This window comes from Etheostoma spectabile, chromosome 4 (genome assembly GCF_008692095.1).
Source record: "Etheostoma spectabile isolate EspeVRDwgs_2016 chromosome 4, UIUC_Espe_1.0, whole genome shotgun sequence".
Classification (NCBI taxonomy): domain Eukaryota; kingdom Metazoa; phylum Chordata; class Actinopteri; order Perciformes; family Percidae; genus Etheostoma; species Etheostoma spectabile.
Window position 1 is genome coordinate 23,567,511 of NC_045736.1, and position 223,937 is coordinate 23,791,447.

Below are 223,937 nucleotides of genomic sequence, written 5' to 3' on the forward strand. Positions count from 1 at the left end.
TAGGTCTATAGTTGGCTAAGACCTGAGGATCAAGGGTGTTTTTTTTCAGACAAGGTTTTATCACAGCTACTTTAAATGACTGCAGTACATAACCTGTTAATAAAGACATATTGATTATATCTAGTAATGAAGTGTTAACCACAGGTAATGCTTCTTTAAGTAGCCTCGTTGGGATGGGGTCCAAGAGACAGGTAGATGGCTTACCTTTGACGTTAATTGTTGAAGGTCTATAGGATAAAAGCAGTCTAAGTATATGTCAGGTCTGGTCGTTCGTTCTAGCCGTCCTGCATTTAAAGGTGAACCCTTAGAAGTTGAGGGCAAGAGGTGATGAATTTTAGCTCTACTTGTTATAATTTTATCATTAAAGAAGCTCATAAAGTCATCACTACTCAGAGCTAAAGGAATAAATGGCTCAATAGAGTTGGGATTCTCTGTGAGCCTGGCTACAGTGCTGAAAAGAAACATTGGGTTGTTCTTTTCTTTTCTTCTGTTAGTGATGAGTAATAGTCTGATCTGACATTTCTGAGGGCCTTACTATATGTTTTCAGACGGTCTAAATGATATTCTTCCAGATTGGTGGAACACCATTTACTTTCAAGTTTGTGTTATTTTGCAAGTTTGGGAGCTATACCAAGGTGCTGTTTCCTTTGCTTCATCCTCTTCTTTTTGAGAGGAGCAACAGAGTCTAAAGTCGTCCGTAGCAAGGACTCAGCACCGTCTACAATACTTTGTCAGATTTGAGGACTACACATGATGAAAACCCACAGAATTCAGATACAAATTCTGAATACGGACCTGAGCTCGGTAAACAACAACAAATATAATTGGCTGTAATGTTTTCTATGTTGGATGTAAAAGATTAAGAACAAGGCTTTCAAACGACTTATAATTTAGTTTAGGTTTAGGAATCAAAGATGGCTGCGCCTCCCCCTCCTCGGCCAGAGCCTCGAATTTTTGTATTAATATGACTGGGAGGAGTGGATTTATTAAACTAACATATTCTTCAATAAAATATAAATAAATAAAATAAATGGCACTGCCATGTTTTAGTAAGAGAATAGATTTTGTTATATGATATCAAATTATTTACTAGTACTGCTTTAGAAGAGCTCTAATATTAAATAATCCACATCTAATTTTCCTATTCTGTTCTATCATTGCAGTGGTAGTTTTAATTCCAATTAGGTTCTTAAGTATAGCTCCTCTTTTGTTTCCCTTTGATTTAACTGATCTGAGTCAGGGGACAGACACCGTGGTTATTGGACTATGAGTGTTAGGATTAACCTATATCCTAGTTAAAGCATTACAGCGCTTAGAATTTTTTCTTTGATCTTAACTCAAAGGAAACTGAGTTGTTAACTGTTATTTAATTTTTGCACTGAGGGAGTTTCATCATTACTGACAATTTACTCTTGAAATAGTTCATGAAAATGTTCTTATTCATATATGCATTCCACTTGGATGTTGGTGTGAAATGTGGGCACTTTATTTCAGTTTTTCATTTAACATGTTTATGTAGCAAATGCACTTTAATGGCAATCCTTACATTGTTTGAAAAAAGCACATCATAAGTTAAATGACAAATACAGAAGAAAGCATCGGTACAAGCGACTACTGTCAGATTGTTGACATCAACCTAAGTCTAGCATCTGGCTACGAACAGCCATCTATGGTGACATTAATCAATGCAAAGCATTGCACAATACAGTGTTTTCACTAGCAATGCAAAAACATTCAATACAGTAGCATAAAATGTATGCTATGAAAAGTAACCATTAAGTGGCCAGCAAAGAAAAGCACATGGTGTTCACAAATAGTTTAAATAAATGTAGACAATCATTAATGCTGGTTAAAAAGACAATGCATCGAGAACTTAAAACTCCTTAACAGCAGTATATGCAGAGAGCAGTATGGGCTGTGACAAAACGACACAAGTAAAATAGTTATTTTTTCGCTGGTTAAAAGGCTTCCTTCAGGTCTAGCCTCATTTATTCACAATATCATGACAAGAAAATATTTTGACGCGGATGACCTCAGTGGCAAATATGCTGCAAACTTTGGCGCCTTGTGAGAAATGTACCACTTGCTGGACCTCATGAGGTCTGACATGCGCTATCAGTACTTGATGTATTTGAGGGGGGGGGAAGCTCAAAGCAAACAGATTGTGTTTAGAGTCGTGCGTGCATGTGCGTTAAAACAAACGACGCAGACACAAGATGGTGCAGTCATTTCACAATGTGAGTACTAAAGAGAGTTTTGTTACATAATGTGTATGTACAAAGACAGTGAGTGTGTGTCTGTGTTTGTATCCGTGTGACCTTACCTACACGTTTGCCACTCTGTTTTTAAGTGCAAATAAATAACAACATATGCATTTCAAACAAACCATTGATCCACCCAACAGTAACAGTGGCTTTGCTGAAAACTAATTTCCACAGATTTCCTGCTATAGGACACATCAGATGACCAAACTACATCAACAAGGCAGCAGAGCACCTCAGGCAAGAGAAGTTGATTTTTCACCCACGGGACTCTGAGGTTTGCTTGAATGGCACAACCATATTATTTATTTATTTCTTTGAGCAGCAGGTTAGGCCACCTCCTGATCCCAGTATCCCAGGTTGTTTAAGCCCAGGTTGGTTAAGCCAGTTTCTGGGCGGTCTCCGTCTCCTGCTGGGTGACCTTTTCCTCAGACATGATGGTCATCCATGGTGATACTGACCGGGTGATGGTCTGCTTGGCTATGTTGTAGTGGTTTATGAGGGTAAAGAGACGCCCGCGGCCCCCAGGGACCTGTGGGGGGTAGTTGCCATACATCCCAGCCGGCATGCAGCGACCTTGCTGCTCCAAAAAGAGAGGGAACAAGATAAAATGAGCCAATGCGAAAGGAAAAACAAAACACTGGGTGACAAAATTAAAATGTCTTTTAGTGTAATGGTATTCTGAGAAACAAACTGTGATTCACAATTAAGTTATATGAGAAGAAAAGACAACTGTTACAAAACCGCTGCGTTGTTTGTACCAGAGAAAAAGATCCGGCAGAACATGAAAAACAAAATGTAGTTGAAAAACAACTTGATACAAACTAAGCTGCGTCACCTAATCTATACCGGTGCCTGTGAAAATGGATAAAGCTTGTGCAGAAATTAGTCAACAGTCCTTGACTCCACTGTCACAGGTTTTATAGCAAGACTATATAACTTTTGTGACCAACACTTGCTGTTGCTATGTATTGGACTGAGTGATGGTGTGTTTTATGGCTTAATAATTCAAATTTTCCTTTGTAAGAGGAAGATTGTTTTACTAATAATTTAATATATAATTTAAAAAACAGATTCATTCATTCAGAGTCATTTAGAAACCAAACACTGGTACAGTGAAAACGCTTTTTTCATAATGCCTCAAATTCTATAATAGAATTAAAAAAAAATGATTCTATTATAAATCATGCCTACAAACAGAAAACTATTAAATCTTTGAAAACTGTTCTGGTAAACTGAAAGGATAGGATTGTTCTGTTGGTAAATCTAACTTGAATTTGTTTTATCATGAAACAGCTTCTTCTTCTTCTTCTTCTTTATTTTTTACTTACCTTAATTGTGACATCCATTATGACAGCCAGGTTGCTTATATGAAATATTTCTTATATAGTAAACCTAAGTTATGTATCACTCTTCACAACTGCTAAAAGCACTTTTCAAAGTAAATAAAACATAATCAATGAACCAATAAGATAATCACATTAACATATCACCGTCAGGCAGGGTCACGAACATTGATGCTCATTAAGTGTTTACCGTGTAAACAAAGCTGTCGGGGCAAGGCTGCTCGTACTGGTAGACCTTGTAGACGACCAGGAAGACCACACACACCAGGAAGGCCAGCGCACAGATCACAAGCAAGGTCACCTATCGGAGAGACACAGAGCTGTAACAATTCCACATTTGACTGTACAATTATGATTGTCTCAGAAATAATTACGATTAACGATGTAATTGTCTTTCAGTCAAATGTGTTACTTTTTTTTAAAAGATGGCTTTGAATGAATCCCAGGATACATCTTTTGGTTATATCACTGTAATGTTACCCAGATAATGGTATAACACAGGTACACAGCCTCTGAAGCAAACCACGCCTCTTTATTATATATATATATATATATATATATTTTAGTGGAAACTAACATAAAATTGGCTATTACTATTTTACCTCTTAGAACATTAGCTAATCTGAGCAATTACTTGCGGTTAAACAAAGAAATGGTGATTATGTAAAATAAAAATTAGAAAATGATGTATTAAATGTTCCAGGCCTAGATACACAACATCTCCGTCATCAAACCAATGTCACAGCTCTCCTAAAGGTCATTCTCAGTGGGGTTCGTGGCACTTGGTGATATGGAGAAAATCAATATTCTTGACTAAATATCTTGATGTTGATATTGCGACGGTATTGTCAGATTGATAATTGCTGCTTTAACAAAATATTTACACAATGAGATTTTTGATAAATAATCATCAGAAATGTAAATTTAATGACAAAGTGTGTAAAGACAAATAAAAGAGCAGCTAGAACAGTCTACTAAGCTCAGAAAACTACATCAATTTACTCTAACGCAGCCTTCAAAACCAAGAAAAGACCACACTTAATATATTACAATTTTACAATATCCAAAATCTAAGTCGAAATCTAGTCTCATATCACAATATAAATATGATATTGATATATTGCCCAGTCCTACCAGGGGGCTGTGAAAAGTCTTCAGATTCATTCATTTTAATCATCATGTAAAACTTTGTATTTATTTTTTACAAAAGACCTTATTGTTCAAAGAATAGTATTTAAGTTTTGAAATCTATAAAAGTTCATAGAGTTGTAATCCAACAAATATATAACTCTTAGACTCTGCAACTTTGTTTAATACATCTAAATAAATTTCTCTTGTGTTGTTCTTTCATGTAACTACGACTATAGAAATGTAGCCATGTCAAATTGTTCTAAGGGACATACTGTACATGACAGGGTCCCCGGTGTATTCTCTATCTTGCAAAGGGGTCCTTGGCTAAAAAAAGAAACACAATTGAGAATCTCTGTCCTGACGGACATAGTTTCCTCCGCTGCTCCGCTCCATCCTCAGGAAATGGGTACTGCTCAATCCGCTCCTCCATAGTTAGGCCACTCAGGAGGTTGAATTTAACCCTAAATGTTCCCATTTTTTTTAATGGGTTTTACCTATCTAAGTTCAAACATTTTTTTTCTCAGACACAGAGTGATACTTATTGTGCAAAGGAGTTAGACGTCATAGTGGTTGTATATTATTACAGCTGCGAACCAATCAGACTGCTTGACTTAAGCTACCTGTTTTATAAATAACAGTAATTAACAGCCAGGCAGGCCTGTAAAGGATGTTCTGCATATAGTGACTCGACAGGAAGATGGCTTGTGTGACCATCTGTACAGCCCAGCTCTCACCTCTCAGGGGAGTTATGTAACACTATTTTTATGAGTCCATATGTTATTTTGATTTTGCTTGTGGGCAAATTGGATTATTGTGAAAGTGAAACAGTGAAATCCAGATGCAAATGTGAAATTTCTGTCAGAATATTCTTGGTTGGTTTCTTGGATTGGGAACGCGGTGTTGTGCAAACAAGTCCTTTTCGCACCCGGTATGTTTGGCCAGGTTTAATTAGACTATTAACAGCACAGATCAAAATGAATCAAATATTGAATATAAATATACATATATTGTTTATATCTGTCTTTATAAATCCCACAGTTACACAGCAGAGCAGACAAAGTGCAAAGCAACAGGAGATTATGAAAATACTATCTGTGATGAAAGGACGGCCTGCAGCATTTCAAAGCATCGATCAGAGGAAGTGAGCGGTGTTCTCTGAGACAGTGGTGTGCCTCCTTGCCTTTCAACTCGTGTTTGAGAATTAAAGCTCTTTTACTAAAGGAAGCTTGACACACCTCACAGAGACAGTTTCATCTGTTGATTTTGAAAACCGAGTAGACTATTGTTTAGTCTGCATGCAGAACACATAGTTCATACATTTTGAATTATGCAAGGAGGTCTTAAGTCACCCATGACTGTGTTTTGATCTTTTCTTTTACAAAAGCACATGCTTTTTAATCATTCTATATGGTGTCACACATCTGCCAGCCAGAGGGGGTTGAGGGAGGTGGGAGAGATGCTTGCTGTTTGGAGGCCATCGCCATGGCAGCAGCTGAATTAATGAGTTTCAGGGCGGGGTTAAGTGAATCATTATGCATTATGTCTCCCTGTGTTGCCCGAGAAGATGACAGGCTGTGCAGGACACGGGACATTAGGATGACCTGAGCAAAGAAGTGTAACTTGGTTATTGGTGGGAGAATGTTATGACGGCAGTGACAAATGTCCTGAGCTGCAGGGACACCGCTGTCTGCTCTCCAGGCATATGCATGTGTAGGAGTGTGAGAGATATTGGAAATGGGATGATGTATGAAACAGAGACGATGTCAGCGACATCATTCTTACCTTGAGTCGCTCAGATACGCCTTCAATGATGCTTATAGAGAACTCTGCGATTTTAGGAGATCGCAGCTTTCCCTTCTTGCTCTCACCATCATAGTCTGCCTTTGTCTTCACCACAACCTGGTAGAAACACAAAACCAATCAGCTTTCAGTTATAGCTTCAGGGAGAAAATTTTGAGAGTTCACCGAGGCAGGATGGGTTACATTAAGTGTATTGTAGTATAGAAATAATAGATATGTATGGATTAACATTGGTTACTCAAAGAAAAGTGTTTGCCTTGATTGTCCCTATCTTAATTGGGCTAATTGGAATGATAGAAATACAGCAATGAAGGCCCCCTCACTGGGACTCAAAGACATAGCCGACCAAAAGCTTACCTTATCTGGAGGAGGAAAATGCAGCTGACTGGCATCTAGTGGTGTGATGAGAGGGATGGTGTCAAATCCATCTTCAGAAACCACCTTGCCGTTATTTTTCTCGCTGAAATTATTCCCCAGTTTAACCATTTTCCCTGCACGAAAAAACACCAACCTGGGGGGGGGGGGGGGGGTCAATAAATGATATCAATCACGTCCTTTACACATGTAAACAGCATTACAAACCAAGCACAATGATGTGAGGCGCTTTGTGGGCCAGGAGAAAGCCTGTTTCACAAAAGCGCAGGAGAGGACAGAGCAAGGCTTCGGCACCGATGCATCACCGTGGAAAAAAAAAAAAAAAGATTTACCGCATCCAAACACTTACCAGCTCAGACGAGTAGCGTTTTGAAAAGAGCGTTTTTCCTCCTGATGTGGTGACTTTATTGCTACAGCGCCGCTATATGTTTTCTTAGATGTGACGCAGCCGATTTGCGGAGAGGAGCTGGTGTACAATATGGCCAGCTGGGGTTGTGCGCCGCGTTCCCTCCGAGCTGGATGCTGCTGCTGGCGTCCGGCTGCACTGCAAGTGATGTAACATCCTCATCACATCCGTCCATAGGCTACCCATCTGATCAGTGGCAGTAAACCCAGGAGCTGGAGGCCATTTACAATCTAAATGTAGCCTACAAAGTGTTTTATTGTGTCCATTTATGAGGGGAATCCAGGATTATTATTTTTTTACTAAAAGGATTTCTCCGGGCAATTATGCAAAAACAGAGCGTAGCCTACATCTAGAACATTTCAATTTGTGGTTTGCGCAGTCGTAGTAAGTAGCATATTTTAGTGCGTCTACTGCAAAAATACTACAGCCTAGCCTACATTTGTACAAACATTGAAGTTATATAGAGAGATAAGGCATTTGAAAATAGTTTTTTGAGAAAATCCTGAATTAGCCTATTATTAGCCTGTGTATTGGTGGTTGGCTTCCTGATAATAATAGGCCACTTAAATCTCCTGAAAACTTGGCTTCAAACCTCAAAGTGGCTATTGGTATTTTTTATATAAAATACATCAAATGAGAATGTGAAAACAATGTGACAATGTGAAAGAAGTCACTTGTAGTGATGAACCTACAGAGAGTTCTTACACCAATCTGCAGCAAGTTTCAGCTCAATGGTTAGCTATCTGGCCACAACTTGAAGGTTTTGGTTCACTCTCACTGCTTTTATAGCTTTGTTTTAGGCTGCAGCCGGCAGAAAAAAAATATAATAAAATGCAAAGCTTCTAAAAACCCACTGTACGCTACCTGCTCAGTAGCAAACGGCAGACAGCCACAGTATTACTAGCTGGTGAGCATATAGTGGAGGATTTAGCTGCTAAAGAGACAGATGTTTCCCTTAGAGTTGGTGGAGAACAAAATCAGAGCTAAAAGAGTGAATATTAGACTAACATTCAGCAAGTGGCCACAAACACATCTCCAAATGAATTATATTGTTGCTCCATAAGTGCTGTATGTGTAAATAAGCAACTGTTTACACAAGTTTACCATATCAACGTCAATTTGGATGTGACGAAATGCCAATGTTCAGAACATGTTTCCACTGCCCCCAAGTGACCAAAGAAATAATTTATTTCAGGTTTGAAGAGTAACTTCTGGTTGAAAGTTTCAAGCCTGTCTCAATTCTGGTTGGGTGTGGTAAGAAGGGTACCTACTCTGTAGCACCTGTAACCATACCTAACGTGTGTCACAATGTCTATTAGGCTACATCATGGCAGCAAGGTCAGAGGTTAGACCACCACATGAGCAAATATTTTAGTGGGTGTTTAATTACTCTTTAAAGCACCTGAAAACTTAGCTTAAAATCAAGTATGGTTCTATAACCTTAAATAGTAATGAATCAAAGTATTTAAAAAAACAAACAAACAAAACATCATCTTAAGGTATTATTTATTCCGTTTAACATTCTGAACTCGCTGACAACACTGACGCTGAAAACTCGATTATATTATTGACAGTAACCAAACAACCCAGTATGTAAATGTGCTGTATTTATATAGCGCTTTTCCAGTCTTAACAACTGCTCAAAGCGCTTTTACATCTACAGGAAACATTCACCATTCACACACATTCATACACTGTGGCCGGGGCTGCCGTACAAGGTACCACCTGCTCATCAGATAAACATTCATACACATTCACACTCCGATGCGCAGCACCGGGGGCAACTCGGGGTTCAGTGTCTTCACTGACACTTCAACAATGACTGCAGGGTCAAATAAATACATACATTTGAATTAAAAGCAAATGTCTTGTCATAGTTCATTCAAATGTTGTTTTTTTAAATATGCCAATATTTTTATAGAAATGTATGAACCCAACTCTGCCCCAGTCTGTGCATCGGACTTTATCTTCTGTCAATAATGCTTGTAACATGACTTTTGAAAGACTCCTATGGGTAATTGTTGTGCGCAGATTTTGAGTTCACCTCTTACCAGTGCATTCAGTTCAGCATTCTTCAGCGTCATCATTTTTGCATAGTAAAGCTGTCTTCTCTGTTTATCAGCATGCAATGAATGGTTCCACCCACATTCAAACCAGCAAGAATAGCTTAGAGAAAAATGCTATTAACAGAAATACCTTAAGTGAAATACTGAAAACTTATCTAGCTTTGGCAGGGAATAGTATGTTCAGCATCCAAAAGCTGATTGGGAAAATAGGTTTTCATGGGCTTTAAGTGACAGTAGATCTGATATTACGCAGCAATGACTTTGCAGACTGTATGCTTGAATGTCCAAATGGGTATATTTCCCATGTTTGGTCATAAATAGTTTCCAATGTATCAGATTTGGTCTGTAGTCTATGACTACAAATCATTTAAAAAGAAAGTGTCATGAATGAGTCTGTGTGTCAGACTGTGAAACTTAGATCTTCAAAAATGTTGGGATCCATTAGGCTAAGATACATTGTAGTTATAGTTAAATAATCACCTTGAATTATTAACAAACACTCCACCAAGCATTCAGTATATAATCATTGTGCAAAACACGTAACATTTTGATTTTACTAAGCCCTTTATATCACCTCATCATAGTACTTATATTAGTGATGAAATGAAGATGTGTCTGTGCATATTATCCAGTAGCTTGTTGCCAGGCTACAGTGGGCATGGAAGGGATCTATAATTGAGGTCCAGCCTGTTAATCCATAGGGAAATGGAAGCAGAAGAACAGAAGGGATCTCGTCACATAGGCTATTGAGATAGAAACCACAACTCTTTGGTGAAGTGTTAACTTGGCCTGGTGGTTATGACAGCTGCAGTGGCTCTGTGTGCTGCTGAGATGTCTGTACAATCCACAGAGTTTCTGTTACCTGCAGCAGGCAGATGTGTTGCAGGGGCTTTCTGCTGCAGTTGCCTTCTCAGGATTAACCACTAGAGGAAGACACCGCTCACATATTAAGAACTCGTGACTGCTTGTGTCATGCATTGCCCATGCACACTGTGGTTGTACCTGTGTGGTCATTACCATCACGTAAATGGACAAAACTGTTATGATACCAAACTCTGTGTTTTCTTTCTTTAAACAGGCACTACAAAAAGGAAGCACAGCAGTGACAACTGAACAGATATTTCCTTTTTATTTATATCCTACTGCGCATTCAAGTCTCATTTTCTGTGGGATTTAGTTAGTAAAGTAACAGATTGCCACTGTTAGCCTACTGATTATTAAGTAACAGTGGAAATGAACTTAACAGTAGGCATATAATGTTAATAAAGTCTTAACTTGTAACTTACACTGTATAAAGTGTGACAAAACCTTACATAGCACTGCAACTGCTGTGTCTTTAAAACCAACTCTGCTGTTGGCTCTTTGCCCAGAAAGTTCATTTCCCATCCAGCCACATGGACTAAGCTTCGCCACGCAGAGAGAACAAGTATTTTCCCTCAAAGAGCAGCACAAAAGCAGTCAGAGAACAAATCTCCTTGAGGACCTCTGACACTGACTTTACTATCCACTGTGTTAAAAGGACACAAACCTCCCGGCAGATCCGTCACATCCCGTCAGTCCTCAGAGAAGCCAAGGTATGATTTACTCTTGAAACTCAAAATGTGCCTGTCAGGTGTCCCGTTATTCATATCATTATGTGCTTTGAGTTGTACATCAGTTAACTGTGTGTTTTTTGGTAGCCTACTGATCTGCTGACTTTTGGACAGTGTGCCAGATGAGTCATTGAATGTGCTGTGTCTGGTTTAAAATGTCCTGCTGCCATGTGGGAGCTATTGTCTTTGCATGAACACAAAGCCTCTTTTCATGAATGTAAAATTCCCCTCAATAGTCGACCCAGCAGTTTGTGTTGGGTGTGATGTTCGAAGCTGTTCAGAACTTCTGTTCATTAACGCTGTTCTTGTGAAGATTTTGCTGAAACAACAGGCAGGGTACGGAAAGATTTGTGTCCTTAAGGTAAAATGAGTTACACAGATTTGAATGGAAATATCTTTTGGCAATAAGGTTCTGACTGAATGCGTGGTTTGTACAGGTTTTTAGCAGTAACCAGCCTGTGTAAACAGGATGACATGGTCTGCACGCGCACACACACACACACACACACCACCACAACACACACACACACACACACACACACACACACACACACACACAACACCAGTTGATGCTCTGGTTGAATGAATAGGCAGAAGTAGCCTACGGGCGACAACAGCACCGGCACCCCCATCCGTACCGTCCGTGTTGCTGATCAGCAACGTGAGATGTTTTTTTTCTATGAACTGACTGGTTTGTTGTTGTGGACAACTTGCATGAAAGCTGCTGCATCATTCACTGTGGAGGTTTTCTGGAGGATTTTCTGGGAAGATGAGGTCACAGGGAGACACGCCCCGAGGCCTCTGGCTCCGAGCAGGAAAGGCCAGGGGTGGACGACGTTCAACAGCGGCTCTGAATGAGTCACTTGCCAGGAGGAAGCCATAGTTTCGTTGTGAATTTCCATTCTGTTTGGAGCACAAAAACGTTGGTCTGTCTGTGGTATTTCTACACATATTTAAATTTAAATACAAAAAACAGAAGCCTTATGTCAGCTTTAACAGGCTTCAAATAGTGTATCTAATTTGCCAACATAAAGGACCACTTTGAAAGAGGGTGCTTCAAGTGAAAAAATATATTCACGCTGGAATGTGATTGGAACGAAGATCATTTCCTTTCAGCCAAAAAGATCAAGTTGGATGACCTGGGAACTCGTGGAGGCATTTAGGGTTAGGCACCCCCACTTCCTGACCTCTCCCTCCTCACATGAGCATTCCCACCCATCAAGTGCATTCTGTGTGCTCAAATCTCTTGTGACTGCCTTCCAATGATTACAAACGAGTTTTAAAATAGGGCAATCTTGTGTGTTATGAGCTTGTGTGCTCTGTTCTGATTTATAGAGGCTCACCGGGCGGTGTGGACGGACGTGGCCGGGAGAGCTGGCTGGGCCGGAAGTGGAGTGTGGTGGAAGTTGAGTCAACACAGAAATGTTTCTCAGACCAGTGTCGCTTCTGGTCTCATGCCTCTCAATGGAGTCACAGGCACAGGCCGAGATTGCGATAACACGGAGTTGCAGACGTGGTCTGGCAAAAATGAAAGGAAAGTGTGTTGAGTCTGGCTGGGAAGGGTGGTTTTCTGCTTCTGTCTGGATCAAAAAATAGCGAGGGTAAAACAAGCAATAGTGGAAGAAGTAAGATCTTTTACTTTGTTAAAAATACTTTATTTCAAGTAAAAGTCCTGCAATAATAAGTAAAAGTGCAAAAGTATTAGCATTAAAATATACTTAATAGTACCAAATATTGTCATTATGTACAATGGCCAATTTCACATGAAACCAATGACAACATATTGTATAACTGTAATATAATTTGCATTACTTAATTAAGTTAATGTTGCAGCTGGTACAGGTGTTGCTAGTTTTAATCACTGCTATAGCTTAACCTATAAAATGCATCATGATGTATTAGTTGATTTATGTTTTGTATTACTAATTTAACTCTGCAAAGTAACTAATCTAAAAAAAAGTAAGTAAAGCTGTCAAATAAAGGTAGTGGCGTAAAAGTATAATATTTGCATCCAAAATGTAGTGAAGTAAATGTAGAAAATATTGTAAAATGGAAATACTCAAGTAAAGTACAAGTACCTCAAAATTGTACCTAACTACAGTACTTAAGCGAATGTAGTAAGTTACATTCCACCACTGGAAATAAGTGTAACTGAAACACACATTAGAAAGATATGTAGAGTATTGCGTGTAAAAGAGCACAAAGGCATTAAAGTTTTGTTCATAATGCAGTGGGTTCTTACTGTACAATCAAAAACATGCTAGTGTCATCCTTCATTTGGAATATCATTTATTCGGATTGTTTTTCACTCTATACATTTCCCTATTCATCTCCTGACAACACATTTTTGCAATCTACTTTTTTATGGTGAAGCACAGTATAGTGGAGTGGACTACAAAGAGTCTCCCATCTGTCTATACAGCAATTTGTCCTCATTTTGTGGCTTTGATCGCTCACATGACTCCGTGACTGTTTATGTGTACTCCGTGTATTACACAAGAACTTCATTCTGCCACACAGTTTTTTGAATCGCTCTGAAAAACACATTGTGACTAACATTTCAAAGGACAACAAGCTGTGTTCTGCAACGCAATACACCAGACAAGCTCAAAACGCATGCAACTGCAGTTCAAGTCTTATAAATAGTGCGACTGTCACTAACTGAACTGTATTTATGAGGTACATTTTCCTAAATTACAGACTCCAGTGAGCCTAGCCCCAACCCGTGACCATGATGGAAATGAATGACATCCTGCCCCTTGTAGAGAAACTATGAATGATGATGTTGATGATGATGATTAAAGATTAAAGATTAAGGCTCTCTTACTATTACTTTGTGGTCACTCCTCTGACACACAGCAGGAAAAGTCTAACAGTACACAGACTCTAGTAAGTAGTAGGATTCACAGTCTACCAGTTGATGTCAGGCTCTTCAGTCCACGACAGATATTCTGCATGTCTGGAAAACGTTCTCTCCCCAGCTTCCACAGGGGGGCAGAGTAGTGTGAGGGATTTACAGTACCAATTGTTTACATTTACATCTGCACTACCGTACTTTAACTGTAATATGCAATTACTTTCCACTGCACTTTAATTCGGATAGTTTCTGCCCAAACTTTACTTTATTTGTTCTACCTTTAAATCATTGTTATTCTGCTCATTTTAGCCTAACTTATTATAGCTATCTGTACAAATTCTGTCAATAATAATAGCCGCCTATATATATATATATTCATAGTACATACTCACCTGTAAAATCTGTAAACCATTAGTATATTATGCTATTTGCACATATCTGTAAAAATTTGCAATTATAGTAATACCCACCAAATTCCTAGCTGTAAATCTTGCTCACAATACTTGTTATCTATATTTTGTATTCATAGGACAAACCCATCTGTAAAACTCTGTTTATAATAGTATTCTTTCCTATATTTATTCATTACATATCCATGTCTTGCACTTATAGGACCATTGTTATATCCTGCACTTACTGCTATTGCACTTCTGGTTAGACCGAAACTGCATTTCGTTGCCTTGTACCTGTACATGTGTAATGACAATAAAGTTGAATCTAATCTAATCTCACAACACTGTAGTTCCAAACCTTTTTGGCTTGTGTGACGCCTTAAAACAGAATGTCTGCTTCTGAAATCTCGAACAGTCCAACTGAAGAGTTAGTCTTTTATTTCAGATTGTTTCAACTTAAACATTTTAGAGACTAAAATTACCTACTGACTAACTGAAGGACGCTTTTGCTAATTCAAAGTAATTTAGTCCTCCGAGAGTAGGTAGAGAGAAGGTAGGGGTAGACCTGTTCGCAATCAGTCAGCTGCTACAGGCAATGTGCCTCATCATGTCAGTGTTTTGGAAAAATGCAACAAAAATATACTCATCTGATGGTAATTTTTTGTTTTTTTGGTTAGGAATCAATACAGCTCACTAATCAATGGAAATCATCCAATAACACCGGAGATGACAGGATGCTAAAATGCAGTTTGCACTGCTGATGAACTTAACTGAAAATATCTCAGCTGTCTGTGAAATGTTTTTTAACTGCTCTTCTTTGACAATTGAGTGCACATTAATTTTTTAATTTTTTTTATCAAATTCATAAATAAAATTGATTCCATGGCCATAGAGTATCTGTACAACATGGCTAAAAGGAAAATGACATCATCAAAGGTTGAGGAAGACAAAAAACAAGTCACTATTTGACTTTGTTTCATATATGAACTGTGATTTAATGATGATTTATTTAATTCTATTTCATCTAATTTATTCAAGTTATTAACTTTAATTCAATAATTGTATTTTAATTTAATCTATTTAGTGGAATTAAGTGTAATTTATTTTAGTTCACTTAATGTATATAATGTAATTTATTGTAATTATTTAAATGTCTTTTCTTTTATATTGTACATCACTTGTTTGACAACATGCTGAATGTAACATAACCATATTATAATAACCACAACCATTTTAGTCAAAAACGACAGTATGTGTTGTGGCTGGGTTGGATCAGTTGGTAGAGCAGGTGCACATTTACACCGAGGTTAAAGCCCCTGACCTAGAGGTCCAGGGTTTGAGTCCCACCTGTGATGATTTCCTGCATGTCTTGACTCTCTCTCATCTAGCTGGCTTGTCCATTAAACAGTGGAAAAGCCCTAAAACAATCTCTAAAAAAAACTAAAGTGACAGTATTTGAGTCATGATGTGAATTAAAAAACATCTGACTCATCATAACTATTAAGATTGTATGGATTTCTGTCATCTAAGTACCTGAAATGTGAAAAAATATACCTCTGTTATCTGCAAATATGAGACGCTCCTTTCTTCTTTGTCAAATCTTTAAAAATGCAACACACAACAGTGTTTTTTTTTACAAGTCTGTGTGATTGGGTGTATGTATGCATGTGTGGTATGAAAAGGGGATGTCCTTTTCTTGCTCCTGTGTGCAGCACAAAGCCAGAAGGGGTTGAAAACCAGGTGTCATCATGAGAGCCAGTCATTGCTATGACATGTTTTCTTAAAATATGGACATGGTGAAATATTAAAAGCACCTTTTTCTGTATTCTTAAATCCCAATAGTTTTTTGGGGGGTGTGAAGGATGCCAGATTATCAAGATTTGTTATATTGCTATGCAGGCTGAGGCTTGTCTCGAACAATCACATGGATTATAAACACTATTTCTTGTCTGTCACATAACCCTGATTCAGTTTCAGTTCCAAACCAAGGCCTAAAGGGAACTTGTTTTCACTTGCCTGTGATGTCATTGTCTCAAGAGTAGTCACATTTTCAAACTGCAGGAGAAGTTAAAGTGGATTCTCTCTGCAAGGTTCATATGCAGTTGCACTGTTTCTGTTACACAGATTTGTAACATGTGTACAGTACACTTCAGTGTTTGGCTAAAAAGTTGGAAAAATGCACTTCAACATGGCCAGCAAAACAGAAGAGATTTAATTACTGATACATTATCAGTTTCACGCAACAGACCGTGAATATAACTCAAATCAGCTGATTCTCCCCTAAAGGACTTAACTGACTTACCTTCTGAAGAAATTACATTATGAATGGCCTGCACTTGAAAGAACAGTGTATCAGTGTCGGGAACTGGTCTAGCAAGATCTTGAGCCACATCCTCAGAGAAATGAACTGCCACTTTATCTCATGACTCACCATACTGTAATTTTTTATGGCTGAGACTTTCTACCCAATACAACCGGGCACATAGGACACAAGCTGATACCTTCCAGTTTTGTTACACTAAAGTCTAAGCTAAATAGTGTTTACTTCCAGTTAGTGAAGTTGAGGGAGGAGATAATAAGAGGGAGGGACAAAAGGACCCACCTGTCATGGGAGGAAGAAACCTGACAGCATTGCATCACTACTGCACTAGCAATGTGGAGATAGGTCTAGCAATGCAACACTGCTATTGAGCAGTCTCAGAGGAGTAGAGTGCCTACTAGCTCAGAGAAACACACTTGTGGCGGTGTCTGTCCATCGACCGGAGCAGAAAGATCAAAATGGGTGGCAATATAAGTCAGAAGAAGGACAGCAGGCGAACCAGCTCAAGGAGTCACGCCAACAGTGTCACGTGAGTCAAATTACTCACCGGTTTGATGCTGATTTTATAAAGTCTTCATTGATTTAAAACGTGTTGCTTGCAGCTGAACCAATGATGTGAGGTTTTTGTCTCTCCCACATTACTGGTTCATATTTGTGAAGGTGTATGCAGTTATAGTAATGCAGTAGCAGCAAGAATATACAACATGTACTACTATGATGTAAACTACAATACTGAGCGTATAACTACACTTGCATTCTTTTTCCATTTGGTGTGAGAGTGGACTCTATTCAAGCCTACACTTGCAGACACATGCAAATATTCACACACCCTCGAAATGAACCCACAGATAAGATCACATACAGGCACACTGTGGTGTCCTTCGTGTCACGGGGACTTGTTTATTTTATTTTCATTTTGTATTAGCCTGGCATTGTGCTTTGCGGGTCCCTGGGGCCTTTTTCATTTCATGCCTTTGTGACCTCGTAGGCCACAGTAGCAGATTGAATACAGGAAGGTCTCTTTGACCAAAAGGACAACACAAGGGTTAAACATGTTTGCTCAGTGGCCTTCCACAAGTATGTGGATGTGCGTGCCCATGTGCTTTTGGGCAAACACACCAATGACGATAATAACAGGCAAATAATCAAACTGAACCAAAAGCTTAAACACATTCACATTTTTATGTGCAACATTTTTCTGGGGGGGGCACTATTATACCAAGAAGTTGTGACTGGTTTACCATGATCAGTTACAGGGTTGTCTTATTAGATCCACAGTTGTCTTGTCATAGCATGATCTCATTGTGAGAAATATAGCTTCATTGGGTCAATATTTGCTTGAGGCGATTCATTTTCCTTTCCATATCCCTTTGTTCTGGGAGGCACAGTGGCAGCTCTGTCAACATACAGACACTACATCACACTTCCTTTGACAGGAGAGAGATAACTATCAAACCTCCCAGCTTTAAAATCCACAGTAGATTCTCTCTCACTCTTAACTTTGGCAGTCTGTATCAACAACCGCTTGCGTGTTTGTAGTTTCAGTCTCTTCTCCTCGGACCCAGGCTTTGGGTGATTTGTTCTTCTGCGTTTTAGGAGAGAGCATGTCAGGCTGGCATGAATCAGCAAATCTCTCGCGCGCTTTCTCCCAGTTCTTCTGGGACTTTGATTTGGTCACAGAGACGCCGTCCAGAGACATGGTGCCACCAGCCCCCAAACCTGAATGGGACTTCCTGATTTTCAGTTCAATCTGTGGGGAAAGGAATGAGAAAGAAACAAAATCAAATAATGATGTTGCTTTGCAATTCATTTTTAGTTCAAACAGGATCTGCCCACAGGACATCCCCGGATTGTCTTACCGGATCTTTTCTTCCAGTTCCTTCTTTACCCAGTCCATCTCCTCTCTTCCAGCCCATCTTTTCCAGCATTTTCCGTCCTTTATTGACTTCACTGATCTCCCTTTAAGACGACAAGTAAGACATAATTCATGATTACCACTTCATCCATAGCTTTCCTTCTTTAGCAAATACAGTCAGGGACAATTTACTTACTGATGAACAGAAGCAGGTGCGTCATCTCGTTGGAAAACACCCTCGCTGCCCACTGTCTGTCGTCGAGACTCTGCTCGGTCCTGGTATCTGGGGTTCCTCAGGGCTTTGGCCTCCTCATACTCACTGCTCTATTTACAGAAAAGCAAAGAGGTGACTGGCTGCATCAAGAGTTTTTAAAACTTAAAAATGGTGGCGGTTAGTCTTGATAGCACTCACCTGCAGGCCATATTTAGCCTTCATCTGCTTCAGTTCCTTTTGTCTCAGTGCTTCTTTATCCTCTTTGGTGGGAGCAGGGCCTTTGGGAAAATACAGCGAGAAGCTTAATATTACGCTCTAAAATAATGTTCTTTTTATGTCTTCTAACAGGATGTGGTAAACAATCACAACTAGCAAATGCAATCTCACAGTGAGCCTTTGTTTGAGTGGCTCAGTATACCACTGTTGTATCACGCAACAACAAAATGTTTTTCTGTGGATGTGTTTTCGTGACGTGGCTTACCTGTAGCAATCTCCTCCCTCCTGTGCTTGCTGAGGTGAGCCATCACCTGACCAGGCTCACAGCCATCGCAGGTATCAGTGCCCGAGTGGATATGGAAGGACAGCACGGTCTCTCCCATCTTCACCTCATCACCGTGCGTCAGCGCATGTGGCTCACATTTGGTTTTAGGCTGCAGAAAAAAGATGCATTGATAACGTCATTGCGGAGTTGAAGTTTAACTATTTTATTTGGAGGCAATGAACAGACATAATGTTGACCTGCAAGATCCTGTTGCCATTTATGACTGTTCCATTCTGGCTTCCCTGGTCCACCAGCATGTAGCTCTGCTGATCCTGGTCAAAGTACACCTCTGCATGGAACTAAAACCAAATACAGTTCACAGTTAGAAACATCACATAACCTTGCAATATGAAAATAAATTTAAAAAACCTGGACAAATATCAAAGTGGAGAGGGGTACCTTGCTGACTCCCATTTCTGGTATTCGGATTGCATGGTCCATATCTTTCTCTCTGAAACAGAAAGATAGCAGGGTGACTTTATGACTGGCTGAGAGATCCGTTCCTCATATTTTCACGTATTTTCCACATACTCGCTTGGTATGAAAGTATGAAGGCTTTTACTGATAAGGAACTCATGCTGCCACATGACAAGAGAGAAATTAGCACTAACCTGCCAACGGTGGCTCGAGAGTCAGCTGTGATGATGAACAGAGTGCCCACCTGCAGTACTGGAGATCTGACCACTGTCACTCTTACACAGGGTGGCCAAATGTCTGTGACTGCAAGAAAAATAAACCCACTGCATTGTCATGGGAACACGGCAACCTCAGAATGGTACAGTGACAGGTGATGCTCTAACTAGCTGCCAAGTTCCTACCAGATGTAACAAATTTACATAAGAGCTAACTGTTTGTCTTTCTTTCTATAGCACATATTAGCAACATGGTGATTTAAAATGCTTTACAAAATCTTGTGCCCTGAACAAGCTCTGAGTTTGGCTTGTTTTACCTCTCACCTTCATGACTCTGAGTCTCCATTTCTGACTCTGGGCTTTCCTTGGAGCTGGAGCTAGAAGATGATGAGAACGAGGGAGTGGACCCCCACTCCTCTCTTTCCGACTCTGTAATCTCACCCTCTTCCGGTTCGCTGTTCCCCTCGGAGTCATTGTTACGAACCGGGCTCTTTTTCTTCTTCCGCTTTTTTGACTTGGATTTCTTCCTTTTCTTCCTTGATCTACCTTTGTCCTTATCATCCTTATCATCATTGTGAGAACCGTTTTTCTGCTTCTTCCTCTTTGACAAAGATTTGTCGATAACCTCTCTATTTTCTGAAGAGTCTTTTCTACGGTGAGCCACCTCGGGACTGCGAGACTTCCGCTTCAGTCTTCGGAATTCTCTGGTCCTTTTAGTTGATGGCTTTTCGACCCAGTCCATTTCTTCTTCTTCCAGCTTTACATCATTAAATATGATTTCCTGCCATCAGACAGTCAACAGTGACATTACAATCTCCAGCGATGTTTAGTGACAGGGGCGAACTGGCTTTATAGATCCCATGTTTCATGCCAGGCACTGTTTTTGTACATGGTTTCAGTCTTCAAAGACAATTCAATATACCCCTCCCTTAAATTCCACCAGGGAAAACTTCAGTGGTCTAAATATTATTTTTTTAATATTATATTATCCTCGGTTTATGACACTGACTGGACAGAGTAACTAATGACCATTTGAACAGATGTTAGATCACACAAACTGTTTGATATCCTACGATATAAAATGACTGAATGCTTTATGATTTAATTCTTACACTTAAACTTTACTTTCCTAGTTTGAACATCACATTATTGAGTGTGTTAAAACATAATCACTTATTCCAGAGCTTGAAACAGACCCAACCAGACGTGTGAACCATCACATCACAGTCAAATATTTGTAAGGAGTTGCTTCATTGGAACTGTATAAGTGATTTATTAGTATTGACTCCTCCTATTGTGATGGCAAGACTATTAAATAAAGGCCCAGGTTAAAAATAGCTTGACCTATTCTTCTGAATGGCTTTGTTTGGTGGTATTAAAGGTGTACCTCTGTGGGAAGCAGTATTCCAGTAAGAAGAAATCTTCATTTTAGCCAATGAGTTAGTCACCTCTTGCACCTAGGTCAGATGATAATCTTTTAGTCAACTAGCCTCAAAGGTATACAAAAAAAGCATACCAAGACCAATACTGTAAAGTCATTAGTTTTTGAAACATGGAAACTACAAAGTCAAAAGCCAGCTGTCAGACACTGTCAAGTATAAAATTAATCCATGGCAGGTATCAATAATAAACCTGAGTGTTACATACCTTATCATCCTGGTGTGAGATTTTCTTGGTCCCTTTCTTCAACCTTTTGCCCTTCTTTTCACCAGTGCTCTTGTCATGACAAGGCTCTGCAGCAGTTTGTGCAGTAGGCACCTCAATCCTGGAATGAAATTGGTATCGCCCACTCTCTGCATCATAGTAGTAGTAAATGCCTGTGTTGGCATCATAGTACAATTGACTGGCCTGCGAAAGAAGAAAAAAAATACATGTAACTGGTACAAAATGTCTGTTGGCAGGGGGGGGGGGCTAAATTGCCACTAAAATATTTTTTTTATTTTAGCCCTCAATTGTACTTAAAAAGGGTGTTTGACAAACCGAGTCATAGTAGAAGCTTGTGCTGTGGTCATAGTACATCCCAGTAGTCTCATCGAAGACAAACCCAGTCTGTGTCATTGCCTCTTCAGCAGTGGCCCTCAACATATCAGCTATGGATCCTCCATCACCCTCCTGAAAGTCATGATGTCATTCATTAGGCATAATATAAACTCATTTATTAATTCAATTTATACACTCTTATCAACATCTCCTTATTTCAGTATTTGGGGATTAGTGTTGAACAATTGGCCGATGAATCAATTAGACATTGAACCATCAATTACAATTCTGATAATGTTTTTAGTCATTCATGGTGTAAAAAGACATATTTGCAATTGCTTCTGCTTAAGGAACTTCTTAGTATAACAAACCGCTGTTGGGACTGCAACACTGTCGTCTGTGGGCGGGTTAGCACCAGCAGCTTCATTCGGTTCTGAAACCTCTGCAGCCTCGCTGCCATCAGCTGCTACCACTGCTGCTACTGTGTTCAGGCCGTCCGTAGTGTCTGAAGCCTCTGGGTTCTGAGAGTAGCCTCCATAGTAGTAGTTGTAATACTCTGGAGAGCAAAGAGTAAAACAGTTTACTTGCTTTCTAACAAGCAGATATTATCATTGTATGTATTTATTTAATGTAAATACAAATTAAACACACCAGTTTCTGTCCATACATTTTCTTCTGTCTGAGTTTCACTGTCGACTCTGTCTTTATCTTTCTTCTTCCGGTCATGAATCTCTGCACTCAAACGGTCAACCTGAAAAAATACATTTTGATACATTCAATTGTCAGGTGTTATTAGAACACCTCTCGTAATAACGTGATCATAGAACTGCAATGATTCACAAACTCTGACTGATTTCATTCCTTCCACATCGCCGAAAAAAGATACCAGGTCATAATTGTCATTTCTGTAAGTGTTACTATATGCACTGACTTGTTTCCTCAGGTCTTCGTTGTAGCTCTCTGTGCTCCTCTGCAGTCTTTCGGACTGGTTCAGTTGTTTCTGTAACTTGGTCAGCTCGGCTCTGCACTCGTAGAGCTCCTGCTTCAACGACTCTACTTTCAGACGGAGTTCAGCCTCTTCAGACTCTGTGTCCCTTTCTCCATCTTCATTCTCCATTAGCTGAACTGAAGACGAGAACATTCAACCTTGAAACTTGTAACGTTACAACGTTAGGAAAGCTGCCTCAGAATATTAGCTATATTTACATCTAGCGTTAGCTTGCTAGCTTATCTGTTTCTGGTTAGTTATTTCAATAAAGACAGTAACGTTAGACAGCACAGTTGGCATAGCGTTAGCATACTCTTAGTATACATTGTTCAACCCAGCACTGCGGCTGAATGAGCTCACAGATGTTAACTTTAGCGAACTGTACCGAGCTAGCTAACGTTGTACCTAACGTTAGCTCTGTCTGTAAGTTCACTTCTTACCGTTTGCGTCGCTTCCGTCTCTTTGGCAGTGAATTCCCAGTCAGCACGACACGTGAACCGACCTGAAAGTTGAACATAAACATTTTGTAACTACCCTGTATTTCCGACACACTCGAGTACATGTTTTGATGATAATTAGACAGTTAACGTTACAGTTATAACCGTGGTAATGTTTACTGTCCACCCTGTTCGCAACCGCCATTTACTACATGCTAATACGTCACAACGGAAGTACTTCTTCTTCAGGGTTGGCGTACTTCTTTGTTGAGAGAGAAGACAGGAACGTATTTTTAATGTGAGAAATGCACATGGATGTATAATAGGAAGAAGTCGTGATGCCAAACTGTTATATAATTAATGTTTTGTCACATGTTGTATGTGTAAATTTACACAATAATGTTAATAAGGGGGGGGGGGGAAGCTTGGCGGACTTCTTCGTTAAAACTGACACATCTAGAAGAACTTTACTGCCACCCATCGACGAGCTGTTTTCATTGTTTAATATTTAAATCTATCCATGGTTAATACAGCCATGGTTTAAACCCCTTTATATGCAGCTCCTGGTAAAAATGACTGATCTTAACGTCCCTTTCTTATTTATGGTCTTTACGGCAACATATTTTACTACGGAGCCGGTAAGTGTCAGACAACAGCATACAACCTACACTCACTTTTCACAATTGTCCAATCCTTTATATTTATTGTAGATTGCACTAATGATCCTTCAGCTGCCGCTATAAAACAGATGCCACTAGCTAACTAAGCACAAAAATTCTATGATCTATGATGAATCCTGACATGCTGATTAGCTTGATTTTAGTGCAGCTTTCTGAACATTAAAAATCCTCTGATTTCAAAATGGTTTCGATTTTAGAAGTTCTTGTTATGAGGACGCTCAGTGTCTCAGTGAATGTGCAAGAATATTGTACAGTATAAGAATTGCTAATTATAAATGCAAAAGAGATTTACCATCCAGGCAAAGCAACTGCCCCAGGGCATCAGAACACCAGGGGCCCCAAAAGCTTCAGGCTTCCTGTGGGTTAAATAGTTTGTGGTAGCCAAATTTAATTGAAAGCTTGTTTGGGAATTTGCACCACTAAAATTTATTGTCCAAAATCAACCAACGTGATATAAGTTTTAAGGTTGGTGTTGAAGAGGACCCTTAAAATGTAACCTTCGTTATTTCAGTTTTATGTGGGGATGCTGAATATTCATGAATCAATGAGTTAAATTAAATTAACACACTGCAAATCTGGCCTGCTAAGAGGTTAGGAAGGGAACATATTTGTTAATGGTGGACATGGAGGGACAGTGCAATACTGAGTGGAAGTGAATTGCGCTTCAAAGGCTTAAATAGCCTACATCTTATAACAAAAGTAATGGACATATCATTATAAAAACGTTTTTTACAGTTGATCAGTGTACACTAGTGGGCATTATGAATGAAGTCTGCAGGCTAAGTTATATAGAAATGAATGGACCTCTGTACTTGTAATGTGCATTAATTGGAGTTTGTAGTATTAGGTGTGTCACATAATAGGTTTGGGTATGAACTTTGTTAACTAAGTATAAATATATTATGTTTGTTGCTATGCAATGTTTTTTTCTTATTGAGGTGCACTGTCCAATTGTCACAATACTTTCACCACTAGATGTCCCTTCAACACACTGTTTCTGCTATTTGACAGCTCCGAGTGAAACTGAAGGAAAGTATGTGTTAGTTGCTCATCTCTGGCAGGATGTGGTCAAAACTTAAAGTCAAAACAAAATGTTTTCAGCTCTTAGAACATATGGCTAGTACCTAGCTTCTAGTTGATGAATGATAATCTCCCATTTAGTTTGCCTCTTTGTGATAAGGCCACATTCAGGACTACTGTATGCTAACTAACTAATATTTTTAAACACCATCTCTGTCATTGCCCTTGCTCCACTTGTCCTTCCTCCCCCTCCTTAGTTCCTCAAACACACACATATCTATTCTTCTATTCACATTTTGTTCACTTCCTTCCTTGTGTCCACACTTATTTCAGGCTCCAAAGGAGGGGCTGTTGTATAATGATGTGGCTCCACTATTTTTTACTATTGTAAAAATGAAACACAGTCTCTATTTATGGCGAGAGTGTATTTAAAGTATGATATTGTAGATACTGTGTGCTTATATGAAATGTTATCTCTGCATTCTTTCAGACACTTGAGCTGTGAAGTTACAGGGCAGCTTTGTCAGAAAAATATTGTTTCTGGATGTTAAGCTTGATATGATGACTAAACATAAATGTGTTATTAGTCACATACAGAGACAAGCAGAACTTGAGTTGTGTTCACTGAAGAAAAACTTATTTTGGAAGGTCAGAGTTGTTTTCCTTCTACTTTTAGTGACTTTCTGTTTTCTCAAAAATGGGGTTCCTCCCACTGTTTGAAATCTGAGCTCTTTTGAGTTGTGTTTGGATTTTGGTGGCACGTCAGACTTCTTTTGCAGAACCTCTGGTGATAGAATGGGGTGGTATTTTATCTGGAGATACATACAGCTGCCTCATGCTACCTGCTGATGTTTACTGACGCCATTTTCTAGACTAGAAAATAGGGGCTGTCATCTGTGAGTATGATTTGTTTGGAGGAGTAGAAAAGAGTGTGGTGCTCAGCTCAGTTTGTTTTGGGTGTTTTAGGTTTTTCCACAAAAATAACTGCCAATGAATAGTTAGGAGGTATTTTAGGGTGGTAATAGGAACCTTTTTTACTTATCCCTGACTGTTACTACTACTACTACTACTACTACTACTACTACTAGAGTTTTCAATGGCCCCTTACCATTTAGAATAAACAGAGAATACATGGAAACAAAGAGCTTAATGCTTTTCCAACTTACAAATATGAATTCAATGTAAAATAAAATATATAATAATAATAATAATAATAACCTTGAAAGATGCAGAAACACTATTTTAATCAAACATGACCTACGTGATTATCAGGGATTATTGACAAAGATTAATACCCGTAACGTGTGGGAAGACAGTATCTTTTAAGCTTGATCTACTGAGGCGCTCCACTGTGGCTCAGTGACTTAAACAGGACAGCATGGTGCTTTTGCGAGCATTTTACAGACAAGATGGGGATACCAAACCCAGAATAAAGGCACACACTGCTCCTCATGCTCTTGTGATAATCTTTCTGTGCTACCCCATAACTAAAACTTGCACATGATCAATGCAAGCAGGGATCCACCTAAATTCACCCCAGCCTCAAGTCCCGCCAGACCCAGACAGTAAATAAGTGGGCAGAGGACAAACTGCACCCTTTCTGGTCCAATGTGGAAACTCTGAGCCTGCTCCTCCATTGGAATTTGGGAGGAGTTTAGCTGCTGCGTAGCCAAACCAAACCTCGGAGGAGTTTCTGGAGTGGGAGTACAGTATTAGAAAAAAATACACAGAGGACGCTTTGAACGTTACATGACAAGGCTCACAAAACCAAAAAATAATATACCATACAGGTGTTCTTATAAAAATCACAGAAGCTGAGGCTACATTGAAGCTCTGATGTGTGTTTCATTCTGCTTTAAAAAAAAACCTCACATTTCAAAATAGTGATTGTTATACTTTTTAGCTGATAACTGCTGCTAATTGGCATTTGTTCAAATATGAATCAACTATAATAATAATAATAATAATAATAATAATAATAATAATAATAAACTTTATTTATAACCACTTTTCAAAACAGAGTTACTTTACATGAAAAAATCTAAATAAAACAATTCACTACAACACAATTAACCACAACCAAATAATAAGATAAAATGTGTGAAATAAACAAATGGAACATATTAGAACAAAAGTGACATTAACAAAATGCTTTTTTTTTTACTTTTAAGAAGTGATTTGAAATATGTTACTGCTTCTCCAAGCCCCAGATCCTCAGACAGGAAGTTCTGAAGTCGAGTGGCCCTGACCGCAAAAGCCTGGTCACCTATTCTTTTTAGCAACAGCCAGCAGAACCCTGCCTGAGGATCTGAGGCTACGCCCTGGCTCATAGGGGAGCAGCAATTCAGCAGTAGAACTGGGAGCCAGCTCATGAAGTGCTTTAAACGTGATCACTAAAGTCTTACATCACTGTTATAGTTTGGTTAGCAGTGAAGGGAGGCCAGAAAAGGGCTAATGTGATCTTGTCTTCTGAATTTGTTAAAAGCCGATCAGCTGCGTTTTGTACTAACCAGTCAATTACAATAATCAAGACGCAGTGATATTAATGCACGTATGACCTTCTCAAGATCAGTTTCAGCTGCACGTTTAAGAATTGCACACAGGGAGCTAAGTAGTTCTTTAGAGACGGCATTGGATTTGGAGGACTAAATACAATTATTTCTGATTATGTTTCATTCCACTGGAGGAAGTTTTGGAACACCTAGCACTTGGTTTCTGATAGCAAATACGTAGACATAGGTGGCCTCCACTGGTTTGGAACAAAAATCTGAGTTTCATATAACAATGATAATGAATGTTGTGTTTGCAGATAACATGTACTAGTGGGAGCAAGTATGTAGACAACAGGGGGTCAAGGATGGAGCCCTGGGGAGCACCAGTGGTCGGAGGTCCCACTGAAGACCAGGCATCACCAACACGTGATGAAAAAGTTATATTTGACAAGTACACTTAAAACCAGATTCCGACCCATTTTTCAAGGTGATACAACAAAATTGCACTATTGATGGGATCAAATGGAGAGCTATGATCAAGAAAAAATGAAATAGCACAATCACCAACATCAGCTGTTGGAAATAGATCATTTGCAAGAGTGTTTCTGATTTAGTGTTTCTACCTTTGGTATGTCAAGGGTTTCTTGGTCTACACAGAGTCCTCAGTTCGTACTAATGATTGACTTTGACCTTTTTAGCGGCATCAGCTATTTTAGACAACAGTCTCTTAGGCTGCCGAGGTATTTCAGACAAACATCCTGAGTGATGTCATGCTTTCATTTCCTTGAACATTCAACAATATGTACCTGTGTCAGATGCAACAATGGGTTTTTAGCATCCCTTAATGAGTGCATTAAAGGAGGTGATTCCCTGTCTGTTCAGTGTTACCGCAGACAAATTGAATCCAGCCAGGTAGATCTCCCGGGGCTATGCCATAAAACTGGTTCCCCTGCATGCATGCCTGCCACTGGATTGCAGAAACTGTTAACTGTTAACAGCCTGGGGGAGCAAAGAAGGCTTAAAGATCAAGCCTCACATTCCTAACCTCTCTCTGGGCTATAAAATGTGGAGCCCCAACAGTCCAGCTCCTCCTCCTCCACCTTCTGTTTGTTTTCTGACTCCCTCTTTCTGCTTCAGAGTGGAAGAGCAGCCTGACAGGATCATACCATTTTCCAGCCACAGGGGAACTCAGTTAGTTGAGTAACAAGAAGCTGCATTCATTTTTAGAGCTTTGAGCTTCCTGTCTCCCTGTGTTTTTTGTAAGTGGACTGACCCGAGGTGGAGGGGAGCAGTTGGGAGGGGGTGTTCAGCAAGGGAGAGAGCCAGAACAGCATTTTGAAACCCAGCTGATCAGAGCTGTGATGTGCTGCCACAGACGGAGAGGGAACGTGACTGGGGAAAAAGAAAAGAGAAGATAATAGAAAGCAGCTGAAGTCTTAGTGATTTTAAGACGAAGAACGCACAAATAGAAGAGTGGAAGAGAAATGTTTCCTCCCTTTCATGGGAACCTGGGAACTCATGTGAAGAGAGAGGCTCTGTGGAAAGATGTGAGAGCATTTGGCAGGGTGGAAATTTGAGGAAGAAACACACAGAAAAGGATCAGTCAGGCTCTGGAAACCAGTCCAGTGAGTCTTTGAGTTGAAAAGGGTTGGAAGAAAACCTGTGGAAAGAGAAGTGATGTCTTGGCTGTCACCTGTGTCATGGGCCAAATGGACGTGGACGGCGGTGCGAGGGGGAGAGGAGGGAGAGGAGGATGAAGAGGGGCAAGAGGCCAGCGAGGAGAGAGAGCAACGTGGAGAACAAGGAGAGGAAGAGGAGGAGGAGAGATCTCAAAGCTGCAGGCAAGTGTTGTGCTGGAGCCTGAGGTTATGACACTATGATTTACACTGGCTGGACTAGAGGATGGGGCATTGGTGTTCATGTGTGTGTCCAACTGTGTGTGTGTGTGTGTGTGTGTTTGTCTAATATTATGAAGGTTAGGAAAAACACATCTGTTGGCTTATCTGCATTTTTTGTTTACATAAAGAAATGGCAAATGTGTTATGTTGTTGTGCGGCGCTGAGCACTGGCACATTTCTGGTGTGGCTGTGGATTAGGCTGTCACAGGGTTTGAACAGAATGTTTTTCTTACTGACAGCACATCCTCATTTCAGTGGCCTCATAAAAGTAGCACACACTCCAACGCAGCCAGGTACGATGTAGTTTAAAGATGTAAACATTGCTCACAAACATGACACATGCTCAAGGCATCATGGCCCTGTTGTCTCTGTTCCTTGTATCTGCTTTGATGATGTAATATCTTGGCCATTGGCACATTTTAGTAACCAGACAATGTATCACCACTCAACCTTCAATGCCTGAATCTATATTTGTTTACTCTCCCAACAGTTATCACTCACTATCTAACTACACTGTGTTGTGGCTTCCTGAAGTGATCAGATCAAATTTGAATGTTGCTGCTCTACAATGTTAAAATCACAAGTCAGTGTTGAAAAGGGACCATGTAAAGTGTATTGCAAACTGTATTCAGTTGCAATGTTAGCATCTCATTTTAAAATATATACTTCACAGTGTATAGTGCTAAACATATGAAAGGAAAGAGTGTGATGGCCTATTTCCTCTTTCTCTCTATCTTTTACTTTTTCTTTTTATTTCTCTCCATTACTGGCAAGAATCAAATAGTGGCAACTGTGTTGCCAAAGTACAATACAACATCAGAAGAGAGAGTAAATTGGTAGATTCAACACAGAATCATTAATTGGCCTTAAGGTGTAATATATATGGATTTTAGACAGTTGAGACTTGTAAAGGTACATCAAAGTGCTCATTGCATATGGTACATAGTACTAGAAATATCAAGATGTGGATTTGGTTATATTCAGTACACTTCCGATTTGTATCTAAAACTGCATTCACATTTTATACCTAGGATACAAATCTTAGTAGGTAACATCACGCTTTGGTTGAACTGCTACATGCTGTGATGAGGGGTCACGCATATAGAATGGAAATAAAGAATTGCAAAGCATTTGTTCTTGCACATTTTAATGCAGTTAGTGCAGGTCTGTTAATGCAAGTCATCTTTCGCAGTGCTGATTAAGACTTTTGCTTTTTGAGTACATAGTTCCAGTATTTTTAATGTGATCACTACTCCTCAGTTATATAAGGATGTTTCTGTCCTCCTGCGTTCTCATGTTTTGACTGTTTGGTCAAGTTCATGCTCTCTCTCTCTCTCTCTCTCTCTGGCTTCCACAGCTCTGACTCAGAGGGTCATTTTGGCACTCCTGAAGCAGCAACTCCTGTCCACGCACCCCTAACCATCCCAAGGGAGCTGGAGAACAACAACACTGATGCAGACAAAACAGGTGAGGCCACTGCTGAGCAAATAGCATGAGAGAGAGAGAAAAATAAGGAGAGGTAGAATCGGCATACTGTTCAAGTAAACACACATCAGTGACATCTTGGGATAGCTGAATGTTCTCATTAACGTTACAAATATTAAACGGATCAGAAGAAATAAGTATTTTTCATGTACACGGCACATATTAAAGACACAGTGTCCCTTCCTTGAAGTTGCCATGGAAACAATAGTCTTCTTTTTATTGTTGCTCTAAATGTTCAGACATCACATGTGTGCATGTGTTTGTCTTTTAGTCAACAAAAGAAAAAATGTTTCTAAAATGCAATAACTAAATCATCTTTCTATAATAACATAATCAATTTAAGTAGCACATTTTTGACAAACATGTAAGTTCATTACTGTGTGTGAACTGTGTCTATCAAGTTCATCACAACAGAGTAATTGGATACATATGCAATTTGACTATTTCAGGCATGTACCTACCTACTGCATTTTAGCTTTAAATCTTTCCTTTTTAAACTATTAGTGCCATTATACAAATGTGTGTTATTACAGGTATCTAAGGTTACTAATACTAAGCAGTGAAGCATGTCCTTCATGCTTGGTAGGTAAGCTGGTATGCAGACTGAGTTTTGGGTGGGTTTTGGGTGTATTGATGGCGGAACCACTGTCATTGTCATTTGTATCACTGAGAGGAGGAGCCTATAGCAGAGTGTGAGAATGGCCCTTGCTCTGGAATTCAACAGGTTCAACAAAAGCTTTGGTTCGCCCCCTTTGGAAACTGATAAAGGTCACAATGAGGGGAGTGACTAAACAAAGCTTGTTATCAGGCTGAAACCATCTCGCTTTTTAAGGAGGTTTTGAGGAGACCATGCGTGGAGGGAGTTCACTTTTGTTTCAACCACAAACATCCCTTCCTGCAGCTGCGAATCAGGAAGTTAAAGTGCCTCTAGAAACTCCAAGCAAGAAAGAAAATCTTTGAATGCAAACAAGCTGGCTGTGTTTGTCCGTTATTACCTCACCATCAGACTGTACATGATGACAGTTTATAAATATTTAATAGATAGTCGAAGACTTTGTCAAAGCCAAAAATGCACCATTTATTAACTTGATCACATTAACAGATGCATATGTGAGGCTTGCTGTGTATGTTTCCTGGATGGACGTATCCATCTGTGGTGAAATGCACGATAAACTGACATTTGACAATTTATTATAATATTATATCTATACAATTATTTCACTACTATTTAGCAATGACTTGGTTTTAGAAACGTTTTAAATTCAGTGATAATCATATGAATCAAATAGATGTGTTTGAAACCAACTACTATGCACAGGGAGATAGTACTTTTTACATTACATGTCATTTAGCTGAGGCTTTTTATCTAAAGTGACTTACAATTACTATATGAGGTCGTCAGAAGTGTCTTGCTCAGGCACACACTGGTTGATGTATCACAGTGGGAAGGGCACGTGTCATATCCACTGTGCCATCATTCCACACATACTACATACATTTACACATACTAAAATCAATTAAGTATATCATGACAAAATGGTAAACAAATGCAAAATAATTCATTTTCTCATCATTAAATTCAACACCATGTTTTGCGTATTATTGCAGACACATCAGCAGAGTGAGATTGACAGATTGACATGTGACATGTTCTGCCTTTATAAACAGTATGACAGAACCAAAAGGGAGTCTTATAATTTCTCTATTGATTATGCATGTGGATATGAACGAGGATATGTTTGGATGGGCATGTTGGTCTGCAGGAATACTTTGAAAATGACATGCTGGCGACATATTAATGTGAGTGGAAGTAGGTAGAAACAAAACAGGTTCCGCTAGTCTCCTAGCAACATAATATTACATGAATATGGCAAGTATGACGGGCATACTAAGATATGTTGATGTGTCAAAGAGTCCCTGGGGGCAATAATTACTTCATAGCAGCCATTTTACCTGTTCTCCTCATCACAACACAAAATACATCAAAGCTCTCATTTTTTGTCTTTCTTTCTATTTTCCAATGCACTACTTGGTTTAAATGTCATGGGCCTCATAGAAAGACATCACCATGGCAACAGTAGCAACTGGAACAGTTGGCTGGCTAGGAACCAATCAAATGTCAGCTACATCTGAGTTTAGATTTGATTGGAGATATTATCATAGGGAAGGAGTGTGCATATGCATATTTAAATTTAAATATTTAAATTATTGTTATTTTTGTTAATTCTGGTGTTTTTTCTTCAGATGTGGATTTGGAGGAGCACATGATAGTGACTGCTCCAGTTTGGGATCAAGATATTTTGCTCGGCCACAACATGGGTCAGGATGAGCCTGCGGTCCCCATGGGTAGCCCACTGGAAGTAAACATCCAGAACCTGGAAAAAGAACAAACACAGAATCTTCCAGAAGACTTGGGCTCTGTGCCTGCTCCTGCTCCATCCTCAGTGAAGGAAGGGCCTGAAGTGGCTAAATTCACAACGCCATCCTCTGAGCCATCCCAAGTCCTAGTCCCTGTCCTAGTGGCAGATCCTGTCCCGGAAGTGGCTCCAGCTCCCGCTCCTGTTCCTGTTCCTGTTTCTGCTCCAACCCCAGAACCAGACTCAGTTCAGCGCAGTGATCCTGAAGCCAGACTAGCTCCAGAGCCCACTGAGCAGAAACCTCTTGTTGAACCAGAACCACAGTGCAATGGCCTTGACCAGACAGAGCCTACTAAAAAGAGTAAAACCAGCAGGTCCAAGCCTCCATCCCTGAAGGTGAAGGCCTCGCCGAACGAGCTTGCACACACAAACGAGGAAGAAGAGCTTCCTCTTCCCAAGGCCACTTACAAATTTGACCCTGACCAGCTGGATGACAGCTTTAACCCCTTCACCTGCGGCGGATCCAAAATCCAAAACTCTCCCCCACCATTCGGTTCAAGCTCTTTCCCCAGACTCGAGCCACTCGGTAGCTCCTTGCCTGTGTGTGAGGCCAGCTCAGCAGCTCCAGCCGAAGCAGAGATAATGGAATCATCGTCAAAGTCGACGTCTGTGTTGCTGGAGTTTGGTCTGGACGAGGGGACAGTCAGCAAGCCACCTCCGAGGAAATTAGGTGGTAAAAAGACAATCAGCAAACTTGCAGCTAAAAAGCAGAAGGCCAAAGGATCAGGAGCTTCCTGCCAACCAGCACCAGAACCCACAGTATCAGAATCAGATTCTCAACCAGCATCAGAACCAGTTTTTCAACTTGTGTCAGAACCAGTTTCAGATCCTTTTCCAGAAACTGCTTTGCCAGTTTCAGACTCTACTGCAGCTCTTAACCTTGACGATATTCCTATTTCTAAATCGGGAACATATAACTTTGATCCCAGTCAGTGGGATGACCCAAACTTCAATCCGTTTGGTAGCAGTAGCACGGTGAGCAGCTCTCCAATACACCCTAAAAGCTCCTACAGTTTCACTCCAGACAGTTTTGATGAATCCGTGGACCCTTTTAAACCCTCCAAAACTATGAGCACAGAGGACACGTCCAGAAGCGCCCCTCAGCCAGAGACAAAAGTGAAAGATGGAGGCAAACAGAAAGCAGGGCAACCAGCGGGAGAGAAGAAAGTGAGACAGATTCCCAAGAAAAGCAAAGAGAGGACAATCATGTAAGTCTCCAGCAAAATGTTCTATCCCCAGGAGTTTGCAGATTTGAGATTGTAACATTATTGATAATAAACATTCAGATTTTTATTTTTATATTTATCATGTTAGGTTTAGATCCACTCTACTGAGCTTGCTTTTTCTTTGGCTGGATATGTTTGCTTTGAACACATGCCAAACACTAACACTGCATACTGGTCATTGATGCAGTTTCCAAACAGGTTATATATAGGCTCTTAAAAGTGCTTATAGCTGCAGTGCTTTGGACTAATTTGAGCTTTTCCAGGTCTGTCGGCATCTTGTTTTTATGCTCAAACTATCTAACATGCTAAGCTGAATGCCTTAAGTCACTCACACACTATTCCTTGTCTCTTTTCCCTAATCTGTTCTACATTCCCTTTATCAATATCCCTTTCATCCTCCATCCTTCCTCCTCTTGTCTGTTACGCAACCCCAAACCTCTGCTATCGTCCACTTCTATTAGCCCCAGGACATCTGAACAAGTCAAGTTTCTCTGTTTTCTGTTGTAAGTACTCTCAACTATCAACACTCTCTTTCATGCATGCTGGCTTCTCATTATACTCTCATTTTGGCGTGTGCTGTGCCAAAACTGATTGTTGAAGGAGCATGTGAGGGAAATAATCCTTAGTTTCACCTCAACTTACAAGGCCATACGTCATCAAGTTAATTTGGCCCGTCTTGTGATCCCTCCAGAAATGCTTGCCGCTCTATGGTTGTAAAAACAGGAGAAAGAGGAATTAAACTTTTGAAAGACCACTATTTTTGGATCTATGTATTCTGACACTTGTGTCGTTGTCATGTGCTTGTTTTGTAGGAATTCTTGTAAGGTTCAGAAATATGATGAGAGCCAGTCCTTGGTTCTTGATGTGTGCAATCAGGTAATGTGTGTTTTTCTGTGTGATGTTTTGTCAGCTGAAACGTGAAACCTTACCGTAGTGACACTGCAATGTCCATTATTCTGCAGCTGTCCAACCCCTCAGCCTCACCTCTTCACACACACACACACACACACACACACACTATGATACAAGCTAACAGAAGCATCAGCAGTGACTCCAGCTCTGCAGTGCCTGCTTGGCATGGTGACAGATATGTGACTTATCACGCTGAAGTCAAATATTAGTCCTCTGCTCCCATGTGCCCTTAATGGTATTACCTCCTCCTTCCTTAGGAGATAGCCTAAAGATATTGTGCAACACCAGAGTCTCTTAGATAACACATTGTAACACCATTTTTTTCAAGGTCCACCAATGTTACCCCACTGCAGTTGGAATATATTCATGGCTCTTTGGGATTGTGATAAGTGACACTTGTGTATGTTCTAAGTAATGTACTGTATCCACATTTGTTTATGAAATTTTGCAATCTACAATAGTATGTATACGTGGAAAAGTTTTTATAAAAGCTGCTAACTAAATGCTTTTCTTCCTGTCATGTGTTTTTATATAGTTATATTTAATATTTGATTTGTCTAAAATAAATCACATTAAAAGGTGGATTTTATTTTTCTCCTTGTCTCCAGGAGGAGGATGAGGTGGTGGCTCAGACCCCAGAGATCACTAAGCGAGTTCATCACGCCACTGATGAGGAAAAGCTTGCCTCCACTGGCATTATGGGCCAGACAGCAGACAGCCAGGACGAGAGAGGAGAACCCGAATGCAATAAAGCACCTGCAAAAAACCCGCTAATCAATGATATATCTGTTATGGATGGTATGTTTGGAACCCCCTTTCGTTATGTGTAAAATAAGATTTTACAGCAAATAGTGCAATAAGAGACTTTTTGACAATGATAAAAATTACACTTTTTTCCCTTAAAGTCAAATTTTAGTGTAACTGACTAAATGTTCACAAAGCAATGCACATTTTTATTATGTGAAACAAACAGCCCCAGTAGACTAAATAATTCTTTAGATAGTCATAATATATTGTCTCTTTTATTCCACCCGACCTTCTGAATTACCTTGTGATGTATTTAAGTTAGTAGTATTTTATAGGACATGCGGCATGAAATGTCAGTGTATTCATGAGGTTTGGAGTTAAAGAGGTATGCCCAGAGAGGCGCCAGTTCCAACACCAGGATGAATTGCAAGCTTGTGAACAAGAAGAGGGATTCAGTTACATAATTTTCTCTGCAACTACTGTTGGAGTATTAGACTATAGACTGCAGAGCCCCAAGAATGTGTCAAACTGTACGAAGGAATAAAATGGAGCATGCATGCTCAGCAAAACCCTGTCCTGGATATAAGAAAGTTATAAATCTTACACTGGGGACCAAATGCTTCCCACAGTTTTGCATTAAAGTCTATGTCAGTGGTACACGTCTTTTTACTAAGGAAACAAGATGACGAAAACTCAACAAATAGTGCACATATTCTTTACTCAACTTCAAAACTTAAATCATGACAATTAGTACAATTAATAGTTGTCATTTGTCATTGAAGTAAGTGTTTTTTTCCCTAAAGGTCCTGAGACTAAGATTACAGATCACCTGGAGGAGGAGGACACCTGCAGTCTGAAAGATGATATAGTAAGTAGACTCTACAGGAACCACAGGGAAGGAGTAGTATGACTAGTTAAACATGACCTGCTTTTTTTACACCAATTATTCTTTATTTCAATTGGGAAGGAGATACTTATTAGCCATTATTTGAGTCCTTATTTTCTATTTTTTTCATACTAGGAATGTGTTGCTTTCTTATGCCACAAGAGGTAACTTTTCTATCCCAAAAACAAAGACTAATACTGTTAAACAAATGATCACGTATAGAGCAATGCAAGAATGGAATGTGCTACCTAAATATAAATAAACACAAGAAAGCAGTAAAGGCTATTTAAAAGTTCAATTAAAACATATCTATTAATTAGAGAGGATGAGTAGACAATGAATTATTGGTTGAGGCTTAACAACACATGTATGTTTGTTGAATTGTGAGACGTGTTCAGAGAGAATGAAAGAGATGTTATGTGACAATAGTATGTAGATATACCTGTCTTAAAAATGTGTTCAACCTAAATGTAAGGATGACTGCACTGGGGGAGCTGTCTATGTGTTTGTCCTTGTCTTATGTGTCTATTTTGTTATTTCATATGAGTTTTGTCATGAAATGATAGTGTATGGTTAGTTTATGTCTTACAATTTTATTTTTTATTGTTTATGAGGTTGTAATGTGTATTTATTAAATGCATTGCCACACTTTCAAGTGAGTTGTAAGGACCTTAGGAAGAATTTCACCTGCATTGCAGGAGCTAATGAGGATCCTGAATAAACAAACAAATGCCCCAGGAGCTATACAGTAATCTAATAGTTTTTAATCACACACTATTTGTCCACAGATAGGTAACCACACTTGCACTTTCAGATTATAAAAATGTTTGATTAATAAAATCAACATACGTGAACAGTTTTTGCAGAACGCTCGTTGCAAAGAGATCATGTGACCTTAAATGAAAAGTAAATACAAGTGGGGATTTGCAACATGCCATAAAGGAGGCTTGCTTCCAAAATGTAAATATCGTGGCAGTTTTTTTCAGATACAAAGTATGTTTTCTGCATATTCCACAGAGTGAAGTATCCATGAACCTGACAACAAAGGTGACTAGCAGTGAGGGCCCAGCAACAGCAGCCCTGTCCCAGGCCAACCTACCTCTGAGTGAGATGGACAAGGCCGCAGTGCTCACCCTGATCAGAGAAGAGGTATGTCACTGTCACAAACTCAGAAAGACAGAACTCATCTACTGATGGTTATTTATTTTCGTTGTCATGCCCTGTCCTCCAATCAGATCATCACTAAAGAGATGGAGGTCAATGAGTGGAAGAGGAAGTATGAGGAGAGCAGGGCTGAGGTTTTGGAGATGAGGTATGGAGCTTCGCTGTTTTTTTAGAAGCTTGCTTTGCATTTAAAAATATTAAAGTGCAAATGTCAAAAAAAATATGAATACCAACGAGAAACAAAATTTACAAATGATTACAAATTTCTTTTTTTGTCTTGATAGAAAAATTGTTGCAGAGTATGAGAAAACCGTTGCACAAATGATTGGTAAGTTGCTGCCACCTAGTGGTGGTACATTCTACATGGATTTGTTTTTTTAACACCTCATGGCTTCAGAATGCCTAGTTATCAATAGTGTGTATATTTAATGACTGCTCCCCAAACATTATAATACCTCCAGGATACATTCAATTTAAGGATGCATTATATAAGTATATCTGACTTAAAATGTTTATTTTTGTTATGTTGGGTCTGTTGCAGTGCATAGGGTTTGAACTGAAAAATAACAATGAGATTGTAAACTCTCCGCTTTATTCTAAGAGTGTTTACATCCACATCAAAGGAAGATTAAAGCCTTTTTTTTTAGTTATGCGCCCCAAAAAAGTATAAAAGTATATACAATACATTACAAAAAAGTAATTGGATTGAGTCTGCTTTAAATTCATAAATTCCTCATATTTATTTGCTGATTTTTTTTTGCACACTACAACTGCCTAAAGTCTGATGCTCAAAAACACCAGCAAACACTGTAGCTTCCCTCATGATGCTCTGCTAGGTCTGTACTGCAGCCAGGTGGTCATCAGAGTGAAATACACGATCAGTTGTACTGAGGTCAGGTACCGGACCTCGCCAGTCAATTATATCCCATTGTTCGGATATAAAAAATAAAGTAACAAAACACCTTTTCCTTGTTTGTATTTTTCCTGCAGCACTGTCTTAAAATTGGAGAACAAGTAGTGTGTGTGTGTGTGTGTGGTGTGTGGTGTGTGTGTGTGTGTGTGTGTGTGTGTGTATATATATATATTTGTCAAACACATTGTGCTAGCATTGCACAGAAGGACTTATTTTATCTGGTGATGTAACCCCATGCATTTAAATCTTGCATTGGTTGTTTCAGTTCAGTCTTTAAGCTGTGGTATACATCTTGCCATTTAAATCTTGGATTTTGGTTGCAGAGGACGAGCAGCAGCAGAAGACCCTGTCCTGCAGTAAGTCCGTCAGACAGCTGACCATAGAGAGGGATCAGGCCTTGGCTGACCTCAACTCTGTGGAGCGCTCCTTTGCTGACCTCTTCAGGAGGTATGAGAACATGAAGGGAGTCCTGGAGGGCTTCAAGAAGGTCAGTAGAGGTTCAGTATGAATCTCATGAGACTACCACAGAATAGCCAGTTCACTAGATATTCTCTATATGTATTTCTTCAGAATGAGGAGGTGCTGAAGAAGTGTGCGCATGACTACCTGATGCGTATCAAGCAGGAGGAGCAGCGATATCAAACTCTCAAGGTGCATGCTGAGGAGAAACTTGATAAGTAAGTTTCCATGTCTGCAATTTACGATTTTAGAATTCAATCATTAGACAGGCTAGACATAGTGTCTCATTTTGACGATCTCTCTTGTCATCTCTCCTCTCTAACAGGGCTAATGAGGACATAGCCCAGGTACGTGCCAAGGCCAACTCAGAGAGTGTCGCACTAAACGCCAGCCTGAGGAAAGAGCAGATGAAGGTGGAGTCACTTGAAAGAGCTGTCCTTCAAAAGGTGAGATGACTACAATCAAAATGTAAATTGATGCACTGTGTTAAACTGTGCAAGTGCATGGCAGGGTATGCTGAAAAAACACTCTGGATGATTGGTGGTTGAGTTTTCTGATTGTGTGTCAGACATCACTTTTCAGTTCAGAAGTCTGGTAAAAGGTGCTAAACAAGGCTTTTTTAAACAGCAATGTATTACTGTCAAACAAATTGTGGTATGTAGGAATTATTACATCAAACAAGTACGAACACAGTTGAGATCATTTGTGGGCATTATGTACACCAGTGGTAAGATTGCAGCACTATTGTTTTCCAAGGTTACACACATTCCCGTCCTTTCTCTTAATTTGTAAAGACTTAGTAAAAGGGATAAATGTTTCTTTCCATCACCTTTAACGTGTGGCACCAAGAAGAACTGGAATAGGATTGTTTTTGTTGTTCTCGCTTTGGAAAAAATGTCTTCTCCTGTTTTGTGCAATTAAATCCAATAGATTTTATTAGCAAAACCCAACCTCTGTGGCTTGCAGTGTTAAAATATAGATTCATGGTGTTAAATTGCAGGGATTTCAAAAGTGCTTTATTGACAGCAATCTGTAAAACCACTAGCACTTCATCATGTGCAGGATCGTGTCTGCCAGTACACTGGCACAACATCTAACACTAGGGGGCAGTGTTTAAATTACTAAGCCCAACCAGACTGGTCACAAATCATACGAGCATGTCATATGTTTGTTTTTTATGTGAAAAATCACTAACATCTATAATTGTCAAATAAATATAGCAGAGTTAAAAACTACAATATTTCCCTCTAAAAATGTAGTGATGTAGAAGTATAAAGTAAAATGGAAATACTCAAGTAAAGTATGTGACCGCGCACCGCAACTCTTTTGGCAATGACTTGAATGTAACTGATGTTCATTAATATCAAAAAGTTACGCACAAAAGCTTTAAGTATAGTATTTGAGTAAAAGTATTTAGTTACATTCCAGCGCTGGATAGTGTTTAAGACATCATAGTGTTTAACAAATATGCTGAAAGTGTACTGACTGTTCTGCAAGCTACTACAGAGAAAACTTCTCTGTGTACATATTAAAAGACTTTTACTGTATCTGTGCAGAAAAGTGTTTCTGCCCTGGCATTTTGTGTTTACCCCCAATTTCTAAACACTCTTCCTCTCTGTCTCTCACAGAATCAAGAGATCGAGGAGCTCACTAAGATCTGCGATGAACTGATCGCCAAACTAGGGACAGAATAAGAGGCCTTTAATCAATATTTCACTGCAACATTGATGTAAATACTGTACATGATCACACTTCAAGCACATGTCAACCCGTATTTTTCTCTCTGCTCATATGATTTTGAAAAATACATTTAAAATGCAAAACGGTTGCTCTTTTCAGATTGAAATGTGAAACCTGCGCAATAATTGTTCATAGTGGAAGTTGAAGAAGTGCAAAGCTATCACAAGGTGTATTTTAATTATTCTGAAGGAGATGTATTATCTTTGGTTAAGGATCTACAGCAAAGGCTCATTTTATAGTTCAGAGATTCATCAGATTTTAACAGTTTAACACTCTTCATTGTAATGTATGGGCTTTTGTTCTTATACAGAGAATTTCCATTATCGTTTTATACAGCATGTTTAACACCAAACTAACAATGGAACTAAGGGAAAGACAGTGTCACAACACAGACATAAATAGTGATTTATGTCTGTCTACACTGTAATTATCTGTGTTGATAATACAGTTATCAGAAAGGACAAATCTCTCTATTGAGTGCCTAAACTGATCAGTGTATTAGTTCCTGGCTTATAGATAATAGAAACAGATAATAGTAATATTACTTAAATACTTATAGTATTTCTTAAGTTGCCTTTGAGTTTTTTTGTCTGTGTTTGACATGGATATATGGTATGATGTACATTGTATATATATGGAAATATATACAATGTGTGATGAAGTCCTCAGTTATGCAGAGTTTGAGTTTTGACATTGTGTTTATTATGCCTACCATAAATCTCTGGGATTGTTAAATATGAAGAGCACTTAAGAGAATCTTGAATTCTGTTCTATATTATCATGTTCATTTGGAGATAGTTTGACGGTGATGGGTGGAAATTTAAGTTTAGTTTGAAACTTAAGTAGTGAAAACTTTGCTCATATTATACTGTAAAATGAAACCATGTGCCATGTTTAATTTTCTCACTCTGCGTTTAAATGCAGGAAAGTAAGAAACACAGTCTGACATCGCCATGTAGATATTTTTGGACTGTATTCATATTTCATGCAAGCCCAAATGTTGCTGGTGTGCCTTTATTTTGTAAAAAAAAAAAAAAAGTTTTTTTAGTTCCTTTATGTCGTTGTTTCCAAATTTGGTTGCCAAAATGTACTATATGCATTATATATCTTTTATGATTAAAACACCCTGAACAACAGTGTGTTAAAATGGGTTTGCATTTAAGGTGAAGGTCTGTGTTTTTGTGAGCAGAGAGTTCATTGTGTAATATTATCTTTATTGCTAACATCAGAATATTCTGCTCCGATTGAACCTGAAGAAGCTAACGAGTGTATTTCTGGTCAGATGTGTATGAGATATAAAGGACAGATTGTTCTGTGGATGCCTTGTTTCACGTCAGCACAATCAATTGCCAAATGTCCTTGTAAAATGACATGAGTTTCAGTGTGACTCTGTGTCCTGCTGTAGTGGTGTTACAGTGGTCTGAAGGTGTTTTTCAATGCAAATCCATTGTTACGGTCCAATATATGTAGATTTTATACTTTATGAAATGAATGTTGTTCCAAATATTTGTAAAAATGAAGAGTAAAGTGTACCCAGATTGTATGTTAACTGCTATATTTTGCGCATTCCTGAATAAATGGTGAAGATTTAATATATTTCCTCCTGTGCCTGAATCATTTGGCTAACACTTAATGAGTGCTGTTAGTATCCTTGAGGGTGTTATGTGTGCATTTGCGTGGTCATATAATGAATGATCAATTTCATAATCTCATCTTTACATTCTGTGACTAATTTAAAGTAGGTCCTGTGTTGTCCTGTGTTTGTTGTGTTGAATGTTTTTTTTTTCAGGGATGTATTGAATGTTGTTTTTGGTGGTTGTTTTTAATGTAATGATGCACGACAATGTATAGCTGCACAAGCTTTGGGTGGAATCAAGGAAGAGTAGCTGTGCCTATGGCCCCAGCTAATGGAGAGCCCAGTAAATCAAAATCTAATTTCAGCCACACACATAAAGAATCAGAAACCCATAACGTGTTGTTGTTTCTGATTCCACTATGGCAGCCTACTATAACTCTATGCAGCCAATGTGTATTCCTACAGGGAAGCTAAAAACTAAATTTCATCACTGTCTTCATGCTCTCTCAGCCATCGTTCTGTTGCTTTTTACAAAGTCAAAGAGGTTGTAGATTCCTCCAGTGGTCAGATTTAACAATTATAACAGTAGTTAGAAATAGTTAAAACATTATCTCAGGTGGTGCGGTACAAGGTCCACAACTATGGTGTAACTTTCAATTTCAAGTTCTGTTGTCAAATTAAAATGAAAAATCACAAGTAGGGTTAAATTTGAATATAAAAAATTGAATTAAAAAAAAAACTAAGGTACTTTAGTCACTAACTGGGAGCTCTACCAGCATTAGACGTGAGGTTGTGTGTTTGGTCTGCTTCGACATCCCTCTGTTCTGTTGCAACTTGACTACAGCGACGACCTCCTTCCTGATCCCCTGATGAACTGTTGATCACGTTTTAGAGGAAAAAAAAACGTCCTTTTCTTTTCTTGCATTGTTCATCAATTTGTTTCATAAACAATTAACTATACAGTGAATCAGTTTAACAGAGGAACAGACTGACTGCTGCTACTCTTTACCCTACTATCCACAACAGGTAACTTAATGATGTTTACTCAGACAAAACAAGTGGTCATCCTCATTAAATCCCAATTGCTTTCTCAAACACAGCCCAGTAGCCAAACCTGTTTGAAGCGGGGTCATTTACCAAACGTGGCTAACCGGTTTTTATTGTTGTAGTCCCTCAGTGCCAGCAGATTTAGTAAAAACGTATTTCTCCATATAAAACAATACAGGAAGTCAAAATGTGTCACATGTGTCAGGTGTAGAAGCCCAAAGAAGCTACAGTAGAAAGGTTGTTGTAGGTAATTTAAATAATGTTGATAAAAAAAATGTGAAGGAAATTTTTTTATCTGATGTCACTTACGTCAGTTAATTCCAGCCTTACCTGTTACATGTCTCAAATGGTATTGTCCTTAATGACATTTGCACAGCGGACAAAAATGTTGTAACATTCTCACCACGTGGTGGTGTCCTTAAACACCACAGGGCACGTAGGCTACTGTACTAGACCTTTCTTTTGACATACTACACTTTTTTATGACTTTTTCTGACAGACTACTATGAAGTTTTGTCTTCAGTAGTGTGAGCGATTAATACAACTCCGAACCAGCACATTATGAACGTTATAAGTATCTCAGTGAGATAAGCTGTTGACTATCTAATGACAATTTGAGGTTGAGGGTTCAATTCTTTAATATACTGTGACTTTTTTGACATACTAGACTTTTTTCGACATGTCATATAACTTTTTTCGATGCACAATGACTTTTTATGAATTTTTTCAACATACTTTACTATGACTTTTTTATGACCTTTTTTCTACATACTATACTGTGTCACTTTTTTCTCGACAGACAATACCATGACAGTTTTATGACTTTTTTCAACATACTATACTATGACTTTTTTAAGACTTTTTTGACATACTAGACTTTTTTCGACGCACACTGACTTTTTATGAATTTTTTCAACATACTATACTATGACTTTTTTATGACCTTTTTTCTACATACTATACCACGTATTTTTTTCACGACACTATGACATTTTTATAATTTTTCAACACACATGACTTTTTATGAATTTTTTCAACATACTATACCACGTAATTTTTTTTCAACAGACAATCCTATGACATTTTTATAACTTTTTACAACACACTGCATTTAGATTTTTTACATACTATACTATGTAATTTTTTTCTTAACAGACAATACTATGACTTTTTTGAGACTTTTTTCAACACACTCTACTACGACTTTTTTTTACATACTATACTATGACTTTTTTGAAACTTTTTTTGACATACTATACTATGACTTTTTTGAAACTTTTTTTGACATACTATACTATGATTTTTTGAAACTTTTTTTGACATACTATACTATGACTTTTTTTGACATACTATACTATGATTTTTTAACCCTTTTTTGACATACTAAACTATGATTTTGTATGACTTTTTTGTCTTTGGTAATGTGAACAACAGCCTGTGCATCATAAGCTCCACAAATAGCTCAGTGAAATAAGCTGCTAAAGATCTTATAAAATTTGGAGGTTCACAGATCAGCTCTTTCACATACTATGACTTTTAATGCCTTTTATCGACATACTATGCTAACCTGAACAATTTCAGGTTGAGGGCTCAAATCTTTCATATGCCATTCCTTTTTTTGACATACTACACAAGTACTTTTTTCTTCTTTCTTTTTTGTTTGTTTATACTGACTTTTTTTTACATACTATGTATATGTAACACAACTTTTTTATGACTTTTTTCAACATGCTGTACATCGTAATTTTTTTCTGACATACTATACTACAACTGTTTACGACTTTTTTTCTACATGCTATGTCATTTTTTTTCAACATACTATACTATGACTTTTTAAGTCTTTTTTCGACATACTAAGCATTGATTTTGTATGACGTTTTTGAACAATCAATACAACTCCGAACCAGTGTGTCTTGAGCTTCACAAATACAGTACTTCAGTAAGACTGGTTAAAAAATTGGAGGTTGAAGGTTCATTCACTATTTCACATGACTTTTTTATGACTTCTTTTTCGACATACTATGCTGTGACTTTTTTTCGACTTATAGTGTGATGTTTTTTCTGACGTTTTACAACATACTACCAAGACTTTCTTCTGACTTTTTCGACATACCATACAATGATTTTTTTCATTACTTTTCATCGACATACCATGACTTTTTGTTTCAGTAATTTGAACGACAAATAAAACTCCAAACCGGTGCATCATGGGCTTCACAAATAGGTCAGTGAGATTTGGCTGCTGAAGATTTAATAACAATTTAAAGTCGAGGGTTTGACTCTTTCACATACTATGGCTTTTTTGACATGCTGTACTTTGAGATACTACACTTTGACTTTTATGACATATTACAATAAATTGTTTATTCTGACGGATCAGTTAGTTAGTTAGTTAGTTAGTTAGTGACTTTATTGTCCAGGAATAGTTTTTTACTTCACCACGGACAGACAGCTGATGAATAGGCTGCAGGCATGAAGTACTCAGCATCAACAGGAGCGATTTGCTGTACAATCACAGGAGCACTTTCAGTGATAGACTCATTCTCCCAAAATGCACCACAGAGCGCCACAGGAAGTCATTCCTGCCTGTGGCCATCAAACTTTATAACTCCTCCCTCTAAGTGTCTGACACACAGACACTTAGAGGGGTTGAAACTGGACAATATTATCTGTTTTGTGCAATAACACTGGCTTGTAATGTGTACAATAACTGCTACTATTATTATTATTATTATTACTTTTCACCATTGCAACACCTTAATTATGTTATTTATGTAAATACTGTATCATAATTTACCTTTAACTATGTAAATATCCACACTCCTTATATTTCTTTATTTCTTTATTTATATTTCTTATATTTCTAATATCTGAGCAACTGTAACACAGAGTTTCCCCTCGGGGATCAATAAAGTATTTCTGATTCTGATTTTGATTGTCTACAATACATCCTTGAGGGTAACACTTACAATCTCAAAAGTTTGTTTCTTACATTTAATTTGTATTTCTCACTTTGTAGCATCTGGGGCTCCCCTAGAGCAGATCAGCTCAAGAACTGACTACCATTGGTTCTCCTTTTTGAAAATATTAACTACAATTATATCACTGATTTTGTCTACAAACAATAAATGTCTGTCTCTCTTGTTTTATCAGTCACTCCTTTACCTTGTCTATATGGTCAACCATGGCATGATGGGAAGAAAGCCAGTTGACTTGACCAAGCTTGTTTTCTGGATATAGTCTACAGTTTGTAGTACATATACAGTCTATCTGGACAGAAGAACCAAACCAATGATCTAACAGTCAACTGTGAATTTCAGTTAAATTAGCAGTACCACAGTACCCAACTAAAATAACCTTTAACTTGTTATGGAAAATGCAAAAAGAACTTTGTAGCATATAATAATAGGATACTTTACTAAATGAACATATATATTCATATACATGAACAATAGTCAAGTATGATGAAATCACCTCAGCAGAGGGAGGGCGGAGGAGGAGGAAGGACAACCTGCAACTGTACGAAGGACACTGATACTGACTGATGTCTATGTCCTTCAGTCAATCTCCTTCTCTTTCACTCAATATTGTGATGTCAGGACTAAAATTTATTTTATTCACATTTTAGGTTAGTTTCCAGTAAGATTATATAGTGACTTTGCTGTTGTAAACTTTACTGGTGCTGCTCTAGAAACAACGTAGCCTAAGTTATATATTTAAAGTAAAATTGTTAAATTTGTATTTGAATATTTGGCCACAATTTACCTTATCCAGCCACATAGGCTACTAGGTTTTGACCGGTCAGTGTAACCCTGGTGATTGGGCCGGACAGGGCGGGTCCAGGATGCTGAGGCGGCTTCTCATTGGCTTCTCTGCGCGGTGAAGAGTGGGACGGGAGCGCGCGGCCAGCTGTGAGGGGAGCAGAGGAAAACGGCTGGAGTACTAAAGAGACAAAGAACCGCTGCTTCACATCTCATAATCTCCAAAAAGTTGGAAGCCTCAAAGTCAGCGTGTTAGAAAGTGTCTACTTCTTGTTCTTCGTCTGTCAAAGTAAGTCTTTTCTTTTACCTTGGGGTAGTCGACAGCTGATGGGATCTTTCACGTGCACAAGTAGGCCTACGCTATAACAGTAAAACTTATTTGTAAAATGTTTTTCTTTTTTCGTCCTTTGTGTACGACTTAAAACATGAAATGAGTCAAATTCGCATTTTTCTCCTTTTATGATTCATTTAATTTTTTTTTTCATCCAATGCTTGTTTTAAATGCAAGTGTTACAGCCCTCAAGTGTTGAATTGTAGTATTACCTAACCTAAATAATGATCCAAATCTTTAAATAATTAGCATCACTCTGCCATTTATGCCTTCATTAGGCTACTCTGGTGCTGCTGAACAATTTTCTGAGCAAGAAGGACTCTTTTTGACCCTGATTTCCCTTTTTTTTTAAAAATTTGGGATGTTCTGGCCGGGGTTTTAATGGGCTTAACAGGCATTTGAGGGGTGATTTGGTTTTTCCCAAAATTCGGGCAATACACAATACAATAGTCCCTTTTTGGGGCCCGGGAGAAAAAAATACATCCCGCATGTGGAAATTCACTTTTTCAGTTAAACTTGAAAAATTCTTGGTTTCCCTTTTGGACGACAGGAAAGCTTTCCAATTTTTTTGGGCCTTTTTGCCCCAAATGGGGAGACTATTTTTTGGAATGGTCTACATTTGTCAAACTTTCCATTTAAACCTGGGGTAAATAAGGGGGTCGATTTTCTGGAAAGTTAACTGTGAGCATTTTTCTGTAGGAAGTGGGTGTTTTTTCCTTTTTTTTTGGGTTAAGATATTCAAGAAAAAACTGTTTTTTTCCCTAACTGGTATGTGGCTTTGGGAATTGCTGATGGAGTGACTCTGAGGGACAAATTTTTAAAATTCAGTAAATCGGGGCCTTCGTGAAAAAGAGGGAGGAAACTATTATTGAAAGCCAAATTAAACCCCTTTCCCTTCCCTGGGTTAACTTTTCTGAGAAGAAAAAAACCCGATGCTTCAGTGTTGCATTTTAAACCCAAATGCCAATTTTTTTTTTTTTTTTTTGGAATTGTACTGGGAGGTCGTGACCCTGTGAGCTCGGAAGTTTCTTAGGGTTGCTGGGGACCCCCCGGGGAAAAGGGAAACCCTTTCCTCCCCTTTAAAACCACACCAAAAAATTTGGAGGTCTAATTACTTTCACTGTCTTACTTTCCTACAGTAAAAAATCCCCTGGGATTTGGGTCCCTCCTTGACCCTTTTCATGGTTTGCCATGAAATATCGAGGCAGTCAACTTTCCCTCTGAACTTCGGTTGCAGCCTCCAGGCACAGATCAGCAGATACATGAGTGGGGCAACACCCCACCCTGCAAGAGCCCACATTTGCTCTTCATTAGGCTGTCAGAGAGAGAGAGACAGAACCGTTGTTCTCACCCAAACGTTTTCAAATTCTCCATTCTTTTCTCGCTTATTGACAGTTTTCACTGGTTGCTTAATATATTGTAAAACTATGGGGAATTCTTTTAGTGATAAACAAGCTTATACTTGTGGTTGCATAGAGGCCAGTGAAGGAGCCTGATGATGGCCAAACCAAACTGTTACTGCACGTGACTTTATACTGAAACTGCTCATTCGCTTAAATTATGGACAAAACTACCACACACCACAAACCACTGTCTGCTTCTGCAATGTTAACTCCTTGGAATTGGGAAATGTTACTTTTAAAGTCCATCTCATTTACAGATATTCATAAATCATAGTACAGGTTCTATTACCGACACTTACAATCTTTTTCTGTGTTATTATCTCCCCATAGATCACTGTCTTTTCCTTCCTTGTCCCGCATAATGCTGCGCCCAGTTGCTATCCACTGTCTCTTGTCCACCTTGCTGTGCATGATGGCGCAGTGTAATGCTCAGTCAGCCTCTAGTTCCCCTGTAATCCAACTACGTCTAGCCGGGGAGAAGCGGAAACACTACGAAGGCCGGGTGGAAGTTTTCTACAATGGAGAGTGGGGGACAGTGTGCGATGATGACTTCTCCATCACTGCTGCCCAAGTGGTGTGCAGAGAGCTCGGCTTCATGAATGCCGAGTCGTGGTCGCCCTCTGCCAAGTACGGAAGAGGAGAAGGTAAGAAAACTAGCATGGAGTTTATTAGAAGTGTCTGGTGGTTTCCAGGATTTTATCTGAACCTTTTTATTATCTAATCAAAACCAAAATCATGCTATTCAGCTGTCCTAAGAACTAAGGTGAGGGTGTAGGGTGTTAATCTCAGTAAACCAGGCAACCACCCACAGTCAAAGCCAGTATATCTCTTCATACAGTTTCATATGTTCCATGGAAATCCTTGACTGAGGTACACGTTTCCTCCTGTCTGACTGCTAATACCATCAGGCACTGGTTTCCCCATTAGACGACTGAGACACGTTGATCAGCTCTGAGCATGGGGGGGACTGGAAACACTGGGTGTGTAAACCAGACACATACAGACGTAATCTCATCCCCTCTCACTTTGTCGTGTATGAATTTCGCCATCACTGTAAAAACACTGATGAGATTCCCAACTCTGTAAGTGCAATTGCTGCTCGTGGTAAATGTCAGTTTGTAGCTGTTAATTAACTCAGTGTCCCTTGTTAAAGGCACATGTTTTCCCACTGGGATGGGCCACATCCAGCCAGCCACTTCAAAAGTGAAGTAATTAACTTTGTTACTTGCTTCCCAAAGCACCTTAGTCATTACAGCAGTTTCAAGAATAACATATATGAAGTGATACACCCCATGCATATAATGTTATATGCATATAATATTTTACAACAAGCAATAAACAAGCCGTTTGATTCTGTTTGCACTGCATTTTAGCAATGGCTTAGGTATTTAAAGATGGGGGCACCTTAGAATTAGGTTAGGCTATACTAAAATACATTTTGAGTGTTGTAAAGTTGCAGTTTTTGTAATAACAGGATGGGAAAGAAGTTTATTTTTTAACATAAACTGTGTGCAGAAATAGAGTTTTTTCATTTATCACTAGAAAATTACCAAAGTGGTTTTTGGTTATGATGGGGAGGCTTCCTCTTTTGCTGACAAATAGATGTTTAGTCTGTAATAGAATCATTTTTGAACGGAGAGTATTTGAGGCCCAGACTAGCTGTGTGCATGTGAGTGAATGGAAACGTCTTTTATCTGTTTTCTTGTTGATGGTGGAGACACATGACTACAAACTTGATCAAGAGCATTTTGCATTTCCCATCATGATGACTCCAATAAAAGAAACCACAAAATGTTTTTAATTGAAGATACAACTACATAACAAGTACAAGTACATCCCTTTTGGATGCAGAGTGTTTTCCCTGCAGGGATGTTAATCAGATCCTCAGCTGCCTATACACAGCTATTATTTGCAATATAACAAACACGTTTGTGTAAAACAAAATATCAGAAAAAGCTAAGGCTACTCTGCCTCAGGCTACAACTTGAAACAGGATCAAATGCAACAAAATGCACAGAATCTTTTTTTTAGACCTTCTTAGGAACAAAATGCTTTGTCCAGTTTGTTAAGATTTTGAGTGAAGGTTTGGAGTTAAGTGGCTTGCTTAGAGTGCCAATAAAAGCCCAATCAGAAAATTCATGGCTCCCCTGTGCACTGGGCTCCCTGCTCTTTTCACTAGCTTGTGAGATTACTTTCCCATAAGACCTGCGAATGATAGTTTTAACACAGCAATCCAGTTTTATCACAGCTGGCAATGCTGAGTATTTGTTTAGACAAAGGTGTACTGAAACTAAGCTACTTCTCACTTGAGAAATCTGCTATATTTCAGCACAAGAAGCTCTTATTATGTAAATATTTCAAAGGTAATCATCCCTCTGCCAGGAGGTGTTTACATGACCATATATGATGCAGTCACTTCTTGGTATGATCAGGATGTTCCTCATCAACATGTCGTCATCAACATGAAACTGTCAGAACGATGAGCCGTCCATTGGTGGTTTCCATGGCCACAGTTTGGTGGTTTCCCTCACGGCCGATTCAGAACAGCCAGCTGGACAGCAGATGATCTCCTTTGGCCGTGACAACATTTATTCAGAAGGTTTTTGCTAAAAGAATGTGTCAGGTTATGTTGGAGACCAAACACAGCTCCACATGAGTAGGTTTACTGTCTGTGTGACTAGACTTGGACATGGAAATGTTGAAAAAGATGTCAAAAAGGTGTGAGCCATGGCTTAAGCTGTTAAGGTACGATGTTGTAACCACCCATTTATATTTTTTAATGAATGAATTCCTTATTAGGAAATGACGTTTCCAGCCCCACTGGGTTCAGTGGGAAAAGTGTGGCACCAGCCCTGCAAGTGTAAAGGGTTTGATTTGTGATAGCAAGGGTCAACCACACATTGGATTATACAAGACACGTCCTAAACCACAGAATATCAGCATAACAGGTCATATATTAAAACAAGTCCTCCAGTCCATCAAAACAGCACACACAACATATATCTATTTGCTTAAATCTTTGCTTCTTAGGCCGGATCTGGTTAGACAATCTGCACTGCGCTGGTGGAGAGAAGAGCCTGGCTCAGTGTCACTCCAATGGCTTTGGAGTGTCGGACTGCAAACATTCAGAAGATGTCGGAGTGGTGTGCACCCAAAAGCGCATTCCAGGCTTCAAGTTCCTCCAGAACCTGGCCAACAACGATCAGGTAGGTTCCCATGGAGCAACACCCTCACAAATAAACCTGCACACATTCAGGATGTTTCCAGTAAATAGATATGTCTATACAAACTCACACAAGTAAACACTAGGCTAGGATCCCATAGTTAATAACACTCAAGTAGCATCCACTCATTGTTCAAGTACTCACATGTAACCTGAACAGATGTTCAGCTCAAAAAAAAAAGGAACAGAGCAGAGATTAGGATGAAAGAAAAACCTTTTCATAGTGCATTGCTCCAAGAATCTCTTAGTATTTTTTTTCAAATCCTTACAACTTTCCAGATTGAGCCAGACAGATCCGTGAATTTAATGTAATGTAGTGTCTGTCTGTCTGTCTGTCTGTCTTTCTGACTGTCTGTCTGTCTGTCTGTTTGTCTCTATATAATAAGAGGAGCAATATTTTGCTGCTTTAAAACACAGTCTTTAGATTGCTGTGGGTAACCATTGTCAACTTATGATATATGTTCAAACAAAATACTCAGAATGCTGCTTGACACAACAGCCGACATTGACTGTTTTGTAAATCTATGAAATAATGGTGTACTGAATCAAATTGCACCATTAAAACTTGAGATTTCTTTTAGCTAGTAAACGCTATGGTAATGTGTAAGTCGGTTGCTAGGAAACATAACAATCATAAAAGCATGAAGTTCCTGTAGCATTAGCTGCAGTGTTTTTGAAATGTTCTTGTTATTATTAAACAGCATTTTAATCAGATCTCTAGATCATATCCCATTACCTGTTTTACGTTGTCACTCTCCGTTAATATAGTAGCAAGCTAACGTTACTTTTGTCAGTTATGCTAGCTAGCTAGCTAATCAGCAGTTACAGCTGGAAGTTTGTAGGCGTAAATGTTCTTTAACAATTCATCTCCATGCACAAACTTGTATGTGTGCAACCCATGTAATCTCCATTTAGTAATCACTTACATTATAACAAGGCTAAGAACTCAAGAACAGCTGTTGCAACTGACTCCAGTATTCTGCACTTTGTATGATTAAATGGATACAACTAGTTATCAAAATAATGACGTTATGGGTACTAAATCAATTTTTTTTGGACAAAAGTGCTTCTGTGTACTTAGTCATATATGCCATGACATAAATCCAGTGAAGTAATCTGCAAGTCAGTGTATAATGTTGAGCTGTTCACTCCACCATTTGCACTAATAGCTTTGCCAGGCTCCCATTACACTAACCTCGCCCACACCGGACCCCCACTCTGCAGCCTTGGATATTTTCGAAATGACTCAGAGAGGGGGAAGACCATCCTGTCTGGCTGCAGAGAACGCCTTTCTACCGGATGGAAAGTTAGTGTGGATTTGTTGATGTGATGGGAGAAAGGGAGGGAGAGAAGAGGATAGAGATATTATTTCACCTTGTCTGAGAACATGTTATTAAAAGTTACTTCCATAGAGGGTTTCCCTGTTAAGGCCAGATTGATAAAATGAAGCAACATGTCTTTGGCAGCTTAGAACACAGTCGATGCTTCATGACTGCATTCATACTAGAGGGTTTTGTTTGTTCAAACTAGAAGTCGGGTGGGAGATTTGGCTATTTCCAGACTCTCTACAACAGTCATAACAGTCAGTGACTGTGATTTTTACTGGGTTCAGTAAAGGCAACACGCCTGAGGAGAACATCTGAAATCCCTGTGTATCTTTCTCATGCCTAGTTAAGTCACAGAAATGGAGAAATAGAAGACAGGAGAAATTGAAATCTTTAATCCCAAACTGAACATTATTCACAATGTTTTTATTTGTACAAGTCAGGTATGTAAGCAGCACCCTCTTGTTCCCTATTTGTCTTGTGTATTTAGGGTCTCTGGTGGCATTACTGCAGTTTAGTCCCCCACCCTGTAAATATTTCCTTGGTCTGGCCAGAGCCTTTCAAGTCACAGGAAAGAGGAATGGGGAAAGGTGTAGCTACACCCCTTTAACCATGCTTGAGCTGACGTCAGCAATGGCCAGCACTGTTTCTTCAATCTGTTTATTCACAGCATGAATTGACATTCTGTGCTCTATCTGGAAAGTTAACACCCTAACCGAGCAGGCACAACAGTCTAAGTAGAGGTCACTGCTAAAAGTGTGGGGCGATTAGTATTTTTTCTTTTACATGAATGCTTTTTGACTTTCAAGATGATTAATCTTTAAATATTTTAAATATTGAGACCAAGGCTTTGTAGTCTCTTAATTTGTAGTGTCAGTGATGTGTCAGTTTTTGTTGACATGATTTAAGTAAAGATTTTAAATTTGAGTTACATAATTTGGATTACCAGCAATTCTTTTCTAGTAGGTATGGAGTTGTTTTTCAGTACTGCACTGTATATCAGGGTAAATCTACAGGTCACAAAGTTGCTTCAAACTGCAATATTTTGTTTTGTAAGAGATACATTGTGACACTATTTACAGTTTATGGGAATATGTGGAGATTATACCATATGCTCACTTTGGCAAGTTCAGCTTTGACCACAAATAATAGTCTACTGAAAACATCAGTCTGTCATTTATGAAAACAGCAGCTTCCACTTGCACGAGTTGCAATGGAAGACATGCTACTTTATAAGCAGAAATACCATTAAAGCTTTAGCAATTAGAAAATATCAAGGTAATAATCAAGTTTAGCTAAAAACTGATGTGAAGTGTCTAAAGTGTCTTTCTCAGATAGCTAAAGCTATTGTCAGTCACCATTTAACGTCTGACATTACCAACTGATGTCAGTCTGCTACTGATTAGTCCTCTGAAGACGAAAGCCATCGGTCTTAACATTACAAACTTTCTCTGCTAGTTATGCAACACTCATAACACAACAACAGAACATGCATTCCTAGCTGACTGAATCATTGTCATGAATAATGTTAATTATTTTAACATGCAGCATCTCATGGCCCACACCATTGCAACACCACTTTTTTGAATTTGTCTGTCTAACCACAGTTGCTTTATTTGTGCATGTGTTTGTTTGGTCTTCAGCCAGTAGGGGAAGGGGTTACATTTGTCACCAGAACAAAACACTTGCAGGAGGCTTAGTTTATCATCTGTTAGTAGGGACTTTTCAACCAACTCTGCCATGTTCGCTTGTGGTTCACGTGTGAATGGCAGACTGCACGTGTAAATCATTGTCCACAGGATCAGTGATAAATACGTCATCTTCATGAGAAGATGTCTAAAATTTCAGTCTGTATACGTTAGATGTTTATGAGAGAGGGTGATGTGTCATTTAAAGCAAAATGATAGGTTCATGGTTTTAGAGTACTTATTCCAGGATGTTCTGTACTTTGTGTTTTTTCTGAAATGTTGGTATTGCTAGCGTTGCGCAATACATTGTCCCCTGCAAAAGAGAAATTTGTGTTGTGCTTTGAGGCACTCTTATTCGTACCTTTTTGATTGTTCACAAGCCAATGCAAGTAAAGAAAATATGATTTTTTAGATAGATAAATCACATACTCCTGCTTGCAGAACCTCACACATTCTTATAAACAGATTACACGTCTAGATGAGTTCATCTTCTGCCTGAAGGGAAGAGAGAAAGAAATTAGCTCCAAATACAGCTGCAGTTGCCCACCTCTTAGTGAGTTCACTCCAACTAAACAGTTACATCCACAATCAACACTAAGACGTCAGAAGCCAGTTGTACTAACAGAATGCAGTGGTTAAAAGCCTTTGAGTTTCATGTCTAAACAGGGCAAAGGTTGCTCTTCTCCATCATGCGCAACGGTGTCCGCTTACATGAATTCCTCACATTCGCTGCTATATAACAAAAAGAAATCTGAGTCAAAGTTGGATTTGCCTCCAACATAATGTATGCGAAAGGCTTGTGAGGAGGAGAGTGATCGAAGGGAGAAAAGGTAGATGTGTGCACTGAATTTCTCTTGGTTTCTCTCCTATGGATAGAGTGGCAGTAATATCCACCACATGTTCAACAGCTGGATCCCACTGGGGCCTTAGCTGTCCTTTGGGCTGCAGGGTGCCAACAGTTCAAACTTTTATTTCTGACACCTGCACTTAAGGATTACCATAGCATTTTAAACTTAGTAAATATCCATTATTGTATGTGCACATATGCATCAAGACTAAAGTTTCAGATATTACACAATTTAAGCTACTGAAATGTGAGGTAAATGTTTTGATTTGAGTGGCCTAAATTAATTCCCCAGATAGGAATTTGTTGTACATGGATGTTTTTGCCATTTCCAGTTTGAGATTAGTCGTGTACGTGTGCGTTTACTCTACCTATAGTGTTGTCATGATGGGAGCAGTGCACTCACTGATAGATATTCCACATGCACACACACACACACACACACACACACACACACACACACACACACACACAAACACACAATCTCCTTCTCAGACAAGTCAGTCAGGCAACTTGGGGCCTCGCTGTTCTCCTGCTTTTCATCTAAACTGTGGCGTGATTATCATTCATACTTGCCATGTTTTGTAGAGTGTGGAGGGGGTAGGTGGGTGGCTGTCTGAAGGCACGTGTAGATAAACGTGCAGCAGGGCTGGATAGCTGAATAAAGCGGAAGAAATGCACAGTAGTGGAAGCATTAGTCAGACACTGGCTAGACCACAGTCTCATGTTCACACATTACATACTGAGGGGGACCCAGACACAAAATAGTCTACTCTCCTTTTGGAAAGAGTTCAGTAATGGTCAAAGCGTACTTCAGAGACTGGTAATGTTGTAATGAAACAAAGTAGATTTCTTTCTTTTTTGAAACTTTCATTTACAAACAAGGCCAGGAATCATGCTGTCAAGTTCAGCTAACCACTTCTAAACATTTAAAAACTTATAGTGGATATATTGGCTATTTATGATTTTTTTTTTTACATAGAGCAGGAAAGGAGTACTTTTGGAAAAAGGCCATGTAATGAATGAATCACTACAGTGCAGTAAGTCTGTCACAGAGTAACTGTCAGATGAAGTAACTTTATAGAAAGTTCAGTTGAGAATTAACCTCAGTATGACCTGCAGAATGAAAAGCCTGCTCTCATTTCACCTTTCTTCATCACACATCTAGGCTGATCTGGTTACCAACATGGTTGAAGTTTGAGGAAACAGGAATACCTGGCCAAATGTGTAGTTTTTACTCTTTGGTTTTTGTACGGATTTAAGATATTATGTGTTGATAGTGAACTTGAATGGTTCTATTAAGTATTATTATTATTAATTATTATTAGGCAGATTTTGTTATCTCTGAAATCTAAAAACTCCTAACTCCATATTTACAAATTGATATTATGACATTTTTACTAGAATGTGAAAAAGATATAACCATGGGTCCATGTTCTTTGTGCTGCGTTTTTTCCACTAAAACTGTTCTAAAAGTGACCAGTGTGTGGATTTGGGCCTTGGCCAAACAGGATTATGCTGAGTTTATGTCTGATGGTCTAGGTTTGGGGGGAAATGCCTGGACTTATCCCAGCTGTGGATATCTGTCCTCTTCCCTTTAGTCTCACACGTTCAGACGGCCAGTTTCCTCTCTCTGTGCCAAATGCAACACAGGCTAAACCCATCTCAGTGCCCCATTTCATACTCACCTCATACCCCCTATACTTTCTGGTATTTTCTGTCTTTACACCTGGCGTCACTTTGATTACTCACCTTTTCTGTTTCACTCCATGTTCTGTATCAGGTGAACTTCAGTTTAGCCATTTATTAATAAATAGCTTAGATGATTTTCTTTGTTTTCTTTTTTTCTGTTACATTAATGTTTTTATACCATAATGAATAATCTCTCCATCATCTCAGAACAGCAGATCCCTGATCATCATCACGTTTCCTCACCTTCCCATCCTGCCAGACATAGACGGAAAACACTGAGTCATGCTCTGGCCAGCAGGAATCGCTTCATGAAAGAGTGGTTCTTACCGACTCTAACCACTGCGGTCAGTGGGAGAACCAGGGTCACTGTAGAAACAGTCTGACTTAGTTATGTCTCCTCCTGCATTGCACTCTTCAGTGTTTAGAGCCTTGAACATTCCCTCAGGCTGACGCCATATCAGAAAACCACCCTGTGGGCAAACGTTTAATATTTCTGGGAGACATGCCATGTTTTTTTAATTTAATTTTTTTGAGCGGGCCATTACAAAAGTACTGAGATCAGCTTTTTCATACCACTGAGCAGCTCAGAGTTTTGGCACCCACAGTGCAACCTCACACCCAGCCAAGGACAAACTGCAGAACTTGGCTTAAAATGAACAATGGCTAATTAGGTAGTTGTTTTCTCATAATGCCCTGGAGGTCAAAGGTTACCATTCCATCCTGATTTAGGGGTCTTCAAGAAGACACATGATACTAACTGGGGTGAACCCCTGTCTGACCAACTGGCTTTAGCGTCTTTTATGGTAGACTGTGGACCACCCGCAGGCACTCTTCCAACCTGAATCTATCAACAGCTTCTGTCTTTAGCCTGTCTTTAAAATCTTGATTTACAATTAGAATTTTATGTATAATGTTTTTTGTTTGCTTTGTTTTTTACTTCTATCAGTGCTCTCTGTTTTCTGATCATCCAATAAATCCAAGATGCTACGTGAGCAGTCTATTAACAGACATTTGGCTAGATTTCTTCCACACTTACTCTAAGGGAAAAGACTAGTGTTTCTTCTTTTGTGCTCTACTGGTTAGTTTTAGGTTCTTGGCTCACTGCAATGGTGGGAATAATAACAAGGATATATTTCATATTGTATGTGAATATCAGTTTTTTTTATTTGGGAAAACCCAAATACTGTTGCCCACCAACTAGGGATTTAACGGTATGAAAATTTAACCTCATGGTTATGTGAACAAAATTATCACAGACTTGGTTTTATCGTGGTATTTTTAAAATTGTGTTCAATGCCTTTAGCAGCAACTTTTTTCCAGCACGTTCTGCAGACAGGATGACTATCTTGAATCAACTGTCCTTCGGCATTCTTATAATAATCAAAATATGCCCAGGTTTCAGACTTAGTCCTCTTAGAGGGCTGATAAACGTCCTGAGCGCAGTCATTGCCTCCTTTTGCCATGCTTCCAACTTCAAGAAATACACTTTGCAGGCTACGCAATGCGCCTGCGCGGCAACTTTAGGAGACTCGGATGAAGCTGAGAAGGATTAAACACACGGTTTCCGCACTGTGATAATAATGATATTTTAAATGAAAACGGTAATTGTTATCGTCAACACTTTTATCGGGGTTTACTGTTACACCAGTAATTGTTACATCCCTACCACCAACTGTACACAGGCCCTTACATCTCAACTCAGAAGAAAGAGGGAGCAGAAATTCCAGACATTCATCCAAACTGCAAAGGCCTCTCAGGCAACACTTAACAAGTTTAAACAAAGATTTCATCTTTACATTTTTCAATTTGACAGTTTCAGTTTCAAGCATATGTGCAAACTCAGAAATCCCTAAAATGCCACAGTGGCATTTCTTTATTTTCTGATACACTTTTGCATTCCTCACAAAACATTCTTCCTTTATGACTCATAGGCCTCGTTGTATTTACACATCAAGTAAAACAGCACATGTGAAGTCCAGAGTTTAAATAAAACTAACTATATCCTCTAAATAACATTCTTGTCTTTACTTTTAGACAATTTATTTGAGATTATTGAGATATTGACACGTTTTCTTTTAGCAATGACACTATGAAACTTGAAGGTTTCTTGGTGACATTGTCAAAAGTCCCCATCAAGGAGATCACATGATCACACATGAGGCAGGGAGGATAACACGAACAACCCAGCCCACCCTATTATTGCACAGAATTGCTGTCTGATTTAATGTTTTTTTAAAAAAAAAAATTTTTGATCTCTCTTTGCAGAGATTAAACTACATAGACAAAGATTTTTAAAGAAATCTATAAAGAAAATAAAACTGCTCTCAAACACACTACCATCACCCTCCGGTTAGGGTTAGGGTTAGGGTAGAACGCAGTGCCCTGGATAGGCGCTGCGAGGGGCGCAGGCACAAGGAGACCCCCGGTGTGATTAAAACACTTAAAATCTCCTTAAAAGACATAGTTCGGTTCTAAAAAACTGTTTAAAAGGATTAGGGTTAGGGGTTTGGGTTGGGGTTTGGGTTTAGGGTTAGGGGGTTTGGGGTTGTGGGTTTGGGGTTAGGGTTGGGTTGGGTTAGGGTTTGGGGTTAGGGTTAGGGGGTTAGGGTTAGGGTTTGGAGTTAGGGTTAAGGGTTTGGGGTTAGGGTTACGGGGTTAGGGTTAGGGTTAGGGTTTGGGGTTAGGGTTTGGGGTTAGGTTAGGGGTTTGGGGTTAGGGTTAGGGGGTTAGGGTTAGGGTTAGGGGGTTAGGGTTAGGGGGTTTGGGTTAGGGGTTAGGGGGTTAGGGGTTGGGGTTAGGGTTTGGGTTTGTTAGGGTTAGGGTGGGTTATGGGGTTGGGTTAGGGTTAGGGGTTAGGGTAGGGTTTGGGGTTAGGGTTAGGGTTTGGTGGGTTAGGGTTTTGGGGTTAGGGTAGGGTTGGAGGGTTGGGGTTGGGGTTGGGTAGTTGGGTTAGGGTTTAGGGGTGGTTAGGGTTAGGGTTTGGTGGTGTTAGGGTTAGGGTTTGGGGTTAGGTTGGGGTTTGGGGGTTGGGTTAGGGTTTGGGTTAGGGTTAGGGGTTAGGGGGTTAGGGTTAGGGTTGGGGTTAGGGTTAGGGGTTAGGGTTGGGGTTAGGGTTGGGGGTTGGGGTAGGGTGGGTTGGGGTTAGGGTTTTGGGGTTAGGGTTAGGGTTTGGGGTTAGGGTTAGGGTGGGTTAGGGGTTAGGGTTGGGTTAGGGTTGGGTTGGGTTAGGGTGGGTTAGGGGTTTGGGTTAGGTTAGGGTTTGGGGTTAGGGTTGGGGTTGGGGTTAGGGTTAGGGTTAGGGGTTAGGGTTTGGGGTTAGGGTTGGGGGTTAGGGTTGGTTAGGGTTTGGGTTGGGGTTAGGGTTTGGGTAGGGTAAGGGGTTTGGGTTAGGGGTTAGGGTTGGGGTAGGGTTTAGGGTTAGGGTTTGGGGTGGTTAGGGGGTTGGGTGGGTTAGGGTTTAGGGGGGTTGGTTAGGGTTAGGGGGTTGGGTTAGGGTTTGGGGTTAGGGTTAGGGGTTTGGGGTTAGGGTGGTTAGGGTTAGGGGGTTGGGGTTAGGGTTGAGGGTTTGGGGTTAGGGTTTAGGTGGGTTGGGGTTAGGGTTAGGGGGTTAGGGTTAGGGTTGGGGTTAGGGTTAGGGGTTGGGTTGGGTTAGGGTTTGGGGTTAGGGTTTGGGTGGTGGGGTTAGGGTTTGGTGGTTAGGGTTGGGTTTGGGTTAGGGTTAGGGGTTGGGGTTAGGGTTAGGGTTTGGGGTTAGGGGTTAGGGTTAGGGGTGGTGTTGGGGTTAGGGTTAGGTTGGGGTTAGGGTTGGGTTAGGGTTAGGGGTTAGGTTAGGGTTTGGGGTTGGGTTAGGGGTTGGGGTTAGGTTGGGTTTGGGTTAGGGTGGGTTAGGGTTTGGGGTTAGGGTTAAGGGGTTGGGGTTAGGGTTAGGGTTTGGGGTTAGGGTTAGGGTTAGGGGGTTAGGGTAAGGGGTTTGGGGTTAGGGTTAGGGTTTGGGGTTAGGGTTTGGGGTTTAGGGTTTGGGTTAGGGTTGGGGTTAGGGTAGTGGGTTAGGGTTGGGTTGGGTTAGGGTTGGGTTAGGGTTTGGAGTTAGGGTTAGGGTTTGGGGTTAGGGTTAGGGGTGGGTAGGGTTGGAGTAGGGTTAAGGGGTTTTGGGGTTAGGGTTAGGGGTTGGGTTAGGGGTTAGGGTTAGGGGTTTAGGGGTTAGGGTTAGGGTTTGGGGTTAGGGTTAGGGGTTTGGGGTTAGGGTTAGGGGTTTGGGTAGTTAGGGTTTGGGTTGGGTTAGGGGTTAGGGTTAGGGGTTAGGGTTAGGGGGTTAGGTTTAGAGGTTTGGGGTTAGGGTTAGGGTTTGGAGTTAGGATTAGGGTTTGGGGTTAGGGTTAGGGTTAGGGTTATTGTGCATGTGAGACAGAAGGGGTTGAACTGCGTTTATATGGGGACAATTTCAAGTCTTTTCTGTAGTTAAGATAGTTCAATCTGGACCAAAGTGGTGGACAAACCGACATTGCCATTTGCAGAGCCACAGAGCTAGCATTGCTAAAAATGAAAAAGACAAAGTGGGAAAAGTAAAAACAAAACAAACAAACAAAGGTTTAATCATTAATCTGTAGCTGGTCTTTGGTCAGTGGTTGACTTATGCTGGTATAGTTATGAATAACAATAAAAGTTGTCTAATCTTTTAAAGGTACATGGAATATTTGATTGAATGAAATTCTTCTAGTCTATGTTCAGCACAGGTGTCACCAGATGGACTGAAGTCTACATAAAGGGGTCTATGGGGTGTAGTTTAAAATGTGAAAATGATGTTATGTGGCATGCATTGATGAAACATTTCCTCTGTTGTTTCTCAGGGTTTAACGGTACAGGTGGAGGATGTGAGGCTCAGGGCCACTTACTCTCAGAGGAAAAGGATTCCAATCACTGAGGGCTTTTTGGAGGTGAAAGATGGAGGAAAATGGAGACAGATCTGCAATGAGGAGTGGACAGAAAAGAACAGCAGGGTCATCTGTGGCATGTACGGCTTCCCTGGAGAGAAACGCTTCAATGCCCGACCCTACAAGTGAGTTATGGTGCTGGGGCTAGCAGCAGGATTTAAATAAGGCCAGTTAGATAGCTAGTTAGTAGTTAGAAGTCTTCACATTAGGTGAAATCTAACATTTTACCTTTAACTTTTTGTTGAGTCAATTACAGTTTAGATTATGGGAATATAATAGTGCTACATGTATAATGAATTATTTTAAATCCACACCTGTGTCAAAAACATGTTGTATTCCTGTATGATACATTTTATGTAACCTTAAGATTTCTTTCACTGTTAATTTTCAGTCTTAGTATATTTAGGAATGATTTATCATCAGAAACGTTACGTAAGCACATTTATTTACACTGGTCATCACTCAACCCTTCATCTGCATTCCACACTGAGACTAAACAGACTTGAGCATGGAGATTCTTGACAAGAAGCCAAAAAGTGCCAGTTGAAGTTTTAGAGAATGAAGGATGGGCCTTGCTGGGAAGCCACTGAATGCATCACGTTGTGAAACCGTGGCTCTTTTGGGTGCATGTAATTGTTTCCCTTATTTCCTAGAACACTTTGTGTCTTATTATTTGTATCTGCCAACACGGAAGTTCATAATAAAACAGATGTTTACGGCATGTGAGAGAATAACCACATGAGGAACTCTCCCAATCTGGTAACTACATGAAAGAGAACACCATGTTTCTCTCTAAGCTCAGCCTGAGGTACAATGCCAACAATCCAAAGTTTTTTTTAGAAAACAAATGTGGCTACCTACCCTCCAAGAAGAACATATCTTTGTTGGTTTGGTCTTCAGTAAGGTTTATGTGCATGAGTTTATGTGTTCATGTTAGTCTAATCTATGTATTACTGTATGCACATCCAGTCAGTGACGGTCTCTATAATCATTTGAAAGGCTCCCAGAACCACAGTTCCACCACAGTCAAATTAAGACCAGAGAAACGTCAGACATGCAATTGATTTAGAAAACTGTGAGTCAACGGGATAATTACGTATGATGTGGTCAAATGTGCAATTATTATTTAAATGGATGCTTCTGACTTTGTGTAAGGATGCCTATGATGATGTAAGATGAAGGCGAAGAAGATGACTTTGATTAAAAAGGTCTCTATTTTTTTAGTTTTGGTAGACATGATCTCATCTGATGTTATGCTATTCGGACATATGGATGCATTTTAACTGAGGAAAGCACACTATAAGGTGCATCAAACTAGCAAAGAACACTTTGTTTTTTGTTTATCACCTAAGATCATAAAGTCTGTGTAGATTTTAAAGTGCGTGGTCTCACGAAGTTCACTGTTTTACAGAGGTGAAGGATCACAATCAATCTGTATCTGGAATAGCAAAGGACAGCTCTATTCACCAAATGTGCCAATAACAGTGCAACAAAATTAAAAACTCAATAAAATTTAGCATCTCCTCCAAGACATTGTTCTTGTATTCAAATCGTCTTGGAAGCTACATTCTGTTTACACCATCTGGATAAGCAGTAAGTAGCTCATGCTGGTTTCATTACATGGTCTGCTTCTTCCAAGGCCCGGACCTGTTGTTGGAGTCCTCAATGACCCTGCTAACTTCTATTCAAGTGTGGGGTTCATGAGAGTAGTAAGGTACTCTCACAACAATACCCCCATTGTCCTTCACAGTGTAGTATGGTTATTGTTGTCCTACTTCCCATAAAACAGCTGCTAAATATTTCTGTGGGGGTGTGAGAAAGAATTGTAAAATATTTCATGCACTAATTGGGCTGATGTTATAAAATACTTTAATGTTATGCCAACCATTTTCCAAACCTTTTTTGTTTTAGATGCCCTAGAGGTTTTTAATACCTGCAGTGGTTCAGACCTGTATGGTATACAATTACTTTTTTGTCTTTAAATTCATTTGACATAGAAAGTCTCACCTCAGTATGTCCACCTTGTTAGGTAACCAAAATTGGCATTGACTGTTTTGAAAGCTCTTCTTTGTTGTTGTGTGATGTTGTCTTATGGAAATGCAGCTCAGCGGTTGATAATTACAGTGGTGCTCAAAAGTTTACATACACATGCTTAAGTGACTAAAAAGAGGAATAAAAAAATCATGGTTTGGAAATTTATTTAATACCTAATTAAAAAATGAGGTAAAATCCAAACCTTTAAGGACACCAATTTCTTTGTGAATGAATAACGTATTGTAAAATAATAAATGTTCTTATTTAAAATACAGGGGTCATAAGTATACATACCCCTATGTTAATTCCCATAGAGGCAGGCGATTTTTATTATTAAAGGCCAGTTATTTCCTGGATTCAGGATATATGCATCCTGATAAGTTCCCTTGGCCTTTAGAATTAAAAATAGCCCCACATCCTCATATCTTCACCATGCTTAGAGATAGGCATGGGATACTTTCTATAAAATCATCTCTCAATGCAAATCAAACCAGGTATTAGTCTAACTGAATAAAACCATGCCTATCTCTAAGCATGGTGAAGAGTATGTGATGATGTGGGGCTATTTAATTCTAAAGGCCAAGGGAACTTTATCAGGATGCATAATATCGAATCCAGGAAATAACTGGCCTTTAATAATAAAAATCTGCCTGCCTCTATGGGAATTTAACATAGGGGTATGTATACTTATGACCCCTGTATTTTAAATAAGAACATTTATTTATTTACAATACGTTATTCATTCACAAAGAAAATTGGTGTCCTAAAGGTTTGGATTTACTCATTTTTAATTTAGGTATTAAAATAAATTTCCAAAAACATGATTTTTTATTCCTCTTTTTAGTCAACTTAAGCATGTGTATGTAAACTTTTGAGCACCACTGTAAGTGTTCAATATCAGAGCTTCTCAGCCAGCACTTGAATGCACCAAGCGGACCACTTTTCAAAGCAATCAATGCATCAGCATTACCATGCAAAGATGACATAACATCACGAAAAAGGCTGACTACATGTTTACTGTGATGGATCACCATCCTGAAGCAAGTATGCAGGTTTTGGCATGAACCACCACGGGCACCCAAAAAGATGGAAAAAAGTTGTCATTCTTTAACATAAAAAACGACAACATGCTTTCTAAAGTGTCTGACTGGAATCTAAATTTACACAAATGAACAGAAAAAGCATAAAGTATAATATGTAACAGTTTGTATTGTTGTATCATTCCTTCTCAGATTGCTGGCCACGCGTCGTAAGAAGAACTTCTGGGGTTTCTCTGTCAACTGCACAGGCAACGAGGCTGACCTGTCCGATTGTAAGATGGGTGGAGAGATAAAGCGAAAGGGCAACAGCACCTGTGAGCAGGGCATGCCTGTAGTGGTCAGCTGTGTGCCTGGACGGGCCTTTGCTCCCAGTGTCAGCGCCGGCTACAGGAAGGCCTACAGGTTGGAGGTAGGTCGGATTTTGCACGCTTTGCTGCACAGCCAATTCGTAGTAAGCTCTGTCACTTTGTAGGAAAAAGGTCTTGGGTTTAAAACTCAGCAGTAGTCCTTTTTGTGTGGTGTTTGCATGTTATTTCAGTGTTAAAATGAACAACAGGGATATTTAACTGTTTATGTGGCAATGTGCAGTGCTTCATTAGAGTTATTGGCGGTTTTAATTAGGTAAAGTCAATGTACAGGAATTTGTCTTGATAGCATTTATGAAAGGTCAGACAACCAACTTATTCATTATTACTTAACAGTGCATATTGAAATAATGAGACAGAAAGGAAAACTGGACGTTTAACTGCAATACTAGCCATAGACTGTGTTAAAAATACTTAATAAATTACTGTGCAAATGCAGGCAGCTTGTCTGGCAAAGGAGGAAGGTTGAGGTCAATAATTGCATTGGATTTTGGTGACTTTGTTTGACTGAGCAGAATCAGATGTTTGGAAAAACTGAGTGTTTCTAATAAGGAAGAAAACAGTCATGATTAAGAGTAATCCCATCTGGACAACTCTTGACAAATCTTCACTTGTGGAAGAACAACTAACTGAAAAATATCAGCAGACTCCCTGAAGACTCCCTGAAGTTGCAGATGTTTGACATTTCTTGAATAATTTCTGATTATGAGTTAGACTCTTCTATTAACTCATCTTTATTTAAAAAAAAAAACATGAATGGGATTTTCTAATGCAAATTTGAATGTCCAATTCAAAATGTTTGCTGTCCAAATATGCTGCTGCGTCATTACGTTATAAGAATCATAACATTTTTTATGTAAATACGAACTTGAGGAAGCCCATGATACACTATACTATAATTAATTATTGATAAATCAAGCACTTGGTTACACAATTTCCTTCTTATTAATTGATTGACCCTCTAGTCACGCATCTGGATTGGATGAATTCTAAACATCTGTCTTTATATAATATATATATATATATATATATATATATATATCAAATTAAAAGTATTTTTTTGCTTGGTGTTTATTAGTTGTTTTGTTTTGCTTGGTGCTGTTGTTGTACAGTTTATATCATTACCAAGGTAACAATTATTTTCTCTCTGCCACGTTAAATGTGGAACAATTGTAATCCAAGTAGGACATCAGGAGTGTACAAGTGAATTATTTTTATACTTTCAGTTGTTGTTTTTTTAATTTATATCTCTGATCAGAATCAGAATCAGTTGTTACGGCCAAGTAAGTGTGAACACAAACAGTGAATTTAATTCCTCTTGCTCTCAAAGTACATACACATTTGGCAAAAAAAATAACAAAGTCTTAAAGCCAGACATAAACATTTAACTACTATGTACAGATAAAAGTTTGCATATAAAAAGTTAATGTACACACACACACACACACACACACACACACCACACACCACACACACAATGAGGATTTCATCTCTAAAGCAAAAGCAGTTATGAGCAATGTGTGCAGCAAAGTAAGCCTGCTGCCTGCTTGTGTATTGATCTTGAGCAAATCATTATTCAGGATATGAATATGAATTATTGAAGACAACACACTACATGGTCATGATGCTGCATACTTATGCAAATATGTCCAAATGTAGAAGAGATGACTCATTAAAATAAATGAATCCAGTTAATTCAAACTTCATCAATTGCTGTAGATTTTAGTAATAACAATTTGAATTCTATGTAACATTTTCACTAATCTTGGACTGTTTCTGTAGCAACCCCTGGTGCGTCTTAGAGGCGGAGCAATGATTGGTGAGGGGCGAGTGGAGGTGTTGAAGAACGGGGAGTGGGGGACAGTGTGTGACGACAACTGGAACATTCGAGCTGCCACCGTTGTGTGTCGAGAGCTGGGGTTCGGTACCGCCAAAGAGGCCTTGAGTGGTGCCCGACTAGGACAAGGTATGACCTACAGATTAGTCACTCTATATACTGTAAATGTTGGTACACTTATATGGAGAGTATAGAGAGTGTTTCCAAATAAAATAAAATGTAAAATGATTTCAAAATATAGACTTTTTATAGACAGTCCCTTCACACATTCAGGAATCTTTCAGGCTTTTAGCTTTGATGACAGTCCACATTTACAGAACTTAATACTCAACAGAATTCCAAGCACAGCTTCAAGCAGAACTTATTCCCAGCTGTGAAAATTACAGTTATGGACTGAAACTAAAGATCTCCACCTTCACATCATCAGTGGCCTCTATATCACCACCTGTTTCTTTCTCACTTAAATCAGCACAGACCTTAAGTCAGCATATAAATACATTGGGGAGTATATGGAATAGCACATTAATGCTTATACCTAGACCCAGAATCTGATTCTGTGAAATGCAATATACCACAGCCTTATAAGAATCACATGTGCGTTGGCACTGTTGTCCTCTCCTCTGTCTTATTCTCACAGCAAAACACAAGAGTGCACAAAATGTTCCAGAAAGAAAAAAAACTGCCTTCATGGGTTGCAGAGGAATTCTTTGTTGGAGAGTGCACAAGGTTATTTGAGGGATAACCTCTTTACGAGCTGACCACTCCATCCTAAAAGGGGTGCGATACACAGACCAGAGGCTTGAAATAACTGATTGAATTTGTTTTCAAAAGTCACTGAATTGGACTAAACAAGAATTTCAATAAAACTTAAATGGTACTTCTTAAATGGAATAAGGGACTAGTTTTTAGGCGTATTTCTCATATTTTCTATGTAACTCATTTTCAGCTGATAAAGGCATTTGCATTTAGTGTTTTTTTTCTTGGCCCATTGTGATTTATTGTGATCATTTATGTGATCCACTGGCTGCATGTCTGTTTCAGTCTTTGGCTGTAGTTCCAGAACTCTCATCACTAGAGACATTCCTGTTGAGTCACATAAGAAGAAACCCAGCATGGAGGGAGTACTCGCACATGTTTTTATGGAAAACTCCACAACACTGAGAAAAAAAAAGACGAGAGAGAGAATTTTTGTTTTTTGGGCCTCAAGTGTCTCATTTTCATTGGACATAGTTGACTGCTGGTTTGCATTGCGTTGTAATTCTAGGGAACAGGACATCTTAGATTTATCTTTAGATGAACTTGTTGACGAGACTCCAGCTCTTTAGTCGGGAATAGTTGGCAGTACAGGCGTGTGTTTCCTAAAAGCAATGTGTAACCCAAAGATCAGCTTTCTTCTCTCCAGTAAATAGATGACAGTTCTTATTCTCATGTCCTGTGACTTACATGTTGCCAATGCTCCAGCTGTTTTCCAAATTTTTATTGACAACAAGTTTAGTCAGAAGTTCAACAGAATCACAATTTTTAATTTGTGTGATGCGTTTGTTTCTCTCAAGGGATCGGGCCGGTCCACATGAACGAGGTGGAGTGCTCTGGGTTTGAAAAGTCACTGACTGAGTGCTACTTCAACCGTGATGCTGTGGGCTGCAGCCATGAGGAAGATGCAGCTGTCAGGTGTAACATTCCTGCCATGGGCTTCAACAAAAGAGTGAGTACCCAAATTCTCTCTATCTCTATAGTATAAAAAATAAAGGTTTGCATAGAACTGGAGGATACACCTGTCTATCTCTGTCCTTAGCTCCGGTTAAATGGCGGCCGTAATCCTTATGAGGGTCGTGTGGAGGTTCTGGCAGAGAAGAATGGCTCTCTGGTGTGGGGCACAGTGTGCAGTGACAGCTGGGGGACCATGGAGGCCATGGTAGTGTGCAGACAGCTGGGCTTGGGCTTTGCTAGTCATGCTTTCCAGGTATGGACTCTTGAGTACATGTTGCTCTCCACATCTACTTCCAACAAGTCATTCTGATAATGAGCTTATCTTTACTGGACAGGCTTTCAGCAAAAAAAATGACAGGCTGTAGTTTAGGCTCTGGCATAACACTGGCACTCCAAACTGGACTTTTTATAATTCATGCCAACATTCCAGTATATTTGATATACAGTACTTAGTAATTCACTCACACATTAAAAGGAAATTTTATATTTTGCTTCTTGTGTTTGTACACATGGTAATATTACTTAAAGGAAATGTCAAGTCACTAAAACACATGACATCTTGTATGTGTGGAATATACTGGACCTTGCAGAAACATAGCTTTTAACAGCAGCAGGACATGTATTAAGCTAAATGGTTCAACTTCTATGCAAGCCAGCCTGCACAATGGTAATAAACCATATATATAATATACAGCATAATTTATATTTCATTTCATTGTCCATTAATCATAATGGATTGGACATGACATGAAAGTTACAGCCATGTGTAATACGCACTATATGAAACCACTCTGGCAGTACTACCCCCTGTTTGTGTGTGTGTGTGCCTGCGTGTCAGTGGATTCCAGTAACTCTCACTTCAACAATCTTGAGCTTTGTTCATCCCAGAGGGCAAAGTAAGGTTGTAACTGTCTAACTTCAAAAACACAGTCAGTGCAGTTAGCGGGTCAGGGGTGGTAAACTCTTCAGCAGGAGTAAACGGGAAAAGTCTTGGTTTGCTGTTTGAAGTTTAGTGGAGCTTTTCACCGGTAAAGCCTGCGGAATGACTCGGCTGCATCACAGTTCTGTCCTGCTTATGTTCACGTCTTGGTTTTTAAAGGAGACCCACAGTGCTTGCTTTATGTCTTAAGGTGAGAGGCCTGTAGAGTTTAAGACCCTCCTTGTGTTTTATATAGTTTTATTTTCAAACCATTTGTGGTTTAGGATGATATAAGTCTGGAAAGTATGTGTGAATCACAGGGACATCCGCTGATAGCAGCGGGGGGGAGGGGTTACGAGTGGAATTTGGACTGGATCTGTTGGAGGCTATTTATCTCACTAAAGTGTGTTTGGGACAATTATGTGAATGCACTTCTAATAAGACATGTAAACATGCCATCGTGTGTTTGCAGTCACCGCTTGAGCTTCTGCCTTTTAGTCAAGTATAGTTCAATATTGTGCTTTTCCAGTGTGAAATAAAGGGTCCATTTGTGATTCAAAGTAGCCATTTTAATAAAATGAAAGCACAATTCAATGCTAAGTCAAAGAACCAGGTCAAAATTTATAATAACATGTCCCTTTATCACCACATTCAGTAAGTTGCCATTACATAAGAGTTCTCGTGTTAACCACAGGTTTAGGAGTCATAAACGTCTGCTCTTTGTTATTGTAGCAGAGCAGGGACTGAGTCTCTCTAGAGACTCTTTACTGTCTGAATTTTAAATACTTTTGCAGGCAAAACCCCACCACCAGATGGAACAAATGACACGAAGCTTAAACTATACTGCTATGTCCGCCCCTCTCCTCAGCCCACCAGCAAACACTATCATATCCATATCCCTCAGCTCACTTTCTTTCTCATGAATCCTCCAGTTTCTTGGAAGACAACGGAAAGTGTGATTTACAGGTCGTTTTCAATGTGGCCTGCAAAATGCTGTAATTGTCCTGTAATAATTCAGGACTGTGAGGACAACAGCGCACCTCTTGATGTGTGTGTGTGTGTGTGTGTGCGTGCGTGCGTGCGTGCGTGCGTGCGTGTGCATGCGTGCGTGTAAGATCCTTTGATTAGAGTTGCCCTCTGGGACAACTGGGGTAACATATCCCACATTAAATAAAGGAAGAAAATAAAGTTCATGTTTATACCCAAAACGTTCCCACACACATTTCCAAAACATTTGAGCAACAAGATCTTCATCTGCTTGATTCCAGCTAACTCAGGCCTAAATTAATGAACCTATGTAATAATGCTGTGGATTTGAGACTTGGAATTAAGTCCGGTTTAAAGGAATAGTTTGACATTCTGGAAATAATACTTATTCACTTTCTGGTTGAGAGTCCAGTGAGAGTAGTATCAATCTTCTCATTTACGTCTTAGTAAGTATAATAAATAAATAATTGCATTTCCAAAATATCAAATTCATTTAAGTCACAGAAATGATGACTTAAGACTGTACTCACTTTGGACTTGACTGCCTAAATCACATCATTAAATCAGGCCTATGCATTTAAGGGACTTTGTCTCAAAAAAGTAGTAGTTCCGATAAAAAATGTACGTTTTGTTTGTCAGCAGCACTTGTTTACGTTATTTAACGTTAGAGGTCTGTCCAAACCGACTGAGAGGCAGCGAGATGGGATTCAGTTGAGTCATACCTGGTTTCTATGCTTCTCTTTAATCAGGAAACATGGTACTGGCAAGGAGATACCTCGGCTGATGCTGTTGTGATGAGTGGAGTGAGATGTTCAGGAACTGAGATAACTCTGGATCAGTGTCTACATCACGGGAAACACATTCTCTGTCCCAAAGGCGGTGGACGCTTCGCTGCGGGGGTCTCCTGTACTCAGGGTAAGAAACTGTAGATTACAAACACTGTAAACATTCAGAATCTAACGAAGATTTTCATGGAAGACATTTCAATGCGTAGGAAAAGCAAAAATGTATATGAGGAAATTAATGAATTGGCTGCTTCATTTTCCTTGTCCTTGTATTGTGCATGCTGGCTCACTGTCACACCGTAATGACTTCCTGGAACACTTAAGTAGAACAGAGCCATTGTTAATGTTACTACTAACACCTGTGCTTTTCCTACTATGACGAGTCAACATGTCTGCAGTGTAATAGGCCTGTAAACTAGAAAACTGATGCTGAAAAATAAAATAAAATATGTGGTCAATACTGTACTATCATACTAAAAGGAATATTTCTTTTAAATATTTTGTCAAAGACTAACTTGATGCTGTACAGCTTTTTGGAGAACTTTGATTTTGGGTGATACATGCTGTTCCTAACCACCACGACCCTGTTGCTCTCTCACTCCCAGCGGCCCCAGACCTGGTCCTTAGTGCCCAGGCTGTGGAGCAGACCACCTACCTGGAGGACAGACCCATGTACGCGCTGCAGTGTGCCCATGAGGAGCGCTGTCTGTCCAGCAGTGCTGACAAAGCCGACCCCAGCTCCTACCGCCGCCTTCTCCGCTTCTCTTCCCGGATCCACAACAATGGCCAGTCAGACTTCAGGCCACGGGCCGCACACCACTCCTGGATTTGGCACGAGTGTCACAGGTGAGACCTCAACGAGACCTACAGTTTGTAGTTTGCTGCTGCTTTTATAATAGTGACTGTATGAAACCTGATCTGTTATTTTTAAATGATTACACTGGGGTAAATTGTTGTTATTCCTAATGCTCAATGTCAGGCTCATTAATCCTTTGAGGGGGAAAAAGCAGAGTATAATACAATGTATTAAATACTGTATTTCTGAAACTGAATGAAATTTGGGCTGAATCTTGAAGGCATTTTTATATTTAAACCTAGTAAATAATGAATTACCAACATCTAACTGTCCTGTAATTTCCTATATCCCACTGGCGTTTTCCCCTGTACTCCTGCTATAAATGCTGTTCGGAGTGGGTCACAGATAAGAGCATGGGTGTTATTGTGGATCTGCTAAATATAGGCATATATCGGATGTTTCAACATTGTGTTTGTCCTTGTTTGATCCAGACATTACCACAGTATGGAGGTTTTCACCCACTATGACTTGCTGACTCTAAACGGCACTAAAGTGGCAGAGGGACACAAAGCCAGCTTCTGTTTGGAGGACACTTACTGTGACGAGGGTGAATATTCTTCCTTCCCTTTTCATTTTTTATTTCCTACTGTGGTTGTTTAGAATTGTGCTACCCAGTTCTGGTTTAACACGATTTCCTTTCATAAGAAGCAAATATAGGATTAAAACTTTTTTTTAAATGTTTTTGTTGACTGTTTGATTTGATGAAAATATCTGAAATAAAATCAGATCTGAATGTTTTAATGCCAAAACTAAAACTGTGCTGAATGCCGACAGGTATCCAGAAGAGGTATGAATGTGCAAACTTTGGGGCACAAGGCATCACAGTTGGCTGCTGGGATACCTACAGGCACGACATTGACTGTCAGTGGATTGACATTACAGATTTGAAGCCTGGCGACTACATCTTCCAGGTAAAACCTTTCTGCTGCTGGAAAAATTGTCTCATCTCCAGCCAGCCTAGTCCTATAGACCAAACAGATACCAAGACTTTCCACGTCTCTGTGACTGCTTGTGTCATATACCTTTATTCAGACTTTAACAGGCTAACGAGGGTTGTTGAAGGACCGAGAACTTTCTGACGGACACTTTGCCAGCTGCAGAAACTAGATTTCCAAACTCTGACATCCTCCACTAGAAAGTCATCTTTTTGAATCCATTTTCTTTTTTTAAACAAGTTACCCTGCCACCCTCTTAGTCTAGGCCAATCTACATTTGTCTTATTCGGTCCTTAGTAGTGCTCAAAAAAGAACTTCATGTATTGATGAAAGAGTGCTTTTTTGACGTCTACCTTTTTTTGATCTCTCAGGTTGTGATAAACCCCAACTATGAGGTTGCAGAATCAGATTACACCAACAACATTATGAGGTGCCGCTCCCGGTACGATGGACAGCGGATATGGACATACAACTGTTATATAGGTGAGACTATTACTTTAGAAGGACCATAAGCTCCTCTGCAGTATGATTACAACAATTAGATTACTGGTTATTATAGTAAAGCGTCAAGTTCAGAGGAAAATGAAGCCGCATTAAAGACTTTTCATGAAACATTGTATAATGAAAGAGAACATTTAGCACAGTTTAGTTGTGGGGTTTTGAACAAAATAAATTACACACACACACACACACACACACACACACACACACACACACACACACACACACACAAAACACACACACACACACACACACACACACCACACACACACACACACACACACACACACACACACACACACCACACACACACACACACACACACAGTGAAACATTTCAGTATGACAGAAAATACACTACTTGACATTAAACTGAATACAAACTTTTTTAATTCTCTCTTAATGGCATTTTGACCACCCACTATACAGAAGTAAGATTGATGTTAGGTCAATTACATAAAAATTACAGTACAGTAACAAGTACAAAGGACCTAACATTCCAAGTTCAAAGCTCAAACTTTTGTTGATCAAAAACCTCTGAAAGGTTTCTGTAATGTGGACTGACAAAGAACACAACAAGCAACAATCCTAAAAGGTACTTTTGTATCATTTAGTGGAACAAAATAAATATTAAAAACTTAACATCTTGCAAACAAAGTTTTAAAATGAACTGAAACATAACATTGCTATTGCATGCATTTTCCTTTGTAACTGTGTCTCACAATTGAAAAGCTGGCTTTTGAAAACAATATTTAGTTTTATCTTTTTAGCTGATCTGATTCTGTTAATGGATCTACTGTACATTACATTTGTCAGAGTTGTTGTGCACTCCATATAAAAATCTGGCTTTAACTTAAGCGGACAATGTAACATATTTAACTAAATCCCATAAATCCATCTGTAAGGGAATTCAGCATTAAATTGGAAAATAATTTCTACTTACAGCAAATTATTCAACGAGTCCTGCATCACCTGGGCAAGGAAGAAAACAAAATATTCCTGCCAGGAAATTAAACACTTAAGCATTTTAGTTTTAAGGCAACATGCAATCAAATCAAAACAAGCTAGGAACTTCTCCAGTTTGCTCCAATGCCTTTTCTAAAAATCACCGTTTGCATTAGCCCCTTTCATAGTTTTGCTTTGTTTTACAATTAGTAATCCTAAAGGTGAACAACAGGAACCACAACAATATTGTCCAAAAGGGTCAGGTTCAGCTACAGAACAGCAACTTCGAGGCTGTTATTGTCAGGGACACTTCAGCAGGCTCGATTTTCCAGGAGTGCGGCAGTCTCCTTCTTCGCCATGCAAACATGTTCACCAATCAGTGAAACAGGCAAACAGTGCTGGACGGTGGTCCTACTCTTCATGATCAGCCAGCCGTTCGTGGCCACTGTGGAGCCTTCACGGAGGGCCAATGAATGGAGGCAAACCCCTGCTGGATCTTTCTGTAGAAAATAAAAAGCCTGTTAGAAGGTATTATGAATAGATATCATATGACAGCATGCTTCAAAATATACAATGCCTTCATCCAAAACTGTGCCTGCATTTGAAAAACGCTCCACTGTAAAAAATGGCAAATTAAATATTTTTCTAGTTGTGACATTACTGGTCACCTCATCACATTAGGGATGGGGGGGGGGGGGGGGTTAGTTATTATATATTATTATTCAGTGCGGCCTACACCGTGTTATCCTCTTGCTAGTTAGCACCCAACAGGCTTAAACAGGACAAGTTTTACTTGTTTTTAGCCTCTTAACATGTTCAAAATGTCATTAAAAGTGCCTACCCATGTGCAGTGATTCCTTCGAAGTGAACACAGTGAATCTGACTGCTGTAGATGGGAAAGTTGTGCTAATTCAGCTCGGTTTAGTTCCCGTGTCGATACTGCAAGGAGTACTTCGGGACCGAAAAGAGATAAACATATTTTCAAAAATAAGCTTATTTTTTGAAAGTGCTGTAGTACAACTAGCAGGAGACAAGTTATAATTGAGGTATGTTAAGAGACACTACCTTATTTAATCATTAAATTGATAGCCTACATATTTTTGTTTTATCTCTTTTAGGTGTTGTAGTTTGCACTCCTTGCAGTATCAACACTGGAACTAAACAGAGCTGAATTAGCCCACCTTTCATGTTTTTCTGCAGTCAGATTCACTGTGTTCACTTGGAAGGTATCACTGCACATGGGTAGTCACTTTTAATGAAATTTTGAACATGTTAAGAGGCTAAAAAACACATTTAAAACTTGTCCTGTTTAAGCCTGTTGGGTGCTAACTCTAGCAGGAGGATAACACGATGTAGGCAGCACTGACTGTTTTCATTTTTCTCTCCGACAGCACTCCAAATTTACAAACAATAGGGCTACATGTTGGAATCGACCGGAATTTTCCTTTAAGTTTAGATAGATTTGTTTGAGCAAGAGCTTCAGCAACTGCTTTGTATTATGTTCCCTACAGCAGTGTTACTCCTCTTGTCTTCATCATACTTTCCCTGTCTGACTTCACAGGTGGCTCACGGAGTACAGAAACAGAGGAAACGTTCCCTGGACTGCTGACCAACCAGCTTTCACACTGGTAGACCAAAGATGACTACAGACGGATGGACATTAGTGAAGCGTATGTTGATATTTGACAACCACTAGAGGGAGCTGTACTCTTTACTTGGAGCCATGCTGGATTGTTGTTGGGTTCCGGGCTCAACTGGTACAACGGACAATGAGTCAATGGGAAAATGAACCGCTTGCTTTCTAAATCTTTTAACCACATTCAGCTGTACAAAATGTCCTTATCTTTTAGTTTCTTAGTGCCTTTATTGTCAGTAAAATGTCGTTTTTGACCTGGTGCTTACTGGGAGTGACTTCAGGGAGGGCTGCAGACACATAACTTATTAAATTAACTGTGCCAACAAAGATTTCAAGAGAATTAGGAATAGCCTCAAAACAAGGCTGCGGTCGAATAGTAAAAATAAAAATTACGTCTTTTCCCAACTGCTCTTCCTTGACCTCAATGCAAAACGTCATGAGGTCAAGGCAAGATGTGAAGACAACTGCGGTGTTTAGAGAATCCAACAGTACACTAGGCTATGTCATCATGCCACGGTGGATGTTTTAACGTGGGTTGGCTGTGGTGACATTACAGTGTTTCAAAGATGACTACTTATAGTTCATCTAAGAAACTTTAATTGTGCGTTTTCACTTGTTTTATGCAGGTTTTCTAAACGTGGAAAACCCAGAAAAAAATATTACTTCATTACCAAGGTTGGAATTGAAATAGAAAAAGGAATACCAGTTACAAAAGTAAAACAAAATGGTTTTCACATTGAAAACAGTTGCTCACCCTCCTGTCCGCTGTTATTTTATAGACATGAATCCCAATTAGTAGAATAGTATGAAAATAATTGCTGAATTAGAAAAAAAAGTTAAATAGATCTAAATGTAAGATATGCACATTGATAGTTTTTGTGCAGGGCCGAATGGTGCGTTGCTTTACATGTTGCTGTCATAAGGAATTGTGGGACATCATTATTTATTTTCCTTTTGTAAAGGATGGTTCAGTGTACCCTATGCTAAAGGAGATAAGAAAGGAAGCATCCATCTTTAGCATTTAGAGAATTCGACCAGCTCTTATCACAGCTGCCACTTACATACTTCTGGGTCACTTCACTCAGTTAAGAACCTTCCTAAAGCCTACACATGATAACCGGTTTGCTCACTGCCCACCGCTAGGTTAGACTGGAAATCCAGACCTAAATCCAAAAGATTAAGGGTCTGGCGTTGAGTAATCAAAGTCGCCCATCTCGATGGGCAGAACCAAGCGTACATTTGAAAATCTCACTGCACGCAATTGGTTAACACTACGACCAATCACACCACGCGGGGTGACGTATCCAGAACCCCATACACTTAGCTACTGTAGTCATCTGTTTAGCTCACCTCTGGCCCATCTATATCAGATACACCGATGTGATTGGTGCAGCTCGGCTACAAGGGTATAGTTAATGAGCAGTATTACTCGATGCCAGAGTAACTCGCTGAGCAAATTCAAATTGTGCTCTCACGAGAACTCTGGATTTCCAGGGTATTGCTAGTAAGGACGCAGAGTAAAGCGCAGGTTTACATCAAGAGTGGCAACTGGCAACAAAGCTATTTCCTGTTACTAGTTAATAGCAAGTTTGTTAATATGTTATGCTTATACACAAACCTTGTAATCCCATCTGACTGCTGACATTACGCCATGTGTAAGTTTTCTTAACGAGCTCGAGATACATCATCTTTAAAAAGGTGTTGTACAGTTCAGGGAACTCCGAGACACACAGGATGAGCTTTTCTTTGTTTTGCCGGTATATGTATGTCTCTTCTGGCTAAGTCACGTACAGCTGTTGTCACATTGGTTGCGCTTTCGATCAGGTCAGAGGCATCTAGGTCAAAGTTGAAATAATTTGAACTTTGAGCGCAGCACGGAAAATCCGATCGGTGTGCGACGCCAGGGATAGCACAGCACATGGTTGTGCGGCACCGCTCTTCCCATAGGAACTCAACGGAACGGCTAGCACAGCGGTTTATCAAAAAACACTATTCAATCGCAGCCCAAAATCCATGAGATGAGACCTTCACCCTTATATTGTGTTTGCTTGGGAGAGATCACCACGTCTACTGCTTAACCTGGTGCTACAACTGAATATTGCACTGATGTTTCCCCCAAAACAGTTCAATTCAAAAGTGGGGTGTTTAAAATCCCATTTGATTTCCACTGTATTGGATAGTTAAAGGTTTTAACTAGAAACTCAAAACAAATGCAGTACATGATTATAATTACTGTAGCATGGTGCAATCTACAACAAGAACACAACTGACAAGACAAATAATTCCTGTTTTTATAAAGACTATTTAACTTTCTACAACTTGCAACCAAAACTGTAATATAGACTACCTAAAGTTGGATTTATTTTTTTCATTTACCCCACAGCAGATTAATCGAATAGTTGCTTGGAAATGTTCCCTGCAGTATTTTTGGACAAGTTGTAAAGGTTTTCAGTCCTGGATTGTCAAAATTAAGTGGGAACGTGCTTCTTTTTTTTTGTTTTTTTCTTCAAGGTTTTTATGTTCCACATACTTGAGCTTGCTTTTGAAAAAGTTTTATTTATTGATTTCTTTTGGGGGGTTATTACAGTAGACACACATTCTCATCTTCATGATCTGAGCATCCCCTCAGCTTCTTTCTCAATGTCTGAGTTTTGTTACAATATTAACTATGATATCATTGTTGATGTACTGTAAAAGCCACAGATGTAAGTGACAATGCCTCTTCATTGTTTTGTGAATTAGTTTTTTTTAATGTGACAAAATCAAGGAACCTTCAATTTAAAAGAGTACTTGTTGCTTGCTGTCTGACTGGTTATATTGTATGTATGCAAGATTATAGTTATATTGTATGTATGCAAGGGTGAATGCAGAAAAGCATTGCATTTCAAAATAAATATTGGTGAAAGCTGATCCAATGTACAGTATGTTATGAGCCTCTTTTATAATGTTTCAGTAAATGTAACTGCTTGAAAAATGGAACATTGGAGAAAACTGGAGACACACATTGCAGTAAAATGACAAAAGTCCTGTGTAGTTTACAGCTAATGCTTTTATATATGCTATTCCAAGTGCAGTGCTCTGATCACTAGTAATCAAATTACTATGGTAATAGTTAGTTGTTAGTTGAACAAATAATGGAAAAAGGAAAACAAATGAGTTTCCAACACTTCTCCACACTACAGCAATCTCCACAATGCTGTGTGTGCTTTAAAAAAGCCTAAACCTTAATTTGTCACTTGTGTTGGTCTGTTCACCTGTGTTAGCCAACAGTGTTTGCAATTCCCTTCAATACTGCTGCACTCTGCCTCGTCCCTGCAGCCCCAGGGCTCTGGTCACCATCCGCCTGGCAACGGCACAGTCTGTCCTCGGACGCTCCTTCACTGGCTGGATAAACTCTGGGAGACAGCAAAGAAACAACCATCAGAACCACGTCATCCAGTGTAAAAATAAAAAACTAATTCCCAGACTAAATACTAGATACCACAGGAGGGCTCCAAGATATGAACAAAATAAAAAAAAATATATTGCTTAAGATATCTGTTCCACCACAACATGCATGTTATTCCAAGTAGCTACAGGGCTTGTATAAGCTTAATGAACCACCTACCTGCCCGTTTGATGGCCTTGCCTTTGGCTTTTTTACTCGCCTGAGCCAGTGCTCTTGCCTTCAGCATTGGATGGCAGATGGAGAGGGCATGGAGTGCTGCACATGACATTGCTGTACGTTAGTACATTTTTAGCCATTCTTCTTTTAACCCAAATCCCAGCACCACATTTATTGTGCAGCGAGGACTCCTACCTGCGGTCTCACTGGAGAAAATCCCCAGGGCATGTGTGTCATCTACCCACTCGATCTTGATTCCGCCATCACTGCGACCGACAGGAAAGAACTATAGGAGTTTGGTACTTGGATCAATTGTTTGAGTTTCTTAATCTACTTACATTGGACATATGGGATGTTTTTCTAAGTCTCTGCTCGCACCTGTAGTCTATGAAAGCATCCAGGAGGTCATCGGTTTTGAAACACTGTGGGAAGCCGTAGATCTCGATCACGTGGGGAAAAGTATCCAGGCCGATGCACACATTCTCATAAGTGGAGTAGTCATTCTGAACGTGCTGAATGGAAACAGTTACTGTCTCTTTCAGATGTGCCTTGATCTGGCAGAACAAACACAAAATAACTGGTTATAATTTAATGTGACTTCAACAAGAAAGTGCTTAATGTAATATAAATGTTAATCCAAATACACAAAGTACAGAGCAATGGATAATAGCTCAGTGATAACAGATGATAATGTTATTGATATGTATAACGTATAAATTAAGTTTCCATAGAAAAATTAAAGCATAACAAAAAAACAACAGCCGGCTTACCTCTTCAGTTACATCATCTGTGTCTGTGCATATGTCTTCCTTGCCCTTCTCATCCTCCTCCAGAGTCATTTCACTGAAGCAGGACACAGTCTGTTCCCAGACTAGGGGCTCAGCTTCTTGCACCAGCTTTTGTTTCTCTTCCTGAGGACAAAGTTCTGAACTGTCAGTAACAACGTTAGAGACACATTCCTGTCTGGATGTGCAGGAGTTGACTTGGAGTTGACATGACTTTATTTTTTCTGTAGTTTCGGGATAGAAACAAGAGTCAGCTTGACTGTTGAGGCAGCTACAGCTACTTGAGGCCGGACTGGGCAACTCTTGGTCTCCTGAGGGTGAGTTTTGTAAGGACAGTCTCTCCCGAGCAACTCGTGGCATGTAAAGGGGTTTGTCCGGCCTCTTAGGTCCTCGGCTTCGCAATGGGATCGAAGATTTAGGCTTAGCGTTGCCATCTATCTCACACAAGCCGTTGTTGCTCTCCCAGCCACTGTCTTCCTCTACTTCACCCCTACAAACAGAAAACACAAATGTCTTGAAATATCCTACAAAATTTGAAAAGCAATTTAAACTTAAAAGAAAAGAAAAACAGCAACGTAAAACAAAAAGAGACAGAAAAAGAACTGTGTCTTTTGTTTCATGACTGGCAAATTGCACACACTAACAAATACAGCAAAGACGGTTATTGCACATCAATAACTAAGATCTTGTATAAATTCAGTACCTGAACTCAGAATGGCAGACCACCACCCTACGGCACCAGCTCTCCCCTACTGAGAAGGTGGTGAGCTCTGGCAGGTCCTCTATGGTCTTATGGATCAGGAACCGCAGTCTGCTGGGTAGAGGGGGAAACAGGAGCACGCTGGACAGGGAGACAGAGGGCATGACAACAGAGAAGGAAAGTAAGGTCATATTTTTCTTTTGACAGTATTAAAAGGAACTTCATCTTTTTACTTATTTTCAACTTGGCGTTGAGATGATTTTATGTCAATGAGACCACCTGATTAAATTAAGGTTAAATACAATGTCCAGGGTGGGGAGTCAGCCTGTCAGTGCTCAGACCATACGCCGCACAGTGCATCAAATTGGTCCGCATGGCTGTCGTTCCTCTTCTAAAGATGTTGCACAAGAAACAGTTTGCTGAGGTCCAGCAGACTAAGGACATGGATTACTGGACCCATGCCCTGCGGTTGGATGAGACCAAATAAACTTATTGGTTCAGATGGTGTCAGGCGTGTGTGGAAAAAAACAGGTAAGGAGTACAAAAACAAATGTCTCTTGTCTACAGTCAAGCATGTTGGTGGGAGTGGTCAAGCATGTCTCCAGACCTAAATCCTATTGAGCATCTGTGGGGCATCCTCAAACAGAAGGTGGAGGAGCGCAAGGTCTCTAACATCCACCAGATCGGTGATGTCGTCATGGAGGAGTGAAGACGATTCCAGTAGCAGCCTGTGAAGCTTTGGTGAACTCAATGCCCAAGAGGGTTAAGGCAGTGCTGGAAAATAATGGTGGCCAAACAAAATATTGACACTTTGGGCCAATTTGGACATTTTCACTTAGGGGTGTACTCACTTTTGTTGCCAGCGGTTTAGACATTAATGGTTGTATGTTGAGTTATTTTGAATGGACAGCACATTTACACTGTTATTCAAGCTGTACACTCACTAATTTACATTGCAGCAAAGTGTCATTTCTTTAGTGTTGTATGAAAAGAAAATGAAATATTTACCAAATTGTGAGGGTTTACTCACTTGTGAGATACTGTAAGTACAGTGAGAAGAGCCACAACAAACCGGCAGTCACACAAGCCAGTCTCTCTCTCTCTTTTAAAAAAATGTCCAAAATTAGTTTAAATGTATACAATAGGGTGAGAAGTCACTGGAAGTCAGTCTACACAAGTTTAGTATTTACTCGTGGGGTATTAGTCCCTGGTCTTTTAAACAGTTTGAAAACTGAGAAGAGATGTACGTTACTGAGGCAGCTCTTTTAGGGTAGATTTATCAACAACAATGGGGTGTGGCGTCCTTGTTACTGTCTACTTTTTCCATAATTTATAGCAGAAATTAGTACTGAATACAATATGTATCTCCCCGATGAACACAGTAGCACACTGTGCTTTACGCCAGTCGTTTCACACGAGGTCCAAAGGTAAGTCTATGTATTAATACATACAATAAATAATAATAATATTTGGCCTACTAACTGTAATGGAGTTTAAAATGTGAAATTGTACAAATGTTCAGCTGGCCAATTCCGTCGTGAATTTTCTTTATTGTCGTAACTTTAACTTACCTCCCGCGGTAGCTTTTCTGTTGGTATATTTCCAGGTCATTCTTGACATTGTGCAGGAATTTGTTTTCTTGCTTTGGAAGATAAATGCCATCGAAACAAGGAAACGCCAGGGTGGACAGAGAGGAACGGGTCCTAAGGACAGTGTGACAAAGCAACCACTAACTAGGTTGGAAACAGATCCAGCTATAGGTTAGCCACGTTAGTTCAAGCTATGTAACGTTAGATAAGAAAGCTAACTAGCTGTGTATGATGCGTTTTGATTTCTTAAACCACACAAAGCTAACGTTAGCTACTTTAACGATTACTCGAGTGGGCTTACCGTAATGGTCAAAAAAAAAAAAAATTAATTAGACTTGTTTTAGTGTAGTGCTGCAGCCGTGTGACCACTGGTGACTACAATTAAATTCACAGGCAGCAGTGATTCTGTAGCATGATGGATAAAACGGATTAGGTAAGTTTAGTGGTTAGCTTTTAGCTTCCGGAAGCAATTTCTTTCTTCTTTTTTTTAAGATATCCGTTATGATTACTTCAGAATAAAAGCGGCGTTCCTACAAATTTAGCATAAACCAACAAACAAGAAAACGTAACTATATCTGGTAATAATTGTTTAAGCCAAATACAGTTTCTGAGCCCACTGTCCACACACACAATACTACAGCTCATTTTCTTAAAAGCCTGATATTTGAAATAAAGTCAAACACAAGGAGCAATACATGTTTCAGGAAAAGGCTTTTTATTTAGATAGAACATATTTGTAAGAAAAGTACTGTATCAAACACCAACATAATAGCATTCATCTGTGGAGTTGATAGTGTTTAAGGTTTCTGTGGTGTCTGGTGATAATGAAAAAGGTGATGACATTCGCAATATAGATGGTGAATCTTACTAGAAACACATGACATGACTGTTAAATATGATTTGGGAGATTTAGTGACATACTATGACATTGAGATGGACATATTTCAAAATGCACTATGCCACACTGTTACTTTGTGATGGACTTAATTACAGTAAACACGCTCTATTTTCAGTCCCAACAAATTTGGTCCAGAATTCCAATTTGCATGTTTTACAAGACATGAACCCGCCCACAAAAAAGTCACAGTCATGCACAGCTAAGAAAACATTTACCTCAACAAAGGCAACTACCAGCATGTTAACACTGTGGAGAACTGCCCATAACTCGATTACTGCTTACAGACTGTGCCAACAACTCCATCCCTACCTATTTACTATAACAGTTCTGGGCGACTAAACATTATTTAACCCTACATTAATTGCACGTAAAAATTTACAAGTCAAATCACATATATTTATCATGGTTTTTTTTATAAGTTGCATTTAACACAATGGCACTGTTTATAAAGACGGGTCTTGATCAATTAGGAAATAATTTTCACATCACAGCATGTATAAAAAGAATTAAAACACTTTTGCAAACACAAGGATAGAGAGACATAAGAGTACTTATAAATAACAAAGAAGAGAATCAGATAAAAACTGCTGCTGCCAGACAAGACAAAGAGTATCTGGTCAGAGTCATCAGTCTATACACAGAGGTAGAAAGAAAGAAAAAAATCTTGTTAGCATTAAGAATAGACAATGGAGATTTCAGTGTGAGATCTTATTTTAGGATTTGACTAGATGGTAGTAAATGTCCTGCTAAAGGATTACTTATTATCAAATGATGGAATTAAAAGTTATCAGAGATCAATTTGATTTGACTGTGGCTAAAAAAATAAGCTTTGTGGCCAATGTTTTGGAACATATCCTAATATAATCCTGATTTCTTAGGTTAAGGGCAAAAATGTCAAATTGGAGCTCCAAAACCTTTTCAGTGGACCTCTTCAATACACCAGAAAGACTCCATACCCCCAAGGTTCTTTATCTTCCAGACCCGATACTTCTGTCTTCAAAGATGGTAATTTCAACCTAGAAGATAGCAAGTTAAGGGAAATGCACAATGCTACATGCACATTTTCTTATGTAATTAACAAAAAAATGTACTTTTGTTAGCATACACACAGTTACACCAATTATGTTTAAATTTACTACCTACCTTATAGAGCCAAGTACCATTTTCCTCTAAGGTCTAAAAGATACTAGTTAGTTTAGAGGTGGTTTGAACAATTAGGCACACATCAAAGAATAGCCTGGCCAAGCTTGTAGATGGAGATATTTATAGATGAGCCAGGCAGCATCTACGCCAGTAGGCCTTATTTTACATCAGTAACTTCAATACTTTTCTACCCCACTGTTTACTGCCTTATGTCAGGTGAAGGATACAACTCTGAGGCCTCTCTCTATAGGGTCAGTCAACAGCAAGCCCCTGGGAGCATATATCTTCTCATTCTGGTCCTTAATGTACCTAGCAATCTTCTTTAACACCTGTACACAGAGAGACAGGCAGTAGCACACAAATTATTTAATTAATTAATTTCTGTCCACCAGAAAAAAAAATATATGAGCTGGCAATATGCACGGCATAATATACCATTAACATTAAAACAGTTGTACCTTTTCATAGTGTGTCTCCATACAGAGGAATATTGTGTATGCAGTTAGACAAGCCAAGCAGCCCTCCAAGTAAGACTCTGCCCCTAGTTTCTCTGCCTCTGCATACAAGTTGTTTAGAGTCTGGATGGTTTCCTCAAACTGCTGCTTATCAAGCTGAAACCACACAAACAGTTTCGATAATACACACAATATTTCGCATTAATGTCAACAATTAAAGAATCCATTTAAACACTGTAAGGCTACCTACCCTGGACTCAAGTTCAGAGGGGAACTTGGTCTGGAACTTGGAGATGGTTCCTGAGCTGTAGTCTCTCTGGATAAACACCTTGGAGGAGACAGCTGGCTGCTGGAGGTCCTGTAAACTGTGAGTCTGGACAAATAACATACATTTAGGCGGCTGTCTTACATGGGGAATATCTGTCTCAAGGGTTGGAACAGTACCCTACGCACCCAACGTTACTGTAAAGCTAGCAACACAACTCGGACAAAAATCATGAAGCTTACACGTAACCATTATCAACTTACTCGAAACACTTTGCTAACGTTAGCTACAAACGCTAACGTTATTTTCAAGCTAGCAAGTAGCTACCACAACAAATATCTTTGATTTAATTCTAATGACAACTACCACATGACGCTTTATGTGATATTGACAATGGTGATGTAGGATACTGTAGGACATAATGGAACAATCGTAACGTTACAGTATAATAAAATAATCGCTTAAGATACGGGCTAAGGTTAGCTAGCTAACTTAGCTAATAACACTTTTGCTCACGTTTGCTGGCCCATCAAAGCCGCTGGAAAGTATGACATTGTTAATCTTTATCGCCCCAAAAAATAACCGTTATATTTATGCAGCCGATTTAAACATTTAAAAACAAACCCTTACCTCAGCCATAGTGGACGTTTTCCCTATAGCTGCTTCGCGCATCTAGCTACGCTCCAGCCCAATTCAACTTCCGGCCCGTATTTGTTTTTTTTTTGAGAATAAAAGATTTGAACAAATGCATCGACTGATATGCAATAATACACCGTTTTAAATGGAATTATTTCGATTTCTTTTTATGGGTGCCCTCACTGACGTCTGGAACTACACGTGGATACCATATTCCACATTAACACTTAGACCCGTGTAGTAAACTCAAGCAGACAAATGTTGGCAGTCCTTCAGATCAGCCACATTCTAAAGAAAAATATTACTGAGTTGAAACGAGTTCCAATGACACAGCACAGCCAAAATGTAAGCAAAAGCCCCACGCCGACTGTTCTTGATACATTTAAGATTAGGGACGGGCGGCCACAAAACCTCGCTAATTACGGTCCTAGCATTTGTGTTACCTATCGGCATGTCATTTGATTTTTGCGACACAATTTCGGTTCTCACTTTACATTTCACCGCAAGATTTTATTTTGAAGGCTGACCCACCCATAACCGGACTCACACCAATTACCACCAAGACTCAACTGAACTGTCTTAATTACAACCGTTTTGAGTATCTGTTTAACCAGCAAACCATGGCTTCCCTCTGAACTTGCACTTTCTTAACTCAAATTTGCTGCTCTTATTTCTCTTGTACAATCTGTATTTTACTTTTTATATGTTTACTTGAATGTTATGTTTGTATGTGGACCAAATTGGTTAAAATGTCTTGTTGTCACCGTGGGATATGAGAAAAGCGCAATTTCGATTTCTTTGTAATTGACATGTGAAAATTGACACAAAGCTGACTTGACTTTGACTTTGAAACCTTTTGTTCGGGTCTGTGGGAACCGTCTTCAGCGTTAAAAGAAACAAACTTCTAACTCAAACGCATTGGCTCATTTTCTGTGAAGAATCATGATATATGAGGTGTTCCGGTCTACTGCACTCAAGTATTTAATTGTAGGTGCTATGAAACATTGGTCTTCTGCACCTGCTATTCAGTTACAAAATGGTTACATTCCAAGCACTTTCACCTGTTCTGATTAATTCCTAAGAAATATGCACCAATGATGAAATGTTTAGAATTTCCTCTCTCCCAAAATGAAAATCATAATTAAGATCTCACATGGGTAAATGGCAAATATGAACCATAAATGTTTATTTCATTGATAATTGAGCTAAAGTAAACACGGTTAAGTATATTTCACATAAATGGTTATGCTGTATCAAAGATGGGAAGTAATTACAGTAGATTTTTCAGTTCTTACTTCAACTTATTGTGGTGACTTTTTACTCCGTACATTGTAACACGAATATCTGTACTTCTACTCCTTACACTTAAAAAAAAAATTGACTTGTTTAGTTTTGTACAAAAGGTCGTCTGGTTGTGTGTGCATGTTGGAAAATAGCGCGGTCACGCGCCTCACACCGCGAAAATAGTGAAATGAAGGAGACCGCCGCGGCCCGGAGGACAATCAGCTGATTGTGATTCAGCCATTAGCTAGGTTGCGCCTGGCTGTTGATTCGTAATGGCGATTGAACGCCGTCGTTCAAGTTTTTATTTTAGGTGCATTTAATTGCCTAAGTAGTTACATTCTTATCATTTGGTAACCTATGCATTGTGTATGGTAGTAATTACAAAATTAGTTTTACGTACAATATAGCAAAGCTACCCATAACCACGTTTGTGGGTTATTGTTGATTGTAATGAAAGTCTCGTTTTACACACCAGGGGGCCAAACTCAAAATTTGTGGAACTTAATGTCAGTTTAGTAATTTATATCTAGTCCTTTTACCAGAAGCATTTGAGTGCACACATGTAGATTCCTTAGTTAGGTGAAGATTAACTGTATCAGAATAAACTAAATTTACATCTTGCAGCTTAGTCAGAATCTCAAACCTGGAGTCAGTCTTTTGCAATCATGTTTTGGCGTATTAGAAGACAGCCATTTTAAATGTAGGCAATGGCATACAAAGCCTTTCCCATGTCCACTAAGTGTCTCAGGTTGCACTAAAACATGTCAGTACATCTAGAGTATTTAACACAAGTACCTGTACTTTTACTCAAGTACAGGAAGTTAGTACTTTTTCCCCATCTGTGCTGTATTGATTTTAATGCGTAGTGTGGGGTTATCCAGACCTGGGAACATTGGCTGTCCAACACAAATGTAACCATGAAAGGATTAAACAAAAACCCACAAGATAACCGAGTCTACAAGAATTTATTCAATCATGATGTTACTTGACATCTGGTTGGTTTGCTTTAAGTCGAACAGACCAAAGCCCATGTCATCATCGGACTCCTCAGACTCTTCCTTGACCTCCTCCTTTGCAGCTGGCGCTGCAGCAGTCTCAGCAGCTGCTACAGGCGCCGCAACAGCTACAAAGGCAGATGGATCAGCCAGGAAGGCCTTGACCTGCAAGGACAAAAAGAAAAAAAATTCAGTTTTCATTTACAGAGATTTTCTGTTCATACAAAACACATCAAGATAAATGCTTATTCTACATGTTAATTTAAATAAATTTTTGTTCACACCTTGTCTGCCAGGGGGAAGGAGTAGTCTGTCTCCACAGCAACAGCCAGTACTCTCTTGTAGCCATTGATGATTGTGTGGGGGACAGAGGCCAAAGTGGGGTAGCCAATCTCCAGGCACACACTAGCGATGTTCCTCACACCCTAAATTTTACAGTATAGTTAATACAAAAGTATATTATCCCAAATGTATAAAGAATTTAGTTGCAAGGACTTTTATAAAACAGCATTCTCACCTCCAGAAACCTGGCATGCAGAGAAGCCTCTGTGATGTCGAGCACCTCAGGACTGTATACGCTGCCGTTGTCATACACCTGCTGGATGTTCAGTCCGTAGGAGAAGGGTGAGATGTTCAGCATGTTGAGGAGTGTGGCCTCGCTGGCACCAACCTTGTCGCCAGTCTTGATCAAACCGACATCACTCTAGAGATATAAAAATTGAAAGTTACTGATGCAAACATTTTAACAGTTTCATTTGACAAGCCTGGGACATTAGTGTAATCATACAGTGAAATTCCAAATGACAGTATAGTAGTTTTAAAACGCACCAAGATTTCAATGGTTCCCCTGGAGATCTTAGTGGTGATACCCAGAGCCTGGAAGAAAGAAGTCTTCTCAGGACCCAGACCAGTGTTCTGGGCTGGCACAACCACATCACATGGGGCGATGGCACCAGCACGGGCAGCTGCAGGTACCTGGGGTCGAGAGTTGGTTAAGTATGCTACTTTAAGGCGTAATATTTCAAGCATGGTTGTCTGAGGCTTAAGTTTTTTTAAAATCATTGTCTGAAACCTTACGTGCCTGGCAGTCAAGGGATACCGACTGACAGGTATAGCGAGGAGACAATTACTGTTTGCAGGGGGAACGACAACGCAGTACCACACAAGCTGCATTGTAACTTATCCTGCACAAACCTAGGTTTCTCACAATGTTTGCTTGCCACCACACATGGCGTTTTCTTACATTCCAAGTGGTGTCGGCACAACTACTAGTTAGACAATTATAGTTTGTACTTTTGATAAAAGGCCTGAAGCAAATGTTTTGAGATTAGGTACACTGTTATAATGTAACCGGTACGATAGAGCTCTGCAATAACACCACAAAGGTAGTTTGCTTTAGTAAGGCTCTGGCTCAACAGTATGGTTATTTAAGGAAGTACTTCACGTTTATATTACTGGGGTAAGGTGTGACCTAGCAACCTCACTTACATTTATACAACTTCTATATTAAGTCATGCTTCACAAAATTACTTTTTGTGGCCATCTAGAGCCAAGAGTTGTACGGTTTGTACTTCTGGATGAATACACTTCGTGCTAGTATCTTCTCTTGAGAACTCTTACCTTGTTGGCCAGCAGCATGTCCCTGACCTCAGCCAGATCCTCCTTGGTGAATACAAAGCCCACATTTCCTTTAATGTGAGGCAGTAGCCTGGCAAATCATGAAAAAAAAGCGTTAAGAGACGAGGAGACTGACATTTTAAAAAAGAGGGGGAAAAGTGTCACATGTCTGAAACCTTACGTGCCTGGCAGTCTAGGGATACTGACTGACAGGTATAGCGAGGAGACAGTTACTGTTTGCAGGGGGAACGACAACGCAGTACCACACAAGCTGCATTGTAACTTATCCTGCTAATTAATAACACCAAAAGAACAGTAAGCTCACTTCTCCAAGGCAGGATTGTTCTCCAGGTGGCCACGAATGGCTTTGCGCATCATGGTGTTTTTGCCCATCAGCACCACGGCCTTGCCACGCAGAGACAGACGGATGGTCTGCATCTGCTTGGATCCCACATTGTCTGCACCCACAATGAAGCATTTTGGAAAGTCATCCAGAAGTTGCTACAAATAAACGAATTTTAATTATACACACACATTCCTATTTAGGAGGATAGAATTAAATTTATTAGTTGCGTTAATATAAACTTACATAAGCCAAGTCCTACTTACGATGATTTTCATAAAATAGTTGGACTTCCACGTGGCCCTGTCTTCCCTGGGCATCTTTGCAGTGCTTCCAAGGATCGCTTAAAAGCTGGTTTAAAGACAAGGTAATGTCTGTAGCCAAAGAATGAACACGTTAATAGAAGAACGTTGTAAAACATAACTACGACACAATATGGATGGTACACCCTGAAATGTGCTCGAAAGCTAGCTAGCTAGCTAAAAAAGGTAGCCGGCTAAAAGCAAGCTAGCAACATTTTAACAGGCCGCGCTAGGTTAAGTAACATCACCACACTTTTACACGAAAAAAAAACGTATCTCTAAGTTTTGAAGGAGATATCTAATGAAGCCAAAACTACTATATGGCATAATTTTAACATGTATATAGTTTTTGAAAGGGCGAGAGAAAATCCTTACCGGACACAAGAGGGTCGCGTGAAAGAAAGAGGAACAGGAAAGGCCGCGAGAAGAATATATACTTAACAATGACCAATCACAATGGAGTCATGGCCGTTAGCTGCACAACCATTGGATAGATGCTGTGTCAATCACTATGTAATCACATTACCACCAATAAGAGAAATCCCCCTTACAACATTCAACCAACGCTTCCCTTTTCGAGGCAACTTAATAAGCGCGGTGTCATAAAGAATGATCTTTCTGCCTTTCAAACTAATGCGTAATGAATTAATGCCGATGTTAGCACACTAGCTGACATATGCGATAGCAGAGCAAAAACAATGCTACAGACGGCACTACAGCTTCCGTCTGAGATCTGGAACCACGTTTTTGGGTATCTTTCAGCGGCAGACAAGTTTAGCGTGCGGGCATCGTGCAAGTATTTCAAAAAACTTGTTGATCACGGATCTCTTTGGAAAGACTGGGCAGTAGTTCTGGGTTTTCAAAATGGCTCTTACAACAGTCAATTCTGGGCCACTCTTCGCCGCAGAAAAGTCACCAGTGTGGTGTTAAGGAGCACCAAAGCTAAGGTCTGGAAACAGCTTGCCCTGTCCCTTCCTACTCTAACCACAGTAGTATTAGAACAAAGCTCCCAAGCAAACCTCGACTTCTTAAAGGACTTCACACATTTGAAGCGTCTGGCTATTAGAAGCAGCCCCATCTCTCTTTTGCTAGATGCTTCCACACGGTATCGACCACAGCAGCTGACTCACCTTAGCATGTGTGATGTTACATTTCCCACTTCCGCCAAGGGTAGCTTTATTTCTGCTGTCTCACAGTTTCCAAATCTTACATCTCTGGTCTGTCATCGGATGGGAATATTTGAAGAAACCATTTGGATGGTTCACTCCATACTTACGTGTCTGCGTAAACTGAAACACCTCTCAGTGTCCATTGTGCATACACTGTGTGCCTTTCACAATATTTCCAGACCCAACCCGAGCCCCTTAGGAGAAGCTGGTGGTGCCCCAGTCCTGTCCAGTTTGGAACTTATTGACTTCATGGATCATTCATTACCAGAAGATGCAATGAGACTGATGCCTGGCCTTAAGAGGCTTGCTATTTTCTACAAGCGCTCGCATAAGGAGATGCCAGAAAGAGAGCCATCACCTGAAGACTGTCACCTGAAAACATGGCTGAGTGACCTCCCTCAACTGTCAACCCTGGCTATTGTCAAGGGCCCGCCTGTTAATAAGTATGTCACCTCCATTCCAGCCACATTGACCAGTCTCACACTATGTGTTGCAGGGTTGTCTGTAGAGGACATGGCAGCTGTGTCAGTGCAGACACCAAATCTCCTGCACTTGCACATAGACCCCTGGCCCTCACATTTGGGAGTTCACACAGCTCAAATCCCACACCTTTTTCCAAAGCTCAAAGGTCTCAAACTTCGCCATGAACATGTACCAGAGAGAGACTTCTTACACCTTCACCAGCTGCAGGACCTGGAATACTTGGAGATTCTGGATATGCGCCCTCAACTTTCGGAGCTTATAGGCAAGCTCCAAGTTCTCACAGAGTACAGACTTCAGATCACAACCTCTTGTCAAAAGAGAGATGTGTTGTCTTGTCCTTGTGTTTGTCAGGTGTATTGAATTCCTGTCCTTTTCCCCAGCCAGTCACATTGTTGTTTATACCTGTCGGGATCAAATTAATGTCTGGGGGTTTTGGTTTTGAAAATAATTTGAACATGCATTTACTTCAAATGAATCTACAGAGTCAAAAAACCACATGGTGCTAACTGAATTTTCTTAGTTGCTTTTTTTTTATATTTAAAGTTGATTTCCATAATCTGCAATACTACCCACTGTTAACCTAAACCAATGGTTCCCAAGCTGGGGGTCAACCACTTAAAAGGGGTCACAAAACAAATGTTTTCAGTCTAATCTTTTTGTTTTTTGTGTGAATTATTTTGTGAAGTAAGCCTCCCTTTGTTGTAAGGGATCATAAGCCGAAAGGTTGTGACCTTTCATCAATGCTGTACTAAACTCTGTACATCAAATGTCCTGTGTTTGACTTTTTTTTTTAAATTTGTACAAAAAGATTTCGGATGTGGGGAGATGAGTCATTTTCTTATGAATCACACTCAGGTAAAGGTCATATGTTCTGTTCATTTCACTCAAAACCACAATTATTTTTAGTAAAATAAAATGTGTGCTACAATTTTTTTTTTTTTTTTTTTAATTGACCCGATTACTTCCAGTGAAATTTATTTTTTATATTCCATGAAAATCTTGTGTGCCAAAGAGCTAGTTTAATGCAAAACATTGAAAAAGGTAATGTATGGGTGAAAACAGAGACAACTAAATTACATTTCAGACAAAACAATGCCAGAAATAAATTTATTTATTTTATTTGCATCAGTAATAAGTCAGTAATCAGGACCCACATACGCCCCACCCACACATTCAAATTTGTGGATCATGAAAAAAATTAAAATGGTTAAAGATCACATGAATTTCTCCATTTACAAAGCAATAGTTCACGTTATCTCATCAACAGTAAAAGGCTTTGATTTTTTTTACGACTTTGACAAGCAAAAATTATAAGGCAATATACTGCAAGCATAAATATACATGGGGCAAAATTAAGTCACAGCTGTTCATTTACCCCTGCTACTTCCTGTAAATCTGAAATAGCTACAAGTGTACACTATGTCTGCTGAATGACTCGGTACAGGCGGTTTCTCCTGGGCTTGTCTATTACAGTGTAAACTTTTGGCTGTTCAAAATTAAGATGCACCACAGCAGACAAAGCCTCTCCAAGAGTTCAGCACAAGTCAAATCACAGGAAAACGAACTCCACAGTGTATAAGACCTAATTGCACTGACACATTTGGCACAGAAGCAAACATTTTCTCAAAGGAAAAACAATGTGGATACTGTGTATTCACTAGTTGCACACATAGTGATCAAATTAAAGATCAGAAATTTTTATCAAATCAAAAATCACTCATTCTCATATGTAACAAAACATAGCTACAATTACAATAAAGTTGAAATAAGTCATCATATAAATGTTGCGGATTCTTGACCAGCTAACACCAACATCCAGCTTCCATCAGTGAGCCAAGTGCTGATATCAACTCAGACAGCAGGATCATGACTCATAATGAAAATAAAAAGGGCTGCACTTCCTGACACACTGGAATCAAAGCTGGTACGTGTTGTGTGAGAGAACAGGATCCTCTATTGTTAGCCTACATGTCATTAGAGCCAGCTCTTTGCATATCACTGTGAGCCCAAACAGCTCAAAAATATATATATATATTTCCATCAAACATTGACAAATCACAGTTCAGTCACAAAGTCGAGCATATTGCAGGTGTACAAATTTTGATTCTGATTGTAACAGCAACTGGCAGCTAGTGCTGATAAAACTCCACATACAAGAAAGCATGCTTCTAATCCAAAAGCACAACTATATTTTGAATGTCGCACCAGCCTTACTAATATGTTAAATACAGTGATACATTCACAGTAGCAATAGTAAAATATGAAAAAGATGTTAAACTGAAGTATCATTTGTTCTGAATTGAAGTCTTCTGAAATTATTCTGTGTGGGTAAATACAGCAGGAAAATCTCCACTTTTAATCTGGAGTAAAAACAATCAACTTTGTTTTGGCTTGTTTTAAATTGCACCATAAATTCAACATTAATAACCATAGTACATATGTTTTTCTTAAAGACCTACTTTTTGTCATCATCAATCGCAACCATTTCATTTTATTTCAACATTAATGTAAGATGACACAGTACACACTTTGCAGTAGGAAAGTAAAAATTAAGTTCCAAGTTGCTACAAAAGTTCAATATAGTGACTTTCTAAAGTTGGATTTCACTCCCAATGGGAAATAATCAACGTACAAGAGCAGAAATGTGAATGTAATGTTTGGTGAAACTGAGAAAACATCTGGGTTTATTTTCATAGTAAAATAGTAGAAAAATAAAGGACTAGCTAATATCTTGCAGACACCTTTAAAATGCACTTTAAGACGGTCTCATCAAGAGATCTGTGGTTGGAGTGTGCAGAGTTTGAACTAGTATTTTTTAAAGAAGTGAGGGAGAAGGTCTGTGTGTGTGTGTGTGTGTGTGTGTGTGTGTGTGTGTGTGTGTGTGTGTGTGTGTGTGTGTGTGTGTGTGTGTGTGTGTGTGTGTGTGTGTGTGTGTGTGTGTGTGTGTACATAGATACATATATCATGGTTATTTGTAAAGTTCCCAAAGCTACAAAAATACATATTTTTCATAGATTATTCCAACACTCATTGGACAAGCACTATATTTTCAACACTCAACATATTCTAAAACTGTTTAAGTCAATGGTCCATGCAATCAAGCAGCTGTCTCAAATATGCATAAAACCACCATAGGGTGTTAGGTCTTGCCCTAATTTGGGTGGATTAAATCATTCACAAATAAAGGCTCTGAGGAAATCTTAATTTGACACCCATATGCTCACATATGCACACACACACACACACACATTGGTAAATTAGCGTGTTTTCTTGGCTGCACACAGGAGAAAAACTCTAAATGAAAATCTCTTTGGGCTCTGTTAAAAATGTCTTCAGCAAAAGTATGAAATGCCAAGCCTGAGAGGTTGACAGCCAGGGAAGGGTCAATAGAAGAAGACATTTCTCACCCTAATGATGTGATTCACTAGCACACCAACGCCTTCATTCTCAAAAACCACTTCACTGACTCATACATGCTAGACATGCGAGTGCCCACACATCCACACGTGCATTCAGACATGTAAATAAATGTGTAGATGCGTGCGCGCACACACATTTATACACAATCACATAGTCTAACTGAAGAGTTTAACAAAGCAGCCTTGGCAATAGGGCTTGTCGTTCTGCTCCTTGAAGGTGCCTTTGTTAAGCTGCTTGAGGCAGAAGGCGCACACAAAGTGCTCTGGGTGGAACTTCTTGCCCATTGCTGTGATGCAGCGACCGGTGATGGGCTTCTGGCAGCCGGAGCACAACGAGCCACGCCGCTCGTGGTAGTGCGCCTCACAGTACGGCTGGCCCTCGTGGTCAAAGAAGCTGCCGTTTATGAAGGGGGTGAAGCACTCCTGGAATATCCGAAGAGAAGAAGGAGAAGTTAAGATGATGGGTTAACACAAAAATGGCCAAATTTGTTACAGATATGTCAAGTGACTCACCCTGCAGACGAAGCATTCAGGGTGCCAGAGTGAGTTGAGAGCAGAGATATAGTTCTCCAGGATGGCACGGGCACAGCCACCACATTTAGGAGCAAACATGTCAAAGTAGTCCTTCCTGCAGAACGCCTTTCCGTCCTTCTCATGGAAACCTAGAGGGCAGCAAAGATACACAGTGACTCACTCTGTAGCCTGTGCTTTTTTTAATATTAAAAATTCATCATTGCTCTTTTTCTACACAAACCAGGTTGTGTTATTAATTGATGAGCAGTTGGTACCTTCTGGTCCAAAAAAGGCCCCACACTGGGCACAGAAGAAGTGCTCTGGATGCCAAGTCTTGTCCAAAGCAGTCACTACTCTCTGTGAAACAAAGGAGAAGACAATGGTGAATCATTCAATTTCTGCTAAAAAAAAGTGTGACCCATGAGCAAGCAGGGGAAAAGGTGGTTCCTCATGTTGTTCTAAAAGAAAGCCTACATACAGTGTAAGCATGTCTGTCATTTTGGGGGACACCAACACATCAAAAAGTCAGAGGCCAGGAGAGGGCAGGCAAAGTCCACAGAGGCAGTGTGGGAGGTGCTGGGAGGCTGTGTATGACTGCTACCTTGCGTTTTCCTGGCATCTCTCAGCAGCTTCAGCTGGAGGCACATTCTTACTGACCGTGTAACACCATATTTTAACATGGTTTTTAAAACATCCACAGCTGCTAGGTTTCCACAGCAGGGCAACAATTACTCATTTTAAACTACATGTCAGAGCACAAGTGATTCTTGGCTTTGCCACCAGGGGGTGTATTATTAAAAAAGAGGTGGTTTTGTGAGGGAAGGCAATCTTTAACATTCATTATCTGTAGACCTATAGATAGATACAGAGCAACTACATTGCTAATATTACAACAGGGTACAAAAGCAATACATGTACATAAATGAGCATTACCAAAGTATATTTCAAGTGTAAGTGTGTGTGTGTGTGTGTGTGTAACTCTTAATATCTGCTTAAGAAATAAAGGCAATGTAATAAAGTTAGTGACTTTTTCAAGTAAGGCCTTAATCCATTAAGTTATGAATCAATACAATCCCTATCCACCCATCCATTGTAAACATGCTTGTGTGTGTCTGTGCGTTACTGCATATATTATTTACATCCAGTATGGGTCCATTACAGTAGTGGCATCGTGGTGAGAACAGGCTGTGGTAGTCTTTCTCACAGTAAGGCTGCCCCTCACGCTCAAAGAAGTTCCTGGAGCCTATCTCCTCCTGGCAGTGGGTGCACACAAAGTGCTCGGGGTGCCACGTTCTGCCCATGGCAGTCACCACCTGGCGTGGGGAGACACAGTGCATTAAATTGAAATGAGCTTCTGCGGGAAAGACCTGGCTCAGCATAGAAAAATCACTGCAGCTTTGCATGCAAGAACCAAAGGGGATGTTGCAAACAGCAGCAGATCTCATAGCTCAAGTTTAAAAATGAGAAAATCATATATTCAAAATAATCCCAGTCCCTTTCAGTTGGATCAATATTCACAGAAATCAACATGTTTGAACTTCTTTAAACAAAAGTCTCAAAGTGAGTAAGTAAACATAATGAAACAGAATAGAAGCTTTGTGTTTTATCTTGCTCCACTTGTTGCCAATTATTTAAGATCTGAATTATTGATAGATCACCTGACTTGGACCTTAAGCAATCAACACAGTTTGAAATATGTAAAACATGAGCCAACACTGCACACCCCAGCCAACTTGGGCAAATACTATACATCTGGAGTGCAATCTTCTTTTCTTAATAACAACAACAACAACAACAAAACAAAAGGCTAGGGTGATGTTTTATGAGCCTATTCAACATCCTAAAGGTTTCACTTGGTAATATGTGTGTATATACCACAGACACAATGTGTGCACGTGTATCTAAAAGGCATGGAAGTTTCCAACTCAAGTCTTCAATGTGTACAGACTTGTTTTTGTAGGATTCAATGTTATCATCACCTGTCCAACAATAGGTTTCTTGCAGGCTCCGCAGACACCTTTAGCCACCGTCTGGACTCCGAGTCTGTTGAGGTCGGACTGCAGGCTTCCCAGCATGTTGTCCAGCTTGTTGGCGGGTTTGGGGGGACCTGTGGGAGAAGTCTTTCCCTGGGACTGGATCTGACAAGAGATGAAAGACCAAAGTAGCCTCACTATACCGTTCATCATTTTGCATGATCATTTTTTGGACTTACCTTCCTGTCAAATTACTTTATTTTGTAAACCTAATTTAATTAAATTCTTTCATGCAACTGTCTTTGTAATTATTCGTTCCAATAGTCCCTCCCTGGATTACTGGTAGTACAACAAGTTAACAATCTAGATGGTGGTCAGCGGTCTCTTTCAGACAGACTGAGAGAACATACCAAGACAAGCCATAGACGTATCAACCAGATACAAAAATCAAATCAAAATCTATTCTCATCCACCCTAATCCATGTTTGATGACTCCCTAATATCAATATAGTGTGTGTGAATGTCTGGCTCCTCTAATATAAGCAAACACAGACCTTCTCAGATGGTGTGGTTACTGGAACTGCATGACTCTTACATTCCACTGAGAGAGAAAATAGCATCTGTGCTCCATGTATTCTCTCTCACACACAAATTAGACAGCCAGGCATCTCACCTATCCTTCTACCTGAACGCAACTATGCTCTAGCACTCATATCAATCTCCTGCTCTACTAGTCTTCTCCAAAACTAGGTCAATAAAGTCACTGTGGATTCTAAAAGAGGGGATGGTACATGACATTCAACATGCTGTTTTCTAACCTAGTGGGACCTGTTGACGGAAGTCCTGTGGGAGCTGCTATAATTGTGTTGGTAACTGTGCTGTCATGTGGCCGATTAGGTTTCAGTTGCACTGCGTCCCTACCATTCCTGCGCATGGTAGGACAGTTAGTGTAATGGGAACATGGGGGGGGGGGTTACACTCCTCTTTCCTCTAAGCTCTTAAACTCTCCGTTCCACTCTGAACACACAGCCCTTGGCGCCGTCAGATGTCAGAATTAGAAAAGGGGCTCAGTCTCTCCAGCCTGAATGTCAGCACCCCTCATAACCTGGGCTGACTAGATTTCAGACAAAGCTTTAAAGAGTTACCTGTTGCAACTTGGCATGAAAGACACCAGGGTCAAAAACAGAGTCGATGACCGGATGGATTATATACAGTAGTTAACATAAATGGTGGGGTGTTCCAACTGCTTGGATATGAACCAAATAAACCGCAAACACGCTCAAATAAAACAACTCAAAGTTTAGAAGAAAGTGAGAGAAGAGAAGAATGAAGAAAGGTGATTCGTGCCTGCATTGGTGGCAAGATGGGGTCATACTCGGTCTGACAACCCACTGATACAAAGACCTTGGGAGGCGGAGGTGGCGTGACAGGTTTGGGAGGGGGGCTAGGTGATGTAGGGGGCTGGACAGGGGGAGGCGTGGGCTCCCTAGGGGGAGGAGTAGGTTCCTTGGGGGGAGGAGGGTAAGTTCTCGAGGAGGGTAGGTTCTCTTGGAGGGTAGGTTCCCGAGGAGGAGGAGGGGGAGGGGGAGGGGTTGGTGGCGGGGAGGTAGTGGTAGAGAAGTATGCTTTTCTGGGGGTGGCTTTTTGGGTGCTGGGGAGATTGTGGAGGGGGGAGGACTTTTCTCTGTGGGGCAGGTGATTCTGGAGGGATGATGATCTGGGGGAAAAAAGGAAACAGCAAAGAGAGCAGTGCAAACAAAGGGGTCAGAATGAGAAAAAAGGAAATGGTAGTATTAACAAAATTGGCTCAACAAACTAAATTGCTTATAGTGACTGCCAAAGACAAATACAATGTTTATGTTGATATGACAAAACATAATTTATTATTAATATTTGCCAGTTAATTATTGACCGTAGGCCAAAGAAACATACGGTAAATTAACCATCAGAGTGACATACTTTGCTACTCTTGGTTTAATGTGGTCCCAGAGTAGCACTGAATAGCACTGACTCCTGCTGTGCGCCTTTAACGTCTACCTTATCCACAGATGGCTGGACCCTTTCTTCCCGTGTTCGCTGTGGGTTGGACATGACGATGACTCCCTCTGTCATCCAATCATCTGGCTGTTGCTTACGCTTGCGCTCCACTCGCCCAATTCCCAGTTTCCCCTGTAGCTCTTCAATGAGTCGGTCTTGCGAGTTGCTCTTATTCACAATGACCGGTCCCATTTTACGTCGCAACATTCCCTCCCTGAACATTGGATGCACGTTGGATGTCTCTTTAGTGCGGCGGATAACGGACTTGAGCTGGAGAGCAGATGATATAGGAAGGTGTGGGATTGTGCCATTCACCACAAAGTCCATGTTGGGTTACAAACACAAGCAGGACAAGCCCAGCACCCAATATTTAATTTAAGTGGCATAAAAAGCACTAGCAAAAACATACTTTTGTCAAAATGTTCTGGAACTTTTGTCAGGCACTTTTGTATCCAATCAAATTTGACCGCAAAAGCGAAGCACAGCCTTCCATTCCATTTAAATTCATTCTCTACTGTCAAGTCTACTTAGGCATGCTGGATAGCTGAGGTCAAGACAAAAAAAGGTATGTCACAAAATGCTTGCACATAAGTCTGCACGTGCCAAAGCAAGGCCAGACATCAAAGCAAAGTTCTTGAATGTTTTTCAATTACATTTGCACGTTGTTTGTGTATATATGCACTAGCAAAACAAACATTTCCATCCTACTGTCTATGTATTGACACCATCAGTAAAAGTGCATCATCCACTGGTTGGCAAACATGGCAGGCCACACCCTGTGACTAACATAGCGATGTCGACCAAAGCAAGTAGGGGCGTGCGGAAACATATTTTCAGCAAAGTTTTCGACATCAGCCACACAGTCTCTATGGGGAGATTTCTTCCCTCAAGCCATTTTGGAATTGCTTTGCATTGACACCACATGCATCACGCCACATAAATGGAGGAATTTCTCTGCATCAAGACACTTTTGTGTTTTTCTACTTTTGCACACCTCCTTGAGTACTTGCAAGAGCTACTCTCCCAAAATAAGCTTATTTCTGCAACTAGAGATATACCCTGCTTAAACAATTATCTAACACAGCCATTCTGAAATTATTTTCAGAGATAATTAATAGCTTAGGCTACATGGATAAATAATAGAAAGACCACATGGGGTACTAAAGCCTCTCTAGCTTTTTACCAGCAGCTTATTTTGGGAGAGTCAAGGTGAGTGTCCTACTTGGCCAGAAGCAGATAGGCGCTCAACAGCAGAGGGCTGCTGAGTGGGAAGGTCCAGCGTTGCATCTGGTGTCCCGGGGCAGGTGGAGGGGGTGAAACATTCATCCATCCAGCTGGACTCAGTCATGGGTGTCAGGGTTCCCTCTCGACTGAGATCAGGGTAAATTCCGTCTTCTTCCTCCCAAGACCTGTCTTCATCTCCAAGCATAATGGAAGCAGGTGGCTGGTTCTCACTCATTTGGGTGTATTTGGGGGCTAAAAGTTTGTCTAAGGCATCATCTAATAAAGGCTCCCGACACGGCCATGTTAAATCCAGAATTTCACCTCCCTGCTTTTCTGTAGGAGGGGGAAACAGGCTATTTGATGATACATCTGCAAATGGAACTGGTGAAGCTCCGGGACTGCTGGTGCTGGAAACTGTGTATTTTTTTCGGATGACTGAGGCAGGACTTTTAGGATTTGCAGTTTGAGTCTTTGGAACTGTCACTGGACTTAAAATCCTTGGGGGTATTACTAGGCAAGCAGTCATTGGCACTGTTTCAGGACTAGAAGTCTTGGGTATACTTGCTGAACTAGAGATATTAGGGACTGTCACAGGACTTGCAATCTTTGGAACTGGACTTGAAAGTCTTGGAATTGAAACTGGACTAGCACATTTGGGAACTGTTTCTGGACTCAAATTCTTTGGGACTGTTACTGCACTAGAGAGATTAGGAACTGTCACTGGACTCACACTTTTTGGAACTGGACTGGAAAGCCTTATATCTGTGACTGGACAAGCAGTCTTTGCAGCTGCTTCTGGACTACGATTTATAGGAACAAGACTTTTAGGGATTGGGCTTGGGTTTGTGTAAGACTGATTTAGACTGGAGCATTTAAGATCAGGTGGACTAGGACTCTTGGCTCTAAGAATGGGACTGGGGTTTATAGACATAGTAACAGGACTAATGCTCTTGGAAACAACTACTGGACTACAACTTCTGCCAACAGTAACTGGACTCAAGCTCTTTTCAAGTGTACTTGAGACTTTACTAGTGTTAGTGATTGACATAAATGTGGGGCTGTTGACTTCAGCTTGACTAGCAGACTTTGTGGTGCTGGAGATACTGAGGCGCTCCACATGAGAGATCTCAGAGGTGACACTGCTACCATCATCTATCTGTTGGATCTGGGAGTACTGAAGGCTCTTGGATGATGCAATGATTACAGTGGAACCATCTGAAGATGTAGGGGCTGAACAACCATCTTCATCTATGTGGAGTTCCAATGGAAGAGGGGTAAAGGTAGGAGTAGTGTAACTAGAAGGTAGAAGAGTATCCACTGAACCAATACTAGGATCTACAGATCGGGAACCAGCTACCAAGGAAGGGTCTACAGCTTCCTGATTCAGAGACAACTCAGAACCAGACTGAATTCGATGCATTGACGTAATGATCGCAATGTACAAACAAAGACAAGACATAAACAGTGGTAGAGAAAAGAGAAAAAGACCAGGAAAAACACATTGAGAATGAAGGGAATGAACAGAAAAGTTGTCTCACACACACAAAGCCAAGCAGGGGCAGAGTTCCCTCAATGTCTTTAAGTAATTGTTTTTAAAATTCTACAAAAATGAAATTGAAATTTATTTATTTAAACAACTTAAGTTTTGATGTTTTACCACAGACATGCACAATCCCTCAAATTCTTAAAAAAGTGACCAACACTTTTTCAAAAAAGTTGTAACACTGTAATCTTCACAAAGCTAGCATGTATGTAGCATGTATAGCATGTATATGTTAATGGATTTTAATGGTAAATTGTTATTATATTATTATTATTATTATTATTTTATTGTTGCGTTATGTTGTCAACATACTTATGTTGATTTTGCTACGTCAACCCTACAACTTCCTCTGTGAATGCAAGCATTCAATCCAAATGCACAGTCAAACAAATGAAGCACAACAATATCTAAATGTCATCTGGTATATTGTCAAGCGTGACAACTCAAAGTAAAGCTGAAATTAAAAGCTGGTTGTCAATTTCTGGTCGGTTCTAAAATATTTAGTTCGAACAAACAAAAGCTAGTTCAAAATTAAAGGAAAGGTTAAAAATAAGAAATAATTCTTTCTCCAGCTGAGGTAAATTAAAGCACTAGCCACTGCATTTATGCCATTGCAACATTTCAAAAGTTTACAGTTGAAAGTAAAAATCTATGAAAACAACAACACAGCAAAACATCCGTTTGTAGAAAACCTTCAACATTTCTATTGTGGAGCACTCCAGCAGTAGCAATCAATTTGACATTATCAAAGCCACAAATATCGAAATGCCACTGAATAAAATTAGTCTGATCCTAGATCCTAGTTTCTACAATAAACAGTCGTGCAGCACAGTCAGACAGTTGCACAGTGCCAAAAATAGACATCCTCCATCCAGAATGCAAACGTGATGACCCAAAATCAAACCAATACCATACTCACATTGCTTTGGACTTTGAAGTCAGACAGGGAGGCCATTAGCTCATCCAGCTCACGTGTGGCAGAGGAGGCAGACATTCTGGCTTGCTGCTGTGCTGGTGTTTCCTCTTGTCCATCTGTTTGGCCGTCTGACACAATCAATGGTGTGGGACTAAAGAAAGAAAAATTGCAATTAACAAATGGGTGCTCCACATTAAATTTTAATATAACATTTATAAGCACTAATTTAAAACAGCTTAATGCACGGCATCATTTCCATGTTGCTTTAATAATTTGTCGCTTACATGGCTGAGGGCACAGAACTTTCCAGCTCATCTAGAAGGCTCTCTACACTTGGTCGTACATCCTCTATTCCCCGAGCAGCCATACTGCGTTTGGGCTTCTCCAATACAGGTGGAGCAGCTTTGCCGACAGTAGAGACTCCATTCTCCTGGACGTGGTGGATGACGCTGCTGGCAGGTAGCGGGGGAGCTGCTTCTTCTATTACAGAAAAAAAATGCCAAATTATTTCGCTTTATGGATCCACAGTGCATAGTTAATCATTTCATAAACCCCCACCAAAATACACCAAAATACAGCGGAGAGAAGAGACAATCCATGTGTAATACCACAAAAACAATCATGCTAAATGTAGATAGTGACATCCGAGAGACACAAGTAAAGTAGGTAAGGTAGTCTTTGTGTACCTTCTGTGGGGAAGGCAGGGGTGCTTTGCTGGACAGCGTTCAGCTCCAAAAGCAGGCGGTCCAGCTCAGACAGGTTGTTGCCCAAGGATGAGTTCATGGCTGATGACTCACTACTCTTCTGCTTATTAGGGAAACTATACAGAGTAGAGAGAAGAACCCATATTTTTCATCAACAGAACTATGGACTGAGAGTGATGCTATATTTTGACACTGGCATCCTTTAGAGAGTGCCTCTAAATCCAAATGGAGATTTGTAGTCTAATGTGTCGTGTGTTTCAAACAGATTACACACTTATGTTCTCCCTATAATCAGAAAAATATGGTAGTGGTAGATATGCTGCCAAGTAAAGATATCTATATTCCCAAAGAGTTCCCTTAGTTTTTACAAGTTGCGAGACCGTTTATAAACTGTTGATCCAACTAACGTGATTCCAGGTCCTACCTGTATACGTGGTCCTCTTCACCAATGGGTTGAGTGGGACTGCTGCTGTCTCTAGACCAGGGACTTCTCTGAGCTGAGCTGAAGGACTGAGAAGAGGAAGTGAAGTCACTATATGTATTCAGAAGACCATTTGCAAATGAAGCAACTCCTTGACATTTTTATTATTGAGTAAATTATACAATGTTTTTAATTGAATAATTGTATAATAACATGTATGTTAGCATTTACCTCTGTTTCATCAAGTCCGTTTAGCTCAGAGGGAGTGGGTGGGACTTGGGGTGGAGAGCAGAGATCTTGCTTGGTCTGACCCCCAACAGGGAAGGAGTAGGCAGTCTCGTCAGACAGGAAGAGTGGACGCTTGGAAATGTGGGATGTTGTGGACTCAAGGTCCGCCAACAAAGCATCTGTGGAAATACAAAACAAAGATTTTATCGTCACAGGTCTGACAATGTTGGGTGAAAACCAAAGTATAGTGCTGCAAAACTCATCACCAGTTCCATTTCCACACACATACAAGAACAAATAATTACAGCCTGTTTCGCAATCAGTCAAAAGCCCATGTGCACTGACATCAGGGGAGGTGGAGTTGTAAAGTTGAATCATGTAGACGGTCATAGCCACTCCTTTGGTTACTCAATGACCCCTGTCTGCCTGGAGTCTTAAATCTAAGAGCCGCTGTCAAGTCCGCAACCAGGTATACATGCTCATATTTAACATCTACACAACAACAGTTACCATCACTGCATTAAAGGGGTTATTTAATATTTGGAGAGGAACACAGGCCAAGAAAACAACTGATAATTGAGCACTCCCAAACAGCAGGTAACAGGGCACATAGCATTATAGGGGATTTAATGAAGAGCACAGACTGTATTACTAAATACTTTGTCTTATTTTAGCGCTCACTCACCACAGCAGTATTTCGTTTCTCTTGGAGAATTTCACAAGTCCTAAAAAAACATAAAACCCTAAATTAAACAAACTTAATCTAACAAGAAACGTCTCTTACAAATTAACCATTCCTACAAAATTAACGTAATTACATGTTTACATTTGTTCCAATTATTTGAGTTAAGGACAATGGCGCTGTCTAAATGAAGTTCATAAACTAATATTAATTTGCTGTGTAACTAAATAAACCATAGTTACACAGCAAATGTACACGGCACAAGTACAATAAATTCTTATTTCTAATCACAGCGTACTGAGGCTTACTGAACAGGTTAAACTTGCAAAAAATTATTGAGAGGTTTTGAATATTCTAAATGTTTTTCTGCAATATTGCCAGTAATGCTAAGATTTTCCAAACACCAACTACTCCAAAAGCTCCATCCTAAAATAAAGCAGTGGGGCAAGAAAGACAAAACTATAGCTAAAGCAACATGGAGATGAGACATACCTTAGAAAAAGACAAGACGTTACACCCAGGAGAGTGAAGAGGAGATAATACAGAGAAAGAAGAAGTGAAGGAGGAAGAGGGCAACCCAAACAGACTGTCTGCCAGGCAGGAACTGCCTTTCTTAACTGTACCATCAGCATAAGAGAGCAAGAAAGACCCGAGAAAGGGGAGGAGGAGGAAGAGTTGGGTGCAACTGAAAGCAGAGGAGAGGGTCAGGGTAGAGAGGACGGGTTGAAATGAAGCCCCTCCCCCCATCTCTCTCACACACACACACACACACACACACACACACACACACACACACACACGGAAGCTCAAGTAAGAAACTACTCACAGAAATGACTGAAGTCTCTGTCTGTGGCAGGCTTAGCACGTTACAGCAGGTAAAGGACAATGTTGTGAAATGAGTGAACTTGAGGCCAAGCAGAGCTCTTATCAACACAGGCATGCCCTAACTAAAGGAGTGGTATTCCAAAGGTGTTATGAGCCCCTCCTTCGCAATGTCAGCGCACACACTTCTTAGGTTATTCACGAGTCACGAGTAACCTAAGAAGACATTCACTTTTACCACGTTTTGATGGTAAATTCAATTTAGTCTTTACATACAATGAGGAACAGATTATTAATATATAATCTCGTTTGCAAAGCACAACAGGATGTCATCAGGACACCAACTATATTTAAACATTTTAACCTGATAATGACTGTTAGATAGAGCAGAGTATCATCAGTTCAGAAGATACTTGGACTGCAAAGTTTCCCAGACTGAGAGGAGACACAGCAGAAGCAGAGCCATATCACTACCAGATTTACTTGGCCCAACCTAGCATTAGCATGATTAGCATGGCTAACGTGCCAGAGACTCCGTTCAGAAGCCTGGGCAGCACATTCCATGGTTTCATTATGGACACAGCACAGCCAACTGTTTACACTACTGCAGCCTGTTGCTGTATATGTATGTATGTATGTATGTATGTATGTATGTATGTATGTATGTATGTATGTATGTGTGTGTGTGTGTTGTGTGTGTGTGGTGTGTGTGTGTGTGTGTGTGTGTGTGTGTGTGTGTGTGTGTGTGTGTCCTCATCCTTTAATTGGTAGTAGCAAAAAAAAAACAACACCCCACAGAATTAAAAGAGGCAGAAACAACACAACTGTCAATATTTATAATTTTAAAATATGGTGTATGATAAAACTTAACATTCAAAAGATGTATTAAACCAATCAACAGACAGGTGCACTCTCTACTTCTGGTCCAGGGAAAGGGGAAGTCACCAAGATTGGGAAGTTATTGTAAGAGGTTTTCCGGTGTTAAAAACATAGAGGTTAAGCAGACTTCTTCTTTACAACATTTCCCACAATGCAGCTGATTTTTATAGTAATGACATCCCCCACAGTCTACATAGTCCTCCTAAATATTCATTACGGTTTACAAATGTACACAATTAGAAGCAAGTGTAGCGAAGGCCACTTGAAATACTGCATAAATAAACAGCAAGCATATCTAAATGCCTCAGTACATAATATGCTGCTAATATCTGAACAAAGTTTTACTGCAGCTGGTGGACACCTCAGTAAACAGATGTCAGTCCAGATGGTTTACACAAGAAATATTAATCAACTTAGCAGAAGAGCTGAACTGGCTTTAACACCGTTTGTAAAACCAGGCTAAAACACTAACCCCCAGGCTATATGAAATACATATTCTCTTAGCTTGTGGGAGATTTGCATCCTAACTTCAATGTCTCAGAGAGTGCATGGAAATCGGCAGCTCATTTCCTTCAACAAAGTGGTTGGAATACAGTCCAATAATTTAAAGGATGTAGGCTAAGCATAAAATAGAGAAACTACCAGCTTAAGGGTTGCCTTTGTTCACTGAACACTGCATGCTAGGCATGCTCTGACCCATCCACAAATTACACAAATACACAGAGGTGTGTCTGCCTCCTTGGCCAAGAGAACATACCGTAACACAAAGACTAGCGCAAAGCACAGATTAGTTCCCCAGTGACCAAACATGGAACTACAGTAAAACGAGGAACTCATATTAGACGTCCAAGTGTTTAATCTTAAAAATGAGCCTCCTGTATCAATCTTATCCTTTGTTAGGAGAGGCAAGAACGTTTGAACATAACTTTATGTAAGCATATTTAAGTATATACACTACTGGTCAAACACTTAGACATTTCCATTGCACTTTGTTATAGACAGAATACCAGCTGAGGTCAGTTGCATTGTTTTTTTTAACCAGGGCAGCAGTTTTAAGATTACATTATGTGCTTATATAATTTCAAAAAGTTCCTCCAATGTTTTCTTAGTTAGTTTTTTTAAATGATATCAGATTAGTAAACAAAATGTGCCTTTGGAACATTGGATGAATGGTTGCTAATAATGGGCAATGTAGATATTGCATTAAAGATCAGCCACCCACTCAGATCAGCTGGTATTCTCTCTATAATGGAGTGGTGTGGAAATTTGTAAGTGACACCAAACCTTTGACCAGTAGTGTATTTCTGGGACATGGGTCTGAATTAGTGTCATATGGGATAAAACTTGTGTTTGTTATAAGAACAATGCTATGTAAAACTTTGACATGCCCAAGTTCCTCAGAAGCAGGTAGCTGTGAGAGGGCAACGGATCTAACAAGATCGAACAAACTACCTTCATCAATTAAACACAGTCTGCCCTCTTTGAACAACAAAAAACACCAGCATTCTGTTAGCTTCCATGTCACTAAATGTGACATGGCAGGGCACAGCTGGGCTTAAACAATGAGGAATGGCTGTGGGAGTGTCGAGAGAGATAGCGAGTGAAACTGGGGTGTGTGTGTGTGTGTGTGTGTGTGTGTGTGTGTGTGTGTGTGTGTGTGGAGCAGCAGGCAAATCCTCAGAGGCTAAAATGTGGGTTGACGTAGATTAAGGAGACTCCCTTCCTCCCAGATGAATGGTGCGCATTTTAATTACACGAACGCTGCTCTGCATAGGGCTCATTACTGGAAAGAGAGAGAGATAAAAAGGGAAGTAGAAAGATTGGAGTGGGCAGAAGAAGGGATAAGGAATACAGAGAAAATTGGAAATGAAGGGAGGGGATTGCAGAAAAATGAGGTTATGAAAGGAAACCAAAGCAAAGGGATGGACAGATTGCAACATTTTACAGTCAAAATCAACATACGAATATAATTAAGCAAAGCAATTTTGGAGCACTACATTTACTCTCTGGGGTTTGATGAATGTAAGTCTTCAAACGTCAACAGAGGCAAACTTCCATTATCTCTGACAGGACATCCGGCCCGCTTGATACTGCGCACGCTGCTTGTGGCCCTATCAGTGCTGAGTGCTGACCACTGCATAGAGGGAATCAATGCTGTCTACTATTCAACACATCTCTTGTTTATTTAGCTGGTGGCGGTTAATTTCAGGGAATGGATCCTATAAAATGTAATGTAACAAAAACACAGCCTTTATCAACCTGCAGGGGGTGATGTCGAGTTGTGTGTCAGACTAGAGCACACTCCTGGCTTATTCTTCTAAGGGCTGATATACAAAGCAGGCTTTATCTGTGTGGTTCATAAATGCCAAGGCATTTCCTGAGATATGCACTGACACCAGAGTGAAACTAACAGGATGAATATCAGCCGCATGATTCTGTCTGTGCAGCAAGTCTACCTGTGTTCTCTGACCTCCTTTCGGCATCGTTCTACCCTCATTCCTTTAATTTTTTTCGTGATGTGTTACAAGGTGCACGCCGGCGGGTATGAATTTCTAACATGCCACAGCTCGTCTTTCAAATATAAGAAAAAGAACAAGAGGCGGAGATAATGTGGGGTGCACACCAGCTGAACAAGATAGTGTGATAAGACAGACAAGGAGGACAGATGAGAGAAAACAAAACGTCCCCTGTGAGTAGGGCTGGGTGATACGGAGAAAATCGAATATCACAATATTTTTTACCAAATACCTTGATATTGATACCGCAACGATATTGCAGTGTTGACTTTTGGTGCTTTCACAAAATATTTATACAATGTGATTTTTGATAACTAACGTGGATATAATGACTAAGTGGGTAAAGGCAAATAATAGATCAGTTACAGTCTGGTAAGTTCAGAAAATGACATCACTTTACTGTAATATAGACTTTGAAACCAGGGAAAGACAACACTTATGCCATATTATAATATTACGATATCCAAAATCTAAGACGATATCTGGTCTCACATCACAATATGATATAATATCGATGTATTGCCCAGCTTTACCTGTGAGACAAAGATATTTTGTACATAATCTGTTTGGAGTCCAAATGTAATATAAAAAAGAAACATGTAAAAACAATCTCTGTTGTATAGTACAGCCTTCTGTTACTACTCTGTGTGCGTCAACATGAAGTGACAGCCTTTCATGTTCTGTTGTGAGAGGGATGGCCTTTTCAATGTGGTACAAGCTGACAGACCATCACAGAGCTTCCATCAGAAGGAAACTAAAAAAATAAGGATAAGACCAGACAAGGGAAAGAGGGGCACACACGCACTTACACCGTAGTCCCATTTGGCTCATGCTAGATATCAGAAGGCCCGTGCCTGTGTTCAATTGGAGCGCTTTAGTGGGCACACAAGCGCAAAATAAAATTAATCACACCACACACACACACACACACACACACACACACACACACACACACACACACCACACACCACACACACACACACACAACACACACACAAAACACACACACACACACACAACACACACCACACACAACAAAAACACTCTACACAGATGTCACTTAGCTAGGCTGCCCACACATACCAGAGACAGACTGAGGCATCAAGGCCCACTATAAATACCATCCCACCCGACCCTGACCTGTGGGAGTAGACACAGTATGAAGATGGATCGCTCTGCCAGTCAAGGCAACAGTACGACATTACAGACCACCCAACCAGCCTGTACCATGCATTGCATTGCATTTGCGTTACTGTCTCATACACCTGTACACGTTATAAACAGGAGCCTGGTTGGATCTCCTTATGTTCAGATCAATGAAGTGCTACTGCTACAAAAAGCTATTAAATGGAAATGGCTCCACAACCCACACTTGCAATAAAGTCATAGAATACGACTGCTTACAAAGCAGCTTGTACTCTCCAAAGAGGTCAATACAATTACTACAAAGTCTGTTCATACATGTGCAACCCAACACTTGGGCCCAGATAAAGTCTGCTAATTGAGAAACTAGGTAATGGGAATTGACTGAATCCCGTTAAACAGAGATTGTGATACCTGATGGAAGACACTAATAATAGTATTGTGAAAATTGTCACATTATTATGGCTTAAAAGTACCTCACACTGCCACAGCCTGACCATTTTTAAATTAAGAAAAAAATTACACTCCGGTCTGTATCTACACAGACTTGGTTCTGAAAAAAAGGCTAAATGCCAGCAGGAAAGCTCTTCTTTATATTTTTTTTAGCAAAAAAATAATAAATCATTACGTGCCTAGCACCAAATGGCAGACAAAGTTAGCAACCAGCTGGTGAACATATAGTGGAGTATTTAGCAGCCAAAGAGCCAGATATTTCCCTCAATAGTTGGTAGACACCAAAAAAGGAACTAAAAGAGAGTGAATATTGGACTTACATTTGCCTGATGACAAAAAACACATTCTGTATGAATGATTATGTTGCGCAGTATATCTGCTGGGTGTGTAAGCCACTGTCAGTGTTGTTTTAAAGGCTTGTTCAGTGGCTAAACAATTATTCAAAGGAATATGACATTCGTGGGGAATATATACTTATTTACTTTCGTGATAACACCACTCTTACAGTATCTCTGTGTTGAGTGTGGAGCTAGAGCCGAGAGGGGATTAGCAGAGTTTAGCAAAAAGACTGGATGCAGGGAGGAGAGCTAGCATGACTCTTTGTTGAAATGTTTTACATTTCGGTTTGTGTAGAATGGAACTAGTGCTCTTGGGATGTTGAGCTGCCCCCCCCCCCCCCAGCGATTTCAATCTTTACATTAAGATAAGATAAGCTAACCACCTCGTGGCTGAAGCCCCATAGTTGGACACATCTTCTTACGTAACTCTAGTGGTACCGTGGAGTAATGGCAGCCTGAGAAGAGAAGTCACACTTCCTCTGTGTCCAGTCACGAATGCATGTTAGTGTCTTTGTGACACTGAGCGATGTGACAAAGCGCCTGCATTTAACAAGTTGGGTAATGTTCTGTCTTCTGTGAAGTTGACAAGGGTGCAGCCACCCTACACAAGTGACAGAAATAGTCACAGGCCTGACATCTTGTGTCTGTTCATTTCCCCCCAGAAAGTAAAACCCTTTCAACCTCTGTGACGAGTCTGCTTTCCCGGAAAGTACTGTATGTTTGACCTCAACATATGTATAAAAAAACTGCCATCTACAAGAAAATAAATGCTCATGTTGCAACCATATCCTCTATTATATAATTGTAAGTATTTTTTACAAGTACTCCATGGTAAAGATCCATTTCTGTACGCCCATACGACTTAAGATAATGATCTGTATCCCTCCTCAGCCCAATCTCATCTGAGTGCTTTTTTTTTTTATCTTAAAGCAAACAGCACATTTACCTTACTCTGCAAATTTCATTTTCCATAGATTTTGCTGTTTAACCATTCCAGCATCTCTTCATGTGGATGAGTTTCTAAAGTAGTCTATCCTCAGAACTGAATTCAAGCCACACGGCATCTCTTTTTGCTCGGTTACAGTGGATACTGGATAATATGAGTTTTGGGATAATTTCATAATTTATGTCATTATTGCATCTGGCTAGATTTACTGCAAGGGTGAGAACATTCATAATATTCAAAGATACCCAGCAGTATGCTATCATTTCTTAAAAGTGCTACTTTGCGCAGTTTGAGAGCTAAACATAATCCCTACAAATTGTATCTATGATCTATCATGATAGATTTTGTTGTATAGTCATTAACTCATTGAAGTATTTACATTTTTTTACCTCCTCTTCTGCCTGCTTTTCACTTAACTTCTGATTATCTGCCTGAACTGCTTTTACTGTGCCATTATGGCTTGTGAGTTGTGTTTGCACTGTTTTTAATCTCGCTGCAGGGGTAATAAATATCTACTGAAGAGGAATAATTACTCTGAGTAAAACTGTTAAATGCTTTTTGAGTGAATGGATAATGTATCCACCTCTACATATGACTATTAGAACAAAAAGAAAAAATAAGATTAGAATATCCGTAACTAAAAAAAACAATACCAGTCAAAAGATAAAACACACTCTCCTCTTGTTGTCTTCCAACTACCTCCTCTCACTTTGACTTACTCCCTACAGAGTAAGGCTTACAAAGGAACACAGAGGCGCAAAAGCTTTCCTGTGGTTTACACATTGGCCCTGTGGTTATTTTAAGCATCTGTGTGCATGCAAGAGTGGTGAGAACACTTTAAACATGTTTTAGCAGTACTGAGGTGCATTTATTAAAGACAGTATGAACGATTGCTTAGGTTTAGTTAAATTGCAAACAAAAGTAAAGACAAGTGGAAGTGAAACTATCTATTGAAGAAGACATTTTAACATTCATTCAAAACACTTTATACAGCAATGCCGTCACGCCAGATTATAATGTGATTAACTACTTTGTAGTCTATATCAAAATCTAAAGAAAATATTTATCAGAAATAATTAATTATTCACCATGTTGTGTTGCATGCTGAAAGGAACCTGATATTATATGCTGTAAATACAAAAGTGGCAATAATGGCATTTTGTACATGCTTTATTTTAATGATTTAATAAATAATGAATTTATTACAACACATTTTTATGATACAAAGTAAATAGATAAAACTTCCACAAAATTAAAGTGAGGGGGCTAATAATTGTGATTTTGAAATTTAACAAAAAAAGTCTTACCAATCACTAGCTCTTTCTGGAGCTTTTTAACAGAGAATACTCCATCTGGTCATTAAGACTATGAGATGTGTTTTAAAGCTCTGGAAAAAGTGATCAGCAACAGGATCTTGAGATAAAATTTGTTTTTGTCAGATTGCTACAATCATAGTCTTACTTTGCCAGACCTTCCTCCACATGCTGCGGAGGAGGGTCTGGCTAGTCCACACAGCGTTCCCGGATGTGGGAAAAAAGTGCTCTGAGGTCTGAGGACCAGGTAACCATAGTCCTCATAAATCCACCGGAGTTTAAAATTCCAACACAAAAAGCGGAAGGAAACAGACATCGGCAAAAAGACATGCATCCCACGAAATTTCCTGCAGCACAGCAGCAATCCAGGAAGTGGAACGTTGTGGGTATAGACTACCATCAGAACCCAGACCCGGTTAAGTGGCAGAAAAAAAGCAGATGGCTGACTGGATGGACAGTTTTTCCCCTTCTCCTAATCAGTTCTGTCTGGTTCTGTCTTTTCTGGGTTGAAGTAGGTCACAGCACTAGAAACAAACTGCTCTTTGTCCCCCTCCGGCAGGATGAGGACAGAGGGAAGAGGATGGTGGGAAGGGTTTGTGAGGTCTGGCCAAATCATTCCAGTGAAAAACGGAATTAGCTCTGCGTGGTTGCCAGAACCAGTGTGTCTGTGCGTGTGTGTGTGTGTGTGTGTGTGTGTGTGTTAGTGAACTCCTCTAAAGCCAACACCCCTATAAACTTGTGGAGTAGTAATCATAATCAAGCACCACTGATGCGGTCATTAACCCTAGTGGGGTCTAGATTGGGTTCCTGACTGATCCTCTTTAATAAATCAGAGGCTGATTGTAAATCCATAAAAAGCACAAGCAATATGAAAGAGACAGACACACACACACACCACACACACACCACACACACACACACACACACACACAACACAACGCACACCCACACGCACACAGCACACAGCACACGCACAGCACGCACCACACCACGCACACACCTTCCCAACTGCCCAATTAATCAAAGGCCTTCATTGTGGTGGCTTTATATCCCAAATAGGGAAGTACCAGCGATGTGTTCAAGACTATTTAAAGGTGCTCTAAGCGATGTTGGGTGACGTTACTTCTTGTTGACGTTCCATTAAAGTCTATGTGTGTACTTCCACAGACTGCGTCCCAGCTGCGTGCCAGCTCCGGCGATTGCAGCCCTCTGGAGCAGATAGGCTGAGCTTCTATTTTTGCTGGACGCCGGAGAGCTCCGCAGAAATTCAGCACACGGCAGATGAAAGCGAGCATGGAATAGATGGAAACAAACGGGTTTTTTTTTGGTTCTATTCTACATGAATTTGCGAGATCTCGTGGGTCATGGCCGCAGCCGTTCTGGAACAAATCCGGACCTGGTGGGTATTGACGGAGGGTAGAGCACGTAGCCAACACACAGCGGAGCCGATCCGCAGTCTTTCCGCATCCTGTGGATTTTGGGGGTCAGAGCACCTTTAAACACGCGCCAAGGCCAGAGGAAACCTGCTTGGCACAAACGCATTTCCTAATAATACAGTGATGTGTTATCTAAGCCTGCACCCATGCCAACGATACAACCTCTTAGAAAAATGACATTTAGTAGCCAATTAGAGAACAGCCTCAACAAAGCCATGCAGGTGCTTTTGAAAGGCTATCGCTGACACCATAAGAACTTCATTTCATATGACAAATAGGCATTCGTTGAACTGAAACAAAGGACCACAATTTCAACAGCAGTTACCTTTAGCAAACTTGGGGTTGATTTGTTTTTGTGCTACCAATCTAATTTTGATTCAAATTAAAATATTGTGGCATCTTTCTCTTTGACGCAAAACTGTTATACCAGCTGTTTTCTTCTTACAGTTTACATTAGAGGATCAGTGGCATCAAGCTGTCAGTCACTGTCAGACTGAGTGCTGTGACGAGACTCTCACAAAGTCAGCGTGGAACTCAATTCATCCGACCACAGCAGGATGGTGGGGGGGCACATAACAGCTTATATATACACACGTATTACATACTTCAAAATGTGCTGTAACTGCACCCTGTTTTCTCCTTACTGTGCTTTGTATCTTCATTGACAAAATGCTAAATCAAGCTAATGAGCTGTCCTGGTTGCCTGGGAAACAAAATGGGAAACAGAAAAAATGGTAAGAAAGAAATTTAATTTAATGAGACCAAATAAAACTGGTTCCTTCCGCTCACATTAAGGAAGTCACAAAAAATAGGACAGGATGAGGCATGTCCACCAGTTAGTATGACTAATCTGATGTCTGTTACCTACAATAGGCTATTCTGTTGGTTAGCAGCAAAGAATCCTCATGACTACCACTACAACGGAGAGGTCACTAATAAGGGCACTTCCTGTCACAAGACCTGTGTCCGGCTGGACGAGAAGCTGCCTTAAAAAAGGGCTCATTGACAAAAAGCAGGACAGAGGAACTTGACTGGTACATGCAGTAACTATACTGTATGACATGCTGTTCTTTAAATGACCACAGCCAGATTTTGCTTGAATCCTAGTCTATATCCACGAAATTCCACTTCCGGGATTGTTTTGGTGCCACTTCAAATTCAGCCGGATAGCCTTTCCTAAATCCAGACAGCTAGCCAGACTATCCATCCAAGTTTTCTGTTGCACAACTAAAACAACTTTTGAACGTACACGTTCCACCCACACTAGTTCCTTGCCGAGGCCATTTTGCTGCGGCACTGGGGATTTGTCCAGCGCTTAGCACCACCCAAGATGCTTCTGATTTGTTTAAAGAAATGCCAAAAAAAACCTGAGCATGTTTTTTCCCCATCTCAGAATGCTGCGTGGACTAGCCAGACCGTCCTCAGCAGCGCTGTGGAGGAAGGCAATGTAAGACTACCTGAACCCCAACGTGACTGTTCCACAGACAAGACTTAGATTAAGCCAGGAGTAGGACTTAATGTGTACTAGTTAAACTACAACATTTAAGCAGCTTTCATCACGGTGTCTTAAATTTGGCTTAGTTAGTCGGAGACTATGGAGGTAAGTAAGCCTAAATGAGAACACCTGGGTTAAGCCTTATTAGGTTAAGTATGAGCACATGTGAACCTGGAGACAAAACAATGGCAGGGGGGAAAAAAATAATTTGTTTACAAAAAACTTGAGTATGAAAGAGCGCTGATTCAAGCTACAATTTGCAGTGAATTCAATGCAAACGAAAATGTAACCACAAGAAGAACTTCAGGTTAGATATCTACATTATAATTGTTTGTGACATCCTTTATAATAAATTATATCTGCCTTTATGGAGTCGGATGATGAACCAAGACTGTTAGTGGACCACCAAAAAAGAAAAAGATTGAGTGACTTGTTGTCTGGAATTATAGAGCACCAGCAACCTCTGAATATATGACAGTTCAGATCACGACCTGAGCACAAATTATATCATCATTCCAAGGATTTGAGTGTTTTTTACGTTTCCAACTGTATTCTTTTTTTCAGAGGAAAGGGATCTGAACAGGTTGGAAGAGCCAGTGCACAGTGTGTGTGCAGCCTGCACACCTGCCATAACATCCCTGAGAGAAGATGCTGCCACCACCACCATTCAGCAGAGAAACAACAAAAAGATGAGCATGCATTGAAAGTTAACAGTGAATATCATGAGCATAAAACTAAATATCTGAAGGAGGAACATGAAATGAGAATCCTACAGGTTTAATTGAATATGAAGCTGGACAAGAGAGCTATGATTAAAAGAAAATACAGTGATGAATTGTGAATACCGGCCACGGTGAACAATATATGTAAAAAACAATGGAGGAATTTTTTGTCATCTGGATATTCATAAGTGCGGCTATCACCGCAAACTACATTTTAAACCAGCCTTGGTTTAGTCACTCATTAAATGTCATTATTTCAATGTTGTACAGAACAAAAACAATCAAAGCAAAGATAATCCACAATAAATGCATTTCATTTTTTTGAGACAAAGAGAAAAATGTAGGCTCAACCAAATATATTATCTCCAATGTATTTTGTGTTATTTCATAAAAGTAATTTAATGTAATTCATACTTGTCTGGCTGGTATGCGCGTTCATTTAGATATCAGTATTAAGATTAAGAAGGATTATTTCAGTTTCAATTTAGTCCCATAGTAGCTTTAATTCCAGTCTGTGCAAATCGCTTTGAGTTAAGAAGCATTTTAGTCTGGGACTAGGCTGTGAAACCAGCCTAAGAGTCTAAATATGTTTTTTGGCTTAAAGCCCTATTTTCAAATAAACCCAGATTCCAAAAAGCTACGGTAGCTGTTCGATGTGGACTTTGCAGGCTGTTGTTATGGTGGCTGAGTGTAAAGCTGTTGCTGCTTAGTCAGCTTCCTCCTCAGAGCTGTCTGTCCATAGCACCAATCTGTGATCAGGACGGTGTTTTTTTTTATATGAGTGTGTGTGAGTGTGTGTATACACACCATATGTTTCAAAGCCCTGCAGCATTTTAATTTCAAAGTCAACCAGATGGACACACCCGGGAGGAGACAAGAGATTCTATCAAGCCTTCAGATGCTACATCGATTCTGTGTGCAATTTATATGCCACAACTTGCCCCTTGTTGCATTAAGATGTAATTTGCAACAACAACTTTTTGAGTTCAAGTAAAGGGGACGTTAACTGAAGGGGGATTTTGAAATAATGGGAACTCCCACGGCCGGACTGACTTCGCTTAAAAGAGTCCTACCTGATTTAGTGTTGCATTTCCATAAAGTTGGGGGACTTGCAAGAGACAGATAAAAAAAAGATTGGTCATAAATCAAGAAGCAGAGGCAGATATATAATTTATCATAGCCTCTAGTAATGACTTTTGTAAGAATATATTTGACGGGTAAAATGTTCTGGCAATTACTTTCTGAAAATCCAAGCTATGCATCATAAGGGACCAATCCTTATTTATGGAATGGACCACCAGAGGAAAACAGGGGAGGGTCTTGTCTTTTTATTCTTTGTTGAGGGGAGGGTCACACGTAACGGTCAACGTATTTTAGTCTAGGGGTGGGGGGGCGGTCACCCAACTTCTATGTAGCTCTCAGTTTTGGCCAAGTCGGGTAGGGCTGCAATCTGTAGACCTCCCGTCTCATGCCCTCCCGGTGCTGTCCCCGAGCTTCTATTTTTCAAAATAAAAGCTTGCGTCTTCGTACTTTGGTGTTTTATGATTTTGATCTAAACAGTACTGCAATCATGCTAATGAATACAATTTTTTTTTCAGCAGATGTCTTCTTTACAACACCATTGAGGTAGCAAAGCAGTTTTGTGTTTATATGTGCGGGCGGAATACATTCAGTTTGAGAAATCCTATAGTTACAACATGAGTGAGCTAGCAAAGCAGTTTTGTGTTTAAATATGTGCAGGATTTATTCAGTTAAGCTATAGCTCAAATTGCCTGGCTTACTAAACAGGGCAATATTACACTTAAGTGTAGGCTACACTTCAGTGATGTTTACGGACTTCAAAATTAAACACTCCCATGTAATATGGCTTAAACAAACTTCAATGTTTTAGGATTTTAGAAATGAGGTTAAATGCCTATTTTTTCCCCCCAATCGTTTTAGAGGGTCATAGAAAAATGTATTGCTGGCAAAGGGAGGGTCAAGTCTAATTTGACTAAAGATCCCAAAACTCCTCCGGTAGCCCCTTAAATAAAAAAAAAAACAGTCTCCAAGTTAAATAAAGTAGAAGGTTGACTATTGAAACAACAGTGTCTGCCAAGGCTGTACTGCTAGTGGGCAGAAGGTAAATTAGGTTATTATTCAAACCATGTCCCTGATATTGTGAAAAACAACCACTCAGGCATAAATGACGTTGGTTCCACAGTCTAAGAGAGTATGTAGAGGAAGTGTCACATTTCTTCTTTGTGTAGCCTATAAACAATGAACCAACCTAATTATAGACTTGGTTAAGTATCTAGGCTACATCAGATCTCATTTGGAGTGAGTAAAAAAACTACTTTGCCCACGCCCACACCCACTCCGTGAGTGACATTTCCAACACTGCAGCTGCTGTGCTGACAGGGCTCTGGGGAATCACTTCACTTCAAATGATGCCACTAAAGCGACAGCAAAAAAAATTCCGTGTGAGAGAGAAACAGAACAGTTACTGTATTTGCAGGCATAAAAAGGAAATACTGAAAAGTACTGCGGCTCAAAGTCAGTAAGAAGAAGTTTACTTTGGAGGCTATTTGACATTCATGTCTTGTTGGTGCAGGCCCAGAGCAGTGAAGCAAGGAGCAATGCTTGGCAGCGCTAATAGCTGAGGAGGGGAGGTCAATGTAAGTTTGTCTCAAACATGCCACAGCATATAAATGGCAAAGATTCCACAAACAAAAGTAGACACCAATTATATTAATCCTTGTCTAGCATAAAGAAATAACTTTTGTATCCAGTTCCCAAGGCTTGATTTTTATTACTGACTGGAGTTAAAAACCTAATAATTGGAAGCGATCAAGCGCACAATCTGCCTTGATCCAAATCTTCCTAAAGGCTAATCTGCTCTCCTGCACACTCAGCCTGCTTTAAACTGTCAATGACCTACAACTTCCTATGTGGTTCACCACAGGAATGGTGGTGAGTAGGGAGACAGATAGAGAGAGAGGGTGGGGCAGTGCAGTGTTTAAGGAGGATACATTTTGGCAGGGGCCCAATCCCTGCATGTGGGCCTGATTCACCCCGACACCCTGCCTGTGAGCAGCGCTAGTCTGCTCCCACGGCTGGTTCTGAAGGAACTGTGGGGATAAAGAAAATTCAGTGTGCACATGTGCGGATCACATCGCTTTTAGGGAAGAATTGGTCTCGCATTGCCAGACCCTCGTCTACAGCACTGCATAGTAGGGTATGGCGAATCGACACAGCAGTCCGGGATGGGACAAAAACGTGTTCTGGTTTATTGGCATTTCTTTAAACAAATCACAATCATCATGGGCGGCACTAAGCACTGGTTACAGCGACGGTTCCGCTGAAAAATAGCCTCGGGAAGGAACATGTGCACGTTCAAAGGTTGATTTAGTTGTGAAACAGAAAACTCAAAATGGACAGATGGTCTACCTAGCTGTCTGGATTTACCCTGCAGAGATCTGAGGAGCAGTTAACCATAGTCCTCATGAATCCACCAAAGTTTAAAATTCCAACACAAAGAAAGAGGAAAGTACCAGACATGCGGCCGATAAGAGTGAATTCCAGGGGAATTTCTGGTAGGAACAGAGCAATCCAGGTAGTGGAACTTTGTGGATATAGACTAGCGCAGAAGCAAACCTGCCAGTCAGGGTCACTGCTTTAATGTCACTGGTGTCAGGATAATGTGGGAATGAATATGGGAAGACTGTAAGGAATGAACAATAAAAGTGAGGGAAAGTGCAAGAAAAAAGGTCCTGCTGGCTCAGCGCTTAAGAAGGACTCCTCTGCTAAAAATACTTGTAGGTTGTGTTGTCCTCTCTGGGGTCTGAAGGGAATGACTGACTCCCTGCACTGCTTCACTTGAGCTCTTTCAAAGGTGCCTTTTTTGATCTCTGACTGCATTTAAACCATTTTAAAACATTTTAAAACTTTGAATTTTCATAAACAGACAAAAAAAACAGACAAAAATGTCCCTCTGTGACTATCATTCCAACACCATCCATAAAGGGCCTACATTTCTCTGCGTTTGTGCGCCACAGTTCTCCAGGTGTCTCCAAGTGCTAAAACGATGACAGAATTTACAACTCTGTGACATGATAATTACACAGGGGTTGTGTAACACTCTTTTTTTAAGCAGCTACTTTAAGGAAAGCCCTTTACCCTCGTAAGATGAGAAGGTATCCATAAATATTGACTGGCTATAGAATGACTAATATTTTTGGTACAGTCTCCCCACCAAGATGTCAACCAGAGAGCTGGGCCCAAATACAGATACAATATATCCAGCTGTGGAGAAAACATGATGGCGACAACTAAAAAAAAAACTGTAATCAAATTTATTTTTTAATGTAACCGAGCCAGTTCAAATAGCCTTGCCCTGCCTGGAATTGGAAAGGTAGGTTACTGTAGGACAAAGGTGTACCTCTTATCTGAACGTCCACCAGCAGCCCACCGAGGGCAAAACTTTTTGGACAGCTTTTGCAAGACGTTTATCATCTTTGACTTTACGAATGCTTTCTGGTGGGTTTTTTTAGCATCCAATGAACCTGACTCCTTCAGTGCATTTCACAAATGTCCTGCTAAACTTAACCTTACAGTTGCCAGGGTAAAACTCAAAGCCTTGTAAACACAAACTGTACTTACAATTACTGTACAATTTACAATGCTTGTAAATGAATACAAAAAAGAAAAGAAAAACGGATCCTTATAGCACTGTGCAAGCCTAATTAAAAACAGAAGGAAACCACTGTGGAGAGTGTTTGGTTCATAGCAAACTACTAAAACAATAGCAAAAGGAACTGTCACAGAGGGAATCTGAAGAGCCAGGCTATTGTGTGCATCAAGAACAATTGTGCTGAGCTCTACACATCCTCCCTGTCACCACAACCTGCCCTCAGGCATGACATTTTCTGCTGTCATCAAGTGTGCTATAATTTACTGAGTTAAGCTCATTTAGCACAGCTCTCCTGGATGTATCTGCTTCTGTGTGCTATGTGTGAGCACCACTGGTGTGACAATCAGCTAAAATCATGACTGAGTTTAGTTGCGAGGTGATTTAAATGGGCTACATCATAAATGACGATTCAATGTCTGGAATTACTCTTTAAATTGTTGTGTTAGCTAGTTTTTTTTTGTTTCGACCACTGAAACCAGCTGTTACCATCCCACCTACAGTAGAGGCAGTTATGTAAGCTTGGCAATCACCAGGAAGGGGCTAGATGGGCCAGTGTCTTCGCGAATGCCAAATTAAACGGTGGTCAAATTTATAAATATTTCAGCTAGTTTTTGAGCAACAAAAAAAGTTAGTCAAGCCCTGCACCAGCCTAACATGCCTAGTTAAGTGACGTAGAGGAATAACTCGCCGACAAAAACTGTCAATGCAGACAGAGCTCTACGTCCTCTTGCACACGTGTTTTACTTACTACTGCCAGCTTGTTATTTGGGCTAATTATCGCAATGAGCCTGATAGCTGGGTTTCCTCATGTCAGCCCGCGGGGCCTTTGAGGGCTTATAACCTCGCGCTGAGAGCAGCCGAACCAGGAGAACTTCTCCTACCTGCACACACATCACACACTGGTGACCCAAACAGAGAGCTGTAGTCCACAACCTTCTTTAAATATCTCAGTTTGGTTGAATATACAGCTAACGCCAGCATTACGTGTTTCGGCAAACAATACACGTTACACTCCCACGCGATGTGTAAATGTTGCGTTCACGGCGACCGAATTTACCTAAATCATCCATGTTGGCCGGAAATCGTTCCAATGTTGAGAACTGGACTGGTCTTTCTCTGTCGATCACAGCTGGACTGTAAGCAGCCGATTCAGCTGACCCTCCGATCACAGATCTCCCTCGCTGAACGCAGGGAAGTTTTCAAGTTCCACTGCTGCTCGACGAGCCCTTAACACACACTCATACACACATACCCTGCTGCCCCCCTGGAGTCTCCAACCAACAGCCCACATCCAGCCCCCTGCCTGCCCACTAGTCCCTACACACGGGGACCAGCGACATCTAGCGACAGAGAGTGGTACTGAAGACCATGTACCAGTATGACTATACTGTACCTCAGAACCAGAAAATCAGAATCAGAGAAGGGTTTATTGCCAAGGTGGTAACACATACATTCATTCATACATATCCATCCTGCACTTATGAAACCATTGTATATCCTGCACTTACTGCTATTGCACTTCTGGTTAGACCCAAACTGCATTTCGTTGCCTTGTACCTGTACCTGTGTAATGACAATAAAGTTGAATCTAATCTAATCTAAATACAAAGGGAATTTCTCTTGATTGTCACTGCATACATGAACAAACAAACATATTGAACACTAATATGAAATAAACAATAAATATAAACACAATATCAATGCAATGCAATGCAATGATTTGTGTCTTTTTTTCCGCACATGCACACTTGAGGCTCTTTACTTACTCAAAGCCCTGGTGAGGTGTAATGACTTTCACAAGACATAGACAACTGATTTCAGAATTCTCATAACGAATTGAACTAATTTTTAGTTCTAGATTCTCCATTCTAGAACACCCTTCCCTTCCATGTTAGATAAGGACCTTGGTTAAAAGAAGGTCGAAAGCTTGTGCAAGGCCACACCTAGAGCATTTACGCCACATTTTGAGGAGCAAAACAAACACAGAGTAACTGCAACAAGCGGTGTTCATTACAGAACTTATTCAACGCTCAGTAAAGGGACACCACAGCCACCAAAGATTTTGAATCCTTTTGCAAAACAAATAAGGTCCTCCTCTGTGAAAATAAGGACCTCTGCACAAAAAGCAAATATCTAACCACAGACAAGGAGGATTTGCAGAAACGGATGAATTACCTGATGGGCCAGGACACACATGACACCAGCTGTGTCCCTGAAACAACGGCAACCGATGAGATAGACTCCCAGGAGCAAAGCGCCACCCCTGGAGATTATGAATCCTTTCACCGGACCGAGAAGTTCCTCATCCAGAAAAACAAGGCCCTTCGGATAAAAGATGACAACATGTCAGCAGACATAGAGACTCATCTGAAAAAAATCAATGACCTGATCAGCCAGAAGACACACGTCACCAGCAGTGTCTCTGAAACATCAGCAGCCACAGAGTTTGCTGACAAGTGTTTGCAGAATCAAGCGCTTGAAATAGAGAGCAAAGAAACTCAGGTGGAAGCAGTTCATGGCTTTGAGGAGCTGCAGAAGATGAATGTCATGCTTGAAAGAGTAAGTGTGCTTGAGGAGTGGCTGCAGAGTCAGGAGGCCTTTCATTTCAGGGAGGAGCAGGACTTGGGGAGTGAACCCAATGGGCTTTCGTTGCTGAGAAGGTTTGTAAGGCTCTTCATACCGGGATGGAGGAGACGCTACTCGAGCAGGGAGACAGTGGAGTGTGTGGAGTCTGGGGAACAAGCAAGAGGTGAGACCCAGAGGAGGCCGACTGTGTGGGAACGGTTTATAAATTTCTGCAACCGGAGATTTAGGAGGAGTACATAAAAGATGAGAGGGGTGGGGGGGGGGGGGAATGAGGAATGATTGTAAGCTCTGTCAATGTGCTGATGGGCTAGTCCTCCAGCCCAAGAAGGTTGCTTTCTTCTTGTCCTCTTTCCAATGATGTATCTTCTGGAGTCCGGGAGTTTTTCCTCAGCCACTTGAGGGGGGGCGTCTGGTCCTTGACACTACATGTACACTAGTCCTTGATCCCGCCCCCCCCCAAAAAAAATAATAAAATAAAGTAAATTAGAAAATTACTTGAATGTGTTTACAGTAATTATTCATTGATCAGCCTTCAATTACCTTTGCCCAAAATGAATCAATACAATGTCACGTAATGTTCTTGCATGCTTGGCAGTGACCTGTTGGACTGGGATCAAAAAACGGCCCTGACATTATACAACATTCAACAGCTCAGATGCAGTTTTTTGGAAACAAGCCCACATATTTTATATAAAAAATCTTAAGTAAAAGGCAATCCCCAGTTTGTATGCTGAAGAATATCCATTTGGAAGAATGGATGGATAATTGGAAGAATACAGCATGGAACTGTTTCACTACATAACTAAAGACACTGGATGTGAGGAACAATTAGCATCAAAATGAATCTAATCAATCTCATTAAATCAGTTTTTAAACCTGAACCTGATTTGTGTTTGCTAAAGCTCTACATGCACACAATGTGAACAACTGAAGAACACGTAGGCTTAGAGTGATAAGTTGATGTGCTGTCTGTTCTTGCCATGTTGAAGTAAGTTATTTATGAATAAGCATCTCAACAAAAAATGTAGATGATGATGGTAGCTATGATTTCTGGAGGCAACCTACAGTGAATCCTGTCTAGGGATTATACAGTTCTGTTATGTTATGTTATGTTGTGTTATGTTGTGTTATGTTGTGTTATGTTATGTTATGTTGTGTTGTGTTGTGTTGTGTTGTGTTGTGTTGTGTTATGTTATGTTATGTGATGTACATTTAAAAGTATTTGGTTGCTATGGTTTAGGCCTATAGTTTGAATCAAGGAATGAAGGAAAATACTACTACTACAACTCTCTTGTTCAGGTGTAATGAGCAAAACTGTGACATGATTTGTTCAATGGCCACATGGACAAACCATACCATAAAGTAATCAGATCTCTCTTTACTCAAATTGGTTTAGTTTTTAAGAACAGGACCAAACAAACAAGATAAAAGACATAAACAAAATGAAAATAATAGAATAGAAACAACCTAAAAGCCTCTTTACACCCAACATTCACTGTGACTGACATCATGTTAGTGGTTTCAGTTAGATGAAAAAATGTATTGTTTCAAATTTTTGAAACTCCTGCCCAGTAACTAAATACATTCCCAATCAACCAATCACTGCCTGCCTTTGGTTGAGAGGTTGCCTGGTGGCAGAAGTCAGGCATAACAGATGGCCCAGAATAATGTAAACAGGAAGCTGATAACAGTCACACAATCATTTCAATCATAAAACATGTTTTTTGTTTATACTGAGGTTATAAAGTTTAATTACACAATAATCTAATAATATTACTTACAGTGCAGCTAAAGAGATTCAGGGGCTTTTTGCAAAAGAAGAACTTCCAGAAAAATTAAGATATATTTGGGATATGGGAAGGAAAATGCTGAAGGGCCAAGAGTAAATTTAGACACAACTTCCTTATAGACCATTCACAGCTTTATGCTATATTTGAGATGACTCCAAATCAAGTCACTCAGTCTCAACCCCTGAAAACATACAAGTATTATAACTGAGTATGACCTCATGGCAGACATGACCAACATACTGTATGCTCTGTGAGTGTGAAGGATGTCAGAACGCCAATTGGTTCTTTAAATGGCGGTAAATTCAAATAGAAACGGAAAAGACAAAGACAATTTTGTCTTTGCCCCTTTTGTTATTTTAACATGTAAAAAAAGAGTAAAAACAACATCGAAAAGAATAACACATCGAATGAGGAGCACTGACTCTTAACCTGTTTTCCTCACAGCTCAAGTCGGCCTTTCTCTCTGAACACACACGCCGCACAAATCAGCAGTTCTCACAGGAAATCCATCTGTTATTTCTCACTGGCGGATGAAGACTAAATGCCACTTATGAACTGAAGTAAATTTCAACATAAACCTGTGAGAGTGCGTTAATTGCAACATCAGCACACTTTGAAATGCTTCCCCCGATCAATGATTGGTATAATAATCCTACAGGGATTTACAGCGAATGGTGCTCAGCATTGAGATTGGACCTCATTGTGGGATAAAATAGGTTTTTATGTGTTTCATGTCCTCTCAACAAGATTTCTGCATGTAAAAGCTATCATTTTTATCTTGTTGCATGATGATTTACAGGTTTAATTTTGAGGAATTGATTGAGAGTTAATATTTATTAAGCTGGTAGATTTGATTTTTCATGAAGACATGTTGTGGATACTGTGATCAGTGAAGACCTTGACCATCATGCACCGTTGATTTATTTCATCTTTCATTTTTCCTAATGGCCGCTAGGGGGAGTTCTAGTGCAAACTACTAATACACGTTCAGATTCAGTGAGAGTTGCACTCAACGTACTGATGCTGTTTTTTTATTGTTGCTTTAATTTGTTTCAGTGAGTCTAACGATGTGTCCACTTCAGCATGTTTTAAGTCAGTCATATACTTTTGCTTTCAGAGCCAACATAATCATAATAATTTAAAGACACACTATTGTTGAACTATCACATGTGATGTTCATATCATTATTCACATGGTCCTGGCACAACAGTAAATAAACACAGTGTTTTTTGGAATGTTTATGTTTGAACTGAGAAATGCTTTAGCCTACAGTTTGAGTACTACAGAAAGATGAAGCAAGATTTCCTCCTAACTGTTTAATTAGGATTTGACTCCACATCTGGCAGGTAGGTCATTATTCTTGGAACTTTTAGTGGCAAAACTTTATACGGTCATTTTCCAAACTACTTGTGTGTGAAGTTGAGAGTGGAAAATAATAAACTAATCACTTACGTTAACTGGACTCTTTTCACATCTAGATAAAAATGGAAACCGACATTGTAAAGCAATACAACAACCTGCTGGAGGAAAATGACCAGTATAAGAAGCTCATCAGCCAGCAGAAGGATAATTTGGCCACTCTGGATAGGGAGGTAAACTACAAGACAGACATATATTGTATTTAGTGTGTTTCAGCTCTGTTTGTGTTGAGATATGATGTGTGTTATGCTATATGAGTAGATGTCACAGTAACAGTGATGGTAGAAGTGCAGTAGTATCAATACCAGTGGTAGCATACCTTATGTTAGCAGATTATTGTATTATTGCTATTCGATCAAATACAACAATTCAATTCAGTTTCATTTATAGTATCAAATCATAACAAGAGTTATCTCAAGACACTTTACAGATAGAGTAGGTGTGGACCACACTCTATCTGTATCTATTTAAGACCCAACAATTCCAATAATTCCCCCAACAGCCATTCCATTTAGTGTGACAGTGGCGAAGAAAAACTTTCTTTCAGGCAAAAACCTCGGACAAATCCTTGCTCTTGGTGGGCTGACATCTGCCGGTGCAGGTTGGAAGTATGGTGAACAGTGGCAATTGTAGTAACAATAAAGATAATGGAACTAACACTAGGTATAGTTGTAGCAGTTTAGGGCATGGCGTAGCAGGGAATAGCAGGGCGTAGCAGGGCAGCAGCAGGGGAGGTAGATGTGTACAGTAGCTGTTTTTAGCATTCAACATTCAGCACATTGGAATGGATTGACAATGAAGGAGTTGACTTTTAAAGGTCCCATGAGATGGTGCTTTTTGGATGTTTTTAGTTAGACCTTAGTGGTCCCCTAACACTGTATCTGAAGTCTCTTTCCCAAAATTCAGCCTTAGGGTAGAATTACAATCACTAGAGCCAGTCCCACAATGAGCTTTCCTTAGTATGTACCATTTCTCAGTCTGTAGCCTGCCACTTTGCTCGTTTGAAAGCCATGATGTCTCCCTCACATGGGTGAGCCAAATGTTCTGGGCGGGCAAAGCAGAGAAAGGGGAGGTAACCTTGCCCCTTATGACCTCATGAGGAGCAAGATTCGAGCTCGGCCCATCTGAGCTTTCATTTTCTCAAAGGCAGAGCAGGATACAGAGGGCTTGGTTTACACCTATCACTATTTCTAGCCACTGGAGGACCATAGGCAGGCTGGGGGGACTCATATTAATGTTAAAAAACCTCATGAAGTGAATTTTTTATGTCATGGAACCTTTAACTTTAAGTTATATATTTATAACAATTGTAGGCATTGTAGAGTAGGAGGGGTTGCCCCATTGTAGTGCTGCACTGTACAAACATTGCAGAGGACTAATTTACATATTGAAAGTGTTGCAGTTCCTTCACTGCTCAGGCACTCTTCAAGCTGAAAGTCAGACCTTTACTGTAAATTCATTGTGTTTCATTTTTAAACCCAATGTGCTACAGCCAACGACCTGTCCCTCTCTGTATAGTTAAAGAGTGCATTGTATTTATTGTGTCTTGTTTGTTTCCCGTGTGGCACCAGGTAACTGTGTCAGAGAGCAGGATTCTGGAGATGTTAACAGTCCCAGGTGGTATCCTAAAACAACAAGGGGAACATGGCCGCCACAGGAAACACATCCGTGTCTTAGAAAACAAACTCAACCAGGTACTAATGCTAAAAAAAAACGTAGTTTCATACACACATGCATGTAACAATGACATTCAAATCTCATTTCAATTAATCAATTCCTTATAGGAATACTTTGTAACTTTGGGAAACACACATCATTGCTTTCTTGCTAAGAATTTGATGAATTAGAAGATTGATACCTCTATCACGTATGAGAGTGGTATCAATCTTCTAATTTAACTCTTGGAGAAGAGAATAAGTAGCCTACATTGCCACCAAATAATGTCAAATTATTCCTCTACTGCAAGCCCTAATTTTAAATGAAAGACCCTCATCACAGTCTAATTCACTGACTTCTACGCAAATTTAAAATGCTCAAACCTATGAAGAGTCCCGGGTTTTAGCCTTAACTCCAATTCTTCCCTCGTCTCCTGTAGGACACCGTTAAGTTTGACGAGTTGCTGTGCAGCAACATGGATCACCGCAAACACATTGCTCACCTTCTGCAGCAGAAAGACTTATGGCGCAGTATCGAAAGGAAATTCAACAGACAGTTGGCTGCACAGCAAAACATCACAGAGAAACTGGGGGAAAGGTTTAATATTGCTTTCAGCCAGAGGTAATTCATGTGTTTGAGTGGATATGGAAAACAAAAACATTTTAGGCCTTTGTTTATATAGGACAGTTTAAACAGGACTAATCCTATATATGTGGGCGCCTGTTCAACCAAGGGAGCTACCCAAGCGCCCAGGAGCATTTGTTATTTGATGTGTGTTTGTGTTGTGTTGTGCTACAGGTCAGAGGCCGAGCTCCGAATGCTGGAGCTGAGGGAGTGCAACGAGCTGGAGACAGTTCTTTTTGCTAAGAGAAAGATGCAGCTGAAGACTACCATCGCCCATGACGTCAAAAGGCAGACTTTCATGGAGACAAAGTTCCAGGGAATGATTCCTTTGGAAGAAGATAAAGACTCCAAGAAGAAAAGTATAATATTAATCTTAATCAAGGCTTATACTGGCTTGGTTTCCAACCTAAATTCATTTTAAATGTCATGTTCAGACATAATCTGACTTGTTAATAGTCTGCTATCTTTATATCCCTGTAACAGAGAAACAGCATCAATGTGAGAATGGAGTAAAGGAGCTGGAGATGTACATGCAGGGACACAGCACTCTGGTGCGGGTCACTGAAGAAAGAGACCTGCGTCAAATAAGCCACATGTTTATTCAGAATGAACAGAAGAATTTTGCTCACATCAGTTACATCAACGAGCTCCATAAAAGAAGGAACATGTTGAAGAACTGCACAGACAAGATGAAGGCATGCGCATGTCCTGTTAACAAATACTCACAGCCACAGTTTAACCTAGTGTACTTTATATTTATACACATGTGTTCCTCTTTCAGAGTGATATCCTGTTCCTGGAGGAAGAGAACAAAGGACATGATGAGCAGATTGAAAGCCTTCTTAAGGATCTAGAGGTGAGTCTCACTGTCTGACCTAACAGATCACATGATGCAGTAGCTAGTTCCATTTCATAGTTTCAAACAATGTACTGTACATGTTGTCAATATTGTTACAGTGCTTTACTTTAGCTGAATAGGATTATAATAACATAATTATTGTATAATGCAAGAAATGAACTTGGATCTGAGCTTTTTCCAAGCAACACATTTTTCAGGTACAAAGGGAATTACTGGAATTGTTGGGTCTTTGTAAATTACAGAGTGTGGTCTAGACCTATTCTATCTGTAAAGTGTCTTGAGATAACTCTTGTTATGAATTGATACTATAAATAAATTTAAAAAGAAAATCGAACTGAAACCTTGTATCTCCATGATCTTTACAATTATGGACCTAAAAAACAGCTTTGATTGCTTGATTAAAAATATTTTTGACCTTACCCAATCCACTTTGATGGGTTTTATGAGCTATGGATCAAGCTTTAGCTAAAAACGTGAAAATCTACCAAACAGCAATGATATAAAATCTGCTGTTGGTGGGCCACACAGTTTTGTAATTGTTAATTTGTATATAGTTGCATTTTAGTCAATTATCCCAAATATTAATTAATTTTAACATTTAATTGATCCTGTACAGATCAGAACATTATTCGGTCTGACCATATCTTTTTCGAGATAATATATTACATGCAGTACACTGTCACATTATCTCACAGTATCTTAGTCCCCTAACTTCAAAGCCAGGCCTACAAATCCACACTAGTCAAAGGAAGACTTGGACTTTGCAAAGAACAACTTAATACTAAAATGTTACTTACAGTACCTGATGTGTACATTAAAGTCTGTCTAATACTTGATGTATGACTATACAGTTAGTAAATGAGAAGAATATCACAGGCACATCTTCCTTGTTTTGGGTTTTTCAGCTTGGATCGTTTTTTCTTATCGCATGATGACATTAAAAGACAAAATGGCTTTGATTAAGTAATGTTGTCTATTAATATCTTGTATACCCCAGTGTTGGTAATGTCTCAAAGCTTTGTCCAAGATACATTTTAAAATATTTTTATACTTTATAAAAAGATTAGATACCCTTGGTTCTTAAAAATCAGCTAAAACAGCACTTTTTCAGTCTTTTTTTCCTCCTGTGTCTTTCTGTGCTGTAGTCTGAGTTGGAGAAGTATAGCTGTCTGTCCGACTCGCTGGAGAAGCAGTGTGCTGTGGTTCAGAGTTCTCTGGACCAGCTGATGACTGCCATCAGTGGTCTTTTAGACAAGATAATGCAAGAAGTGGTCATCGTCAACACTGACAACATTGTACACTTCACCAGTAGGTTACCTCTTAACCCCCTATTCCTGGCCCTGAATTACAATTTTCTCATTTTAACACCCCTGTTGTCGGCTTCTCTCTACTTCAGGTATCCTTGAGGAGAGAATTAGTAACATTCTGATCCAGGCCAACAACGTGAAAGACGAGTACTTGGTTCCTGAGAAGTTGCTGTTGGCCAACTCTGACTTGCTACCAGGTGTGAAACACCTTAAACCTTACAGTGTGAAACTGTGTGATTTCAAAAAAGCAGTGGTAGTCTTCTTGAACAAAACTAATAATACTGTATCTAACCATTTTTATATACACATGCTCCACCATAAACTGTATGTGTATTTGTTACAGAAAAGGAGGCAGTTGTGGAAACAGAGCGCTGCAGGTCTTCTTCACGCTCGGTCAAGTCTGCCTGATCAGACAGAAAATGGTGCCTTTTAAACACTTTTGGTGGCAATAAACTCATTACAGCATCATATGGTGGTTCTTTATGTAGCATACAGTACGATAACTTTGTCCTTCAGAATTGAATGCAGAGTTTTATGTTAATCCTAAAAGATCATACTGAGACCATCCGTGTTGCATCTGACATGTGAATTAATCAATATTAAAGCTGCATTTATTTTTTAAGTTAGCCATTGGAAGGTAGAGGAACCCCACACCTTTCTGAAAACAAAACATTTAGCATATTGGCAGATAATAAAGTTGTTGTGGCTAATGGTTTTGGGGGCCCTGAACAAAGGGCCCAGTATATTCAGTCCCCTTTACCCCTGAGTCGGATGCCCCTGCATGGGTTAGCAATCAGTTAACAGATCACACACAGTAGCGTTAGCAATTTTTTTTTTTTGCCATGTTTCTGGCCACCTGATGAATGTAAGTTGAATACTCACTCTCTTTTTAGTATTGTTTTTTGTCTCCACCAACTATTGAAAGAAATATCTGTCTAAATTCTCCACTGTGTTCTCCAGCTATTCGCTAACTTTGTCTGTCTGCAATTTTTTGCTGGACATGTAGTGTACAGTGGGTTTATCAGAGTAGTTTTGGGCTGTTAGAAACAAGGTTAATGAGAAAAAAAACATTGTAGGTTTTAAAATCAAAACAAAGATCTAAACTGCTTTTGCAGAGCTGAAAGGAACAGCTGACTTAGGTGACAATTCTCCGTGGGCTGGTCACTACAAATGATTGTTTTCACATTACACTTTTGTCATTTCTTCCACGGTTGATACAACAAATTGTGATTAGAGCAGCTTTCATGGTAACAGTTCATTCAGATGCAGTAGCAGGTGCAACTAACGTTAAAGGCACAACATGCTATTTTTTTCCTCAAGTGACCTAATTCCCCTCCTTTAATGGCCACAGTCTGTTTCTAGAGACTGTTAAAACAGGGCACATGATGTGAGCTCAAATGTGCAAGTTAATCCAAGCACTTATCCCTCAGCACTCCCTACATATCTCCTCTCCTCTCTAGAAAGCAAACTTTGGTCTGGGGTGGACTAGCTGGCTGCCCCGGTCTCTCCAGCTGCCAACAACCAGGGAATTTCACCAGCCAAAGTCTAGCAAATGGGGTTGGTGAGGGCACCAAGGATCACTTGGTGGCATCCTATTGTGTGCCTGCCGCATGAACTCCACAGTATAGCATTACCCTCTTCACATCATCACAGAACTAAAATAACAGCAGGGCTTTGTCTCACTTAAGCCCTCTGTTTCAGAAGCCAACCCTTTTAATGTGTGCACACAATACACACATATATGACTTTATGCATGCATATGAACGGAAATACACATGGGCACACACACACAAACAATGCCAAACACATGTTTCGAATCTCATGGGGGATTTCAGTGGACCATCAATCACTATTCTCAAGTACACACACTCACTACCTAACATGGACTAAAAGACTAGCTGGTATAGCCACGTGTTCAAGCAGTAATATGATAATCTTATAAACATATGACTCACAGGAATATAACCTCTTTTGTATTGTCTCTGTACCGTTTGTACTGTTCTTTCCCTAGGTGTCTTGAATTTTGTTTTTCAGAAATCAAAGTGACAATTGGCTTCTGTCTTTGAAAACTTTTATTAGACGAACACGCACAGACCTTACAAATGGATACTTTCTATGAAAATGAAAGGCAGGTGGTTTTGAGTGTACAAAATGACAACGGAAAATAATCGAATTAGTCTCAAGTGAATGTGGAAACATTCTTTTTTGGGGCCTGGAAGAGAACATTTTGTCATGGTCCTCTTGCGGTTTTGGGTGAGTATTGTGCATAGACAATGCAGCCTACATAAAGATGCATAAATAAACCACGGTCCATATCTCCTTTAAGGCAGTGGGCCACAATCAAGTCACGTACCAGCAAAAGACGGACTTTCTATTTGATGAACAAGTTGACAAAAAAGGTTTACTCCTGGTCCTTTTCCTCTCCGTGGGTAATGATGTGAACCAGATTATTGTAGTCCAGGTTCCCTGCAACATCTGGGGGGAATGCAGCAAACATCTGCTCCATCTCACCAAAAAAACAAAAAACAGCAATACATCACTTTTAAAAGAGCTTTAGCCCTTCACAAAGACAATAGCCCAGCATGCATGAAAAGGTGGGACGATGATTCACTGAGTTCATTTTTTTTAAATAAAATGTTCATGACGACAATTCAGACAAACATCATGATGATGTCTATCCTTCTGTGCATGGCGGAATCACCCACTCACTCACACAGACTCAATCAGACATAATAATGAGTATTAGGAGAAAAGGACTACCACACACACACACACACACACACACACACACACACACACACACACACACACACACACACACACACACACACACACACACACACACACACACACACCACACACACACACACACACACACAGCAATCAGACATCACAGTGAGTATTTGGATAAAAGGACCACAATGTACCTCTTCAGGGGAGAATCGGTCTGCTTGTGTTGTTAGCATCTGTGTCACACTGAACAGAAAAAAAAGAGAAAACACCGTATGAGATGACAAGTAACTCACACCAGGAGGAAATGTGCAGGTTGTAATGGATGAATCATTGCAGTCAGACTCAGATGAAGTCGTAAATTGGGAGTGAAAAGCTCACATGTCATCCTTTGCAATGTATTTGCATTTTGCAAAGTGACGCTGAGTCAAGAATGTGTTAAGTCACTTACTAGTCCTTCCTCAGCACACCTTTCCCCTCAGGGTCAAAGACTTTAAACGCATTGAGGATGGTCTCCTCTGGATCAGCACCTAGATATTAAATATGTATTAGATAAATTCTAGATGTAGAGAATATAAGACAGTAAAACAGTCAGTGTAGTTCCTGAAACATACTCGTATAAATACTCTGCTTGCATGACTCAGGTTTAGTTTTTGGGATTCCATTTTCATCTTTAGCCTGTCCTTACCTTTCAGCTTCTCACCAAACATGGTGAGGAAGACAGTGAAGTTGATCGGGCCAGGAGCCTCTTTGAGCATCTCGTCAATCTCTTCCTGTTTCACATTGAGACGTCCTACGGCAACAAACGTGAACACACGACACAATCAGATTAAGCAGATTCCGAAAAATATGGAGCTCGAGTGTTGTTGATCTAGGATCTGTTTTGCATTGTAGCTCATGACTATCTTCTTTACCTGCAATAAAAACAAATCAACTCACAGCATCTTGTAAGACTGAACATGAGGGATGTCGACATACCTAGAGCAGCAAAAGTGTCCCTCAGATCATTCTTGTCGATGAATCCGTCTCTGTTCTGGTCCATGATAGTGAAGGCCTGAGGTCAGTGCACAGGTGAAAGTACAGTACACATGAATGAGTCTCTCTGTCTTGGAAAACGGATTACAGCCACATGCTTCCAGCCCACTTCTTCAGACAGAAACATTCTAATCTGCCACACACCTTTTTTGATTCTCTTTCTTTCCTTGAATATTTTTGTGTGCCATCTTTATAGATGACCACTGATAAGTATTTATAACCTGTGTCCCCCCCCTGAGGTTTAGCCTGGCATCCAGGGCATGCCCAGCAGTTTATCTGCAGCCTAATCACTGATGACACAGTCTGGATGTCTGGGCACCACTGACCGTCATACCAGCATACCACAAGCCTCACTGCTGACAAGCCAGGGACAGAAAAATAGACAGGTGGGCATACTACAATGGTGAACAATGGAAATGGAAAGAGAGGAGGATGCAGAGGGAAAAAGAAATAGAAACCTCTGTATGTGTTGCTGTGTATTTTTTAAGACGGAAACACTAACATGCATGTGCATAGGCCATTTCCACAATGGGTGTGTCGTTCCCAGCCAAATGTAAAATAGGTGGGGTAAAAAATTGGTCGAGCAGCTTTCACCTCTTTAAATTCCTGGATCTGAGCCTGCTCAAACATGGAGAACACATTCGAGTTGGCTCCCTCTGCTGACCTCTTCTTGGCTTTCTTTGGGGCCTTTTGGCAGAAAGAAAGGAAAAGAGATGAGGCAGACACTACATGGCAGTTAGGGGTAAGAATCATAGAAGAGCATCTTTATAAGAGGAGGGGATTTGCATTTGGGCAATCACACAAGAGCATAAACATTGCATGTGATTATTTGTCCTTGAAAATGATGTTTGTAATTTAGCTGAATGTATCAGTTAGCTAAATAAAGCTAAATGTAGCCTGCACCTAGCAATTTGGAGTAAAAAGTTGGTAAAATTAAACGTCTGCAACGGTAAGCTACTTTCCATCCAAATATGTTTTTATATTAATGAGTTAAGAACAGAAAATGTTAATGTAGCATCCTTGAAGCCTCCCAAAAAAAACGTGTGTCCCGTAACTATCCTTGCACCATCAAACAGCATCCCACCCACAGTGAGTGACTTACCATGGCTGAGCAGCTGGGAGGTCAGACCAACAACGATGCCAGTGAACAATGGAGAGATTGTAGGTGCCCTTTTGTAGCCCCCAACCCTCAGCTCTACTGGATGATATTTATAAACTATGCCCTCTTTAGGAAGTGGCAGGTAAATGATGCTTCATACAGCACATACAATATTGCATGCTGGCAAAAAAAAAAGAAGAAGAAACACAGGCACACACATTGGACAAAGACGATTTGAATAACCGGTTTAGAATATCAAGAGCAGACTGAAGGTTAAAGCACTTAATCACTTTAAACTGCCCTTTGTCCACAACGCAGTCTTGACCGCCTAAACTATAGAAAGACATGGTACTACCTCAATGAAAGTGATGTTATTAAGTCTGCAGTCTTCTTTTTACTTTGTCTTAATGATTTTTTAAAAATGCCAGGAGAGGGTTGACCCAGAGTGCCACCACACATATTAAGAGTATAAATCTGCAGAAATCCGGCAGTTATCCTCCAGCTGACCAGTTTGACTTTTGAAGTTCTCACTGGAGCGTGCTTGCTATGAACATTCAAAGTGGGGTTTGTGTTGGGCGATCCAGTCCCACCTGAAACAATATCAAATGCAGTCTGAAGCTTTTTTTCAAAAGTCTATGGCAAAGTTAAGGCTATGAAGTCACTGAAAATGGGTCTGCCCTACAGCGAATGCATTAAACATATCTTAGACGATGCAATGTAACTGGTGTTGATGAGAGTGAAATCCATTATACATATTCATATATATTTTAAAATTAACAAAACATTGTACAGTCTCATACCAACAGCCTTGACTACAGAGGATGGCTTGTCCATTCAATAAGATTTGCTTTCAAAAAAGGTCCTTGGAAATTATGTCTAATTTTTAATCTTTCAAAAATGTAATAGATGTACTTTGTAAGTAGCACGCAGGTAAAAACCGTTTACCAGTCCAACAGATTGATAATTGAACATTTGAAGAATTTATTTGAAGAACTCGATTTCAAAGATCTTTGACCCACAAAAGGTTTTGAAAACCTGAGCCTGTATCCAAGGACTGGGATTTTGAGCTGGAATTCACCTACTTTCACCAACAAAATATTTAACAACATCAAATTTGATATTCTGATGTGTGTGTGTTGTCTTCATTTGATACAAGACATGACGAGAGAGTGTGGAAATCACCAGCTCCTCGAGTGTAATTTATTGACCTGTCAGGGGAGTGTTTACTGCCTGAGTCACATGTCTCACATGCTTCATAGTACAGCATGGAACAGAACACATTAAATGTAAATGTACCTGTACCATTCTGCCAGTGAAACAGATTATCATCAATTCTTTTCATTCCTAAAAGGTAAAATGAGATAAAATACAGGATGCAGGCCAAAGAAGGAACTGCATCAAAGGATGTCTTCGATCTACTCTGCACACTACACTGGTGTTAGCTCTAAAGACTTTGTGAAACTAAGCTCAGTGTTGTCAACAGCAGTAGGTGCGACATACTGAAGTGAGACACACTGCTGACACTGAACACGTTCTTACAATGTGACATTGCACCATTAACACGTCGTCCAGTATCACTTCTGGCTCCCAGGTCAAGAAAAGTGAGTCTGTGAAAATGAGCTGAATGGGCCGGGGTGAGGAGGGGGGGCCGCGTGGGTGTGATCTATATAAAGAGCGGAGCTCAAAGCCTCCCTGCACTGAGTACGCTCACTGTCAAATAAAATGCTGGTGATTAACAGCAGATGTCACTGGTATCATCTCACAGCATGGTGTGTACAAGGAGGTCAGAATTAGAAGAGTTATTGCTGCAGATGCTATTGTTAAAAACGTCCCCCCTTTTGCTCGTCTCAGTTTCGGACTGGAGCTGCAGCTACTGTGACTGGAATGGCAGGCCATTGTCACGTTGGCTGAGCGCTGGGATCAGACACCTATAAATAGACTAACCTCTTCTAACACAATGGACATGGACAAATGGTCATTTCACAAGCAGCCTCAAGTGTGAGGGGTGAGTAGAAAGCACAGTTTTCTCTTCCTTCACATTCCATAGAGTGAATTAGGAGGGAGTTCTGTGTCTGCAGGATATTACCTACTCACAGGCACACAAGCACAATATAAGGAGGCAAAGAATTGAAAGACAATGGTTATAATATTTAATATTCTGTGACAAAATCTCTACAGGGAACGCTAATAAAACATTTGTTAGCAGACATCAATATCATATCCAGCGTTACGGCATTATGACCATGTGAATGAAAATACAAATTAAAAAAAAATTATTTAAAAAATGAAATAAAACAGGATGGGAAATTCTTTTGTTTAGAGTCCCTTAGAGATCGGTGGAAAACGTGTGCAATCCGTAGCATTGGGTGCTTTTTGTTGAACATTTGTGACCAATAATTCTCTGTTCTTGGCTCAAGTACATTCAAAGAGTTTTTACATCTAAAAAGAACCACAGTGGATAGTGGATCCAGAAAGTTAAAGAAACCTCTTCCTATTGAGCGCCCTACTGTTAAAAGACACACTGGGCAAGTTAAAGTGTGGCATCTCATCTCCATGAATCAAATGATAATACATATAGAAATAAAATCCCCTGGTGTAAGCACTTGGACACTGATAGCCAAAAAAACTACATTTGGATGGATTTTAGTGTCCTTTATTGTTGGACTGTTTAACCATTTACTTTGCCAAGACTGCCTTGATAAAAGAAAAAGAAGCGATCAAAAGTAATTATACTCATATGCATTTACTGTGCAAATAGGTAATAGTTAAAAGAGCGAATTTGTTATTCACGTGCTTTGCTTTTAAATCGTGGAAGAAAAGTATAACCCAAATGAGGCAGAAGCAAAAGACAACACTCCGTTTCATTTCAGATATACATATCCATGCCATTTACGGATCAGGGGAAAAACAAATACTTACAACTTCACCTTGAACAATTTTGGGTTATTTACAATAAAAGAGACATTGTACAAAAAGAAATGCTCAAGTACTATGTTGTAAGCTTCAAACATGATTCCCGCCCCCCCGTTGTTTTGTTCAGCTCTGAGGTTTTGCCTTTGACAGATGGAAGTGCATACACGAGTTGGATCCAGATACAATCACTCACTTGATAAAGGATGTTTTGACATATTAAAAGAATACTCATTGGACATTCAAGAGGACATGTAATCACTTTTTTCTTTAACAAAAATAGACATGGCTTATCCAGCCTTGAAATTCCTTCTCAATATATATATATAAAATTATGTCTTGTCTATGTACAGTCAGATAGCGTTCTGAAGGATTAGAAAGTCCTGCTAGGGATTGTGGGTAGTGCAGTTTTAATGTTGAGCTTTGTTGTTCTACAGGGCAGGGAGGGTTAGGTTACTTACATTTTATTTTGAATTGTTAGTGCTCCAGTCAAGTCCTGCCACCCTAACTAACCGAAGCCTTGTCAGAAGACAGACTAGCAGAAAATGATTGTAATTAGCTGATAATGATTGTGTGATGACATGTCAGCGCAGGGCTGGAGCCAGAAATGCTAAAAGATGTACCGTACTCTCCTGCCCTGATCTGGGGCTACTGTGGACAGAGTTGAGCGTGGAAAGGATCCAGTTCTATTAATACTATTTTGAGTGAGACTCTGCCATTTTCACTAGTGACTGATTTAGTAAATATTTAGGCCTTGAGTTGTGAGATGAAGTTGCTACGGCTGTGCTTATTTAACTTAGTCACTACTGTCTGGAGTTAACTAAAACTAGCAAAACCCACCGAGTCAGGTCAAAAGTTAAGAACTCATTTTCCAGATTTTGTTCTTGAAAAATATATCAAATTTAATCACTAATCCTTTCTCAGAGTACACAGCGCATACTCAAACACATTGCAAAGAAAAACCTGCTCAAAAAGTTGTTTAATATGGCATTTTGTTGACCTTTATTGACTCAAGTCAGTTCATTGAGAAAAATAACCTGATTCTATTTAACATTATTTATTATTCTTGTTCTCTCTGTTCTGACTGCTATGTTTTTTTTCCCTCTGTGGGTTTGTCAGCTTAGATGTCAGGCAAAACTGATGTGTGGCAGTATTTCATCAGAAATTGGTGACACTCTCACTAGTTCTCTGCTCCCACCGTTGCATTTCTTTTTCCATGCTGGGTATGTGGCTTCGCTGTCTCTCAAACAGATGATTGGTCCCATACCTGTAGAATAAATTCAAAAACATAAAGTCAGGTTAATACATACACATGCATAGACCACTTAGATTGTTATACTTGAAATATGTTCATTTAAAATCTGAACCAAAACATACAATAATATAATTATTATATAAAACTAAAGGGCCATGGGTACATACATAGGTGCGTGGAGATGGAGACCCTACACCAGACATGCACCTCTCAAAAAAATTTAACTACACGTTGCGGCGACAACTGTGATTGGTCCACTTGGCTGTGGCTTGGTAGCGTCGCATTTGACTGAAACCCAAACATGTCACCCTGCTAGTGGTGCTACAGAAAAACTACAGCGATCACCAAAGTCGCCAGGATTCCTCCTTTTGACACTTTAAGTATATGAAACAAATTTTATGACAGTCCCTCCAATTATTGTCCCACAACATCACTAAAAAACTAAAATGTCAATTGCTGTTAGTATTAGCGGAAAAGTCAGGGGATTGCCATCAGAATTCATCTTCCAGGGACCATAATCATTGCCTTCTGGATCAAAGTGGTGGACCAACCGACTGACTTCACGTCCCCTAGAACCACGCCAGTAGTGTGTAAGATAGAGTTTTGGTACCATCACTGTAATTGAGTAGTAACAGGTGTGCATCAACCGTATACAGCAACTGCTGAGTAGTAAATAGCAAAAAAAAAAAAAAAAAATCAACAGAAATGATTAACAAACCTTGTTAACAGGGGGTATGGGCGTGCGACCAGAGCCAGTATGAAGCCTTTGGCGCTCTTCGAATCGTCCGGGGGACTTCTCCCTACGAACATCCATCATCCGACCAGGAGAGCGGTCCATTCGAGGGTCTGCCATGGCCCTGCCTGGGGAGCGCTCTAACCGGGGGTCAGCCATTGCCCGACCTGGAGACCCCACTATCCGACTCTCCAGCATCCTGCCTGGAGACTTCTCTCTCTCCAATGGACGGCTGGGGGACTTGTCCCGTCGAAACTCTGTGCGAGCCTCTCTGTAGCGGTGAGGTGTGCCAGGATCTCCGTGAACTAGCGGATTGGCTGCCAGCCTTTTTGAGATGTGCTCATTGTAGGAAGGAGGCCCACGCTTGTTGGGGCTGTTAGGATGAAACCGAGGCACAGAGACGGGCAGGGGGCATTGGTCAAAGGAAAAATTTATTTTTTGTCTCGGGTCATGGGCTTTGCTGGGCACTGTCAGATAAGTCAACAGTTGTGGTGAGGATGATGCATGATTAAGCTTATTTGATAAGCTGTAGTTCATTGCTATTCATGGTTTGAGAGAGATTGAACCCATCTACATGATTTAGTTTTCCAAATGAGAACAGAGTCAGAGGCTGACAACAACACTAAAGAGCAAAGCTTTTCAAAGTCAGCACTGTGAGCAATAAAGGCTCAGTTGTTAATGAGATTAGAATTGCAAAAGACCAGTCTCAATCAGAAGTCAGGCTCTTTATTCAACAATTTTCTTTCTGCATTTGACAGGAGGCATTTTAAAAAGCAATTTTAATATAAAAAGATCTAGCTCAGGATTTGTTACAGATAAAAAAGGAACCCTTCCTCCTGTAAAGAGCAAAATGATGGTGTTACTCTCTTGTTTTATAACCAGATAAAACATAAAGGCTACAATTTAACATTCACCACCTGTGGATGCCAACCTGTGCCCAGCAGTGCCAGCTAGTCCCATTGATCATCAACACCAGTGTACATGGAACAAAAAAGTGTGGTGTGCTTGGAATGCTCTTAGTCTAGAATAAATGAATGAATACTGTAAGTAACATGCTCAGGTAAACTGAGACATGAATAATAATCAAATAAAACACATCTTTGTGTGATTTATTTTTTAACTCCTTTACCTGACATTATTATTCCTGCAGAATAATTTCCCTTTACCAGGGCTTTGCTTTAAGTGGTCATCAGCTTTATTTCCCTTCAATAGACAAATGAAGGCATTGCATAATTTATTTATCAATATGTAAACAATGCAGGTGTCAATCAAACCTTTATGGGATGTCCCAATTTCCTAATTGACAAATTAAATACGGAGTGAATATAGAGTTATAGATTGGGGTAGCAATTTTGTTTTTGCATTCTGTTCATTTATTCTGTTGTTATAATATGCAAATTTTGGTGAGGATATCAAAATGATACTTTGTAAAATAAAAACAAGTCTAGAAAAGCATTTTTTCATTAACAAAAGAAGGCAAAGTTCTCAAAAATGATCTAAACACAAGCGGCCAAACAAGAATCTTGCCTATATAAAACAAACTAATACTCCCAATTTTTGGATTTAGGTAAGTATGGAACTACCTAATCAAAAAAATAAGATTACTAATATGACCGGATATCTGATGGAAAGTTTCAAGAGTTTACAAAACGAGGTGCTACAGACACATTTCGGTAAGTACAAAACAATAATTGACTGGAGATATCCAGCCTCTGGTCAGGATACCGAATAACTACATACTGAACTGCATGAATCTAACTTAGAAAATGTGTTACAGCTCAAAATATGTGGTGACTTTAAGAGAAAGTTAAAAGATTGTTGTGGATTAAAAAAAATGTCACCAAACAAATACCCAAAACAGAGATTAGTGTAACTGTCTAGATGAGTTAATAAAGAGAATGGGAGAGACCAGACAGTAAATGTGATCTGAAGCAGGTTCAATAAATAGTGTCCTCACCTGCGTCCGGAGCCGTTTCGCTGCAGGTCACCTACACACTCTTGGCTCTGGACCAGGTTGCCCTTGCAGCAAATGACCCGCAGTTTGTTCTGGTAGGAAGAGGCCAGGTAGATGGCCCCAGAGGAGATGGCTGGGCCAAGGAAGCGTGGGTTTGGGATATCCAGGTGCGCATATGAGTGGGGCCTGGAAAGAGATGAGAGCATTAGACACTGTATACTTTTAAAATATTATATATTTTTTATTTCTATAATCTGTGGGGTGATTGCGCTTTCGCAGTTGCTACCCCAAGACTTTGGAACATTTGCACTTTTACAGATGTACCTCTTTTTAAATCTAAACTTGAAACTTATTTTTTTAATACATAGTAGCGGTGTGACATTTTCCCTCTCCTCTTTGTTTTATGTGACCTTTCCTGAATTTACTGTATTCTATGTTTTATTCTTTTCATTGTTTGTTATTTTATTTATTCCGATGTAAAGGCCTTTGGATACATACAGGTTGCTGTAAAGTGCTATATAAATAAATGTGATTGATTGATTGATTGACTGAAATGGATGATTCTTGTTGATGTGTTTACTGAGACCTGGCAGTAATGGGACATTAAATATTCAATAACTATAATATGCAATGATACTAAGTAGAGACCCACAAAATGATGATGATGATGATGATGCAACTGGGGAAAAAAACTAACAAAACAAGTGTAAACCCTAACTGACGGACTGTTACTGACAAAGCAGCAGAAGGTAGTCTTACCCCAGAGCAGCGTGTCCCTGAATTTCAATAACGTCCAGAGAGTTGAAGTAGGTCACAAACAGGTAGGGTTCCCTATAGGCTGAAATACCAAAAATCCACTTCAAATCATATCGCACATATAACATTGGCCATTAAAGACAAAAAGGCACAGTGAAGTGAAACTCTGACTCACCAAATGAGAGTGGCAGACGGCTCCATTTGATATCATCACTTCTACTCCTGCGGCCGTATGCATCCACAAACACACCAAACTCTGCAAGAAAAATCATAATAATTAGAAGAAAAACAGTCTACTATTAAAAGAAATGTAGATTTTTCTCACAAAACTGTACGTGTGTTGACATGTTCAAATGCATCCACAATGTACTGTACATATGTGCCCACACAGAGAGAGAATACATGTCTAACCATGGAAACAGAGCAGGTATTCGTCTTTCTGTGGTGCCGTGGTGACCTGGATGATGGAGATGGGGAAGCTGTGAGAGGAGGCGGCAAAGACAGCTGAAGCTAGCGTCACGTCGTTTTTATCCAGGAACTCTGTACAAAGAAATCATATAATACGAGGTTAAGGTGTGAATGTTGAAAACTCAAAGTGATAGAATCACAATAGTGTAGACTTGCTTAAAACACTTAGAAATATTAATAAAAAAAAGAGTACTATCAACACAGGATTTGTGTGCTGATGCCTACCACAAATACACTCACCGGCCACTTTATTAGGTAACCTGTCCATGCTCGTTAACACTTAATTTCTAAGCAGCCAATCACATGGCGGCACTCAGTGCATTTAGGCATGTAGAACATGGTCAAGAGAATCTCCTGCAGTTCAAACCGAGCATCAGTATGGGGAAGAAAGGTATTTGAGTGACTTTGAACGTGGCATGATTGTTGGTGCCAGAAGGGCTGGTCTGAGTATTTCAGAAACTGCTAATCTACTGGGATTTTCACGCACAACCATCTCTAGGGTTTACAGAGAATGGTCCGAAAAAGAAAAAACATCCAGTTAGCGGCAGTTCTGTGGGCGAAATGCCTTGTTGATGCCAGAGGTCAGAGGAGAATGGCCAGACTGGTTCGAGCTGATAGAAGGGCAACAGTGACTCAAATAACCACCCGTTACAACCAAGGTGGGCAGAAGAGCATCTCTGAACGCACAGTACGTCGAACTTTGAGGCAGATGGGCTACAGCAGCAGAAGACCACATCGGGTGCCACTCCTTTCAGCTAAGAACAGGAAACTGAGACTACAATTTGCACAAGCTCATCGAAATTGGACAATAGAAGATTGGAAAAACGTTGCCTGGTCTGATGAGTCTCGATTTGCTGCGACAGTCGGATGGTAGGGTCAGAATTTGGCGTGTACAACATGAAAGCATGGATCCATCCTGCCTTGTATCAACGGTTCAGGCTGGTGGTGTTGGTGTCATGGTGTGGGGAATATTTTCTTGGCACTCTTTGGGCCCCTTGGTACCAATTGAGCATCGTTGCAACGCCACAGCCTACCTGAGTATTGTTGCTGACCATGTCCATCCCTTTATGACCATAATGTACCAACGTCTGATGGCTACTTTCAGCAGGATAATGCGCCATGTCATAAAGCTGGAATCATCACAGACTGGTTTCTTGAACATGACAATGAGTTCGCTGTACTCAAATGGCCTCCACAGTCACCAGATCTCAATCCAATAGAGCATCTTTGGGATGTGGTGGAACGGAGATTCGCATCATGGATGTGCAGCCGACAAATCTGCGGCAACTGTGTGATGCCATCATGTCAATATGGACCAAACTCCCTGAGGAATGCTTCCAGCACCTTGTTGAATCTATGCCACGAAGAATTGAGGCAGTTCTGAAGGCAAAGGGGGGTCCAACCCGTTACTAGCATGGGGTACCTAATAAAGTGGCCGGTGAGTGTAAATCCCAATGGCAGGTGACCTACCTTCCAGCACATACTGCTTCATCTCAATCTCATAGAACTTGTTGGTGCCGATAATGATGCTGTAGCCAGTGAAATGGATACAGCTGCAGGGCTCTGATGTCTCAATCTCCTGCAAATTAAACAAAAGTTCAACACATTCCCAAACTCATTACTCCCTGAAGCAATACATCTACTTTGGTACAAAAACACTGCCTTTGCTTCATGACATTATCATCTGCAAGGCCCACTCACCTTTCTGATGCAGAACTTGTTTAGGCTTTCATTATGTCGCAGAATTGTAATCTTATTGGGCATAGCAGCACAGATACAGGTCCCATTATCAATCTGTAAAGAAAAAGGAACACAGCAATCAGGGCAGTGGTAAATATCTGCAATCAGACAGCACACTGCTTTACTATTGATGTTCAGCTCATTACTCTAATTAAATAACAGTCTGACTAGGAGGATTTTTGCTCTGTGTAAGTAACAACAACAACCTAACCCACCTTTCCAGAGGAGAAGAGGTGGCATCCCTTGACTGTCTCAAAGATGAAGGGGTTGAGGTCAGGCTGAGCTGGGAGATGGGACTGCGACAAGGACTGTTTCACTTTCTTAATCTCCACCAGACACAAGGCTCTCTCCTCTCCTAGATGACACAACAAACACACCACACACAGGCAGATGCACAAGCAATCTTTTATTTACTTCAGTGGATTTTTACACATGATTATAACCAGCTAAAAGCTTTCTATATGACTAAAACACATTAGGATCCTATATACTACAGTACATTCACATTTAAGGATTATCTAATTTATTAGGGCGGCAGAAAAAGCTTGATTTACCCGCTATGTCAAATTTTCAAAACATGTAATATATAAAAAAAGTTGTTGGTCTAGAATAATCAGTTATTACAAACACCTACAGTGTAGATGTTAAATAAATGATCTGGCAATATAACAATAGCCTGATTGAGTCGATAATGCTAAAGTCTTCTAGAAATAAATTGACTGAGTTATACTTGAGTGTAATGGGCTCATTTTAATACTATGTACTGACCAGTGATCATCAGCAGCTTGTCGAGCTCCTTCAGGATCTGGATCTGAAAGACGGAGGTCAGCCCGGGAATGTGGGTCAAAGAGTTCTTTATGACGTTCAGAGCGTACAAACCCTCCTCAGAGCCAACCAACACAATCTAAGAGAAAGGATAAGATAGATCATAATGGTGAAGCAGTCAAAAAGAGTATCTAACTGTTACTTAGAGTTGGATTAGAGTGTTGACTAAATGCCAAACATATAAACATATAAAAGTACAAGTCTTTGCACCTGGTCAGTGAGAGGCAGAGTGCAGTTGATGTCCAAACGGTCATCACCCTCCAGCTTCAGCAGAGAATTTCCCAGAAGTTTCTATTAAGACAAGAAGCAGAAAAAAAGAGACATGGAGCAAATGGAGAGGGCAGGTTAGACAGATCTTCTACAAATCACTTGCTTTAGAGCAAGAAAAGGTGACCAAGCAAGGATGACAGCCAGAGATCCATCCTTCAGCATTAATGAATAAAATGTGCATGTACAGTAATCTGGGGATGTTTAACTTTGTTGTTTTGTGTCTTTTCTCCAAAGACACAAAACAACAAATAAGCCAAACAGTGCTACTACAATAACCAAGTTTCAATGCCAAAATGATTTTGCAAGGTATACAATTTTCTTCATTTGTGGGCTACACTACATTTACCCAAATTGGTCAAACTTATAGAATGTCATCTTAACACAAATGGCTGTTAAAGGAACTTAGATTGAGATTTTCTTTTAGCAAATATAGCAGTGGCCAAAAGTAGTTAAATTCATTAAAGCATATGGTTAAACACTAGCAGTGCCTTAGTATTAAATCAGTATTCAAAGCTTTAGTGATGCTGTTAATCTCAGGCTATACAGTATGGATGACCATTTTATGATAGACAGCTAATTGTAAAATTGACTAATTGGGCTGAAAAAGGGTGGGACTAAAAATGCATACATTATAGGCCAAAGTACACACTAATCACATACTTGTGTACTCTCGGGCTGTTTTCCTGTCTTGGGCCCCACAATCAAAGTTATGGGAAATATTATTCTACAGTATACAGTGATACATGTGTTAAGAACATTGTGGCTGCAGTTTGGACAAGACCTTTTGGATAACACTTATCCAGGCCATCACTAATTCTCACTAATCTCGGGTAAGCGATATCGTAGCATCAAGGTGCACACCACTCGTTTTAAAGTATGGTCATTAGGGCACAGGGGCAAGTAGCTACTAACCCACTATGCTTATTTTTATGTACTTGTTTGTACCGTGAGAAAAAATAGTGTATGCGTGTGTAACTCCGACAGCAACTGTATATTGTGTATACTTTATACATGTGGCACGTTCATTGGAGAGCAGCCAGTCACAGCATCTAAATGCCCTTGTGCCAAATTAGGGTTAATAAAGAAATTCCCAGTTACTTACTTAACTGGCTTGCACAGAGCCCTGACATTAACCCCATCAAACAACTTTGAGATTAACTGGAATTTGTAAAGTCTTCCCAGATAATGTGGAGCATATCAATGCCCATTTTTGGAAATATATAGTTCTCTGGAGTTTTGGGAATTTGATGTTCAGCAATCACATATGGGTGTAATGTTCAGGTGGGTGTTCAAATACTTTTGGCCATGTAGTGTATTCTGCCGTAAGGCAAAGAAAGTGCTAAAAGTGTAATGAACTTTCAAATGCATCTTTGAGTAGGCAACACAAATAACAAGGCAGGGGTAACACTTTTTGGGAAACGCTGACATACAGTTTAGAGAAAATGTAGTCTCATCTCCACAGCACTGTGTCAGCGCTATAGTATGGTGTGGCTTCACAATAGACATTAACATTCTGGGATGAGGAAAAAGCGCCCTGGCTTGTTTGTATTACTTTAAACCTATCACACCCATCCAGGGCGGTGCTAAGCCCCAGATGCAGTGGCAGTGCCTTTGCAAAGTAATGAAGATAGTGGAAGCGGAGGTAGGCCAATGTCAGGCATTATCCCAGCACTGTACATCCGCCAAGACAGACTAGAGAACACAAGACTATTTTCAAGGGTCATTTATCACAGAATGTAAGAAGGATAGTAAAGTGCCATGAACACACAATCACCAACAGCAGAAGCCTGCAGACTGAAATTAAGCTAAGCCCAGGTTGCAAAATTAATGTGTACATTTGTCTGTCATGTTTCAGTGAAGGGGGCTACAGCAGTGCATGGCTTTTGCAGAAGCATACATGACATAGCATATGACACCAGGCCAGAGGTGCACAGCAGAGCCTATTCACACCCATGCACTATGTAGGTTTATGAGTGTATGAAATAATTTATATGATTTTTTTTGACTGAATGCAGCTATTTTTCACAGGCTCCTTTGAACATATTCAGTAACTTACTGGCATGTAGACCTGTGCTAAACAGCATCAGTGTTGTATGTGTTGATGTAAACAGCTACTGCATGCTCAGTCAATCGGTTGACTGAAGCTCAACGTTCGTGCGGCTACTTACTGTACCTGAACCAGAGGGGATAGGTTCTTCTGTCTTTTAGAAACACCTGCCTAAAACATGATCCACACAACCGAGTTGGATGGAGATACACACGCACAGTATAATCAGATCAACAAAGACGATGACAACACAAAAATAGAAGACGTGGATGTTAACAACATGCAGAGAGAGAAAGAAGAGGGAGGGAGAGAAAACTAAGTGAAGGCAATTGCTGATGTTTAATGGAGGCATTTAATATAATTTACCTAATTCTCACACCCAACACAGCCACCCTTGTATAAAGTTACTATTTGAAATGTGCATAATAAGTGAGTTTGTCTTGAAAAAAGGAGACACTTGGATGTCTTTCTTACACATCCAAAAGGCAAACTCAAATTTTGAACCTATTTAGGCTTGACACAAGCAGAAAAACCCTCCACAGACAATACTTACAGCATCAGAATCCACTTTGTCTTTAGATCCACGGCTACCAGCCACCACAGACTCCAGTACAGCTACCCAGCGCTGCTTGTCAGGGAAGCTGGGAGCCATGAAGTAGATTGACTGGCCTGGCCAGCAGGTGGTGTGGGGATGAGACTCCAGCTTCAACACATACGGTATGTCTACAGACACAGACACACGCACACGCACAGGCACACATGCACACACAGAGGTTGACTATCTTGCAAACAGCTGCTTAATTTCACAGCTTAGCAAAACTGTCAACGTGTTGCTCTATTCTAAGATTCAAAGTATAGATTGTATAGAAGTATAAATTTGGGGAGAAGATGATACACTTAAAATCCTACAAAAGGCTGAGTGCAACCAGATTAGGTGGTATTGATCCAGTACCTGACTTGGCGGTGTTGATGAGTTCAGAAGCTCCAACAGCTCCATGAACGGTTACCTCTCCATCAGGCAGACAGAGCTCAAACTCCTCCTCAACTTTTATATAGTCTAGAAGAAAAACAACACATCCTTTTTATGAGATAGCGCTGTATTGATCTACATTGAAATATAAAGACTTAAATGATTACAAATTGTCTCATTAAGGAAGGGATCAGTGATGTTCTGTCAAGTTCAAAATTCATCTTCTCATTACTAATGAGAACACAGGCATTAAAAATAAATAAATAAAACCAAAAAAAATCTGACCTTCTCTGGGCTCAGTATCATAGATCGATACTTTGGTTCCATCAAGCACCACATATTTACTCTCCCAGCCTTGCTGACCACGCTTGCCATTTCTGTGTGAGTAAACAAATGCACATTACTTTCAAAGCTGTGAAAAAACATATGGTACATGGTCAGCTTGGTAGCAAAAAGTCTGAGGTTACCTAGGCTGCTTCATCCATCCCTCCAAGCGAACATGCCCACTGGCCTCTTTGACCTGCAGTGCAGGAGAGTTTGCCTTTTCTCGGCACAGAGCCTCTGAAAAGTGAGTGGCGTACTCGGCTGGCAGACCACAGGTGGCCGGAAGACATGGTGAGCATTTAGGGTGACACAGGGTGTGACACTCTATAATACAACAAAGAGAGGGTGATGAAGAAAAATGCCAATTTGTGTTTCTATAAAAATTCTTTATTAGTAGAATCTTATCATAAATAAGAGAGTTCATATTGTAATGTTAAGGGATAATTTATCATCTGAGCTATCTTCATATTCAATGCTTCCCGAATACAGTACAGGATACAAACCTAGACAAGTGGCAGCCTGCCGTCCAAAATGCACAGTGTCCAGGCAGACGGCACACTTGGCAGCCCTCATGTTGAGGCCCACAGTGAAACGATGAGGGATGTTGTGGTGCATTCTCTCTTTCACACGACGACCAAACTCTGCAATGCAAAAAGGGAAGAATAAGTGAGCAGGGATAGGAGTTATTGAAAGAGAACCAGAATTCTTTTTTTCCCTTTTTACACTTCAGAAGTCAGCAACAAGTACATGAAACCTAGTTTTTTCAAGTAGAATAGGGGAATTTCAATAACGAATACCTTAAATTTCTAATTTAAGGTAATTAAAGGCATATCAATGTTCAAGCATACTAATATAGTCAGTCAGAATCCGATCATGCATGCCAATGACTATGGGATGCAATAAAATGTTTCTTGTCAAAAAACCCATCCAATCATTTGATTAATTTTCATGATCATTAATCTAAATCATGACTCCACAAATGATGCTGGGGTAAAAATCACGTCAAAGTTGACATTTACTAATATAGTCGTTGGTCAAGTTACAGTAAGACAATAGGACAGTAAGACAGATGTATAGTAGGATATGAGCATGTGTGTTTGTGCAGTATTACATGGATGGAGATGACCTCATGCATGTTAGAAGACAAACTCTGGTGACTGCTAACTTACTTTCAAAGGTGACTCTCCTCTTTTCTGCAAGGAGCAAGAGGAAAGAGACAGAAAGGAAAGAGCAGTCTAACAAAAGCTATGTGAAAACAAAGGAACACGGACAGAAAGGAACCTGAATCACAAAGCAAGTTCAACTTGGCAAGGCTACTGTTACCCAAACATGTGTCTCTGATAAAATACACATCCTGGTCTGTATATGGTTATAACTTATGATGTTGTGATATTAAGATTTCACTTTCAAGTGAATGCAGTGTTTTTGTCACTGAAATCCTTTTGGAATAAGTTTTTCCATTTAGAACATGGGCTGTTTACACATTTTGATATGAGCCACTAAACATGCCATGCAGCTATGATTTATGCAAAGGTTCAGTTTCCATTATGATCATAACCATAAAAAAGCTTTGTGACAGTTGAAAACCCAGATTAAAACCAATCTCACCTGGCTAATGCACTATTCTTACTTTGTGATTTAGGGCCAAACAGGATTGCAATGTTAGCTGGATAAATGCAGTGATTGTTGTTTTTTCTTCAGTTCATGCACCCTGTTTCGGAGCGAGCTCCAGGTTTCACATGTACTGAGCACAGTTATCCACTTCTGTTTAACTTTATAATCCTGCTTTGTAAGACAGGCCATGGAAAGAACACACACATAAACACACCACAAAAACACAATAAGTGAACACAGATTCCAGTTGCTAAAGCTGTTAGCACATGGGTGAACACCTCTATGGGAAACACTGTACAGCTTCAATACAGGGATTCAGGACAGTAGCAGTTGCCCAGTTGCCCATGGCAACCACATGTTCAATATTTTTGTTATTATTATATATATATATATATATATATATATATATATATATAAATAAAAAACAAATCAAAATAAAAAAAACTGGAAAATCTTATTTAAAAAAATACGGATTGTCTCCGTAAAGTTTGAACACTATATTCATGTGCAACACAACATTTCAGCTGTTGTGCGCCTGTTTTACATTATTATATATATATATATATATATATATAATGATGCATTTCATCAGCATTTCATCAGCTCTGTGCTTGCACTCTGCTTGAATCTAAATTACGGTAGTGTATTTATGTGTGTGTGTGTGTGTGGTGTGTGTGTGTGTGTGTGTGTGTGTGTGTGTGTGTGTGTGTGTGACACTAACCTTCAGGTGTGGAGTTCTCCTTGCAGCGAGTAGAGGGGTTGAGAAGGCTGCTGGGGTTGGGTTGATGTTCTGGGGATTTGACAATTGCTGACATGAGGATCTGATGTCGAGCCTGGGCTGGCGTGGCAGGAGCCCCATGTTCCTGGGCTTTGAAATGAGCCGCTGTGTTATCATAAACAAATAAAACAACCTTAGATCAGTAATAGCTATTATGCAGGAAATATCTGGCTCCATTACCAAATAAATAATAGATATAAATCGCAAAGAACCTGGTGTAGGTAATGGAGCAAGATGCTGACATGGCAACATTGTTAAAAGATGTCTGGGAACAGATAAGGGAGGAGGAGGCACAATACAGGATTTTCCGAGCTGACTTAGGTTGTCATTTCACATCTCCAATGGCAAACCTAACTTTATGGTGATACAGGTTTTAGTAAAAAATACATTATTACCAGATTAAAATCAACAAGAATTAAATATTTTGATATTACAGGGCCAGCTACAAAGTATCATCCCATTCCTTGCTGCCAAGCGATGCCAAAAGATATAAAGCCTGTCCCATATCTGGTGCAGTTACTGTGCAGCCTAACACTGGGACCTACCCTCCTCTCTAAGGGATCGCAGCTCTATCCTCATCTTCTGCAGAGCCTCTTCCAGATCAGCGCATCTTGACCGCTCTTTATCCAAAGCCAGTTTCATGTCACCATACTGCATGGGAACTGCTGGCTGGGCCTGTGGAGCCAGTGCCCCGTTAGTTGTGGTGCCTACGTCCTCCCGCCGCCGCCCAAATATACCCTATTCAGAGAGGGAACATGTTACTAATACTATACAAGAACAAAACAATACAAACACATTTTCAGATAGAAGCTGTTTATCAATCTAATGTGGCTTAAAGTTATCATAAAATGTTTTCAAAGACCTTCTTTTTCTTGGTGGGCTGGTCCATTTTGGCCTGGAGGAAGTCGATGAGTTTAGTCTGCTGGGAGATGGTCCCCTCCATCTTCACCTTCTCATGGGAGTATACAGCCTGCAGGAAGGAAAACAGATCTTCAGAGAAGGAAATAACTCTGAAGACAACCTTAAAAGAGTTCCCTTAAGGACACATGAATTTAATTTATCCCCTTGGGCCCCCTGAGACACCTTGTTACATGCCAACATCCGTCGCACTATTCTAATACTATTCTCTACTATTCTAATATCTAAATGGGACTCTGTTTCTCCCTAGAGACCGCTGTATTTCATCAAACTGAAAAGGTATTGCATTGAGCACCTGTATATTCTCCAGCTGGTACTCCAGATCTGTCCTCTCAGTCTTGAGCATGTCTGTCTGGTCTAGGGCATCTTGCAGGCCTTGGGTCAGACGAAATATGTGGCTCTTCTGGAGGTCCATCTGCTGCTGCAGCTTCCCTTGCTGTGGGGACACCAGCACACAGATATTTAAAGTAAGAAATCATATTTAAAATCAGCCACATTTCAGAATGGTACTAAATATAAGTATTAAATCTATTAGGAGAAGATGTGTCAGGGACCATAAAACATTTTTAGACAACTTTTTAAAGAAGATTTTGTATTTTGAATTCAAGTATTTCAATTTACATGAAATACTTTGATTCCAAATACATTTCTTTAAGCATAGGCTAAAACCGACTCCTGGTTGCATTTTTTTGAATGAGTGAGTTATAGGGGACTAGTTCACAACATAATGTAATTTACATTTAATAAGAGCAGGTGTGTTTATGTGATTGCGTTCCACATTCTACCTCTTCCATCAGCCTCTGTTTAAGTTCTCTCTCCGTCTCCAGTTTCTGCTGTAAGCTGCGGGCGTTCATCTCCAGCATGGTGTGCTTCTTCTCCAAATCATTGAGCTATGAGTACATGTAAGTGCACGTTCAATAGTTGCAACTAAAAGTTAAATTCACACCTCCACAAACAGTGTGGATTTTCTCTCTCAGAATTCAAAAACGTTTTTTTCACTTAGAGGACCAAAGATGGGGTTAAAGTTAGATAAGATATAAGTACATTTGTTTAAACACTTGTGACTCACAGTATCAGATAGACTTTCAGCCTTCAGTCTCTGCTCCTTTAAGGCCTGCTGTAAAGCCAGTATCTCAGCTTTGTGCTCCTTGACTGCCAGTTCTACTGCCTGGCGAGATTCAGTGCTCCGCTGGTCTGCTCGCAACCTGTAAAGAGCACAATAACTTAGAAGTCTTAGAATTGGAATAGATTTTAATGACATGGATGTCATTCTCATGTAAAATAACAAAGAGTGCGTTTATTTAAGTGTTCATGCTTGTTTGTTACCTGTTCTGCTTCTCATTGTCTAACAGTCTCTGCAGGTCTCTGGTGCGTCTCTCGGCTTGGCTTTTTTCGTCCTCCAGGGCACCTCTCCAAGCCTCCCACTGCCTCTCCTTCTCCAGCAACTCGTCATTTAGAGACTCCAGCTCCACCACCTGCTCCTCTAGCATGCTGCATGTGGTCTTCAGTGTCTCAATGTTCTGGAAGGATATACGAGCAAAACTGAAGAGGGAATCTTTTGGACAAAACAACGTCATTGTCTTTCCTTTCAGATACAGCGCTTCAGATACAAGGTCCCAGTATTATGAATTTTAATGATATAATGAATCCCATCTTTGGTCTGAACCATGAGGATAAATAAGGTAAAAACACAACTTGACTTGTTACAATATCTCTAACATTCCACTATATTTATCAATGTGTGGTACTGGAGGTTACAATGAATTATTCAAGAGCCTTCCTTCATGTATGTGCGTTACCTGTTTCTGGTTGTTGAGGTGCATCTCACGGTCGGCCACCTCCCTCCTCAGCCTGTCCACTTCCTGGCTCAGCTGCAACTGGTCCTCCCTCTCATCTGACGCTTCATCAAGCTGTTTGGATAGGTAGAAGTTCTGGCGGTTCAACTCTGCATTCTCCTGACTCAGCTGCGTAAGCTGCTCCTCCAGATCAGTGATCACCTGTGGCAACACAAACAACTAGAGGTGTTAGTCTTGCTTACGGAGGTGAACAGATATTTTTAGGTTCTGGTCACAAAAGCCAGGAGAAAAAAAGCACTGAAGTAACAGCACAGCTAGGCTACAAATAAATTTAAATCTTTACAATACCGTAATGCTGATGGTAAAGTTACTTCCAAAATCCCACTAGTAAGAGAATTGTGCTGGCCATGTAAGAATTAGGTAAAGGATGCTTTATTAAGAGAGTAAATCACATAAGTAAATAAGTAATAATCTTAAGATGTTTCATTTGAAAGTTAAATTAGGTGATTTGTTGGACATTTTACATTAATGTTACCCATCATTCGTCAATAATTTAGTTACAGTTAACATAACAAAATGTACCGTATGAAAAGTGTTTGGGCACAGTTGGAGAATGCCCTATGAAAGCAAGCTGTGCTTCCTGAACCAAAACGTGATTCAGTAGAGTACATTGCTATATTAGAATGAAGGTTTAAAGTTGAACATGAATTACCACATATTTAAATAAAAGAATATACTTTAGAAAATTGTTCTGCTGCTAGTGAAAGCAGAGACAAAAGGCTGTGGCAGTACTTACTGAGCAGCTGTCTCTCAAGGCATCAAATTTGCGCTGAATTTCATCTCTGTGATTCTGCAGGAAACAAGAGCAAATAGAGATGAAAAACCCAATCACATCTGACTGCTACATAAAATGGTGATGTATTGCTGACCACATTATTTAAAATAGACTGAAAACGTAACATGACCTTTCCTTTGGACTTTGTGCATAACAGATTGCCTACATCTGCATATTTTTATGTGAAATGTATATTCACCTGTACTTCTATGACGTTACTCTGATTGCACACATATGGGCTTGCGTGTGCTTGTCTTACCCTGAGGGCGGTGATCTCCTCTTCAGCCTCAGCAGTGGTCTCTTCCAGCTCAGTCTTTGCTTGCTGCAGCTGGCTCTCCAGGGCAAGACGTGCAGCCTGCAGGCTGCTAATCTGGGACTCGCGCTCTTGCAAGGAGAGGGTCAACTCTGACACCTGTCTCTTAATCTCCAGCTTCTCTTCTTCATGTTCCAAGCCCATCTACGACAAAACAGGACTAGGGTGAATATATATATATATATATATATATATATATATATATATATATATATATATATATATATATATATATATATATATATATATATATTCTTATATAACTACGGCTAGCTTTGCATAACTTGTAAGGGGGTTAAGAGGGTACAGGTGACCCCAGGCCAGACTTATGGAAACACTAATGTAAAGTGAACTGCATCCTGAGTAGCTAAGTCAAAATGCCTCACCAAAAATTAGTGGCTCAAAAAAGAAAAGACAGGGTACAGAGAAAACAAGAAAGTGAAAGGAGCAGTGGGCAAATGGCCAAATTTCTGACCAAAAAAACAAAAGTGTGACAAGCACCAGATAGAAAGGGGAAACTGAATATGGCAGAGGTGAGAAGCTTGGCAGACTAGCCCATAAAACCCACAGTTTTAAAGTTAGAGTGAAGCTACTTATATGATATGAAACTAGTCAACTTGAGGCATCCATTGGTAGCAGCCAATGTCATGCTATCTTGTCACTAAAAGGTTAATGTCCAAGAGTTTTTTGAAATAGGTGGTGCTGGAGTGTGTGTGGATGAGGTGCCCAATGTGGAATATTTTGTCCCCCTGTCCAAAACTCCTAATGCCTGGCCTGTCTTTACTTTCAGTACATGTAGGAACTTTTTGAATGCCATCATGAACTACTGACTAATTAAAAGAACAAAGTAATGAAACAAAGCTGAAAAAGTATAGTATATATTTCTGACATAAAGCAAGCTGAATGGGCAGTAAGAGTAGAAAGAAAACATTGAGGATGTCAGGGGGGCTCAAGTTCAACTCGCGGATATAGAAATGTAGATGCAAACTCTACAATTAACAACAAAACACAGAGACAGCCCAGCCTAGAAACCTAAAAGCGCATGGTGAAAAATAAGACCTCTCGTAATTAGATTTAAAATGTCAAACTTGTTAAGATTTTTTTTTATTATTTTAAAAGCTTTAAAAAAAGAAAGAAGAAATGTCAGCCCATTCTGTGAGACAAGGATGCATTTATCTTCTTCATAGGCTTCTGACTATTACAGAGATGAAAAGAGTGGATTTAATCTCAAAGTACATATTTGTGTGTGAGAGAGGACAGTGTGTGTGTTTGTATGTGGGAGTGCAGAAAGACCAGCAATTAGTTCCAATCTGTGTATCACATCTAAGTGGGAAAAGTGTGTGGAGGTAGAGACACAACATCTAGTCAGCAGGTTGTCCGCCACTAACATCGACAGACAGCACATCAGAGGGTGAGAGCTCTCAAACAGGAGAAAGGGGACATTGTAGTTCTCAATTACGTCAAAACTTATTTTTATAGAATAGGTTCGCATTGAATGCACATACAGCTAATGGATTTTAAGGTGTATTTCTCAGAACGGTGGAGAAACATTTGTACTTTTAAAACTCCTGAATGTAACTAGTTTAATACATTATAACTCACAGATGAGTTTCAAACATCCAAAATAGGGAAAAAAATTAAACCTTTTCTTTAGTGTATCTATGTGAGATTTCATAGAATTTTGTAGAAATGTTACAAGCTTTCACAGGGAAGTCAGACCGCAGACCAGAGCTTATAGACAAATAGTATCTTGCTCAAGGACACGTCTGCAGGGTGAATGCTCGACAACATGGGAACTAACAAACTATTCATTGGACATGCTACTATGTCCTGCTTTATTTTTTATATGGTCAAACAGATTCTCACCTGTTGTAATGCAACTATACTGTTCCAGAGATAATACATGAAGGCTGCAGATACAGCTTGTGTACAGGCCCAATGGCAATTTTGTAGAGGCACCATTATCGACCTACAGTATTTAATTAGCTGTTTATCTGAAAGGTATCTGAGCTCGCTAGCTGATCAGCTGCCTTAATCCCTTTTGTGGATTGGTATAATGTAAGGCTAATACTGTATGCTAGTTAAAGTGAATTACTTAATCTTGAGCTAACAGATTTTGCCTCTTATCTCTGCTTCCTGTTGTCTCACCTCCCGCAGCCTGCTCTCCAGCTCCAGCAGCCGGGTCCTCTTGGTCTGCTCCTGCTGACTCATCTTCTCCAGGTGCTCTTCCAGTTTGGCATTTTGGGACTCTAGCTTGCCTGCCTGAGACTCCAAATAGAACTTTTGTTGCCGAAGCTCTGAGATCATCTCCTCCTGGGCTTTCCTGACAAAAATATACACAAACAGATTACTATTACATTGCCTGTTTAAAAGCTGACATCTTTCAAAAAACAATTTCCAAGCATATAAAAAGATTTAGATTAGAAGTTTCAGTGGCTTTAATAACGTGAGCCAAACATGTCTCTTTATGTATTGAGTTAAATTAGTAAACATAATTTTATAAATTCAGGTGAGGACATTTACCTTTTAAGTTATGATTAGTTAGAAGCTGCATTTTCTGTAATTAGACCTGTGATAAATTACTGTTTTGGCCACTTGGGGCCAGCAGACACAAGTTGTGAATATAACAGTGACATATCATCACCTTTCAAGTTGAAATGGCGAACGTGTCAACAAACAATCGTTATTTAGACAACCAGCTGTTGCAGGGCAACATTATCATAGTTTTTTTGTTTCTGATTTCCTGAAGAATGTGAGTTTAACATTCACGCTCTTTTACAATTCTGTGGGAAATATTTTGTTTTTAAAACATGTTCCTCTTAAAACAGCTATGAGAGTGGTGAGAGTGAATCAAAATAGTGAAGTCGCAGCCGGACAGCTAAATAAATGAGCTCAAACTCACTTTAAATCTCTGTGAAGCTGAGAGGAGCAGCAGATTCAGGTGAGAATTCATTTTCCATAAACATACATTTATACGCATTTTGAAGTATCACATTAGAAAAGCTGAATGGAGGCTCGAGGAGACAGAACCATTGTGGCTGGGCACTGATGAATACCACAGTATGGGCAGAAGGTCTAGTTAACTCACATATTCTTCTGGGTGTAGATGCTGCTATTAGCAGCCAGCTTGTTAGCCTCGGACAGCTCAGCGATGCGCTGCTCTAGGTTCTTCATCTTGGAATCCATAGCATTAATGGTCTGTAGGAAGTAGGAGACACAATAACATGGTGGAAATCGTGTTCCATTAAAGAGGCTAAAATGTAAGAACATATTCCCTTTTAAATGAAGCCAAATCCTACTAAGATTAATGGTACACAAACATTTCAGCAGCACTATTTCTTTTATGGGAAACAGATTTTTGTACTGCAGTGAAATCCTATTAGAGTCCATTAAGGTGTTGCCTGGATCTTCTACTGTCAACGTCAGATGACTGACTCTAAAAGCTTCTTACTGCCTCAATTCTACCACATTAACCAGATTAGGACTTGAGCCCAGGCTTAATAGTGCAACATAAAGTATACTACAATTTAAACCAACTGTACATTCCAGTGCATTTGAACAACTATAATAAATTACGGCGTAAAGAAAGAAAAAACATTCATGGTCTAGTTTTGGAATTCTCAAAACAAATTCAGGGGATAATGTATGAGCAACTTTAACCTATTGAATTTTATACAGTACATTGGACTAGTATAATATAATTGAGAGGGAAAATGTGACAATTATTAACATTGCTGCTGTTTCTACTGTTGATAAAAGAACCACTGAAGTAAGCTATTGTATTAGACAGTGAAAATATACAATACTTTAGATCCCTTAGTGTTTTAAATCCCATCTCAGTAGAACATTTACAAGCAAATGCCAGAGTGGATATAATTCCTTACTGCTTTCTGTTCACTTATAAGTTTGCAGTTCTCCCTCGACTCCTCCTCCTGCTGGGCCTTTCTGGCCTCGAGGCTCTCCTTGTCAGCCAGGTCCACCTTCATCTGGTTCACCAGAACCTTAATCAAACACATCCAGCATATATTACATTTGTCACATTTAGGTCAAAGTCGGTAATTTCCTACGTGATAAAGCAATCATAAACAAAAACACATGGTCATCTCACTGTTAAACAGCTCTGACTTATAAAACACCACAACAGTGATTTAGAATGGCAGGACTGACAAGGGTCTATTATTATTACTAGTATTACTATATATAAGGAACGTGTGTGTGTGTGTGTACATTCTCAGACATCTACAATGTTCAGTAGCCTGGACAATAGATAGCTGGCCAACCTTGATCTTGTCTTCATAAAGCTTCTCCTTTTGAACCAGTTGGGTTTCCATCCTCTGGGCTGTCGACTGGGCATCCCTCAGGTTCTCCTCCAGTTCCTGGAGGGAGAAGAATTATAAATATAACTGGACAGATTAAACCCAATAAACCTATAACCAAAATAGACTACACATTTCTCACATTAATGTCAATAATGCAGTATAGCTTTCTTTGTATATTACATGCAAACAATCACAGTGATGATAAATGTAGCGTAAAGCCTTGGATTCACAAAACAAAACAACACATTCTGAAATTATGTAACAATTCCACTCTAACATCATAACCATTAAAATCAAAACAAATGAAGAAACTTGCATCAAAAAGCTGGAAGTCCATAAGTCGGCTGGAGCGGTGCCTGCTCATGCTGACACCGGTAAAATCGTGTGTATGTCAAACTCTAATGTAATGACACCGGTAGACAAGTAGCCACTTGTGAGGGCTCAGCTGGCAAAGAGCTCTTCAAACAGAAATGTGTGTAGTGCGTACATTTGTGTGCCAAGATAACTGATGAGGAATAGACTGGGAGAGGGCAGGATGAATGGGAGGGGAGGAATTAGGAGTAGAATGGGTCAGAGTATTAGCAAGTCTTATCTGTAGTTCTCTCACCAGGATCTTTTCAGCCATCTGCTGGATCTGCTGGGATTTGGTCTGAATGTCATCTTTCAGCTTATTCTCCCGCCGCTCAACCATTTCTAGCCTCTTTACCTGGTTCTCTAGGGTCTTCCTGCCCTCCTGCTTACACACCAAAAAGAATAACATAAAGTTAGCCACACAGATACCTTCTCAAGAGCAACTTGTGCTGCAGGTAAATCAATTACAGGAAAAGGTATTAAACAAACCAGTATTATGTAACAAATGCACATGATTCAGGATTGTGGGTATACTTTGGTACCTCTGTCTCTCTCAGGCGGCGTTTTAAAGTGTCACTGGAGTCGGTTTTTCCACGCAGGCGCTCCAGATCTCGCTCCAGCCGCTCCTTGGCCTGCCGGACATTCTGCAGCAGCTCAGTGGCTTCTGTGCTCGCTTTCACTGCCTGGGGGAGGTCAGGAGGTCAAATGCTGTTAGAGAATCCCAAGACAAACCTCTTCATATGCTTGGGCAATTCCTATCCACTAACACTTTGGAAAAAAAGCTACTCAAGGGAATAACAGAACTACAGGCTGCTGAAACGGAGAGATAACAAGTTAAAAGGATTTATTCACTTTGTTTAAAGAACAAACTATTTTAAAATAATCTTGCTGAGAATAAAATACCTAAATAATATTATTTTTCTATTATTACATAATGACAGTAACCAAGAGAACAATGATCTTACCTTAGACAGTTTGTCCTGGAGCTCCTGGATTTTCACCTGCTGCTCAGAATTGGTCTGAAAAAACAAAGTAGAGAAAACTCAGTCAATACACTTTATGGTAACTATGGCTTTAAGCATGTAGATCAATCTGACAAGCCTGATTTGTTACCTTTTCTAGTTTGGAGAGAAGCTCCTCCACGTCAGCTTTGCCCTGCTCTTTAGCCTGAAAAATAATTGGCATATAGTGGAGACCAATAATCAGTGGTCAATGATCAATAAAGTACAATCCATTTTCTTGTGGTTGCAATAGCAAAAGGGCTCGCACAGAAGCCCAGGCAGCAGTTTTTCCCCATAAATTTCCTCAAGTTCCTCCTAAAGGATCCCGAATGCATCCATGGGGCTTCCAAACCGTGATGTGACTAAATCTTTTCAACTGTTTGCGAGCCGTTTGCAATGCCTTTTACAAAAACATGTTTGGTATTGAGTCCATTAGTCTTTCAGACTAACAGGATTGCATTTGTATATTCAATAATACTGGATTGATGGCAAGGTGGAGGCTGGGGGTGTGGCCTGCCTGATGTCTCTCTCTCTCATGGGTGGGCCAAATTCTCTGGGCGGGCAAAGCAGTGAAAGGGGAGGTAACCTTGAGATTCCAGATCGGCCCATTTGAGCTTTCATTTTCTCAAAAGGTAGCACAGGATACCTAGGGCTCGATTGACACCTATCGCCATTTCTTGCCACTGGGTGACATGCTGGGGAATCTCATATCTATGTTAAAAAAAACTCATAAAGTGACATTTTCACGCTATGGGACCTTTAACTGTGTTATTTTTTTTACATTTGTAGATAACATGTGTTACAACAGTTCTAAGCTTATAGTAGAGTCAGGAGAAAAAAAAAGGAAAATATTGTGTTCTTCAGATTATTTCAATGATTTGAGTAATGTTTGTGAGCCATGGTCCGTGGCACCGGGAGCCCTGACAGGTCTTTTTGCCTCTGAAAATGAGAGAATTTGCCTCTGAAAATGAGAAAAATTCCTGCCAGAGTGGAGAATTTAAATTTTTTTAAAGTTTGCATGTACAGTGGGGCTTGAAAGTTTGGGCACCCCAGGTAAAAATTTGTATTAATGTGCATAAAGAGGCCAAGACAAGATGGAAAAATCTCCAAAAGGCATCAAATGATAGAATAGACATTAGTATAATATGTCACAAAAAGTTAGATTTTATTTCCATCATTTACACTTTCAAAATAACAGAATACAAAAAAATGGAGTCTGCAAAAGTTTGGGCACCCTTCAGAGTTAATACCTTGTACTGCCCCCCTTGACAAGTATCACAGCTTGTAAACGCTTCTTGTAGCCAGCCAAGAGTCTTTCAATTCTTGTTTGAGGTATCTTCGCCCATTCTTCCTTACAAAAGTCTTCCAGTGCTTTGAGATTTCTGGGCTCACAGTGCTCTTTTAAGGTCTATCCATAGATTTTCAATTATGTTGAGGTCAGGAGATTATGAAGGCCATGGCAAAACCTTCAGTTTACGCCTCTTGATGTAATCCACCGTGGATTTTAAGGTGTGTTTAGGATAATTATCCATTTGTAGAAGCTATCCTCTCTTTAACTTCAGCTTTTTCACAGATGGCTTCAAGTTAGCGTCCAAAATTTGCTGAAATTTTATTGAATCCATTTTTCCTTTTACTCGTGAAATGTTTCCTGTGCCACTGGCTGCAGTACAACACCAAAGCATGATTGATCCACCCCCATGCTTAACAGTTAGACAGAGGTTCTTTTCATTAAATTCTGTGCCCTTTCTTCCCCAAACGTACCTTTGCTCATTCCGGCCAAAAAGTTCTATTTTAACCTCATCGGTCCACAGAACGTGTTTCCACAATGCATCAGGCTTGTCCGTATGTTCATTTGCAAACTTCAAACGCAGATTTTTGTAGTGAGGACGTAGAAAAGGTTTTCTTCTGATGACTCTTCCATGAAGACCATATCTGTACAAGTATCTCTTTATAGTGGAATAGTGTATCACAACTCCAGTGTCTGCCAGGTCTTTCTGGATGGATCGTGCAGTCAAACGTGGCTTTTGACTTGCTTTTCTCACAATCCTGAGAGCTGTTCTGTCTGATATTTTTCTTGGTCTTCCAGAACTTGCTTTAACTTCCACTGTTCCTGATGACTGCCATTTCTTAATTACATTCCAAACAGAGGATATTGGCATCTGAAAACGCTTTGCTATCTTCTTATAGCCTTCTCCTGCTTTGTGAGCGTCAACTTCTAGACAACTGCTTAGAAAAACCCATGGTCAGATGAGTCTGGGCATTTAAAACCTTAAGATTGACATCACCTGGTCTTTCCAGACGATGATTGAGAACAATCCATGACACGGTCAGGTCTCAGCTTTCCAAAGGGGGCGGTGCATGCTATAAATTCTGCAGGGAGCCCAATCTTTTGCAGAGGCCATTTTTTTGTTTTCTGTTATTTTGAAAGTGTAAATGATGGAAATAAAATCTAATTTTTTGCAACAACTTATACAAATGTCTAATCTGTCATTTGATGCCTTTCGGAGATTTTTCCATCTTTTCTTGGCTTCTTTATGCACATAAATACAAATTTTTACCTGGGGTGCCCAAACCTTCGAGCCCCACGGTAAACTGACACAAACTGAGGTTTGGGCAGCTGAGGAAGTGAGGAAGAGAAGAGAGGGAAAGCGATTTGTTGCTATTGTTGCTATTTTCTATTGTTGCTATTTTTTGGCTAATGTGGGCTTGAGCTTCTTGTTACACTGCCACCTACAGGTCTGGCATGCTCTAGACGGCATTGACGGCATAAATGGGTATGTATAACCAAACACTTTTCTGAAAACGGACAGGTGTACACAATGTTATTTTTGAAACCGGGGAGGTTGAAATGTCTATTTATGAAAATAGCTGCCCACATGTAAACATAATCTAACTCAGGTCTTTGTTTATGAAATAAAGATCTTTATAATTGCACGACCTCTGCGTCCTGATAAATCTTTGATTTATTTTCCGCATCTGAAAGTCTTTTCACAAGTATTGGCACGTCATTTGTACTTCCAAGGCGCATGGAGAGGGAAAAAAGAAGTCTAAAGAAGTCAAAACACCAGAAACACTTGTACTATATGGACCAACTTTACTGTAAGATTGACGCTTTTCAGCTTGTGGCCTTCCTCAGGGCCACCCGGTTTCCTTGTCATTATCTACTCTGGCAATATTTTGCCAGGATCACCAGGAAGGCAACAACAAAGCAATGCTATGTTTCAGGGACAAAACATGAATCCTCCATCTGTGACACATATTTGACCTATAAGCATCTTTGGTGCAAACATACCTTCTGTATTCTCTGCTGGTATTCCACAGCTTTCCTTTTGAGTTCCTCACTTGTTTGCCTGGAGTCTCGAAGTTCAGATTCGTAGAGGTCGCTGCGGCGTCGGGCAGCAGAGAGGTCCTCCTCCAGCTGCCTGATGGTGACCTGCATCTCCTCCAGCTGGGCATGGTACTCCTGAGTCCAAAGACCGCAAACAATGGTCATCAATGTGGAAAAAAACTGCCCTCCCACTAATTGTATGTTTATGAACATTTTAGGTGAAGTTTCACCTAATCAAGTTTAGTCAAGTTCACCACTACTATTGACATCTTACAGTATATCCCTTATGTAACTTAATATCTCTTATACAACACAATGTTGTGCATTGAACTGGACTGCTGATTGTATTGTGACACCGATTTCATTTATATTTTGAAACCTGTTCAAGGACTTCTGGCTGTGAACACACTCATGCTGTGCAAGCTGGAGACAAGTCACCGCTGTCATCCAAGTAAAACATTATTTGAAAACGTATTTTTTTAATTTCAATAAAGAAAAACTGCTTAGTTTAAAAATATTTTACAAGGACTTCAGGAAACAAGATTGTATACCTCTTTAAACAATAAGTCATGCCATTTTCAAATATCCATTGTGCTACGTATTTAACCCAGCAAAGTTTCAACATTTGCCAACTTTCAAGAAGCTGGTGATATCCTAAATAAATGTACTGTTCTATTTAGGCTTTTCCTGAAAAATAACCAGCAGGTTTTTATGTGAAGGTTTTGACAAGATACAACAGCAGCAAGAGTTAGTTTGATACAGCCTAAAGAGGGTAACTGAGCTCTTAGCAGGGCAACAATTGCTGCCAATGCTATACAGACAAATATATACTGTGCTTCACAGATCTGCTGACACAGTTTCACTGTGCAGTGATCTTTAGAAACTGCACTGCACGAAAGCAATAATCATATACCACCAAAAGTGTCAAAATCAAAGATAAGACGGATTACCACTTCAATGCTGTAGTAGGCAACTTTGCACTATAGAGACCATAAAGTGAAAGGAAAGACAACTGCTTAAGTCAACAAAAATCTTTTCAGAGACATGTTGTACTGAGGTTGGTTCACTCTTAGATTATCCCATCATGTGCACCAAGATTTTTAACAAGTGAACAAATGGAAACAAAACTGCAGTTAAACGCTACTATTTTTTTTTTTTTTGGGTTCTTCTGTAAGAATTGCGTTAGCAAAAATTAAAAAAATATTTTGTTCACCAAAAACAAAAGAAAAATCATCGCGTCCTGCAGGCAGTCTCATTCTCAAAAGAGATCTGATAAAACTTGGTGGCAACAGGGGGCCACCTACAGGGGATATTTAGTGGCCATATTTGGTGGGTCATGGTTAATGTAGAACCCTGTTTGGTCTGTAAACATATTTCTAAGTTCAACTTTTTGATTTGAATCATAAATGTTGATAAAAAAATGGTTAATACTATGTTCCCTTGGGAGGAAGGCGGACAAATCTCTTGGTAATGATCAAAGTGTCTGCACTTTTGTACCTTGCAGGGATACCATCTGCAGGGATGACCTTTATGAGTGTTGAGGACAAGGCAGTCCTCAGAGGAAAAGCCTTGCCTGTGTAACAGGGACACACTAAAGAATATAATCTCACTGCTGCTTCAGTAACTCCTTTATCAGCTATGATAGTATAAAGGCGACACTGTGGAAAGTAGAAGAATCTCCTCAAATGAGACGATGGATGGAAGTATGAAGGCATTTTCCCCCCATTCACTAGACATTAGCATAAATAACTTGAAGTGTTTCACATCATTATTGTGATGAGAGGGTGGAGACAGAAGAGTGTTTGAATGAGAAGACATTTACATACTTGCTCTTTAATTTCTTGCAGCTTGTTGCTCTGTTCCCGGATGTCGTGCAGCAGCTGCATGGCCTTGTCATCTTCTCTGGAGACTTCCACACGGGCCTCCTCTAAACTTCGCTTTAGGCTCTGCAAACACATATGTGCGCACAAATTCAAGGCTGCTGTTTGTTTGAATCAATACTGATTTTTGAGGCGTTGAGGACAGCTACACACAACTTGCAGAAGAGTATGTTTGTTTGAACATGTCTTTCAGTTACTTACACCACACACACACACACACACACACACACACACACACACACACACACACACACACACACACACACACACACACACACACACCACACACACACACACACACACACACACACACACACACACACACACACACACACACACACACACACACACACAACACCACACACACACACACACACACACACCACACACACACACACACGTTACTATGACTCACACTGCACTCCGTGATGTAGGTAGCGAGGTCTTGCTCCAGAATGTTCCTCTGAGTCTCGGATGCCTTCAGCTCCACATCCTTCTGGTGGAGCACTGACTCCAGATCAGTCATTTTACGCTGGAACCTGGAGATCTCCTGCTCCATCTGAATCCACCGGAGAAGAGCACAATTACCAGTTTCTTTGCAACTTTACTAAAGGTCGTCAACTGTTTGTTACATTAAATGCTTTTAATGTGACAGCAATGTAAAGCCACTAAAAGTGGTGATTTAAATCAGTGAAAAGGGGCCATCATCAGTCATAGATTCTGATGATAGTGAAAGTATTTCACACAATTCTAAAAAAAAAGAAAAAGAAAAAATGTTATAATGTTGTACACACAACAGGATTAACTTGGCTTATTACAGCAACACCAGAAGCCTGTTGATCTGTGTCAAGCCAGTCAGGCGGAATAAAGGACGTCTGGTAATAAAACCCCTGATCAAATCATTTGTTTTACTCAAAAACTACAAAAATAAAATTTCAGTTTCGAGTCACTTAACGGCAGTCAGTCAACAATGGTCTTACTCTAGTCATCTCTGTCTTGCTTAATGGAGCAGATCGTGCATTTGAAAATAAGAATGACTTGTTTCTCATAAAGGCTTGTAACAAAATACTGAAACATGAATAAAAATGGCTTTAAGTACACCCTCACCTTGTGACATTTGTCTTGAGTTTCTTGTAATTCTCTGCTTTTAAGATGCAGTTTCTTTTCCATGGAGTTGGTCTTAGCAGGAGAATTGAGGCCAGCAGACACTGACCTGATAACAACAACATATACTGTATATATAAATATACACATGTTCATTATAATACCAGTGGGATAGTATTGCCTTATTTGCAGAAGGGTTAGCTATGTGTAGACTGTCTAGAGAGGTTATTTACCAAATTAAAATAAATTAAGATGAAACAAATTTTCATAAAAATGTTTTGATTGTGTAAAAACGTAGAACATTCCAAATATCACAAATTCTCAAATCATCTCAGCTAATTAAAAAGATAATCACTGAAAGTCTCATATCATAATGACATAAAACCACATCATGTATCAGCAAGCCTTAGTATTGTAGCTTAATTAAGCTGGCTGAAATGCAGACAGACACAACACCCACGCAACAAAAATGAGCAATACTGAGAAGCTAAAAATAATAAGGTTGCTGACAACATTTAGGATAACATTCTTCAACAAAGCATTTTTGAAGTGAGAAAAAGCCAAGTATATTATATTCATCAAGGTTCATTCAGGACAAAACAGACTGCATGAACAAAACAATGTGTAGACCTGGGAATATTTGCTGTTTGCCTTACAAAATAATGTGACAAGAGAATTTGGGCTATGCTTTTGCTCAGGGTTGGTCTACACAGAGCTCTGTAGTCAGTCCAATGCACTGGATTTTGTTGTTTATGTAAGGTGATGTCCTATTTTGTTTACATTCTTTGGGAATCATTTAGAGGAGCAGAATCGATTATTGCCCTTCCCTTGGCCAGAAAAAAAGAGAAAATTCTACTCTGAAGTCTTCTAAATACATGAATGGGTCTTTTGAATGTGTTCACAAATACAGCAGAGGGATCTTTAATAAAGTTGAGTCAGACTGAGTCACAGTGTTAAAAATAATCACGATTCAAGCACTGCTTCCTTCGCCTCTCTGCATCGAGAAACATCCCCCTGAAACACACATATACAGTACATATGGGGGAGTACACACACACACACACAGTGCCATAGGAAATGAATGGGAAGGAGTAGAATAGTACACACACACACACACACAGATTAAACAAGGAGGCGTTCCAGCAAGTTTAATCTATTACCAATTAAAACTTGATGATAGATATCAAAATTCATAAAGTTCTCCAGCGCTTAGTGGAATAATTTTTGGGGCTACTGTACAAATAATATGACAATTTATCTAGTTACGTATGCTTTGAATTGAAAATTGAAGCAGAAAGCGATTACTAATGTTTTTGATGAAAGAATGGGCAATATTTAAGTATGCAAGTTAAAGGCTTTCCATTTGCAGTGTTGTAAACGGAGGGGATTTTTCAGTCAACCTTCAATCATGTTAGTAGAAAGTGGAAAATTACCACTTTGTCATCTCCAGTCATGCTTTGGGTGTAGCCAAATGTAGACCACAATTAACTAAATGCATTGATTTAGTAGTAGACCTAGTAGAGCAAGACGCACATATATAGAGGTTCAACTCCAACCTACGGCCTTTTGCTGTATGTCATTCACCCCCCCCTCCCCTTCCATGTCTAAGCTGTAATGTACAATTTTTTTTTTTTAATCAGTTGGTCACTTTTATCCTGGGACTATGAATATCCACACAATGGCCATCTGGCAGTAAGCATGCATGGCAATGTGGTCAGGAGTTGCCAAGCTATCCTGCTCTTAACCACAGTGTTATATGACTGACAAATATTTTCTTGTGAACATGTGAAATATATTGCGTACATTTTCCAAAGCACCTCGGAATAGTCCTATATTACCCCAAAAAGACAGAGTTTGAAGATTTTTGAGAAAACATAAAGGCAGAAGTTTATGATTCTTACAGACACCTTTCAGAGAGGATTTTTTGACACTAAAACACAGATAGCTTCTTTTAAATTTGAGGCAAGTTGTTAAGGGGGTTTTGTTGTTGAGTTTTACTGATGAAGAGTCAGACAGACAAGTTCACACAGAAGAAAAAAAAGCTGGAATAGCAGGAACCCCTAAAACACTTAATTAGCATTCCATTATGCCTGGCATTGGGTAATTTCTCTTTTCTTTTCAGCGTTGTAATAAAGAATGTGTACATGCATATGCATGCACCCCCACACACGCATTTGACACATTCTGTGAGCTCTGAGTTCCTCTTAGTCAAATGCAGCAAAGAAAACGACTGGCTTTAGGTAAAAACCATGAACAGATGACTGATGGTGTAACAGCAAACAGAGACATTAGAAGAGGGAGAAAATAAGAGGAGGAGATGAGATGGGTAAAGATGGGGGTGGGGACTATGGGAAAAAAACATCACGGTAGTAACCATAGAAATAGATTCTCTCCCCCAATCTGAGCTCTCATCCTTTTCCCCGTCTAATCTGCTAACGTTTTTTCTTCCCTTTCTGTTGCTGCAGCTGTCATGATCCGCAGTCTCCAGGACCATTAACCTGCTAGAGCACTGCCATGGGGCTACAGAATTGAAACCCATCCTCTTGCATTCTTATCAGAGGTTATGAAGCCAAACACTATTAGGGATAATTACAGTCCCAAAACCCATGCTATAAAAGTCAGAAGCCCATTATGCTGCACAGTAACAGAGAAAGCACAATAAAAGCAGCGAGGGTGGGAGTGTGTCTATGTCTGGGGTTCCACCTCTCAGCAATCCTCATTGACACACTCAGCTGCATACCAATCAGCGCCGATGGCAAGATAACGCCAGCTCACATCCTCTGGTCCATTCATTTGATCTATCTATCTATCTATCTATCTATCTATCTATCTATCTATCTATCTATCTATGCATCGGATCAACTATGTGTGATCCCAAAGCATAAAAACAGGAATCAGAAGGAGAGAGCACTGGAGAACGGGGGGATCCCTCCCCTCCCTTGTTCCTTGTCTGACACAGCATAAGGCACACACTAATGACAGGGACATAACACCAACTGGCCAGGGCACCACACTAGGTTACCTGAAACAGGGCTACCTGGAATTTGTTGCCCAGGTAATGAGGAGTCTAATGGCAGAACAGCAGCCCAAGGTAGCATGGGGTCTTTAATCAACAAAGGTGTGTTAGAGAGGTGTGTGCAGGAGGTCTCTGCGTTGACTACAGAAAAAAAAGGGGTCGCCTTTGGAGGAAAAAAAGAAAAAAAGAAAAAAAGAAAAAGAAAAAAGCCAAACAATGCCAAGTAAACAGGTAGCACTTACTCAGTTTTGGCCAATGCTGTCAACGATCTGCTGAAGAACCAGCCTAGAAAGGGCAGATCCTGGCCCTGGAAGCCCGCTGGCAGAGCTCCTCGCTGGGCTGCTGAGGGTGGCCGGGGGGCTGCCTGCTCCGGCTCCTCAAAATTAGAGGTGTCATCTTCAGAGTGCAATGCAGGAACGAAAGGCGGGAGAACTGCAGGGGAAAGGATGGAGTAAGAGAGGGCAAGGGAAAAAAAGGCAGCAACGAACAAAGCAGTAAAAAAAAAAAAAAAAAAAAAATGATTTAAATAAAAAACACAACAAGGAGAAAGGGAAGAGAAAGGAAGGGAGGAGGAACAGAGCAGAGCTGTGGGAGCCTAGAGTGCGGTAAGTCGCGCGTTGATGCACATGCTGACTCTCTGTCCGTCCCTCCCTCCCTCCCTCCCTCGCTCGCTCTTTCTCTCTCATACACACATGCACACTCGCTCTCCCTCACTGCAGTAGAGCAAGCTAATCAGCTGGAGCCAAAGCTGAAGCATAAAAGCTCTATCTGTGTCCAATTAACAATAAGTCAACTCTATATTTTTCTTTACATACAAACATTTATATATGATTTTTTTTATTGTATTTGATATTTATTACTCAAAGAAAAAACATTAATACAATTAAAAAAATTAATAAATCTTCTCTTCAACACATATAGGCACAAAAACTTATTATTCATCTGAAGACATGAGGTTTTCCGCACAGCATAATTAACACTGATCACCCATAAAGCTACAAGTGTGGATTGCAGAAACTCTGTTGAGCTGCAGTTCTTTAATGTGACTATGCTTCACTGAAAATGTCCGTTAATGTGAATGTTATGGGTGTTAAATGGGGTTTTCCCATTCATGCTTATCAGGTGAAAATGCCAAACTCGTCCTTTGGTGCAGTCTCAGATTGGATGGAAACAATGACATCCCAACAAACGCAAATGCATTGCTGCCCTAGCGAGCGTGTCTGGTGTTGCTAGCGTAAAAGATTGAAGAAGAAGCAGATGAGTAGCAGATATTTACTCTGCCTCGCTTCTTATCTATGCCTCCCTCCCTTTCTCTTCAGAAAAGAGCTGGCCTACTGCCAATGGCGCAAATAATCTCATTATTTTACCATCGACAACACCACTGGCAACATGATTGCTGTTTATGTGCAACCCCACAAACACAGTAAACCAATGTATATTATAAACATTTATATTTGACAACTAGTTGTAGATCATCTGTCCAATAACGTGATTAGAGCGACACTGTGTCACTTCAAGCTAAATTGAACATTTTTGCTGGAGAGACAGAAGAACAATGTCTCAAGGGAGAGGAATCTCCACACCTTGTCTTAAGTGGTTCCAGTCTACACTGGAGAAGAAAGAGTGACAGCGAAGTCCCTGGAAACCCAGACGCTCTTTGGCTCCACACAGCAAGCTCTGTAGCAGGTCTACAACCTGCTTACTTGCCCGCGGCTCCTCTGGAAACTTAAGGAAACGCTGGGGGCAAAAAACATTGACAAGCATTTATTACATGACACATTAACTGATCACGTTATGCTTCAGGTAAATCAGACTGCATATTTTCATCGAGTACACTGGTAATGGTAAATAGGCAGTCAACAGTAGACCATTTCAGATCAGATACCAGTGATCAATGTCAAGATGACAGTACCTGAAAGTTGAGGATGTTGTGTATTGTCTTGGTGGAAGTACCACCAGAAAAAGGCGACCTGGTATAGATCATCTCATACGCTATGACGCCAAGGGACCACCAGTCACACTCAACCCCATAGGTGCTGTGAGAGCCCCCATTAATGGATGCCAAGACCTCGGGTGAGAGGAAGTCTTGGGTCCCAACAGGGACAGTGGGAGCTGCAACCTGGAAATGCATTAATAACATATGATGATGTCACTGTCAAGCATACTGGAGTTAATACATAGGGCAACTCTGTAATCTACCTACTGTTTTGTTAGCAGTCAGCCTGGCAGCTGATCCAAAGTCTGCCAGCTTGATGTGACCAGTCCGATCAATGAGAACATTCTCTGGTTTGATATCTCTGTAAGTGGATAGTTAAGAATTTGATACTGCTTTTACAGGGCTGTTTGTTGCCTGAGTACTGTAATATGTCTACCGCTCTGATGATAATGGAATACATTTGTAAACTCCAGCAATGTTTTTGTATTACATAACATCATCCTGAGTGCTCCAGGTTAAATTACAATGTTACATATCTCATGTTCAGGTCATGTTTTCCTGAATTATGTGTATTTGGCCTTCCAGTGAAAACAAAAGGCAAACAAAGAATGGCATTTTGCGAGTTGCTGTCACACCTGAGCTGTGCAGTCTGTTTTAACCAAAGCCTGGAGCGTTTTGTTGGGGGTGGTGTGAAAGCTCATTTGAACTCTGGCATGGACAAATATCAACTTAAGATCTCTAGCCTTACTTCCTTAATTGTGTTGTTCCTTAAAGCCTTGAAATGTCAAGTCTTCATAATTGAGAGGTGGGATTCTTACCTGTGGACATAGCCCAGCTGGTGGACAGCATGAACGGCCTCTACCAGCTCAGCTAAATAGAACTGCGCCATGGACTCATCAAACTGATCTTCGTATCGGTTTAGCAGGGACATCAGGTCACCGCCTGGCAAGTACTCCATCGCCTGAAGACACATTTGTGTGCAGTCAGAAACTGGTAGTATCAAACTATGGCCGGAACTTACAACTTTAATTAATTATATCACATGCTGTTGAAACATTTATGGATGCCTATTAATATGCCTATATTTAGAAATAAAAACAAAGCTACAAGTGTCAGACCACGTGTGCTTAAGCTCACATCAAAGCTGTATTCAGTTTAAGCTTTTAGGGTGGTTCTCCTCATTATAGATTCAGTTATGTAACACTGAATACTATTGCAGATTTGTCTGTGATACTGCAGTCAAATGATTGGTCTTAAAGCGCTAAATAAAATACACCAACAATAACTACATCATCCTTGTGTATCTGAGATCACAGCCTAAAACGACACATGTTTACAGTCAAAACAACATGCCACAACATAAAAAGATATTTCATTAAGCATCATTAATGTTTGGAAACACAAATCAACAGATCAACCCGACTCATGTTTGACTTAAGTTCTCTTTTCCGCTGTCTGCATGAGATGAAAGGCATTGGTCAGGTGAATTTGAGCTATACGGTGGCAGCCATAGAGCCACGACAGACGAGAGAGCCCCTGGTGCATGAATGGTCGGCGAGTCTGAATGAACGGGTGCATTCTCCAGTGTTACCTAGCAACAAGGAGACTGGGTGCCTCTCTGACACATGGATAAAGATGGATGCTTTGTATTTTCCTCCCTGTTCAGTTAGGGAGCGGGGTGACACAGAAGGGGAGTGAAAAGAGAGGAGAGGATAAAGAATGTAGACATGCGGGGGGCATGAAGAAAGGTATAAGGAGAGGGTGAGTGAAAGAAAAACAAAGGGCAGTATACAGTACACAGCTTGGCTCGGCAGGAAAGGCTTTTTTCTGCATCCTCAGCCAGTCTATTAGGTCATCAGAGCACATATAGATTCTTTGTGAGGTTAACAGCCTTCACGATGCTTACACTGGACATACTCTCTAAGGGAGGACACGGTACTTCACGGTTGAAGATAGACTATTAAGAAGACACTAACATTTTGGAAATTGTGCCTGGTTGCCTCCTTAACCAGAGTCAAAGGAGAAAACCATCTATCAATTCTATATCCACATTAAGTACAGATATCCAGAAGGGGTTTTGCCTATATGTGAAACACAGGAAGCTTGGGGAAACAGTTAGCTCAGCTTGATTGTTCACTTTTTTTTCTCAGTTGTAGATACCGAAATGTGACCTTGTGATTGTAGTTGCAATTAGCTACTTAATTCCTTAATTTAACCTTTAAACATAACCAATTTTAACATAAATACCAATAAAAATGACAAGAAGTATTTTTATTATTATTTTGTGTGTGTGTGTGTGTGTGTGTGTGTGTGTGTATGTGTGTGTGTGTGTGTGTGTGGTACAAGCAAAGAAAAGTTGTAGGAGTGTGTGAGTGGAGATGTCTTGCATATCCTGGACGAAAATTATACTCCTTCCCATTCATTTCCTATGGCGGTCATTTTTGACCGTTAACAAAGAAAAAGTGTGACCAAGTTGAATAAATCACTCAAAATTCAAAGAAAGTAGTCACATTGTATTTAAGGTGTTAAATGCCTTTTGTGAAGGATATCATAAGGTATTGAGGCAATCTTATGAAAAATGCCATATTAATGGTGCAGGGAATGTGTAAATCGGTCACTTTTGACCGGAACAGTGTTACAGCTACAGGCCAAAAGACTGCAGCAGACGTCCTCTCGAGTGGAGTAGCAAGCATTAAATAATGTTGTTTATCTGAACAAAGCCCTGGTGACTCTTGGCTGTACTGGCGGCTAGCCTGCAGGCCAACAATACTACAACAACTATTTGGGGATTATTTTTTTCACTTTTGAAAGAGGCTAATCATTTCCCACCCGCTTCAAAGTACTTCTTAAACATACAAGTTGCTCCTTTAATTGCTCACTTCAGAACCCTTCCTGTAGCAACTCATGCACTATTCTGACTTATCTGAACTTAACTGTAAGTCACGTTCTGGAAATCCCAGCTGTGAAAGGAAGTGGGGGAAAAAATCTTTATATAAAACATTAGCTATTAGCATGTTGTGCATTAAACAAGACATTGCGGTTGTAGAAGCAGATAACTTTGACGCTATTTTTGAACAACCATAGCTGGGCCCTCTGGGTAATTTTGGAGTTGTTTGAAGGTAGATTTCCTTCATTTTTTAAGAAGATCAACCACTTTCCTTGCTTCTGCTTTTTGAATTCAGCAAGATGAACATATCCTGACTGTTCATCTCCTCTCACCTGACTGTGGTTTTCATGGATATTTCCCAAATGCTTGAACATACATTGATTATGAAGACAGCATAAATGAGCATAACTTTAAAATTAAGTAACTAACAACCAAAATAATGACATTTAACATATTTAACAGTCACCATTGGAAAGTTCAGTGGATCGTTCTATGCCACTGCTACTACACAGGTTTCAGCTCAGTTAAGTACATTTTGATTTGGAATCTTCTACTGCAACCACTTTTACCATACCATGGTAGGTGCTACTGTGTGTGAATTAAATTACTTCAGATCTGTTTTGGAATGGAGACCATTGTACCCCACACTGGTAAGTTTATTGCAAGGGGTTTATTAAAAAAATACACAAATCTGTCTGTTGCAGGGTGGGAGACCACATTTTGTCTTTACCAAGTCATAAATTCTTTTGAATTCTTTTTTTTTTTTTTTTTATGTATGTGTTTTGTTGTAAACGGTGATGTACATTGTGTGATGTAACATGTGATGTGCGGTTTGTGTGTGTGGATAATTTTTCCCCTGTTTTGTATGTTGGTAGTGGCTGGGCGTGTTTGTTTGTTTGTGAAAAATCAATACAAATATATATTAAAAAAAAAAAAAAAAAAAATACACAAATCTGCAGTTAAAATAGCCTCTCTGGTTGAGCCAGGGACCACAGTGGCATAATGTTTTAGTAAGTATACTTCAATTACTGACTGAAGTGCCTTCCAACCTTCATAATAACATAAAGGTCTGTACTATAAAGAACCTAGGGATTGATTGATGTGTAACTGTGCTATGTTTTGCGGCTTGCTGTAGCTCTGCATGGCTTACTGAGAAAGCGTATTTGTAGCTCTAGCAGTCTGTATGGTGTCTTCTTGACTTCTGTTCTGTACAAATATTTCTGTTTCCTGTTGCTCTGGTCTAAAATCATCTGACCAAAGGACTACAGTTGAAAATAAGCCCGCTGGCTAACACTGGCACATTTACAGAAAAGTAATTAATGTGTGTTGTCTTTTATAAAATAAAGACTAAGAATTCAAATGTATAATACACCCATCAAGCACTACACCGGGTTTGCAATTTTCTTGTTACGGTTATTACCAAATTAGTCCCCTTTGGCCTATGGCAGTTTGCAAAAGACCCTTAAAACGTTCTTCTGACAAGGAGAAATTTACGTAAAATAGAAATTTCAGTCCATCCTCAAGATCAGAAATAAACATGCAGTCTTACCAGGTAGACATGTTCATTATCCTGGAAAGCGTAGAGAAGCTGCGGGATCCAGGGACTGCTGTTAAGAGCCAAGATCTTCCGCTCCTCCTCATGAAAAACCACCTGAGAAGAATTAAAAAGGCATGCCATCAGCACGTATACATTAAATAAATAAAACAGCAGTGCAGCACAATATATAATTGTGAGCAGTGTATCAGCCACATAAACTCATCTGTCTAAAATACTGAAAAGCTAACATCTTTAAGACTTAAATTGGGATTACATGTAATTTTAAGGAGATCTTAACGCACACACCAAACATTTTGACACCAAGATTTCATGACTTCCTTACCTAGCTTCAGTTCATGTTGCTAGTTTAATAAGTGAGAACTCCTTTTGTCAAATTATGCAAAGTAGTCACAGGTGGCATGAACAAAATATTTTTGTTCATTGTAATGCTCACTTCAGATACCTTCCTGTCACCGTTTATATACTATTATGACTAAGATCTATTATATTTCTCACATGCCAGAGAGCCCAGCTGTGAGATAATGTACCCACAGTATATGTTTTATTTAACCCTAGAGCACCCTCCAGTGGGACTTTTTCGTACTGCAACTTTTACGTTTTTCTTAAAACTCTTTAGTTCATTTAAATGCCTTTGTAATGATTACAACAAATGTGTCTCTAAAGTCATTCATGAACCTTTAGAGCCCATAAATCATAACTCTTAGAGCAACTGAGCTTGGCTTCGGCTGTTGATACTGCTTGAAAGAAATACTCAGACAAAACAGGCTTTCTTCACAGCGCATTTTAACTAGCCACAGCAGAAAAGCACAGATGTAAGTAACAACATTAACAATGCCTATGTGTCCGCCATGACAGTGAGCCAGCATGCACAATACTGAGACCCTAAAACCAAAGACGTTAAATGGAATTCTGTAATCATTAATTGTATCATTTATACCTGTGTTTTCACTACAGTGTCATAAAATGTCAACTGTATAAAAAGCCTATTGTATGGTAAAGCAAAATGATTAATATAAAAAACTGAAAAAAACTTTCTATTTTCTATGTTTTAGTACTCTGTTACAGTAGTTACTTACATTTTTTTGAGTGCGTAAATCTGTCTTGTCCATGACTTTCAGTGCACAAACATCTCCAGTGGCCTTCTCCCGGACTACTTGGACTTCGGCAAAGCGGCCTCGACCCACCACGGCACACACTTCAAAGTCCGAAAGACCAGGCTGCATGGCTCGCAGCTCTGAGACCACTTCGGAAACTGTTTCACAAACACAAAAACACACAGGAGGTTTTTCACCCATTGTTCCTGAGAAATGAAGTGAAATAACTTTCAGGAGGTAAAACTGTAAAAGTACTGTAAGTGCAAAACTACATTCTATTAGTTTAGTATTGGTATATACATGATATATGACTGGTGCTGAAAATAACATACCAATATTGTTTTTATGGTCTATATTTGCAAATTGTGGAATCAGAATTTTAGTGCTCTCTTTTAGGGATGTCAATTTATACTGTAAAAACTGTGCAGCCAAGGTGCTCTTGAGCAAGGCACCGAACGCCCAACTGTTCAGGGCGCCATTCCAAGAGCAGCCCCCCCCACCCTGACATCTCTCCGTTAGTGCATGTATAGGTACTGAGCATGTGTGTGTAATCCAGGCCTGTGTGTAATGTGTATACTAATAACAACAGAGTGTAAACATTTCTAATTTCCATTGCAGGATTAATAAATTATTATTATTATTGAAACAGAAAAAAAATAATTATGATGTTAAAAAGCAGCTCAAAAACCATAAATAGGCATGTTTTAAAAGCTGAACCAACAAACTGATACAATGCAGAACGTATCAACTAATGAGGGCGGCCTAAAAACAACAACAACTAACAATGAAATACTACACGTGTAAAATGTGTGCTTACACTTATTAACAAAGTTTGCCACATGATGTATCTTCATAAGCTCTGGGGAGATGCATTCCTGGTATAGTAGCAGCAGAGCCTCCAGAAACTCTTCCCGACCTAAAGTGCATCCTCCCTGCTGCCCACACAGGCTGACTCGGCCCTGGGGAGAACACATAAACACAGGAAAAGGAAGTCACCTACTGACAGTTGCTGCGACAGACGGTTATAACTGTTTAAGACAATGCATATGAACAGTTAATATAATCTAGATATCTAAGATATACATAGCTTTACCTGAAACAATTGGTTGAGTCGCGAACTGCGGATGGTGATGGGGTCCGCAGAGGACGGCAGCGTTTTCAGGCTTCCCTGACTCACGTATTTGAACTTCAACATAGCTTCTTAACAACAGATAACCTGGGCGAATGACATATAGTAGGTCGAAGTCAAAGCAAGTAACGTTACATACTTTAATCTAACACGTTAACTGATTAACGCTACATTGTGGTTACAAGAAGACCAAGGGAAAAGCTGTCAACAAATGTCAACAATGTGTCCCTTTAGCATGCTAGCGTTGGCTAGCGTTTTGCTAACTTCGCTAAGAAACAAGAACGTTGGCGCGACATGCATATAACGTTAAGTGTCGTTCAGTTATATTTACATTGACCAAAATGTACGCTATGAGATTACTCACCAGACTGCCATGCATATAATTATAATTTAGTGTTTAATATACACAGAAGCCTAGGGAGCACACTGTTATCCTCTCGATAAACGTTGTTTCCGGTCAACTTTCAAATTTTGCGCGTTCGCCGCCCACTTCTCGACCCTGCTAAATCAAGGTGGCGTGTGATTGGGCCACTGGATTATTCTGGGCGGGTCCAGCTATTGTTTTAAACCAATGACTGATGTTTCAGACCCTCTCTCTGCCAGTTGATCAACACAACAAAGAACAATCTATGAGAACGATTCATGCAAAACGGAAGGAGAACACGTTTATGACAATAATATAACATTAGAATTGAAGAGTAATATAAAGTTGATTATGAAAATTTATCATTTGACAGATGCAGTTACTGCAGATCTGAAATACCATCTTACTACTATTATATTGTATGAAATAAGCCCATTTGACTTGGGATGCTTTGGACCATAGAAGGTAAATAACCCACCATATTTAAATAAATAAAATGCTTTGTACACACTGCAGTTATTAAGTAATGTAAAAATCAACGTATACATAAACCACATCCATATTCCACGTTTTCTAACACTCAATTCAACTTAACAGAAGGAAATACAAAGAGATAGAGAAAGAGATACAAAATGATACAGGCATGCCTATTTGCAATCTGCCTGCAGGCTTCTGGATCAGATTGCTCCAGTGAACTTCAGTTGTCATAAAGGTTGAAGACTATCAGTAGATTGGCCAAAAGCTTGAAGCCTTGCATCCTCCTGCTTTACAAGTGGATCTTTTCTAACATTCAGCAAAATGTCATAAGAAAGCTCAGTTGGTAGAGCAGTCGCCCATATATAGAAGTTTACTCTTCGACATAGCGGGACCGGGTTCGAATTCCCAACCTGCAGCCTTTTCCGAATTTCATTCCCCCTATCTCTTCACTTTCATGTCTTCATCTGTCCTGTCAAAAATAAAGGCCAAAATGCCCAAAAATAATCTTAAAAAAAGATGTCATAATCATTGTCAAAGGTGCTCATCCTGCAACCCTGCATTCCCCTGGTGCTGCAAACCCTTTTTTCATCAACATGCCTGCCCATGCAACTTGGCATCACCCATTTTGGTACTGTGACCCTTATGTGTAAGATAGGTGGAGTGCTCCTTTAACCACATCACCATTACATATATAACCAATTACCACAATCTTTTAAATGCTGTTTCCCAGTGTAAATCGTCACTATTACTTTTTAACATCATAGACATGCTGTCATTACAAACTCTAAATAAACATGTCACTTGTATTCCTTTAGGCATAATAAATAACACATTAATTTGCAGATAACCAAAATCAGGGCCAAAACCTTTATTTCCAACAGATTAACATGGTTCATTATATTTAGTTACAGTTTTCCAAAATTGCATGGTCAGATATTCTAGACTAACAGGTGGCGTAGTGAAGAGATTGGGGGCTGGCGTGTAGCCTTTAGCTTCCCTCAGTTTGGCGTAGGAGGAGCTGGAAATGTGGTGTTACGGTTGGGGTTGAGTTTTTGATTTGGGGTTAGGAGCAGGGTTAGGACTGGGATTGGGTTTTGGGTTTGGGTTGGGATTGGGATTGGGAGTGGGGTCGGGGGTGGGATTAGGATTAGGAGGTGTAGGAGCAGGGGCAGGGGCAATATAGCACCCTCTCTTGTGCCACTGCATGTCCCGCACTCGTCGGACGGACTGGATCTGAGGTGCAGTGGCTCCCCAATTGTTCCAGTGCTTGAAATCTCCTTTCTCAAGCACATACTGGCACCCTCTGTAGCCTGGATACATGTATCCCACCCACCTTCAAAGGGAAGAGAAAGAGTAGTGTGTAACATATCTTTAAAAACAAAACAATTACATCTACTATAAATTATATTTATCATTTGGAAGGTTACATCTTACGTTCCATTGATAGCCTTAGCACTGGCCACTCGATCCTGGAATCCATGAGCCCACAGACTGGGGACGTCATCATCCACAATCTCCATCTTTTTACCTTCAAAGCCTGTATTCTCAAACAGGTGCAGTTTATGATCTGCACTGTCCTAGAGAGAAAAACAATAGGTTTGATCACGCTTAACAGGAAGTTACATGAGCTAATATTACATTGCTAATACTGACCACTTTCAGAGGCTTGAATGAGCTCAGACTGTAGATACTCATACAGTTGGTCCAGGCGCTCCAGCGAGGATACTCTCCTTTCTCCAGCACAAACTGCTCTCCTGCAAAACCTGGACGCTCAAACCCCACCCATCTGACAATATGGAGAGAACGCATTACACATAAATGCACACATTCACCCTAAGCTAGGGAAACAACTAGAAAACAGGATGCAGATGCAATAAAATTGATGGGACTCGATAAAATTGGATTACGTACGGTCCCGACTCCACAATGACCGAGCCAATTCTCTGCGTCTTCTCCAACACATCTATACATTCACCAAATAACTCCACCTTCTTTCCACGAAAGTTCTCGAACTCAAAAACCGCCAACTGCAAGAGAGATGGAGAGTGGGATAATGTATGATCTGCACCATCAGCAAAGTCTTAATGCATGGAATTTCTGACTTATCTTAATTTGAGCATGTATTCATAATGTGTGAAGTCAACATTTTTGTTCAATTAGGTACCTTATATGTGGCTCCAGAACCTCCTTGGCCCTTCTCTGCAGGCAGCTGGTCTGGGTTTCCCTGCTGGTCTGTCATTTTGCCTCTACAAAGCACAGCAATTACATTGTTAAATGCATTAGATAGATTTTTACTCTTAGGTTATTGAATTTATAGAGGAAAATTGTGTTTACTGCATATACTTTAAAACATGGTCACAGATAGGACCAAACTGCTTGGTTTTAATTTTTCTGTTCACAAATCTGATATATCAGCAAAATATTTGCACACTTTACTTGTTTACTTTACTTAAATCCTAGTTTGTCCATTGCATATGTAAGAATAACACACTAGTGCACACACAACATGCTACTTAAGCAAGCATTTGGATGCAGAAAGAAGAGGGGACAGGGAGAGATGAAAAAAGAAAGGCCTGTCGGAGATTTTTTTTTTTTTACCTGGATGGCTTGTGCTTCACTGCACCACGTACAAGCCACGCTCTCCGTCTTTCCTCTTTCTTTTCTCTCTTTTCTGTCTGTCTCAGTGTGAGGGTGTGTGTGGGTGTGGAGGCCTGGCGAGCGGTCGTTGGAGGCCAGTGGGGGTATTTATGGTTTATTTCTGGCCACAGCAGCAAAAAGCCTGTTGATGCAGCAAGTCTGTCGCACCCATTGTGTCCATCACAGTGCTTCTCAATAGGCTTGCCCCTCTGCCCCTGGCACACTGGCAAAAGCTGCCCAGCTCTGCCCATGCTGCCATCCTGACCATGATCCTATAGTGGGCACGCACACACTGACTGCTAGCCAAGAATGAACAGGGATCAGTCTCACTCAGCAGTATTGGACCCACCCAGCTATCTTGCACTCCAGTTTCCTGTCTTCTATCTGTTTCTTTACCTTTCCCTTCATCCAGTGTTGAAAAAGCTGCACAAAAATGTTTTAAATATCTACAAGTTAAAAACTGACCAGTAGGCATGCGCCTTCATGCTCCACTGACGACTACCTTTTGCACTATGGCATGCAAGTTTCCCATCAAAAACACGCTTGATTGCATTTCATAGAAAAGGTTTTAATAAAAATTCCCTCAATTTCCTCTTATTGTACTTGATATCATGAATGATTACATCGTTTATACAGATAAGTCACTCTTCAACATTAAAAAGGCACATAAAAGCATCTAGAGCAGATTATTGCATTTTCTGGGTTTTACAAAATTTTACAAAACACACTTCCTGATTGTGTTATAGCATGCTCAAAATTTCCTCCCAGCTCACTAATGATGTTCTGACACGTCCATGGTTCTCACCAGCTTCTGGGCGTTTTAATAAAAACCAGTGCACCAAGTGCATGTTTTGTGGAACTGGAAAGAGAAGACAGACATACAATAGTGTAACAAATAAAAAAAATTCCCTTGCCCATGTTACTTAAGTTAGGTACTTGACTATTCTATTGCATAGATGTACTGTATGGATGGTAATTTGTTTTAATTTTTCTTAAAGTGCTTATAAGTTTACTTGAGACGATCTGTGATTGAAAAGATAGTGTAAAAAGCATTTTGTACAACTACAAATACACACAAGATGCAATCCATTATTTATATTCAGTATTTTCTGTACATATGTGTGTTTGTGTGTATGTGTCAAGGCCTAGTGTCACCAGTCCCTGTCAGTATATGATGGACTAACACATTCAAACAATAAGACAGAAAGAATGAGAAGGCCCATGGATTTGCTGTAAACTACATTGGGGGTATTCCCCCTCAACTAAGCCTCTGTACAGCAGTAGAAAAACATGTACTTGGCATTAACACATCACAGTCTTGGCACATAGCCTTGGCACCCTATTTCATTTACAAGCTAGAAAAGTTCCTGACTGCCTCTACATTCAGCAAAAAGCCATGAATTCCCCCCCTGAATATATCAGTAAAAGTCCAAAATAAGGCACTCAAAATGGAAAATAGAGCAATGGTGGCAAGGTGTCTGCCGTCAGCAGCAGCAACTGAGATGGATTGATTCTTGCTGAACAGCAATGGCACTGTGTCTCCTAAAGGGAACGAGAGGAAGAAAAGGTCACTTTTTGACTTTATGTAATATAAATTATCACATGTAATTTGTTGGTTTTACAGTAGTATAAGTACTCTGCACTGCTAAGAGTGCATTCATTTTTATGCATGGCTGGCCTAAGTGGCACTCAGAACCATAACCCTTACATCGACATGTCCTTTTTTTTTTACTTATTGTAGCTAAACAAAATACAGCTTCAAGCAGCAATTTCAAAGGCAGTTAAAAGAACATCAAGCAGAGCAAACTGCATAAAGTCACAATGAGGATGTCTTCACCAACTGTGCAATTTAGATCATGATAGGAGAAAGCTTTGCAAAGATATGACCCACTTCCTGTTTTTGTTGTTGACAGTTTATCATACAGTCGCATTAAAAAAAAACATTCACTTTGTATTATCGCAAACCTATTAAGCTGTCTTGCATTATGACTCACAAGCATATCCTTTTGAATAATGCCTTCACTCCTACAGTAATTTAGGGTATAATTCAAAAAGTTTATGCTCAACGTTCCTCTATGGCTGATCCTGTTAAATCCTATTTAATGCTCTACACATAGCAATTCACAGGTTATGAAAGCTCTAATGTGCTATTCATTAATACCAGAATCAGAATTTTGTTACTAAATAGGAAAGTCATCCAAAAGATGCTTTTTTATTTATATACTATAGTGACCACTGGCTCATTTTTGTATGAGAATAAGCCAAACGTGTGCTTTTGACAACCTCAGAATACTTAAAGAAGAGTTATGTTGATTCATGAAAAGGTTTTAGGTGTTACAATAATGCAAAATATAAGAAAAAAAACACATAATGAAATAGGTGACTGCCTCCCCAAGTCTATCACAAGCAAACAGCAGAATCTTCTTTTAAACCTTTTTAAATTCATATTTTATTATATTTCAAAGAACCTGTGTCTTTGGTATTTCAGTTATAACCTCTTCCATTTTGCTCACCTGCATCTGGCTAAGCCTCGCTGTCATACTGACTCAGGCGCTTCCTAGACTTCAGTTCTTTCAGCCATGCGGGAGAAGAGATAGCACTAAATGACACAAAATCACAGGTCAGAGGAGTGTCATGACTACAATGCATACCAAAGTTGAAATATTTTTATCATTATTTCTAAATATATTTTTTTTTAGGTGTGTTGTCATGCTCTTTTCCCACCCTGCGTCCGTGCTGCCTAAGGGTGGCAGCACTCGTGCAGCCCCTGCCAGATGAGCAGCAGAGCGAGTAGAGCGGGATCGTTGTGAGGGAGATGGTGCCGCTTCCTCATTTTGACTTTCCTTCTCTTCTCTTCCCTTGTCTTCTTCTGTTTCCTTTCTCCCTCTGATTTCACCTCTACCTGTTCTCTTTTTTAACTGAGCCTTGAAGAGATAGTAAAGGACATTTTACCAAATTCAAATGCCTCCCATTTGTATCATGTTATATAATTAAAAAAACATAACTTTGAGAGAACTTACCACCAAGGCTGCAGGGCTCAATCCAGGGAACATGGGGACTCTCTGAGAGGTGGGAGAAGGAGAACAGACTATCTTTGCTTTAGGCTGATCCTCGTCAGAGTCCGACTCCCTTTGCTTAGAAGATGCCTCTTTTTCATCTAAAAACGGATATAATGTCAGTCAGAACAGGCAGTAAATCAACATTTCCAGACTGCTTTTCGCCTAGAGTGGATGTGCTTATTGAGACATTGTTTGCTTATTTTGAAATTTTAAAAAACATTGACATTCCAGCCCTCCAAGTAGATTACATAACATTATGGATGCAGTAATAACCTGTGGAGTCACGGGTCCTCCAGTCTGGGCTTTCTTTTGGAGCCAAACCTCCACGGAGCGAGCGTGGCTGATGCGTTCGAGTTCGCCTCCTAACCAGATCTGCCTTCGATTTCTGCACGCTGGTGTCGAGGAGAGGAGTGGAGCTCTGTGCACATACACACACAGAATCTAGCAAGCAATTAATAGAACACACTGTATTCCCCAGTGTGTAATAACCTACCATCACACTACAGCAATGTAGATTCAAGAGTTTTCCCAGGTAGATATGCAAATTAACGACCAAACTACATGTTAATGTTTGCAGCGGATGGCGCAGACATCAGCTGTCACCATTCACGAAGGGGGGAGGATTAGAAACTAAGAATCACCAACCTCCGGAAATTGAGCCAGCTCAGGCTCTTTAAAGAAATCCGTGGTATCGACGTCTTCAGAAGGGACTTCAGAAACCTGGTCAGGGACGGGCTTTGGGCTGAAGAGAAAGAAAGCTATTTAAAATTGTGTGTGAGCACGGTATGAAATGAGAAGGATATAGGAATTGTTTAGATTCTTTCAGGTCAGCTTCAGGAGTCATTTTAGTTCAATTTAGTTATCTAAATTATCATAGTTAGCTATGTTGGTCTGAACCAGACCTCCATCTCACGTCTTCAACTTGTGCAAAATGCTGCAGCTCGCTTCTTAACAAATACATCTAGACGTGCACACATCACTCCCGTTCTCTACACCCTGCATTGGCTTGCGGTGCGTTTTAGAATAGATTTTAAGATTTCATTGTTTGTTTTTAAAGCTTTAAACAGTCTTGCCCCAGAGTATTTGTCTGAAATTTTAACTGTGCGGGAGCACAACCGGTCATTGCGGTCTTCAAATCAGTTGGTTTTAGAAGTCCCAAGGTCCGGGTATAAACGGTAGGGTGGTCAGGCTTTTGCAGTTGCTGCCCCAAGACTCTGGAACAAGTTACCCCCTGATATATACGTGCTGTTACAGATGTCGCTTTTTTCAGGTCCAAACTCAAAACATATCTGTTCAGTCTTGCTTTTAATAACCTTTTCTGATTTTACTGTTTTCTATGTTCACTCTTTCTATTGTATGTTGTGATTTTATTTATTTTGCTAAGCACTTTGGATACCTGCTGGTAGTTGTAAAGTGCTATATAAATAAATTTTGATTGATTGATTGATTGATTGAATTTCTGAGTTTCTGTGTTGTGCTGTATTAGCCACAAAGGGGCACAGGGAAGTCAAGTCTCAAAAATACTGGACATCACATTTTTGTGTGCAGCTAAACTTGGTTATGCTGTCACAGGATTTATGTTTAAAAAACAGTACTTGCAAATTGCATATCTCATTATGCTGAGAAATTGAAGTCCAAATCCCACATGGGATTGAACAAAAAACTTACTGAAAAAAGAAAGAAAAGTAATTTTGGTTTCACAGTCACATTGGGTTATTGTTGGTTACATGATCATATTACAAAATGAGTGCTAAACTAGGACCTCCAAACTGCACCTTCAGTCTGCTTACTTCTGTAATGCCAGAAAGCTATAGGGCTTCTATTTGCGGGTGTGCTCAGTTTGAATCAAATCGCCTCAATGTGAAGCCACACCTTCAGCACTTGACACAAGGAATGACACTCAAGCCTGTCCAGTCCTGCCTGTCTTCCATCAGAGTAAAGGAAGGATATGAAGCCAAGGAAACAGTTTGAAGTTCACAGAATGTATTAGGGCTGCACAATATGAGGAAACTATGTATGTATTAGGGCTCCACAATATGAGGAAAATATGCAATTACATTGTTGCATATCATGATAGCGGTATACTTGAAATAAATAAACAGATTAAAATGTATGCAGTTCTTCAATTCTGCTGCTTTCCGTATTCTTCTAAAATACAACAAATTGCTTGTTGAATTTAAAACAAATTAAAGGAAATCATTTCTAACATTCTATTATTGAACAAATTGAACATTGAATGGAATATAAAAGGTACCACTTAAAAAGAATGACATTTTAATGTGCAGTTATATGCTGATATTTTCTTTCAACTAATACCAACAATCTCTGAATGTCTATCGCGATATGTTGCAGCCTTTTGCGATGTGTATATTGCGCCAGTTGATATTGCGATGATGATTAAAAAAAAAACAATATGTATTGTGCAACCCTAGTATGTATGTGTGTGTGTGTGTGTGTGTACCTGTCAATTTCAGATGTCTGTTCACATGCCTCATTCTGCTGGTCTGGCTCATTGTCTATCAAAGCATCAGTGTCTTCATCATTTGTGCTATAACTGTTAACTGGTGCCTGAGAGACAGAAAGACAGACATTACATTTAATTGGAAAACACGTACCATACAACAGAACCAGAGAAAACATAAAGGAAGCCTTTGACATTAAGGGATAGACTTTCGCCAAAGTCAATTCCAGTTTCATGTTAAGCATGTGCAGATATCAACCGGTACTACTCTGCCTCTCTCTCTGTGTTGGATCAACTGCTTTATCACACTTATCACATGATGTAAATGTTTTTGTTGTTGTCGTGTAAATCTGCATATGAGAACTTCACATTGTGGAGATGAGGCAGAGAGAAAATGGAGTGTGTGCTGAGCCAAGATCACTAACTACAGAGGGAGAGAGGACTAAGGACCATCCAAGCATGCATCTTTTAATGAGCCGTTCACAGAAGCTAGGCTGTTCTCAATAAACACCATGAGCACTGGCATACACACCTATATGGCTACACACAGACACACCAAACGCACTGATGTTGTTACGCCTACATGCTGGAATGTACACACGCACACACACACACACATATATACACACACAACACACACACACACACACACACACACACACATTCCGAACAAAAGCAACAACTGTGCACTTCTTAGTAAACATTCCTTTAAGCTTACTTCACATTTTGTCAAGGGGCACATCCCAATTTTATGTTGTCTGCATTGTCATATTGTCACCTGGATACAAAACAACACTTGAGTAAACAACCCTGCCCTCTGTATGTTTTCACACACATCTCATCTTCATGAATCCATCTATTACTCAGATCTCACACAACAGCAGCTTCATTTGCACAATGCCTGTTATCTGGCAACATCACAGCATGAATGAATAGGCTTCTAGTGATTTTCCTATAACCACAGACTGGTGTTTAGGTACATAGAAAACAAAGTCTGTTCTAACAAAGACACAGTCTACAGTGGTGCATTTCCACCACCATGCATATATCCGGAATCTATCCAACCTTTACTACAGAAGTAGCCACTGCAGCTTCCAAACCTTTTACTGTTTTTAGCAACATTTTTCATCACATCAGTGTTGCAGTACTATTCACAAAAAGCTTCATGAGAATTCAAAGAGAAACGTTATGCATCTGAATATTTTCTATTTGGAAGTGGTACAAGTATTCAACAATGAGACAATTCTGCCACAGAAAATCACCAACTTTACTTCAAGTACCCTGGAATGATAAAAATATTGCCCTATAGTAAGTAATAATGTATTTTGACTAAGCAGCGGAAGAACTTAAACTCAACATTGACATATTGAACATATATCAAACAGTTGCCTATTTGCACATCTAGCAGTTACAGAGCAACTTCATTTGGAGTCTTGTTCCTGGCCACTGGACAAATTTAAGTCCATTATTTACTCTCCTTTTAGCTCTGTTTTTGGCCTCCGCCAACTCCTGAGGGAAATGTTTAGCTCTTTAGCTGCTAAGTGCTCCACTATGTTATCTGTCTGCCACTTGTTGCTGGGCAAGTAGTATACATAGGATGTATCAGAGTTTTTTTGCTGTGCATGTGCATGTGGGGTTGTCACTGTGAATGGGCACCTTTCACATTACACAGTAATTTAGGCCATTGTTAATATGAAAATATCTATTAGTGCAGCTTTAATCTATACGTGTGCATCCAGATTCAGAGGTACATACACACTCAGGAAACTCTATCAAGGCATTTTGTTCCTTTTTTAAAAGATATTGTAAAACAATCAACAAAACAAAAACCTATATTTTGCTGAAATAAGAAACCAATGTGTTAAAAACTACTACAACTCTAAACCGCAATAAACCTGCATATGTGTGTACTGGATGTGGCAGCACAGTATGTGGAGGACGGAGGATGTGCAAGTCAAGACAGAATGGCCTTTATTATAGTTTACCTCAAAACATTTTTGTCACGGTCAATGGAATGTGTAAGCTTGTTTCTGGTGTAGTGGAGAGGTTAACAGAGATGCCACGAGCACAACTAACTGAGACTCTAATCCAGTATTAGACAGTCAGCAAAAGTTATAGATCAAAGTGGATATAGCCTGCAGGTTATTTTTTACCTTTTGGTCATTGTGGCTCTTGTGCATGCACACCCACATACTGTATATCAAAGACACAAATGTTCACACTGACATGCAATTAGCAGCCACAATAAACACTACAAAACTACCAAGACAGATTTCAGCCTGTATATCTCAAAACCTATCACCTGTGTTGCAGTTGGCACCCGACATTTGTTTTATATCCAAAGCAGATTACAATAAGTTATGCAACAAGGGTTACGTACAAAGGAAATCAGATACCTGCTATTGCGGAGTTTTGGCAGCAGATTACCTGTTGAACTAATCGACAAAATGTTACATTGGAGGTTATTTTATCATTAGGTCTCTTAAAATACTTGTGTTTCATCTTGACACCTTTTTTGACATTATCTGATAGTTTTGAGTAAGATGAAATAAAAAAACATAGTTAATCTAATTTAAAGGTTAATCTAATGTAATGGGCCATGAAGTAAGGATAAATAGCGGGGGAAATGGCCATTTCAAAAGTGAAAAAGCTATATAATGGCACCAGCAATGACTAAATGTAATCAGCTTGAGCTTAAGGCACACACAGAAGCAGAGGGCACAGAAATAAACAGCCATTCTTAGATAAACCTTGTCTAACCGTGTTACACTTTGTTATTGTCCTCTGCTTTATCTCTGACACACACCACAGCCACAGAGGGAAAGGGCATGCATGTACACTGATAAAACACTACATTTAGAAATCTTTATCAGATAACTGTGGCCTTCCTGAAACAGGCTGCCACTGCCTACTGCACTCCCTTTTTACATTTGCATGTTTATCTGGTAACACATGTGCAGGGAAATATTAGACTATGGGATACATGGAGCTTTGGTGCAAACTGTAAAAAGCACCTAAATTAAGGTTTAGTGTAAAAATCTGATTGTGATTAACAATTCTAATTATTACACACATTTCAAAGCCTTCATTGACTTCTACAGGGTTACTAAATTAGCTCTTACAGAGCAGGCTTCAGTGGCTCTCCTCTGCAGAGTCTCCCGACTTCTGACGGAGAAGCGACGCAGGGATCTCCTGCTACGTCTGGCGAAGCTACGAAGTGGTGACATAGCTCTCTGAAACCTTCCTGTTCCATCTTCACCTTCTTCTTCCTCCTCTTTATCCTCCTCTTCCTCCTCCTGCTGCTTCTCTTCTGTGGTGCCCCACACCAGCTCCAGAGCCCCTTGCAAGGAACGTCGCACGCTGCCGACCCAGCCCGTCACATGCAGCTGGGCGGCCGACAGTTTCCCTCCAAAGTACTGCATTGTTGAAAGGTTCACAAAGTTGGCTGTAGAGGCACTAGGGTCACTATGGGAACTTAGTCACCACAGAAACTAAGGTTCAGCTTTGTTAGAGATGAAGGGGTTGTGTGGGTGAATCAGAAAGCTGTGTCTGTAATCTGCCTTTCAGTTGTCATTTTCAGCAAGTAGAAGGTGAAGAGGTTTTTTTGTGAAAAGGTTTCTGACGTCATACAAAGCAAGATAGATTCCATTTGAGCGGGATCCATCCTCTTTCTCCCATATTTTTATGGTTCAGGTCAGACAAACTTCCTGGAACAGTCTATTATTTGCTGTCAGTGACAAAGTAAATAGTTTGACCAGCCATGTGTTTGCACTGTGACAACACTATTCCACTGCAGCATTCACTATAATAGATGTGACATCCTAAACAGCAGCGTCCCGAAAAAGATCATCACATCATCACATTTTGATCCATTTAAAAACACACTGACAGAACTCTCTATCAAAACTTTCCCTTTGGCCGTAAAGACAAAAAATAGCAACAAAGCTTTTAGTCCTGCACAAAACTGTTTTAAGGATTACCTCTTTTCCTGTGCACTCTCTTTCACTTCATCTGCCACAGTCAAGTCTGTTTGCTTGTGTACCTACGTCCAAGTTCACAGCACTACTCCGTTTTCCATGCAGAAAAAAGGGAAAAGAAAGGTGGGAAATATCTGCCACTCCAAAGATCCAAAGCTGGGTACAGAGAGGTACTGTAAATCACCTATTTATCTCCTCCATACCTGGGTGATTTCACAGAACGTCAAAACAAAGCGTAGCTCTGTGCACGGATGTGGAAAATCCAAAGGGAAGGAAGGAAGGTGCGGCAGGCTGGGCCAAGGTGCTTTCGGCACCTCCCTCTACTGTTCTTTCCCCGTAGGTAGATGATGCAGGTAACTAAATGAACCGGGTCTTTGTGAGAGGAGTAAGAAGAGGGAACAGCAGAAAAGAGGAAGACTTTTGGAAAGTTTGAGTAGGCTAGTAGATGACTGAGAGAATGGACAGTGGTCATGTGAACTTTCTTGTCCGGGGTTTAGCCCATCCTCTTTTGAGTGTATTTGTGCCAGAAAGTGTGTGTGTAAGAGGGGTGACGGGCTCTCTCAAAAGGGGTTGGAGAGATTGAGTAGAGACAGAGACAGAGTGGCACCATGTATGGTCATTCTGACACACTGCCCTGTTGACCAAATCCAAATGAGGACATGATGGCCACAAAGTACTCTTCTCACCATAGGATCTATCCATCCATCTTTCTGTCTGCCTTTTAGTAAGTAACCTGAATGAGGTTGCACGGTTGGCTGCACAGCTTGTGTTTGCCCAGTAAATATTGTCCTCTATTATGTCCTGTCAAAATAAAAGCTTTTCTCTGCACACAATAGACACAATAGTGTCTTGTGTTTTTCTTGCAGCATAAACAAGTTTCTTAAACTCTCTCTCTCTTTACTGTTTTTATGTTATGGTGGCCATTCATATTTTAGTGGTACAAGGTCCTCAACATGATATAAACTTGTAGGTTTTGGTCGTGCAGGATAAGGAAGTGCAATTTTTTCTTTTGAATAGCAGCGCCACCCAGTGGTGAAAACAGGACTGGACTCTAACAACCATGACCGACAAAGCAGTGGCTATGTACAATGCCTCCTTACAGTAGTTCATTGGTTATGTGGATTACACACACACACACACACACACACACACACACACACACACAGTTTTTTTCATTAATTCTGCAAAAATGCTGCATGTTCAAACAGGTGGTGGACCGATCTGTCTTGACTTCACTGTTCATTGTTTGTTTGCTTCCTTGTCGCTTTTAATAAAGTTTCCCTGTCAATCAACATTTCCCAGCAACATTAGCTGAGGACTACTTTTTTCAGGCAGTACAGCCATGATTTGTGGGTCCACCCAGAAATTTTCTCAGACCTGGATTGTTGACTGTATCTGTACTATATCGTCAATGGGTTCTTAAATGTAAATCAACTGAAGTGGAAAAAAACATTTTGCTAGAAGCAGCCTTATGATATCTATGATGAGCATAGCAGCACTAATACAGAGCTAATACCTGTCCAATTTGTAAGATAAATGTGGTCAAAGTCTACAGCCCACCAACACTCAGAGGTTGTCTAGCTTCAGGCTAAACTATAGACAGACTAAAAATGAACAATTGGATATGAGCTACAAATGAATGACTGAATTAAGAATGGGAAAGGTGATCAAATGGATTTCACTAGTCAGAAGTAGAGAACGTCTTTGTTAACTCCTCCCATGAAAACAGTGTAGGATTGCCATTTCTTGGCAGATCTTTATATGTTTATATTCCCAAATCACACAGAAAGTAAAATTAGGAGTGTATATAGCCTATAGAAAAGATCCCATATCATAGTATCACACAGTAGCCTATATCATTATATATTTGAATATAGTATATTTTATTGAAAATGAATTGAGTAATGTATAATGAGTGAAATAAACAGACAGGAAGATCTGTTTTTAGTTAATCCAGTAATTTAAAGCACTAGTTTGATATTTAAGGAAATACGCTGAGTTAAAAGAGAAGATGTTTACCAATCTCACCAAATGTGAAGCTATGGCTAGCAAACAGAATATTTTTATCAGTTACCTTACCTTAGCATAAAGACTGAGAACAGGGAAACAGCTAGCTTGGCTCTGTACAAATTATATATATTGTATTAATTGGCATGCTTTATAGGTGCTGGTAGGCAGTTTTTGTTAGCTTTTGTTACCAGAACCAGGCTAGCTGTGGCCCATGTTTTCCTGTCTTTATGCTAACCTAAGCTAAGATAAAATAAGCTAAGCCACGCGGCTGCCGGTGCCAGCTTCATAATTATCATACAGACAAGAGTGTGGTATCAATTGTCTCATCTAACGCTTAGCAAGACCGAATGAGGGCATTTCCCAAAAAGTCCAACTATACCATACTATTCAAGTGGATAATATATAGTGATGGGAAAAGCTGGCTTAATGCTTTACAGGACCCAAAAATAAACCTAAAACATGTAAGGTGGAACCCTCTCACTGGCTGGGCAATCTGCTACAAAATCTCTAGCACTTATTAGGTAACATTCAATCTGCAAAACTCACCCATAGCTGCTGGAAATAACCCATCCAATCCCATGTGAAATAATCCATCCTTCCTTCTTATGCTCATGCAATGTTTTTTTTCTTTCTTTTAAACTGCCTTTGCCTCTGAAAAGAAATATTTTCTTTATGCACAAATATGAGGAAAATGAAAGCAGCAGACAGACTAATGCAGGATAGATGCAGAGGAAGTCGTAACCTCACTTCCTGTCAGATGTCTTAACCACACATCTTCATACAGTATGTGCACCACCAGACGTAGAGTTCATACAATCTGATGTAATTTTACAGTTGACTGAAGGATTCAAAAAATGCATCAGGTAGTCACGGCTAGTTTAATATGATTGCTTGAAATGAGAATCACTTTTTATCAACACACCTCCAAAGTCAACACTTATCTTATTCCAACACTGCAAGTGTTTTTTTATTGTAAGAAATAAGGTGTTGCCGTCAGCAAGGGCAGGTACTACTACCGACACAGGGCACATAGATGTAGATTCCATGCTTGTTTCATTACTCACATCTAGACAGATCCACACACACACACACACACACACAAACATACTCTAAATTTAAGCTGTGACTGAATCAGGGCGAAGCGAGTATAACAAGATGTGTTTCACCATGCTACAGGAATGCCAATGTGTTGGTTCAGGTGGGGAGTTTGTGACTGCCAGGATATGATTCAGTGGTGAAATAATCCCATTTAGGCCTACCTACATGTACACTCCTGTCTCTGTGCCTAACCTCACCCTTTCTGTGCCATTGAACAATTTCCCTCTGACAAAATCTATCAAAAGTGGGTAAAAATAGCCTTGCATTCCAACAGAATGGGACAGAATTTCATATTTACCTCCTGCTCATCTTCTTCGTCCACTTCATCTTCCATTGTCTCCTCCTCTTCCTCCCTAGGTGTCTCCTCCTCCTCCCCCCTCTGCGTCTCCTCCTCCCCCTTCTCCTTTAACTCCATGGAGATGACCTGTTCCTCTTCTGGTCTTTCCTGGGCTAATGTAGGCTTTGGGCTGCCTGGCTTTTCCACCTGCTCTGGCACATTCTTTTTGCGAGTAATGACATCCAGGGGTGCCAGCATTTCAACTTCCTCTTCATCCACAGAGACAGCTGGCCAACTCTGGATGAGCGGACTAGTTTCCACTTTAGCCTGTGAGCCCCATCTCTTCGGTTTGACTGAAAAATCGTCAAAATCCACCTTCAACAGAGTCGGTCTGACAGAGAAGTCATCGTAATCAACTTCAACCTGACGCTCTCTCGTCTCATAGGCTTTCACTGAGGGGGAATATAGCGAATTTGACTTTTGATGCACATCTTCAGAGTCAAAGCTAATTAAATTTAGCCCCACACTCTCTCGTTCTTCCCTTTTTCTCTCGTCCTCCATTCGTATCTCTTCTTCCAGTTGTTGAGCTCGCTTTCTGTCCAATTCCTCTCGGAGCTTTCTCTCCAGCTCCTCCACTCTTTCTTTCTCTACTTGTCTGTTCCGTTCCTCTTCCCTTCTTCCCTCCTCTTTTTGTCTCTCCATCTCTATTTGCCTCATTCTCTCCAACTCTTCTTCTTTTTTTTGCAGCTCTTTCAGCATCCTTTGCCTCTCCCTTTCTCTTTCCTCCAACTCCATTCTTAACCTTTCTGTCTCCCTCTCCTCTTGTCTGAATCTCTCCTCTTTTTGTCTCACCCTCTCCCTGTCCTCCTCTTTCCGTTTCTCCATCTCTATTTGCCTCATTCTCTCCAACTCTTCTTCTTTTTCTTGCTGCTCTTTCAGCATCCTTTGCCTCTCCCTTTCTCTTTCCTCTGCCTCCATTCTTAATCTTTCTTTCTCCCTCTCCTCTTGTCTGAGTCTTTCTTGTCTGAGTCTTTCCTCTTTCTGTCTCACCCTCTCTCTGTCCTCCTCTTTCTGTCTCTCCATCTCTATTTGCCTCTTTCTCTCCATCTCTTCTTTTACTTCTTGCTGCTCTTTCAGCATCCTTTGCCTCTCCCTTTCTCTTTCCTCCGCCTCCATTCTTAATCTTTCTTTCTCTCTCTCCTCTTGTCTGAGTCTTTCCTCTTTCTGTGTCGCCCTCTCCCTGTCCTCCTCTTTCTGTCTCTGCCATATCAACTCCAACTCTTTCTCTCTGTCCCTCTCTCCTTCTTCTCCTCTCTGCATCTTCGTCTTTTTCACCCAATCTTTTTCCCACTCTTCTTCTCTTAGTTTGATTCTATTAATTTCCTTCTCTCTCAGTTTTCCCTCTAATCTGTGTTCCTCGCTGTGAATCAATCTCTCCTCATCCTCTCTCGGCATTTGTCTTTCTCTTTCCTCTCTTAGTCTCTCCTCTTTCCTTGCCTCCTCCTTCATTCTCTCTTTTTCCCTCTCCACCTGATCTTGTTTAAGTCTCTCCTCTTTCTGTGTCCCCCTCTGTCTTTCCTCTTCTCTCTGTCTCTGCCACATCAACTCCATCTGCCTTTCCCTCTCCATCTCTTCTTCTCTCAGCCTTTGCCTTTCCCTCTCCTGCTCTTTCAATACTTCCTGCTCATATTCCTCCATCCTCTGTCTCTCCATTTCCTCCTCCTTCAGCCTCTCTCTCTCCCTCTCCTCGTCTTCCCTCTGCCTTGCCTTTTCTTTCTCCCTTTCTTCTTCTTTTTGTTTCTGCTCCTCTTTCAACTTGAGTCCTGCCTGTTCGTTCTCTTTTGCTCTCCGTCTTTTTTCAAATTCCAAATGTTTCAGTCGTTCCTTCTCTTGCTCTCCATCATCCTTCTTTTGAAGACCCCCTACTCTTTTGTAGACAGGCACTGAAACAGGGATGTCTTCCTCAGCTTCATCCCCAGAAGTATCTTCTTCTTCTTCTTCTTCGCTGGAATCAGACGCTGAACCCAGGATCAATGGGGGCCCACCATCATCTCTCTCTACAATACCAAAGCGAACGGAGCGGCGTTTGACATCGTTCCTCTTTGGAGCATGTTGACTTTCAGCTGAGTCTCCCTCATCAGTGCCAGTGTGGGTCGTAGATGAGCTGTGATTGCGTAGTTTGACATCCCCCTCTGTTGATTTGTTCTGCAGATGCTCTCCTAATGTTTCTCTTAAGTTTTCCGATGGCTTAACTTCAGCCAGACCATCTTTCGATGTTTCCGTCGGGGTCTCTGTGGATTGTTCAGCAGGTGACACCTTTAAAGGAAGATCCACTGCCGGAATGGCCGATGTCTCCGATGAAGGAGGTTCAGGCGGCACTTTGGTTGTTTTCTCTGCTGTTGGAGCAGTTGCTGGCTCAAAGCTGTGGCAGAGATAACAGTTTATATTATTACAGTTTAACGATCTTGATTTCAAACCTGCCATTTTAATACATCCAAGTACATTTACATATATTTTGATACCTCTCTCATGACTACAAACTGGGGGAAATGGCTAGTCTGGCTCTGACCATTGTTAAATACATTTGCCTACCAGCACCTCTAAAGCGCAGTAATTAACACAATATATATTTTCATTTGTTTGCAAAGAACATTATGTAAAAATGAAAAGTTGTGGTTTTAAATGCTAGGCCTGCACGATTTGGTGAAAAATATGAATGAATTGAATTTTTTTTTGCTAAGAATTAATATCACGATTCTCTGCCACGATTTTTTTTGACCATGACAAAACAAAACAAGTTGGCAGTACCAAATATAGATTTTTTTTGGCACCTATAGCACATTGTAAACATGGAGGCTTCAATGAAGAGAAGGGGGAGCATGGCAGCACATTAAAACATATTTTATGCAGTCTATGTTTAAAACTCACAGAAGAAAGTAGTAGCGTTTGTGATGCAGTCGGCTCGTAAAACCTAAGTTATATAAAAATGTAAACGTGAACAGGGTGAATCGAGATCGGGATTTAATAACGATTAATCGCGCAGGCCTACGTGACGCCGTGACTGGAGTGTTGCAAGGGACCTTTTATAAGTTTCCATGCAGTCTTGTCATTGCAGTAAGGTTGCCAGGCAACCTGTGGAGAGTTTTTGCACAGAGAGACTTTGCACAGAGCCAGGCTGGATGTTTCCCCCTGTTTCCAGTCCTTATGGTAAGCTAAGCTAATCACCTGCTGTCTCTTGCTTTATATTTAGCATCCAGACATGAGACTGGTATAGATATTTTGATCAATACCAAAAATGTCCAATTACTGCTTTAAAGGGTTGTTTCACCCACAGTACAAAAAATGCATTCTTTCACTTACCTCTAGTTGTAGCTAACCATTCTGATTGTTTAGTTTTATTTGCCAAGTTTTCCACCTTTACGTCACCACAATGGTGGTGGATATATTTTGTGGTGCTCAAAGCACTGAAAGTTTACACCTCTTTGTAGTCTTGTCTACTCTGGATCATCCACAGAACAGGCTGTTAACTTTTTTCACAAGAACCATTCTTCTACCGTCTACAGTGATATCTTTCTTCAAACCCGTAAGGACATCTTGCTGTTGAATTTTTTGAATGTCAATTTTAATGTTGAAACAAATTCTACAATATTCACATCTGTTGTAGTTGAAATTGCTGAAAAGGAAATATCAAAACTTGGGCAAATAAACCAAACTACAGTACCTGAGTGGTGAGGTGCTGGGGGGTACCAATGTCTTCCACATCAAAAATACTTAAGTCTGTACTTGTATAGCAGTTTGGATATCTAATCTTACTGTAATATTTACACTTTGAGGAGGCTTGGTTTGCACTCTTTTCTAGACTTGGTTATTTGAGGACATATATCTGGCCACAATCTTGATAGCAAGCTATGTTATTCATTTACCACACCACTATCGATGTCCACACAAAGTACAGAAAGTTAGAGACACAAGGAAAAGACAACAGTGCTGGTGACACTCAAATTAACACCAAACAGTTCTAGACTTGCACTCAGCTCTCTATGATTTGTTGACATTGTATGGCAGAGACTGGAGAAACCTTCCTGTCTTTAAGAAAACTACCCACCGTGTACCAATAAAGCACCAATTTTACAAAAATGAGTACCTATTATATTGAGCAGAAAGATAAATTACAACAAGAGTTGACATAAAAAGCCCCTTAAAAAGCACATAAAAAGTGTATGACACTTTGAATCTGTTGCATGAGTCTGATCACAAAAAATGAATTTAAAATGAAAATAGTATAACCCTGGCCAATAATAGCCAAATATAATATATGTGCTATTAACCTTAAAATAACGTCTACCTTGATTGCACGTGCAAAAGAATGTTTTTTCTTTTACACTAAAAAATTCCCTGCTTTAAATTTTTTAAAGGAAAAAAATTTTTAATTTAAACCAATTTTACAAATTTCCCTTTTCTGTTTATTTTTTAATTTAAAAAGGGAAATTTTATAAAAATTGGGGCTTTTTTTTTAAACCCCAAATAATTTACCCTTTTGGGGGGTTTTCTTCGGTTTTCCAAAACAAAAAATTTAAAACTTTTTTTTAAAAAAAAGGTTTGGGAGACCGTTTTACTGTTAATTTTTTAAAACCCCCGGAAGGAGGTTTTTGGGGGTTTTGGGGCCCACTCTTTTTTAAAAATTTTAATATTGTGAAATTGCGGGAAAATTTTCGCCCCAAAACGGGGAAAACCCCAAAGAAAAGGAAGGCCTTTTCCCAAACCACTACCCCTGGGTTAAAAGTAAAAAGGTGGGGGGGGACCAAGGAAAAAAACAAAGTCTGGTGAAACATTTTAAAAACCACAAAACACTTGAGGAATGGCTTTTGATTTTTGACTTGGGTTTTTGGGGCAAAATGGAAATTTAAACCCCCCTTCCTTTTTTTTTGAAAATTACCCCCCGGGCCCCAAAAAAGGGGGCCCAATTGTCCAAAAACGCCAAATTTTGGAAAAAGTTTTTTTAAAGGGAAAAACCCAACGGAGGAAAAAAAAGGGGGCCCTTAAAAACCCCAAATTTAGAAAAAGAAAATTTGTCTGGTTTGCATGGGGCTCTACAAAAAGGGGAATTTAAATGAAAATTGGAAAACCCGGGCCTTAAGGGAAAATATAAAGGTCCCCTTTAATTAAACCAATAAGCACCTTTTAAAATAAAAAAGGTTTTTTTATTAGGGCAAAAGTAAAAAAACAAATTAAAAAATAAAAAGCCCTTCACATTTTAAAGGAAGTTTGGGCGGGTTAAAAAAAGGATTTTTCAAATTTGGAAACCCGGGAATTGTTTCTTTTTTTTTTTTTTTTTTTTTTTTTTTTTTTTTTTTTCCCTTTTTTTTTGTTTTTGTTTTTTTTTTTTTTTTGGGTTTTTTTTTTTCGGGGCCCCAGGTTTTGTTTCTCCCCTTTAAACCCCCGGGCCTTTGTACATTAGAATTTTTCTGGCTCCTTTTTTTGTCAGGGCCCTCTGGCCTAGTGACGATTTAAAAAAGGGGGGACTGATTCTGCTTTTTATACCCTCCCCCGCGAAACCTTTTGAAGTGAAACCTCATCGTTTGAGGCCCTAAATGTTGCCCTGATTTTTTGGATCTGAAGCCTGGTTTTGGTGCTCTCTTTGGTTGGGGGGTAGGACGGTTACATTTGGGTGGGGGGGGGTTGGAGTTTGGGCCGTGCTCAAATTTCGGGGTTTGATTTTTTGGGGGGACGGGAGCTTTGCTGTCCCCCTTTAGATAGGGGGTTTTGCCCTTATAGGGGGAAAACGTCACTACCTGATTTTAAAACCCATTTGGAAAAACAGAGGTCTGAGTTAGTCTTCGGGTTTTTTTTTATCTATTTTTTCTGAATTTTAATATCAGGGGAGTTTTTGTGGTTTGCAGGTGACATCACCCTTCTATGGTTTGGGTTCAGACTTGGGGCCCTTTGGGGGGAGGGGTTTTGGGGAGGCTGGATCGGATTTCCCTATTCAAAAAGGTTCCGTCCAAATGGATGCTCGGGGGTTTCTTTGGGGGTTTTTGGGGTTTTAAATTTTTGGTGGACAAAATTTACAAGAGCGGGGTTTTGGGGAAAAGAGGTGGTGGTTTGTTGGGGGGAATTTTTCAGATCGGGGGGGGGAGAAAGGGGTTTGGGGGAACCCTGAGGCCCTTCCGTTTTTTCCCAGTCTCTTTTGTTTTTGTCAGGGGGGTTTGCAGAGGCCTCTTTGGGGGTTTTTGGGGAGTCAAAATGGCGGGTTTTTCTGCAGAGGAAAAGGGGCCCTTCGGAGTGGGGCCGAGGTTTGGGGGCCAGAGAGGGGCTTAGGGTTTGAGGTGCCCCCGGGTCGGGGAAAATCTCAATGGAGCTCCCCATAACCCAGTCACTGAAAGAGGGGGGAGGGGAAAGGTTTAGAAAAACTCCCTTTTTCCCATTTAAAAAGGACATTATCACTCCAAGAAAACAGCCCGTTGGTTATGTTTTTTCCAAAAGGAAAAAATGCCCAGATTTGGGTCGGTCTAAAATTCCCTTGGGAACCACCTTTAATGCAGGGGCAAAGGGAAAAATAATTTAACCCCCGGAACAACAGTGACGTAGTATCAAGGTTGGTTTTGGTTTTAAAGGACCGGGTTTCTTTTCGGATTTTTCGTTTCGGGCTTTGGGAAGCCAAATCATAATACGTTTAAAATTTTGTTTAATTGAAAACCCCTAGTTTTCGGTCTCTCTAAAAAGTCAACCACATTTTTATTTGGGCCCCTTTTTTTGGGTCTTGGTGAAAAGGACCCCGGGATTTTTTTTCAAGCCCCGGACAAGACCAAACAAAAAGGGGTATCACTAAATTTGGATTTTTTTATGGTAGTTTTAATGTTTTAACACATTCGTGATAGGAGTAAAACACCCTTTCTTAAAATCAAAACCCCCTTAAAACCCAAATTCTATTTAAAATTTTGGTTTTTGCTAAACCCCCAGATTTAAACAGTGATCAGTTCCCCTTACTGGGCTTTAAAGTATTTTTTTAAAATACAGAGTTTTGTTGCTGAATTTTTTTAAAACAATTAACTTTTTAAAAATTCCCTTTTTTACTAAAACAAAATTAAAATTTTAAATTTTGACACTAAAAGGTACTATTAAAAAAAAGACATATCCCTTTTTAAAGGCGGGTTATTTTTTTTTAACAACAAAAAAAAACAACAAAAAAAAAAAGTGTCTATCGCAACTTTGCGATATTTATTGCCCCAGTTTGTTATTTGATGACGGTACAAAAAGGATTATTTTTGGCGCCCTGTTGTTAAAACTTTATGTTTCATTTGTTTGGTCTTTGGGTTTAAAAATACACTTTTGGTCTGGATTAGGGGGGTCTTAAATAAGCATGTTGAAAAAAAAAACAATGAAAAAAGGCCTTTTGGGGATTTTTTTTTTAAATTCATTTTTAAATAAAAAAATAGTAAAAAAACCCTGTTGAAAATTTAATGTGTCTTTTCTAAAAATTTAAAAACCTTTTTAAAATGGCCGGGTTTTTACCTTTGGGGCCCCAAAAGGGTTTTTGGCCCTTTTAACAAAATTTCCCCTTTTTCACCCTGGGGGAAAATTTGTTTTTGTTTCAAGGGGAACCTCTTTGGGGGTTCTTTTTGAGGTTTGGTCCAAAACCGGGAATTAAAGTAAATTCGTAATGAACAGAAAAAAAAGGGTTTTTTATAGCAAACAAAAAATTTTAAGGGCCCCTGGGTTTTCCAAACGGCATCTTTTTTCGAAGGCCCCCCCTTTTTTACCCAAATTTCCCCCGGGATCAACTTTTATTTACTTTTTTCTTTTTTCCAAAATGAATACCAATACTAGACCCTTTTCAAGATTGTATCTCCCAAATTTCTTGGTCATATCCTAGAAAAATAAAATGGTTAAACCTTCTGTTGGAGTTTTCCTGTAACTGCAAAGTGCCCCCAAACCCAAAAAACAGCTGAGTGGGGTTGTGGGTTTGGGTTTGGAACACTAAAAAGAGCTTTCAACCAAGGTTTAAATGATTTTTAAAAAAAAAACCCTGTATAGCCCAAGTCTTAGAAGTAGATTTTTAAAAATTAAAATGTAACGTTTACAACAAGGTGATATTACATTTTATAATTATGTTTTTAAAGGGTAAAAAAAGGGGGGAGCTGCCAACACTGTTTTTAAACCACCCCTTAAATTTTATGAAAATACTAAAATAAAAATAAAAGGGCACGTGTTTGTAAAGGGGAAGGGGCCCGGGCCGCTGAGTTCACACCAACCACCCCACACAAACAAAAACCACCCCCCAAAACAAAACACACACCACACCCACCACCCCAAAACATAAAAAACCCCCAACAATGTGGTCTTCAGAAAGGCAAAAATCCCCAGGGTTTTTCCTTTTGAACTGAAAAAAAAAATTGACAGTAAAACTAGTTTTTTAGTAAGAAATTGGTTTCATAAGCAAAAAAAAAAACCCAAAACTTGCAGACTAGTGCAAAAAGAAATAACAGTTTCCAAATTGACACTACAGTAAATGCCACAGGCATTCATTGTATGTCATCTGGTTTGACCTGTAATACTTAGCGCAAACCGGTAACTCCACGCCCCAAAATGCTCTCAACTCTCTGCAACTCTCAATGTTTGTCAGCAAAGTGCTTACTGTGTCACTTTCCCATTAACAATCTACAGCTGGTTTGGATCAACTGTGTTGACTCGTGACAAAAGTCCGCCTATGCACTATTTTGCATGTTATATAAATTATATTGATCTTTAGGCTTGATTGCTCAAATACACATTACCTCTGGGCGTCCATGGTATTGTGCAAGGGGATCAGCAAAGCAGAAACAAAGACTGCACAGCTGTAAGAGTCCTTAAGGATTCTTACAGCTGTGTAGTGTTTGTTTCTGCTTTTCTCCTCTTTTTACACACTTGCATTCCTAAGAAACAAACAGTGTCTGGCAGATGGAGCTGCAGTTGATGGATGCTTTCTGTTGCTTATTTAGGCCACATTCATTAAGTCTGTGAAAATCATTCTGCAGCAGCACTTAGCGTGTGGAATTTGTGTTTCTTTATCTTTGTTTGCCTTCAGTGACTGCATGTTGCCCTGCCACACTCGGTCCCTTTCGTTTTTATGTCCACCGTATTATTTACTTCTTTGAGTGATGCTGTGAGAAGCCAACTACGTATTTTGGGACAACTGGTCTTCATAGAGGCAAACATTGCGATGTAATGAAAGTAGCACACAATAAATGGCGAAATGAACGTTATTTCAGGCCATATGTTTCATTACGGGTTGTTAATAAGTTACTAGCCTAATAAACGCGTCAACAAACTCCCAGTCGTTGAACCAGCAGAGAGTCCTCTGAAGCTGGACACAGGAAATTGAGATGGATGAAGATACATTTGCCTACTTTACGTTCAAGCTAAGCTGTCAGTTTTGAGAACGACTCTTTTGATAGGAGATATGCAGCCTCCCAATATTACCCCAAATATTCACTTTACAAAATTAGAAAACATGGGCATTGTCATAATGCTGTGCACCTGCTCTTAACACCAGCTTATATGAACTTTTCCACCGGTTGAGATATTTAACAGACATTTCTTTTTACCTTTTGTCTTCACGCAGTCATACAGGTGGAGGAAGGAAGCGGGAAGAAGTTACAAAAATAAAAACGTTCCTCTTTTTCGATCGTCTCGCCTGCTGAGCTGTAGTCAGAGTGTGTGTGTGTGTGGTTTTTTCCCCCCAAGTCATTCACACTAACAAGACGTCAGACTGCTCCTACACCCAGCAGACACTCCCTCTACCCGCCTGGTCGAGCCACTCTGCTCCGGGAGTCAAGCTGGAGTCAAGGTACGCACCGAGAGACACGGTTAGACCGGAAGTGACGTTTGTTTACTTAAAAATAAAAGCGCAACATAATGATAAATATCATTATAATTATGATTATTCAAGACCATCAATTGTTTCTCCCTTAAATGGAATCTGTACATTCCTATAGGCTAATATAAGAAAAAAAATATGATGAAAGATGAAATTTGTTGGCGTAATTATGTTTTTACAAGGCTCTGGGACCCAATGACTGAAACCACTGTTTCATGGCAATGATTCAAGGTAAGTAATCACTTTGGAAAGCAAAGCCTGACTGTAATGCTCAGGTTTTGCATTAAAATGAACTTAATGAAGTGGCTGAAATGATTCACAGTGTTTTGAAATTAAAGCAGAAGTGACATTTAGGAGTGCAACAGTGTTTTGTCTTGAAAATTCAAACCAGAAAAGCTCTGTAAATTGATTGTAGCCTGACGGAAGTACTCTGTTCAATGGACTGGATTATCAGGTTCTGACGGAGACAAAACGATACTATACACCAGCTTTGAACAAAGTTAAAAGGACTTGTTCCGTCGATCCTGTTCATACCCTTTTATAATAATTCATATTGCCCTCGGGAAGACATGGAGCCGTTGCAGCAACAAACATTTACAAAAAGTATTTAATTACAAAACATTATGTTTTCTGCATGTGCTACTTATTGGCTATGTATTGTGTAAGGCAAATTTCTACATATTATAATATTAATAATAGTTATTTTTATTTTTATTATTGTTATTAGTATTAGTATTATTTATGCAGCTTCCACTGTTTTGTGGAGAGTTCTGAGGCCACCCGGAGCCTCTTAACAGCATGAAGTCCCCATTAGCTCTCTCACACAAAACCTTTATTTGCATAACACCTGGGCCTTTAAAAAATTTGCGTTGCATGCGCATTGGGCATTGGGGAAAGTCACACCTGTTTAAACTGCAGCATGTTTGCAAAATTAATGAAACACTGAACTATGGGGCCCTAAAACGTGTTGAGGCTGCAGTGTGTGGTTGTGTGTGGTGTGTGTGTGTGTTGTGTGTTGTGTGTGTGTGTTTTGGTGTTTTGTGAAAAGTAGACTACGTAATGAAAATTATTCTTTAGTACAGTATTATTACATTGTGATTTTGCTATTTAAGTACCCAAACTTCGACAATATTCCTTATTATTTTTTTATTATTATATGACTGAACTTATTATTATTATTTAATAATAATAATAATAATAATAAATAATAATAATAATAATAATAATAATAATAATAAGTTCAGTCATTCAAGTATTTTCATCCAGCGCACCCTGGTGGACGTTTCAAAGAACCACTTCACACCCTGCTCTGGCTCACCGGACGAGTTGTCATGGCAACTGTACAGCATGTGCTTACAAAAACAAGAGCTTGACCGTTCACCGACAGTTCTCTCGACATTCGAGATCTAGCTAAAACGCAACGACGCCATTTTATTCTTCAAGCATTTATCAGAGAAGAAGAAGACACTTGTTAAAACAGAGGTGGACAGTTAACGATGAGCGGAACCAAAGCCCGCAGCGACACGCCTGTTGCTGAAAATGTCTCCGGTGGCGGCCACAGCATTGCGGCTCCTCCGCGGGACCGCAAGCCTGGCGGAGGGGTTCTGAAGAGGCTCAAGTCCCGGAGGAGCCAGGTGGACAGCAGGCCCGTCACGGAGGAAGACCTGCGGACACAAAGTGGACACATCACGCCGGAGGATGTGTTAGGACTGCGGGTGGCTGCTCGAGGTTTGAGTCTCTCTCTAATGTATCTTGTTAAAGGTTTACCCGCACACATGATGCTTAACGTGCTTCCTGTCCTGTTAACCGAGTATCCACAAGCTACAGAACACATTTAATCTAGCTACACGTTAACGTTACATAAAACTAGAGGAAATTACGTCCAGTCGAGCATGCTAATGTGGCTGTCATGGGAAATAGACTTAAATGGTATTACATCTGTTGTATTATCTGAGAAAATACATATCTGACATCATAAACAAAACGTAGACTTCATGGAAAACCCGATGTTTCTATGTTTAAGCAGCTCAATGGACACTGGGGATTTAATAATAGGAGGCGTCTTTGACATTAATCAAATGTCAAATAGGGCACACAGGGCACTACTGTGACATTACAGCCAGGATTGATCATTCTGTATGGCCTGAATTAGATTAAAAAAACAACTAATAATGATAACAGCATGGTAGATTCTCGTCAATGTTGTACATTTACAATTGTTACAACATATAGGATATGCAAGGAAGTGAAACTGTAGAAATTAAATGAATCATCTCCCCTTTATGATAAAAGGGCACTGTTTTATCACATTATTAAATTGTGAAGTCTTAATCAGTGTTTTTACCATATAACTGTCTTTTGAAAAACAGCACAGATAATAGGCTACAGCATATTCTTGTTGGCTTCACACATGCCTATTTTCATGCATATTTGTGCAATACCACAGTTGCTCTACAGCAATCAGAAAAGCATTGTCATCTCTTATCTTCATTTATAGATAGGGTGCATTATGTATCTGTGTATGCAAAGATTTGTGTGTCTTTGCACAAGCAAAGCTGTGTCATCTGAGTGTTAACAATGTCAAGCACAGTGTTTTGCATGTCTTATTTGTGCATGTCAGAGTATCCTGTCATGCTTTAAGGGTGTACACATAAACTACAAGGGCTTGAAAATAATGTCAACGTTTTTAACCCCTGTATGCTGTCTTTCATTGTTGCAGGGTACCTCTGTAAACCTGAGGACAATATTTATAACATTGACTTCGTACGCTTTAAGATCAGAGACCTGGAGACAGGCACTGTCCTGTTTGAGATTGCCAAACCCCCACATACAGGTAATGTGCATCAGCTTCCTGCTTGTACTGTTTTATTGTAGTGTTTGTTCTTTAATGAAGCTGTTGACTGAAGTATCTGGCATCTTATGTTCTGACCCTGCTACCGACTTGTTCTGGTTATTGTCTCAAACCATAATAACAAGGTTCAGAAACCCCCATGGTTATTTGGATCAAACATAGTCCTCATTGTTGATTGTTTAAAAAATGTCTCTGTCCTATGTTGTGGGTCCCAGAAGACGATGAGGAGAACAGAGAGGCAGACGCGTGCGCAGGCCGATTTGTACGCTACCAGTTCACCCCAGCCTTCCTGCGCCTGAGGACCGTGGGAGCTACGTGAGTGACTCACACTTCATCAACACACACCTAAGGAAAACACACTCACCTGTTCCATGGACAAACAATGGAAATGATTGCAGCATTGTTGCTGTCAGTTACACACTCATTTGAACCAGTGCAGTAAAAAATGGAATAACATTTTGATCACACAACATTACATTGGAACATTACATTCTCCCTTCTCTCTGTATCACTCAATTAGGGTGGAATTCACAGTTGGAAACCGGCCTTTAAACAACTTCCGCATGATCGAGAGGCACTACTTCCGCGATCACCTGCTGAAGAGCTTTGACTTTGACTTTGGTTTCTGTATCCCAAACAGCCGTAACACCTGTGAGCATATCTATGAGTTCCCTCAGCTGTCTGAGAGCCTGGGTAAGTCGTTTTTTCCTAACACATAGCCATTATGAGTAAAACCTATAAATTCCCTAAATACAGTTATGTTAAAAAAAAAAAAAAGATATTCCATGCAATGATTATATTGAAGTATGTCATATAACACATTGTAGCTGTAGTAGAGATTGTGTCAAATGATCCAAATGTTAAATATCTAGAAGACTAAATTTTGTGTCACAATGGAGCACTTAACAAAAGTCTAAATTAATAAACTGTTAATCTTATTTGGTGGTGAAGCTGTAGGGGATGGAGGGATCTGCAGCCGATGTTAGCAGCAGTCTTCAATTTCTTACGATAGCAATGCAGCAATTTTGCTTAACTCAAGGTTAGGGCTGGGCAATATATCAATATAATATCGATATTGTGACAAGAGACTAGATATCGTCTTAGATTTTGGACATCGTAATATACCATAAGTGTTGTCTTTTTGTGGTTTTAAAGTCTGCATTACAGTAAAGTGATGTCATTTTCTGAACTCACCAGACTGTAACTGTTCTATTAAATGCCTTTATCTACTTAGTCACTATATCCACATTACTGATGATAATTTATCAAAAATCTCATTGTGTAAATATTTTGTGAAAGCACCAATAGTTAACACTACAAAATTGTTATTGATATTAATAACAATATTGGTATCCGTATCAAGGTATTGGGTCAAAAATATCATATTTGATTTGCTCCATATTGCCAACCCCTACTCAAGGTACACTATTTATGTTGCATTTTGGATACTTCTCTCCAAAATACCGCCCCAAATTGTGCTTGCATGCATTTTTAAGACCCTAATTTATGGTATATGGGACAGTATTTCATCATTATGTTATGGAAAACAGTAATTCTACACTACAACTATTAACTCTTACCACTCTAGAGTAGATTATCTTAATACATTTTGGACAATCTTGCTGCAGAAATGTTCATATTAATGAGCAAAAGTAGTCTTTCTTAATACAATACCTACAGTACATGCCATATGTACGTTGAAAGAGTTGTTGGGCACTGCAATCCTTTCACCACTCCATACAGGCTGTAAAGAGATCCCTTTCTCAGCGCGCTAAATCAAGTGGGTATCTTCTTAGTCTATCTAGGTTTATTGCCAGTGTTGTGCCCCAGCATCAAACCTACATGCAACCACAAAGACGTACCCCCCACAGTTCAGCAAGAAAACACATGGGTAAACACAAAGAGGGAACTTTATCCTAAAAGATCTAACTCTGGAGGATTGAGATGAAACTCCTCATGTTAGCCTAGGCTGTACTGAACAAGACGGTGAGTTTTGTCCTCTGTGTTATTTCTGCTATTTCTGTCTTCAATGTTTTACAATGCAGTTGCTTTAGGAGGGGGCTGTTTCATGGCCAGGGCAGAGAAAGATTTATTACAGTGACCACTGACTCTTTTAATGAACATAATTTGCGTGTTAGTATTTTATTAAGAGAGACATAAATACATCTGAAACTTTCCTTTGATACTTTCACGTAAGAAGTTCCTATAACATCACTTGTGTTATGCGACAACTATGGTGCCATTCATATTTGTTGATTTTTAATTTTCCTAATGAGCTAGTTTTGCCACTGTTTGTGTAGTGATATTATTGTTAGAAGGGGCATAAGCCCACAACAGCAAAGAATTTGGACATTTCAAATGCTTAATCAATAATGCGGACCCCATGACTTCCCACACAATTGTTTGGAAATTTTAAAAAAAATGTTGGAATGGACTAAATGCATATGTTGTCTGTTTTTCAGTCCGTCAGATGGTGGAGTGTCCTTATGAGACCCGGTCAGACAGCTTCTATTTCGTCGAGAACAGACTGGTCATGCACAACAAGGCAGACTATGCTTATAACGGAGGACAGTGATATCGGCCTGCTGCATGCAAAAAAACACACACACACACACACACACACACACACACACACACACACACACACACACACACATACGCACATACAAGCACACACACACACACACACACACACGTACATGCACACACATATAATGTCATCTGTAGACACTGTTTGTTGGGCAAGTTTCTTTTAAAAAGTAATCACCGTAGTTACAGTTACTAGTTACTTCTTCCAAAAATAAATAAAATTAGCTACCCAGTTACAAATTATAAAAGTAACTTATTACTTTACAAAGTAACTATTGCGTTACTTTCAAGTAAATCTTTAAATGCTCAAATGTGACCCCACCTCCACCCCTCTTAACGGAACTGCATGTTCAATTATTTATGATAAATCTGAATGTTGAAACTGACACTTAATACAAGACATTATTAACAGAAACAATGTCCACAAATCTAAACTATTTTAATGTTGCTGTGGGACAAAGGGACACTAGCCTCCAATCAAATTCCATGTATGTAGATATTATGTGTCTATAGGGGATCGATACAAATAACACAATAGATGTTTTGCAACTTTTGATATTTATTGCTCCTCATTTGGGCTCGCCATACCTGTCTCTTGTTGACTGACTCGCTTGTGTTGTTTGTTGTGTGTCCGACTATGCGTACTTTCGAACACCGGCCCAATTCCACCACTGATTGGCTTTTCATAAAATTTTACTCAACAACAGCCAATTGTCAGCATTTACGTGCTCTTCTCGTGCACTGCCCACTAACCAAGGAAGAACATTCAAAAAAAGTCTTTGCCTCTCGGGTCAAAGATGTAGGTGGTGTTATGAAAAAAACAGCTTCAATTATAGTAACGTGCCGCAGTTTTTGGCAGTAACAGTAACGCCGTTATTATGATGTGAAGAGTAATCAGTTAGATTACTCATTATCTAATTAGCTGTTATTTTTAACGCCGTTATTCCCATCAGTGGAAGACACATTTAAAGACACACATACAGGTTATATACGTACACACATGCATGCACATAGCTGATTATACATCACTCCTACATGCACAAGCTAAATGACACAGTTGAATTGCATCTGATGTTTTTAAAAATGAATTGCCATTCACTGGGATCATTTTCAGGAGGCGTATTTCATATTGCAGAAGGTCAATATCAGTCTCTACTCTGACATACAAACAGAAAGCTTCTGTTAGAATTAAGTTCAATATGGACTCTAGTGGCTATAAACGTCTTAAACACACCAAATGTCTTCTCTTAGCAATTTTTAAAGTGTCCTACCACCCCCTCAACAAACACACAAACACACACACACACACACACACACATTCAATCCCCAAGTGACACACATAGTGTTACGCAGTGTGTGTCAGAAGCAGCTGTTCTTAGCTACCGCCTCCACAATCCACTCCAGACAATATCAGGGGAGAAAGCGCGAAAGCATCCACAAAAACACTCCTGTCAAACACACATGGTCACTCCTGCGATACCCATCTTCCTCCCCTCCCTTGCTTTTAACACCACAACACACACACACACACACACACACACACACACACACACACACACACTCGTATTTAAGCTGTGACTGAATCAGGGCAAAACGAGTATAACAACAATAGTACTGTATAAGACTTTGATCCAAGGTCTGGGAGACCATTGCTTTTTTGTTTTTCTCTTGTTGATAGCAACATAGAAAAATAGATTGGTTAACAGTTAACAGCAATGCAACTGTAACATTTCACTGTAATCAAATCCTTACATGATGAACAGTCAAAAAAAGAAATTTCAAGTTGATAATAATAAGTTCAGAGTTCTGATATCATGATGCATGCGATGATACAAACAAAAAAGGGGAAAAGATTTGTAAGAAATGGAATACTGAATACCAGATATACTGTGAAAAAAAAGTTAAAAGAAGTGTACTTGGTCCAAGGAAAAGTTTTTCCGTCCTTATTTTAAAGTCACATCAGATATTTTTTCCCCCATCAAAGTTTAATTAGCTGTATTTTTTTTAAATTATTTTCTTACCACGCACGTCTTAAGACATCCAAATCGAGTTGGAATATGTCTGGGAAAATTGAGTGGTATTTCTGGCTAGATAGTGTATTCCCTTTTTGTACTTTGTAAACGTTGGTGTTCAGGGTTAAAGGTGTTTGTAAAAATATATATATAATTTGTAAAAAGTTATCAAAATAAATGTACATTTTCAGATACAAGATGTGTGATGTTTGCTTCATTTCTGGGGATGAGAAATAGTTGCAGGAAGTTGAGCTGATTTTGGTAGTTTTTGAAGTCCCAAAGGTGGCCACAAGGAGGAGTACGTTATGACTAAGTTTTAAATGAGTGCCACTGGTTTCAGTTTAGTTTTATGTTAGATTGTGGAAAAGATCACAGCAGTGGCTTTTATTATTATGCTGGAACATTTTGACATGATAAATGGTATTTGCTCAACAGTTATATATATATGTCTATGGCTGTGGTTTCACGGCAGAGGGGACTTAACTCTGATAATATTATTTTAATTCCACATATTACTTTATCTACAGGCCAAATGTGATGAGCTAGCATAGCATGCAATACATTCAGAAATTTGTTCAGGATTGTTGCACTTTGATCATCCATTTTTGGAGTGTTGTGGAATATAAACCAAAATCGGAGCCACTCCATGTTTGTTCTTTCTCAGGCTGTTTCTTCCTATCTCTGTGTTCATCTCTCGATTTAGCCTCTCTCAGTTTCCATCTCTCTTTCCAGCTCTCATGCCCAAAATCTCATGGTCTTTTCTCCCTCGCCTCTCCTATTTGGTTTCTCTCTCCACACCTATGCAGCACTTCCTCCCTCGCTCTCCCGCTCTGTTTTTCCCTTTTCTTTCCTCCTCTCTCACCTGGTAACCAGACCTCTGGAGAGGAGTGTTAAGTTTCCACTTTCCCAGAGAAGAGGACAATCTGAGCCACACAAAGACCCACAATGGACCCCCTCTGCTCTCTCCTCCCTTCGCTCTGCCACTGCACAGCTGCGCACACACACACACACACACACACACACACACACACACACACACACACACACACACAGTAAAATACGAAGTATATAAGAATACATACTCCCTCTGCGTTTTATGCCTGTTAACCTCCCCATTCTTTTTGTTTTACTTTTCTTCGTAAGGAGCTTTCCTTCACCTTTTCTCCAACTATACTCTACATTTTGGTGTTCTCACTGATACAGTCAGTTGTATGCAGTCAACATACAAATAGAAGTGTAGTCTGACTAGCATACTACCTCAAAGCTACCAAGCTAAACTAAATCAATCAACCGAATCATTATCATCAAAAGCTTCAAACTGCCTGTAGACATTTAAAAAAGGCCTCCATAGGTTTACTCGACACACACTTTCCCCAAAAACTAAACTATCCCTTTAAAATACATTTTAAAAAATGGTGTGAAGATCTAATGTGTCAGTTGCTGATTAGACTACAAAGCAGGGCGCAATTTAACTGTGAGCTCATAAATCAATAATCACAGCCTTCCATCAGGCTGGAGGGCCTGTACATTGCAGAACACAAGTAAAGCAGCTGGACTTTAGTGAGCCACGTGTTACAATTAGCATGTACACACACACACACATGCACACGCACACAAACACACACACACACACACACACACACACACACACACACACACACACACACACAAACACATCCATGACAATTAATACACACACTTTCCAACTTTCCAGGGATGATTTGTGTGCTCCCAGGCCTTTGTGGAATACATTTCAGTAGTCAGTCACAGATTGACATGCACACACCGGAAACAACTCCCCCCCAACCCCCCCCCCCCCACACACACACACACACCACACACACGCACATGCAAACACACTCATAGTGAGTGGATCTATCTTTGTGGGGACCTGTCAGTGACATAATGCATTCCGTATCCCCTTACCTAGTTGCCTAAAACCAAGTCTTAACCCTCAAACAGCCCTTTAAAGTTATGGGGTCCAGCATTTTGGCCCCATAAAGCTGTCGGAACTCCACAAGTATACTGTATTCTAGGGTCTTTGGACCCCACTAATATATTTAAACAAGAAATACACACACACACACACACACACACACACCTATATTTGTAACTGGCTTTCCCATATATCCTGTTCAGTGAATCACAGCACATTGAGATTAGGAGAGGAGTGAGACGCACTGGTGTATTAAAGGTACCTTGAAACACACAAACACACACACACACACAGATCTACACTCAGGCAGGGGAACAGGGGGGACAGTGGTCTCCTATTAATAGTAACAAGGAATGGCGTTGATAGGTCCTGTGAAAGGAAACGGAGGGGGTTATGGAAAAAGGATTAAAAGAGATGCAAGGACGCACCGCAACTACACTTGTGTGCGTGTGAGTGTGTGTGAGTGTCTAAGGCACTTTGGAGAGGGGTGGTGTGGATTTCTTCCTACAAAAAAAATCTCTCTCTACTACCAATGATCCTCTCTCTCTCGCTCTCTCTTAACATAAACATACTTCGTCATCATCTCTTTTTTCTCTGTCTCACTCTCCCTTTCTTTTCCTTTTTCTCACTTCCTTCCGTCCTGCTCCGAGGCCCTGGCGTGAAATCCATCATGTGTTAACACTACATTATCCGCAGCACATCTTCCGATAAAGAGGTGATGAGTCACGGCACAGTCCTCTCTTTCAGGTCGGCATGGCGATGGTTTCAAAGATATTCGTGACTCCATCTATATCTGTCACAATGTCTATTCCAGCAATTGTTTAGTGACATCATCTCATCCCTGAAAGAAGTCAGAGCAGACATGAAGAATGTAAACACAGAGGATGGTGCATGTAAATCTGAATAAACTTAAAAATAAACAAATAAATTTAGAAGTAAGAAGCTTATTCATTATCGCTATTACCTTTTCAAACACTCATACAGTCAATCACAAGAGTACACTTTAAAAAAACTAAAACTTTGTTGAGGGATTAAGTGTCACTTTTAAAGATCATGTCATTTCAGATTGAATGGATGTTGGAAGTTAATGTCATGCCAAGCAAAGCTTCTTGGATGTGTCAAAAGATAACAGACAATTAGTTTTCTCAAAGTTAATAATGCACGGGGTACAACAGTGATGGATAGAAAGTCCTTTAACAAAGTGTGACTCCCATACCAATTTCCACGTTGATGAGAGCAGTATTGAATATCTGTCTTTAAGTGTTAGGACTGTGTGGATTTGTAACCAGAAGCCTTTGTGTGGCATCTATGTAGTGTCTATGTATTTCCCTGGATCCATCCGCCCCACCGTCTGTGTGGTATTACAGCGTGGATCTCCGCTGCTGCTGCTGCTGCTGCTGCTGCTGCTGCTGCTTGCGCTCACACAGAAATAGTCCTGTGTCATCAGGGTAGATAGGTTATGGCCTGTTTGTGCACGCAGGACGTCCACAGATGCCTTTGGAAGCCACTCAGAGCCTTCCAGCACCATCAGTCCAGTTTGTTTTGCGTACATTAATCAAAGGTTAACTTAACCTTCAATCAACTGTTGAAGAGGCCTGTAAATCTCCCCCACAATCTCTTCCTTCCTTTCCTTTTCTCTCCTCCCTTTGTCTCACTCCCTTTGCCACACCTTCCCCTGGGGGATGGAGGGATTGTGATAGGAGAACGGAGGTGGGGCTCCTGCTGCAACCACAGGTGTGCTTGTTTCCTCCCTTCTCCTCTCTCATGTAATGATTTCTTTGGCTCGCCACCTGCCAGGTGGAAAAAACACCCACAGCAAATGGAGTGCTTTAAAATGGTCTCCTGACTTCCATTTCAAAAGACTTTTTTTCTTGTTCTGTTTGTCTTTATCCATCAACAAACATGCTATTTGTATCTCTTTTCATTATCAATTGCTTACGTTTATTTCAATGTAGTCCTCCTAGAACTTGTTGCTTGTTTACACTTTGCATCACAGTCAAATGATGGCTTCTGGCTCCAAGAACTGCTGCTACTGAAACATACAGCTGACTGTGCCACAGCTTCTAGCTTTTCAGATGGTCAAAAGCCGCATTTAAAGCTCCTTTCTCTCATGATCCCCTTCTTAACTCTCTTTCAAACTGCCTCGAGGGGGGTGGAGAGCAGGTCCCAGGCCCTGGCAGGTCAGAGGTCGCTTACAGACAATGCGTTCCCACTCCGGGTCAGCTGTGGTCAAGGAAACAAAAGCAGTGAAGACTTGGGTTGGACAAACTATCGCAGTGTTTCAAGGTGGCAGAGTGAGTGACAACATAACAGAGGGAGAGTGACGGGATAGAGCAAAGACACGAATAAAAAGTGCAAGCGTACTGAAAACCTTTCTCCCACACTGACAACCCCCCTTACAATTCACACATGTGTAAATTTTGAATACGTTACCAGATTTAAAAAATCTGAAAAACTGGAAAACACAAGTTAGCCACAAGTTGCTCAAAGCTAGACATTGTAGTCTACCTGTCCTCGTCACTCTCTTGTATTTGTTGGGTTTAAAGTAATAATCACAATAAAAATAAAGTGTTTTTGCTTTATTCTCAAGTTAGGAACAAGTTAGATGCTTTATTTATTGTTCTAACTTGTTCCTCCCCTCCCCCATGCCACTGTCTTTCCCCTCTCTTTTTTATTCAGTGCCATTGATCATGCATGCAGAAATTCAGCACGCCCAACGATGGTGCTCTAGCAAGGATAGGTTAGCTAGTGCAAGGCCTTGCCCTACATACTGTTCTCTCGCTATGGTCCACTAGGCACAGTCACACCCTCCCCCTGATCTGCCTCCCCTCACTGACTTCCCTCATTGACAAACACACACACGCGCGCACACACACACACACACACACACACACACACACACACACACACACACACACACACACACACACACACACACACACACACTCTGCAGCCTGTCTCAGAAAGCAGCACATGCACAGATCATCAGGTGGTGCTGGGAATGTTAACTCATCATTATCAAAACCTGAGTCACGTGCAGTGAACTTTTTTTGGCATTTTTTAGGCCTTTATTTGTGGACATGAAAGGGGAGAGAGAGAGGGAACGACACGCGGCAAAGAGACGCAGATCGGAGCTGAACCCATGGCAGCTTGCTACAAGAATCTCATCTGGCCCAAAAAAAACATGCATGATCTCATCAGACTAAGAGATTTGACAGAATGATGTGTATGCTGTGAGATTTTGCTTTGCTGAGTGTCAAGGTCACTTTATGATGATAGTAACTTTGTGAGCACTTGTTTCACTTTTGTTAGAGCAGCAGAGGCATGTGACGAAACTGCTCAGCTGACCAGGCCTGGCAGAGAGAGTGGCTGACTAAGGTAATGCTGCTAATCTTCCACTTAGCTGGTTAGGGTGACCTGTCACGTGGGTTGAAAGAGAGTGGGAGTGGGTAAGATCAGGTTTAGGTGAGGGTTGAACTGTGATTGGGTAAGAACTGGATGAAGAATGTAGTGTGTTGATCACAGCTGTTTTGGATGTGATGGATTAGGATGAGAGCTGGGCAGCAGGAATAGGTGGGCTGAGGGTTGTGTGGGTTGGACCAGGCAAGTGTGATTGATGGATGGAGAGGAAATCAAAAAGGGGTTGTTGCATTGGGCTTTGAAAGACTTTGTGGATGTGAGGTTGGTGTTGATGATGAAAAATTGAGTTCAGGAGGTGAGAAAAAAACAAGTTCAGGTTAAAAATGCATTAATACATGTGGTGGATTACTGTTGGATCTGACCAATGGTGAGGTGAAAGTTGGTAATGAATACACATACTGCCATATACCATGACATAACATCGGACATCACATTCATAAGCTCTTTATCATATCACAATACATCATATAGGTCACATAATGTAGCAACAAGACTTATATCACATCATAACATATATACTGTATATTATTCAGTGTGCCGATGTGCTGCAATAGCAGCAATCGGCACAATGACTGTTATTGATCATACTCATATTATTCCGCCTCTTTTTTGTCCCGCTACTAGTCACGGAGCGTTGCCAACACATGCACACAAAATACATCAAAACATGTGTAATGATCGGGAATAGTGTACTATCCGTTTTTAAAGACATTTGCCGCGTGGTTTACACAAAATTGGCAAAAAACTGCGCAAACTTTCCTCATAGACTTTAATGGGAAATCTTCAGGAAATTGCTCAACATCGCTCAAAACAACACCTCTTTGGGGCCATGCTGTATCGCCATACTTTAACGTAGAAACAGTTTAAACGGAAGGCAAGACTTTATTGGGCTTAATGGGCATTCAGATCTCAAGCACGGTTTCTCCTAAATCACAGTTTACATAACGTCCAGTTTTCAGACCGTTTCAGATTTTCCAATATGTGTGTATGTGGCCAGAATGGTGAGAGTTAGAGGGGAGGACAGAGGGAGGGAGCTGCAGTACAATTCTCTGAAAATTTTCCAACCAAATTGCTCTCTCCCCTACAGTTTTCACTCTTCATACATCATGGTTGGTCAAAATGTAGAAAATCTTGTGGCAACCATGTAACTATGGAATCCATTGGACTAAAACCTTTGGCTGTATTCTTACCAACTGCCGATAGATACAACAAAAAAACAATGCAGCTGCAGTTAGATTCTCTGAATTTTTTCCAAACAAATTGCTCTCTCCCCTACAGTTTTCACTCTTCATACATCATTGTTGGTCAAAATGTAGGAATTATAGGTCTTAAATAGGTTATAAAAAGATCAATTCCTGAAGGGATAACACACGTAACACTTTTATTATTTTTTTATTAAGTTTTATTGTTATTCAGATGTGAACCAAGTTGTAG

General features: G+C 40.0%; 14 protein-coding genes and 2 long non-coding RNA genes across 40 annotated transcripts; 5 read left to right on the forward strand and 11 right to left on the reverse strand.

The window, feature by feature from the left end:
- Positions 1 to 1,457: 1,457 nt before the first annotated feature.
- On the reverse strand, positions 1,458 to 7,527 carry LOC116687399 (neuronal vesicle trafficking-associated protein 1). Its single transcript, XM_032512758.1, has 5 exons — positions 7,263 to 7,527; positions 6,896 to 7,049; positions 6,521 to 6,637; positions 3,798 to 3,908; positions 1,458 to 2,841 (listed from the first exon to the last, which is right to left on the reverse strand). The coding sequence occupies exons 2-5, from the start codon at positions 7,022 to 7,024 to the stop codon at positions 2,641 to 2,643; spliced, it is 558 nt and encodes a 185-aa protein (XP_032368649.1). The 5' UTR covers positions 7,025 to 7,049; positions 7,263 to 7,527; the 3' UTR covers positions 1,458 to 2,640.
- Positions 7,528 to 10,726: 3,199 nt separating this feature from the next.
- tacc1 (transforming, acidic coiled-coil containing protein 1) lies at positions 10,727 to 42,828 on the forward strand. Of its 5 annotated transcripts, none has more exons than XM_032512720.1 (14): positions 10,727 to 10,959; positions 30,641 to 30,750; positions 33,013 to 34,393; positions 34,873 to 34,914; positions 35,224 to 35,287; positions 35,932 to 36,121; positions 36,874 to 36,938; positions 37,974 to 38,105; positions 38,192 to 38,268; positions 38,405 to 38,448; positions 39,357 to 39,520; positions 39,604 to 39,710; positions 39,818 to 39,938; positions 41,121 to 42,828. In XM_032512720.1, exons 3-14 carry the CDS (start codon positions 33,033 to 33,035, stop codon positions 41,184 to 41,186), a joined length of 2,433 nt encoding a protein of 810 aa, XP_032368611.1. In that variant the 5' UTR covers positions 10,727 to 10,959; positions 30,641 to 30,750; positions 33,013 to 33,032; the 3' UTR covers positions 41,187 to 42,828. The 5 variants fall into 5 exon arrangements, with proteins under 5 accessions (XP_032368611.1, XP_032368610.1, XP_032368609.1 ...); XM_032512719.1 differs by lacking the exon at positions 10,727 to 10,959 and adding an exon at positions 16,758 to 17,075; XM_032512718.1 differs by lacking the exon at positions 10,727 to 10,959 and adding an exon at positions 23,406 to 23,491.
- On the reverse strand, positions 17,757 to 23,464 carry aggf1 (angiogenic factor with G patch and FHA domains 1). 5 transcript variants are annotated; one of them, XM_032512733.1, is made up of 16 exons: positions 23,359 to 23,464; positions 23,197 to 23,258; positions 22,700 to 22,893; positions 22,420 to 22,519; positions 22,140 to 22,324; positions 21,769 to 21,900; positions 21,436 to 21,636; positions 20,113 to 20,569; positions 19,768 to 19,876; positions 19,556 to 19,607; positions 19,354 to 19,455; positions 19,097 to 19,265; positions 18,814 to 18,893; positions 18,598 to 18,725; positions 18,406 to 18,505; positions 18,042 to 18,296 (listed from the first exon to the last, which is right to left on the reverse strand). In XM_032512733.1, the coding sequence occupies exons 3-16, from the start codon at positions 22,883 to 22,885 to the stop codon at positions 18,042 to 18,044; spliced, it is 2,256 nt and encodes a 751-aa protein (XP_032368624.1). In that variant the 5' UTR covers positions 22,886 to 22,893; positions 23,197 to 23,258; positions 23,359 to 23,464. The 5 variants fall into 5 exon arrangements, with proteins under 5 accessions (XP_032368620.1, XP_032368624.1, XP_032368623.1 ...); XM_032512732.1 differs by having other exon boundaries at positions 23,350 to 23,449; XM_032512734.1 differs by lacking the exon at positions 20,113 to 20,569 and adding an exon at positions 21,176 to 21,245 and having other exon boundaries at positions 23,197 to 23,403.
- Positions 37,304 to 59,706, reverse strand: LOC116687407 (uncharacterized). Its single transcript, XR_004331531.1, has 3 exons — positions 59,693 to 59,706; positions 45,558 to 45,561; positions 37,304 to 37,436 (listed from the first exon to the last, which is right to left on the reverse strand). It is a non-coding gene; the product is annotated as an uncharacterized LOC116687407 (long non-coding RNA).
- Positions 47,745 to 80,512, forward strand: loxl2a (lysyl oxidase-like 2a). The gene is made up of 14 exons (XM_032512735.1): positions 47,745 to 47,905; positions 49,681 to 49,994; positions 52,381 to 52,556; positions 62,970 to 63,178; positions 66,320 to 66,536; positions 68,275 to 68,458; positions 69,883 to 70,034; positions 70,125 to 70,292; positions 72,695 to 72,860; positions 73,336 to 73,576; positions 74,018 to 74,133; positions 74,361 to 74,497; positions 74,893 to 75,004; positions 77,528 to 80,512. The coding sequence occupies exons 2-14, from the start codon at positions 49,712 to 49,714 to the stop codon at positions 77,596 to 77,598; spliced, it is 2,232 nt and encodes a 743-aa protein (XP_032368626.1). The 5' UTR covers positions 47,745 to 47,905; positions 49,681 to 49,711; the 3' UTR covers positions 77,599 to 80,512.
- Positions 75,389 to 85,481, reverse strand: r3hcc1 (R3H domain and coiled-coil containing 1). The gene is given in 10 exon segments (XM_032513089.1): positions 75,389 to 76,466; positions 80,857 to 80,997; positions 81,210 to 81,305; positions 81,402 to 81,472; positions 81,585 to 81,760; positions 81,977 to 82,481; positions 82,695 to 82,832; positions 84,263 to 84,381; positions 84,384 to 84,394; positions 85,454 to 85,481. Coding segments are annotated over 9 exon segments (1,254 nt in total). The 3' UTR covers positions 75,389 to 76,466; positions 80,857 to 80,887.
- golga7 (golgin A7) lies at positions 84,975 to 87,909 on the reverse strand. 2 transcript variants are annotated; one of them, XM_032512761.1, is made up of 6 exons: positions 87,672 to 87,909; positions 87,027 to 87,149; positions 86,780 to 86,932; positions 86,549 to 86,650; positions 86,135 to 86,194; positions 84,975 to 85,809 (listed from the first exon to the last, which is right to left on the reverse strand). In XM_032512761.1, exons 1-5 carry the CDS (start codon positions 87,711 to 87,713, stop codon positions 86,147 to 86,149), a joined length of 468 nt encoding a protein of 155 aa, XP_032368652.1. In that variant the 5' UTR covers positions 87,714 to 87,909; the 3' UTR covers positions 84,975 to 85,809; positions 86,135 to 86,146. The 2 variants fall into 2 exon arrangements, with proteins under 2 accessions (XP_032368652.1, XP_032368651.1); XM_032512760.1 differs by having other exon boundaries at positions 84,975 to 86,194.
- A 1,998-nt stretch (positions 87,910 to 89,907) lies between these two features.
- On the reverse strand, positions 89,908 to 92,831 carry rplp0 (ribosomal protein, large, P0). 2 transcript variants are annotated; one of them, XM_032512747.1, is made up of 8 exons: positions 92,594 to 92,831; positions 92,183 to 92,290; positions 91,899 to 92,074; positions 91,577 to 91,664; positions 90,785 to 90,931; positions 90,474 to 90,659; positions 90,241 to 90,381; positions 89,908 to 90,121 (listed from the first exon to the last, which is right to left on the reverse strand). In XM_032512747.1, the coding sequence occupies exons 2-8, from the start codon at positions 92,234 to 92,236 to the stop codon at positions 89,927 to 89,929; spliced, it is 987 nt and encodes a 328-aa protein (XP_032368638.1). In that variant the 5' UTR covers positions 92,237 to 92,290; positions 92,594 to 92,831; the 3' UTR covers positions 89,908 to 89,926. The 2 variants fall into 2 exon arrangements, with proteins under 2 accessions (XP_032368638.1, XP_032368640.1); XM_032512749.1 differs by lacking the exon at positions 92,594 to 92,831 and having other exon boundaries at positions 92,163 to 92,290.
- Positions 92,832 to 93,921: 1,090 nt separating this feature from the next.
- Positions 93,922 to 113,756, forward strand: LOC116687406 (uncharacterized). Its single transcript, XR_004331530.1, has 3 exons — positions 93,922 to 94,264; positions 102,135 to 102,144; positions 113,746 to 113,756. It is a non-coding gene; the product is annotated as an uncharacterized LOC116687406 (long non-coding RNA).
- Positions 94,967 to 125,558, reverse strand: LOC116687382 (paxillin). Of its 6 annotated transcripts, XM_032512726.1 has the most exons (11): positions 125,323 to 125,530; positions 106,852 to 107,027; positions 106,624 to 106,709; positions 106,182 to 106,315; positions 105,780 to 105,975; positions 105,499 to 105,646; positions 99,782 to 99,940; positions 98,942 to 99,115; positions 98,078 to 98,159; positions 97,803 to 97,951; positions 94,967 to 97,712 (listed from the first exon to the last, which is right to left on the reverse strand). In XM_032512726.1, exons 1-11 carry the CDS (start codon positions 125,333 to 125,335, stop codon positions 97,446 to 97,448), a joined length of 1,584 nt encoding a protein of 527 aa, XP_032368617.1. In that variant the 5' UTR covers positions 125,336 to 125,530; the 3' UTR covers positions 94,967 to 97,445. The 6 variants fall into 6 exon arrangements, 5 of the variants coding, with proteins under 5 accessions (XP_032368617.1, XP_032368615.1, XP_032368613.1 ...); XR_004331525.1 differs by lacking the exons at positions 94,967 to 97,712; positions 97,803 to 97,951; positions 98,078 to 98,159; positions 98,942 to 99,115 and adding exons at positions 101,123 to 101,492; positions 101,813 to 102,082; positions 103,035 to 104,441 and having other exon boundaries at positions 99,830 to 99,940; positions 125,323 to 125,558; XM_032512724.1 differs by lacking the exons at positions 94,967 to 97,712; positions 97,803 to 97,951; positions 98,078 to 98,159; ... (1 more) ...; positions 99,782 to 99,940; positions 125,323 to 125,530 and adding exons at positions 101,242 to 101,492; positions 101,813 to 102,082; positions 103,035 to 104,441; positions 107,534 to 107,573; positions 108,357 to 108,457.
- A 4,307-nt stretch (positions 125,559 to 129,865) lies between these two features.
- On the forward strand, positions 129,866 to 134,974 carry LOC116687389 (coiled-coil domain-containing protein 63). Its single transcript, XM_032512740.1, has 10 exons — positions 129,866 to 129,987; positions 130,120 to 130,233; positions 131,632 to 131,754; positions 132,156 to 132,337; positions 132,515 to 132,699; positions 132,824 to 133,035; positions 133,122 to 133,196; positions 134,345 to 134,507; positions 134,596 to 134,703; positions 134,850 to 134,974. The coding sequence occupies exons 2-10, from the start codon at positions 130,126 to 130,128 to the stop codon at positions 134,912 to 134,914; spliced, it is 1,221 nt and encodes a 406-aa protein (XP_032368631.1). The 5' UTR covers positions 129,866 to 129,987; positions 130,120 to 130,125; the 3' UTR covers positions 134,915 to 134,974.
- Positions 134,975 to 136,560: 1,586 nt separating this feature from the next.
- myl2a (myosin, light chain 2a, regulatory, cardiac, slow) lies at positions 136,561 to 139,466 on the reverse strand. The gene is made up of 7 exons (XM_032512759.1): positions 139,374 to 139,466; positions 138,866 to 138,958; positions 138,215 to 138,290; positions 137,925 to 138,029; positions 137,688 to 137,766; positions 137,434 to 137,482; positions 136,561 to 137,012 (listed from the first exon to the last, which is right to left on the reverse strand). Exons 1-7 carry the CDS (start codon positions 139,374 to 139,376, stop codon positions 136,908 to 136,910), a joined length of 510 nt encoding a protein of 169 aa, XP_032368650.1. The 5' UTR covers positions 139,377 to 139,466; the 3' UTR covers positions 136,561 to 136,907.
- Positions 139,467 to 143,381: 3,915 nt separating this feature from the next.
- cita (citron rho-interacting serine/threonine kinase a) lies at positions 143,382 to 183,992 on the reverse strand. 7 transcript variants are annotated; one of them, XM_032512702.1, is made up of 50 exons: positions 183,844 to 183,992; positions 183,444 to 183,566; positions 183,168 to 183,309; positions 182,333 to 182,508; positions 181,248 to 181,349; positions 177,630 to 177,772; positions 177,079 to 177,172; positions 176,788 to 176,994; positions 176,459 to 176,612; positions 175,118 to 175,307; positions 171,863 to 171,968; positions 171,171 to 171,314; positions 170,702 to 170,821; positions 168,840 to 169,010; positions 165,660 to 165,713; positions 165,512 to 165,565; positions 165,089 to 165,229; positions 164,803 to 164,928; positions 164,157 to 164,252; positions 163,761 to 163,877; positions 162,965 to 163,074; positions 162,025 to 162,199; positions 159,823 to 160,020; positions 159,525 to 159,578; positions 158,732 to 158,929; positions 158,259 to 158,452; positions 158,002 to 158,137; positions 157,718 to 157,822; positions 157,228 to 157,368; positions 156,877 to 156,984; positions 156,560 to 156,752; positions 155,958 to 156,119; positions 154,792 to 154,815; positions 154,126 to 154,263; positions 153,766 to 153,946; positions 153,584 to 153,675; positions 153,281 to 153,385; positions 152,882 to 153,051; positions 152,455 to 152,499; positions 150,222 to 150,302; positions 149,955 to 150,090; positions 149,402 to 149,541; positions 149,148 to 149,240; positions 148,917 to 149,025; positions 147,390 to 147,518; positions 147,154 to 147,234; positions 146,982 to 147,060; positions 146,226 to 146,408; positions 144,254 to 144,641; positions 143,382 to 143,547 (listed from the first exon to the last, which is right to left on the reverse strand). In XM_032512702.1, exons 2-50 carry the CDS (start codon positions 183,543 to 183,545, stop codon positions 143,524 to 143,526), a joined length of 6,411 nt encoding a protein of 2,136 aa, XP_032368593.1. In that variant the 5' UTR covers positions 183,546 to 183,566; positions 183,844 to 183,992; the 3' UTR covers positions 143,382 to 143,523. The 7 variants fall into 7 exon arrangements, with proteins under 7 accessions (XP_032368593.1, XP_032368592.1, XP_032368599.1 ...); XM_032512701.1 differs by having other exon boundaries at positions 164,803 to 164,931; XM_032512708.1 differs by lacking the exon at positions 152,455 to 152,499.
- A 1,164-nt stretch (positions 183,993 to 185,156) lies between these two features.
- LOC116687391 (beta-crystallin B3) lies at positions 185,157 to 187,223 on the reverse strand. Its single transcript, XM_032512745.1, has 6 exons — positions 186,919 to 187,223; positions 186,485 to 186,566; positions 186,232 to 186,347; positions 185,974 to 186,106; positions 185,755 to 185,897; positions 185,157 to 185,653 (listed from the first exon to the last, which is right to left on the reverse strand). The coding sequence occupies exons 1-6, from the start codon at positions 187,206 to 187,208 to the stop codon at positions 185,353 to 185,355; spliced, it is 1,065 nt and encodes a 354-aa protein (XP_032368636.1). The 5' UTR covers positions 187,209 to 187,223; the 3' UTR covers positions 185,157 to 185,352.
- Positions 187,224 to 187,504: 281 nt separating this feature from the next.
- On the reverse strand, positions 187,505 to 202,338 carry tnks1bp1 (tankyrase 1 binding protein 1). 3 transcript variants are annotated; one of them, XM_032512711.1, is made up of 9 exons: positions 201,592 to 202,338; positions 199,861 to 201,561; positions 192,478 to 192,584; positions 190,662 to 190,758; positions 190,290 to 190,434; positions 189,978 to 190,114; positions 189,682 to 189,881; positions 189,471 to 189,556; positions 187,505 to 188,499 (listed from the first exon to the last, which is right to left on the reverse strand). In XM_032512711.1, the coding sequence occupies exons 1-8, from the start codon at positions 202,321 to 202,323 to the stop codon at positions 189,481 to 189,483; spliced, it is 3,195 nt and encodes a 1,064-aa protein (XP_032368602.1). In that variant the 5' UTR covers positions 202,324 to 202,338; the 3' UTR covers positions 187,505 to 188,499; positions 189,471 to 189,480. The 3 variants fall into 3 exon arrangements, with proteins under 3 accessions (XP_032368602.1, XP_032368603.1, XP_032368601.1); XM_032512712.1 differs by having other exon boundaries at positions 199,861 to 200,541; positions 200,725 to 202,338; XM_032512710.1 differs by having other exon boundaries at positions 199,861 to 202,338.
- An 8,665-nt stretch (positions 202,339 to 211,003) lies between these two features.
- LOC116687395 (protein unc-119 homolog B) lies at positions 211,004 to 217,316 on the forward strand. Of its 2 annotated transcripts, none has more exons than XM_032512752.1 (5): positions 211,004 to 211,423; positions 212,415 to 212,528; positions 212,765 to 212,861; positions 213,067 to 213,239; positions 215,009 to 217,316. In XM_032512752.1, the coding sequence occupies exons 1-5, from the start codon at positions 211,192 to 211,194 to the stop codon at positions 215,119 to 215,121; spliced, it is 729 nt and encodes a 242-aa protein (XP_032368643.1). In that variant the 5' UTR covers positions 211,004 to 211,191; the 3' UTR covers positions 215,122 to 217,316. The 2 variants fall into 2 exon arrangements, with proteins under 2 accessions (XP_032368643.1, XP_032368642.1); XM_032512751.1 differs by having other exon boundaries at positions 211,007 to 211,423; positions 212,762 to 212,861.
- The last annotated feature ends 6,621 nt before the right edge of the window (positions 217,317 to 223,937 follow it).

What these genes read in the sequence shown, in the direction of transcription:
- LOC116687399 (XM_032512758.1), bottom strand. Translation starts at nt 7,024, where the DNA reads ATGGTTAAACTGGGGAATAATTTCAGCGAGAAAAATAACGGCAAGGTG. An exon ending in ATTTTCCTCCTCCAGATAAG is followed by an intron (nt 6,638 to 6,895) that starts GTAAGCTTTTGG and finishes TGTTTCTACCAG; the next exon opens with GTTGTGGTGAAGACAAAGGC. An exon ending in GCGTATCTGAGCGACTCAAG is followed by an intron (nt 3,909 to 6,520) that starts GTAAGAATGATG and finishes TCTCTCCGATAG; the next exon opens with GTGACCTTGCTTGTGATCTG.
- aggf1 (XM_032512729.1), bottom strand. Translation starts at nt 22,909, where the DNA reads ATGTTCTCGTCTTCAGTTCAGCTAATGGAGAATGAAGATGGAGAAAGG. An exon ending in CAAGCTTCTACTATGACTCG is followed by an intron (nt 21,637 to 21,768) that starts GTTTGTCAAACA and finishes CTTCTTTCGCAG; the next exon opens with GCCAGTCAATTGTACTATGA. An exon ending in TCTCACACCAGGATGATAAG is followed by an intron (nt 20,570 to 21,435) that starts GTATGTAACACT and finishes GTCTGATGGCAG; the next exon opens with GAAATCATATTTAATGATGT.
- tacc1 (XM_032512714.1), top strand. Translation starts at nt 29,063, where the DNA reads ATGTCTTGGCTGTCACCTGTGTCATGGGCCAAATGGACGTGGACGGCG. An exon ending in CACTGATGCAGACAAAACAG is followed by an intron (nt 30,751 to 33,012) that starts GTGAGGCCACTG and finishes TTTTTTCTTCAG; the next exon opens with ATGTGGATTTGGAGGAGCAC. An exon ending in TTCTTGATGTGTGCAATCAG is followed by an intron (nt 35,288 to 35,931) that starts GTAATGTGTGTT and finishes CCTTGTCTCCAG; the next exon opens with GAGGAGGATGAGGTGGTGGC.
- loxl2a (XM_032512735.1), top strand. Translation starts at nt 49,712, where the DNA reads ATGCTGCGCCCAGTTGCTATCCACTGTCTCTTGTCCACCTTGCTGTGC. An exon ending in TGGTGCCCGACTAGGACAAG is followed by an intron (nt 68,459 to 69,882) that starts GTATGACCTACA and finishes GTTTCTCTCAAG; the next exon opens with GGATCGGGCCGGTCCACATG. An exon ending in GACATACAACTGTTATATAG is followed by an intron (nt 75,005 to 77,527) that starts GTGAGACTATTA and finishes CTGACTTCACAG; the next exon opens with GTGGCTCACGGAGTACAGAA.
- golga7 (XM_032512761.1), bottom strand. Translation starts at nt 87,713, where the DNA reads ATGCGCGAAGCAGCTATAGGGAAAACGTCCACTATGGCTGAG. An exon ending in CCTCTGAACTTGAGTCCAGG is followed by an intron (nt 86,933 to 87,026) that starts GTAGGTAGCCTT and finishes GTGTGGTTTCAG; the next exon opens with CTTGATAAGCAGCAGTTTGA. An exon ending in TGGAGACACACTATGAAAAG is followed by an intron (nt 86,651 to 86,779) that starts GTACAACTGTTT and finishes CTCTGTGTACAG; the next exon opens with GTGTTAAAGAAGATTGCTAG.
- rplp0 (XM_032512747.1), bottom strand. Translation starts at nt 92,236, where the DNA reads ATGCCCAGGGAAGACAGGGCCACGTGGAAGTCCAACTATTTTATGAAA. An exon ending in AACAATCCTGCCTTGGAGAA is followed by an intron (nt 91,665 to 91,898) that starts GTGAGCTTACTG and finishes ATGATTTGCCAG; the next exon opens with GCTACTGCCTCACATTAAAG. An exon ending in ACATGCTGCTGGCCAACAAG is followed by an intron (nt 90,932 to 91,576) that starts GTAAGAGTTCTC and finishes TCTCGACCCCAG; the next exon opens with GTACCTGCAGCTGCCCGTGC.
- LOC116687382 (XM_032512725.1), bottom strand. Translation starts at nt 106,278, where the DNA reads ATGAACTCATCCTTGGGCAACAACCTGTCTGAGCTGGACCGCCTGCTT. An exon ending in AGTTCTGTGCCCTCAGCCAT is followed by an intron (nt 105,647 to 105,779) that starts GTAAGCGACAAA and finishes TTCTTTCTTTAG; the next exon opens with TCCCACACCATTGATTGTGT. An exon ending in ACTTCAAAGTCCAAAGCAAT is followed by an intron (nt 104,442 to 105,498) that starts GTGAGTATGGTA and finishes CATCGAATTCAG; the next exon opens with TCTGGTTCTGAGTTGTCTCT.
- LOC116687389 (XM_032512740.1), top strand. Translation starts at nt 130,126, where the DNA reads ATGGAAACCGACATTGTAAAGCAATACAACAACCTGCTGGAGGAAAAT. An exon ending in TAGAAAACAAACTCAACCAG is followed by an intron (nt 131,755 to 132,155) that starts GTACTAATGCTA and finishes CGTCTCCTGTAG; the next exon opens with GACACCGTTAAGTTTGACGA. An exon ending in CAACTCTGACTTGCTACCAG is followed by an intron (nt 134,704 to 134,849) that starts GTGTGAAACACC and finishes TATTTGTTACAG; the next exon opens with AAAAGGAGGCAGTTGTGGAA.
- myl2a (XM_032512759.1), bottom strand. An exon ending in AGATCCAGGAATTTAAAGAG is followed by an intron (nt 138,291 to 138,865) that starts GTGAAAGCTGCT and finishes CACTGACCTCAG; the next exon opens with GCCTTCACTATCATGGACCA. An exon ending in GGTGTGCTGAGGAAGGACTA is followed by an intron (nt 137,483 to 137,687) that starts GTAAGTGACTTA and finishes TTTTCTGTTCAG; the next exon opens with TGTGACACAGATGCTAACAA.
- cita (XM_032512701.1), bottom strand. Translation starts at nt 183,545, where the DNA reads ATGTTGAAGTTCAAATACGTGAGTCAGGGAAGCCTGAAAACGCTGCCG. An exon ending in TTATAAGTGAACAGAAAGCA is followed by an intron (nt 163,075 to 163,760) that starts GTAAGGAATTAT and finishes TACTTCCTACAG; the next exon opens with ACCATTAATGCTATGGATTC. An exon ending in CCGTCTGCCACTCTCATTTG is followed by an intron (nt 147,061 to 147,153) that starts GTGAGTCAGAGT and finishes TTGGTATTTCAG; the next exon opens with CCTATAGGGAACCCTACCTG.
- LOC116687391 (XM_032512745.1), bottom strand. Translation starts at nt 187,208, where the DNA reads ATGGGCAGAGCTGGGCAGCTTTTGCCAGTGTGCCAGGGGCAGAGGGGC. An exon ending in GTCATTGTGGAGTCGGGACC is followed by an intron (nt 186,107 to 186,231) that starts GTACGTAATCCA and finishes CCATATTGTCAG; the next exon opens with ATGGGTGGGGTTTGAGCGTC. An exon ending in CATTCAAGCCTCTGAAAGTG is followed by an intron (nt 185,898 to 185,973) that starts GTCAGTATTAGC and finishes TTTTCTCTCTAG; the next exon opens with GACAGTGCAGATCATAAACT.
- tnks1bp1 (XM_032512710.1), bottom strand. Translation starts at nt 202,323, where the DNA reads ATGGCAGGTTTGAAATCAAGATCGTTAAACTGTAATAATATAAACTGT. An exon ending in TGAGCCCTGCAGCCTTGGTG is followed by an intron (nt 189,882 to 189,977) that starts GTAAGTTCTCTC and finishes TATCTCTTCAAG; the next exon opens with GCTCAGTTAAAAAAGAGAAC. An exon ending in TTAGGCAGCACGGACGCAGG is followed by an intron (nt 189,557 to 189,681) that starts GTGGGAAAAGAG and finishes TGTGTCATTTAG; the next exon opens with TGCTATCTCTTCTCCCGCAT.
- LOC116687395 (XM_032512751.1), top strand. Translation starts at nt 211,192, where the DNA reads ATGAGCGGAACCAAAGCCCGCAGCGACACGCCTGTTGCTGAAAATGTC. An exon ending in ACTGCGGGTGGCTGCTCGAG is followed by an intron (nt 211,424 to 212,414) that starts GTTTGAGTCTCT and finishes TCATTGTTGCAG; the next exon opens with GGTACCTCTGTAAACCTGAG. An exon ending in CTGAGGACCGTGGGAGCTAC is followed by an intron (nt 212,862 to 213,066) that starts GTGAGTGACTCA and finishes TCACTCAATTAG; the next exon opens with GGTGGAATTCACAGTTGGAA.